The sequence below is a fragment of the Necator americanus genome, chromosome II (assembly GCF_031761385.1).
Source record: "Necator americanus strain Aroian chromosome II, whole genome shotgun sequence".
Taxonomy (NCBI): domain Eukaryota; kingdom Metazoa; phylum Nematoda; class Chromadorea; order Rhabditida; family Ancylostomatidae; genus Necator; species Necator americanus.
The window spans coordinates 5,854,325-6,142,682 of NC_087372.1; the positions used below are offsets into that span (position 1 = coordinate 5,854,325).

General features: G+C 36.8%; 15 protein-coding genes across 23 annotated transcripts; 5 read left to right on the forward strand and 10 right to left on the reverse strand.

Moving 5' to 3' along the window:
- Positions 1-1,915: 1,915 nt before the first annotated feature.
- Positions 1,916-6,987, reverse strand: RB195_016971 (uncharacterized protein; the record flags this gene model as incomplete). Its single annotated transcript, XM_064183745.1, has 8 exons — positions 1,916-2,042; positions 2,693-2,758; positions 3,625-3,746; positions 3,824-3,951; positions 4,060-4,126; positions 4,853-4,988; positions 6,693-6,847; positions 6,919-6,987. 8 exons carry the CDS (start codon positions 6,985-6,987, stop codon positions 1,916-1,918), a joined length of 870 nt encoding a protein of 289 aa, XP_064039626.1.
- A 10,896-nt stretch (positions 6,988-17,883) lies between these two features.
- On the forward strand, positions 17,884-22,929 carry RB195_016972 (uncharacterized protein; the record flags this gene model as incomplete). Its single annotated transcript, XM_064183746.1, has 3 exons — positions 17,884-17,926; positions 18,033-18,178; positions 22,864-22,929. 3 exons carry the CDS (start codon positions 17,884-17,886, stop codon positions 22,927-22,929), a joined length of 255 nt encoding a protein of 84 aa, XP_064039627.1.
- Positions 22,930-26,687: 3,758 nt separating this feature from the next.
- Positions 26,688-27,495, forward strand: RB195_016973 (uncharacterized protein; the record flags this gene model as incomplete). The annotated part of the gene is made up of 3 exons (XM_064183747.1): positions 26,688-26,711; positions 27,010-27,101; positions 27,411-27,495. 3 exons carry the CDS (start codon positions 26,688-26,690, stop codon positions 27,493-27,495), a joined length of 201 nt encoding a protein of 66 aa, XP_064039628.1.
- A 2,573-nt stretch (positions 27,496-30,068) lies between these two features.
- Positions 30,069-32,651, reverse strand: RB195_016974 (uncharacterized protein; the record flags this gene model as incomplete). Its single annotated transcript, XM_064183748.1, has 3 exons — positions 30,069-30,138; positions 30,343-30,408; positions 32,584-32,651. 3 exons carry the CDS (start codon positions 32,649-32,651, stop codon positions 30,069-30,071), a joined length of 204 nt encoding a protein of 67 aa, XP_064039629.1.
- Positions 32,652-36,535: 3,884 nt separating this feature from the next.
- Positions 36,536-42,162, reverse strand: RB195_016975 (uncharacterized protein; the record flags this gene model as incomplete). 2 transcript variants are annotated; one of them, XM_064183749.1, is made up of 7 exons in its annotated part: positions 36,536-36,646; positions 39,559-39,657; positions 39,712-39,816; positions 39,879-39,961; positions 40,022-40,082; positions 41,871-42,058; positions 42,156-42,162. In XM_064183749.1, 7 exons carry the CDS (start codon positions 42,160-42,162, stop codon positions 36,536-36,538), a joined length of 654 nt encoding a protein of 217 aa, XP_064039630.1. The 2 variants fall into 2 exon arrangements, with proteins under 2 accessions (XP_064039630.1, XP_064039631.1); XM_064183750.1 differs by lacking the exon at positions 42,156-42,162 and having other exon boundaries at positions 41,871-42,053.
- Positions 42,163-42,453: 291 nt separating this feature from the next.
- RB195_016976 (uncharacterized protein) lies at positions 42,454-45,264 on the reverse strand (the record flags this gene model as incomplete). The annotated part of the gene is made up of 4 exons (XM_064183751.1): positions 42,454-42,507; positions 42,571-42,645; positions 44,107-44,247; positions 45,169-45,264. 4 exons carry the CDS (start codon positions 45,262-45,264, stop codon positions 42,454-42,456), a joined length of 366 nt encoding a protein of 121 aa, XP_064039632.1.
- Positions 45,265-47,485: 2,221 nt separating this feature from the next.
- Positions 47,486-48,632, forward strand: RB195_016977 (uncharacterized protein; the record flags this gene model as incomplete). 2 transcript variants are annotated; one of them, XM_064183752.1, is made up of 4 exons in its annotated part: positions 47,486-47,538; positions 48,244-48,288; positions 48,361-48,481; positions 48,543-48,632. In XM_064183752.1, 4 exons carry the CDS (start codon positions 47,486-47,488, stop codon positions 48,630-48,632), a joined length of 309 nt encoding a protein of 102 aa, XP_064039633.1. The 2 variants fall into 2 exon arrangements, with proteins under 2 accessions (XP_064039633.1, XP_064039634.1); XM_064183753.1 differs by having other exon boundaries at positions 48,361-48,454.
- Positions 48,633-51,307: 2,675 nt separating this feature from the next.
- Positions 51,308-53,874, reverse strand: RB195_016978 (uncharacterized protein; the record flags this gene model as incomplete). Its single annotated transcript, XM_064183754.1, has 3 exons — positions 51,308-51,442; positions 53,567-53,658; positions 53,814-53,874. The coding sequence occupies 3 exons, from the start codon at positions 53,872-53,874 to the stop codon at positions 51,308-51,310; spliced, it is 288 nt and encodes a 95-aa protein (XP_064039635.1).
- A 10,769-nt stretch (positions 53,875-64,643) lies between these two features.
- On the reverse strand, positions 64,644-70,006 carry RB195_016979 (uncharacterized protein; the record flags this gene model as incomplete). The annotated part of the gene is made up of 3 exons (XM_064183755.1): positions 64,644-64,735; positions 68,197-68,285; positions 69,930-70,006. The coding sequence occupies 3 exons, from the start codon at positions 70,004-70,006 to the stop codon at positions 64,644-64,646; spliced, it is 258 nt and encodes an 85-aa protein (XP_064039636.1).
- A 934-nt stretch (positions 70,007-70,940) lies between these two features.
- Positions 70,941-71,884, reverse strand: RB195_016980 (uncharacterized protein; the record flags this gene model as incomplete). The annotated part of the gene is made up of 2 exons (XM_013445556.2): positions 70,941-71,594; positions 71,666-71,884. 2 exons carry the CDS (start codon positions 71,882-71,884, stop codon positions 70,941-70,943), a joined length of 873 nt encoding a protein of 290 aa, XP_013301010.2.
- Positions 71,885-81,702: 9,818 nt separating this feature from the next.
- Positions 81,703-82,043, forward strand: RB195_016981 (uncharacterized protein; the record flags this gene model as incomplete). Its single annotated transcript, XM_064183756.1, has 2 exons — positions 81,703-81,840; positions 81,897-82,043. The coding sequence occupies 2 exons, from the start codon at positions 81,703-81,705 to the stop codon at positions 82,041-82,043; spliced, it is 285 nt and encodes a 94-aa protein (XP_064039637.1).
- Positions 82,044-86,737: 4,694 nt separating this feature from the next.
- Positions 86,738-216,640, reverse strand: RB195_016982 (uncharacterized protein; the record flags this gene model as incomplete). 4 transcript variants are annotated; one of them, XM_064183757.1, is made up of 43 exons in its annotated part: positions 86,738-86,849; positions 87,008-87,113; positions 88,051-88,210; positions 88,761-88,860; positions 90,992-91,115; positions 97,160-97,286; positions 98,660-98,773; positions 99,630-99,760; positions 99,822-100,157; positions 100,226-100,379; positions 100,443-100,578; positions 101,382-101,497; positions 101,852-101,998; positions 102,637-102,729; positions 104,765-104,935; positions 105,314-105,366; positions 105,660-105,782; positions 106,308-106,472; positions 107,226-107,402; positions 111,871-111,994; positions 116,093-116,208; positions 118,044-118,123; positions 120,634-120,711; positions 130,714-130,825; positions 133,657-133,785; positions 140,419-140,552; positions 140,630-140,711; positions 141,758-141,944; positions 142,070-142,165; positions 143,123-143,228; positions 143,388-143,500; positions 149,539-149,649; positions 149,744-149,868; positions 151,092-151,372; positions 151,648-151,738; positions 160,161-160,267; positions 170,125-170,311; positions 185,484-185,556; positions 190,662-190,720; positions 201,396-201,513; positions 204,422-204,498; positions 206,747-206,906; positions 211,345-211,515. In XM_064183757.1, the coding sequence occupies 43 exons, from the start codon at positions 211,513-211,515 to the stop codon at positions 86,738-86,740; spliced, it is 5,562 nt and encodes a 1,853-aa protein (XP_064039641.1). The 4 variants fall into 4 exon arrangements, with proteins under 4 accessions (XP_064039641.1, XP_064039639.1, XP_064039638.1 ...); XM_064183760.1 differs by lacking the exons at positions 204,422-204,498; positions 206,747-206,906; positions 211,345-211,515 and adding an exon at positions 216,614-216,640; XM_064183759.1 differs by lacking the exons at positions 106,308-106,472; positions 204,422-204,498; positions 206,747-206,906; positions 211,345-211,515 and adding an exon at positions 216,614-216,640.
- A 20,665-nt stretch (positions 216,641-237,305) lies between these two features.
- RB195_016983 (uncharacterized protein) lies at positions 237,306-251,806 on the reverse strand (the record flags this gene model as incomplete). Its single annotated transcript, XM_064183761.1, has 17 exons — positions 237,306-237,416; positions 239,458-239,524; positions 239,583-239,716; positions 242,411-242,506; positions 242,569-242,625; positions 242,879-242,998; positions 244,202-244,287; positions 244,968-245,053; positions 245,132-245,242; positions 245,330-245,397; positions 245,488-245,576; positions 246,607-246,732; positions 247,006-247,104; positions 248,567-248,657; positions 248,769-248,909; positions 250,209-250,294; positions 251,572-251,806. 17 exons carry the CDS (start codon positions 251,804-251,806, stop codon positions 237,306-237,308), a joined length of 1,803 nt encoding a protein of 600 aa, XP_064039642.1.
- A 172-nt stretch (positions 251,807-251,978) lies between these two features.
- RB195_016984 (uncharacterized protein) lies at positions 251,979-257,814 on the forward strand (the record flags this gene model as incomplete). Of its 3 annotated transcripts, XM_064183764.1 has the most annotated exons (8): positions 252,017-252,023; positions 252,963-253,081; positions 253,147-253,248; positions 255,589-255,647; positions 255,676-255,685; positions 256,299-256,371; positions 257,086-257,133; positions 257,768-257,814. In XM_064183764.1, the coding sequence occupies 8 exons, from the start codon at positions 252,017-252,019 to the stop codon at positions 257,812-257,814; spliced, it is 465 nt and encodes a 154-aa protein (XP_064039644.1). The 3 variants fall into 3 exon arrangements, with proteins under 3 accessions (XP_064039643.1, XP_064039644.1, XP_064039645.1); XM_064183763.1 differs by lacking the exons at positions 252,017-252,023; positions 252,963-253,081; positions 253,147-253,248; positions 255,589-255,647 and adding an exon at positions 255,932-255,993 and having other exon boundaries at positions 255,670-255,685; XM_064183762.1 differs by lacking the exons at positions 255,589-255,647; positions 255,676-255,685; positions 256,299-256,371; positions 257,086-257,133; positions 257,768-257,814 and adding an exon at positions 254,086-254,148 and having other exon boundaries at positions 251,979-252,081.
- Positions 257,815-260,340: 2,526 nt separating this feature from the next.
- RB195_016985 (uncharacterized protein) lies at positions 260,341-266,754 on the reverse strand (the record flags this gene model as incomplete). 2 transcript variants are annotated; one of them, XM_064183766.1, is made up of 4 exons in its annotated part: positions 260,341-260,463; positions 262,599-262,701; positions 263,357-263,471; positions 266,565-266,754. In XM_064183766.1, the coding sequence occupies 4 exons, from the start codon at positions 266,752-266,754 to the stop codon at positions 260,341-260,343; spliced, it is 531 nt and encodes a 176-aa protein (XP_064039646.1). The 2 variants fall into 2 exon arrangements, with proteins under 2 accessions (XP_064039646.1, XP_064039647.1); XM_064183765.1 differs by lacking the exon at positions 260,341-260,463 and having other exon boundaries at positions 262,491-262,701.
- Between the last annotated feature and the right edge of the window lie 21,604 nt (positions 266,755-288,358).

Consider the following 288,358-nt stretch of genomic DNA (forward strand, 5'->3'; position numbering starts at 1 on the left):
TCTTCGAGAAATTTCTGTGGATCGATACCCATTACTAGACTAATGCATAATTCTGATCGTCACATGCAAAGAATCGGATCGAATATCGTGATGCTTCGTGGTCGTCAACAAACAGAACTTTATTGTTTTTATCGGCTATTTTTCTTCTAATTTATTCTATTTTTCGTTTTTTTTAATGTCCATTTCTATTCTATTTTTCTTTTTTTTTCTTCTAATTCTAAAGGCTTTCAACCCATCGACTCTACGTTTAGGACATCAGACTTAGAGACGATATCCTTAATAATGTGCGGTAGCGGCCACATCATACACACATTCGTACATACGAGGAACCCATTGACCTAGAGGTCTGTGGGTTCCTGTCGCAGAGACTCAAGTAACTTCCGTGTACGTCCATGGTTGAAACGTTGAATACATCTGGTTGCCGATGATTTTCATTTATTCACTCGTATTTGGCTTTCCCGGAAAGGAATCGCACCTCGAAAACATTCACGCAGAGGAGGGAAGAGGGGGATTTGATACAATTCTGAGGACAATTAATTTATTCTTATTTATGTATATTTTTTCGATTTATTCATATTTTTCTCTTGCTTAAAAATGAATTTTCGTTTACTTCGAAGGATCTATGCCCAGATCAGATGATCGGTGGAAAAAACGGTATGAGTCGAATAGTCAGACAATGGGTGATACTGTAAAACCTCGTATTTCTTCTGGGAATAAAAGGATGCGCAAATTTTTTCTATGGACCTACCATTGGAATTTAGTGATTGATAGAAAAATTGAGGAGGATCACATACGTTTTTTTTTCTTATTTTTCATAGTAGATCCTCATAAATGAATCCAGCACTTGATTTACTTCCTATTAGTGGCAAGATTGAGGAAGGAGAGGATGTACGTCGAGCAGAAGTGGTTGGTCATTCGTAGCGGTCGCAAACCTCGCACATGGTCATCCGGTCCAATATATTCAATAGTCGTAGGTAATATCATTGTTATATTATTTATATTTTTATTTTTCCTAACAAAAAAGAAGTGAAACCTTTGAAACATTTTTAAATCTTTGCCAGAAATTAAGGGGAAGTGTTTTTGTTTTAAATTCGTGTTCACAACTGCAGGGGAGCGAAGCGAGCATCAGAAGAAGTCTGAAGTTCGGCTCTTTAGCTGGACTTTCAGACTGGTATTTCGTTCAGACCGAGATAATTTCCCAGTTTCGTTTCTCCTCTCCTCCCCAAGCAACCCCCGCCCTTTTTCTATAAGTTTTTTTTTTCTTGCAAAAAAAAACTACACGATAAGCATATTGCTTCAAGAGTGCATAGGGAGGAAGAAATTATCAAGTAGAAGAATTTATAAACTGCTAAACTCCAAAGTTTAAATGATTTATTAATAATCATTTTAATAAAATTTAATCCATTTTTTTTAATATATCCAGTTCCTACATATACTGATACATTATTTTTACATATATATATATATATATATATATATATATATATATATATATATATATATATATATAACGTAATATTGGATGTTTCTTCCTTTTTCAAGAGTTCTCTACAGCCGAATTTTTTTTTTTTTTTGTAAATCCCAATAACTCGTTGAGCTCATCGTGAAGTCGATATCTCAGAGACTATTCTGGAATTTCCCAGAAAAATAAAGAAAAATCGTGGACTAGCCATAAAAAAATTACTGTTAATACAAAAATACAACATTTTACAAGTGTGTAAGTCTTCATAAAATTTTATTAGAAAAACCGATCAACATATAATCAATCAAAATATAACGAAAACAAAATTTGAGATAAAACCTGAGAAATATATGTATGTATATGTTAACATGCACTTCAAATGCGATAAGATAATGCGTTCAAATGAGTATCACGGGAACAGGTATGCATTTTTTCTTTCTTTCATTTTTTCTTTCAGGATGATGCTTCTGGAGTCAATAACGGCACTTGTTTTGGTTCGATAAGGAATCCTGTTCGATAACCGAATTCTGGGAAACATCGTCGCATTACACTATCCCATTCGGCTCTTTTGATATCATTACTGAAATTTGTGCGGCAGATTAGTAAAAATGAGGATTAAAACCTCGCAAATGTGAGGGAAATTGTTGTACCGTTGATTGAAATTTCGAAAATAAACATGTCGGAGTCTTCATAGGGGCAAGTTTAAATTTTTTTTCTTCAATTTTTTCCCTCTGATTAATTTGTAACTTATTAAATTACAGTTATAAAGTTAAGTTGATAGTTAATATTACTTATTATTTTTATTATTATTATTATTACTATTATTATTTTTAGTAGATATTTCATCTGGAGTCACGAGTCGAAAATTCCCTAAAATAAAGTGCTATCTTTAAATAGACTTGTTAAATAGTTTAAATTCTTAGATTTTTTCTGATTAATTTGCAACTTATTAAATATTTCACCTGAAGTCACAATAAAAATTCACCCGGAATGAAAAAAATCCGCAAAAGCTACCTTCACCTGCACTTAGCCACAAAAATATTCCCCTGGCAGTGAACAATTAGAGAAATTGGGCTCAAACGTCAACCAGTTACGTAACTTCCTTCACCGAAAACCAGCTTCCCCCTAGCTTCTTCTTAAAATTTTTTTCTCCTTCAAAAAAAAAGCCCAACTTGATCCATACCACTTTCAAAGTCATTAAAAGTCCTGAAGAAGTGAAGCGACACGTACCTAATGTCAACTGGATCCATGTCCTCACCGTGTGTAAGGATACAGTGCTTTCGCATGCCTGGCTTCCTGGAACAATCAGTTGTACTGCAGGAGATTGAGGAAAAGGAAAAGAGAGGAAAAGAAAACAAAACGAGAGATGATTAGAATGGTAGCAGAACAAGTAACTACAAGAAAAACTGGGAGGAAGAAGAAAAGAAAGAATAAGAAAAAAGACCAAAAAAAAACAAAAAAAAACTTCACGATGGTAGAAAAAAACAATGATTACGAAGAAATCAAGGCGAGCTCATCACCAAGCAAGGATCTAATCCTTAAAACTACAACTATTGGTAGGTGGTCATATGCTTTAACGAAAAAATCGTATTCTGCTGAAGTGACACCATGTGTCATCATCGGAGAGAACATAAAATGTTTTTCTTAGATTTTTCTCTCCTTCTTTTTCTTGAAGCACTTTTTTTAGGGCTACAAAATAGGGCTTTTTAGGGATTTAAATAGAAATAGGGATTTTTAGGACTAGCACACTTGTTTTACAAAACTAATTATTTTTATCCCTTTTCTAGATTTTTTAAGTAGCAAATTTCTGCAAAACAATGATTTTTTTTTACATGCAATCCAAGCATTTTCACAGCACACCACACGTTTTTTTGTTCTGAGGGCACAAGAAAAAATAATACTTCACTAAAAAAGGACAAATAAATAAATGAAAATAAAAAGAGGAACAGCTAACGCATGAGTCTACCTAATTACCATCAGCATTACTGTAAAATAACTTAGGGAGCACTTTCAGCACTTTCTGTTAGGATAAAAAGTAATTCAAGAAAGATTTTTTTTTTGAAAAAATTAAAATGAGTCAAGCTTTAATCATTGTTGACCCTTAAGGCTTAACCAAGACTATGAACAAATTTTCAACGAGTAGAGGTAAATAAAAAACTAACCGATAATCCTGAAAATCGCATGATCGACATTTATACGGTCGGAATGAGGAATGCATAGCCATTACATGCATCTGAAGATTCCATCTACCACCACGTGGTGCCTTCACTCGGGTCCCACATATCTGAACGTGAAACTAATGGTGAGTCGGGTGATCATACCGAGAAAAAAGAAAAAAAACTATTAAAAAAACCCCCGTACCTGACAGGTGTGATAGTCCTTGTTCGGATCACCGTTTGTGGCTCGAGATCGTTTTGCGGATGGTGGTGAGGTTTCTCGTGGTGGACTACTAACAAGACAATGCGCTTGAGCGAGGAGATCTAAGTGAGCTGAAGGAAAAAAAAAACACTCGGGAGTATCCTTGAAAATAAATTTTCTCACTTCCGTAGGAAACGGCTTAGGTGTGACCACCCATGAATGTAGATCAAATCACTTACATTGACTGGTTGAAGGGTCAAAATTGAAGTTGAACGCGTGTTCTTCGTTGTCCGCGAAGGATTCATCCTGAAAAAGTTTACTGAAGGAAATCAACTAAACTTTCGATCACATATTATCCGAAGTAGAGAAAATTAAAGGAAGAGAGGAAAAGACGGCATAAGACCCTGGTGAAATAAATCCTGGAATTGAGGAAATATTTGAGAAAGATTTTCTCTTTCGTTAGAAGAAATAAACTCTTAACTATGTGTTTTTTAAAAAACAATGAAAAGAGCAAAAATAAATTAAAAATAGGAAAAAGATGAAATATTTACTGATCTCACGAAAACCTCCAGAGAAAAAAAATTAAAAGGTAAAAGTTAAAGAATTCTCAGTGTATTTTTTTTCTTGTTGCAATTTTTTTTAGCTTTTCAAGTGCAGATACATATGTAATAAATAATATGAATATAATAGTAGGTTGAAATATAATAATAATATTATAACAGTATTATAAAATATTAAATAGCAATAAATAATAGTATATTAAAAGTCACTACCACAGAAAATTTGCTAATGTTGGGAAATTTGGAAGAATTTTCTAAAGATCACTGCAAAAGACAAAAGTCTCCTAACCTATGACAAACATGCTTGGATTCAAACTTCTCAAGGACATTCATTGTCTCGAAAAGGTGAAAGTTGTAGCCTGGTGTGAAAAATCACAGATCATTAGAAACCGAAGGAAATTTACACATTTACATTCGTAGGACTATTATTACTTATATCCATTTTTTTTTCCGGAAAACACTAAATACCAACCATTTCTTCCTTAACTCCAACGTTAATTATTTCAGGATTTGAGCATGCAAGGATTTCGAATAGATCATTTTCCTCCTTAGAATCATCTGATGCATTTCCACGTAGTAGAACTTTCGGCTTCGTAGAGAGAATATCCCTAAAATAAATAAAAAGTACGTTAATAAATAAATACGCAAAAAATCATATTTTTTTATTGTTTTAACACTGTTCTATTTAAATAAAGTAAAATTTTTGTACAAAGCACTGCACATTGTTGGGAAGCTTATTTTATACTTTTTCAAAACATAAATAAACAATAAATGAATAAATAATTCAATAAATAAATATATTCACAAAATTTAATTCAATCCATATTTTTTTTCTAAAATATAATAGCAATCCCTGGTAATCCCAATCCTATAATATAATATAATATATTATATAATTATCGAAAAAAATGGGTGGTGATCCGAATTCGAAGTGTTAGCACCCTTTTTTATATGAATAGAATAAAGAAATAAATAAATTTTCGATAAATAGTTGCATTTAAAATTCCAGTTCTACGTTCAAGTTGAACAATATACGAATTTTCGTACGAAATCCTAGAAACCACATTGCGATTGGCGATGAAAGATGTACGAACGAATAAGAAGAGTCCTCTTAAAGGACAAAGCATACATGGAACAAGTTTGTTTTAGTGCTTGTCTAAGGCTAGTGGCAGGTTTCGTGCGTGCGTGTCTGTGTATGTGTATGATTTTCTGATGTGCGATGCAACACGTCAGGATAAGAAAGGACCGGAGTCCTTACTCAATGGAATAATATTATTCTGTAAGAAAAAAAAATCCAAAGAGAACTGTTGCAGAAGTTGTTCTTTTTTCCATTCAAAAATGACCCATTTCAAATCGCGGTTCTTAATTGCTTGGCGTTAATTACGCGAAGTTTTATTGTGGCATGTTTTCTGAAAATCGTATGGTCTTTGAAGTGATCACGTAACGATTCACGTCCTAAACAAAGACAGTAGAACTCGTGCCAAATCACAAGGAGTCCGTCAAGGGCATCTGGGTGGAGTCAACCGTTTCGGACCGCACGACTCAAGTGCGAGTGGGGCGAATGGGAATAATTGCGGTCGTTCCAGCCTCTCGTCCTGCCATTTCTCCAGAATAAGCTCCGATTGAAGCGAATATTTATTTCAAGCAGGATAAAAAGATTAGGGGAAGGATCACAGGACCTAATACACAAGTAGGTACAATCTCCAGGATACAGTCCTTCTGGTGGTACTTCCGGGTAGGAGGATCTTAAAGCATGCGCTATCAAGGTTACGGCTCTATACCCTTTTCTAGACCTCTTCTCAAGAAAAGCTCCATTTCTAGCGATTATTTTCTTTTGCTCGAGAATTTTTACAAAATAAGAGGAAACTATGGTAGAAGTATTTGTTTTTCATTAAGAAGAAAAGACAGAGGTTACATCAACGACGCAAAAAAAAAGACGTCGACCTTGAAAAGAACCACCAGAATCCAACACAAACATATGGATAGCTGCCGCACATCCAAAAATGGTGACAGATGTGCCCCAGCGATTAGAGGTGAGGAGGTGCAAGTACCACGAGAGAATTGGTATAGTCGTACCGGACGTTTTTTTAATGACAGTCGTTACGGACTTTCCAAAGTACCGTAATTCCCACACGCCAGCTGGAAATTGTAATAGTTTTTACTCAAAACTACTTTAGTACTGCTACACTTTAAGAAGAAAATTTGAGGACTCGACTGAATTTTCTTCAATTCCCGCATATTCCAGTACTTTTATGGCTTATTTTGGTTCCACAATTTTAAGAAAGAAGTCCATCTGAAATCGTTTAACTCACCTCAACGAACTTTTCTCCATGCTGAAGCCCGGTTCTGAACTGGACGGCGTGGACGGCTCTGTGATGACTGGCATCTGTGGTTGTTGTCGTAACGCGAGCGCAGGATGCTTACTGAGGTCATCCAAGAGCATAAGCCGTGCGAAACCACGTTCCAGCTGAAATTTTCACCATATACATTGGAAAAGACGAAAAACAAAATAGGAGGATTATATCAGGTAGAGCTTACCATTAACTGAACCAATTCCACGGCTGCATTGTTGTCGTCAACTTCGACCACCAAGAATTTGGCGGCCATACTGAAAGTGAGATTTGAAGTTAGTGGTAGTAGGTAGATTGAGGATGTATACGGACGTGCAGGTACGTGCGGGGCGTGTGTGAGTGTGTGAGAAAACGGGTAACGTAATGAATGAGACAGCCGAGGACGACGTAGGCAGCAGCAGCAGCAGCAGCAGTAGTAGTCCTTGGCTTTGCTTGGCTTGGCTTGGCTAGGCTGCTGCTACTGCTGGCCCACTTGAATGGATCGTTAGGTGGGCTGAAGGTCGATCAATACGAATCAAGACTGGCCCAGAACGGGTCACACACAGTTCTGCCTGCAGTGTGACCTCCAAAAACGAGGACGAAAAAGCGGCTGGAAGCAATTCTGACAGAAATCCGAGCAAAGAGCTGTCGTCGGAGGAGGGAAGAAAAAACAAAAAAAAAACATAAGTACTGTAGAAATGGAGAAGTTCAGAAGAGGAATACAGAAGAACATCTTCTCAGGTGAGGATCTTCCGGAAAAAGACCACGATTTGCACATCAAATTGTACAGTAAGCTAGTGGAATTTTGAAAAAGCGACATAATGGAAGACATTTTCCCGGGAGAACGAAATATTTCCATGACAAAATTAAGGCATCAAATAATACTAAGAAGACAGAAAAAAAAGAAAAATAGCTCAGATGTAATGCTCCTTTTCCATGACGACCTTTTGGAATGACCAGTTCTTGTGCAACGGTAAAAGGAATTTGCTGGGAACTGCAGATAGCAGAGAATCAAACCCATTACCCATCAAATACTCTCTATCTCTAGGATTCTTTCCCACGGTTCTCGTGTATAGTAAGAATTATCGCTTCGGGACCTAGGGGTGTGTTCAACGATTGCATAATTGTAAGGGAATTACAAAAATAGGCGACTTTTTCTCTTAAAATAAGAAAAAAAAACATGGAAATGTCCAAACACATCTTAGCAAATGAGGAATTCGAGGAGAATTCGTTATATAACACTATGTTTAGTGCGCTGCTGCTCCTCATTCCTGGATTGAAACTTTAGGGATCTTCATCAATCCGATTACCTTAACAATCGTCCGCAAAACACCTACGCCCATATTTAGCGAAGGCGAAAGTAAACCAATGTCCTTGCTAAGAAGCGTCAACTAGGCGCTTAACAAATGGACGGTAAAAGATGCAAAAAAGCTGGGAATCCCGGAAAAACTCCAAAAATCTCCGGGGAAAAACCCACTGAAACCGATGATACAGGTGCGTGTAGGTGTAGGTGAAAGACAGAGGTGTTGATGTGCGGCGGACTCCCTAACTGGGGCACCGAGGCGGGTATAAGTGGGACGACGGTGTCGGTCGGGCTGGGGCCGCGGCCACCAGAACCTGCAAGGAACAAGACTTGACGGCACTCCGCCGCTTCTCTCACAGCCCCACACCGCGGGACGGCCACGTACTGCGCGCGCACGCACGCGGTGTCATTAGAAACCCGTCATCATCTCGGGCCGCGAGGCAGTAGCACCATTTCGGGGAAGGGGGGAGGACAGGTGGGTGGGGGACCGGTGAGGGACAGACTGGAGACGATGAAAAAAGGATGATCTGGACAGGTGCAGTTCTTTTTCTCGGATCTCGGATTTTTCTTCTCGGATCCATCAATTCTGTTTGTTTCTCAAGCGTCACTTTTTTTTCGGTTATTTTCGGAAAAAAAAACGGGAGAGCGCTGCAAAATCCCTTCACCTAACCGAGAGCCAGTACTCTGGATGCGAGCTGCTAACGGTGATAACCCATGAATTCATGGAAGCAATACTCAATCAGGACAAAAGCAACAATTCCACGCGTGATCTAAGGAAAACTGATGAAATTTTACTTAGGTAATATATCAAATCGCAGTTAAAACTCATAATAGGATTTTTAAAGATCAGATTGGAACAAAAACCACAAAATTCATTTTTTAGTATCGCCTTATCGTCACCTCAAACATAAATATCCTCTCTGGAACTTTAGCAAATTTCAGCATTTCTCCCTTGTATCCGAGGCAAAGTGCCCGAAAAATCCCAGCAACCAACTCAAGTGCTCAGTGTTCCTGATTAAATCCGTAACCTGATTACCCCAGAAAACTGCGGAAATCAGTGGTCAAAAGTTAATTGAATTAAATCATTGTTAAACATTAACTGCTCAAATCCCTTGAGGCGATTTGTAGGAAAAAAAATGACTTAACTACAATTAGTTGGATTTTAGAAGAGCCTAGTGGAGAGGAGAAAATTCCATCCGAAACTTTTCCATGTACTTAAAAGTCGATAGCTTCTTAGCGGCTACATGTTCCTTTTAATAGTTTCGGAGAAATCGGGAAAAACTGGTCTTCCACCACCATCACCACCGTTTCCAAATTGTATAAAAGATTTTTAGCAAAGAAAAAAATTCATCACGACTAATAGAATTTTTTGAATGCCGGAATTACAACGTAAAATATTTTAAGAAATTAGTGGTAGCACTTATTCTTGTTGAGACTCAAGAACAAGAAAAATAGGAATAAAAAAATAAGGAAAAATAGGAAAAGAAGGGAAAGTGAAGAAGAAAAAAGTGAAGAAAAAGAAGAAAAAAAGCAGCTTTAAGTGATCTCAAGTGGTCAAGTGGATACCGTTTTGTAGTTTCCTTTTTTCCTTCTAATTTCGATGCCATCACAAACAGAAAAAATCTTCACAGATCTCATTTTTTTCCATTTCGTCTCTTTTTTTTCGTTCTGGACATACGTGTGTGTACTTCAGTCGATCCAGGATTTATCTCTCGTCTTGATCACGTGAATTTCAATCAGATCATCTGACACGTATGTGTTCGTTTGGAAACGAAGAACTACACAGTCGTAGAGTGGTTTTCGAGCACTACTTTGGAATTTCAGTCAGTTTCTTTCTTTTTTCGCTTATCATTTGTGTTCTCCGATCAAAAATGTTTTTAAAACCTCATTTTTAGAGACAAATATTTAATTTGCTTAAAAAAATAAACTAAAAACCTCTCACCAAACATTAAAAAAACATTACTTCGTCGAATCGAGTAGTTTACGAAGTGTACTTTTAGCTTATTTCCAGGAGAATTGTTAAATTATGAAAATTTTTCTATTAAATTATTTAAATTTTTTAGATTAATTTATTATTAAAAATAATATAATAATAACAACATAATAATGCGACTTCTACTAGCGCAAATATTTTGTCAGCAAAAAAAAGGCGCTTGTTAAGGCAACCACAGTTTTTCTTCTGGACACCCTTCGCCTTTCTGATGTTTAATTTCAGCAAAAAAAAAACAACAAAAATAAATAGTTCCATAATTAAAAGTACGTGGCTAAGAACAGCAAAGGATTAACATTTGAAACAAAATAAAAACAATATAAAATAAAATATGAAACAAAATAATAACACAATATAAAACATGATATGAAATAAAATAATTGAGATTATGTACCATGCTTGGTTTACTCAAAATTTGACATTACCTTAATCAATTTTACGGGAATATTTCAGAAAAAAAGAGAGTTTTAGACGACAAAATTCAAAATTCTATACAAAATACAAAAATACGTTAGGCAATAAAGCTATTGATTCCTAGAGAACTGGCTAGAATTTTCAAATATCAGCCGTGGTTCTTCTGTTTTTTCTTCAAGGTAATGTAAGAAATCCATAAATATGTCAAATGACAAAGGCGTTCTTTAAGAAAATCCATGGATAGATTTGAGTTATTTCAGCTGCTTCGTTACGGGCTGAAGACTATGTATGACCTTGGCAGAAAATGGTTGAAAAGAAAATTTATCGAGAAAAGAGGAAAACTGAAGCATTACGAATGGATCGAGGTCATAGCACTCGATACGGACTACACAAGGAATAGATAAGACGCTAATAATTAAAATAATAACTACAAACCATTCCTAAATGATAAAAATAGACATCATTCCGTATTATATTCTTATGTAGTTTTATTTTCTTCTATAGTTATATTTTATATTTACAATTATTATTATTTTATAGTTTTTCTACGTAGTTATATTTTTGATATCTCTCACCTAGAAAAAAACTTCTCTCGAGACACCTGTATTCAAATTTAAAGGCTTAAATTATGAAATTAAGGTAAATAGCTTAATTCAAATCAATCTAATCAATCGATTAATAATAAATAAATCGACTAAAATTCAACCAATTTCAGACCAGAAGATTGGAGTTCTCTACGACAATGCCCAAATTTTACTGCAGATTTGTCTCCTTTGTAGTTCTAGGACAGGTGCACACTCTCTATGATCGAAAAAAAATGTCCAGAAAATTTTCAAAAATTTTTACGTCACTTTAAGCGATCAAATAAACAGAAAATATACTATTTATTGTTTAATATACAAAAATATAAATATTTAACAAGAGGTTTCAACAATAAAAAGGGTAGAGTGCACAACGTTTTATCAATCCCCCATGGAATAGAGCACTGAGATGGCTGGATTCTATAGATATTTTGCTGTTGAACGACTTTAGCAAATAAAATACTAATGAAATAAGCGCGGAAAAAAAGGAGACGTTCTGGATACCACCTTAGTACATGGATTCGAGCTGCCCCCCACCTTGCTAACTGCATGTCCTCCTTTTCTTTCTTCGTCCAGCAGCAGAGAACGTCTTGCTTGCTTGCTGCGTTCACAATGCCCTAATTTTACTGCAGATTTGTCTCGTTAGTTCTAGCGCAGGCGCCTTCTATGATCGGAAAAAAATTATCCCAAAAATTTCCGAAATTTTTTATTGAGTCTTTAGTATTCATTTATTCTTCGTAACCTATGCCCTAGATAAACTATTACATGTATTTTTACCATGATGACTTGAGAAGAAATAAATAGGTAAATAAATAAATAAGTAAATTATAAACATAGGAACAAGCAATATATAATTCTACAAATATGCTCACTTTTAGACTCGGTATAATTGCAAAATTGCTACTCTTCCTCAATTCAAGCAAAGTTTCCCCGCTCTTTCCTAGTTAGCTCGAGGAAAAAAAGTCCTATAATCCTCCTCCATACATACCTGTAAGTTCCAAAATGTTACTGTTTCTTATCCGTCAAAATGGCACTAATTTAAAGAGTTTCTACCTCCAAAATTATAAGAAAAAGATAGTCAAACATTACAAGGACAAAAATGTCAAAAACATGTACATTTTTGTGCAAAAAAAAACCGAAAACGTTTGAAGTTGGTGTAATTCGCAATGACTGATGCAAAAGATGATTTTATTTCATGATAGGCGGAATAAAAGTGCATAGAAATAAATATTGACATGGCATACTTGTCGTCTCGAACTGTCATGTAATATTTAGAATTTTTAGGAAGTGAAGAGAAATGTACGGTAGTCATTTTCGAACTATTGCGCTGCTTCGCTACATCAGTATCATTGAGATCATTTTGTAAGTTGACGTAAAATTATATCCAGAGTAAGTGCTAAAAATCTGCTGCAAATATGGATTATTTTTATTATTACATTTTTATTTATAGCAAATATTCTTTTGAATAATGGAGCTTATAAAAAAAGCTAGGTTTAAAACTTTGGAAACGTATTGTTTTAGAAAGAAAAATATAATATAACAAAGTTATGTAATGCACGGATCTCACCGAGTTGGGAATAAGTCTGGAAATCTACTCTGATAAGCTACAGGAACTCATCAAACTCGGATCGGAACTTATGAGGTTAGCTCATGGTTTTTAATGCCGCCTGTGAGTCGGGCGGAAAGGATGAGACAATGTGCGCTCGTGTTTCCGATAGGCATTGATCGTTTTTGATTGTGGGCGGCGGGGAATTCGCGCGGGCAGGCGCCGAAGAAAATCCCACCCGCCCACCACAATCAACACCCCATCAGAAATTAAATGCTCTCTCAGTTCCGGCCGCATCCTCGTCGCCATCGCCGTCAACGATGTCCGGCCGTAGCATTAGCCTATTAACCGTTTTTTTTACTCCATACCTATTCTTCTATACCTAATCTACATACTATTTTTTTTACTATTCTATTTATTTTATTTTATTTTTGTTATTTTTTTTACTATTGTTTTTTATATTTTATTTTTTGAGAATCCTTTTTCTCTACAGACGAAATAGCCTTCAGTTGTATAATTTGAACTGATGGCCTGCACCTGATATCGGCCCAGATTAGCATAAAATCTCATGTTGACGCGGCTGTGATGTACATAATTACTGTTAATTACTGACTAACATCATTCCTGGAGCGAATTCCCTCCAGCGACGATAAGACGATTACAGTAAGCATTTGATTCGTTGATGGGATAGCTGGATAACAATTAACATACTTTTTACTATTACTATTGTCGTCTAATAATAGTATTATTACTATCATTATATAATTTTTAATTTCATTAATTTTATTTTTTATCTAATTAATTTAATTTGATGCTATCATTATATTATTTTTATTACACAGGTTTTTATTTTACATATTATTTTATTTGTGAATTGCTATCACACAACATAATAACAATATATTTATTAGATTATGACTACTTAATTATAATATTATTATTATTATATTAAAGTACATTACATTATTATCTCGTTTCGGCTATAAAGAGGATAGCATCTAAACGGAAAATTTTTGAAACTATTTAACTAGTTACTTTCAACTATATTATTTACTTTTCAACAATTAATGAACTAATTAAGTGGAACAACGCAATTAATGAACTAATTTAGTGCATAAATGCAAAGAACTATTCAAGAAAAAAATGTTCGAGAAGGTTCAAAGGACTAATTTCAAAAAAAAAAAAAACTTCGTGAAGAAACTAAACGTGAAGAAAAATGGCTTCAACGTGCACAGATCCTGTATTTATGTGATAGAAATTTGCGTAGAAAAGGACAGGATGCTCATAATCCATAAATCCTATGAATTTATATGTATTTAGGTTCATTTATTCAGTAAAAAAAACAGTCAAAAATCGAAAACGGGTTGAGGGATTGATCGAAAAAGTTCACTGCCAGACAATTCAGCTCACGATCTTCTCATTTATCACCACAGAAAAAAGGGTTAGAAAGGCCTCATTGATTATATCCAGGAAAATCGTTCATCAAATCTCACCTCTGCTGGTGTTCGGAATCGCTGAGTGATTTATTGATGATCGAAATGATAAAAGTAGCTGCAGACTTAAGAATCACCCCGGAAAGACTGCAATTTTCAAAAATAGAAGGAAAAATCCGACTAAGTACGTAAAAAGAAATATATACATATGTACAAATATATACATATGTATATATTTCTTCCGTAAATCAAAATTAGAATAAGGATAAAAATAAGAAAATAAGTAGTCCTTATATAAATTTTGCTCTTTCAATTTTTTCGTTCTTGTTGTTCGAAGGTTTTCCACACGAGAGCGTTCCTATATACACATACAATCGATTGTTCAAATATTTTCGTACAGTTCATATGTCTTCGTCCCCGGGCAGGGACTGAAAAGGAGAGAGACCGAGGGTGTGTGCGCGCGGGTGCGCGTTGCGGTCACCAAGTTGAACGCTTCCATTTCCTACCGTAAACAAAGATCACCTATTCATAGTAGAAATAAGGAATACCCCGGAAAAAATGTATGAACAAGAAATATGCTAAACTTCGATGCAAGGAGATCTACCAAAATAACTCTCTTTGCAAGATTCCTTTTCAAAAATGCAAAGATAAAACAAATACAGATAAAATAGATAATAAAAATAAAAATACATAATAAAATAACTACATGACGAAAATGAAAATATGATGTGAACAAATATGTGTGTTTGGTAAACATTGATTGCTGAAACATTCAGCAATCAATGTTTACCAAACATGCGTTATTCAACCCTTGTTCTTCGTTCCAGAACTCTTAATGTAGAAAATTTTTTAAAAAAATGACAAAATGAAAAAATAGAAGTAGAAGCCAACCACTAACCAACTAGCTAATCTCACGTGGAAAACTATGATTTATCTCTTGCATACTGTAAGTATTATCGTCTGGTGCATAGAAAAAAATTCCGATTTTTTCCATGAAAAAAATTCCCGAAGGACATGAAATATGTAGGTGGTTATCAAAACCTTGGTTTTGATCTCTTGGACTTTGATCTTTGTTCGCCTTAAAAATACTTCAGTGTTAAAATAAATAACATAAATAAATATGATGGTGTACAAGAATATAATCCTAAAAAATACAACCAAAAATATTGAAGAGTTTCAAAAACTTCTTCGAAAATGTATTAAATTTTTTAATTTTTTAAAAGTTTCTCTAGAAAATTTTACTTTTTAGAAGTAATCCATCTTTGATTTTCTGAAAATAAAATTGATTTTTCTTTCTTTTTCGTATGTTCCGAACGTTTGTATGACTGTTATCTGTACAAGATGGTTGAGAAAAAAGAAATTGTCCAGTAAATCGCTGAAAAACTCCTTCACACACTTAATAACAGTTTTTTTTCCCGAAAACGGTAAGAACATTGCATTCCGAAAGGAATCGTTTTGAGATCAAAGGCATGTAAATGCAAGTATCACGTACAGATGTAATATTGACATAACAAATGTCAATGACAGGTGACATATTGTGAAGATCCTGACAGGACTAGGATTAGGACTAACATATGAATGACATAGTCACGTGATCCATTGGAAAATTCATAGAGTCCTCTCCGAGCTTCCATTCCATAAAGATGAAATTTACCTCTCGTTTCGTCTTTATGCCAACGGGAGCGCGAAACACTCGAACGGGGCAGCCGGGTAGATTAGATTCGTTCGTTTGAGATGAGAAAGAGATTTTGCAGAGAGAAAGAGAAAGAGAGAGAAGAGGAAGAAAAAGAAGAGTATGGATTCAAAGTGTGGTGGGGACCGCTGGAAAAGGATGATGTGACAGAGTTGACTGACTGGCCGAAAACTGCCGGATGACTCAACTTCTCGGCCGATGGCAGACGAACAGGAGCGAAAAAAAAATTCGAGAGCGCCTAAGTTTCTTACGTAAACATCGGCTCCATTTACATAATAATCGAAGAAGGGCCGGGAGAAAAAAAGCTCGACTATGGGGGAATCACTGGTCGTTACTATAAAATATAACGTGTAACAGTATAATATAATAATACATATAATAATCATAATATACAGTAATGATATATTATATAATATATAATACAAAACAGCAATAATAAAAATATAACAATCATGTGTACCCGTACAAACGTTAACTGCTGCTCAACCACTGGTAAAAATCCTCATTTTTAAAATAGTCGGAGCTGTCACAAATTAGAAGATGATAAAAAGAAAAGGAAATTTCAGGATGAAACTCAATAATAAATAAAGTAAAACTCAATAATAAATAAATACTTACTAAATAATGAAACCTCTTTAACCTCGTGTGCGTATATTAATCTTTTAATAGTTAACGGAAAGAAATTTTTGAGTCCGGAAGAACTTTTGGAAGCGGCAAAAAACTTTCAATAATACAGTGGAAAATACCGGTGAAGTTTTTTTTTTCATTTATAGACAACGTGGATTCATCCCAGAGTTCATTGTTTAGTTATTTCTTTAGATAATTTCATCGTAAGTGTCTCCTAAAAACAGTTTAGGCTTAAATATTCCATATTTACATGCTTGTTTTCTTAGAGAAAATAAACAGCGAACCAGCAAGTAAAGGAAGGTAAACAAAAAAAAAAGTTGATTATGCTGAAGAGCATAAAAGATTTTTTCAATTTCCTATTCCTATGATCTAAAAATTTGAACACTAATCGATCGCAGATTCCCAAGAGCACAAATCAATGATCTATCATGAGTGAGAAACGAAAAGTGTGAAGAAACAGAAACATGATTGAACGAGTTTATCTCGTCCTATCGATTTTCTCGATCGTTTCATTTTTTTTTCAAACAATGAAAATTTACTTGTTAATCCCAAAATATCTGTTCTAGTACAACCAAAAATCGCAGTGAAACCTCATTTGCAAGAAATGATCCACGTTCAAAATTCCTTTGAATTAAAACTTCAGATGATTTTTGTTTATTGTTTTTGTTTGTCAATACTTTAGATGAATTTTGTTAATATAGGAAAATAAAGAATTCTGTTAGATTCTTGACGCGAAAAAGTCAACGACATCTGAATAGGGTCATGATCTCCAATAAACTCAACTGCTCCGGCTCACTTCTCCAGTCATCGACCGCTCTTGATCAGCAGAAAACTAGTCTCCACTAAGAAATTATCCTTCCTGAATCGTCCAGAGAGAAAAAAAAAGACAGAATGGAAAATTCTCGAAAGTGATCAATTCTCCAGCGAAAAAAAAGTCAGTCAAGAAAGGAAGCTGTATGGAACTGAACTGAAGTGTGGATCAATCAAAACATGAAGATGATAAGATTGTTTGAAATGTTTCGCACTTTTTAGGAGATGCACAGACAAAGAAAACGTTCGGGAAACGAAAGCAAATGGAAAAGTACAGGAACAACCGAAAAAGTGCAAGAAAACAGTTAAAAATAAGTGTTCGAGGTGACATTCGGCGGAAAAAAAAGGACACGAGCTATGAGTAATGTTGTTTAAGAAAGAAAATCATCGGAATAATTCACAAGTCCAATCCTGTTTCCTTAACAATGTTATTTTACCGTAATAGAATTCCAGTTGGGATCGAGGAAACTACGAAGAAAGAGCGTAACTGGAAAAATGTTGAGATTCCAAGAGAAGTCCCATAATTCACATAAAACAATTCTGGATTACAAGTAGATTAGAGGAAAACCTCACAATTAGAGGAGAGTATGCCAGGACAGGGTGGTCAGGCAGTCAGGCAGGCAGTCAGGCAGGCAAGGGGCAATCATCAGGCAGGGCACGACGTGAAGGACCTGCGGTGGCGGGCCCCGCCGCGATCGATGGTACTGGGGGGGTCGGTGGTGAGTTGGACGGAGCGAGAGATACGGTCCTGCAAGGCAGTGCGTGCGGAGACGCAGATGTACGAAGGACGACCGGCCGAGGATCGACGAGACCGCAACGGTGTAGAGTGTAGTACTTGGCGGGAGAGCGCAGGCGTTCAATGGAACGTGCAGGTACTTCATCAGCAGCCGAGCTGAGCTGAGCTGAGCTGCTGCTGCTGCTGCAGCTCCTACTACTACTACTGCTACTCCTTCTCCTCCTCCTCCTCCTGCTACTACTCCGGCTGCTGCTCCTACACTTCTACAACATCACCCAACCGTCCTTGTCATCTCTCCGAACTGGTTCTTCAGGGACGTCGGCGCTACGCTCAACGTTTGTCGTGACCTCTTCGATTGTGTGTGTCCGTGTGTGTGTGTGTGTGTGTGTGTGTGTGTATGTGGGGTAACATCGAATCGATTCTGTAGATCACAATTTTTGACAGAGCGGAGAAAAAAGTGAATTAATTTGCCTAGTTGATAATCTACAACAAAACACTTCTTCTGTAGATTTATCCACAATTTGCGGACGAAACACATCGCATCCTTCAAAAATTTTAGGAGAAACTCTTTGAATTATTTTTATTATCACTACTATTATTAATATATTTATTATGGGACGTCTTTACGTTCAAAAAGAGCTTTAAAAAATAATTTATTCCAAGTACAAGTACTCTAAATTTTTAACTCTTTAAATTATATTATTATTGCTATTTAAAGCGCTAGAAGTGTTGTGTCATCCTCAAAATTTCCAACCCTAAGCCCATCCAAGTAGTTATCGAGCCACCATCGTTAGTTGTAATCAACGTTTTTGGATAAATATCATGATAAACAATTCCTCTTCGCAAAGTGATTCCGAGAGGTGACCGAAGAGTTATCCTGGAACTACTGTTATTCCCGTAGATCATAACCATTGATCCGATTTTTTTAGATTCTGCGAAAGTGCGAATTAGTCGAAACGATAACGTTGGTGCGAGTAAAATCCATTCAGATTTTCCCTGTACGTAGCTCAGAAAAAGAAAAAGAAAAGATGTACATGTTTTGTTCTACATTTCTTTATATATTTAGAGTAAATTATTCTTTAAAGTTCTTTTTGAACGTAAAGACGTCTCATAATAGATAATAATAAAAATAGAAATAATAATAATAGTAATAATAATAATTCTTATAATGTATATTTTCGTGTCATCTACAAATTCTGTTCATCCACAACTTCTTTTCCTCAGATGCAGCTAAAACTAGCTATTCTGTATTTATTTATTTATTTATCTGTTTATTTCTCATTACATTGATCACATTGATAACAGAAATCGAACGTTTTCGACTGTATTCAAAATCAATTGTTGTGTTTATGTTCTCCATTTATTTTGTATTTACTTATTCATTTGTTTATTTCTTATTATTACATTTATTTATTGTAATTCTTCATTCTGGATTCACACAATGCGCACCATAACGATAGAAAGACCAGAAACTAAGAAATCCGCCAAAAATGAGGAAAAAGAAATAGAAATTAGATTATCATGGAAGTGTGCAAACAGTCTAATGATGATTTCCGGAAGTTAAAAGACGTCCACTAAACTACTGTGTTCCTCGTTGATGTTCCTTGTTATTTCTTAAAAAAAAAAACACAAAATAAGTATATTCAACGATTCCTTTCATTCCTGTTGAGAATAAATTGAAGTCCTTTAAGTCACAAAGCATTTTTCATGCAGTGTTGTTTATTATTTCTGGAAAAATTAAAATCTCCGGTAGGGAGTGGTTCATGCGTCATCCTGTAGATGTCAACATTTTAAGACAACAGAAATTCTGCTGCTCATCCTAGGACATAAGGGTTCAACTGATTCAATTCTGCTTTCAGTTGAAATTGTATTTTTTTTCACCTTCATAAATTTTAAATGTGGAAAGCAATTTAAAGTAGGTATAGTCAGGTCACAACAATATGACGCTCGGTGCAGTTCCGTAAGCGGTTGCGTTCGAAGCGGAGCGGAGGAGCGTAGCGGTTCGGATCAGGGAGAGGATCCTTCTTAGCCACTATTCGTCGCTGTAATTCGAAAAGGTCCCACCTTGATCCTCTACCACTATGGTCTTCAAGCACATCCGCCCACGCAAGAGTTTTTTGCACAGAGTTTCATCCCCCTTTTGACGCGACTATGTCTACTTTAAAGTGATTGAAAGCTTGTATTATTTATTCATTTGGCATTTATTTATTTTTATTTTTTATTTTATTATTTTTTCATTTATTTATTTTTATTTTTATTTTTATATTCATGTATTCATTTGGCACCTGGCTTATATTATTTATTTATTTATTTATTTATTTACATACACGAATGGTGCACCAAAAAGAAAAAAGAAAAGAAAATACATTTGTCTATGTCAGAATTTTTAAGAAAAAGTTTGCAAACTTATTCTTAGTAGAGCCTGGGGCAATCCTTTTGTGGCGGATGACACAACATATGTAAATTTCGTTCTCCTTTTCCAGAAAGTGAAGTGTTAAATGTTAACGCAAAGGAAAGAACTGGATCCCAATTGTTAGCTTTTATGTTTGTGAGCATAATCTACAGTTAATTTTTTAATTTTTCATTCTTTTTAATTCTAATTTTTTCCGTTTGCTATCTAACAAATGTAGTACAATCCATCAATGACAATTAAATGTGCTGAATTAGAAACCTTACACACTGATAACGGTGTGACGGCGCCTGATATACTTTTTACCTCGTGGAAACTCTCTGGTTGAGTACTATTGCCAAAAATATGTACGAGACTGATTGTCACGCACTTGCTGTCGTCCTGCTTCCTACTGAATGGAGTCAGGCTTTGAGCGTAAGCTCTGTGTACGTGCAAGTTATATAAATTGCATAGTTATATGAAGGAAATTATTCGGATATTACAAAAAGGTGTTATTATCCAGTACACCGCTGAAATCCACTAGAAATAGGTCGAAATCCTCAAAGGAGAGTGGAAGCTTTGGTTACAACACTCCGTTACGTTACGCTGAACTGTTAGATATTGTTGAGCTGAGGTACACGGATCACAAGGTATCGATAAGCAGTAGAGGCGAGACGCCAAGTCTCCCAGGATATGGAACAGTGACGAATGACGGATGGATTCTATGCTAGGTTCCGCTGCAGATCCAGATTTTTTGGAGAAGAGTTGTATTTAAAGGCATCACCCCACGAATCTGAGAATGGTATGGATTTCCGGTGGAGTATTCGTATATGGGGTCGTAGGTTATTGGGAAAAGGGTGATTCAGTCCATTTCTTCCTAATTTCTTCCTAAAAAACAGCTCGGAAGATGTGGCGCCTGCACAAGGCTGGCGCGCTCCAATCGAATTCCCTGTAGAAAATAGTGCGTCAAAACGCCAGAAGCCGTATCTTCCAGGCCGTTTTGCACGGCAATTAGGAAGAAATGGACGGAATCATCCCCTCTCCATAATCTGCTATCCCGTATAAGAATACTCCACCTGAAATCCGTACCACCTCAGATTCGTGGGGTGATGCCTTTAACTGCAATTCGTAATCGTTGAGGTTTTAGAACGTGTATTGGCCTATAAAACGACTTGTAGAGGCCAGCAGATGATCAAGTCAGTCCTGTTTTTTTTTGTGAAAAAAATGTTGGTAGCCCACTATTGTCTACTGGCCTATCTATTTTCCCTAAAAAAGATTCAATCCCATTTATTTTCTTTAACACGTTGACGACAATGTCGCTCAATGATGCTCGACAGCCAGTCTGTCTTGTGGGACTACGTCGCTCAATGTTATTGACAGCAATGACAGCATATTAATTAAGTCAAAATATGAGCAATTGTTTTGTTTTCTGTTCAAATAAAGTTAAAGGGGCGGGTGTAGTGTAGCGGTTAAAGGTTCCGCTTCCTACACGATCGATCGGAGGTTCGAATCCGCCCTAGTGCTCACCAAGCCTTTCATCCCTCCGGTGTCGATAAATTGGTACCACACTTGCTTGGGAGGATAAAAACACTGACATGACACTTCGGCTAGCCTCCGCAAGTCTCTGTATAGGCCAGTTACACGTTCGTGAACCTCAAATGATTCTGAATTGAAATTTAACGTGGGGGCGCATCCCAAGCGGATTGATTTATCCTAGGCACTTTACCCTTTATTTCCGGATGCAAGAGGACTCCTAATAAGACGACAGTCGACGTCATCAATTGTTGCGATACCCGTACGAATTATGATGTTGCGGTCCAGTTTCATATTTTCGATAGACATGGAAAAATTTCTCCCAAAAATTCTGGAATAATTCAAGTAAAGTTCAAGTAATAACCCAAGAGGAGTTGATTGATGCCAGAAACTTTATCCTTTATCCTTTATCTGTTCAAATAATCAGTTTAGATTCAGAACTAGCTTATGTTGGCATCGACCAACTATCTATTGACAAACAACTTTTATTTATATTGATTTTATTTTTCACCAACAATTACAAAGAATTACCAACAACATTTATTACAACGATCAACAATTATGAGTTGTTTGGAAACAATCTAAACAGGAAAATTTGTTGCACTCATGCACTCACTGCATTTTGCCTTAGTCCTCTTAGCCAGGTTCCGCGAACTCGACCTGCCTAAAGTTGCAGAGATCGAGCTGCAACACTCAGAGCAAAACCGTTCGTCCTTAGCCTTTGCATTTGGATCGGACGCCAGCTTCCGCTTGCGAGATCTTGAACTGTGCTGATCGAGATGTTGTTGAAGTTCTTGTACAGCAATTCGTCAACACTAAAAGTTCTTTGTGACGTAAACACCGAGGAGGTGAATTTCTTTCTGAATTTGCAGAAATCAGAAAAATCTCTCCTTTAAGTTCTTATCTCTACGAATATCCTGAGCAATTTATTCACTACCAACTTTGAGTTATACACTAAAATGTTCCAAAATGATGAATGGTGGAAAACGAGACAAATTTGAAATTATTATTTTGTTAAATTCTGACAATCCAACAATTTGTTGTGTTATAAATCAGTTTGGCGTATCAAAAATTCTCAAGCGTATGGAAGAATCTCAGAAGTTTTGCGGCGAAAAAGAAGTGGACCAAGTGCTCTGCTTCATTCGAACTGGGGAATTGCCGTAAAGCTGTGAGTGTGACTGGGTCCCACGCGATCGATATTAGACGGACGCTGCAGGAAGACCGACGTTCCGTTGGTCCGTCGTCCGACGTCTTCATCGATCACTTTCGAAGAGAACTTTGTTGCTCTTCATTGGCTCCCATGCGAATAGAGAAAACAATTGGAGAATCCTGCATTCAAAATTAGGACTAGTGGAGAAATTTCTAATCTCCGATCGATCAATTCGAACCACGAGATGATCGAAGTGATAGTGATCGAAGTGATAGTGATTAAGATATCGTTATTTATCAAGCTGTATTGATTATCATGGGGTGTGATGGTAGTTCAGGAAGAGGTACTTCGAAGGCGGTCGCACAAACGTGCAACTCTCTCACTGAGCCATGACGGAGATAAGCGTAGAAGATGTGAGTATTATTTTTTTATGTTTATTTATTTATTTTTCGGAGCTCACAACAATCCGACTGTCAGTATTCAACTTCACATGTGTTTTTTTTTACAGAAAGGAGAATATATGACGCCATTCTTAATATTCTTTGCAGTTGGCTTTCTTTATGGCCTCATCCTAGCCTACATGCATATACGATGTGTCATGTAAGACAAGTTCTAGTTCTTCTTATTTCAAATTCAAAAATAAATGTAGCGAATCCATGCCAAAAAGAATTTCGAGGCTTACCTTACCGTTTTGTTAAAAAAAAATATATCCAAAATCTAAGAAAAAATTCAGGAAAGATGTCATGTAGTGTACAGGAGAAGAAACAAAAAAGAGCAGACAGCAACATTTGAGACTGGGCGTGGCGTTCCATGTTGAGTTAGGTGACCGCGACGCGTCCACTGCAATTCATTCGCATGTCTGTTCCTCTGTCTCAACCATTAGCCACTTTAACACGTTGATTAATTTGCTGGGTACGGTAAAGGAGTTGTTCCCTCTGTGTGTGCGGTTTTTCCCATTGTTTCTCCCAACACGACCGAAATTTCGCTTTCGTTCCGATAGAAATGAATTCGTACGATAACGGTATAATTCTTGTATCATTCATCCAAGTGGTTACGGTACCTTCAGTCTTCGGTCGTCGATATTCTCAGCGGTTGCAAAGTGGAAAAGTAAAAGATGAGTGTTTGGGAACGAATTGAGGATAAAACTCCTAGAAACCTGTTCCTGCTCAGGAAAAGCTGAACCTTTTTACCCAAAGGACTAAGTTTGTCCCCGAACAAAGATGGATTGCTCTAACAAAGATCCTCTTTTCCATAAATGACGCAATGACAGATGACAAACAATGAGAATTCGAGGTGTAACAAACGTTCCACACACCTGTCCAGCTGTAACTGGTCTCGAATAAAACATTCATTACTTGTGTTAAGAATTATTGAATATTTTTATTAAAAGGATGGAAAATATGTAATCGGCCTAATAAAAGTCTGAAATGTTACAGTTCCATGACAAAAGATCGTCTGTCACACATCCCCAAAGCGAAGAAGGTCAAAGTAAAGAAGAAGAAGAAGAGAAAATAACTGTAGATCTTTTTCTTCGAATAAATGATTTTGTGTTGAACAAATAAGCGAAATGTGCACATTGTTACAAAATCTCGATGAGTTTTTCAATACGCTCCAGTTTTTCCAAAATCATATTCTTGCCGAAATTCTAACTAAATTTTCAATCTCCTGTACGAATGTGTTCTAGAACCTATTGTGATCCAAATAACGTTTAAAATCATCACCCCAGGCAATGTTATGGAAAAAGATGGTGCGCATTTCTCATGCATCCTCAAAGAAAAACGTCACAAACTGTAAGATCGGGAGACGTTAGGGGCCACCTTAAAGGCATCACTCTACGAATCTGAGGTGGTATGGATTTCAGGTGGAGTATTCGTATAAGGGGTGGTAGATTATGGGGAGGAGGGTGATTCCGTTCATTTCCTAATTGCCGGAGAAAACGGGCCGGAAAATACTGTTTAGAGCGTTCCGGCGCACTATTTTCTACAAGGAGTTCGATTGGAACGGGCCAGCCCTGTGCGGCGCCACATCTTTCGGGCCGTTCTTTACGGCAATTAGGAAAAAATGGAAATAATCTACTATACCGTATACGAGTACTCCACCTGAAATCCGCATTATATCGGATTCGTGGTATGCTGCCCTTAACCTTTAGTGATTAGCAACGTCGATGGGCCCGGAGAGTCGCTGGGTCCCTCTACGCGCGAAACTCAGCAAAATTTCGTAAAACCTACTAAACCTTCTGTAAAAGTCTCGGGTTTTTTCTCGTCTATCGGCAGCGAGGATAAAGCGGAACATCCTAATCCTAATGTTGGTACAACCATGTTGTCTCACCTTCGGTTAGAGATGTTCACAATTATTCGTAATTAGCTTTTTTACGTTGTAATCAAAGCGGATTCATTCATCATAGGGCGGAATGTTGCTATTGCGATGATTTACAGCGCTTCAGGTGGAGCTGATGTGAATTCTGATCTAGGTTCATGATAAGTCTTATGTCACCTACATACGTAATGTGTGTTGTTTCAACGTTGTGGGCTTCTTCATATTCTTACCTGCTCTCTTATATTCGTCTCTGCACAGCAATGAAATATCTTTGTGGGTTATGCAATAAATGTTAGCGTTGGAATCTTTTAAACAAGTCCTGCTGACTCTGCAAGAGAATTCGGAAGTTCGAATCTGCCCTAATGTTAACCAACCCTTTCCTTACTCCGGAATCCTTCGGAGATGAATTGCCAGACCTGTCTGGAGGACGACGTGTCTGGGGATAAAAGCACTGACTTGACACTTCGGCTCATAGATGCGATAGCCGGAGTCGGTGCTCTGACCCCCTTCACTTTTCGACGGTTGGAGAAGGGACCTCCTTCACTTTCAAACGCTTGGCGAAGTTGCCCCCTTCACTTGAGCTGCTTGAGCAACCCCCATTTTGGACGGTTTGCGAAAGGACCCCTTCACTTGAGCTGCACCCGATCAGCTAAACCCCCTTCACCTGAGGAGGGTCCGGCTTCTCCCCATCGCACCTATGCTTCGGCTGTCCACCGCAAGTCAATGCATAGCCAGTGTTCGTAAACTACAAACGATTCTGAATTGAAGTGAATGTAGTTCCATCTAAAGCGGGTTTTAACTGCAGAGGCTTTCTCTTTAAAGACATCACCCCCCGAATCTGAGGTGGTACGGATTTCAGGTGGAGTATTCGTATACGAGATAGTAGATTATGGAGGGGGGGAGAGGGTGATTCCGTCCATTCCTTCCTAACTGCCGTAAAAAACGACCCGGAAGCCGCACAAGGCTGGTGCGCTCCTGTCGAACTCCTTGTAGAAAATAAACGCGCCGGAACGTTCGAAGCCGTATCCTCCGGGCCGTTTTTTTACAGCAATCAGGAATAAATGAACGGAATCACCCCCCCCCACTCCATAATCTACGATCCCGTAAACGAATACTCCACCTGAAATCCGTACCACCTCAGATTCGTGGAGTGATGCCTTTAATCAGAAAAGAAGTCCAAGCGGACAAGGTAGCGCATTTCAAGCTGATCAACTACCATACTGTGGTTAACTCGAACGTGATATTCACTGATTGCACACTAGAGCTATGAACTCTTCATTCTAGTTAGCCACAACCTGAAACGTTGTTTTGAAAAGTAGAAATGAAAATCTTTGATCATTCCGATATCATATTTTTTTGGAATCCGATAACCCCTACCGACTACTCCCAGTAAGGTGCTAGTTTAAGTAGGTGCGGTTCAAAGGTAGTCCTACGTTACGTTAGTGTTTACATCATTATGACGCAGATTGACGTTAAGGACGTAAGTATTTCATCTTATACTAGTTTGGTGTCGCCGAGGCGCACGCGCGTTCAACCGCGTTGACACGACGCCACCGCAGGAGAAGAACGGAGAAGGTGTCCCGAGAAACGTGTAATCGAAGGGAAACTAGGTAAGTCAATGAGACCTGCGGTTGCGTCAGAGGGCTATCGGTGTCCGTCTCCGGGACAAAACCTCGAATGCATAGCGTCTGCTCGGTTGGACCGCAGATCGTCGACGACGGCGGTCAGCAACGGCGGCATAACACTGTTTTCTCAATCGTCTGATTTGTTACTTTCAGAATGTGGACATAATGACTCCATTCCTAATTTTTCTTGGAGTCGGATTTTTGTTTGGCCTCATCCTTCTCTACATACACGTAAAAGTTGTCAAGTAAGCATACATTTTAGGAATGGAAGGGAAAGAGAAAAAGAAAAAGAGAAAAAGCGCCACCGAAAATTTCTGGGGAGTTTGTCGACAAATTTTGATCTTCTTTGGAAAGATTTTGGCTGTAACTTTAGATTTTCATCCTTCATAACTTTATTGAACATTATTTATTTGTAATTAATTAGTTTTTTTTAAACCATTAATTACCACTTTGTCAATTTCTCTGTATTTTAATGAAAGAGAACGTGGTTTTTTCTATACGAAATACTTCTAGCGGATACTGTACGTCAACAATTAATCAAATTTTTTGAACAGATCCATGACCGCTGAAAGGCTTTCACATATTCCGAAAGCTAAGAAAGTGAAAGAAAAGAAAAAGAAGAAGAAGAAGAGAAAGTAGTGAAAACCTGTTTTCAAATAAATATTCGTCTGTTTCTTTGGTTCGAATTTGTACATGTATGATAGCTGCTCTAGGTCATAAAAATTACTATTGGTGATAGTTTTTGTGTTCTCCTCGATTGAATTAAAGTACATAGCAAGATTATCGTATCGTTGGATCCATCTTACTGCTTTCTGGTACAACGATGCACCAATCCGAAGTTGTTCTATACGTCGTAGAGCACACCAGAGCCTTCGAGCTGACATTTTTCATACATTTGATGGTACCGCAGATTGTAGGTCTTAGTTCACTGTGTGTGGATGGCGTCAGCGAAGATCTGAAAGTATAGTGGAGTCAAAACGACATGAAGCACGGAGCAGTTGCGGAAACGGCTGCGCTCGAAGCGGAGCGGTGGAGCGTTGCGGTTGGAATTTAGATGGGACCATGGCGAACTGGAGAGATGGGTGACTGTAGCGAGGATCCTTACACGATCACAACCACTACGCTTCATCGCATCGTTTCGGAGCGCAGCCGCTTACGCAACTGTCCATACGTAATGGCGTTTTGACTCTATTATACTAGTATTCCGGAAGAAAAAGATATTCTCCGACCCTTTATGCCCAGAAGGTCACCATTCTGCTCATTATGCTCAGAAGGTAATAACACTATCTAGTGCCATCCATGGTAGAGCTTACCGCTTCGGAACGGAGTCATCATACCCTCACTCAGAAATTTCAGTACTTTTGTGATGTGCGTGTCTAAAAAAGTTCAAGTTTAAAGGCGTCACCTCACGAATCTGAGGTAGTACGGATTTCAGGTGGAGTATTCGTATACGGGATCGTAGATTATGGAGAGAATGGTGATTCCGTCCATTTCTTTCTAATTGCCGTAAAAAAACGGCCCGAAAGATGCGGCTTCAAGATGGGCGCTATTTTCTACAACGAGTTCGATTAGAGCGTGCCAGCCTTGTACATGCGCTGCATCTTCCAGACCGTTTTTACGGCAATTAGGAAGAAATGAACGGAATCACCCCCTTCTCCATAATCTACTGTCTTGTATAAGAATACTCCACCTGAAATCCGTACCACCTCAGATTCGTGGGGTGATGCATTTAAAAAACGTAGAAAGGAACAGAGGTACAGTTTTGTCTCAGGAACTACTGACAGTGGTAGACACTAGCAAACACTACGTTGGAAATATACTGTGTGATTACAAAAGATTCATCGGGTTTTGAGTTCTTATAGCTTCAAATGAATAATGCCCATCCATTTATAGTAACAACCAATTAAAAGAGGATACTTCAAAATTTTATTTGTGATATTCCAAGTCTCTTTTTCAACTCTCTGCATAGTTGTGTGATAACAGTCTGCAAAATGGCGACGAATCAGCAGAAAGCATTTTGTGTCTTGAAATATGAGAAGACAGAATCCGTCACCACAGTGCACAGGCGTTTTACCGGCAATTAGGAAAAAATGGACGGAATCACCATTCTCTCCATAATCTACGATCCCGTATACGATACGGCTTCCAGCGATCCGGCGTGCTATTTCCCACAGCTAGTTCGATTGGAGCGCGCCAGTATTGTGCACCATCCGCATCTTCGGGACCTTTTTTTTAAAGCAATTAAGAAGAAATGGACGGGATCACCCTCCTCTCCATAATCTGCTATGCCGTACACGAATACTCCACCTAAAATCTGCACCTCCTGAGATTCATGGGGTGATGCCTTTAACAGAATATAATAATAGAAACATATTCTTCTGCACGAGTTCGTCAACGTCTTCAGATTGTGCAAAAATCAAAGGGATATGGAATCGGATACAGCCCGTCCAAAACCTCTCGTCCCTCTTCACTATCAGCTTACAAACATATTCCTCAAAAATTAAGATCGCATATTTTTGAACAATATCTATTAATGAAGTGAATTTTTCACTTAAGAAACATAAATCACTTAATCTTACTTTGCCTATTAGGCATTACTGTATCTATACCATGGTTAGCGGACCAAATGCTCCAAATAAAACGGTAGATCACTGAATTTGTGTACTTTATGAGGTATTTTGTACAGAAATACAGGAATACATTAAGAAAAACTTGGAAAAATTTCTAATAGAACCAGTCTCAATGGAGGAAATGTCAGAAAACGGTAATCCATCGCTAATCCACTCCTGTTCCAAACCTTCTTCTTGGTCTATACTGGGAAATAACGAAGCATTGTTCTGAAAAACAAAGAATTAGGCCACATTATCGTTAATAATGATAGCGGTGCGGCACACGAGTGTAGCGCAATCGGTAAGAGGTTCGGTAGCGATTACACGATCAATAGTTCGACACCGCCCCAGTGCAACATCAAGCGTTTCATCCCAGCCTGGTGTAGATAAATTGGCACAAGATTTGTCTGTTAGGATAAACAGGTACGGACCTAACGCATCGGCTCACCCCCGCAAAGTGATTCTGAGGCTACATGGAACCTCTAACGATTCTGAATTCTGAGGTCGAACGGGCGCCTCATATTGATTGATCAACAATGTGCATTTTATCCTTTATTTTTTGATAGTCGTAAAGTCGTCCGTATGTTATCGGACTAACGGATGTTAAAATTGCACCGCTATGGTGTAAGTGATGAGAACGACCTTTGCATGTGATCCTTGCGTTAGTAAAGACCTGAAATATTTTAGTACTTCGCCAGTTCAAAGTAATCAATTTCTGTCTTAGGTTTATATTTATAAATGTATTTTCAGAAAAAATCATTTCCTTATATTTTACTGCTAAATTGCTAATTCTAAATTTTATTTCGAATTTATTTTAGAATCTAAATTTAATTTCTAAAATTTACAAAATGATGAAGTGTTTTAAAACTTCCCAAACCTCTTCAAAGTGCCATCGGGAAGGAGTCGATACAGTTCTTCAAGCGCTTCATTGGGTACAGAGCTCCTCAATTCAAATTTTTCTTCCATTTTTGATTTATTTTAGTAATTTTTCTAGAATTATACTCACCTCATATGCTTCTAATGCCTCTTTAAGTTGATTCAAAAGTTCCTCGTCACTTGTTCGATCGAATATTTCGAGTATTCAAATATTAGTGGTGTTGGAGCGACATAAAAATTTGTAGGTAAAAAAGGTCCCGTTATCGATTGGATCTTCGTGGATTCCGTTGAACAGAAGGATCTTTTTAGCGTTAAGTTGATTCACAAGTTCTCCGTAAAATGCACATTCCACTTTACTTCAAACCCCATCCCTGGTTCCTCTCCGGGAACGGAATCGATAAGGTCTGCTACGGGCGTAGGTGTCGAGTGGTAGGCGAGAATGATACGCTCCACTAATCTCTAGGTCCATTCGTTCTTTTTAAAAAAAAAATACAAAAAAAAATTCATGACGGGCGGGAGACCTACGCGCCAACAATTATTTTCAAATCTAATTGAGAGGATTTCTTAAATTAATTTACTTGAACTGTAACCAGGAATAGTATTGATTTTTCTCTATTAACAGCTACCTTTCGACAGCATCTTCGCCTCCGTCAGAGACCGGAAAATCGAAGAAATTGGAGATTTATCCTCAAAAACACCTCATCCCCCTTCAGAATCCGCTAATAGCTGAAAGCGATCATCCAGCCTTTTCATGAGTCGGGTCGAATCGTAAGCGAAACCGCTCTGTTGCTCTGTTCTTCCGATCAATCGATCGATGTTTGTCTTCGGCAGAGTGATGTGACGATTGGTCGTCAGCGCATACATACAACGTTATCGCTGCGTATAGGTCTCCGTTATCAAAATGTCTCGACGGTACTGATTGCTGATTGCTTTCATCTGGCGTATATGGCGGGCCGGTGGTGGTGATGGAGGGTGCAAGTACTAGAGGGCCATAAAAATTTCCCAAACGCCTGATCATGTCCCCACGGTTGATATCTCTGGTACTTAGATACCTAAATTAAAGAAAGACTTAGATTAGATATCGTATTTCGCCAAGAAGCAGCTTTTAGCGGGAAAATTACTGATGTATTTAAGGTTTATTTTATTTTTATTTCCTTTTTTAAATCATATGTTCGTTTTGGTTGTGGAAAAAAGTGTGAGAAATATAGGATATTAGCGTCTAGCAACCATTCAACATTCATTTCTTGGCCAACTTTATCCAATTCTTGGATAATTCCCAACAATTCTTAGGTCATCTTCAAGAAATCGAAGAACTTTTTTTCCAGAACAGAATTTCACAGCTAGCTAGCTGAAATTTCATAGATTTCTGGAAGTATTTAATCTCAATTAATTAGCGAACGTTCAATATAATTTTTTTTCAATCATTCATTCATTCCTTCACATCTCTCTTATCATTTTTCTACTTTTCTTTTTCAATAGCTTAATTCTTAGGAAGGAACGATTCCAAGGAATTCAAATCGAAATCACGTGCCAAAAAAATGATTTTTATGAATTTTCATAGAATTTCCTGGAATTTCGTAGATTTTTGTGGAAATTTAAATCAATATCAAGATGAGTACGTGGGTAGATGAATTTTTAAGCTAAGAAAATGAGGTTAAACAGAAAAAATACACAGTAGGAGGAGAGATATAGAGAGATCACAGATCAGAAATCGCCTATGCCTTTCATGAACCAGAAAATGTGCATAATATCGCTCCGAAGGATTTTATGACAGTTTCCAGCTCAGGATTATCGGCATAAACATAACAGTGTCGTTTATAGTCGTAGAGGCGTACGGTGTTCATTCGTAGGCGCTATAGGCGACATCGTACCGGGAATATGTCGAGGTAACCATCACATCAGACACACACACAACGGTCACAAGTACACAGCAGTTAATCTCTCTATCAAGTGCTACGAAGTACGCACGCCCCACTGGTTTTATTCGGCCCTGTATCTTATCTGAACGATAGTGTCAATATAGAAGCCTATCTCCGGACATGCACACGCACACACACATACATACAACACGCATTTGAGCGTTTATTTGATATGGTAAAGTAATATTTGAATGACGAATATTCGATACGAATAGGGCGAATAGGAGAGAGTTTCGGAAGTCAAGAAATATTAGACATAAATTTTAAATAAATTAATATATATGTAAAATTAAATCAATCGACTTCAAAACGAACCAACGAACCGTCTTTTGTCCATTCGATAAATAGGCATCGAGGAAATACTAGAAAACCACGTGCGGATAGATTCCATGAATGTTTCTTGGACGGTACGACGACGACGGCGACGACGACGACGATGTAGGCCATTGCTGCCGCTGCCGCTGCAGCTACTGCTCACCAACCAACCGACGGACGAACACGGACACGGACACGGACAACAAATACACTACGGACACTCTTTATCAATTGTTAACGTTTTTCAACTGTGTTTGTGTTTGATTCACGTCGTACTTCACCATCACTTTATCAGTACAGCTGAAAATCTACAGTAACATTGAATTAACATTTTGACTTGGATAACTTGGAATTAATGATAGGGGCTCGTTAACCGCCTAAGGAATGATTTTTTTTAAGATTTTTTGTAGAAGAAATCTCGAAATCGTGTAAACCTCCGCCTCTACAAAACTTTTGGCGGTTTTTAGAAATCGATTTTATCAGTGGAAATGTGTTGTCGTAATAGGATTGACATTTTTAGACCGAATAAATATAAAGTATAATAACTTGATAGAAGCTCGTAAACAGCTTAAATAATGTTTTTATTTTCACCTAAATAATGATTTTATTTTTAAGAAGTTGGTTAATATATTTAGATGGTAATTTAAATTAAATTATAAATAATTTAGATTACAATTTCTTCAATTTATTCATTTTTCTGTGCACGATGTGAAGCTCTGCTTCTATACAATACACTATTGGTTATTAATTAGGTGAATGCGAAAAAAATGAATTCGAACGAGGAAGGGAGGAGAATGGCGAGAGATGAAAAGAAAAATGGTACATGATTTAATTATACATGTAACCTAAAGGACTTTTGTAGCCCAAAAAAAAACTGAAAAGAGGTTATTTAAAGAAAGATTTCACGGGGACTGTAAAGAATCAGAATCGATTAGATTGAAAAAAATAGTACCAAAAATCATTTCTATAAATTCCTTAATTTATCTATCGATTTATTTTAATTCGTTTAATTTGTTTTTTTTTTTAAATTTAAGTCGGATCCAAGCATTTTTGAATGCACCACGACAGAATTTTCTGATTTTTACATATTCTATTTACGTTATAATTAATAATAAGAATACATATCTCCTGCTAATGCTCAACGGCAGTGACCGTAACCGTAACCTCATTCCTGTAACCTAGTAGACCTTTAGTTCCTATCAAAAACGATTGATATGGTCACAACTACATAAGTAACCAAGAATTAGTCGGGAGCTAACCAATTTACAACAACATAATATAATTATATTCATAATTATAGCTAGTTTTGTAAAGTTCACAGTAGCGGAATATGGGAAACAAAACATGGATTCAATCCGAAATTCGCTGTACCACCGGGGATCTCCGTTGGATGAAATTCTCGCTTTTTTTCCTTGGTTATTTTCTTTTTTCTCTTTCTTCAGAGGAATCTCAGGAATCTCAGGGGAATTCCAAACAAACGGATTTTTATTTGCTAGAGAAGGTACTGACGGTGTATACATACAACCGATTAGGTACAGTATGATGATGTAGAACAGATCTATGTACCTGCCCTCTGTATTCCTGCTTAAGATACCTGAAAAAATATTTTATAGACGCATAGGTATAGTATATAACAGTACTTATGATAAGGAAGTTTAAAATCAAATTTAATCACCACTCGATTCGCTACTGTCAGCAAATTTGTCGTAGTTTCCGTGAAATCTGCAGATTTGACATTTGCTTCCATGGGGGAACTAAGAAAAAAATGTGAAAAATCAATAAATCCTGGTGAATCCCCATAATAGTAATAATAACTAATAGATGTTTCAAGAGCCATTTGCCCCCTTCCCCAATTAAACTACCGAATTTGATGTTTATCACAAAAATTTGAAAAAAAAAACTGGTTCCATGTCATCATATGTTTTGTTCACCGAAGAAACATCAGAGATCCGAGGATCACCTCATCGACAGCGAATCAAGTATTTAATCAATCAAAAATATTCTACTATTTAATTATCTAATTAATTTATTAACTACTCATTCATTTTGAAAGTACACGGTCAGACATATGTATGTATACTCTTCCGATGATTATATCGTTTAGCTGCCGAAATCGGTATCCTCAAACCTATCGGACCATGGATCGATGTCATGTCGTTAAATTATAGATCTTTAAAATTCCTAAGAAGAAATCACCATGCGGATCATCTATTACTGAATCTCAATCGCCCCTAAATACTCTCTATTTCTTTAGAAATCGGACTCGCGGAATGCGATGACCACGAATCTATCAATAAGGATCAAATGAACAAAATTTCTAGGATTTTTTAAATAAGCATTTTCAAATTATCCATTCTGTCCGCTTCTAACACAACATAAAAATCAATTGATATTGAATAACATAAAAATTTAAGTCAAGGCACACCTGAAAACTTTGATAAATATTGATTTCAGATTTCCATTTTTTTTCTAAATTCTATTTTCAGACCTCAAAAGGAGAATTCTCAAGTTATTATTACTCTATGGAACTTTCTCTAAAATTTTAGAGAAATTCTCTAAAACTTTCTCTAAAATTTTCCCTCCAAACCGAAAAAGTATTGGCCCCTTTCCAATCAAAATTACCATAACGGTGGATAGAGTTGGAATTTTCTCGAACAATTTAAAAATTGATGAATGTATTGAAATATTATAATTAGCAAATGTAATGCATAGAGAACGTGACACATCAAAATATTTTTCGAGAAGAATCAAATGTTCTTTCAAAGAGAAAAAGAAAAGATTTCACTTCATTAATGCAGATAATGATTTATCTTTTGTATTTTTTAAATTACTTCCCTAGTTATCGATTTTATATATTTATATACTTATTTATTTTGTTATTCAATTTCATATAATATCCTCACCGCAATCCGAAGACATTCTGCCGTGAGATTCTTATATTTAGGAGTTTGTTTTTAGATTTAGTGAATTACGTCAGTAAATAACGGTGAGTATAGCACATGTTGAACTGAGGAGGGGACGAAAGGTCCCACAGCGCAATACATGCAAATGTACATAGTTTTTTCTTTGTATTTTAGAGTTACAGTTATAAGTCTTCGTAAAAGGAATGAAAAAAATATGGTAGTAACGTTAGCGAACTGTAACTACTGGAGAAATTCCAGAAGTTCCCCGGTTACGGTTAGCTCACGGGAACTTATAATAGTATTAAGCACACCACCATGACTCCAGGATACTTCGGAGAAGCTCAAATTATGAGTACTTCAAAGTTATTAAGAGGGTGAACACATGGACAGATTAGATAGAAGAGCAATTAAATAGTACCTGGAAGAAATGTAAGGATGAAAATCCGTTAGTATTCAGATTTGTTTTTGTCTACAAGCAAATCGGGAATCTCACAGCCACAGCCAGTAGTGGGAAATAGACGCAACGATGTCGCAGGAATCATGTATGCGACCCGCGGTAACACTATTCTAACGAGGTGACGCCGACGACAGCCAACACTGTTTTCTCACCATTTTTTTTTTTTCGGGAGCAACAAAGGTTCGATGCAAATGTCGTCGTCCGCTGCTTGTACTTTCTATGTATGCTGAACCCCCTATCATCAGATCGCGAGAATTCAACGCTGATCACACGACAACTCGCAGACAAATCAAAACATTAGTTTTGAATTCAGCACCATTGATTTCTCCACATTTAAATGCGAAATATCTTTACCATGGTGAAAAAAAAGCATTTCAATCAGCATCAGAGAATCCTGAAAAGTTCCATCTGGAAGGTTTAACAATCGGAATGCACTTTTTGTTGTCAACTGAAGGGAAGGTTCGAGAAAAAAGAAACAGAAATCATTTATCTATTAACCAATTATGAGCATAAACCATCATTGTAAATGTCTTCTACCGCAAAAAAATTAACTTGTATACAACAGAACTTAACTTCCATAAACAATATGAGAATCTGCGTCTATTCCGTAGGCATCGAGCCCTGATGTGATTCAACCTTGTCGACAATTCCAAAATTTTTCGCTTCGAGAGCACTCATAAAACGATCGCGATCCAATGTCTCTTGAATAACCTGGGAAGAAAAATATACCAGGATGAATCAGCGAAACGGAAGTAGCAAAGATTAGGGGAACATAGATAGACAGTGATACTCCTTTTCAACCATTCAGTCTTGTTTAGGACAGATTACAATATTTCTAGAGAGCGTTTCGAATCATTGGGACGGATTTAGCTCAGCCGGTAGTAGCTCCAACTGTGAGTACACGATCGATCGATGGTTTCGAAACCGCCTTAGTGCAACCCAAGCCTTTCACACCTCCAGGGTTGATAAATTGGTTTCGGTGATTGTAGGACAGGGCGCATGTTCATAAACCTCAAACGGTTCTCAAATGAAGTCAAACGCGCAGGGATGCATTAGCACTGTGGACTTTATCCTTATTCTTGTGCCATAAACGACTGAATGTGAACTACTGATAAACTTTACAATGGAATCATCATCGTGGATCCCCCGCGGAAGCTTAATAATCCATTATCAAATTGTAGAAACAAAGAGAAGATAGTTAAGTGCGGCTCTTTCATAACTCCCAGTAGCACGTCCAGTATCAGGAAATTGTATCACTATTATCTCATTGTTGCCGGAGATGAAGTGATTGGGTAGGCGAACATCTCCATTCTATAAAAGTAGGTAAATGATCGATATGAGTTAAAGGCATCACCCCACGGATCTGAGGCGGTACGGATTTCAGGTGCAGTATTTGTATACGGGATCGCAGATTATGGAGAGAAGAGCGATCCCGTCCATTTCTTCTTAATTGCCTTAAAAAACGGTCCGGAAGATGCGGAGAGTGCACAAGGCTGGCGCGCTCCAATCGAACTAGTTGGGGGAAATAGCACGCCGGATCCTCGAAGCCGTATCGTATACGGGATCGTAGATTATAGAGAGAATGGTGATTCCGTCCATTTCTTCCTAATTGCCGTAAAAAACGGCCCGGACGATACGGTTTTGAGCGATCCGGCGCGCTATTTTCCACAAGGAGTTCGAATGGAGCGCGTCAGCCTTGTGCACGCTCCGCATCTTCCGGACCGTTTTTTAATTCAATTAGGAAGAAATGGATGGAATCACCCCCTTCTCCATAATCTACTATCACGTATTAGAATACACCTGAAATCCGCACCACCTCAGATTCGTGGGGTGATGGCTTTAAGTGAAATCCGTAAAGACTACTCCTAGAAAAATCTAGAACGTTTTCAGGAGTGACCGATACTGATCGTGAATGCTGCCGTCTTTTCAAACGGATGCCGCTCCGCTTTCGTCTGAAAGGTCTGCAACATTTGCAAGTTCTCCCAAAGATTTGATCGTCCCGCCTTCAACTTTCCGTTTCTCATCCGACGAAACCACCATAGATGTGCGTGTCCTTACCAAACATAGTGGGATCCTCGCCTAACCTGACGTGCTTAGGGCGGAAACCAGTCTTTTAGCTGCGCAATATTGCAGCATCCTGAGCGGACTGTAGACAGTTGCTTATCTTTATGTGGTACGGCACTGCCACCTTAAAATCAAGTCCGAGACAAACTGTTATCAAATTCGTCCGAGTCGTAATGTAACTGGTACCGTTTATGACGAATTGTTTCCTGGATAAGAGCAGCAATAATGGTGCAGTCCTCCGCAGACAAAACAGGGGAAAATAAAGATTGCTTTCTAGTCAGAAAAGACTGGACTTTATTTTCTAGTGGTTGGATGTTTGAAAGACCTACATATTTGATAGCATATTCTAAATTGAGAACTATACCCGGGTGCTCGTCGAGTCGCAATATTCTAACTGGTGCGATTGGACGATTGCGATGATTCACTGTACTGACATTTCTTCCTTGTTTGTACTATCTCACGATGAGTGAAACAGAGTAGATGCCCTTTCCATGAAAATCATAGTCGTTCGAGATAAATCTATCCACAAACTTGCGTTACTCAAAAAATCTTTTCGGCAAGAAACTTTGTTTTTCTCCATAGAGCGTGATTAGTCAGCGTCGCCTGATACTGGAGGAAGTTTCGCGAACTGCTGATAACGAAGTAATTGCAACTCCTCACAAACTATATCGCAACGGTCAAGAGGTCATACTTTACGACGGCATCAGGACCGATAAATCACACTGATCTCCTAGACAAACAGGAGAATATAGTGGAAGTCGATAAAAATACGAGATTTCCGTCGCTCTCATATTTTGGGGCCGGGCGTAGGTGCGCTAGAGAGGAGTCGGACCCTCCTCAAGTGAAAGGAGTCTAGCACATGGGCTGCACAGGGCTCAAGTGATGAGGATCTCTTCGCCGACGTCAAAAAATGAGGGACGTCCGTTCGTGGACTGTCCAAAAGTGAAGGAGGTCGGAGCATCGGCTCCGACTACCGCATCTACGGCGTCGGAGTTCCAGTGCGTTACGATGCTTATAATTACGTTACGATTATTATGATACGTTTTTCCGGAGATGCTCGAGTTCTTCGCATGAAATCGACTACAACCATATATTACCTCTTCGCTTACTAACAACTACTTCTTATGAGTACGTCAGTAGAATCTTCTGGAACGCTGTTGCTGAACAACTAGGAATAAAATGTAGAGGAGTGAGGCCAAATATTTCGTGCCTATACTTGTTCCCATCAATGATAAAGTAGCATTGTTAAACTGCGTAGAAAGTGGCATTCTCTACCAATAATGACTCGCTTCAGACGCTCAGTTCTCAATAATACAGTAGAAGCGACGGATAATTCCAGAAACTCCGTCTGAAACGTGAGAACGGAAGGTCCCATGTTCCAAACAATTGCGAGATTTTGAGGCCGACAACATAACCAACGATCATCCTTTTGTCACTCCCAACCTCGCCAACGGATTGGTTACATTCAATGAGGAAGATCGTCCAAATCAAAATAAGGAACTGGTAAGCAATACAAAAAATCTGACTGTTTAAAATAATAAACAACGAGAAGTGTGCACCTCGTAAGTTTGTCCCGTATGATGAACGTATATCTCTTGAGTGCGCTTCTTAAGTCTTTGAATTTCCTCTGCACGGATAACAATATCCGAACATGTACCCTGGAATTCAGTAAGAATACAGCAGCTTAAAGTTGAACGAAACACTGAACGAACCGTCGCCCCTCCGCTTGGTTGATGTACCATTATTCTTGAGTTTGGAAGGGCAGTGCGTAGACCTTTCTCACCAGCACAAAGAAGTAGTGAACCCATGCTTGATGCCTACAAGAAGACAACGAAAATTAGAGATCAACATCAGAGCTAAAATGAAAATGAGTACATACCTGACCTACACACCATGTTGCAACTGGTGGAGTGATCATCTGCATCGTGTCATAAATTGCAAGACCGGCCGTTACGCTACCACCTTAAAAGCTGCTTTTCGCTATCTCATCATCTCTAAAGTCACAAAGTGTCTACAACAAACCTGGGCTATTTATGTACATATGAATTGGCTTCTTACTGCTGTCACTTTGAAGGAATAATAGCTGAGCGATGATAGAAGATGCGACGAAATCATCAATATGAAAATAAGGAAAACATTAAAAGCACATATAGACTTCGATTGAGACAGCAGTCACCAAGATAGCATCCCCAACTCTTACTGTTTCTCAAATTGAGGGGTGGTGGAGTACGCTCACTGAAGTAGAAGCAAAAACCACGGAAGAAGTTCCAGATCTGATCAGAAGAGCAGATCCTTGAGATTAGTTCATAACAAACAATGTGCAGGAATGTCCTACTAGAACTGCCCAAAGAACGTATCTATTCCGTGCACCTCTCCTTCTAACTTTCTCTTTCTCTTTCTTTCTCTCTCTTTTCATCACCACCGTCGGTGGACATGGGAATCAGCCGACGGAACAACTCGTGAGGGTATCGACATACTCAACACACGTACTCAACAAAGGAAATTGGTGTTTACTCTACATTTCAGTAGCGCCATCTTTCTTCAGCTGTTCTGATCACCGTCTCCTTCGAGTGAAAACCAACAATGAGTTCGAAGACATATTTGGAATACCACGCGAAGAATGAAAGAAGTCGTGCACAACGGCTGCATCGTGGGGGACTTCTTACCTCAGTATGACTGGCACATGATCGCAGACGAACTGCTTTTCAACTTCTTCTTTTTTTTTGAAGATTTTGAAGTTGAAAAGCTTCCAACTGATTTTGGGCCTGTGCTGGATGTGCTTAGAAGCCTCGGACGACAAATCTGGATTTTGAAAGCCATCAAGAAGTTGCTTGAAAAAGAAAAGCATTACGACGTTTGATCCAAAAGCAAAAGCCGGAAATGCGCCACTGAACGCTGTGATTGTGCAGGTAGCCTGAGCGTTCTATATAGTGTTTGCGAGGATCAAGTTCATGCACGTATCAGGCAAGTTTGATGAATCACCACTTCAAGAACAAGTTGGATTTTATCAAGGTTTGGATCACATTCGAAGCATGAAGGTGATCGTAGAGGTTTGCCGGAAATATTGCACGCCCCTAATCGTGATGACATTAGCTGCTACCACTAATCCAGCATCGTTTAACCATATCCACTGGAAAGCTATTCTAGAAGGCGATACGATATCGTTAAAGCTATTAACGACTGCATTGCATTGTGTATTGAAATAGCTTGCTTCGCAACAAAATCTATTACTTATCGATGGAAGATTCCTCACAAATCTTCGTTTAAATCTACGTTTTTGAAGCCAGGGGAATATATCGGTCGGTAATATTGTGAGGAGATGAATGGATCGAAAAACCATTAGAGTTGATCTACAAAAAAAAAAACATGGCCTAGAATTTGTGAGGGTTACGAGGTAGGTGGTAACCTCAATCAAGCCAAGTCTTCACTCTAACAATGTTGCTCGAATGGTTATTAAAACGAGTGCGGAAGGAAAGAAGGAACGAAAGAGAGGAAGGAGAAGGATTCAAAACTCTTCCAGGGAACAGCAACGTGATGTACGTAAAGTTTGTCTCCTATTCGACTTCTAAAGCAGCAAACACAACATCATAACTTCCAAGTACAACAAAGAATGATAAATCCAGAAATTTGGATGCTACTACGGAGCGTGCCCTCTCCAATAAGCCTTTCTAACTTTCTTTTCGTAAAAGCGATTATTTTTTTTTACAACAGCTCAGTAATTCCTATTCACTTCGGACACAATCAGCTCAAGCATAATAGTTAATCGTTAACAAAGCTTTTCCCCAACACTTGTAACCAAAGTTTTTTTTTTCAATATGAAATTGAATCCTCCAACTATCATGTCATTGTTTGAAATGATTGAAAAACTCACTGGTGTCATAACGCATACAATCCTATCACGAAGCAATCGACTGTAAATGTCATATGATCGTTCTCCACGACCTTCATTTTCAATAACAAATGGTATCGTCGATAAGGAAGGAGTAGTGCTAAGTTCTCGACGAACTCCTACGGCACATCTTCGTAATATCGGCAGAAGACCCCGTAACGACATCACGCCTTTACTACATCAAATGATTGACCATTAGAATGAAAAAAAAATCAAAGAAATAACGCGGTGATAGATTTTCATGCGCCTAATCAAGGCATTACTCACCAAACATTGGCGTAAAACTACCAAGTTCCAGCACACTTTATTAAAGTCTTATATCTACATCCTCTTGCATCAGAAAAGTACAACAGTAGAAAACGTTTGAAGGTTAGTAATAATATAGTTTGTCAATTATTTTTGCAAAATTGATACAACAGAGCAATGACAAATAGCATTGTAGAAATGGTCGCACAAAAATTCGTATACTAGGAATGATTGAAATCACAGGTATGCGTATGCACATCTTAGTCGGATCTTTCCTGAACCAAAAAAGTATACAGAAGCTACAGATCAGCAAGTCACATTAACGGAAGTCTTCAGGGTTGAAAAGCCCTCTTGCACGGTTAAGAATGCTGTCCTGAAGAATAAGAAAATTAGAAGACATTGCAATTAAACCTAGATTATATAATCGGATCATTACCTTGCTAGGATCATAGGGAGCTTCTTTGCTGGGAATTTCCAACACCGCAGGAATGGAAGCCGTATGTTGGTCAACCTAAATCAGCCACAATAACCATCAAAAGTGAATAACCAAAAAATAGTTGAAACCGCCAGAATAATGAGAACTGGGTGATCGTCCCCTTTGAGGAGAAAAGTGTCAATCACCTTGTAGGCTTGGATTTATTGAGGGACATGAATTATGTTCTGCTCTTTCTGTTATTCGCAACCAGTCCATAACAGGACTGCAACAGTGCAATGGTTTAGGTGCGGCGTACGAAATCGCTCTGCTAGGTCCTCCTTTCAGGAAAGGATTCAGGAGTTGAGATATCGAATAGATGAACAAAACTGAGAGATTAGAATTCCTGATGAATATAAACATGAAAAGGAAAATAGTGATGAGTGTGTTGCCTTTTAACCTATATGTTCACGTTACTTAGGTTTTATTTTTCATGAAGAGAAACGGATCCCGAAGCAAAGAGTACCATTCGGTGCATTTGATCAAAATACCGTTCTATACTACTCGCAACTTATTAGATTGAGTCATTAATACCTCCCGTTTTGTTTCTTACACATTTATTGTGAAGATAACCAATGATTGTGATCAAACTTGTTGAGCTTTCTGCTAGCTCCTTCGTTGCTTGACGTGGATTTTGCTCCAATATTGACTACAAAAAACCACTGTCTAAGTCTGAAGGGCGACCAAATGATTCGTCTTACAAGGTCACATTTCCAGAACAGAATTTCACAAACTAATTTCCAACCCCCCTCTCGATATCTTATAATTCCTTCACCATACACATTGCATATTTTTGTGGGACAGTGGGCACTATTTCCTTCTTTAAATTCCCAACGGCGTAGGTGTATTTTTGATTCTTAATTTTCAAGCTGAACAAACCAATTAGATGTAACGTGAACAAAACTAGGCAGCGGTCTAGAGACTAAAGCTCTGCCTGTACAACGATAAAAAAATCCCTTGTTTGGACCCATTGTATGCTTATGCAATAGCAATAGGTACCGTGTACCTGGGCGGAAGTTTTTAACGACTGAACCTGACACAATGCGATTTTTTTTCCTTCAAAAATCTGAAACGAAGTAAAGGTGCAGTTTAGATAGACGACCCAATGATATATGTGTATATATTCACGAGCGTTGAGACTAAAGCTTGCAAAAACGTGCTGTATCTCTGAAGTCTTCTCAAGAGTATAGCTAAACAAACAGATTTATCAACTCCCCACTCCAGACCACTGGTTAGAGTTGCGCTCTACCCGTGTTCTATTGATTTGGCTAACTTAGGAAATGTTTCATTCATATGCTTGATTTAATGATGAAAACTGTCCGGGTTAACGGCGTATAAAGCAATGAGACCATATTCCCTCAGGAGAACTACCGGTGAACATTCCATTCATTGATATTTAAGGTGGTATCTTTTTGAATTCAGATCAAATTAAAAGAAGGATCGAAAGGCAAAAAAGTATATCAGAACAAAAAATAATAGCATTATAGTTCATAATCGTACCGCATATCGAATCATTTCCGCAATATGCTGATTGATGAGAATAATAGCAATATCATCTCGAGCAACGAACGACTTAAACGCTTCTTCAATCTCTTGAATACCTGTTTGCTTGTCGACGATGAGGTAGTTCGGCTTTCGTGCCTGTAACAAATGAAACCTTAGCTATATACGAAGATAGAAACAGAAACTACTGTCCATGAAAATTAAAACTCGTTGTTTATTCAAATAGAAACTTCTGAATGGAAGGATAACGTGAATATTATATGGTATCAATAGATAATGCTGGTCTGAATAGATCAACATAGGATTTTAGAACGACTGCTTACGCAAACTCGAGCCGAACTGATTGAAATTGATGATTTGAAACGTTGAAGGCTCTAAGACAGAAATTAATTAGGAACGTCAAAAGGAAGCTAGAAGAAGTTAGTACGGGGAAAATGTAGTTGAGAGGGAACACTCGGTGGTGCCCTTATTTCTGGACACTCTAGCTTACTTTTTCCTGCTAGTAACTTTAGCTTACATGTCATGGATCCTCTAATACTAGTGCCTAGGTCATACGGTCGCGACTGAATTACTTATTTACTTCGAGAAAAAAGGGCCCCCTCCTACCAACTAAATTTTACCCGTCAGCCCACTAGGATATATATGACCAGATATTTAAATCTTCAAGGAAAAACAACAGATGTTAGAGCTCGGGATAGAGTCTAAATCAGTCAATCGTTAATTTTTTCATCAAGCGAAACCATACCATTTTTCTTCCAACACGCGAAGCTTTAAACCATATCCTTTGTAAATAAAAACTTGTGCCGCAGTAAAAATTTGCTAGGAAGTCTAAAGAGTCTTACTTCTTAACATTGCATTACAGAAAGTAAATACCACTGTAATAAAAATGCTGCATCATTACAGAGCACAAGAAAATGTAAAACACATTTTTCTTGGGAAAATAATTAAGTAAAAAATAAGGAAATGTAATTAGAAATATCACATTGCACTCGCCAAGATTACTCAAAAATTCAGAAAAAAAAAACTCGTTTGCGAGAATGTTAAAAATGGAAGAACTACCTTATTTAATTCACCAACACCTCCAAGAAGAAATCCAACAACGGTGTCTTCGTCACCGATGACGGCAAGAATCTTTCCTTTGTTTGCAGAGGCCATTACTGAAAAGGAAGACTATATACAAAAACTAACTACATATACAATATATGAAAGTGAGAAGCCACGCCGCCACGACCAACAGTACTAGGAAATAATCTGCACGAACTGTTCTAAACAAAAGATAACGAGACAGAGTTAAATCCGCCGTACACAAAAACAACAGTAGTTCCTACATGTTGCAACTATTTCTATAAGAATACTAAACAATTAAGCCCACTAAGAGCAAGTAAAAAAATACTGTGATTCATGCGCAAATAAAATCCTTCTATCGACAAACAAACAAGACCCATAGCACCGCCCTGACGAGGAAAAATCACGATCAAAACCATGAGATGAAAGATCGAATGAGAGAATTAGCAGCGCTCACCGGTGGTGCTAATAAGTAGCAGGGCAGTCGTTTCGAGGCCCGCAATTTCACACTTACTCGTACATCTGCGTCGCGCGCGAATTCGCAGCATGTGTTTCACATCCATTTAGTCCCTTCTTTGTTTTCCTCACTTTTTTTGCTCTCTTTATTTCAATTTTGAATCGGAAACTCCAGACTCACTTGAAGTGCACCTTTACTCCTCAAGAGACGGATAGTTGTTTTGACATACATGGAATTTACGGGGTGGTTACAGATGATGCATCGGGTTTTTAATGGTTTTTTCTTTGCAAAATATTACAGGAAAAAGTAGCGATTGATATATTGTATGAAAGAATACATTTTCAAGTTTTCTACACATCATTAGAAATGTTCCAAGTGCTCTCCTCCTGTTCCAATACCGTGTAGGGCTGTGTAGGGACACACATCGCGGTGCGGTGGTCAAGTTCAACCCTACACGGTTCAATCAATGTTCCTGTCGGTGTTCACCAACGCAGCAATGATGCGATCCTGAAGTTCAGGCAATGTTGTGGAAGAAGATGGTACTTACGCATTGTCTTTCATGTATCCTCAAAGAAAAAAATCAGAAACTGTAAGGTCGGGAGACCTTGGAGGCCACCTTAAGAGGGTCATAAGAGAGAGATGGTCACCCGGACCTTTTTCCAGAGCTTTACGGAGGCAGCTTGTTTCCTTAGACTGTCGATACTGTCGCAGAATGCTTTGGTGGCTTGGTGGCCGTGTGTTGTACTGTCTTCGGAATCCAGAGATGTAATCGTCGGTGCCAGTGCCCAACTCCTTTCACTTTCGGACGGTTGGCGAAAGGATCTTCATCACTTGAGCTGACCACCCCATGAGCCAGACCACCTTCACCTGAGGACGATTCGGCACCTCCTTATCGCACCCATGATGCACGCTGCACGGTGGTGAAGGATTTTGTCGCCTCATACTTCAAGACACAAAATGCTTTCCTGCTGATTCGTCGCCATTTTGCAATTGCAATATCATAAATAAAACTTTAAATAGTATAAATGGATGGGCATTATTAAACAAACTTGGAATATCACAAATGAAATTTTGAAGTATCCTCTGTTATTTGGTTGTTAGTATAAATGGATGGGCATTATTCATTTGAAGCTATAAGAACCCGATAAATCTTTTGTATTCACCCAGTATACTCTCAACGTAGTGTTTGCTAGTGTCTACCAGTGTCAGTAGGTCCTGAGACAAAACTTTACCTCTGTTCCTTTTTACTTTAAAGTAGAATTTGCGAAAAAGGCTTTCTTCGGTCTTTGTTGGCTGCAAAGAATGAGCGATATGAATTGTAGATTGAGAATAAGATAAAATTTCACAGATTCTGTTCGCAGAACAAAGAGATCGTAAAAGTAGTGAATTATGCAGATTATCGGTACTCTGATCAGCTCAGCTTGAAGATTGAAGCTTCATCCCGAGAATCTGGCGTGGTATGGATTTTCGTTGGAGTATACTTATATCGGATCGTAAATTATGAATACTGGGGCGGTTCCACTCTCCCTGCATCGCTATAAATAGACGACTTCGAAATGCGGTTCCTTACGTCGTCCTATATTGCAACGCGCCACCTTTGCGCCTGGCCACCGTTGCAATAGAGGTCGTAAGGAACCGCATTTCGAAGCCGTGTGTTTACAGTGATGCAGGGAGAGATGACCGGAACCACCTATGTTCTTGTCGATAGTCAATTTAGCAACAGTCAAGATTGTTAACAAACTTTATTACCGCTAACGTTTCGGCGTCGTCGCCTTCGTCAGTGCCTGAAAAGTCAGATCATTTGTGATATATCCTCTCAAATGCCTCATCCAGAACAAGTCATCATTCCCTAAGATGCTACATCCAAAATCGACACCAAAAGAGTCCAAAACGTTGTGCTTACCTAGGTAGCCGCGTTGAAGTGATATTAGCGGACCTCCACGTGATAAAATCGCTCCGCTAATACTACTTAGCGGAATAACCCTGTACTCATAATCCACGACCCGATATAGGTATGCTCCAACGAAAACCTATACCACCCCAGATTCGTGGATCGGTGCCTTTAAAAGAAATCCAGGTGCTACAGCCGGGTCAAAACGACATGAAGAAAAATGCAGTTGCATAAGCGTTTGCGCTCGAAACGGCGCGGTAGAGATGGCGGTTGGCATTGAGGTGGGACCATCGTGGACCACACGAATGAATGGTGGAAGCAAGGGTTCTCACTCGTTCCTAACCGCTGCGGTCCACCTAATCGCTTCGAGCGCAACCGCTTACGCAACTGCACCGTGTTTCATGTCGTTTTGACTCTATTATACGTTTATTTTAGAAGGGTTACGTGCCGCCGCAACTTTGCACATAAAAGTTGGCTATTGCAAGATAGTGATCACTAAGCTTCTACTGAATTTCTTCTTCGTAGTCTTTCCTAATTTAGTGTAGTGTTCATTTAACTTTACCAATTTTCAGGAATTTAATGGCTGGGCAGGGGCAAATCAACTTTTGCACCGCGATTTCCTAGTGTATACTTATGTAGATCTTGTATACTCAGTCCGAGCACAATCTCACAATTGGAGCAATAGTGGGAGTCATCATCGTAATATCGAACCCACCTGAAGTTGGAGGCCCCAGTACCATTGCATACTTTTACCGCCGCCTCCGAGGTATGTAGCACCGAAATCCACGTACGAAATGAACACTCTCCCGGGAAAGACGCTACATAGCAAAATTTCTAGAGTTGTTGATTTTGTAGCAAAGGAACTTCACAAGTCCGAGCCGAATTCTTCTTCCACTGCCGTGTCAGCAAGTCCAAGTGGACATGAACCAAGGGTGAAGTTGGGCAAGACGCAGCTCTCGGTAATCTTGTCGGTAGCCTAGAATCTTCTGAAAATGTTTTATTTTGTGAAGATGTTTGAAGGAAGAAGGCGACGAATATTCATCTCTGTGTTCATCTTATTTACGGGACCATTCTTCCTGCTTTGACCTACGCTTCGAAAGCACCACATAAAATGTGGTAAGCATTGTGGAATGCTCTTTATCCCTTTGACGACAGCGCGGCTCAACGGTGAGCCGACGGTTTCCAACGGTTATTTTTCATGAATTCCCATCTTTTTAAAAGTTTTTTTTGTACTTAATTGGTTTATTATCCTCGGATAATATCACACATACACAACAAGGGCATGGAAAAAAGATTCTTATCTTTTGAAAACAAGAAAAAAATTCAAGCGTTAATGGCTAATCACACTTTTTGCGCATTCTTTAGAAATATCCAATGCAAAATTCACTTTTTCATTCAATACAGATAATCTAGTGAAGTTTTTGATATCAGCGGCATAAGTGTCATCGAATTTAAGATACTTTTCCTTGCTCTGCTTACTTGTTTCTTCGAAATTACCGACAACATTTTCTTGTCCAAACATAGCTAGTAAAAATCGTCTGGTTTGTGAACCAAATCACGTGACTCATCATGTGGACCAAATTGTTGGGAGAATTTCCAATCATCATGAGTTTCTGCATCGCTTAACCATTCGTCTGTTCGCTCTCACTATCTGACACCGACAATCTCTCATTACTTCTCGAATCGGACTCGTTATCCGCAAGCAGCATTAACGCATCATTGAAGATAGATTCATTTTCTGTAGTTTCTTCATCGGATTCATCGAGTAGTCTTTAAAAACTATTCTCCAGATCGTCTAACTCAGATTCGTCCATCTTAAACTGCTGAAACTAAATTAACTGTATGTGAACAGAATGGATGAGAATAAAAAAGTCCTATAACAGCGCGATTAGTAACAAATACAAGTTAAATTATGCAAGAACGCACAAACTTGTACACAGGAAAAAAGTGGTAATCGTGGGAGAATGCGGCTCAACGTTGAGCTGCGGTTGCACGATGCCCTAATACGTGCCTGTCCCACGTGCCAGACACGCAGAAACGTGCACTTCGTCAAAGGGTTTAAAAACATCGGATATCCACAGATATTTTGGCAGCACAAAGGTGATGTTTATAGTGACCCGTTTTTCATTTGATAACCATTTGAAAAAAAAGCTTCGGAGCTGTGTCCAACGTTACCTAAGATCAGAAACTCCCTCGCCTCTATAACCAAGAAAAATGAAATCAGATGGGCCGAACACGTGATGCATTTTGGTAAGAACCGTTGGACAAGAGTCGTTATGGACTGTGCTAAACGGGACAGTAAATGTACTAGAGAAAGACCGCCAGCTCGATGGTCAAAGTTCTTTAGGAAGTCTTTTCAAGCAAAAAAAAATTTCTGTGTGTCTCTTGAAAGGGAAGAAGCTATCGATCACGGTGGAGCTAGCGGTTCGGATCGAGGTGAGACCATCGCCAACTGCAGCGATGAGTGGTAATAGCAACGGTCCACTGTTCCCATATTTTATATGTCTTATCTATAGTTTCTTTTATTTCCTTCTTTTTTTCTATTTTCGACAAGTTAACTTCTTCCGTACGTGTATGTTGTGTATGCATTACATTTCTATGATTGTCGCGAGTATTTGGAAGATATCCATGGACGTAGGCGCTGGGTGCCCTAATTTTTGGGGACTTTGCCGCTACACCCCACGTATCTGACGTGGTATGGATTTCCGATGGACAAGCTTTACACAGGGTCGAAGATTGCGGGATCAGGGATGGTTCCACTAATGGTAGTAAAAAAAACGGCGTACACACGCCTCATCCAGCTGCGCAGCGGGCCAAAGGCTGTGAAATCTCCTTGACTGATTTTTCAGGTGAAACCTAAAGGTGAATGGGTTGTTGAGGGGACCAAAGTATATATATGCAGGAGCGTTCTAGCGATCCTCGTAGGGAATAAAGCGATTCCCACGCCGTTTTTTGGGACGATTAGGGAGACGTGAGCGCGATCTACAGCTCCAACTCCAGCTTTTGCAGCGGATTCCCTCACAAAGTCAGATCCGTGGTATGCTGCCTTTAAGGCTCCTTTAATTATGTCAAAGTACCCCGACCATATCCTCTGGTTATCTTCTACAGACCGCAAAATATTTCTTCTTAAAAGAGCAGAAGAGTTACAAAAAGAGTTCATTCTAGTAGTATAGCATTAATAAGTAATACTATACATTTTGTAATATAGTATAGTAATATAACGTTCTAGTGATATTATAATTGCAGCAGTAATGAGCTAATTAAGAGAGGCTATAATAGTTGTTTGTTATCCAAGCATGTACGTTTCCGTTGCAGAAATTTGAACTGACGCCGACGGCAGACGCCTACTCTTCCTGTGTCTCAAAAAAACATCCACAACGCTTTATTAACACAATTTAGCATCATCTAACAACTGCAAATACGATATATATGTGACGTCACGACATCTTTAGGAAAAAAAAAAACCAAAAGAATTGGAATGCTAAAATTCCCCGTATCATACCCGCACAATGATGAAAATCATAACAGATTGATATTTTTCAGGAATAAAACTGCATGAATTACTCAATGTTTTTTTCTCTCTCTCACTCAAATGCTATTTTGAAGTCTTGCGGTCCTCTGCGTATTTTGGTAAATAATTGGCAGTTGGCCAACATCAACATTGAAATGCTTCGGCTATATGGCTATCGAGAAGGAAGATCATCCGGTAAAATTATGCTGGGCTCATTGGTTACGCATGGTTGCTGGATTACCGGCTACAACCATTGCTTATAGCGTTCGCGATATTAGAAATAGTACGGTAGTCGTCCAATCACTGCATCGTATGGGTTTCCAGAAAATGAGAATCGTTTCGCCGATGATGAGAATGATTCGGGCAAATCCGGCATATTTCGTGACGTCAAGCGTAGAAAAGCAGGATTCTGAAATAATCATAGTACAATTATTACACTTTGTAGCTAGTGGATAATTTCCAAAATGCTTTATTTCACCAAAAAATTTCTAATGTCCAAATTAAATGAATTTTATTTTAGAAATACGATAGAAATATAAATCATGAACTTCTTATAGGTTTTTCTAGCACAAAATTTTAAGGAATTTTTCCTACTGTAAAGAAGTTTTTGTCTTTTTAAAGGAAGTACCCATTCCATTCATCGCTCAACTTCAGGAAAAAGTAGTAATTTCATAGAGTTTTCCTCTCTATATTTTTAAAATTTATATTTTTAAGTTGTCATTTTTAAAATTGAAATACATAGTTTATAGAAAAAGTGGTTACGACTGGAAATTTACTTTATAAACTACGCGTTTCCATCTCTATGAAATCCTTAAATAGATCTCCTAACCTAAGAAGAACGGAAAAAGCTTTGTGGGTAACGTATAGGGTCACTAATCCATTGCAATTCGGCCCCTTCAGTAAAGATTCCTTCACCGAACTCGTTCTTAACGAATTGAAAAGATGTTTTTGGAAGAGAACCGAACAAATGAAGGTAATTACATAGTAGTAGTTCCAGAGAGAAATTACTGTGTATCCCCCCAAAATTACATACCACAAACATCCATCATGATCACTTCAGTTGTGTAGCAACACATATTTTTTGTAGTACGTATGCATGAAGGAACATCTGATGAATAAGAAATCTTTGTGGCAGAAATTGATATGGTCTTCACGGCAATAAACAACTTTTCGTATACATGAATGATTTCATTGTTGTACGTAGTCGTAAAATCTATAAGAAAGGGGAATACATGGAGATTTTTGAGATCTTGGACCTGAATAATTAATAACTATTTCTGTTGTTGTTGTTTACAGTTAATAGAAAGAGATTCGAAAATATCTTTCTTCTGTGCTGGTGAATTTAGCACTGAGAATTTCCTGACGTAAATAACATCATATACTGAACTACTACATCAACCAGGTACTGATGTTATTATCCATGATTGTTGAGAGAATTTCTCTCGTAAAATCCGCTGCAATTTTCAAACCGGAGAAATGTATAATTCGAAAAGTTAATAAAGGATAAAGGATAAAGTTTCTGGGGTTAATCAATCCGCTTGGGATGCGCCACCGCGTTCACTTCAATTCAAGGATCGTTTGAGGTTTACGAACTTGTATGTGGCCTATACAATGACTTGCGGGAGCTGGCCGATGTGTCAAGTCAGTGTTTTTATCCTCCCAGACGAGTCTGGTACCAATTTATCGACCCCAGAGGGATGAAAGGCTTGGTGAGCACTAGTGCGGATTCGAACCTCCGATCAATCGTGCAGGAAGCGGAACCTCTAGCCGTTACAATGCACCCGCGTGTTACAAATTGTGTTACAAACATACAATTTCCTCGACCTGCTGTTTTTGTTATAGTTGGGTCAAAACGTCATGAAGCACGGACAGTTGCGTAAGCGACCGCGCTTGAAGCGGCGCGGTGGAGCGTAGTGCATGGGATCGTGTAAGGACCTTCGCTACCGCCATCCATCTCTGCAGTTCGCCATGGTCCCACCTCGATTCCAACCACTGTCTCCGCCGCACCGCTTCGAGCGCAACTGCTAAACAAATGTCCGTGCTTCGCGTCGTTTTGACCCGACTATACTTCCTTCGAATCGATATATCTAATAAATACCGATAAAAAGAACTATGCTATGCATCCGGAAAAAGCTAACTGAAGAATCAAACAGCTTCTGTATTGTTGTGAGTCCGAGCGTTAATGGAGAATTGACAGAAAGAGTGAAAGAACTGCACTGTCGATCGGAGGTTCGAATCCGCCCCAGTGCTCACCAAGCCTTTCATCTCTCCAGGGTCGATAAATTGGTACCAGACTTGTCTGGGAGGATAAAAACACTGACTTGACCCATCGGCTAGCCACCACATGTCATTGTATAGGCCAGTTACACGTTCGTCAACCTCAAACGATCCCTGAATTGAAGTGAACGCGGGGGCGCATCCGGAGCGGATTGATTAGCGCCAGAAATCTTTTATCCTTTATCCTTTAACACAATTACGTGAAAATGAGCTAATAAGTTTTTTTCTTTAAAAATAAACCAGAATAAATTCTCACCGAATCCATTATGTTCAATGGGCTAATGGCTGGATTATCATGGTAGGATGTTGATGTGGATGTGAGTCTTCGTACGATAAAGAATGGTGCAACTGAAATAAGCCGTGATGACTCTATTTTTAAATGAAACCATCGTGACTTTACTCTATTTCTAAATAACTTTACTCTATTCCTAAACAAAATCACCGTGATTTTCAGAAGCAAAAAAAGTTAACCATTTTTTTTTGTTGCGATCAAATATTCTTACCTATATTTGGTAGCGCTACACACAAGAACAATACTGCTGACAATACGTTTATGTTGACCATCGTTATCGAGGGAGATTTTCTCTGAAATGAGGTAAAATTGAAAGATTTTGAAAATAGAACAAATCTTAAGATCATACGGCGATGACGACGACTGTAGAAAAGTGAGAACGATTGAAAGTGATACAACTATACTAGAGAACTTGAGCATGGTTGAAGTGATGCTATTCATAGATGCGATAGTCGGACCCGGTGCTCCGACCCGTTCACTTTTGGACGGTTGGGAAAAGGACCCCCTTCACTTTTCAAGGATTTGCGAAGGTATCCTCATCACTTGAGCCTCACCCATGAGCTAGATCCCCTTTACCTGTGGAGGGTCTGTCTCCTCCCTATCGTACCTATGATGCTACTGGAGACGGAAAACGTTGTCATCTTCATTTAGCGAAAAAAAGGATGATGTAGTATGAAAAATGAGACTCGATGCGTGCGATATTGAGATATGAGCGGAACTAGATTTATCTCCTTGATTAAATTGCAGTTATTCTATAGTAGAGGATCAGAGAATATTTAAACGTTATGGAATGTATGAGAAGAAACATTGCAGAAAAATGTTGTTAACATATTTTCCCTTACTTCTGCATGTTTATTTTATTTTTTACTAGTCATTTTCATTTTTACTTAAATTAAACAAAACTCCAATAGATTTTCCCCTTTTTCGGATGAAGGATGAAGGAGAAAATAGTTAATAGGTGGATAATGAGGCCTACAACGGGACTTGCGCAGAGGGTGAGACGATGTGTCAAGTCAGGGTCCCAATCATCCTGCGGATGTAGCGATATATCTATCTATGTAGGCTCGACGCCTAGTTTATCGACCTTGAAAGGACGGAGACCCCGGTTTGGTTGGCCCCGAACGGTTTCGAACCATCTGTAGTGGCGACGTTGTGGAACCTGGTGGAATCACTGCGCTACATCCTCCATTTAAAAAAAAAAATTATAGCGAATAGCTCGGCCAGCACAGGATCCTGCTCTTTACTCTTACATATATCATAACTCCTCTACTATGCCCTGGTGGAGATCAAAAAAAGGTACAACGCACTGAACGCACCCTAAAAGTATTGTAAAAAAATCATTTTTCCTCGTAGGATTTTCAAATTACCCTGTGTTAAGTATTTTTCCAAATTGAAAATGAGCACAGAATGTTTTTCGAGTCGGCCCGTGATGGTCCCAGTCGTAGATTGATCACAATGGAATGAGAGAAAATTTATTAGGCGGCAACAAAGAAACAGCCAGATTGAGTCATGGAAGCCGCAGGCGGAAAAAAATGAACCTTTCTAAATGTGTTGGGATCGTGTGATCTACGGAATTGAAGGAGATTCTACGCTTCACACATCATTCTTCGTTCTATGAGCTATGGGATTATCCAGGATGATTTAAAGGTGGAATTTGAAAGAAAATAATGACGTCTTTTGAATTCTGAGTGATGTAGTTACTTTATAATGAATTTGAGCTGCAAACTAGTCCAAAGTCCAGAAATTATTTGCAAAAATGAAAATAGACGGATAATTTTTGCACAGATTCGACAAGTTTACTGCTAGGCGCTGCGATGCTTATGTAGTTACACAATAATCATCCAATGAAGTGAAAATGGTGTAAAATTACAAAACTATTAAAATAATTTGAAAATTAATTTAAATAATTAATTAATTTGCTTGGTCCCAATCTTATATTCGGCTAGGGAACATTTTAGTTTCTGTGATTAACATCATTACCATCTATAAACCACATCATTACATATTTATATTATAACATTGATTATTTATGTGTTTATTTCATACATATTTTTGTGATATATATGCAATAAAAATCGTGCGATTACGGGAATATTCACATGTATGTTTTATCCCCATGTGGGTAGTTAAGTTTATTTTGTACGCTTTCATGCAGACTTAAATTCTATAGTGTAAAGATTTGTATAGTCTACAGTCTTCTACGGTGTAAAGAGTTGTCTCATCAGGTAAATTGATCGCACTTGGAATCCGTGATGTCACTTATTACCGAGAGGATATCGTTTTCACCGCAATTCCTGAAAAATACGTTCCAATGTCAACTATTAGTTTAATAAACGTATTTCACGAAAATTTAGCAGAGAATTCCAGTATTTACTATGCATGTATTTATTTTTATGTATTTATTTATTTGTATATATTTGATATGTGGACGAAAATCGTGTTTTGGGATAAATTAACCATTGGGGATCGGAGCTTTTTCCTTCGTCCACGACAGCGGCCCACACGTTGTTGTTATAATTAAAATTCAAAAAATCAAAGATTTCATGAGACCAAACAGTTCATATAGGTTAGTTTAGGTCTGTTTTTTTAATTATTCGAGCAAAAGTGACAAAAAAAAGCAAATATAGCTACATCAAATGAAAAAGGAGCAAAAAAAAAGGAATAATCATAGTCCACCAGTGGAAAACACGGTCCCAGGCGGACAAAAAAAGTGTAGTCTCAACGTGGCACACATTGTCGCCATCGTGCTAACACCCCTAAGCACTTCTTTTGTAGAATGCTAAGCGATCCAGAAAAGAAATAATAAAAATCTCACCTATTAACAAGAATGATATAATGATTACAAGAATGATGCGCTTTTAATTTCCCAGTGAAATGCAACTGTGTAAGAAATTACACATAAGGTACCCCCACAGGGTCCATACATATCCTAATGACGTGCGAAGCATCAGGGAAATCTCCATGAACGGAAGAAATGGAGATCAAAAAGATAAATTGCTCCAGGCAGCAGATATTGTGCGCAAAAAAGAAAACCCCGCAAAACCCCGATTTATTCCACCCACTCATCTCTGCAAAAAGTTTCAAATCATGGGTTCACTGATTACGGTTACGGTAACCCAAATCAAATTCGAACCAAAAATGTGAAAATAATGAGTGCAGAGAAAAATTGGTGAATCCTAAGTGGTGAATATTCATTTAAGCGTACATTTAAGTTAAGAAATGTTCATTTGTTCTCACATTCGATGTTCATTTTACTGGAAAAGTACAGTTTTCCATCCGGAATCGCTTGTGCATTCACTTTCGTGAAGTGAATAGCTCATATCTGATGCAGAATAGTCATATCTTAGCCTGGAAAAAAATGTAATGGTGAAATTTGTCTTGAAAAAGATTTCGCATCTGATGGGAACAGACTAAATGGAAATTTTTTGAAAATGTGACAAACCAAGCGCATTTTGCCGCTTACATCACTCTTTCACAGCAAAAAAAGAGGATTTTGCAGAAATGTGCACTCATTATCCACAAAAATTGCTTCTTGAAGAAAAAAAAAACATCTAGTACTTGAGTTGTCAATTTTTTCCAACAAAAAAAAAGTAATTTAATATGCTGTAACAACGATGCTGGATTAATTGTTCCCAGACTATTTTCCACTACATCCATAGATGCGAAAGTAACTTTTCAAATCTTCTGTGCTTTCCATCCATGAAATTCTCTGCGCTGCACAAGAAGGACCGAAATTTAAAATTGCGAATCAGAGGAAAATGAAGAAAAAAATTAATAAAAGAAATTAATTTAAAAATTACAAATTGAGACCTTGTGGAAGTTTAACTCAACGATTTTTTTCTACCTGAGCCTTTAGTCTTAGTGGCTGTACACTAGAAATTTTGGAAAGAAGAGCAAATCCTGTACCGTAGTTTTTTTTTCAAAGAAATATTTCTTAAGCTTCTTCGCCGAGAAAAAAAATTCTCCTAGAAATCTGTCTTGATCTCGTTACAGCAGAACGCATTCAAAGATTCCCTTTACCTGGACTATCACTGATTTATAAGATTTATTTTTAATGTGAAAGGAATACAAAACGAAAAAAAAACTACAAAATATTCGTTAAAAACAGATAAATTCCCATTATTTTTCAAATAAATTTTCATTTCTGCTGCGTGAAATACTAGTTCTCAATCGTGTTTTCAGTAGATCTAATTTTAGTGCACAGCTCGGTACTATTCCAGAGAATCACTATACATATTCCTGGACGTCTTCTTCAATTTCTCTTTCTTTTTCCAGGAGAAATCTTTCCTAGGTTTTTGTTATGCTTAATAACCCAGAATGACAAGCTGTTTGGAGCTATATTAAACTAAAATTACTATATTTATATCATGTTCTTTAATAGATTTATATATTTGTTATTATTAATTAAAACCTAATACCGTATCATCAGTATAATTACTATATTTATATCATGTTGTTTAATAGATTTATATATTTGTTATTATTAATTAAAACTTAATATCGCGAAAAAAAAAATTAAAATGAGATGGAAACTCGTAGAGAATTATCAAAAATTTGAAATGTGAAAAGCTGGCTTGTGAGAATTAGTACGAACTCATGATATTTACTCAATTGACCTAAATCACACTCACATGCTCTCGGGATTCTTTGAATGCTACAATTATATTAATGGATTACGATAATTGAGAAATTAAATGAGCAGATCGTAGAATTACACGCGCGCCCGTGTGTGTGTGTGTGTGTGTTGCATCGTTGTTAGTGGCGAAGAACTAATGAGCTCGTCTCATCATTCATTTTCAGAGGAGAGATGAGTAACGAATGGAGTTAGTGGGTGGCCGGCGGCGGATGACATTTCAGCCATGATCTATAAGCTTTTCATCACAGTTCACTTACTCAATGTGTGTCCACGAGAAAAAAAAAAACTGGCCTCAGTTCATCGAGAACACGAGCTAAAGCTAATTTTTAAGAAGTAGCGAATCAAAAATCGACCTGAGTCGACTTTTTTTAAAATTTTCCCCTCCTACTGTAAAAGTAAACATTTCATAGATTTCAATTTCTTGTAGAGAAAGAGTATATAGTGAGTGCAGTGAGTAAAACAACTCGTTAATAGCAAAGAAAAAATTTCCGGAGGAAAAATACTTGGAAAATTCGTTCCCCGCTTAGAAAATCGTCAAACTTATTCATTCTTCCTTCCGTAAGGGAGGCTCACAACGAGAAATAACCACTTTTTTCTTCTGAACGTATCGAGAATTCTGTTCTAGCCGTTTCCGTCGATTCTTAGCGCATACATAAATTTTTTGGAAATAATCCAAAAACTCTGGTCCTGGTTGTATTGTGCCCGTTAAAAGGGACCGGTCTCGTACAGATCATATTCAATTGAATGTTCAACTGGTACACGTGGCAATACGGTAATATATTAATTTAAAAAGAAACAAGACAAAATATCTTTTAGTCTACAACAGACTAAAAACTACAAAAAAAAACAATGGTTAGAAAATTTTGGGAAACAATTTTGAAAGCCCTCCTCACGGTTCTGAATTAGTTTATTAGATATTTTATCGCCTTTTTAATAAAGATTTTGTATGAAGATTTTTAATTTTTCCACTTCTCACCAGCTTTTATGTTTGCTTCAATGATTATTTTTAAATCTGGCAAGTATATGTATGTATATGTTTTGTCCGTTGTGGGTGGTGTAAAGTGAAATACAATAAAATTCAAAACTATAAAAAAAAAATAGGAAAAACAAATAATTAACAACTAAAACTATAAAATTATAAATTATAAATTATTAAACAAAAATCAACAAATGTTTCGTAAGATTATTGGATTATTCTCTTCTATTATTTGCAGATAAAAAAAATATTTGCATCAGAGAGAAGGGAAATGGGTTTTAAATAATAATTATCGTATTATTTGCTTTTCTTCACAGAGAAAAAAAAAAACTTACCGTAGCCGCCTCAATGAGTATGACGACATGTGGACCACATGTTCTTATTATATGCGCTAAAACTTTTGAATGGAACTCAGTGAGGTGTTATAATTAAAGATACGTCAAACCGTCATATATATGTTAGCTAGAAATGATTTATGACATCATAAATCTCCACAAAAAGTTCATATAATTAATTATTTATTTTTTATTCATTCTACAGTTTATTTTAAGAATTCTATGTATATATTTTCCAATATGAACAAAATTAAAAATATGGTAAAGGGCACCTAACACGTATATTCTCAGAACTCTAAGAAACTTGTTTTTTGATGGTTAACTCAAGGTAGAAACTCTATATGGACTTTTCATGGGCACCTGACTTTAGATTAAATTTCAAAAATGTATATTTGAAAAAATCTCCAGGTTAGGAAGTCCCTAATCATCTCCTTTCAAAATTAATTTGGATTTAAACTTGGTAACTAACATGAAAAAATTGCTTTTTCTCCACTCATAAATCCACAACGGACAGAATATTCGAATTTTTTCTTTTATCCTTATTTGTAAAATAGAAATTGTAAATTGTAATTGTATTGAAATGAATAATTAATATGTATTGTAATGAAAAATTTTTAAAGGAAAAAAAAACTTTTGCAAGCTACACTCAGAAATTCGTAAAGTTTTGTCATTTACATAGTTGCGAAAATTATTCCACCTTTTTATTTTTAGGACTACGGAACAGGTTGTATTATGCTCTTACGCCCGACATAAAATACAAAAGAAGTGGTCCTGTATGAAAAATCAATGACTGGTTGTAATAGAACTTAGAAAATCTAGCAAAAAAAAACACGAAAATCCTTTAAAAAAAGTGGACAGGAGGAAAGGAGATCGTGTTCCAGAAATGGTATTAGGAAAGTTTTAGCGTTGGACTAAATTCGCGCCCACACAGAATCTAGAAATCTGGAAATCTGGAAAGCATCAGATTTTCTACGAATATTTCTTTCAGCATCTTTATTCTATGTTGTTGTTGTCTACAGTATCTTTAGAAGGTTCTAGAGAAGAGAAATAAGCCGCAATATAAGCCTAATTAAGTCTTGTGCCAATTCTGGCTTCTGTCCAGTTAAAATCCCTAAGACTGGATTCGAAAATCTTCTCTAAAACCCTACAGTACATGAGTTATAATCATGGAACTAACGTAACCCAAGAGGGCTAAGATAAGACTGGATCTGGAAGGAGAGTCCTAGTTCTTTCCACGTAGATAGAGCTTTGACCCTTCAGGCACCGTTATCCAGGGAGTGTGATGTGAGTTTTTCAGGAAACTTCGAAGCCGTAGTACAGACGTTCTCGTGGAGAAGCCGAAAAGAAATAATGCGGTGTGCTGTGGGAGGATGTGGTGAGCGGACGCATTAGACGCGATTGTATAGACGCTCGCCTACTCCCACCTAATTACCTTTGTTAGTGATATGCAAGAATTCATTCCAGTTAAATCTAATGGTCAATATGACGTTATTAATTGAATTCTACCTTAAATAGAAATTAAGGTCAGTTCTGAGAGTCGTAGGTATTTTCCGAGACCGAGAAAACGAGTTGATTGCGACTCGCACCATCAACTTAATAAAATTTCCAGTGATTTCTGTCCCTTGATGAAGGTACGTCAAAGAACAGACGAATAAAAAGCGTATCCTATAAATAGAAATGAAAGAGATGAACTAAAAAAAAAATAAATCAAAAAATTCAAGTATGTCTGATTGACGAAAAATTGATGAATATAAAAACTTTAAATAGAAAATTCAAATAAAAAGTCTACAACAAAGTCTAAAATAATTTGACAAGTGATTGAAATAAAGTGAGTGAAAATAAATTAATTAAATATTTATCTATATTTTATGTATTTGCAAATATTTTTTAATAAATGCGTGCACCAGCGTGAATTGACCGGCTACCGTACCGTACTCCGTGACGGTAAATAGTAAGGAAAAAATAAAAAAAATAGCGAAGTGCAGCTAAAAATCAGGAATCCTGATAGTACGAATGTGTTGGGTGGGTTGTTTGTTTTTGAGGTGAAGTACGCTTAACTCATTAAGATCCCCATTCCACAATCTTCAGATCTTTCGGGATGGGCGGGGGTGTAATTTCCCATTTAACTCGGCCAAAAATAGATAGATGCCTTCTAATTGTGTCGTTGTCTTGTGTGTTTGTCATCCCTAAGGATTTTGGATGACGTGAAGAAATGTACGCGACGGACAACGTTTGCAGCGTTGAGGGTGCAACTCACCGCCTCAACGTCAACTGATTGGTTTTAGTAACGGACGCACCGGCGGCGATAATCCGAAAAGAAATGAGATGATGCTGGAGATTTCCGTTGAGATTTTCCTAAAATCAAATTTCTTCTCTCCGACAATGAGAAACAGCGAGAATTACGACGGGAACGCAAATAACAAGCTCTTTTCTGGATTCGTGTGGTTTTTTTTGGTTGTTTTGCTAATAAGGTTTTAATGAAGCTTTATTTATCATATTTTTATTTATCATTTATTTTTATTATTAATTTTTATTTATTTGTTATTTTTGTTATTTGTTTATTATTTAAATATTATTATTTATTTTTATTACTATAATTTATTTATTATTTGAGTATTTTTTATTTATTTATTATTTAGATTTTTATCTTTTATTTAGATTTTATCATTGTTTCGCTTATTCGCTGTTGTTTCCTATTTATTTATCAAAACATTGTTTTATTACATATTATATTATTAATTTAATCATATTTATTTTCTCGTCAACAAAGGCGAATGGGATTTGCATACTGTATAGTGTACAGTATCCCCAGGTGTTGGAGTTAGTCGGCCTAGTCTTTTCGGATAATTCTCATCTCATCTCAAATTCCGAAAAATTAAAACAACGTTCATCGATACAGAACCTGCAGAGTTACCAAATACGATTTCAGGATGAAGGTGTTCGCCAGAAATTCACCGACGCCGGCTCGAGAATCGTTTGTTGCTTGCTGATTGCTTGATTTCTCTCGTTTCTTTTCTGTCCGAGGTAGTGGTTGGATTAGTAGTAATTTATTTCCGTGATAGTCTTCAAGCCGCCGATTCCAATTCCCTATCCGTGTTTTTTTTTTCGTTGTTGATCACTTAAATCACGGAAATGAAAAAAACGAACGAAGAAATGAAAAAATCACGGAAAATCGAAGGGAATTCGGAGAAATTCCATCATAATGGGATGAATTGTAAAGAAAAAAAAAAACGGTTACCTTTAAAGAAATGTTTTTATAAAAAAATCTTAAGGTAAAAAAACGCTAGGTCCAATCTTTAAATTACTTTTTCTTCCTGTTTGCGTTGGTGTAATTCGTAATCCTTGAATAATATATCCAGAATAATCAAGCCCACACTAACGTACTTAAACACTATTAGAGAATTTTATTCTGATTATTTCCAGTAATACATAATATATAACGTAATATTACGTAGAGAGTAATGATACTGTATCCAATTAACCACGATCAAATCAACCCGATGACGACAATACGACCCACATTGGGTTCCTTTACGCATACACTTAGGTACGTACGAGACGAAACGTATAAATTATGAATTATTATAAATTATGCACTACAGTGTACGAGGAAAAAACGTGTAAAAAATTGCTATGGGGAGAAGGAAAGAAAAGAATACCACTAAAAACAAACAAAAGTAAGAAGAGAAAGGAGCTAATGCCAAAAAAAAAGCGTCGACACAGCGGGACACAAAAAAACCGCGGTCCCATCTTGAACGAAAATGAGAAGGTACGCTAGGTTAGTCATACATAATCACAGCACAAATCACCCTTATTACATTCACACGTAGGCGTGTGAGAGTTCCTAGAGTTTCTTCCGGGAATTGTAATCAAATTTCCGAGACATTTCCTTTTATAAGGGACTCTTTTCAACATCTATGAGGAATCCGTGTGTGAATTTCAGTGTAAATAAAGAACTGGGATTTTTCCCCTGGCTTGGAAACGTGTTCCGGAATAACTTTCATCCTGAGAAAGATTCCAATTATTTCCACGAATAGAGGTGAGGTTACCAACTGAGAATTCATAATTTGCACTCCATTCAAATTCAATGTTGGAAAATTAAAGGAGATTACTCAGAATTGTTTTTTTTTCTAAGAAAACGATTAGATTCCAAGTTATGGAGCGTTATTCTTGTTCCTACGGTATAGGCTTCGGTATGAACTGTTTAATCCTGCACTGGAGTTATGGATCCAGTCATTCGCTCCCCTCATTTTTATTCCCTTTGATGCGAGGAACATTTTGATGCTTGTTTTTGATCCGTTTTCCGGCGATGACGAAGAACTGCTAGATCTTACGGTTTTCCGTTGAGTTCTCGTAGGCACCCTTCTGCAATTTGTGGTCTCTCTTTCCTTTCTTAAAAAATTCATCCCTCCATTCAGCTGCTCGAACTTTTCTTGAAGTTCCATTGTTCTTTGAAAATTGTGCAGCTAAAACACCGGTGCGCGCTTTTCTCGAAAAGCTAATTTCTCTCTACCATAGGCAAAAAAAAACGGGTCTGTCTGTGTGTCAATATTGTATTTTTGCCAATATTGCTCATTTCAAAATTTTACAATAGACGACCTCTCATTTACTTGTCGTAGACGCCATTCTCGCTACATCGACGCCTGCTTTGTCGCGATAGTATAAACGGAATGTCCGAGAGTATAAACGGAATGCAACGCTTTATTGGTAGGAAAGCGATCGCAAAGAACACAATATATTCGAATGATGCACTGGATTAGGTTAGGACTTAGTTTACGAGTGAATTAGTTATTATTGATTTCTTCACTCATTTCGGTAACATTCGTGAGTAAGAAATCATTCTCACTATCTACTTAAATCGTTTCGGATCATTTCATCGAGGATTATTTCCAGAAATTTCCAAGCTGCAGGTCGAGAGCGGAAAAAGAAGAGATCTATATGATTTAATACGTTATAATTCAAAAACGATGACGTCATCAACGTCAGCAATCGAAAAATCCATAGAAATATTCAGGAATTTACTATGTTCTCAATTCTCAGTATGAACGAAAATTGAAGGACAGGTAGGATGAGAGTGGACGTGGTGTACGTGTGTTACCAGTAAGTTTTTACAGGAGCCGGTAACCGATCCGGAAACATTGCCATTGGGAAGACGCGATATGGTGTGTCCGCACCGTCAATGATTTCTGGAATGAAAAATTCATATAAACATCATGCTGGGAAACAGAATATAAAAGCGTTATGGGAAAAATTTTCTTCTGAGGGATTTTTCTGAGAAATAAAAGCTAGAATTAGCATGAAAATGGTTTTGATAGGGTTTTTTTTTCTCGGATGAAGTGCTACCTCTTCTCTCCTTTATCCTTGAATTTTTGGTTTAGGCCCTATAATCTTTATAGCGATTAGTACTGTATAAAAACTTGGACTGTGTAAACTACAGTCACTTCAAAAAAAATGGAATAAATCAGTGGGATATGGGACATTTTTTAGTGTAGAAGATCGTCAGAATGCGTTAATTTTTAAAATTAAATGAGAAAAAATTATAATTAGTGATGAATTAAATGAAAACCGCTAAGTAGTAGTCAATAATGAGCGGTTATCGTCGAATTCGGCAGGTGTAGCGCAGTTGGTTAGAGGTTCCGCTGCGATGGTACCATCGATCGGAAGTTCGCCACCGCCCTAGTGCTCACCAAGCCTTTCATCGCTCCGGGGTCTATAAATTGGCACCAGATTTCTCTGGTAGGATAAAAACACTGACTTGACACAACGGCTAGCCCCCGAAAGTCATTCTATAGGCCAGTTACACGTTCGTAAACCTCAAACGATTCTGAATTGAAGTGAACATGATGGCGGGTCCCTAGCGGATTGATTAACGCCAGACACTTTATCCATCGTCTCTGGATACGAGGTACTCCAAATAAGACGACAATTGACGTCATCAATTGTTGCGATACCCGTACGAATTATGATGTCCGAGTCCAGTTTCATATCTTCGAAAAACACGGAAAAATTTTTCCCCAAAAATTCTAGAATAATCCTTTCATATGCGTTTTCTGTGACTCCGTGTAGATAAACTGCCTCAATCTTATTTAACTGTTAAGTAATCAAAAGTATGATAGCTTTTTTAGATAAGAAATTTTTAAAAAATTTGAATAAAATGAAAAAAAATAAAAATTGCTTATTTAGTCATTGTATAAGCTAGTTACATATTCGTAAACCTCATAAAGAAAAATTATTCTGGATCTGAATTGAGGTGAACGTGATGGCGCATCCGAAGCGGATTGATTAACGCCGGAGACTTTATCGTTTATCCTTCGATTCCTCGGATACGAGGGGAACGCAATGATTACGCAAATCGGTTTGCGCTTGTGAACTGCTTGCGCGGAGACGTGTTGCGCATATTTTGACTATGAGAAGATGGTCAACGTATGCGCTAAGATCAGGAATAGGAACGATCCTACTCCTGTCTGATCCATGCGCAAAAATAAATCGCACCCAGTTCAAGTCTAAGACATCAATGGAGCTCTTAAAAAAATTTGCTATTTTATGAGCTAATTTAAATTAAAATTAATTTAAATTTTATAAGCTACTAAAAGCTTCAAAAGCTCATAAAATTTCGTATACTCTGTACAATATAATAAGGTATAATTTCGTATATTTTTTATATTATTATATCGGATTTTTCAAAAGTATTCCATCGTTTATTCTTATTCTGTAGAATGTTCGGTCCAACCATAGTAGTGTCCTCTTTATTGTGAGGTTGCCCTGTTCCAACAATAGAATTACTGCTAAATATCTTAGAAAAAGAGAGTTTGCCTCTTCAGAATTAAAAAGCAGCAATTTCTAAAGAAAGAAATCTTAGACTTTGTGAATTCGTGAAGTCATTAGACATTTTATTTAAGTAGTCTCAAGCGCTATGAATGGGGATTTTTGAAAATCCATTCATAGTGCTTGGGAACTGATTTCAACTTAGAACCAATTCCATGCTTTATGCAGTCCTCCGAGAAGCTTTCGATGCTTTAGGATGAGAGAAATTTTTGCGAGAATACTTTGAGGTCTCAACATAAAGGAGGAGTGAGGATTTTGGTATAACATGAGTCGTTACGTTCGTAACAACATGTGCCTTATTATCTTATTATTACCTTACCTTATTACCTTATTACCTTACCTTATTACCTTATTATCTTATTTGCGAAGAATTTCAGTAAGAACAGAATCTGTGGAAAATTCACTAAGATTTTTTTCTTTTCTTTTTTATTTTTTCCTAACCAAAAATTCAAAGTTGCCATAACCAAAGGCAGAACAACACGAATTTGACAAATTTGGGATCTCTCATGAACAATATAGGGTTTAGAGCGTAGATCACGAATATGGATGCTACAACGAATAATTCTAACTGATCGTCCTGAAAAACGGTGTCGGAAACGGACTTCTTGAACGGATTTTCCTACGAGGCATTTTATGACATGCCAACGCTGTGTACGCCCCGAGCCTGCCAATGAAAGGACCACAATAAATGTGGTTCCCCCAGCAGTCAAGTGAAAGCAGTGGATAGATCAGAGGTTAGAAGCGGCTCACATACGAAGGTGCTGTTATAAGGTGCCTCGTAGGAAAATTCGTACTTGAGAGCTGTTTCTCAGGCCGTTTTTTAAGACAATTAAGGAGGGAAGTTGAGCAAAAACACTTATATTCGCAATCTATACTCCTTCGCGTACCTATCTTTTCGTGGGGAAATCCAAACATCGTCAGATTCGTGGCATGCTGTGCCTTCAGATAAAGAACATCCAGGTCTACAGGGTAGACCACATGAGAAAATATGGAAAATCTATGGAAAATCCAGGGATGCGGCGATCCCTTGGGACAAAGAAAACGGAAATGACATTGACTGGGTCTTCCAGCAATATTGACCGCCGCCAGCCCAAAGAAGGCACTGAAAAGTGGATGGACGGAAGATTTGCCGTCAAACTCCCCCGATCTCAATATTTTGGATTTTGCTGTCTGGTCGATCAAAGAAAAACTTTATGGAAAGGATCACCCCAGGAATGCGGTGATTCTTTGGGACAAAGAGTTGCCGTTCATTTCCCTGGATTGCCTTAGAAAACGGCCCGAAATACGGCTTTGAGCGGTCCGGCCACTATTTTCTACAACGAGTTCATTGGACGCGCCAGCCTTATCCCGCCGCATCTCCATTTTTTACGGCAACTCGCTGGAATAACGGAAACGCCCTCCATGATCTACTATCCCGTATACGAATAACCCACCTGAAATCCGTACCACCTCACACTCGTGGGGTGATGCCTTTAAGCGCATGTCACCGGGCTGAAAAGAGCCCTGTATGAGGCATGGGGCACGGGAACCGATCGTACGCATGCTCAAAAATTTCTGGAAGAGATTGGATGTTTGTGTTGAAGTTAGAGGCGATGATTCTGAATGTGATATGTGAGATTTTATGTAGAATTTTGTGACTATTGCATAGAAAAAAAACTTCTTATTTGGATTGATTGGCGCAAAATTGTGGATAGTTTTTTTTTGCGTCAGATTGCATGTGGACCACCCTGTTTTTTTTATGGAAGCAAGAATAAAAAAACAGTGGTCTGACGTTTTGACTGTCCCAGAGGGTTCTATGGAATTCAGGAAAAATGTACCATACCTTGTAGCATCCTTTTGTATTCGAACGCGTTTGTCGGCATCGATCGACACGTCACCATCGTTGAAAAAATGATTGCAGCAAGCAGGAAACTGAAAATACAGCGAGATTACTGTTGCGATCTTTGAGGGGTTTTGGTTTCAAAACGATCAAATGGTTGGAGACGATACTCAATTTTTTTCAATTTTTTGATAATATAAACTCAATAAGCAATTTTTTCTTTTTCCTTTTTTTGGATTTGACTACTTATCCGCTCCGAGTTACAGCCAGGTCAAAACGGCATGAAACAGGGTGGATCTGCGTACGCGCTCGAAAGGGCGCGGTGGAAGCAGCACCTTGGGACCGAGGTGGGACCATCGCAAGCTGGAGCGACGGCTGGTCCCAGCAAGGGTCCCAGTACGCTCCTAACCGCTATGCTCCACAGCCGCACCGCCTCGAATCAAAAACACTGGGAAACACTACACTGGGAATTTTCCGTAAATCACTAACGTTGTAATCGTACCGGGAAAAATAATACTGGTGACGTGAGCGTCTGATTTCTAATATGAAGTGATGCCTTTTGAATGAGACACTGGGACCCTTTTCTTTTTTTTTACTTTTCACCACACAAAATTCCCTTCTGGGAGATCATACGAGAACAATCGACGCTTCGAAATCTCACCAAAGCCAAGAAACGAGGTCTTTTATCCCTCCGCGGTCGATACGTTGGTTTTTTTTCGGGATTCTGACATCCGAAGAGCAGCGTATCGACGGATCGAAACGGCACATCCAATGCCAATCAAACTGATTTTAGTCTTTTGAAGGCGTACAGGGTCGATACGTCGGCTATTTTTTTTTCGGGACATTTTCGTGTCATCGGAGACAAAGCGCGTCGACGTTACGTATTACTCATTACTATTATTCACCTATTATTTATTTATTATTTTTTATTATTTGCAAACAGTACCTACTACTAACAAGTAGGCACGGAACGATTACATGCACTAACGCATTGGCGGGAAAAATGTTCGTCTTTCACGCAAGCGTTCCGGATTCGATTTCCGAACTGCCTAAAGTTTCCCATATTTATTGGGTATTTTGGCAAAATTTTCTCGTTCATAGCTCACAGAAATGTCATAATAGTACCTAATACCGCGTCGAAAAAAAAAGAAAAAGAAAAAAAAAGGAAAAAATGTTCCACTTGATTGAGATGGAAGCGATCAGGGAAGTTTTCGAAAGTACTACATTCCCATTCATTTCTTACGAATATGGGTTAGATTAACTTAACTTAACTAACTTAACTTAAGTTCTTATCTTAACTCTTCACGTTAGAGGGGGATGTTATTCAAGGATGAAAGCTTCCGAGGATTAACTTCACCCTCCCCCCCCCATCCCCCCGGGTGCTTAAAATCCCCAACACCACTCCTGAGGAAGAAGTGGAGATAAAGGATAACGTGCCTAGCGTTAGTCGATCCGCTTAGGATGCCCCACTTCAATTTTAATGTTTCTTTTTGTTTTTTTAATTTGTTTTGTTTTTTTCGATGTTCACTTCAATTCTGAGTCGGTTCAGGTTTACAAACGAATGTCTAGCCCTAAATCATGACAAGACGACGTATCCAGTCGATGTTTTCAATCCACGTATACAAGTCTTGTAACAATTTATCCCAAGCCCGGAAGGATGAAAGGCTTGGGGGACACTACACCGGTTTCGAACCATCGACATCGATAGCGCAGCCTTAGTGGAGCCTCATACCCACTGCGCTACACCCGCACCCATCGAGATTGATGATGTGCTGACACTTTGATAGCACCACCTTCGTTTCACTGATGACATTGTTGTTACAATGTCAGACTTCAGTTGAAGGCAACAACCCACGAATTTGGCGTGGTATGGATTTTCTTTGGAGCATACCTGTATCGGGTCACAAATTATTTAAACGTGGTTCTGCTCAATCCTTCCTGTACACTGTAAACAGACAGCTTCGGAATGCGGCTCCTTACGTGGTCCTCTATTGCAGCCCGTCACTCTTGTGCTCCGCCTCCGCCTGCGATTCGTCGAAAATCCATTAAGACGCCCCTTTGGGCAATTCATTTCATTCGACGAATCGCAGGCGGGGGCGGAGCGCAAGGGTGGCGCGTTGCAATAGGGGACCTCGCAATGAACCGCCTTCCGAAGCCGTCTGTTTGCAGTGATGCAGGGAGAAATGAGCGTAACCACCCCTGTACACATAATCTGCGACCTGATATAGGTATACTCCAACGAAAATCCATGCCACGCTAGATTCGTGGGGGGATACCTTTAAAAAAGAGGAGGGAACAGTTTCGACTTCGATCGGATAGCTCTTATCGTTGAGCAAGAAACGGCAAGAGGAACAAAACGTTTGTCTTTCTCAAATTTTTCTCCGAAATGTTTTTTGAGGTCCAGATTCTACCTAGATCATGAAAATTCCGGAAGAAAAATTCGAACCTCAGGTGAAGTTTGCAATTCTGTTTTATTTTATTCTATTAATTTATCTTTCTTCGAAAAGAAAATCTAAAACGAGTGGATATTTTGACGCCAGTAGCGGAGAACGTATCACATGATTTTTTTTAATGTCAGAATTTCCAAAACTATTTTAAAGTACATCTAATAGTTCTTTTTGATTTCTGGAATGTTCATTTCATAACTCTCGGAAAAAAATTTTTTATTATTGTCACTCGATACTAAGTTTATAGCTGAAACTTTGACGTTGGCACCATTGGCACGTAGATGTGAACAGAATTTGAATCTAATATCCTGGAGCAGTGCGAGGAGGTGGGCAGTGATCGCAGCTTCCAGATGCTCCCTGGTCTCCATCGGGTCCATTGTCACCGGGGCTGCCAGGCTGTCCAGGAGCACCTGGATTTCCATTGTCGCCGGGTAGTCCCGGACCACCATCTTGGCCATTGTTACCTGGAGCTCCTGGATTTCCACTGGGACCAGGAGGTCCTTGTGGTCCTGGTGGTCCAGGTGGTCCCTGAGGTCCGGGAACTTCTCTGAGTTGTCCAGGTGTTCCAGGTGCACCGGGGTTTCCTGGTTGTCCACTGTTTCCGGGTGGTCCCTGTGGTCCAGGTCCTCCAGGTGCTCCAGAGTTTCCAGGTCCTCCTGGCTGTCCATTCGATCCGGGGTTTCCTGGTGCTCCCTTTGCTCCTGGGTTTCCTGGAGGTCCAGGAGGTCCGTCGGGACAGTCGAAGCAAGCGTTATGAGGAGGAGCCGGTGTTGCTGGTGGTCCATCGGGGCCATCTCTTCCAGGATTTCCTGGTGCTCCATCCGATCCAGGTTCCCCATCTGGGCCAGGTGGTCCGGGTGGTCCTTGTGGAGAAACACCGCAACCGCAGCATCCGCCACCGTATCCGGATTGACGACGGCTTCTTAGTGAGGTTTCTGTAGCCTTGCTGAGGACCTAGAAAGTGGCACTGTAGGAGAATCTTGTAAGAAGTCGAGCTGTATGTCTCGAGTAACGGTGAAATTTACCTGAGTTCGGGTGACTTCTCTCCAGATATTTCCAGAACGAGACTTGCAGAAGTCAACTTCGTTCTGCATGATCGACTGCATGTGCTGCATGTAGTTGTACAGCATTGGGACGGAGATCACGCAGATCAGCGTGGCCGCAGTGGAGAGGATAACGCCAAAGAAGGCGACTCTCCGCAGCGAATGGGCCTCAGCTTCCCAATGTTTCACGTCGCCGGTCATGCTTGTTTCTTCTGACGGTAACGCGTCGTTTTTATACGATTTCTCGTACTCTCCGCCCACACATTATTACGTCTTTTCGGTTTAAGGATTTCAGTTTCTCGCATTCGATTCTACGCATTGCAGAAAGCGTTATACGTAGCGAGAAGGAACCAGATATGGAGTTGTAGAAACATCACGACATGTTTACGTAAGAATTACACCACTCTTAACAGCCAAACGCATCCGCATCCTGAAAATCTGATAGAAGATGGTTCAGTGCAGAGATCCCTGAATCCAAAATTTGTTACGGTATCGTACCGGCGAAACGAATAGTGCGGAATTTGGTTCTGGAGATGAGTAGAAGTGAATATCTCCGGAGTCTAACATCAGTTCTCACCGACGTCTTGGCTCTTAGCATTCTATAGTACCAATTCTACAGTATAGGATTTTTATCCGTGAAAATCCGACAACATTCTGTGCTGTACATGAAGAAATTCCTCCAAATTCTTTACCTCCTTTACTTTTACTCTTTTACTCTTTTTTCCACTCTTCCACGTTTTTTTCTTCACTTCAAAGAGTATCCAGTTGTAATATATCGGAAAAAAATAAAAAATATCGGAAATCAGGATGGTTGCTCATTTTTGAATAGTTTTGAAAATATTTTCTTTTTAAAAACTGTGATCTTTCTCTGTATTTCACATAGATACTTGATAGAGGAGGTCTTACCACGAAAATGAAAAGGACTCTATACATTCCTCTAAGGATCAAGAAGACTTACTATGAACCGTAGGAAACCTCGTTTTTGTTAAAACCTCTGGTTTTTCTGATAGTACTTGTATTTTTTTTTTACTTTTTAAAAGATTTCTGTATCATTTTTTTGATCTCTAAATCAATTTTTCCCTGTTTTCTCGCAAGTTCTCTGTCGTCGGAACTGCTGTGAGCAGAAGAATATTATTTTTTTCGTCATCGTGTCGCCTGCAACACTTTTTTCCCTTTATTTCTTAATTAATAACACAGTATGCGCATATAAGGAATGAAATTGGAAATGAACTGCCATAAAAACAAGGAATGCACTTGAAGCTGATTAGAAAGATGCTGTTTCGGGAATCCCATTCGGTCACGTTTCTTGTTTTTTTTTTTTTTTTTTTGATTACCCTGCGCAAAATCCAACATAAAAACCAATATTTTCAAGGGGAAACCTTGCCTTTAGAAGAAAAACTTGAATAAATTTTTCAATTTACCAATAGTCTTTATCGGAAATTATCACTTTTTTGGCCTGAAGAGGTCCCGAAGGCCTTCCAAGTGCATCCGGAAACAATATGAGAAAATTTAAAAAAAAAAGCGACTCACAATAAGCGGATTTCCCGCATGTTGATATTTTGCCCTATAATAGAAAAATATTTCTTAAATGTAGAAAAATTCTACATAAATGAACCTCATTGCGAACTTTTTCACATAAATTTTCCGCTTCAAGCGCGTTTCATTTCGTTCAAAAGCACAAAAAAAACAACAAACAAAAAAAAAACAAGGAAGATAACGTGGACGTCAAGCGGGTAGAGCGGGTTGTTCACGAATAGACAACAATAGAAAATAGTTTTTCTTCATTAGGGAAATGATGATGATTGACACTATAATTAATGAGGATTAGCCGCTTCTCGGAGAAAACAATTCAGAAGAGAGAGGAAACAATTTTTTTTTCCTGGTTATTGTTATTGTGTTGTTGTTTTCTTCGGCGGTGAGGTAGCTAACTCCGCATACATATAACGGATGCATGTGTCCGCCCCCAGTATCCCAGAGAAAAATGGAGCCAGAGTTAGAAGACAACAAAGTCAACGCACGAATCCTATATATGTATGAAATGAAAAATGACAAAAAGGAACGCCTCCCGGATGGGGAGCGAGAGCCGATTAAGCTGCGCTCATTCACATTCTTAACGAAAAATTACACATTCATCGCAATATTTCAAAAATGCGATTATAAAATTTGCATTCATTACAAGAAGAGGATAAGGTGCGAAATGTGGAATGCATACGAGTTTTATTTTCATCCAAAAATCACGGATCTACTCTCATTAAAGAATAAAGGATAAGGGATAAAGGATTAAGAAGTGCCCGGGAGGAATCAATCCGCATAAAATGCGCCACCACGCTTACTTCAATTCAGGGATCGTTTGAGGTTTAGCCGATGTGTTAAGTCAGTGTTTTTTATCCTCACGGAAAAGTCTGAGCACTTAATTTGTCGACACCCAGAAGGATGAAAAGTTTGGTTGGCATCGGGGCGGTTTCGAACCTTCGATCGATTGATCGATCGTGCAGTCGTGGTGGAACCTCTTACCGACTCCGCTACACCTGCTCCTAACTAAAAACATAATTCAAGGAATACAAAGAAGAAATAATGGTCTACATTTATGAAGTGAAATCTATTTATTTTCCTGCTTGTATTCAGAACAATGATACTAGAAATAAATATTTACTAATTTATTCATTTATGTAGATTTACATTTACTAATTTATTTGTTTACTATTTTATTACTTTATTTTATAATTTTATTTATTTTATTTTCTAGTTTTGTATTTCTATACATTTATCAATGCCAAAAATAGTTAGAGAAAAATTCAACTTTATCCAATGTTATGGTAATTTTGACTGAAAATAGGACTTTTTCCTAACACCCGGTCCCTCCTCAACTCATCACGAGCGTAATTCAGCAATCAATGCTTCTCTTTTTTTTCATTTCAGATACAATTGAATTTGAAGGTCTTGTTGTGTGAAATTCAGGCGAAATTCTAGGGAGCTCTGTTCCATCTTGTTTTTTTTTGTTTTTTTTTATGGCACACCTGCAGGTATTTTCATTAAATAAATAAATAACATGAAAAGGAAGCTATTTGACGTGTTTCAGTGTGAACATAATTTCATCGCTCTGTAACTGTAAAAATTCTATCACAAATCGAAATTATTATTAAATTATTAATTTAGCGGGTATTCATTTCATTTAATTCATTGTGAATATCATTACAAGTAGGTAATCCTCTGAACAAAGTCTAACTTTTTGTAGTATTGGTTTTGTTACCGTTGCTTCAGGATAAACTCATTTATATACACGTATGAATGGCAGAATAATAGGAGAATGCAAAAAAAAAAATGATTGAAAATACACATGAATGAATATGTATTGAAATTTAAGATGAATGACTCATGGGGGATCAGAAAAATTTCTGTATATATAGGAATAAGAGTAGGATTTGTTGAGATCCTATAAATAGACCTCCACCCGTACTTACGTGGGACCCTTCAGCAGATTTGAGTTTTCCTAAATGAGGTTTTTATGGATTACGTGTTAGTATGAGCTCAAATTTGTTATTGATTTTTTGAAAGTTTTTGATCAACTGTCGTTATTTGTAGTTTATTAAGTGTTATTCCTATTTGAGGTTCATCAATTCTAATACGAATTTTCAGTGGGTTTGGTGTTACTAGTGCTAGGTGAAAAAAATTTTTGTGTTACATTTTTTATCATTTCTATTACTTTTATTAGGGATTAAAGTCAAGGAAAGTTGTATGTACAATGTGAGTAATCCGCTTAGTTGCAGTTTTTCCTATTTATTGAATATTTGAAAAAAAAGAAGCACCAAGTTTTCTTTTTTCGACAACATCGTAGTCAACACTGTGATTTTAAAAGTTGAAGAGAACGAATTATTTTTAAAATATCAAACAATTATAATACATAATGTAATAATGTACAATAACATATATATAAGTATGTAATAACTTTTTATTGCGGGCGGGTGTAGTGTAGCGGTTACGGGTTCCGCTTCCTGCTCGCGATCGATCGGAGGCTTGAATCCGCCCTGGTGCTCACCAAATCTTTCACCTGTTAATAATTTATTTAGGGGTTTACTAGTATTAACTTGTGTCATATAATTATTTTTTTCTTACATAAAACACCTAGCCCTTCTAGGATTTTCTTTTTTTTTTCTGACTTGAAGAATTTCCAAGATATGGATAGAGTAGAACAATTTCAAATCCTCACGTGTCGGATAAATTAGGATAAAAATTATTTTGTAAGACGGAACAATAATTGAAATAATTGAAAGCTAAACGTAGAAAAAAATCTCAAAATATTGAAAATTTCAAAATACGATATTGATTGAACTTGATTTTTTTACGCACGGAAAAAAAAATTGATGAGAAAACATTCCCGGAAATTGAAAATGCAACTCGATCAATTTGGGAGGATTCTTAAGGAGTTGTCGGACTCAATCATTTTTTTTTTGAGTTCGAATGAATGGATGAATACGGTGGGATCGGAAGAGAAAATAGCAATCCCATTCGACCTTAAATGAGTTCAAGTGGAGCTCATAGCATTTTTTTTCCCCGAAAGAATATGAGGTACGGATGCACTAAAAGGCTTGAGTTTCCCAGGTGACTCAAATAATTTGTGGTTTGATGTTGAGTGACGGGCGTATGGGAATGTTATATGTACGTACGTTTTTCCCAAATGACTAACTCTCAACGCATTCCTGTAATTTTAAGTAGTTTCCTTATTTTAATTTTTTTTCCCGGAAATTCAAAAAATTTGTCTTATTCACAGGAGAACGGGAAATGAAAAATAAAAAATAAAATCAAAAAATATTGAAGTGAAAAATTTTTTCTCTAACGTCTATCGATGTATTTTGATTGAATATTGAAATGAATGACACTTGTCATCTCTTATTTACATTTATTTCCACTTAATTTTCTTCAGAAAACTAAAAATTGGAGAAAAAGAACTAGAAACCTTGAGGATGCTGCATCTTCATCAAATAGTTTTTCACACGAATCCATGCCGTATTGTTTTTCTAGGATTCTTACAGATATAGATGCACTTTACGATGCTAAAACGAGGTATTGTATGAGGATAATCAGGTAAAAGTGCACTGTCACGAACGTATATAGGATTAAGGAAATATTCTTGGAATTCTGAAAAAAAATGGAGGGAAATATAGTCATCAAAATTTGTCATTCAAAAGTACAATCTCGTCATGAACTAACCATATCCATCAGCCAAGTGTTGCTCGAAGGTTCCGGAAGCAGTGAATATTGATTTACTACGATTACTTTTTACGATTACTTTTTACGATTACTTGTGACTACATTTGTGTGTGGGTATACATTTCCAGGCCAATAAGGGAGTAACGAACACCTACACCACAATTGCTTTCACCACATATTGATCGTCTCTGCTCTAATCCAAAAACAATGGAAATCTTATTATCCTGAAAGCTCGTTTTCAACGAATAGCTTTGTATACTGTGGAAGGTGACGGAAATTGGCTCAGGAGAATGCGTATAGATTACAAGGGTTTTAGATCCAAGATAAGCACGGATAGTCAAGGTGCCGTGCGAAATATAAAAAATAAAAATAAAAAATAAAACAAAATACCAATAAACGAGATAATAATATAGTAATATAATGATATAATAATTGATATTATCAAAATATAAATAAAAAATGAACTTAAAAAACTGAATAAAATTCGGAAGTCCGTAAATTGAATTTTTAAGTTAATTATGTCATTTTTTTAGAAAGTTTTTCTGCTTGGAGAGGACGAGGATTTTTGGAAGTTTAGTGATTGTAATTGGTCCTGCTAACTATTTCCTTTAACTTTTAAACTTTTTAAATATAATGATAAATGATTATGATTGTGAATGTGGTTATGTTAGAAATTTATTGCCAAATGTAATTTGATTGCCTGTACACATAAAAAATTTTGGATACGTGAAAAAATGAGGAGGTAATTTTTTTATTTGTTTTATTGATGTTAAAGTTTTATCATTAGTATAACTTTATTTTACATTCCTATATATAAATTGACATTTTTTTTGCTAATTTTTATTATTTTATTATTATTTTTATTGCTATAGAATTTCTTAAATCATATTGGGCTTATAATTTTTTTTCTTTATTAAAGAAGTACATCTATAACATAGAAAGTGACCAACCAGAGCTTCTAAAAATACGTTAAAAAATCCTGGTTTTTAGCGATCAAATAAATCCTGACTGAACCATGACTCGGTTCGTTTCTTTAGAAGAATGAATTAGGAAAAAAAAAGTGCCAAGAAAGACAAGAAGCAGCTTTCAGGGATTGAAAAAAATTCATTAAAAAGGATTTCAATCTAAGGTATCCGCTGCCTACTTCTTTGTTTTTACTCTCATTAACCTCTTATAGGTTATAAAGTGTGGATCGAAATGAAATCGGTGACGTGGAGAAGAATTTTGCACTTTTAACGTCGTACGTAACGAGGTGAAATGAAGCCGACCGATGCTGGAATGAGTTTTGTGAGGCGGCAAGAAGAGGCGATCTCGACCATTTAATTAGAAAAAGTGATTGGCATCGAATTAGCGTTAGCTTGGCACAATCATCAGATTTTTCCGAAGACAACAGTGAATTTTCCCGCGACTGAAGACGATGAAGGATAGAATGGTTGAGATATGAAAGAAAAAAAAACAGATTTGGATGATTTCGGCTGAAATGACTTGAATATATCCATCATTTCGGAAAAGAACCACAATAGTTTCCAGGGAAATTTCTGTTTTTCATCATCAGATTGACGAAAAAACGTTATGTAGCGAAATATTAATTTATTATTCTTGTTGTTCATTCTTTGTCACTTGATACTGCTTTGTACATACAATTTATGTCTTATAGACATTGTTGTATTCATATTCAGCAGAAAAATAAAAGTAGAATTATTGCTACCTTGAATTGTACCACTTTCAGCAGGAAAAAAAATTTCAATTGAACTTTTTTTCGGCGTTTTCGACGCACACTTTTCGTCGCGATCACAATTTGGAAAAAGTTCACGATAATGAGAAATGGCAATGGAGAAAAATATTAAATTTACAGGATCCACATTATGTAAGTGTAGGATTCAACTATGAAATAAATTTTCATTGAAAAACGATCAAGATACAAAATAATTGCATTTGTAATTTCTCTTTCATGATATAATATAGCTGCAAATTTGTCTTCATGGTAATTTCCATTTCTTATGATGAAATAGTAAGAAAATTGCCATGGAAATACAAGGAATAATTGAAATCTCTCTGGATATGTTGCAAAAAAAATTATGACACAGTTAACGTAATATAAACTAGTAAAGACCACTCACAGCTCAATTCTTTCAAAAATAAATTGAATTTGTGCTTTTTTTTCTCAGGAAAACGTACTCTTATATAGGGATAGGGTTGGATGTCAAAAACAGAGCCGAGAGTCCTCTTCTGTGTTGATGTGGATCTCCACACATCTCCGAACCTCACGGCTTATCTCATCAAAAAACTAATTTTTGAAAAGGATGGAGGATGCGGAGACGCGGAGCAGAGACGAAATGAGGGACCCATATATAAGACGATTACACATTCATGGAAAAGAATGAGAGAGAGCAAAGAAATAGCAAAGAAAATAAAAAACTAAATTAAAAATAAAATTAAATAAATAAAAATAATTTTTGGATGTGTACCATGTGATCTGGAAAGATCCACGGATGATATTCTTCCTCTTTTTGAGTTCTTAAGGAGAGGCTAACCAAAAATGAATTAATGTAATTTTGGGGATGAAGAAAAAAGAAAGTAAAGAAGATGCACAAAATTACATTAGCCCTCCCCCTTCGTGCTCTAAACGAAACCACAAAGAGGAAAAGCCGGAGTAATCAGTCCAAGAGTGGGAAAAAACCAAGTGAAGCTTCTGGAAAAGGTGTTCGGGAAGCTGCTGTGGCTTGTTCAAGGTAGGAATTAAAAGCTGGGTTAAAAACCATGTGAGTAATGGGTCCGATGCTATGACGGCGGACCTATTACTCATCAGTAGCTCCTCATTCCCTTCAAGTCCGGTTACCAACAACAACGTTACGTTACTAGGATTTGTGTATATATTCCAGCCAACGCACTTTATGGATCACCAACGGGAAATCTTCACTGAGCACTGGTTTCTTTCCCAGTACAATCCTATTCATCAGTTATTCTTCGGAAGAATAATCAAGAATTGGTTGAAAAATGGCGCCACCGCTGACATTCGAATTTTTGCGACCAAGCACTTGACCATCGAAAAGTTCCATTTATTATTTGTTCCCAAGAGACTCGAACGAGAAACGCTGCTCAAACTGAAATGAAAAGTGTTATGGATCTAAGCAGGACGGATGTGGATTTTGCGCTGTTGATAGCTATGGTAGTTATGCAGGATGATACGCTTCCGGAATGGCTTTAATTATAGTTGCTAGGTGTACATTCAGTCTGTCATTAAACGTTGTTATTTAGAGCACAAAGAGCATTAGTTGCGAAGCAACTTGAACCTAGCATATATAAATAAATAAATAAAGTCCCAGTCCAAGAAAGAAAAATGGTTTTTTTCTTTCCGGATGATTTCGATGAACGTGGATGAAGCCTCACAATTGGCCGAAACCGATAAGAATTCTTGGTTGCGCCTTAATTTCCTTGGATGATGAACAGGAGGTTGGAGAGGTTTGCGTCGAATGAATTTCGTGTTTTTCTTATCCATTTCACCTTGAGTGGGATTAGCCGTGTCATATGTGAAGAGGCAAAGCATCTGCGGCACTCCCTTCCCATCCTTAAAGGGAACACCCCACGAATCTGGAGTGGTCCGCGCGCTCCAATCGAACTCGTTGTAGAAAGTAGCGCACCGGAACACTTTAAGCAGTATCTTCCGAGCAGTTTTTACGGCAATTAGGAAGAAATGGACGGATTCACCCCCCCTCTCCATAATCTACTATCCCGTATAAGAATACTCCACCGGAAATCCGTACCACTCCAGATTCGTGGGGTGATGCCTTTAATGTTCAAGTGTGCGAGCATCCATTCAATATTCATGAGCTCAATTGACTCGAATGTGATCAGCCCACATTACTGTTTTACCATATTCTGGATGTTGGAGTTCCTTTGGAAGCCTTGGATCGATAAAGGATCGGTACGATAAAGGAGATATATCTGCGCCAGTATTAAGCAGAATTTGCACCTCTTAGACACCCTTTGTTGACGGGTGCATCATTTTCATGGAGCCGGTCAAAAATTGCACCTTTTCTGTTTTGGTAGACCAGTCCGACACCGTGAGGACTGTTGGAACTACAGCAGCCTGGTTTTTCTGTATCATTAAGGTTTTCGCGCTTGCTGTGGAGTTTTGTTTCGTCTGCTAATTTGATTTTTTTATTCTCCTCTGCAGCAGCATTTCTAGTACTTCCCGGTAGAAAAGATAAAGAATTGGATTTGAAACACGTTGAACTGTTGTGCTTCTTACCACATTTCGCACATTCTCTTGACTTGCATCCCAAAATGTGTGGGATTTTTACATACAGGGCAGACAACGCTGCATTTTCTTGAGAACACCAATCCTTTCCTTTAGAAGTCTAAGCTTTTTGTACGATGTCGACCGATGTTCCTTTGGTTCACAGTAGAAAAAATGCAGCGTTCGTTTCCTTTCTTTCCAATAATTTGATTTCGGTTGGAAATTTTGTTTTGTTCAGATTCATCGGCATGTTGCGTTCAATCTCTTGCTCTTCCCGGATAAATGTATCAAATGTTTCCATATGCTTTTTTCGGATTCCAGACTTCCCCGGCCAATATTGACATATTTTTTCTCAAGTATTCGTCTCTAGATATCTTGTTCGAATCTTAGATCTTGGACAATCCTAACCTAGTCCCAAGGAGGAGGTCCCAAGGAGGAATGGTAGCCATGGGGGAACAAGGTTCTCCCCCTTTGCTTTTGAGCTGCTTAGTGAGGGATGAAATCTTATCAAAAAAAGGTTGCACTGTTCCTGGAGTTCAAAACTTCGTGGAGTCCAAGTCTCTAGTCTTTAATGTTGTCTGGTTGTGTTCGCAAACGAAAGGCCGCAATTTTCCAACACGGCAACGGTATGCGTCCCGGTCAATGGATGGACAAGGATGAAGCCCCCAGGCGCTTCCCGAAGCTGAACATGCAGTCGAAGAAGACCATGGTGACTCTGTGGTGATGTGCTACAGGTGTAATCCACCACAGCTTCGTGAAACCTAGCGAGACCATCACCGCAGAGAAACGCTGCAAAGAGCTGGACGAAATGCGCCGGAAACTCCAACTTATTCGCTCGGCGTTAGTGAACAGAAAAGACATGATCCTCCTACACCACAATGCCTTGCCACACATTTTAAAGGAAGCTACTGAAGTTGAACGAGCTAGCCTACGAGACTCTGCCTCACCTATCGTAATCGCCAAATTTATCGCCAACGGACTATCACTTCTCCAAATATCTGGGCAGCTGGTAAGTTCAAAATCAAGAAAACGACTTTCGGAAGTTCTCGGACGAAAAGTCGGACATTTAAGCAGCGGAAATAAACGAACCTGTTTCTCGTTGGCAAAGACGCGTGGAATGTAACGGTTAGTATTTCAGTTCATAAAGTTGATTTTGAGGGGAGTTATAGCGTTCCCAAATTACTGTTTGAAAACACGCAATATTTTTGCACCAATCTAATATTTAGATAATTGTATTTTCTCGAGGAATACAACTGCCGTGCACAGACCTTCTGAAAACGGCTGTAAGTCTACTTATGTCAGCATCGCTTTTTTAAAATCCGCTATGCGATGAATCTTTGGAAAAAAAGGAAGACACTACCAGATACGCTTTTATTCAGTTATTTTCGAGAATATCCTTTCTCTTTTTTTCAAAATTAATTTTGAAACAGTGACATATAGCAACAAAAACCAGTTGCATTTGGTCTTAATTGAATCCTTTGACCACATTTGGAGAAAAATTTAAAAAGAAAGGCTAAAAAATATACTAATCAAATTAATTGACTTGTTTAATTTTCTTCAAAGAAAAATATGATACTTTTCGTATTCCTCCTGCGAAAGGAGAAACCACTGGACGACTCCTGCACGCAATCCGGAAAAGTGGAAGTATTACTGGCACCCGTCCAAGCAAATCGCCGAACAAGGGGGTCAAGGAGATCAAAGTCATCAATGAAGGCAAAAAGAAAAATCTGTTGCATTAGAAGATTTATATAGCTAATTTCTAAAACAAATACTTATTTATTTGTTACTTAGTGTATTGTGTTTTAATCAATATTAAGAAAGCGGCGCATGGGGCTGCAAATTTCTCGTACATCCCAGGAGTAATTACAAGTTAATTAGGCTCTATTTGCATTAAAATATTTGATGTATTGTCACAGGTACATGCTTCAGAAGTGTCACAGGTATTTGCTTCAGAAGAAAAAAAGAAGAAAATTAAAATAAGTACTTGTTTGTCAATTTTGTAGTTCCGTACAGTAGAGGAGCACAAGTTTTATTCAAACCGTTCTAATTTGATCCATACACGACGATCATTGATTCTCTCGTGTTTCCGCAAATTCAGATTTACAGATCCCCGATTCCTTGGTGCAGATATGCCATTGTACCTTTGATAACCATTGCAAGGCGCACGAATTCTCGTGTTTCAAGGTTCAAGTCACTTTCTTTTAACAGAAATTACAACAACTCGGACTATAACAATAAAACCATCCTCTAGTCGTTCATGGAGACACAGAAAACAGTTTTGGATGTTCTTCTGTCAAAAGAAACACAAAAAAACTACACAGTTACGAGGAAATATGAGAAGAAGAATGGTAGGAGTAGCGAAAAATGCTGAATTAATTTTAAAAAATAATCTTCAGAATAATAAAGTGAGTGCCTGGCGTTAATCAATCCGCTTGGGATTCGCCATCGCGTCCACTTGAGCTCAGAATTGTTTGTAGTCTACGGATGCGGGTGTAGCCTGTACAGTGACTTGCGGGAGCTAGCGCAATGTATCAGGTCAGTGTTTTTATCCTGCCAGACAAGTCTGGTACCAATTCATCGACCACCGAGGAATGAAAGACTTGGTTGGCACTGAGACGCTTTCGAACCAACGATCGATCGTGGTGTCACCGCCGAGCCTCCCCAACACCCGCCTACTATTTAATAATACAGGACAATTTGTGTGGTGGCGTGGCAAAAAGAAAGAGAAAGAGGAGATTTTGTCCATGTATCACCTTCAGGTAGTCTAGAAATCTTATCAAATGAGTTCTTTTTCTTCGAAGAGGTCAGAGATACGGAATGTTCCTCTCTTAAACACCTGCTTTCCTCGCATGGAGACATCTTAGGCTACAAAAAGTTCGGGACATACAGGATATTAGTATATATTCTCATCCCCATTACTTATGAAAGATATTACGTGCCCTGTTTTCAACGAGAATTTTCAAATGCGTAATTTGAAGCTATTAGATGTATCGTTTTACCATATTTCATGTGAGGATTTTTCTTGTATCCGGTGCTGTTGAAATCACCTCAAATTACAATATTTCTGCACAAAAATTTCAGCAAAAAATCTTATAGATGTGCCCGATTTTTTGAAACAATTTAGTAGCTCGTGGATTACATCCTAGACAGGGATGAATTGTATGATTAGCATTAGGTGCGCAGAGTCAGTTATTTAGGTAGCAACTACGCTGAATCTCCACAGGATTCACTCAATACCAAACTGTTAAGACAAAACATGATCGATGCTCAAAAACCTACCGGGATACCGCTCATTTTTCCTAGTCGCCTCCTTACCTTACCGAATACCTTATCCTTACTTTATCGGATCCTCCTTACCTGCCACCAGATAATCGTAGCTCATTATGAAGGATTCCAGAGCAGACCCAGTGAGATGTACAAAAAAACGGCACGAGGTATCACCAAAAAACTTCTTACCCAAACGTACTTTTTTTGCCCCTAGGCTTAAACATCCTTATACATCTCCCAAATGGTTTCCTTCACACCTGATACACATTTTCGAGCCCTTCTGAAAGCTATTTGTCGCAACCTTCGCGACGCGGAATTTTCTTGGAAACAAAAGAAAAGAGGAGCTTGTCTGGCTCCACATCTGTTTTCCGCAATAACTCTGCTAGTTCCACCTGGATCTCGCTTAACCTCCCATAAAGTCACATGTACCTATACATTCGAGCTGCAACCATTCGTAGTTCTTCGTGGAGAACACCTTTAGTACCTATTTAGGAAAGTAACTTTATCGGATTAACGGCCACGAAGCAGGATCGCTGATGTTCCATCAATTGATGAGCACTACAATAGCATCCAAGGATCTTCTCCTCTGCGGCATTTCTCTAAATCTCATCCTTGAATATCCTTTCATTTTCTACTCAAATCTCTCATTGTCACGGATTCCAGGCGACTCTTTTCCACAACATCTGAAGGACGCGTGCTGTGGACGCGACAAAGTCCCATAGCTCTCCTCCGTTTTGCGCGCTTTACGCACCGCCCACTTTCGCCTCTATAAAAGGGGCCGTTCAGTGTTTCGAAATTCATTCCATCAATATGTCACCTGAAAAGCGGTAACCGGAACGGACTCGAGGAGCGGATGTGATTGAATACGAACCACAGCAATACCATTTGCCAAAAGGGAGGAGGAGGAGGAGCTCATACGAGCAGGAGGTAACCGGCGTCCCTGAGGCTGTCTGGCAGAATGGAGCACACGCTCCCGGATCCAAACTTTCCTCACTCTTGCGGATTTGTGCTTGCCAGGCCCGCAGTGAGTGGCTTGTTAGGCCCTGTAGTATGTTTAGTACTGTAGTATGTACATATGTGTAGAGTGAGGGATGTATGAGGGATGAAGACTGAGTAATAACTCAGCGCGTGCTGTATGCAGTCGAGCACACAGGAGTAACAAGAGAGTGGTGAGGGAATCAACATGTATGCTTTATATATGTATGTGTATTCTCGAGGGGCTCGACGAGCCCGACTGCGAGCGCCCACAAGGTGGCGGTGTGCGGATCTTCACAAGTGCCAGAGCAAGTGCTGTACGAGCTGACATGAGTCTAGAGTGAGGGTAAAACGCAAGAAAAGACGGCGGTAGCCTTATGGCTTTCCAAGTAGTGACCCGCGTCATACGGCATACAGGGGGTGAACCATCAATGCGGGATGCAGGTCTAGGGGCTGCCATGATAACTTGTGAGTACACTCTAGCCAAGTGCACCACTTTGTCGTATCGCTGGGATGTTAGGATTCGATGCTAGTTCTTCACGGGACCCAGACATTGATGAGTTTCCGGAACTGGACCAGGGTGATCCGAAGACACGGCATTCATTGATGGTGTCTCCAGTTAGGATGGCATCAGAAGTTTATTGTGATATTATTTGAAGAATTTTAAAAAAGCGACGTGAGAGATGGTGACATTCGCGTATATACAGTTTTTTTTGCGAAGTCTGTGCGCAATATCCGTATTCCGCTAGGAAGTACTGCTGGTTGATACTAGTTTTTTGAATTACCGTAGCATAAACCATACCTTCGATATGTTACAATAAGTTTTTCACACCACGCTCAGAATTTCCTTGAATACATGTTTTGCCAAGGTGTTGCAAAAATATTGATACAATTTTTATTAAGAAAATCAAAAAAGTTGGAAGCGAAAACGAGTAAATATACCCAAGGAATAGATGAATGAATGTCTGAAGAACACCAAACAATTGGAAGTATATGTAATGACAAAAATCAAGGACTCGTGAAGTTACAACAGTAAAATTGTCTGTTGAGGCGCCTGAGCGTAATAGAATAATGCAAATAGGAAAGTAGGGATAAATTTAACACTTCAAAAAACGATAGAATTTACTGTGACTAAATCTTTTTTTTTGCAAATTTCTTGACCGGAACAAAAAAATCATCAACATATGAGAAATTTGCAAAATCACAGTTCCAAGAAAACGGGGACATTTAGTGAGTGAGAGAGAGCAACGAGGGATGGTGAGTAGAACCCGTTTTCAAAAACGAATACAAAATATTGACTAGAATCACTGCGGGGGTTAGTAATAAAGGTTATATTGTGGATATTTTTTTTTGATTCCATTATGTTAAACATTATCAACGGCTGCATTTCGACTGGCTTGTAGTCGAATCAGAGTGTCCAGCGGATTAAACGGCTGTTTTGGCATCGATTGTCCAATCGTTTCCTTGATCGATAGCCTGGAACATGATGGGATCATAGTTGATCAACCGACAATCCAAACAGCGGTTTTAATAAGTTTTTCGATCTTAGGGTTACTGTGATCATTTCCTCATTATAGAAATCAATTTTCTGGTTTATAAAACGGAACAGAAATGTTATTGTCCAAACTGTTTACCTGTGTAGACACTCCTCTCCCGAAGGACCATCCAACCACGGCCAGTGTTCGCAGACAATATCCGTCGGATCCTCGAATGAACCACATCGTCCGAGGACTTTTACACCTGCAATCCCAAAAAATTCTAGATAGGTTAACAGAGAATCATATAAAAATTAATCAAATGCTAGTGTAATTCTTAATTTTATATTTTACAGAATTATTTTTTCATTTAATTGATTTCTAATTTAATTTTTTAGTTTGATAATTGTCCCTTTTCCCAAAGGAAATTTTATGTGGGCAAATTATTTAAATCCCTTGTTTTCAGGAAGAAATAGTAGAAAATGTACAGTAGGTGTAGTGAAAAGAAAGTCGAAAAACTAAAAATGTAAGGGTAAACAGAAAAGAAAAAAACTAATTTCCCTAAGACACACAGAAAATCAACAAATAGATCCATATTTCTGATGGAATTTCATCAAATTTTTATTAGAAAGGGAAGAAAAACAGCTTGAAAAAATAAATCTGAGACAGGACACAAAAAAAAAACTCTTAGAGACGCTTAAAGAATACAAATATGTAGATGAGAAGGGAATGTATAAAAGTGGGTATTTGCAAATAAATGAAGGGTAGAGAAGAACAAGGAAGGAAAAAGAGAAGTCATCCAAAAATTAAACAACGAACAACCACGAGCTACCGAGACCAAAAAAAAAAGTTAGAAAGGTATGAGATAGCCGGAAAACGAAGCAGCAGACGCGACTTTGGCGACGAAGATATAAGGAAAAAGCGGAAGACAGCTTTATAAAATAAGTTCATACATGTCGAATAAAATAAAGAAATGAAGCGCACAGTGATAAAAAATGTGAGTAGTGGTGCGAGTACTATCTGAAGAAAAATACACAGAAGGATAATATGATATGACAATATGATAAGATAAGATAAAGACCAATAGATATAGAAAATTAGAGAATTCACAAAAGATGTATTTGATTAAGAAAAAAATATACTTGGATTATTTGAATAATTGAATAAGATATACGATAACGTGTGAAAGAAATACGGCTCACCTTCTCTTGCCACTTTGATCATGTACGGTATGATATTTTGATTCCATAGGCGTACAAACCATGCACGTGATTCTTCAACACCAAGTGGACATTGTAGAAATATTCTTGGTCCAATAGTGACATCAAGTGAGTTAGCTTTTTCAATAAATGAATTAACCGCCTAAAATAAATAGATTTTAGTAAAATGGATAAACTGGACTGATTGATTGTAATTCTAAGGTTATGATGAGATTTTTGCTTGAAAAAAATACTTAAAGGCATCACCCCACGAATCTGAGATGGTACGGATTTCAGGTGGAGTATTCTTACAAGGGATAGTAGATTATGAAGAGGAGGGTGATTCCGTGCAATTCTTTCTAGTTGCTAAATCCTAACGGCCAGGAAGATGCGGCTGCGCACAAGGCTGGTGCGCTCCAGTCGAACTCCTTTTAGAAAAAAGTGCGCCAGCCCGAAGCCGTATCTTCCGGGCCGTTTTTTAAGCTAATTAGGAAGAAATATACAGAATCACTCTCCTCCTCATAATCTGCTATGCCGTATACGAATACTCCACCTGAAAACCGTACCACCTCAGGTTCGTGGAGTTATGCTTTCAATGCTGTCCTATGAAATGGAATGAAATGAACACTAGTAAGTGTTCAATAAAGTCCTATGTTACGATTTTTCATGTAAGCTACGAAAAAAGAATGCGTAATGATGAAAAGAAACAACACCTGAAGTACAATAGGCAGAAATTGTATAACTCGTACAAGTTCAGGTGGAGTTTGACGTGAAAGTCGGAATTCAGCCTCGATAATACGGCGGCGTAAAAATCTGAAAAATATGATGGTGACTGACTCGAATCAATAACACTCAAGAAATCCTCTATTTTAGAAGGGAAGGAAGAGGAATTATTGAGAAAATTTAATAGAAAAAAATAGACGTTTTTGAGAGCTGTTCTAGTTCGAATCTCAGTGTCGAAAAAGCGATATCAAGATGGAGGTTGAAAAGAAATCCGAAAAAACATATCCGCACGAAAATTTGCAGAGTTCCACTGATTGCGTTAGCACATAGATATGAAATTAGGTTACATCTCAATCATGGAAATTTCTACATAAAATTGTCTTCGCTAGTTCTTGTTGCCATCATAGGATATTCCTGAACGCCAAGCTATGAAAAAAAGAGAAAAGAATGCAAAATGAAAAAGAGGAGAGATGATAGCTGATATAAAATATGCACCAATTAAATTCTTTGTCGTACCGGTTAAAAGAACTTCTCTTTCAAAATATGCACGAATTAAGTTTTTTCCTACCAGTTAAAAGAATTTCTCTTGACTTCACGCATATAACATCACATATTGCATTTCAAGGTCTTCTCTATATCTCTATAAAACATCACCCCAAGAATCTGAGGTGATAGGGATTTCAGGTGGAGTATTCGTATACGGGATCGTAGATTAAGGAGATGGGGGTGATTCCGTCCATTTCTTTCTAATCGCCGTAAAAAACGGCCCGGAAGATACGGTTTCAGGCCGTTTTCTGGCGCACTATTTTCTACAAGGAGTTTGACTGGAGCGCGCCAGCCTTGTGCACGCGCCGCATCTTCCGGGCCGTTTTTTTTGCGGCAATTAGGAAAAGACACCAAACGGAATCACCCTCTTCCCCACAATCTAAGCTACGGACAGGCATAGCCCATCTGAAACCCGCACCACTCCAGATTCCTGGGGTGATGGCTTTAATCGGCCCAAAATATCTGTCTTAGTGGTCTCGCTTCTTTCGTTTCTTAAAGGCAGCATACCACGAATTTGAGGTGGTGCGGATAACAGGTGGAGTATTGTACACGGGATAGTAGATTATGGAGAGGAGTGTGATTTCGTCCATTTCTTCCTAATTGACGTAAAAAACGGCTCGGAAGATGCGCGCGTACACAAGGCTGGCGCGCTCCAATCAAACTTCTTGTGGAAAATAGTGCGCCGAAACGCTCGAAGCCGTATCTTCCGGGCCGTTTTCTACGGCAATTAGGAAGAAATGGACGGATTCACCCTTCTCTCAACATTCTACGATCGCGTATACGAATACTCCACCGGAAATCCGTACCACTCCAGATTCGTGGGGTGATACCTTTAAGTCATTTTTTTCGAGTCGAGGAAAGACAAGCCACAATCACATCAAAGTGCACGCGATCGAGATTGCAATGCACAATAATAAAAAAACTTGGAGATTTGCAATTAATTCCATTAATTAATTTCACGAAGAGAAATGCAATCATCATGTTGACGAGAGAGATGGAAAATTGCTTCATTCAATTTTCTCCTCTCACAAAATTGTGCATACAGTAGCCCAGAAAGTTGACGTGAAACGACAAAGAGAGAAGTTTGCAAGAGACAATTTCTCGCTTTTTTTTGCTTCCTGCTTCTCCTCTCCGTGAAAAGCCAACGAAACGAATAATGGAGTCACGAGTGCTCTGTGTCGATTTTTGCAAGATTCACTCTACGCATGAATGGGCGAAATGAGCCAAAAGAGCCTATTTACTAGCATATATATACTATTATTACTATTATATTATACGATTATTTATTTACTATTTAGTTACTACACTTATTTTTTACTACTATTTTTTTACTTTTATCTAAGTCACTCTTATAACTAAGTAATTTTTACTATGAATTATTTTTTACCTACTTATCTTCTTCGTCTTCCTATGTATCTGTAAGATTTATTGTTTACTATTACTATGGCTTATTTACTTATTTTAAAATGTACGTGTAGAATTTAGTTATGCTTAGTAGATCATCATAAATCCTTCAATAGATAAATAAATAATATCGTGACGATAATGAAAACAATAACTTGTATTTAATTGTGGCCGTTCATACGTAAGAAAAGAAAAAGAATACCCAGCACAAAACAAAAGTGACATCACTACGTTCGGTGGGAAAAAAGCCGTAATACGAGCTGAAACCAACCTTGCCATAAATCCTTTCACTCCATCCATTCGATTTGTGAGCAGAAACATTTTAAAATTATGATGTACTTGCATTTCTGGTAACTGACATGCACGATTCACCGTACAGATCACAAATGGACCATCTGAAAAAAATTAAAGTTAATTAGTGAGCTGATAATGAGCAAATATGAGCTTTAAAAATGTTTCTCGGGGTATTTGACGGGAAAATAATGAGAAGTTCAAATTTCTCGGCAACTTCTTTCCTCCTCCGACAACAGTAACGCGTTTATTTTACGGGTTTGAGTTGCAATTAGATCAAATCAACCTACTGAAGTTTACAAGAAGTGAGAACACCGACATAATAGTGCGTATTTTTCGAATTTTTTTTTAAAGAACTAATTAATGATTGAGTAAAAATAAAATAAAATGAAATAGAAAACATTTCTATTTCCATACGAAGAAGAACACTATAAGTCACTCGAATAAGAATTTCCCAATCTACAACATTACATTATTCTGCGTTTTTAATTTTTATTTATTCTGATTTTTTAAGAGCATAAAAAATGAAATAATGAATAGTCGATCTCTTAAGTTTATTTTCTGGATTCTATAGAAAGAAGACGGAATTTCTCTTTTTCCTCCGTCTCCATTCCCTCTGCTCATTCTCCTTTTCTTCTTACTTTTTTTTTTGTTTTTAGCAAAGAGACAGCATGAAAGATGCATTACTAGATTCATTTTAGTAATCTTAAAAAAATGCGAATAAATAAAAATTAAAAAATTAGAATAATGGATAATAATAATGATAATGGAATGATAATGGAATGATAATGGACCGGGAAATTCTTATTCGAGTGACGTATAGTGTTGTTTTTTATATGAAAATAGATATGCACTTCATTACAACGTGCATATTTTATTTTGAAGAAAACAAAAAAACGACCACGACTTGTTCGACAATCCAGTAAAACGCATTATTATGAGAGAAAAACTGAGTAGTTGGTCTTTTTTAAATATCTATGTCCTATAACATTGAAGATTGCATCCAAGTGAGCAGAGATCAGGGATGCATCGCGTGTGTTTCACTTGCGTTGCACCTGCGTTGCAAATTTATTGAAAAAATTATTATTATTATATTTATAAATTATTATATTTATTGACAAATTGAAAACATTCAAAGATGTGCAATATGTTTTTTTTTTTGCATTTATTGAATAATCCATGTACGTAATTCAACTAATCATTTATTATATTATGCATTATATTATGTTATATTATGTATTCACGTTATTTGTTCCTTGTATGTTTCGTTGATAGTCCCACATGGGTAAACATGTAATGAATGAATAAATAAATAAACAAGAACAAAAAAGAAGGCAGCTCAAGAGAAAATTCGCCTAAATTTAACAGAGAGAAATTGTTTTTCACACTTTCCGTGTCGGAATAACAAGTTATACACCTCTGCCAAAGAAAAGGAGGAAAATTCCACATATAATTCTTCTACCCAGATCCAGAACGCTAAAAATAGTAGAGGAACAGTTACCAGCGTTTGAATGACGCCGGACGAATTTGTCCGAGGTCGAAGGCGTAATGGTCGCTCAGGGGCTGCTCAGGCGAAGCGTTAAAAAAAAAGCCCTAGGAAAATTTCGATGCGACGTGGGCGAGGATCTCCTCGCCCGTGTATGTTTTCGAGAATTACTCGAAGCGATAATTTGCATGTTTCCATCCTGACATTTAGTACACGACTAACATCTTATTACGTTAGCAGAAAAATTTGCACATTTCTCTGAACAACAGAATAATAACAGATGAAGTCATGGATGTAATTACAAGTACAGATGCAGCAACGTTTAAGATGTGAAATTTGTTAATTCAGGCGTATGTCGCAAAAGAAAAGGTAATGTTCTTCTTTTTCTCTCTAAGATTTTCAAACCCCTAATAGAAGGATGATTTCAAGGATTTTGTGAGATATACGCGTGGAATTTAAGATTTAAGACGAAAGAACACATGATTTCCATCGTTTATCTTCTATTTTGCCACACCGAAACCGTAACAACAGTAAGCTTACCGTTTCCGAAAATGATACAAAACTACGTGACTCAGGATTCAACTTCCATGAAGCTTTGTTCGTCAAGTGCGAATATGTTGCAATAAAATGCGACAAATGAGCTATGGCAGGCGCGACCACTTTTTTCACGTCCCTGGATCCGCTCCAAGGAGGAGCGGGCAAGCATCGATGGGCACAGGACCCGGAGCCGATGGTCTATGATCTGGAGGGGTTCGCGCTGAGGTAGCCACTACATGGCGGTGTAGCCCCTTCGAACCCTGAGGGCTCGTCGCCCAAGGGTCCCATCCCCCCGGAAGCGATTCACCCTCGAGTCCTGTGAGAAGAAAGTAAGTTAAAAAAAAGCAGTACATTACCTCCTTAGGTTACTTTCTCCATAGTTATTATCTATGTATTCGTGTTATGGATTCAGAATCTAAACTAGTTTTTAAACGATAATAATAAAATAGAAGTAAAATTAAACATTATAATAACATATAATATAATAAAGTTGGAGACATTGTAGTTCTTGCTACGTTATAAAAAAAAGCAAAATTTTGCATGGATCTTACCAGTAGAAATAAATATTTTGAAATTAGTGAAGAATTATTTGAAGAAAAATTATTTTAATCCACACAGAGAACACGTGGACAACAAGAACAACGTTTTCACGTATCTCTGGGATTCATGTGAATTCGTCGAGGTAAAGAATCGCGGGAAATTTTCGGGGGAATTTCCTCGTAAGCTGTTCACCAAGAAATAGCAAGAAAAAAAGTGGAAATAATTAAGTCGTCAAATGGGTTCGTGGATTAATCCAATTTATCACCCAGAGAAACCAATAAACCAAAAAAAACCGAAGATCAAACAACTAATAACGTATCCATTAGAAATATGTGCACACGTGTTAAACCAATGCAATGAACGGATGGACGGACGGCGGGACGGACGGCGGCGGGACGGAAGAGCGGACGGACGTAAATGGGGGGCGGTGACGGCTACTCTTAGCGCAATCGTCATCATTATGTGCGCATTCAGCGCGCTTGCAGACACACGCCGCCTCCGCCGCTCTGACGATTTGAAGCTGGCGAAGGGGAGAAAAAGTGCTGCTGATGATGAAATCGAGAATTCCAACGTTTCGCATAAAATTTCCTAGACCTCCTCCTCCTCCTAATCAGCCTGCCTCCCAAATGGCGCTTCGTTTGAGGCAAGCAGAAATCCGTCGTGATTGCCCAGAAAATTCCCAGAAAATTCTGGAACTGGAATCACTGGGAACTCTGTGAAACTCAGCAGAGCGAATTCATACAAAAGAGTTATTGTAATTTATGGTTACCTCTTGAGAAGAAAATTTCTCAGCATCATTCCCTTCCTAATTTTCTCCAAATGTTTTTATTTTTTTCGCCGTTTTTTTCAAGAAGAAGACAACTGTGCGTAGGCAGCAGCTCACTGCCCAATATAATTGAACACATACATTATTAAAGGCATCACCCCACGAATCTGAGATGGTACGGGTTTCAAGAGGAGTATTCGTATACAGGATAGGATATGAAGAGGGGGTGATTCCGTCCATTTCTTCCTAATTGCCGTAAAAAACGGCTCGGAAGATACGTCTTCGAGCGTTCCGGCGCGCTATTTTCTACAAGGATTTCGATTGGAGCGCGCCAGCCGTGTGCACACGCCGCATCTTCCGAGCCTTTTTTTTAACGGCAATTTGGAAGAAATGGACGGAATCACTCCCGCTCCATAATCTACGATCTCGTATACGAATACTCCACCTGAAATCCGTACCATCTCAGATTCCTGGGGTGATGCCTTTAATATAAGTATGAGTAATTTCCGAGTTTTTTCCCTACTTCCAGGAAATACTACACTAAATATATACTAGACTTCCTCAATTCCCCCCCCCCTCTCCTCCCCCGCCCCGAAAAAAAAAAGTTCCTGACATGACGGCAAAAAAAAAATCCACGAATATTTTCTCGGGAACAAAGAATGCGTGTCTAATGAAAGAAAAATCTACCACAATGAGGCATTTTGAATTTTTTTTAAAAAATCTAATTTCATTTCAGCTAGCGTATATCCATTTAACTGATGTCATAATGACAGACATTAACTCGAGGAAAATAAAAATGATCGTCTCATAAGTGGGGAAAATTTTACTATTTAATCGATATTTCAAAATCTTAAAATTAATCTTCAATTATTCTTCAATTAATCTTAAAATTATTATTTGCTAATCGCTGGACGGTTGCTTTTGGCTCCATCGCTATTATTTATTTCGTAATTTTCAACTGAAACTTCAAAAAGCATCTTTCGTAATTCATCAGCTTTTATAAAAACTTTAGCATATCACGAACGTTTTTTTAGGTGCTCTTCAATTTTTTCTACAAAAATAAGCAAGGAAAAAGTTATAAAACGTAGGTATTAGCTCAAGAAAGCGCTATTGTGGAATCTAAAGGAACTTTTCTATTCTGTTGCGTTAGACGCTGGTACCAGAAGTCGCCGTCTTAAGAATATCGGAAGTTTTTACGCTGATCATACGACTAACTTAATTTTAATATATGTAACAAAATGTTAGTGTACCTGCAGCCGCAAAAGCTTCACAGAAGCATGTATAGGATAAAAAATTGGTTAAAAAAAATGCATGAGTTCCGTCCACGATTTCCCAATGATTCAGACACGAATTTTCCGAATATGCGAGGGGAAAAAATTGTAACTTCTTCCAACCGTGACCAATTCAGTCAACACCCACTATTTTAAATTTTTAATTTTTTTTTGGGATACCTCACGAATCTGAGGTGGTGCAGATTTCAGGCGGGTGGAGTATTCGTATACTGGATATTCGATTATGGAGAGAGGGGTGATTCCGTTGATTTCTTCCTAATTCCCGTAAAAAACGGCCCGGAAGATGCGGCGCGTGCACAAGGCTGGCGCGCTCCAATCGAACTCTTTGAAAAAAAAATAGCCCGCCGGAACACCCGAAGCTTCCGTGCCAGGCCGTTTTTTACGGCAATTAGGAAGAAATGGACGGAATCTCCATAATCTACGATCCCGTATACGAATACTCCACCTGAAATCCGTATCACCTCAGATTCGTGAGGTGATGCCGTTAAGAATGAAAGAATTTCTCACATCGACTGAATCTGCCACAAATCCCTCCAGTAACTAAATCCTTGGTTGACCTTTTAAGAATTCTGAAAGAAATCCTTTGACGATAACTCCATAGAACTTCAGAAATGTCTAAATGCAACGTCAGCAGAAATCCCTGAGAAAAAAAACAAATGCTATGGGAATGTTTGGGAATTTAGTTTCCGCAACGTTAAGCAAATCTCGTGGAATTCCTGGCTTGGATTTTGGATGAAATCCGAGCCCATATCATGTGGACAAAAGTCGTAGTAGAGTTGCTGGAGAAACAAAGAAAAACGTAGACATTGATAGTCCTAGGTATTTGTAAAATAAGGCAAAATAAAATAAATTAAATAATTTGATGTGAATGTAAGTTTAATCGGTACGTGATGTCTGTAAGTTAGCAAGGCGGGTTAGCATAAGAATCTCTGGATAAAAACTCGGTTAAAAAAAGTAGAAAATATTGCTGGGGTATGAGTGGCATTTAGATCATGCCAAATCTCTTACAGAAAAGTAAAAAATATCTGTACTTTTTTTTGAGAAAAACCTATTTAAAAAATCCATGCCTTTTCTAGAAATTCCGGGGGAAAAAATAGTAAGTCACGAGAAACGCAGAGCAGTGGTTTTGGATTTGGCTGGCTGGCTGGCAGCGCGTATTCTATCAATAGGCGGCGTTGAATTGGTGGTTTCCGGCAGAAACTCGGACATATCCGTCGTCTTTGGCTGCCATTATCCCGAACATACGCCAATGATTCACTACGGGATTCGGATTAGCAAAAAAAATGAGGATTTTCGTTCCTCGAAGACTGAGGTGACTTCCAGGTACGGAGAAAAGGACATGTCTACAAGACATATAAGCTGCTTTTCACGGATTTCTGAATGTCAGAATAAGTAATTAAATCCATCTAATATGGTTTATTTTGAGATTCTTATTTTTTTCTAAGAACTGTAAGGATTACAACTTTTTTTTCTTTTCTTCCATGAAACTCCAGACAGAAACAAAACAAATGGGAAATATAAACATACCATCATGGCTAAGCTCCACCGATGAGAACACGGAAGAGACGAAAGCGATACGATGCCTTGGAATGTTGTCGATGAGCACTACGGCTGGATCCGGAGATCTTAGCAAATTTTCCAGCTGTTTTTCGACCTGAAATTAGCATCAAGCTAGTTTAGAAGCAAAATAATGGTCCACTATCCACAATCCAGAACTATGTAAGAACTGAAAATGCTATGAATAAATTGTAATTTGGGGGAATATTCCGAGCACGACCAAATGAAGTCATCAACTGTTTTTTTTTGCAGAAAAATTTCCCCAAGTAAACAAATCTTTCTGGAACCCTTCCAGTAACTAAATTTATGGAATAATGAAGGAATCCATATAAATCTACCATATTGAGAAGTGCGTGTGAGTGCAATTTTCCTTTCCTTTAACGATTTTTCTGGAAAAGTAAGTAAATATATAAATTTCAGCCGCTTTGCTCCGGATAAAAATAATCCGAGGAGAGATTAGGTTGTGGGCGACGGAGCCAAGCTTATCAGATCTAAAGTAGTTCGCAGAAATTCGTCATAATCGATGAGAATTATCTCCTTCTCAGATCTTTCTGTATGAATCACTTTATTGAAGTATTTTGTTATTTATATCTCGGCTCTAAGCAAAATCCGGAGCGCTCCGTGCGGATTTTCATTGAAAACCAAGAGATCATAGAGCTGTCGAGCCGAGAAAATTAGCATTTCGCGTTCTTTGATATCCGAAGCATATAAGAAAAGCCCGCCAGTCAATCAACAGTCATTCTATTGAAAGCTTTTCTCCTTCACTTCAAAAAAGGGAAAGATCCAAGTCCTTTCTTCTTGAAATCTAGGCATTATGAAATAGATTTATGTTTTTCTTGTTTTGTCAACGAGGTTTTGGTGAAACCTTATTTATGGCCTTAAGCGTTTCGAGAAATTCGTCTTTTAAATCAAAGCCCTAAAAATCTCCCGAGGTTTTTAATGCTACACATATCCACATTCATGGTTTTGAATTTCCCCTCAAATATGCTCGGATTCCGCTCGTCACGTCCACGTCGCGAGATTTTTAAAGATTTAAAGAAATTTGGAAAAAAAAGTCTAAAATGACGGGAGTCGAAAACTTGGGAGTGAAATCAGTTTCCAGGAATTAAAATTGATTCAGAGGGAAGGAATAAAGCTACCAATCTGCGCTTCTGCGATACAGAATTCTACAGAAGGTGAATCAAATAACTTTTGTTAATTTTAAATACGTCTAGTAACCCTATTCAAAAAATTCTCCTGCATAGCGGGTTTGGGACACGTTCCAGAGAAAAAATCTTTTTGAAAGTAAGAAAAAAAACCGGTATCTAATTCAATTTTATTACGGTTTAACAGATAAAAATTAATATAGGAATTGTTTTAAGAAGCTAAGATTCTTTCGTTGAAAAAAAATCCCCCTTTTTATTCTTGTGTTATTTATTACCGTAACAACTTAAATTGATAACAAAATAAGATCTAAAATAAAAATCTTACCTTAACAATACTTTTATCGCTGGTATCTTCTGGTATTTTCACATCGACCACACCATTTCTGTCTAAGCCAATACGAACGGAGAGGTAGGCAGCTAACTGGCGAGCCAAATTACTCTGAGAATATTATAAATATTTTTGTACGAAAACAATCCTATAGCTATAGTAGCGTGAGATGTGAATTCTTGAAAATTTCAAGAATGCGGTGAAAATTGCTTCTAACAAATAATGCCACAACCATGAAATTGTTGATTCTTCTGGAAAATTCTGGGGAGAATTCATTGAGAGTTCATCCGTTATTGCTCTTCTATCGTGATCTAAGTGAAAACAAGAATCGTCCTAGTTAATCTGAGGAATAATATTTTTGTTCGGAAAATTTTTATTAAGAATTTTTAGATGTCACCATGCGGTCACGGAGTTTCTTTTATTTTTTAAAATATTTTCTTTTTAATCCGGTACATTTTAGTGCATAGCTTCCTTAAATTATGTGCTCAAATTACGGTGAGAAGAAAAGGAGAACATAATTTGAGGAATCTATAGGCTAAAAGGCACCGGATAAAAAAACGAAAATCTTTCAAAAAAAATGAAAGAAATTTCGTGACCGCATGGTGACCTTTAGAAACTTTCAACAAAATTTCCGCGAAGAATTATATTATTCCTCGGATTGACTGGGACAATTTTTGCTTTCTCTATTTACTGATCTATTAACCCAACAAATTCCAAAGCGTGGAAAAATGGGAGAAATCCCAGAATCAAAATTTTGCATTCTAAATGTGATGAGTTGTGAATTTTCCAATTCTACAGCATGGTTAGAACTTAACAACAAAATGTGTGATGTTAAAATTCCATAAAATTCAGCTTTTACTTTATGAATAACAACAAATTTCAGATTTTTATCTAATACTTTTTCAAGTTCGAGAGTATTTTTTCATATTTACTGAAAAGAAAGAGCAATTTCTCCCGTCGTGCTCACCTTTCCAATCCCAGTTGCTCCAGACAACACTAATCTTCTATGTGAAAGCAAAAATTTCAGCAATTGTTCAAGCATTGTCCGTGGGAAGAGACATTCCAGCACCAACGAATCAACAGCGTGTTGAGCAGCACCTAAATATCGGTTGTTTGAGGAATTTTTTTAGAAATTTCCGGGAAATTCCTCAAAATTCACCTCTTAAGAACATCCTTACTGTGGTTGTCGGTAATAGGACTTCACCAGGGACCTGAGCCGGTGATGGGGCACCTTTCTCACGAACCACATCTCCCATTTGATAGCCTATCACGCTTTCCGTGCAATGTAATCCCAGATGGTGATCCGGATCAATACGAGCAATGTAGGCCTCGAAAAGTGTGAAAATCTGCTGATCCAGCTCTTCCCAAGTGGCTTCTTTGCCGGGAATCGCCAGGAATCCAATGATTATCTCATTATCGGGACATATCGCGTTGCTGATCGTTCCTCGTAGATCGACATTTACAGTAACCTTCACGGAATTACAACCGGATGATCCTGAAACGATATTGACAGATGCTACCTAGCTCTTCCTGTGGAGTCCTGCGGAACTAAGATTAACCCACTTTTGCTCGAATAACTGCCACTAGCACTGCTCGGTGGTGCCTCATAAACAGGTTCCTCATCTCCAAGCATAGGAATCGAGGCCTGAGAGGATGCTCTCGATCCACGACCGGCTAACAACCGAGACATATCGCTCTTTAGCTGCTTGTTTTCATGCTAGAATACAATTTTACTTGACTAGAGAGGATACGGTAGCGTAGTGCGCACATAGCAGCGTACCTTCAACCGGTTCACAGTTTCTCTGAGTATGTCCACTTCGCGAGCCTTGTCCAAGGCATCCAGGCGAATGTCCGTCAACGCCACATCCCGATCTTCTAGTTTTTTCTTCAATTCATCCACCTCGACTTCGTCCAATCTAACAACAGACATTCATTCATTCATTCATTCATTCATTTATTCGTTAGCTCACTCCATTATTCGTGTGTCTATTCGCTCATTCATTCATTCATTCATTCATTCATTCATTCATTCATTCATTCATTCATTCATTCACTCATTCATACTCTATAAAGGAATAGTAATAAACGATAGGAATATATAATTCATTTTCATCCAACCTTTAGTATAGGATCTTTTTTTTCAAATAATGTACGATCCTTTATAGAAATTTCTTCATCCTCACCACATTTTCCCTACTGTTGACGGAAAATTTTAAAAAATGGCAATCAAAGTCAACAAAGACCTATTCTGCAAATTAATTCCCATTGAAAAATTAAGAATTTAATTTAAAAAAAGAACGCTTGTCTTATGACTCGACGATCTTTTTTCTGGAATCATATGAACGACATAAGCGAACATACAATGAATAGCTAATGACAACTTTCCTGCTTAACGAAGAGCAGAAACGCTCAGGAAAAGTGAAGACGAGTAGAAAAATTGATATTGATTGATTCATAAATAGTTTGATTTGAACTCCTCCCAGCTAATTATTTGAACCAAACAAAAAAATTTCTTATTTTTCCAAAATTACGTTCGTAAAGAAAGATAGTAGAAAATACTTGCAAATAAAAGGATTTTGTCAGGTTATGCAAATTACTCAAGTGTAAGACGTTCGTTTACGACCTCTTGAGCATCCACATCCATTTCCAGATTTTCCCAATTTCAGATGAATTTGCTAGAGGAGAATTTCCTCTTTTTTTTTCTTTTTAAAATATTTACCTGCTCGATGATCCACTAATGGTGTTCAACGCATGATGTGGTGAGCTTTCCGTGTCCGATGTGCCACCATTTTTATTCTTTTTCTTAGAAAATGCTTTTGTCAAGGATGAACGGATCTAAAATAATACAGCACAGCATATTACAATATTCTAAAAAATTTCAATATAGAAAATTTCCTTATTTCTGGAATATCTTTAAAAATACGTCACAGATTCACAATCACTAAACAAATCCACTACACTTGACAACGTCTATATTACCTGAACATCTACGCCATTTGTCTAAATGAAAAAAAATCGTGAGATAAGGAAAAAAAGAGGAAAAAAAGGATATGATGACAGTAAAAACATGGAAGCTCGCTACAATTCCTCTACGCAATTGAAGTGGTGGTATATGGAAATGGAGGAGTTCCCGAAAATTCTCTACTCTATGAGTTTTTATAGAGAAATAAGAGAAAAAAATTAACGTACCCAGCTTTTCTTCGTTTTTCCAAAACTATTCAAACTGCTCTTGTCGGTTCGACTGGATTTACTCGATGAAGACATTGAGGAACGATGACTGGCTAACGAAGCTACCGATTCCAATGACGGTTGTCTCAGTAACTCACCGGCTCCTTCCTGTAAACATAAACATTTCTGATTTTGAGTTTTTCTCGAATTTTCTACACTCAAGTCTCATAAAGAAAACTGGATAGTTTTTAGGAAATCAATCACAGAGAAATTCCTACGATTTTTTCCCTACGATTCCTAAATTGAACGAATATGTTGTGCTCTTTTGTATCCAACTATTAGATTTGATGATTTCGTAGAAATTTTCTCGAACGACAGCTTCGAGCTGACAAAATGAAAAATGAAACGCGGCTAGAAAGTAAGAAAGAATATACAAAATACGTATAAAAAATAATAAAAAAATACAAAATACTTCCAAAAAATAATAATAAAAATATTCTAAGTAAATATAGAAGAAAATACGTCTAAAAATAATAAAAAAAATATTCTAAGTGAATATAGAAGAAGAGAAGAGAATTCATTTGCAATCTTATTCATTGAAATTCAAATTTTCATTGAAATTTATTTGTAATTTTATATTGTTTTTATTATTTTTTATTATATTATTTTTATTATTTTTTTAGTATTTTACTTTACTTTTTATTTACTTATTATTTTATTTACTGTTTATTTATTTATTTATTATTATTTATTTATTTATTCTATTATATTATATATTTTTTTATTTGAATTGAATCAAAACTTACGATGCTTTTCTTCGCATCACCTCCTTGTGCTAATCGTCCACTAACAAGTCTTAGTTGATCAATTTCTTGGCGAAGTTTATTGATGTCGTCAGGCTAAAACCAGATCCGATTAGTTTTAGGATACTGTACCCGGAATAGGGTCCATTTAGTAATAATAACAAGTAATGGTCGTAGCCGTTGATGGATAGAGTGGAAAGAATCCAGTAAACGCCCCATTACTAATACTATAACAGCACAATCGACATCTGGACTATTGTCATTCAAGATTCCTGAGATAAGCGTGAGCGGACCCTTTGGGAGTGGATTTACCAATGCTGAGGCGGGCTAAGGATTACTGTTCCGGAATCGTTTAGCTTTCAACCCATCCCAATTCGATGTATGGGATTTTTCAGCACTAAATATTTTTGAAAAACATCCTAGTGAATGGTTCTACTCAAGTAAATTTATAATTTTCCAGAAAATCGCTTCTCCGAAAACGGAATAATAGCTAGTGCTTCGATGATGATCATCTCAGAAAAGAGGGCAATTTTTTCGTTGCAAAAAAAAATATTGCAAAAAATTACAGAAAAAAATTTCCAAAACGTATAAGAATGAAATTGTCTCAAATATGTAGTTAATTAACAGCTGGTCGTCAAACTGAAATGACATTTGGGCAGCCGTATCGGGAATCAACTAACTTTTCTTTGTTTGTTTATTTATTTATTTGAAACCACTCACCGCTGTAAACACCACCATAAACAAGAACAAAAAAGGGCACAGCTTTTTCTAATTCTTTGTAAAATTAATAAAGTTTGGGATTTATTTATTTATGTCCAAAAAGATTAAACAAAAATAGCATATTAGGGTAAGGAAGTAAAACCTTGAGAAAATTAAATTGGAATTCGAAATGTGAAAATAAAAAATCGTTCTCCCGAGCCGAGTTTCTCAATTTTTCGTCGTCCAGCAACTTTACTTCCAGGGGAATTCGCTACAGAACACACCCGCAATAGCAATAAGTTAAAATTCAAAGAATTCCTGGATTTCTGTCAAAACAGCCTTGAATAATAATAGTACAAAGAAAATAGTTAGACTGGAAGTTTTATAAGCTAATAAAACCTAATCTACTTGATCAGCAACCTTTCCAATTAATATTTATGTACTTTATGATTAATAATCAACCTAATGGATTGCATACAAAGTACTCCCTTAATTTCGAAGTATTCTGGAGGATTTTCCAAGGATTCGATGGATTATCGCGAATAAATATTGTATATTTCTTGGATTTTAGCAAAACAATGCAATGCCACACAGATGAATTTCTTCATAAACGTTTTCACAACATTCTTTACGATCTTCTAGAAAGCACATTTACACATTTCTCTGGATTTATTCACTATCCAATTAAATTCTATGAACTCCTGCTAACAATTTCGAAACGACTCCGTGATTGTCTGCCATAAAGTCCGCATCAAATGTTACTTTTATCCTTTTACTGTTTCCCTTTTTGTCCTTTCCTCCATTTCCCTTCACCTTTCACTTCTCTTCCTAGCGAGATACACTATCTTCGCAGCAATTTCATCCTCTCAATCGAGTTATTCCAGGGAAGTGGGTCCGAATGAGAAGCATGAAAATTCAAATAATTTTTCCCGTGAAAAAAAAACTAGTTCAAAATTTATGAAAGAGGCCACGACTTTACTGTTTTCCAATTATCAATCGTTCTTGAATTTTCAGAAAAAAAAGAAAACGTTAAAAAATCTTAGAGAAGAAGATGAAGAAGAAGTGCAAAATCGAATCGAACAAGGATTTCTTTCAGATTATTCCCGAATTTTCTTTCAGATGTCCAAAAAAAGTTTCCGAGTTTTTTTTTTTCTTTCGAAAACATTAAGCACCCGCTGGAGGACACACAATTCTTCCACACTCCAAATTCCACCCTAGGGACCTATTCATTACGATAATTTGCATACGCGAATAATCATGCATTCGTTATGGGTCCGCCCACGTATGTACGGTATCGATAGGATAGATGACAACTGATTGACGTGCGAACATCGCATGTCAATCCGCGCGCCCGCGCATCCATAAAATTCCCAAAAAATTTGTTCCTACGGTAATAACGACCAACAATAACCAATAAACCAATGAACGGAACCTTTAATTGCGATTTATCCACTTGTTTACTCAGTTGGGAGAGTTTGTTCTGGAACATTTCCATAATATGGGAATAGTCCTCCTGTTTTCGTGTAAGTTTGCTGATCGTGTGACGATATCCTTCGAGTTCTCGTGCCATTTTACGGATATCAGCTTCGTATTTGTCACCGAGCTGGAAAAAAACGCCAATAGCTTATGATAAAAAGAAGGTTCTGGAAAATTGGAAAAAAATGCGAAAAAAAAATTGAGAATTATTCTCCGATCGAAAAAAATATATGGAAAATATACGAGAATGGTATGGAAATATATAATAAAAACATATTGTCATAATAAAAGGACGGGTCAAAATTGAGCAATGCATCCCCAAATCAAAATTTAAAAAAAAAAAAACGACTAAGCTTCTGTCGTTCTTTAAAAGTACTAAGGTCTTAAAAAAAACCCTTGAAATCTAGAAATTGCCCATTTCATATTAGGACGTTAGGATCCTCTCAAAACGAGGGAAATTCCAGGTATTCAAAGATTTTCCTTAATTTTACAATGAGAAACTTACCGAGTTACAAGTTCCACTTGTAAGAGAAGCTTGTGAACCCAACAGATCAGCACCTGAAATAAAAAATCGATTAATAAATCCCGAAACGATCAGGTGAACGAGACAATTTGCTCTCCCCCGACTTTTTTCTCGGATTTTCTGAACTCAAGTCCCGGAAAGAAAACTAGATAGTTTTTAGGAAATCTATTATGGGAAATTGCTACAGAATTTCTAATTTCTAGTAAATTTGACGAATATGTTGTGCTCTTTTGTATCCAACGATTAGATTTGATTTTGTAGAAATTTTCTCAAACGAATTAGCTAACGAATAATTTTTTTTTCTGGAAGAAACCAGTTGACAACTAACCATCACTCTTGCTAAGTGCATGACTGGGTGATAACTCGTCCGCAAGCCGGTGCAAATGGATACCGTCACGGAAATTTGCATAGATTCTATCCGTGTTCTGCGATCCACGAGCAGACAGCGATCCTAAGAGAAAAATCCTAAGATACCGTAATAAAGGAACGAAACGATGGGCCCTCAGAAAATTTTTCCATTCAAAGCTAATTGCTGGTTTTCCTATGGCAAATTTTACTATCCTAACTCGCAGAACGGAAAAAATATTCTCACGGCCACCCTGTGGCAAGCTTCGAAAAATTCAAAAATAAATAGGTAAGACGGCAGGGAAGCAGGTTGTGGTCTGTGTACTTAAAAACATAAATAAACAAGACACATAAATGGTTCAGGATGCACTAAATAGTACTAAATTGTGCAAAAGGAACAAAAAAAAGAACATATGAAGGAGTTGCATTCCAGATCAATGAACATTAATCAAAAAACTAAAAAAAAACACTAAAGTATTTCTGTACTACCCACAACCCTCTGCGTCTCTAACACACCAAACAAACCGTACTAGCGAATGGTTAAAAGCGAAGGAAATGAACGAGGAAAAAAATATACGAAACGAAAGAAAAGGAAAGTGATAGATGGGTCAGAGAAAGCGTAGTGTGTTACCCTTTTGATTTGTCGGACTTGCAACGGATAACTGTAGACGTTGTTGATGGCGTGGGCTGGCGCCTCGTCGCGCCCGAGGCGCCGGCGAAGTGGCGGCAGCCATCGATTCGAGTAGTACCATAGATCGTGACATACCGGACATCGCATTTAGTGAAGCTCTTGCAGCTGAAGAAGCACACGCAAAATTGCACTATCCTATACACATGTCATGAGGAAAATTGAAGGGCAGCGTATCATGGAGTGAGGTACGTGGTACGGAACCTCAGGAAAAACGTAGAAGTTGGGCTGAAGATTAATGAAACGATCGCAGCCCCGCTAAATTCCCCGTAGTCGTCCACAGAAAGGGCGTGAGAATCAGTTTATATCCTACGACGTACACTAGAACGCCCACTCTTGTACACGTTCTGGTCCCCTCAGCAACCTGTTGGTTGGTTTCATTTATTGGGCCGCTGAAGAGACCCTATCGATTTTGGACCGCTCGCTCGTGAACGCGGCGAGTGCGCTGAAGTGACGCATTGCCACTGATTTAGTAGGAATGAATTCGTAGGAAAAAACGCCTTCTCACACTCTACGTTTTACGACAATAAGGGGAAGACAAGCGGCGCCAGACGTGTTTCTGTAATCTGCAATCCAAACTCCGGGGTTTATCCAGGGTTTTCTACCACATCGATTTCGCAATACGTTGCCCTTAGGTTGGTTCAAGGCCTAAGGGCGCTCATTCCCTTCCTCATGACAGGTTCTAAACTCTAATAAGCGGAAGCATGCGGAAAGCTGGACAAGCACATGCACAACACATCGACATCACATCACACGACCACCATACAACAACGACTATGGGATTTCTTAGAAGGACTTGCGCGGTCCTGAGAAGAAAACCTGATAATACGATGCAGGAGAATGTATGTATGTGTATCTTACCGCTAACACTATGTCTTTGCATACTATCTGGTGGTTGTTGTGGTATTCGACGTGGGCTCAACAGTGCTGCCATAGCTGTTCGATCGAATACACCCAATCTATTCGGAGAATTTTCCCGATAATACTCGGATAGATGAGATTTGCGATCCAAAGAATGATAACCGGCAAAGGATGGAACTGAAATGAAACAGAATCATGAAACTGCTAAGTTTTTACTTATACAATTAATTTTCCATTGTATTAATTCCACGGTGATGGGAATTTCCAAAGAAAGCGCTGAAAAAAAAAGAAAAGAAAAAAAGAAAAGAAAAAAGTTTCAAAAACGTTCATAGTGAATTCTTTTAAACAGGATTTTTATTTATATTTTTAGATATTCCTAATACTTTTATTATTTTTATTTTTAGATATTCTTAATATTCCTATGGATATTCTATTTTGTAAACAATTGTACAGTCGAAGATATTTAGGGACTATAGCTATAGTTCCAAGACTACCAAAAAAAAGTGTAACTTAAAAAAAAAGAGTTTTGCGAAAGGAACTAAAGCAAGTATACGGTAGACGGTTACGTCCAATGCGATAACAAAAATAAAAACATAAATATGCAAAATTTCCTGCAATTTCCTCACCTTCCTGTAGAAAGTTAGCTGTAATGTTTGTGAAGAAAAATGAAAGGATACACTGACTAATGAACTCTAAGAGAATTTCGATAAGATCTGGAATAACTCAAGAAAATTTGAGGTGTTCTTAGACTCAGTAAAGGTCTCTAACTCTAAAGACTCTGAAAATTTCTCAAGGAAATTTATTTCAACAGAGAAAAGATTTCAAAAGAGAAGAGAGAAAAAGAAGAGAAATTTATTAGGAGAATTTTCTTCTCTGTTACAGGACTATTCCGTTGGATTCAGAGAGGAAAAAGTGTGAAAAAAAGAAAAAAAAAGAAAATGTTGCAATTTTGATTGATAAATAAAAAATATCTGCTTCCGCTTCTGGGTAAAAAGTTCAGGGATAAAGGATGTTGGAATTTTGATTGATAAATCGAAGACATCTACTGGTAAACTGTACTGTAATGTACTGTACTAGTACTACCAAAAATACAGCCCTCGGATCCACTCCTAATCCAATCTATGACAGCGAAGAAAAGGACTACAGCTCAAAAAACCCTCAAATCCAGTAACAACCCTAAGGATTAGTACCGGTGAAGCGCTGCAATCGGCTGCGTTAACGCAACGGCATAAAATGTGTCCCCCCTAAGCGCATCGGCACTTATTCTCACACGTATCCCGTAAGATACTGCGCAATATATCGCAATAAAGTATGGATGTGCCAGCCTCGGAACAGAATTTATTCTTCCACCTCTGCTACAGCTCTTTTTTGATGATTTCTCTTTGAAAAAATTTACCTTTTGAATAGAATCCACTAGAGAACCAACGGAGTATTGCAGAAAAAAAAGGTCGTTTGCTGTAAATTACGCTCGTCCGTAATGCGTATTCTAGTCACGAAAAAAAAGAACAGATTTTTCATAGTGTTCTCTTAACAACATTTTTCTCAATGGTTTGAATTTTTTTTTTCAAATTTTCATATTTTGAGCAAATAATCGGAAAGAAACTTCACGTGCAAATAAAAAAAATCGAAAATATCCCATTAGAGAGCAAGATAGAGCAAGATGTTCTAGAGTCAATTTCAATTGTACGTCCTTTTTTAATAAAAAATAATAATAATACGTCCTAGTAGCCGTCGGTAAACGAATGCGAATTTGAACCGAATTTACTTTCTCTCTTTGTTTCACTACCGATTAGCGCGTGAAGTGTGTGACAAAAACAACAACAAGTTATAGAAAATTTTTTAGAATGTCTAGAGAAAAAAACAAACCGGGGAAGCATCATTGGAACATCTCGGAGGCCAACTAATAAGCTATGAATGTTGTCCTGTATATGATTTATCTGCACAAAAATCTCAAAAAAAAAAAAATTTAGAAAATAATTTATCTTCTCTCACTCCATCTTCACATATTTTACGTAAAAATGTCTATCGTAACCTATAATATCCTTTAAAAAAACGCTTAATATAAATCATATAGGATTGAGTTTTGGGGCTATTTTATCGCTAAAAACCTGTTTTCGAGCTCTAAAACAAACCTCCATCCTACATCAAAGATCTGAGCAAGGAGATTTATTTGGAAAAGTTATTCTACAGATCCGAGAAAAGTCAGAACCAAAGAAAGAGTCTTTGCGCTAATAATAATCAGAATTTATCATAAAACCCCCAAGAAAAAACTCACTCCACTAAACATAATAAGATAATTTTGAGCAGTAGACCGTGAAGGGTAAATCCTCACTTCCTTAATGTTTCACGAAATATGGGTCACGGTCTCTCTATGTATTTTTTTTTTCACTCGTCATTGCAAATTAAGATACGTCCCATTAACTGAAACATAAAATGAATACGGTGCTTAGCCTACAAAGAATTTTACACGTCTCCTCCTTATTGTAGAACGACTTTCACTGCAAAGATTTCGAACGTATCCTCCAGAAAAAAAAATTAGCAAAAAAAATCCATTTGTGACCATTTTTTTGCAGCTTTGTTCGCTATTATGTATAAGAAAGTGAAAAGAATAGAATGAATCTAAAAATCAACCATTTTTGAACGGCTTTCATTTTTTTATAAACAAAATAATTATTTACAAACCCAAAGAACTACCTAGAACCATTCCTAACCTTTGCATGCTGCTTTAGAAAAAGAAATTTTGACTGTAAATATGAAATGTTGCCTAGAAAAAAGAGAAGGCAAGTCCTCGGAAAAACCCTCTTTGTTTTTCGCTTTGATCAGATTTTTCTGGAACGATGCTAATACGGGGCTAAGCATTCTCTCTTCAAGCAACTTCTTATGAAGTATTTATCAGCGCACCTGCCACCTCTGCTGAATATGCGACATTATTTTCAAAGGATGGATCCGGAAGGAAAATGATCTATGAAAGAGGATGTCATTCCAAAAAAAAAGACTGTTGGAATAGTTTGATTTTATTTTATCTCTGATACCATTAGAGATTTTCTTAAGTGGAATTTTAAAAAGGATTTCAAACCAATTTCAAAGGAATTTTTCCCTTTTCGTATATTTTTCCTTCCTGGCATATCCATATTGTTCGCCCTAAGGCTGATGTTAATCACAGCCTTAAAGCTTTCATCAGATCACTGATAATTAAGAACATCATCCTTCTACGCCGACACATTTGTTTTTTTTTAATCAAAATTCTAATCAAATTTCGGATTCCTCCCAATCCTCAGTAGAACGTGACGGTCCGACCGACATCTATTTTCTGGATACCTTCATTTTCCGAACATTCATAGACTTCAATATCAGATCCGTTATAAGTGCACGCAAAAAAAAGGAGAGAAGTAAAAAAAATTCAAAACGCAAGTACAACTCGCACAGCCACATTTAAAGGCATCACCCTACGAATCTGAGGTGGTGCAGATTTTAGGTGGAGGTGATTCCGTCCATTTTTTCCTAATTGCCGTAAAAAACGGCCCGGAAGCGCCGCACAAGGCTGGCACGCTCCAGTCGAACTCCCTGTAGAAAATAGTGCGCCAAAACGCCTGAAGCCGTATCTTCCGGGACGTTTTTTACGGCAATTAGGAAGAAATGGACGGAATCACCCCCTTCTCCATAGTCTCCCATCTCGTATACGAATACTCCACCTAAAATCTGCACCACCTCAGATTCGTGGAGTGATGCCTTTAACTAAAAATTTTGTTGTGTTGCAAATTTGAAGGTACAGCTATCAGAGTGGAATCTGTGTAGGATCAACGTACGTACAATTCTAACTAAAAAACTGTTAACTATTTCTAAAAAAAAATCAAGAATACTGTTACTATTTCATAAACAAAATATTCATTACTATACAAAGTTTTCAAGGAGAAAAAAAAACAAAATAAAATCTCAAAAAAAAAATACGGAAGACCATTTCTTTTTCATAACATTGTTTTGTTATTCAATCTCCTTTTTATAAAATTATTCCCCTGGATAGACTCAGGTATGTATGGATTTTCTTTTTTCTCTTTTCTCGGTTATAATTCCTATGTGAAGTGAAACATGCAGCATGGACTGTTTTTTTCGTTTTTTTTTTCCTCAAAATTCCTCTTTCAACAAGTAGAATTTTGGGGAAGAAACTCTTCACTTGAAATACTTTCTTTATTATCACAATTTAAACAAAAAAAAACCCAAAGCGGAATCAAATGGGTCCCACTTTTGAGCACCTATTACATCACCAGTTTCCCACAACTAAAAAGAATCATTTCAACGCAAGTTTCCAGGATTTTCAAGGACAACGATTGTTATTGAAAGCGTCCACGGTTAGCCCTCCCATTGCATGTCTCATGATGATACGCTTTGACACTTCAAAGCAACTCGGACGAATCGCTTTGTCTTTTTTTGCGGCCGAGCCCGAGTTCTCGCGCATCGCTAAACATCGCGTGTTAGTTGACGTTGGCGTCAACTGACACCCCAATTAGAAAACGTTAAGCGATCCGAATCGCTAAATGGTTGCTTGGCACGCTTATTCCCATCCCGAAAAAAAAGTGCATGCAATCGACGTCATCTCGGATTTCTTCTAAAATGATGTGAAGTGAAATGATTGAACGGATGAACCTACTGGTTTGGTCTTGTCTCTTCGACGTGACGCGTAGTGAACTCCGTGAATGCACACTTAGCGTGTCACCATCGGCCGACAAAGCAAGTTGTGGTCCGTACGTAGCGTATCCTGGCGATCGTAACGGCTGAAATGGTGTAATTACCAGGAAAGCCGCGTTACTGACAAGGACTTCACATAATTTCCCAGAAAAAAAAAACAGAGGTGGAACTGAGCTCACTGCATTCCCTAATTGGTTCCTCAACGGATCAATCGGAGGAAAACAAAGCAGTAAGACAAATAACATCGATAGCGCAAAAATAGGTAAACAAAAAGAAAGAAAATGGAGAAGAGAAGAAAAAAACCGGAGAACAACAGAAAAAAAGGTACGCTAAGGTGGTACGCTTCCTGACACCCTCTCGACCTCGTATAAGATTTGGTGGAGGAATTGTTTACGGCCGGCTGCGCCATAAACAGCTGACAGTGCCCTCGGATAATTCATCATTAGACAGCACATACTCACAACTCGCTAAAATCACCTACACCGCATTCGCACTAAAAACAACGTAAACAGACAATAAACGTGGCTCGATAAGCAACAAAAGCAAAGGATTAGGCGGTAATTTTTCTCGGATGTATGTAAGGAATAATTTCCTGGAAAAAAATGCAAATGACTATCCAGACGTTATTTTTTAGTACATAGGTTGGATGTGATCCAGATAAACTTCTCCAATTTTATTTATTTTTATTTGAATTATGCGTTTATTATTTTTAAATTATGTATTTTAATTCCAAACCGTTTAATATTTTAGAAAATTGTTCCATCGGATGCAATTGTGCACATAATATGCGCATAATAGGTAGAGTAGAGGCTCTTTGGTAGTTCCAAAAACATTTTCAGATGATTTCGAAGGAAAATCCAGAAAATTGCTTTCACCGGGTGTAAACGAGCACGTATAATGTAAAACAGAGACCTTTTGAGAAGCTTCGAGAATATTTTGAGGTTATTTCAGAAGGGTGTATAAAAAAAGTTGAGCTGATCTCAATCTATTCGGATAAACTTAATAAAACAAAAAGTAAAGAGTGAAAGGACAACTGAAATCCCTTTTAGGAACAAAAGAATGAATATGGAATAATTTTTGATTCACCGATTCCTCTTTTTTTTTGCAAAAAAAATGTCAAAAAGACAAAGGAATGAATTTCGTTTATCAATTGAAAAACTATGTAAGAAAAATATTTACTTAAAGCATTTTATTATTCTCTACTTCCGGTGCCACCTATGGAGTAAAAATAAAAGAGTAAAAATTTCAAATATTTCTCAAATACTTCTTTCTTTCTCTTTCTTTTTTCTACATATTCCTTCTATTTCTCAAATACTTCTTTCTTATTTCTTTCTCTGGTCTTGTGTTGACCTACGAAACGAGAACCCTTTCACAAAACAGAAAGAAAGTAAGTAAAAGAAAGTAAAATTTTGGAGCGCTCGCTACTTCATTGTTGACCAGCGTTCTATTCCTTATACGAACGCCAGAGATTAAAATAAACACAAGACGTTAGATTTCCTTCCACTCGACCTTCTAAAACCCCATTGAACCCCTAATACTCCCATCGGTGTGACTCATTTCAAGGCTATGTCGTTCGGCTTAGTGGTCCACGTTCGAATCTCCGGAGGGCTCTAATTTCTCGTACAATTGATGACTTTTGCACATGACGCAGGCCGCGTCCTCCTATTATTGGCTTGTTTACGGCCCGCGTTGCTGTGTATGTGTGTTCGGAAGATGTTTGGACCGGAACCACCATAGCTGGCTGAGACGTAGGAGACCATGGGACCATCACTTCCGTTCCGTCCCGTTCCATCCGTGTACGTACGGGGTGTCGAGTGAAGATCACCACGGCTGAGGTCCGGCCGTACATCAATCAGAATGCATGGAAAACAGTTGTTTTCTCAGTGACATCAGCGTTAGACTCGTTCCTTTGTGTGTGTGTTCCTCGTTCGTACGTTGGAGGTCAAGTCGAAGTCGAATATATAGAATGGACGTTTATTGCGAGTAAATTACTGGTTTAATGAGATTTTAGAAGGGAAGTGGAGTCCGATGAATAGTAATAGACGACGCTTTCAGAGTTATGTACCTGTAGATCTCCGTCACTCACAATTGCTATCCCGCTGAGTATAAATTAATGTAGGATGGACGGGGGGAAAAATATGAAAACAACATCCTACAGATACAATTAATTACGCTCTATTCATGCATCATCCATAGCCGTCGAATGCTAAACAAAAACAACGCGTTTTTGAATTGTCTGAATTTATGTACAAATTCTAAAAAAGAGAGAAAAAACACGGTTTTAGGACAGGGGAGAGGGAAATCAATGGATTACTGTTAAATCCATGAACATAGAATAATGATGAAAAAAAAAACAAACTGAGTATCAAGAATTATTTGAGGTGTTCGCAGAAGGAAAAAAGAGATTTCATCTGTTTTTTTTCCTTCCAGAACGTCAATATCCAGAAAATACAAGATTGTAAAAAAGATTTTTAGTGGAAAGAATCCTCGAAAATTCAATAATACAACTAAGAGCTTTGTAGTGTAGCGCTAAAATCAGGTGTATCACTAAGAAAATCGGAGACCTGTTTAGAATTCACCTCATCAAAAAGGCTGCACCAGCTCCTAAAAAGCTGCACTAGGAACTAAAGTTATTCGACATTCTACAAAAGTTTTCCTGCTAGAATTAACCAATTAACGAGAAAAAATATTGGAGGAATTCCCGTCCAAGTAGCGACCAAGTTCACCAAATTTCATTAGATTTAATTCATAAACTTGGTAGCTTAATACACAATAATTACTAGTATTTTATTCAATAAACACCTGTGGAAACTAGAAAAATACTAGGAAAAAGATTAACTTCCCATACTTCTGCTATATTTTGATTAGGAAAGAGATTTAAAAAAACCCTTTTTTCAACCTTATATAAATGTAATTTTGCCCTTTTTTATATCTACCTCTTATGAAAAGTCTCAAGAGTGCGATAGAAGTGTTCAAGCACCAGAAACTTACGATTAGCTGACTTCTGAACACAAACAAAACTCATTGCAAAAGTTTTTTTTCTCAAAAATAAAAACTTAGATGTTTCATTTACAGTCACAGATTCCAAATAATAATTTTCAATCGCGGAATTTGACGGAATGTTAGTTTCGGAGTTCAGACAGCGCTTATGTGCTCCCATCTTTTTGTGTTTTTCCTTGATTTCTCCTTCATTCCCCTCCAAAAAAAAAACAACGAAAAGGTGTGGATAATTTAACTAATTTTTTTTCCTCGCTGAAATAGTAGTTTTCTGCGTTTGAGCGTACATACTCATTGTAATTAAAAAGAACAAAAAAAAAACCCATTTAAAATCACTAGGGTACAAAATAATTAAGAAAAATTTTAGGGGATTAACTTAATTTTTTTAAAGGATAAAGAAAGAGGTTTTCACAAAGAATTCGGAAAACAATGCGGGAACAACAAACAATTCGATTAAAAAAAGGATAAAAAGTATGAAAAGTCGTCAGAATTTCTTGAAGGGAGGAAACTATGGATAGGAGGTGTGAAGAGGATTTATTGACTTGACATCAAAAAATCCAAATAGTAAGGATATTATTTGCAGGTAATAGATGAACCTTTCGCAATAATTCGGGTCCCACCTACATATGACGGATAGTGGATAGGCGGTCCACAACTACTATAATTAATTCATTCGGTGTACGTTTGAAGTGTCGGCTCTTTCGAAACCGGGCGGCTAACCAACCAACAATTCAGTTGACTGGACTAAATCCTGAACCCTGTGACTAATCCAGAAAGAAACACTGGAGCTCGTGGTTCAGCTACAAATGGGGAGAAAAAAAAACGAAAATAAAGCATTGATCACGGAGAAATCGAGGAATTCGAGGAGGAGTACGGGGGGAATCAGGCAACCTGTCGCACATATTTCGCCCTGTTCCTACTCTTCCTCATACAGTATCATATGGCACGATTAGGATGAATAGGCGGCGATAATTCCATCTATGTGTATGACCAGCTGCGTATGCTGACTGTCAACTGTTGCACGAATTCGAGAGAGTGCATAAAACGAAGAGACGCAGTTTAATTTAACAAAAACTCAGCGCCCATCTGACCCTCGTAAAAGATCGCTATGGAGATCGTGACATTCCTCACATCGCCATTTCCGGTTTTTCTTCATTCATTCAGGAAGGGAAAAAGTGGAGGATCACCTGGCATGCGGCACCACGTTGACTTGTTCTGCATTGTTGAAGAAGTTGATGAATGTTCTCCTGTTCCGCGATACGTTTCGCACGACTGTCGATGGTTGAGGAGGAGGAACGCGGTCCTAAATGGAAAACTTGTCATAGACAGGAATTTAGCCAGGTCCCTAGCAAGAAAAAAAGCGGCTGAAGTAGAAAAATGATAATTGAAAGAGATTTTTATAGATATATTTTTTATATTATCTTATAGATATTTATATTTTATTTTATATTATCATTATTATTGTTATATATTATTTCATATGAGATATTTTTATGTTATCTTTATTTTTTATTACTTCTAACGACTGAATTTCCTCGATGACAATAATTAACAGTAAATAAATTGGAAAATAAAAAATTATTGATTGATTCCAACAGGCAGCGGGCTGAACGAGTTGTACGAGGTAAAGAAAGGGATTAATGGGAAATTAAGCTACGGAAACAAACTCCCTAGAACAACAACAATGGAATCAAAGGAAAGTGGTGAAAAATCTAACGTGCAAAAATAATTTCACTCCTTTTTTCCTCAAGGATCCGAGAAGAGGAAAATGCAGAAGAAAAAACCTTCACTAGGCGATAAAGGGAATTTGATGATAGTCACCTCTCAGTATTGGATGGATAAAGGCTGGATAATAGGGAGCTGACGTGATGGTGAAAATTTTGTCGATTTCGGTTAAAAAAAAAGGTGGTGGGAAAGACGGTGAAAAGGAAAAAAAAAGCAAACGTTACATCCAGGATAAAAAGAAATTAAATTAAATTAAATTAAAATTAAAATAAGATAGATAAGAAAAGAAATAAGAGCTACAATCTGGTCAGGATACATAACGTGGCTAAGTTTACTGAAGATGAGACCAACTAAAATTGACTAGTAATTTATTTTGTAATGTCAAAACCCTGAAAATCCCTTTAAAATTCTAAACTAAACATATAGGTCTTGAAATGTGGAGAAATACTATGCGGACACTCGATGCCCTTTGCCATTGCTGCACACGTAATTTAATACGAACGTATTTCATAGCTCATTGTGTGGGTTGACGATGACTCCGACATAAGCCTTAGGAAGAGGCTGGAGGATCCCATACATAGCTACATCACATGTACTAAATAAATCCAGAAAATTTTTAGTTGATTTTCTTGAGCTGTAGCCAAAACTGTTATTGATCGTCTTCATTAAACAATAGCTAACGTTTCGGCGTTATCGCCTTTGTCAGAGCCTGGAAAATTCAAAGCTATAGTCATTCAAAGACAGGCAAACATGGGCAAATCCGGAAGAATTCCCTTGAAATGAGAAGTAGGTGGAATGTTTCACTTATGTGCTACAGTCAAGTAAGCTCAGTGCTAAAAAAAAATAAATAGAAATCAGTTTTTTCTTTTCGAAAACTTGAAGTTAAAGTTGAATTTTTTAGGCATTATTTTCATATTTTATTTTCAAGAATATAGAAATTTTCTCCTTTTCCTTCTTAAAATTCATTTGTCACCGATTCTGCTGTCTAACCTCAGCATATATTTTAGGCCCGGAAAGAAAAATTCTTGCTACCACTTCAGTTTGGTAAGAAAATTGCCACGGATTGAGATTCCCAATGGATTTAGCCCCAAGCAACGTGAAATCGAATTGTTCTGTATATTAAAGCTTATTAAAGAAGCAAATAAATAATGATAAAGTGAAAATTGTGCCAATGTTGAATGAAAAACGTTAAAGACGAAGAAATGAGTGAAATATGTATTGCCTATAACCTCAATTGAAAAAAAAAAAAGATTCTTGATGATGTTTCTTAAAAAAAAAGTGCAATAAATTAATTGACAATGGTCTCCCTACTGAAACGTCGCCTTTGCTACTTCCAAAATAACGAATCGACGTTTAAAATTGAAAAAAAATAGGAGTGAAAATTAAAAAATAAAAGTAAAGACATGCGCTCACCTTTCAATGTGCTTCTCGTGAAATGCTGATAGTCACCCAGTTTACCGTATGCAGCTGCTACGGTAGCCATAGGATGGTCACTGTAAAGCGTATGTTGCTTTTGAAGATTTAATTAATTAGACTTACTTATTGATTTTTTTGAAGTCGAACGCTGCGGTCGACCACGGGTTTTTAGGTGAAAATTGAGGATTACAAGGGTTTGGTGAATTTTTTCTCTTCGTTGAAAATATTGATTGAAGTTATTGATTCGAGAAAGTAGTATAGTGTGGCGGTACGAAACATTATGGGATACGATTAAGTGCATTCTGGGATCGCAACCACCTGCTCGGTGGACGTGCGCCCGCGCCGGCGGCCGGAACGGCCAACCGACCCACGCACTCCATTTCGAGAACAATTACCCAATTAACTCTCTTCAAGCGTAACGCCATACATAAGAACTCGTGGAGAAGCTAAGAGGTGCTTATCGATTAGAGGACAGTTAGGTAGAGATCGATAATTTCAGGGGAAATTTCCTGGATAAGGGCAGATCATGTATCTAATAGCTACTAGTGGTTACAAATCATCTTCGGAGAGTTCGAGTGAATATTTTTTGTCCCAATGTAAAAATAAAATATATGTATGAAACATAAAATACAATAAAATTATATAAAATAATAATACAAATACAATACATATGAAATATAGAAGAAATATAGGAAATGGCTACGGGCTATGACAATAAATTAATGTCGTGCAGTTAATTTAGCTATTTGTTAACAAATTTACTCGATTAAGCCTTTTAAAAATATGGAAAAAAATAAATCAGAGGGAAAAGAATAAAAATAAATGAAGTAAAAAAATAAATCTATAAATAAATGAGTAAAAAGAATCGTTGGACCACGATAGGCTCTTTCAAATCCAATAATTCTTTAAGCAATCTTTCTAATCTCATATAATTCCCATAATTACCCGTTGGCGACAGCGAAATTCCTATAGTATAATTATATTTATTTTATTCAATATTTTTTCATAGTTTTATTTATTCTTTTCAATGTTCCTAAGAGGAAATTCGGAAAAATTTTTAGTGATTTAAATATTTGCGACTATTCAGTGAACTCTTAAGAGCGTATGAACGTAAGCGTAGCGTAAGAAAAGCCAGTAGAAAATGAGAAAGATTAGATCGTGAAGAAAAAGTTCGAGAAGAAATTAAGGGCACGCGAACACATTTTTATTTCAGAACCTCGTTCTAATCCTAGGATTAGCGGCGATAGAATGGAAATAGGCTGCTATTTGCACTTATATTGAAGCTTTTCAGTCAATTTTTCGTAGCAGGACCTAAAAATCCATCACGAGTTTATATATAATGGTATATAAAATACGGTGAGACTCCAATTCCTCACTATTTAACAATATTTTCTCAAAAGGAAACAGTAAAACGAATATAGAGTGGTAAGAGAAAAATTCGAAATAAAAAAATAGAACAGCCTAAATAGAAGTAGAACATAAGCAATGTGATATGAGACCTCCTCAATCTTTTTTTTTTAAATTTTTCTCACTTTATAATATGTTTTTCCAAAGAAAAGGTAAAACTAATACAAAAGCTAGAAAAAAGTTTGTAAAAACAGCCTATTTTTCTCGGATTTGTGAGAAACCGCCAATGAATATCAGAATAATAAGAGAATTCTACGATTCAACGATATCTAGGTTTAATTTCATCTTTTTTCAAGTTAATCCCACTCTTTCTATGATTAACTCGACCTAATTAGCATAATTAAGCTTAAACGACTAACTCAATTTAATTAGCTTCAGATCTAGTACAAACATTGTGAACCTCCCTTTTTCGTTACGTCAATAAAACAAAAAAATAATGCACCTTTATAGCGTTCTGTCCCAAAGCAACACGTGAAAATGTCAAAAAACGGAAATCATTCACCTCTACCGACTATTTTGATGGCGCTACTTGTGTTATGGAACAGTTTTTTCCTCACTATTTTCTTCCCGACGTTCTCATTGACACGTTCAGTTGCACTTGTCATTTCATTCACTCGAAAACAAATAGAAAATTTTAGAGATAGAGAGAGATGTAGGTTGTGCAAATGTTAATTTAAGAAACAAAAAAAAAACCTAGAAAAATACTACGAAAATTTACACTCCTATAGAAAAGAAACTTTTCGGTTTACTATTTTATTTCAGGAAATAATATGACAGAAATAAGAGCTGTTGGAAAAAAGAGGGAAAAATCTTGGTCCGAATAAGCGAAAGTAGATGAAAGAGCTAATAAATAGCTGAAAATTTACCACATGGGGATATCAGCCAGTAGAACCAGTTGCCAGAACTATGAAGGAATTTTTTTAGTGGAAAAAAATGTGTGCAGCTATAGGAAATGCGAAGAAAAAATCCAGAAATGCAAAAATTCGCGGAAACCGTTTGAATTTCTGGTGATTTCCACACTCCGAACGTCCGGAAACAAAATTTTTCAGAGAAATTTTTTCTTAGGGGTTGATAAGAATAAATAAATGAGGCGATTCACGTACTAAACGTCCTTAGACGAAATTTTTCAGTGAAATTTTTTTTTAGGAGATAATAAGAATAAATAAATGAGGTCACTCACGTCCCACTCAGATCGTCCGTCGAGATGTCGTCAAAATTCTCGGAAATTCCACTGGAAATCGACGAACTGTCCTCGAAACTGAAATACGTATAGGATTGCGTGCGGCTTCGACAGAGGAGGCGTGGCCGCGATTGCGAATAGGGGTATGGGGTGGGTTGAGGGCGAGGGCGAGAGGGGGGACCGTGGAGCGTGGTTTGAGTGACATGGACAGCTACGGTCTGCGTAACACGCATAATGAACGCTCTATTTCACTAATTACTAATAGTCATGCTTTAAGGACATGTGTGTGATTGATTACCGTAGATCACATGAACTTTTCCCGGAAATACTGGTTGCTTAACTACAAATTGGGTCATTGAAGGTTAAAGTGTAGAAAAATGTGTAAAAATACCAAAGGTAAACTCAAATAAATCCGAAAAACAACCCCGGGAAAATATCGGAGCAGATTCAGGGGTTCGTCACGGCTGGATTTCCACAAATGATCCGGCCATATAGCAGGATTAACTTTACGCGATGGGATTTACGAGAAACAAGATCATGGGGGCTAGTGAATAGCGGTGACGGTCCGATCCGATAGGAGGAACAAGAGGATCATAGGGGAGACCCCATGTGCTGACGAAATCATGACGAGTTCCGTGAACGTGAAAATCTATGGTGGACAGATATCGTGGCGGCGGGAAAAAAATCCGCAGTTCCGTTGATGTGAGGAAAAAAAGGACGGACGTCAAACATAGCAACAGATGGGATAGAGACTTGAACCAAATAAAAAACGAAAAAAAAGCCGAAAAATCCTCCGAAATATCCGTGAGAACTAGTCTCGCACGAGAGAACATTGGCAAAATTCCAGCTGTGGAACTGAAACCTTTTAGGACTACCCGAAATTTATTACGAACTTTTCCAATTAAAATTCACACGTGACTCAATTACATCAACGTTCCGTTTTAGAAAAAAAAGGAGAACGAAATGACAAAAACAAAAATAAAAAGGTACGAATTCGAGGATTTTATATTTTTGGTATTTGGGAATCAAATTAGTAAATCCAATTACATTCTAGAATTCTAGAATTTTCTACACAAAGCTCCTTTCAATTCGATCCTAATTTTTGTAAAAGACTTCTTTAAAGGAACGTTTTTCAAAACTTAAGTGACAAAATTGAAATTTCACATTCAAAACTGAAATTCTTCTTCTCATTAGTGCCAACGTAGACTTGAAATCGGTTGTTAACGGGATGATATGAAAGAAACTTCAACAAAGAGCAACAGGAAAAAAATCCCGGCAAAAATGGTGGAAAAAGAAATCCGGGGAAGCAAAGAAGACAAAAGCTCCCGAGGAAATTTACAATTTTCCTTTTTTTGATTCTACATACTTACCTAAAAGAGAAAATAGTGGTCAGAAATTCAAAAGAAAGCAAAAATAGAAAAAAAATCAGAAAGAATTCTACTGAAATTATCAAAATTCCCCTGCTTCTACACGATAATCAATTTCTCAGAAAGTCAGATTTTTGATTTTTCAGGTTTTCATGGAATGATAAGATGATAAAAAACAAATAAAATAAAATATAAAAATAAATTAAGCAAAAATAAATACGTAACTGTGAAGTATGCCAACAGTATGTAGACTAGTGCGAACAACGTTAAGGTAAGTTAGAGGCTTCGACTTTGGGAGGAAAATAAAAAAAAAATTGAGAAGAAATATTTAAAATTTTAAGCAATTCTATGGTCTAGGGGTGAAAATGGTTAGCATAGCCCAACGGCTTAGTAGATTCCGGCGTAGTACTGGAATCCTGGACACAGCCCACACATACACACACACCACCACCGCCTAGACTAATAACGCGTATTCGGAAGCACATACTTACGCGCACTTATGCTCTAAGTGCACTCCAGAAGAGTTGGACGGTCCCATAGTAGGAACTAGGATTTCGTTACGCGTAGCTACGTTGATTGTACTAAGGTGTACGTCGGACCAGATTCCCAGGAAGAACCCTGGTCGAAGTGGTTCCTTAGAGCTAAGGGCAGAAAGAACTCTAGTCGAAGTGACTCCTATGAATCCTTGCGATTCCAAACGTATGGACCCGTCAGCTTCGGACGCGCTTATTTGTTCTTTGCAAGACCTCCTTTTGCACAAACTCCGCACCCGCCATATCCGCAGCATCAAAGACACCTAAACAAATAAAGCGGTGGATGGCATTGTTCCTGGACGTCATGTCTGACTCCCACCATCGATACCTCTGTGCTATTCCAGAGTATTTGGCACACTTAGGAAGGCAACGAGGCGGTGTACTTTTAAGATGATGGTGATAGGAACGGAAACCAAGACTAATGTAGGTAAAAAGTCTGGATTGAATTTCTAAAGTATTCATTACGGACAATTTGAGGTCAAATGTTTCATATGAGGGTAAAAGAAGTGGAAAAAAGTGTCGAAAAAAAAAACTCCAGAAGAAGAAAAATTGGAAACAAATCTTAGAAATCGTTTTAATTGCTTTTTTATTTACTCATATGTATTTATATTTATTTTATTATTTTTATTTATTTATTTGTCACCGTAGCTGATTATCTTGAACCGTAGTAAAATACCTCCATGTATGAATTTTTTGGAAAAGGTTTGGGTTTAAAATTCTGTGGGCCACGGCTATTAAAGAAAATTTGAGGTTAGATGTGTCATAAACATGTAGGTGTAGAAAATAAAAGTTCAGAAATAACAGGAAGTGAAAGTGAGTCCAGAAAAAACTTTCCTAGTACTCAATGAAAAAAAAATTATTGATTATTATTATACTGATATTTGTATTTGATGGTGTCCAACAATCTCCTAGTCCTCTTTTCTTGAACAAGAAAATAAGAAAATAAAAAAACATAAATAATAAAAATAAACATAACAAGAAAACATAGATGTATTTGATGGTATTATTGATATTTGATACCGTAGTCAGTCATTTTGCGTTACACTAAAAAAGAATAACTCGCAGGTAGCGTCCTGGAATTTTCTCTGGAAAATAAGGGAGCTGAAAATTTGGAGAAGAACGGATCTATGTATGTAGGTAACGTCTACTAATGTAAACGCCGGCACGTACCGATAAGGTCAAGAGTGTTTCCTCAACTGAGATGAGCTTCCGCGTGTAAAAACACGCTACGCAACTACTGGGTCACCACGCAAAGCGTTAACCGCTAAAGAACGCAAAAATTCAACGATGTCTACTTAACCTCGTTTCGTACTCCCGAGAAAAACTCTCAGATTCCGGAGAAGTTCCTAGAAACCTACTAGTTCGCGTAACCAAACCTACATATAAGTCCGCGGAATTAAAAAAAGGATCCTCATGCGAATTCAAGACGAATTACATAATAAAAGTATGTTCATATTCTACTTATAAAAAGTAAAAAAAAACAATACAATAGATCGATTCCACAATCTAAACTCAGAAAAAAGTAAAGTTTTTTTTCAATTAAATAATTTTATTTGAAGTGTACTGAATCATTCTAAATCTTATTATTGATCGATTGACAATTTTCGGACACCGAAATCCGTACTGTACGAGTTACTACAATTTCAAGATTCTGACTGGAGCTGGAAAACTGAGAATTCCTAAGTTTTTTTTTTCTCGCCACAAATTTCTGATTTTCTACCATTAATAATATTCAAAATAATGTCAACAAATAGTTTTTTGAATCATAATCTGAAAAATTTTTTAATCCTAAGATATATGCAATCGTTAGATGGTAAAAACCCAAGAAAAGTGCACTTTGCTAGAGCTAAGAGTTTTTGTGAAGCCTATATAACGTGGAAATCCACGAAAAAAATTGCTAATGTGCCATTGATGCGGAAATCCAATCTCACCCTTTTCTAACTTTTTTTCGTGATGGATATTAAATGGCGTGGTTCGAAAAAAACCGCTCGAAAAAAAAACGGAAAGTACTCCTTGGAGGGTTAAGAGAATATTACCAAAAAATAAGATCGAAAAAAAGCGAAAAAAAAATTAATTTGAGTCCCATGAAAAGTCTATCGTAATTTTAATATTTGAAGATTATTGTTTGAGATGAATTTTTTTCCCGACATGAAACTTGCTCTTTTTTCAACTTCAGGAAAAAAAATCGTAGTACTTAGAAGGCAACTAAGCAACTAAATTCCATGGATTTCCTGTCTTTCACATTTCATTCGATTGCATTTGGGACTCTTGATGAAGTGCGCTGAGAAAAAAGTGTGCGAAAAAAAAAGTGTCGGGGAAAAACTTTTCGCTGAAAGAATCGTTAAGTGAGTTGTGAAGTCTCGTCGTCAGCCGCTTACTCTCATATGTATGAGGCAAAGAAGGACTTGGGCCCGAAATCCAGTTACACGGGCCGTTTGTCACAGTTGGTGCCTATCTCCTTAGGAGCATATTCAAGGAGGAGGTGATCTTGTAGAGCTCATTTAGGAGCGGCGGCGGCAAATCATCCGCAGCTATAGTGGGATGCCGTAGAGTTGGTTTTCTGGAGAAAAAATCCAGAAGTTCAAATATTCTCGGGTCTAAGGTAAAAAAGCACACTAAGGTAAAAAACCCAAAGAGAAGTATGCCATGGTCTTCGAACCCTGGCATACTTCTCTTTGTGTTTTTATCTTACTGTGCCTAGGAAGTTTTTTTAGATGGGACCCTGACCTTTCGGTAGTTTGGTACTTGACGGAATAAGCGTGAGATTGTTCCAGTCAAATTTTATTTAAACTTCAAAAATAGCGAAAAAGGATAATAATAAAAGCCTCATAGATAATGAAGTAAAATAAAATAATAACAAAATAAAATAAATGTCTCAAAGGCTAATAAAAGTTTCGCCTAAAGAACTTTCGAAGGGAAATCAAATGTAATAATAATAATAGAATAGAATTAATGTCTAAAAGACTAATAAAGGTTTTGTTTGGGGAAATTTCGTTGGGACACTAATAGAGAAGGAAAAATCTCAGAATTTATCCTATAGAAGGATACAAAATTTTAAATTCAATCTAATTCTAATATAATAGGATAAATTGTAATCCACAAAAGTTAAGCTAGTGAACGTCCAGAGCTCCCAATCCAAGAGGATCTCTTGAAGGAACACTAATCTCTGTCATTCCGTGACAGAATCGGATCTGATTCCGTTTCATCGTCTCGGTGGTGAATGTCTAATCTGCTAGATAACACCATCTGTACATAGTCGACCGCAACCGAGGATCAAAGGATGCCGGAATGGCCGCCTAATGGTTGTCGGAATTGTGTGTGTGTGCTGAGCGCTGCGGCTGCTGCTGGCAGACGAACGACATTTGTCGTTTGGGATTTACTGAAGTCACTGAAGGTTACTGGATGTGGTTCATACTGGTAACAGAACAACTTCCCGACGAATTGACAGTTAATTCAGTGTATCCATTAGAATCCAGAACGGAAATTGTAGCTTTGAAGAAGTTTCTGGCTCTTTTTTTAGCCCATTGGAGAAGAAAATATATGTAGAGGTGAATTTGCACGGAGTATTTCTGGAACCTAATGGAATAAACATTTTGAGAACATTCTTACAGCAAATTTTTCTTTTCGAGAACTTAAAATTTTGTGAATTCAAAACTGTAGAAGTTAAAGAGCCAGAAACTATGGCTTTGCTTTTTTTTCTATGTTGTAGTATGTTTTTAAAAAATAATTAAATTGAAGCGCAACTAAATATTAAATAGTTAAGAATTTGCACTAAGTGTTTCTCCCCCCTAACAGAAAAATGATCTCGAGAATTTTCTTCCCGAAGATTTTTCTTTCGGAGAATTTAAAATTTTATAAATAATATTTAAGCGGAACAACAATTGTACAATCAAATGTGAAATATCAAAAATATCAAATGTCAAGTATTTAAAAAAAATAAAAAAAATTACACGCTGATAAAGCTATATTTTAATCCCAGGGAACTGGTATGTATGTAATTTTAATTAGACTTCTTATTGTCCTCAATCCATTTACATTCTTTTTTTCGTGTAACTGAAAAAAAAAAAAGAAATTCTCCCCTAAAAACATAACTTAACGTCGTAAACAATCAAAAAAAACTGTCAACTTCAAGCGGTTACGGTAAGTGGCTTAACATAGAATTGCAGAAAAAAACGACACGCTAATGGCTGGAACTCCATTTCCAAGGACAAACAAGATATTTCGCGAAGAATTAATTTTGTTAGGAAAAGTACATCTTTTAGCAAACGTATACAAGTAAGACCACTTAATAAAAGAAACACGTGGGGCTACAAGGAAATTCTGAAATGGAATTGAAAAAAATTCTGGAACGAAAGGAAAAAATTTATAAGAATACAACTTAAACTGTTCTGAAAATGCAGCCTAGAGATCATTCAATTGGAATTATTATTCAAAAATCACTTATCTTTCTCCCTATATCAACCGTCATAGAATTTTCAAAAAGGAAAATAATTAAAATAGCATTTTTTCCACAGAGAGTAGTAAGAAAAGTTCTCTTTTATGTACATAGATAGGCTTACGCTAGAAATATGATATAAAAGAACTATACTTGTATAATGAAAAAATAACACAAAAATTATAAAAAATAGATAATAATATAAATATGTAATAATACAATAAAACTACATACATACACGACTTTTACAAGGCTGCTTTTCAGGTTCGGGGAGACTATTACAAAGTTTTGAACACTATGAAACTTTTCTTAGCTTCGATCGAATAAAATCCTAGTGACCCACTCGAGAACTGGTCGAAATCCATGAAAAATCGGAAAAAAAACTACACGCGTGCACGATTTCTGTTCAATGAGTTTGCTTTGACTTGAAACGATTAATCTCACTAAGTGTTTGTAGGAGGGGCAGACAAAAAAAAAACGCAGTTTCTCAAGAAAACTTGTCCGGCAAATTCCTGAAACGGAACGAAGCTGAAGCCGTTTGAGTACCGGGTTAAAGTGAAACCAGTTTTTTTTCCCCCGTTCCAGGGTCAGGAAATCGTCGTTTGAGTACCGGGTTAAAGTGAACCAGTTCTTTTTTTCTAGTTCCCCCCTCCCCCGTTCCAGGATTTGCGGCCTCTTGCTACATACATAGTGCTGAGGTTGTGCATAAAACTGAATTTTTGCAGAGTTAGAGTCACGTGTGCAGGAGGAAACGAGATTTACCTTAGGAATAATCGTTTCTTTGCTAATAATCTATCCACATAGGACATTCTGAATACGAATCGTTTGAATCCAGGTGGATGCTGCTTGCTGTTGGGGTCTTAGGCGAGTACAACAGCTACGACCTGGGGTGCAGTAGTAGTAGTAGTAGTTGTGAATGATGGATGCATGTTGAATGTTAACGGGGCTAGCGGCTCGTCGAACACACACACACACAAAGCCCCACACCCGCCTAACAACAATAGCACCTAGCCAGCTAGCACCTTGGAAACACTATGCTATAACGTATAATTATAGAAGCGATGAAATTTAAAGCAGGTCCTAGAACGAATTCCTAACGAACCTTTACATCCGCGGTTTCCTTTTTACTTCTTTAAAGTTTTCGAGTAAAAGTTCCTTTCAAGAATCATTTTACAAATTTTTCATTTTTAAAAATTCTCACATTTCTTTTCATTTTAAAACATTTTTTTTTGATTTTTTAAATTTCTAATTTTTAAAGGTAGCATTAGCCAAAGTTCTCGATTTTGTGTTCGGATTGATAAGGAACGCCGTTTACGAGTGATAGAAAAAGAAACATTTTCAAATTAAGGAAATTTAAGGACCACAACTACCAGACTGACCAGTTTACTCAACGAGACAACTCTTTACACCCGTCCTAGCAACAAAATAGTAGCAAAATCTCTTCAATAAAATAATAATAAAATAATAACAAATTTCCTTCTTTTCTTATTTCCTCATTTTTTTCATATTTATTTTAATATTTCCCTGTCTTTTTTTTCCTATTTGTTTCAATATTTTCTCCTTTTTCTTCCTCTCACATGAAGGAGGAATAGAAATCAGGTAGAGGCGAAACGGAGGTCTATTAAATTTCAATTCCTACGTCCTCAATCCCTCATACAATTCTATTCTATGGAAAAATTTCCTTTTCTTTCCTAAACTTTTCACAGATTTTTTCCGCTCTCATTTTTGTTTTGTTTCACTCTTTTTTTTCCCGGCCGCATCCGAAGTCGGCTAATCAAAAGTGTCGCGCAGCAAATGTGACGTACGGGTCCACATTATGTTGCATTTCGTGGTTTTTCACATTTACATTCCCTCGGACAGCTGCTGCCATCAGATCTACGCTCGTAATAAAAGCGGCATTGCATGTGGCGGTGGTGGCGAAGAAAAATTGGTTGAAGTCAGTAAGCGAGCTGTGGAAATTCTGTGAACGTAATGTACTCGGGTATCCGGGTACGTTTAGTGGGTTCCGTGATATAAACTATTCAGGGTATCTCTGGACATCCTAGGCCTAATTTAGCCCAAAAACTTTTAAAAAATTCGAGTTCAGATAGGTGACGAGGATTGAAAAAATCAGTACCACGACAAAAAGTGATTTTTATCCTCCATTTTACGATAGAAATGAATTTTTGTAGAATATAACTAGAGAAACTGAAAAAACGGTGTACTAAAGCAGCGCACAGATGTTTCTTAGGAAAAAAATTCACAAGGTAAGCGCCGTCGACCTAATACTTAAGATTAGAATAAAAATTATAATCTTATAGAAGAATTAAAAGATCTATAATCGATTGTAAAACTATTTAAGTTGCTAGTTTCGTAGATATATGGAGTTAATGTCAATTTAAGCTCAAATGTTTTAATTTATTCTCCAATTATTTATTACTTATTTTTTTAAAATTTATTTCTGCTTTAACTACCGTAACCAATTGTTTTTGAACGATCAGTTTTTGTTTTTTTAACTTGTTTTTTTTGCATCTTCAGCTGATACGAACGTTTTTAAAACTCAGTCCAGTGTCAGATGAGGAAGGAAAACTCAAGAAGATGGGAGAAAAATCACTTCCATAGGTGAAAATATGAATATTTGAGCATAAAAATAAATCTTCTTAGTGATAGTAATAGTCTTCTAACAGATATAGTAGTCTTCTAATAGTTTTAATCAGTTAATTACTTAATTGTTCATCCTCGGCTCTACAGTAACCCAATGAAAATATTTGCTGAGACAAAACCGTTCCAGAAAAACTCTATTAGAACCTTTCCCTTACCTTTTCACATTTTTTTCCTCATCTTCAATCCCTACCTAAATTTTCTACATCATATTTTAAGTGCAATAAAATCTTAAAAGACCCCCCCCCCAAAAAAAAAAAAAACAGCGATTTCAGGGAGGAAGAGAAAAAAAACGAACTGAAAAGCAGCTGTTCTGCAGTCATTGCACAGCAAATCCAAATACATCATTAAAATCCATATAGACATAACGAGAATGAGAAATGACTACAGGAAACTGTGCTTCAAAGCCTCTAAAACCAGAAAAGTACTAGCCGAAATGACCGAATGGGCTCCACATCCATGACGTGCGGACGAGGACGAGGACGTATGGAATGACAGACAGACCATCACGTATATAGACAGAATTCTGTCTACTATAGGAAAGAGCAGATGTTAATTATGTGCTGGTGAGTGGCGAGGACACACACACACACACCTCAACCTAGACCTTATTTAATGACCGTCTCCACAGAGGTACGTACAGAGGTTACTGTAGCTTACGATATATCTACGTATCTTTCTGTAGATAGATAGATAAGAGTGGTGGTGGAAATTTCGAAATACACGCGCTGGATGGCATCGACGAAGCGTTTAGTCATCCGATGCACCACCGTAGGATGCGTAATCGTGGACGACGACGATAGAGATGTTATCTGGCGTAGTTCCGATGGATGTATGCCAGTCAATGTAAGCCCGATTCATAAGCAAATTGCGACGTTCGCGCATATATTTATAGGACAAGGAGATGGCAGCGAAGTGTGATGGAACGGGAGTGTCCGTCCGCGACGAGGGGGCGACGTCGAATACCATGGCTTATTTTATCGGGAAAAAAATGTCAAATGAAATCCACACACATGTCATTTTCGTAGGAAAACGTACACATACCTAGGAACGATTAGCGAGGCCTATAACTACTACTTTCCACCGTCGAAACATACAAACAAACCTGTCATTATAATCCAGATGACCTCGACGCATACTATCCCGATATTCTCGTAGTCTTGCTTGCATTTTCTCGTAGATCGCTATGCCACCTTCTGAGATGTAACCGGATGGTTCTGTAAAAAGAGTTTTCGTGAAAAAAAAGAACTCAAAACATAATTCCAGCTTAGAAACTTTAAGTAGTTCAACAAATTAAAATTTTTCGCACTCAAAAAAGTCGTTCAATTTCAAAAAGGTGAAAATTTAATGTATCTAAAGAAGTCGTTCAATTTCAAAAACGAGGAAATTTAATGTCTATTTATATGGGAGCAGAGGAAATCGATCATTCCTTAAAATAATGAGCACTGATCTTAAAGGTGGTTTTAAATAAAATCCTTGGAGAGGAACCTGAACTGCTAATTAGAGCGAGGTAAATTTGTTTCAAATGTAGCGAATTTTTTTCCACCTTATCTATTTCCTTCAACCTATTCGAGCTATGCCTTAACCTTGCTTTTTTTGACCTACCACCTTGAAGTCAGTGAAATTTTTGCAGCAAATCACTGAGATTTTTTTCTTCGTTGAGATTTCTTCCTTTTAGCAAGTTCTTCGTTTCGTTTTGTTGCGACTCACATTGACTCTATCATTGAGGTGGAAGAAAGTAAATAAAATACAAACAAACAAACAAACAAACAAACCAACAAATAGACAAATAAACAAATAAAAAATTAAGGGTAATCGTCACACAACCCACTACATATCATTGCTCCCGAAACAAAAAGAGACGTGGGCAGATAAAAATCGAAACTAATGAAGATTAAGAGTAGAATTTACAAAAGAGATGTGTAATCTTTATTCTTCTAGTTTAGTCCTACCTTCACGCGAAATTACACAAAAACTGGAAGCTTCGTTGGAACAATAGAACATTTGAGAGAAGTTCTTATGTATTGCCTGAAAAATTAGCTCGCCGGAAAATCCATACCACTGCCACTGTGGGATCTGTTATAATTTATGAAAAAGAAACAAGAAGAAAATTCAGCGAAGTCAGCAGAAAACTTCCAAAATAGGAGTGGTATCTTAAGAAAAGAGCGCTTTCAGAAATCCTACTATTTCGGGAAAAATGTTAGTGAATAATTGTCACAGATGTTTTTCAAGTATAGCGTAAAAATTCTATGCAAATTTTTAATTCTAGCGGAACATTTTTCCGCGATAAAAATAAATAATAAAAAAATAAAAAAAATAATAATAATAAAAACACCCAATTCCACAATATTTCTTCAGAGCTTCAATAGAAAATCTGGAAATAATGCTGTCACGAAAAAATTAGCGGGAAGGTGAAGTTCTGAAGGAAAACATAGGTTCGACGGAAATTTTCGCGGAAAGGGCTGAGGACTCCTCAATAACCTCAAAAAGTTCACCATTTGGAGGTTGTCCAGAGTCGAATTTTTTCAACCTACAGTACCAAGTTTTGAATACTAGTATATTCCCTTCGATCTTTCATCTAGACTATTTATTTAACCATTTTTTCCCGATAATCATTGACTTTTCCGGATATGGTAACAGAGCACTTTTTTCATAACGTGACCTACTCGTGTACACGTATGTACATATGTACACAAGCAAGAAAATTGATACTCCTGGGGAAGAATCGCCGGCGTCGCATTTGTCTCGGATTCGAAATCGCGAAAACAAGACTTCCATGGGGGTAGGTTTCTTATGTAGTAATCGAGGTTTGGGGGGTGGGGGGAGAGAGTTCTGGGAAACGGAAAACAATCACATGTGGATGCAGTGTCGGTCCTATGCAGAACCTGCACCACGCAGAGTGTGTTACGAATGGAATGAAGCACCATTTGATGATATATGTAGAAAATGATATAACTTTAAAACATATGTACGTCTGGTTTGTGCGCGCATCTTTTAGACATCGTTTAGATGCATATCTCAGCAAATGAACCAGGGACCGGTGCAGCCACCGTCACCGGGACGGTGGCGGTGGCTGCGCGGCACATCCTTTGATGTTTGGCAACACAAAAATGGGAAAGCAAAGCACGGGAACCCCCCGAACTTAATGACATTGCACTTTTATGTGAGAGATTTCTCGCCCAGCTCCCTCCCCCCCCCCAAAAAAAAAAAGGAAAAATGAAGGACATTATTTAAGAGCGATGAAAAAAAAACAACAACAAGGAAACATAACAATGATTGAACATCGATAACAACAAAAATTTTTATATAACAATAACATTTCTAGTTTTTCTAATTGTTTATGGTTGTTTTCTACCCTTATACTGATTAGATTCACTGTTTTCTTTTTAAATTTTACTTTTAAAATAATTCTTTATAATACTATATGATTCAGTGCAGTCCAATTTAATCAATAATAATCCAAAAATGTTTTCAACAATTTTTCAAACAACCCTTAGTTGTCCAACTGTTTTAGTTGTTCTCAATTTTTGTAGAACTTTGAGTGCATTAATCAATAAGTCAATAAACGACAAATTATCAATTGCCATTGTTTTCTTTTCAAATAAATTTTTTAAAAATATTTTTATTGATATTTTATGATTCAGTTTAATCTAATTTGATCCGGATAATAATCCAAAAATGTTTCCAAACAATTTCTCACACAATCCTTATTTCAACTGTTTAGGTTGTTCCCATTTTTTGTTGAAACCAGGGTGCATCAATCAATAAGTCAATAAACGATGAATTATCAAAAAAATTAAAATTAATTAATTGAAATTAATGAATTATCAATTGAGTATAAAAGGTAAATAAATAAAAATACTAATAAAATAAATATAAAATCAAAATTAATTGAATAATTGTAACACAACAAGTAGATATAAAATTAAAAATTACTACTGTAATATAAATAGTAGAATATTTTATAAAGATACTAATATAATGCAAATATCAACACACAAAACAGTAACAAAACAGTCAGGACTGAAGTGAAGCGCCCATAACGTACCAATAGTCCGAGCACGCTCGCTACGATCCAACGTATTCCCCTCGGAAGTGTATCCGGAAGGTTGAACACGAATCGTGGTTGAAACGGAATCCAACGAATCCTCACTTGTCGACGAATCCACGAATTGCCCTAAAAACAGGAGACTTTTAAGCCTATCACACATCTCGGTCGATCTCTGTTGAAGCGTAAAATTTTCCAGAATTTCCATCAAAAGTGCACGTTGAAATTACACACGCTTTTGGGCTATAGTGCAAATGTGTACGCCTAGAAAACCGCTATACATGTACGGAAGTGCATAACTTCCCAGGAGGAAATGGGAACGTTAAAAACACTACAAGAGTTTATTAGGTTAGTACGCACGTGTACGTATGATAACGGAAGAGTAGAACACTAAAGCAAATTAAGGCGCGCATTAGGAAGTCGTAAATTTTTGCAAAACAAACTGTGGAACCGAGAAATTTGGATCGAAAAGTAAATATAGAATCATGCCTTAAAAATATTCCTTCTAAACGACTTAATTCCTAGAAACTATTTATGTCACAACGTTTTTGAGACGAGCCGAGAGCTTCTCAACAAAATTTTTATGAATAAGAAATTTCTACACCCGATGAGTGGCTTTATTTAATTTTTTAATCTTTCAGTTTTTTCACATATACAAGTGAATATATTTCATAAAAGTTAACCCAGTAAAATTTAAAAGTTTAAAGTTTAAAAGTGAAATCGTACACTCAAAAAAAGACTCTCAAAATTCGTCTTTTAACATTATAACATGGGCGAAAAGTCATCTAACACAGATGGACATTTCAGTATTCTTCGGATCGAACTAATTTTCTCTTGTCAAAGCGAACCTTTAGAAAAATCCTGAAAAAATACGGGAAAAATTTTGAACATTGTCTTATGCATAGGAGCCTTGACAAACCACACGTGACCAAAAGACATGCTTTAACCACGGTGATCATCACGAACCCCAACAAAACCATCGGAAACTAGTGTTTTTAGCGATTTTTTTCTTTGGAAGCATCCTTCTTTTTCATCGAGTATGAAATTCTGATTTTTACGAGTTTATTACGAGAAAAAAACGTATTCCGAGTTTTTGTGCAGATATCATTTTCAAGCAATCATTTCCTCTAGTGAAAGGAAAAAAAAATAGTTGTATACAAAATATTTTATATATAGATAGAATTTCCGTAAAAATCGAAGGTTTTAAGATGGAGGAAGGAGTAACATTCTTGAACATTTTGAGTAGGGGTGTCAATGGAAAGAATGTTATGAGTGACAGTGAGGCTAGAAGAATAGGTCTGTTGTATGCCGGCGACAACGGAGGTGGTCTCTATTCCGTTCGATCGCGGGTGGACGGATTTGTCTATGGAAACTACGCAAGACTATAGACTCGGTGGTGAACAATACATTGGTTGACGACGACGACGGCGGCGGCGGACAGGATCAGTACAGGATGGTCGGAATGGAGGACGCGGATGGAAAGGAGGAGGAAACAGGAGGAAATTGGAGAGGTCATGGGAAAAAAATCATAGTTTCATTTTAAATTATAAACAGGTTCACTTATTATTATTTATTTATTTTTATTTTTATTATTTCCACTTTTGATCCAATTATGGTTAGATAGCTCACAAACTACAAATATTAGCTATGTTTTTTTTTGATAAAAGACATTTTCTGGATTTTAACCGGTCATTTGAAAACTTAGTTATTATTATTACTATTACTATTATTATTATTATTATTATTATTATTATTATTATTATTATTATTATTATTATTATTATTATTATTATTATTATTATTATTATTATTCTTATTATTATTATTACTATTATTATTATTATTATTATTATTACTATTATTATTATTACTATTATTATTATTATTATTGTTATTATTATTATTATTATTATTATTATTATTATTATTATTATTATTATTATTATTTCCATTTCGGTTCAATTATGGTTAGGTAGCTCACAAACTGCAAATATTAGCTATGTTTTTTTCATGGGAGACAGTTCCTCGATTTTTACCGTTCATTTGAAAAATGATCATTCCAGGAAAATTTTGCTGGGAAGGACTGCCAGAGGAGCAAAAAAAGACGATTTCCAGAAAAATATGGATTTTAGCACTAAAGACGTCTACCTACAAGAAAAAGGACATACAATCTTTTGCGTTACGATCAAAAAATGAAGAGAATTGTGATGGGAAACGGAACGCCAATCTGTTTTGAAGTGAACAGCTGAAAATTTCGGTCCTACCGCAGTCGATGATGAGGTTACAAGCGTTCGGTAGATGATGTTGTGTGTTCGCGTACATACACTAACAGCAGCATTCAACATAATACGATTATACTAGCGATGATGGTTAGGTGATTATGATGCTATAACGAGTTTATGGCCAACTGGACAACACTATGACCATAACATTTTGCTTCTCTTCCGGATCCTTACGTAAATATTCGCGGATACAATAGCTGAATGATTATTTGGTGGCCTTTTAAGACCCTTTCGGTCCAGAAAAATATAAGAATATAAATACAAAAGAGATTAAAAAAATACAAAGACTTCTCAAACTTAAAATGAACCCCTATAGTAATTAAACCTTTTAAAATTGAAATATCCTTAAATCCCACGAATAAGTCCGCTCTCATTTTTGCGGAAAGACACGTGGTTTTTTGTTATTTTCGCCCTTTTTTGCTTAACAATGATTTTCTAACGAGTTTTTTTTTTCAAAATTTCAAACAATAAAACATTTTTATTGTTCAAAATTTAAAAAAAAATAACATATAATAAAAACAACTAAGTTGAACAATTTACCGAGAGCGGTGACTGATAGCACTCACTTTGTCAAGCACACTTATCTATGGGATTTAAGGATAATAGAAATTTGAATGGACCTTCTAATTCTAATCTTAGGACATAGGTAATATAAAATAATATAATAATAAATAAATAGTATAATAGTAATGATTCTAATAATCGATTCTAAAGTATTCGATGATCTCTCTTTTCCAATTTCTCCTAGTTAGCGGCTAAAAAAAACGAGAAAACTGCACGATTCTGGATCTGTGGGGGGTACAGAAAGCGGGAGAACTAGGAGATGATTAGCATCAGCGTTCAGTAATTACCAGTAATGTTTTTTTTACGTTAACACACTCTCCATGCACGCATTAATGACCTCTCACGCTTCCGCGATCGCAAACAAAGTTATTGTGCGGAGCATGTCAGGTTACGGTAGGACAATGGCTGCCAGTGTGCCTTGATCTCCAAAAAAATCGATGTGGATTGAAATCGTTCATGATGATTCTTGAGAAGAACGTGAAAATTCGGGCAAAAATCAGGAGAAAGGCATCGAATCGCACCAAATCACTACCAATAATCCTATTAAAACCATCGAATTTCTCTTTAGGAGGCGGTTCGCTAATAGCCCCGACAAACATCTGCCTCATTCATTCGTTGAATGGTGGTTTCGCCTTTTTTGAAAAAAAAAACATTAGTCCTCGATCTTAGTCTCGTCTCTTACCGCTAGCATTTCAATTTTGGGAAATTTGGAAACAAAATCCAGAAAAAAATTGGAGAAAAATCAAAGCAGCATCAATTCGTTCTCACAGCTGTCCACTGGCAACTTTAGGAGAACATCTACATTTTTTGACTCACTCAAATTATTTATCTTATTAATTTTTTGAGCTTATTACTGTAAGTACTTATACTTAATTTAATTTATTTATTAATGTACACTAAAAGGCGCGTCACACATAGAAAAAAGAAAACATGGGACCTACTACTCCCTCTTCTTCCGCTTATTTATTTTTATTTTCCATATTTTACTTTTAAAATTTCATAAATTTTATGTTTACCCGATTTCGAAAAATGAAGAATTTATATGAAAGGAGAGATATGAATTCTTTCTGAAATGAAAACTGTTGCCTTTGCATACTGAGAGTTTTTTTTTGTTTGAAAATGTTTTTGAAATAAATGTTCTGCTACCAGAAGCGCCGAAAAATTGAAATCCAAATAGAAAGATACAAATTGTTAGGCACAGAAGTTTCTAGAATGCAAAATAATGATTCGTTGAAAGCGACCAAGGAGCATGAAAAGAAGTAATCCGGCATAACCAGGACGACTGAACGAATTCTAACATTCTGCGTCTCTCCGCGTACAATGATCTCTCGTACGAACAACTACTCTAATAACGGTAACTGAGTTAACGCTAATAGTTCTCCAGGGATCCCGCCCTGGAACAACAAGGAACCTACGTAGAATAGGAGAAATAGGAAAAGATTCTGGAAAAACTACATAGAAGGAAATTTTCGTAGCGCTCATGTCAGACAGTGCTCACATTGCATGAAAATTTTCATCGATAACAAAACATCTTATAGGTATACGGTAGCAACCGGTCTGGCATAGTGGGAACATTTATTTGATGCACGAGACAGTAACCTACTAAGTAAGGTTCTATGTATTTTGGGAGAAAATAACTAATCCTGAAAAAGACCTCAAATATTTTCTTTTCTGGACATTATGCCACAACCGCCAATTCGCACCATCTTTCTGGCGACATCAAAGTATATGTGAAAATTTGAGCAAATTAGAGAAAAATGCCTAACCGTACGCTTAATTTCCTTCTAGTGCGCTCGCTTAATTCTCAAAAATTGGCAAATTTGGCAGAAAAAGCGAAAAGAGGGCAAATATACTTTAAGAGAAAAGGAAAGTGCATAAAAACGACGATAACATCCCGGAAACTCCTTAAAACGTTGCCAAAACATTTTTGAAATTGCACCAAGACAAGAGAATAGAGGTAAGCGTACACATATATGTAGCTAAGAATGGTTCGCGGAGATTAAGAGCGCAATTCGGAGCGAAAAACAGGTAAGAATTTTCTTCTCAGAATTTTTCAGGAAAAAATCCTAATATTCTTTGACACACACACAAAAATTTTTCGGAAAATAAGCTAATTCGCTAATGATTCATGATCCTCAGAAGAAAAAAGCAAAATAGAACAATAAGCCAGAAAAATTGTAGAAAATTCATAGTAAGTCAGACGTTTCTGGCAATTTTTGACTTCTTGATAAGTGATCCGTTCCCATTTTTTTTTACAGAGAGGGTACAGTACGTAAGTACACAAAAACGGTGATTGGTCGATTGATCATTTCTTCAACATGATTCAAAATTATTGGTAACTGATGAGCACTCGTGGGTAAAATGGCCAACCCAAGATTTTTGTCAAAATATTCAAATTAGTGAGGAATTATTTTAAAAATTCCATTTCGAAATTTGCTCCTCGATAAGTGATCCGTTTCACTCTACATACGTGAAGAAGCGTCCGGAAATACAAAAATAACAAAAATAAAGGAAAATCTCTCAGTACTCCTCTTCAAAATACTACAAAATACAATACATTTCTAGTAATCAATAAGTGACGATTAATGATAAACAACTAAGTGAACGATTAATTATTGATTATTATTTAACAACTCGTTAATAATCACTCGAGGGTACAATGAATGAACCACGATTTTTCCGTCGAAAAAAAAACCGAAAAAAAAATTTATGCCTCGAAAACGACCTCCCAAGATGTGAACATTTTGAAGAATCGAACTTTAGCCGATCTGAACGTTTTCGATTCAAAACATATGGTAAGAAATGAATCGGGTGCCGAACGAAAACAAAATGTGTGCGTAAGAGGGAGAGGTTAAACGGGTGCTACGTACTCGCTACGCTAACAGCAGCACATTTTTCGTCCCTCAATTCACTCGATCGTGACTGGCACGCCATAGCGTCGTGCTCGAGCAGAGTTTTGGCGATTAACACGACATAGACAACTACATAAATAAAATCATTGAAAAAAAAACTATTGTTTCTCTAAGCAGAAGAAACTTTTCATCCTAAAATATCCGGACATACCTGGATATATCTCCTTAAAGGCATCACCCCACAAATCTGAGATGGTACGGATTTCAGATGGAGTATTCGTATACGGGATCGTAGATTATGGAGGGAAGGGTGATCCCATCCATTTCTTCCTAATTGCCGTAAAAACGGCCCGGAAGATACGACTTCGAGCGTTCCGGCGCGCTATTTTCTACAAGGAGTTCGATTGGAGCGCGCCAGCCTTGTGCACGCGTCGCATCTTCCAGGCCGTTTTTTACGGCAATTAGGAAGAAATGGACGGAATCACCCTCCTCTGCATAATCTATAACCAAGTATAGGCATCGCCCACCTGAAATCCGTATCACTCCTGATTCGTGGGGTGATGTCTTTAAATAAGTCTTGTAACACCTTACTTAACAAATTCTCATGCATAACGGGATTGGGACACGTTCCAGACAGAAATATCTCTTCTGGAAGAAAAAAAAACCCGGTATCCAATCCGATTCCATGAGGGTATAATACATAAAAATTAACATAGCAACAGTTTTAAAAAGCTAAGCTTCTTCCATTTAAAGAAATCCCTTTTATTATTTTTGTGTTATTTATATTTTTATATTTCTTTATATTGTTACTTATATTTTTATATTTTATATTTTTTGTACCTCAGATTCGTGAGGTGATGCCTTTAATATAGCATGATATCTAAATAAGGTAATAATAGAAGGTAATAATAGATTCCTACAGTAATAGGATTTCTAATCAGCCAACTCTCTATCCAATTAACTGAGCCGTTGTTAAAAAGCGTGCCAGAAACCTTCAAACGGTGCGCACTTCAATGTATGATAATCCGATAAAATCGATATCTATCAAAGCAACTTGCGCATACCTAGCCGACTACGATGTATCCTTCCTTGATCGACAAGTTGTTGATAGGCAGGAGGTTGCCGTATTGGAGGCATTGCCGGTGGTGTACATTCAAATGTGGTCTCCACACGTGATCCAGAACGACATGGAACAGGTCTGAACTCGAATTGCTTACTATGGCTTGTCGCTTATTCTCGCTAAATGTCGCTGCGAAGTAGCGGCGTAAAACTTACGGTGCTTTCTTTTCGATTGGTTTTGTTGACGATGATGGTTCACATTCGACAGGTGTTGGAGCTGGTTTAAGGTTTTGTGATTCTGAAATAGTGGATCAATATATTGATCTGTTAAAGAACAGCGGATGTACATAACTGTCCCAATTATGAGCAATTAACAATCCCATGTGTGGTATTGCGCTTTTTCTCACTAAACTGTTACCGTTTCCGACGTTTCAACATTTGAGGTAGTTTATATGGGAAACTGGATTTTCTCTATGCCTACATACTGAGTTTGCTCGATCCTCAACAAATTTCAAAAGAGTTGGAAATTTTATCCCAAAGAGGTTTTTTTTTCAAATTTTTTAGTGATGGCTATGATTTTTAAAGAATATTAAAAGTATCAATAATATAAAAAATAATTCAAAAAGTGTTAATATGATAACTAAATAAACTAAATGATATCAAACATTTTTTAAACCATTTACATTACAGTTCCAAATATTTATGTCTTTTTTTTTCAAGCGCAGTTAATCCAGACAAAACTGGTAGAGGAAATTAGTCCCCGCTTCATTTGTCAGGATGGCAACACAAGAGATTAGATAATGAAGTTAAATTTCACAAATTTTCAAAATTTCAAAAAATTTACTGAACTTAAATTTTAGCTCTTTTCTTTGAATCAATATATATATATATATATATGAAATAAATATTTTAATGAATAATAATATAAATATATTTTCTTTGAAATCTTTGAATTAAATCTTTGTTTTATTTTCATCTAAATGAATTTACTTGAAATTTAACTGGATTATTTTCAAAAAGAATTAATTAAAATTGAATTTTAGTTCCGCACAATTTCTTCGAGCCACACATCAACTTTAAAAATGAATTAGAGGGATTAAAATCCCTTAGTCCTAAAATAGAACACATCTCTGTAGTGTTTTTCGACAATCTCGTCACTGTTCTCCATTAAAACTGCAGCAGTCGCTTGCAAACTTGCTAGAATATTCATGAAAGCAATGACTTTGACTAACTGCTAAAATCGAATACAGCTGGTTTTATGGAAGGAGCGAGAATCCGAAACGGGCACGCCAAGCAAAGAAAATTTTACTAAAGCCAAAATAAAGCAAAGAAAAAATCTCTGACCTATTGTTTCCATACGTCGTTGACTTAGCATCGGGCTCACCACACCAACCGTTGGACTTGGCGGCAACGCTTTCTTCGTTTCCGGCATATCTGACTTCGGTGTTTCCGCTTCCAGTTCTGTTTCCTTTTTCTCAGTGGTTGGTGGAAGTCTTGAAGACATACCTTTTACAGCCATTGTTGGTTTATCCTTTAAAAAAAAACGCAAGTGGTGGGCGGGAAAACTTCGAAAAATCAAAAATTAAAAAAAAAATATGCTTTGAAATTTATCGCCACGGGCTCTTCTAAAGTCCTGTAATGTTCGAAAATCCCAACCTGGCTATCACTGCCTCGTCTTTTCATCGTCGGCTCCGGAATGTTAGGCTTCTCCTCGACGAGTGGAGCTGTCGAGCATTCAGCTTCATGCGAGCCCTTGAAAATTCCAATGTGGATTATTAATTACGGGAAGAACGGTCTTGGACGGATGAAATTAAGTGAGAATATGGTATTTCATCTTTTGCATTCAATTTTCTTGGATTCTCAATTTTTCAATTCTCAATTTGAATTTTCCTTCTCAATTTGATTCTCAACTTGAATTTTCCTGAATTCCTTTTCAGCTAAGAAAAAAAAACACACCGATTGTAAATCCAAGAGAATTTCTGTTTACTGTTTATTTATTTATTTATTTCGGGGGGATGGGGAATTCGTGAAACTAGATTTGAGAGCATCTATAAAGGAAAGTGCGTATTTCATTGAACTAGGAAACTTTTTCCAGAAAACGACAATAAACCTACACCGGTGAAGCTCTACAACCAAAAAAAAAAAATCGAAAATCATCGACTTTTTCTGAGAAACCTCTAAATGACTCAATATTTCTCAAAAAGTCTCTCCAATACTCATTTTGAGAAGTATAGTGGAACGTTCACCAAAAAAATCGAATAATAAAATTTTGGAAAACAAAATGTGGAGAAAAAAGATAATGGTCTCACTCGGAAAATTATTAAATTTTGACTTAACATGAAGCTTTAGAATAACATTTTTGCTTTATAAACTTCGAGCATACACTAACCATTAGTAAAATCTGTCAATTTCCAGGATTTCATCTAACAGATCCAACAATGCTCATATTTAAAACATTTAAAATTTTATTTAAAACAATATACATTGGCTAACTAAGAGCCTTAATTTTTACCACTCACCTAAGAAACAAATCTCTAGCTTAGTTCTAGTTTCTAAAATTTCTAAAATTTCTAAAATTCTGTTAATGTTTTAAATAACAAATCTCTAGCTTAGTTTCACAGTTGCAGTGCTTGGAAATAATTCTATATTAATGGATCGAAGACATTTTCAGGACGAAAAAACGAAAAATCAACTAAATACATCGCTTACCTTTGACGAAGTTGACTGCAGGCTCATCGAACTTTGTGTGGATGACGCAGGGCTTGTGCTGCCGAAACCAGCGTAAGCTGAATCCTCTTCACTGCTTTTCGAGGTGCTAAAAGATGTGGACGTGTAGGGATTTTAAACGAGCTTCGCTTCACTTCAATTTCAAATTGAAACGAGAGAAAAAAGAACCACTGAAGGAGAATGGAGCCAATTTTAAAAGTTTCAAACGTTTCAAATGTGTCTTCTGAACCCGAAGAAGTAGACGTACCGCTTCTTCTCCGACGCAAAATCAGCGTTGGCAGCCGTCGTCGTCGTCGTCGACGTCGTTGTCGTCGCGGGCGGCGGTCTAATTGTTGGCGCACGAAATTGCACGTGTTGTGTCTATAAAACCCAACCATACCATTTCATGAATATTTATATAATTTTTTCTCAATGGAGAAATGAAAGCTTTTCAAGATAAAATTCGGGAAATGAGGTCAAAAATAGTGCATAAGGGTTGAGTACAAGGATTAAATGAACACTACAATGCTGTTGAGGCAGCAAGTCGACGCTCAACTAATTGACCATAGAGAAAAGTCGTTAGAATAAGTAATGGCGCATCGAATTGCTTCTTTTAGCCGAGAAAAATACCCCGGATAACGGGTTTCTTCGTCGGTTAATTAGGAAAGAAGAAGAAAAGAAGTACATTGAGGATGAGATCGAAACAGAAGGAACAAGAGAGAGAGAGAGAGAGTTTGAAAATAGTCCCAATCTATTAGGAAAACTATTCGCTGTCAACGTTTCCAGAAGTTTTTTTTTCCCCAATCGACAGTTTTACGAATAAACTAAGGAATTGTTTACGCGGAATTTATGGATATGTTTGGATTATGGGCAAGACTGGTGCTAGGCCTTATTGAAATTTTAACTTTTTCTGCGTTATTGCTGCAGTCAGAGCCTAAAGGAGGAGTCAAAGCCATGGGAGTGACGTATTCCTTGAAATACCCCATCACCTTCCTTGAAAAGTCCCATCACCCTACCTCGCAACAGAATTCAGACGGTGCGGAAATTCAATAAATAATAGTTTGTTTATGTTTTTCACAGTTTTTCCATTTTTTTTTAAACGTTCCTAGCATATTTTCGTGAAAAAATACTTTTTTCCAAAGCAACACCCAGATTTGACCAAAACTACCGCGGTCCTTTCCCTCCACAACCTTTAGTTCAGTTCTCACTCACTTTACATTGTATAAAAATACTTAAAAAAAAAGGTGACTCCTCTTACAATCCTTAATCCTTAATCTTAATCCTAAATTCATACAAAAAAATTAATTAAGAGCGAATGGAAACAAATTTAGCATGGGAAGGCAAAAATGGTTCGAAACACTTGAATTTCCAGTTTTCAAAATGTCACAAGTTTTCGATATTTTCACGTTTCATTTAACAAATCAATAAAGAAAAAATTGTTTTCGGATCCGGTAGGAAAAATTTGAACTCTAAATCGCACCAACAAAACCTTCCTAACCAAAGAATTTTCCAGAATTTGCTGAAGTTCAAAATCGTTAAAAGATCATTTCAAATGCAAGAAGAGCATCAAGAACAGGAAAATAAGAGAACAAAATGTATGGGGCATGGGATGACCACAATTATTAAAATTTAAAAAAATTAAAAAACTAGAAAAATTAAATTAAAAAATCAAAACTAAAAATTAAAAGTTATCCCTTACATATCTCAGACATTGTTTTCTTTCCAGTTATACAACGAGATTGTAGGAGTTACAGAAAAAACGAGATTCGTTTTGTTCCCGCTTTAAATTTTCAGTAAAATCGTTAACTATCTCAGTAAATACCGTAATGCTTCAGCTAAAAAATTTATAGCCAAGGCTTTCGTGTAAAAATTGGTGAATAACAAAATTTTATTAGCTACATACATGAGTGAGGACTGGCGACATGACGCAGCTTGGTATAGAATTCAATTGAAAACAATAAAATTTAACGAAAAAAAAACTAATAAAATGTAAAGCTTCCTGTAAGAATTCTCTAGTCTTTTCCGTTCTAATTGCAGCTGCACACAGGCCGGCGCCAAGGTGCTTTTTGATGTTGTGACAGCCACAAAGATATTACTACGGCTAAAGTAACGTCGTCGTCGTCCAAATTACTACTGCTGCGGTTATTGTGATGCATTTAACGGAGAGGAGGGCGAGAAAAAAACCCCCCTCCCCTCCCGAGACACCACCGCTGCTGTTTTGTTGTGTCCATGGTGGTGATATAGGTGCACGACGTTGAGCAAAACATAAAATACGACGAATTTCCGTGGAATCCGAGAAAGGAAGAAAACCGCATCCGATAGGTTTGAATCTATATGATGACATCATATTAATCATCATATTATGGTTACTGTATTATTATAGTAAGAAAAACTATAAACAACAGGAATTGTAATGAACTGTAATAATAAATAATAATAAATTTCAAAAAAATATAATAAAAATGGAAAAGCGAACGTGGGGGCGCATCCCAAGCGGTTTGATTAACGCCAGAAACTTTATCCCTTAACTTTAATAAAAAAATGGGGGCTTTCTGCAGAATATCTAATTAGAAATGTCGAGATGTCCGACTTTCAATGAACCTCGGGATACTACGATGTCGTATTGATTTTTTATGACCTTAAATAAAATAAAATAAAATGGAATAAAATAAAACAAGATAAAATAAAATAAAATATAATAAAATAAAATAAAATAAAATAAAATAGCAATCTCATGTACAGTTCATAAAACAATCAATACGAAACCTAATTAAAAAGTCTAAACACTGAAGAAAGAACATCTACGGCTTCATAAAGAAACATCAAATTCGGGAAAAGAAGAAATTTTAGTTGAGTTTTTGGAGTTGTATGGTCACAGATACCGCTAGTACTGCAGTAAAATTCAATCCTAGAACTAGACAACTAGAAAAATGACACACGCAACAACTAAATAATGATTTCAACTGTGCATTTGGATCTTTTTTTTCTCGTTCGCCAAACTATGTTCACAGAATGGATCCAAACTATAAACAACGTTTATCATATGTGCAAAAGGCCTTCAAAAAAACCGCGGCGATCATATGACTACAGTATCCGTCCGTGCTGCTGATGAATGTACTGTTGAGCCTTACTACTTTTCCAGAAAATAAACAGATAAATGGAACGATCATAAAGCAGCAGCATAAAGGCACTGTTTAGCAAAAAAAAAACGCACGCGCACACAAGTACAGCCAGCATTAGCGATAGCGAGCGATTAAGTAAAAACCCTGGATGTTGACTTCGGAAGGACAGACTTCAGAGTTACTTCAAGAAAATTAAAAATTGAAAAAAATGAAAAAATTAAAAATTGTGGGAAAATGTGGTCAAAAAAAGTCGGATAGAAGAGATAGGTATTTTGTTCTGAGCAAGTGCAAGAGAAACTCCGCGGATTATCGATCATTATCCGACGATTTTTCTCTGGAAATTTACGCAGCTGCAATAAAATTTGGCTTTAAAATTCTCCAGGAAATCAACGAGCACATTTAGGAGGGGCGGTTCGGGCCGGCGGTTACAACTTCCGCGGCGTGCTCTCTGTGATGCTGTAAAAACGATTCGTCGTCCCGTTAGCGTTGTGTAGACGGAGCCGACTAAAGAAAACGCACTTATAAATGATCTTCGACGATTCCAGCACACATCCACACACGCGCGCCGGCGGACGAAGGGGCGCGCGGCGCGCGACATCTTGCGGTCAGTCAAAAAGCTGGCGCCCCCGTATCTACGTGTGTATAAATAATGACCGACCGAGCGAGCGAATCGCATCCGCACGCAAAAATCCCCTTCACTCATATACGAACATTTTATCGCCTCCAAGTAGCTCTTCTTTTTCGATTCACACCCGATGATTTTATTCCGGGAAATACAGCAATAAATTTATTTATTTATTACGCTTGGAAATTTCCTAACTGGTCACGACATCCATCGAGGGATGTTCGCACGTAAATTTACGGATTGTTCTTTGACCGAAACGAAATGTGGCGGTTTGCTCCATCCAGTCGCATACCGTGAGAATCACTGTTGTTTACGATAAGCGAAGTCATCGGACTGCTAGAATTTTATATAAGGATTCCTATGATTTTTGGTTGTTTACTACTAAACGACGCTTTGGAATGAGGATCTCTAAATAGACCTCTTTTACTCATTCAAGCAATAGTTTAGTTTTTTTCGAGAATAAAAGTCGCGCCACTTCTGGAGTGGACGCGTTGTGTTTGTGGATTTCTGGAGTCACAGCATAAATGGATATCGATAGCCTCGATATAAAATTTAACTCGTATTCCAAAATCTCTTAAAGGCATCACCCCACGAATCTGGAGTGGTACGGGTTTCCGACGGAGTATTCGTATACGAGGTCGAATCATGGGGAGGAGGCTGATTCCATTCATTTCTTCCTAATTGCCGTAGAAAACGGCCCGGAAGATACGGCTTCGAGCGTTCCGGCGCACTATTTTCTACAACGAGTTCGATTGGAGCGCGCCAGCCCTGTGCGGCGACGCATCTTCCGTGCCGTTTTTACGGCAATTAGGAAAAAATGGACCGAATCACAGCTCTCTCCATAATCTACTATCCCGTATACGAATACTCCACCCGAAATCCGTCCCACCTTAGATTCGTGGAGTGATGCCTTTAACCCAATTCCAGGATTAACGAGGAAGGATTCATTGGAAACCTAAACAATATCGGTATATTTTATCTTCTTTTTTATTTTATTTTCTCCTTCATATTTTTTCTAAAGAGTTTAAAAAAAAGAAGGGAAAGAAATCAGAAGCATAAGCATGGAGCCTAAGCGGTAGACTGAAAATATAGTTAAAATATAGTTCCATAGTTTAATTTTGTATGTTGTCGCTTAAATACATCTTTACGTATATCACTTTGTAATATTGTATATAAGACAATTTCCTATAACTTAACTTGACCCTAAAAAAAAATCCTGCACAGAATTTTCCTAGTAATATTTTCAACAGAAAAAAACTAACCTAAAAATATAAACATAAACGTTCAGCGATAAGAAAAACGATGTTTTGGACAAAATTTCGAATAGTTTGAATACGAAGAGAACCTGATCGATCGAATTGAAGAACTCGTTCGAACATTCAGTCGAATGATTATGTACATTGAGTTGTTCAATATTTAAAATAAAACACACATTGGATCCACATCCACAAAGGAAGATATGCCAAAGGTCTGATTCTTCTTTTATTGTTTGCGCTCAAAAATCTACCGTAATTTCTAGTCGCAGAAAGAATATATATTAATAATAGCGTTAAGCATAGGTCAGCTACAATGTTTGCTGTTCATTGTCCTCATTTAATGACCCAGGGTTCCTAACACGAAATCCGTGGAGAGAGGTATGTAATAGAGAACAATCGAGTAGATAAATACCAAGAATAAACTACCAGCTCTCAAATCATCGTTATCGAAACCAGCACCTCATAATTACGAGTACATTATTCAGATTGATGATGCACTGTACTAAACCAGTTCCGAGCGAAGTACAGAGTTCTCGAAAATTCGATTCGAATCACACAAATCATCTCTGGAACAGGGACGAATTCCAAGAGAATTCCTAACTTAATTGAGAGGTATCACCTATAAAATAAAACTAGACAAATTTCCTAGAATCTTCTGGAAGTGTTCATTAGTATTTACAAAGAAACCGTATAAGAGGAAAGACCGTATCGTACCGTGTAAGGCGAAAACAAAGCAAATTTTCCAGAATCTTCCGGAAGTGTTCATAAGTTTTCACAGAGAAACCGTATAAGTTGAAAGACCTATCGTACCGTATAAGACGAGGCGTACATACATACATATGGTAGATAATAGTGGTTGGAAAACAAGAAAAAAAGAAAAATTGAATCCTCTCCTTGGAACACACGGACAGATCTGATCCACGAACGCCATTCTATCGGAATGGCGAGCAAGTATCAGCGTTGCATGTATATATATAACGAATTCCTGATGTACAAAGAAAACTCGTCCCCATTTGTTCGACATATGTATGTATGTAGGAACTAGAATAATGAAGAATAGCTGACGGGGCCTATACATATAATGTACTAGACGGCGGCACGGCTGCACCGGCGTATCACATAATGTGATCTCAGCAAGAACGTCCAAGGACACTGACAAATAACTTAGAATTCCCCTGCGGGAACTTGTCGGATGGAGACTATGTGTATAGGCAACGACGAACTACGAACAAAACGATCCTAAAACGACGAGCGACTCGGACGAGATGTCCGAGAATGTCCTTCGTCGTAGGCCGCCTTAGCGGAAATGTCAACCGCATAATAGTAGTTGGAAGAAAGAATTCGGATAATTTCACTGCGTATGCTTCCGAGAAAGAAAGAGAGAGAGAGAGGGAAAAAAGCGTCCAAAGACAGTACCTCTTTTTTCCTTGGCGCCGCAATTTTTGACGGAACCTTCAACTCGTTCGCCGTTTTCGGTTTCGCCAACGCACTCGATCTCGGCGGTGCCAAGTTTGACGACTTTTTTACCTAGAAAACTCAGAGGTTAAATTAAAGGAGACAACTAAGAGCTCCACTTGGATTTTTTTCTCAGGAAAAAAACCTTCAATTTGAATGATTTTACCGGTACAGGCGATGAGACTGGTGTGACTGCGGTGGTGGTGGTGGTGTTGGTGTCCTTTTTATCCTTCTCTTTCCCACCAAATAATTTCAACTTCAACATTTTCGATTGATTTGTTGAGTCAGCAACTGAAAGCGTAGCAGTTAAACGTTGAGGTGAGGAGAAAAACACAGTGACAATAACGACAGTGGAAAAATCTTCTCTCAGTCATTCTTCACACTTTTTTTTCATTTTGACAACAATGAGAACTGACAATATTAAAGAGAAGTCTTTGATACGAAATTCTTGGTAGAACTTTCGGGAACGATGGAAGTTCAGAGGAGTCCATTTTCAAAAATGGTTTTCCTTGTTAATCGTTTTATATTACATCGCAAAACGATTTTAGTTAATCTCCACAAATTTTCAGATTTCTTCATATCCGAGAAATTTTTGCCTTAATAGGTCTCAAATTGTAGAGATAAAAAAATCCCTCTAATAGTTAATGAGAGGAAAGAGCAAAGAGAATAGTCGAGAATATTTTCATTATGATGGCAAGGAAAATCCTAAATGAGATCAACGACTAAAATTTTCTTTTAAATGCCTATTTTCTTAGCACAGAAAAGTGATTGAGGTTTTTGAGGTATTCCAGAGCCGGCAGCGAGGTCCCAAACTCCAGAGAGAAAGCCAGGTTAGAAAAGAAACGAGTGAAAAAACGGAAAAAGAGGACATTGATTCTCAGTAGGTTGCTTTAGAATTTTTCGAGACCACTACATGGTTAACTGTTTATTTACTGTGTTACCTGAAATAAAAAACCCACTTAGTTTCAAGATTTCTCAAGATTTCTCTGGCTCTTAAAATTTGCAAAAGTTTAATCCTTGCTCTTATGAAGCCCCACTTTTTTAATGTTTAGCCGTTGAAAATTCAACACTTAGAAAACTGTTATTCAAAATTCCTGGTAGGACTTCCGAAAACAACGAAATTTTGAGGGACTCCATGATTTTGTCTCGTTTCCGTCTTTAACTGTAAGCTAAAACTTGCAAATTTACTTGGGATTTGTTTAAATAACAGGAAAAAAACAATTTTTTAGGTGCCTTTTTTGCTCCAGCTTTTTCAATTTAATTTTTTTCTCTTTTTTTTTCTGAATTCGGGGATTCAGACACTCAAATTGTACATATGAAGGCATGGAACCATAGAATTTTAAGGGATTCCATGATTTTCGTTTCGCTTCCGTTTTTACCTGTCAGCTAAAATCTAAAAATGTATTTTCTACTTTAATTTTTGAATTTTCAATTTTTTTTTGAATCCAGGGATTTGGACACTCAAATTGTACATATCGATGCCCGGAACCAACTCGTAAAATGAAATCACTAACCTGACGCCGCTGCGGACGTTGAGGTGGCGGGCGGCTTAAGCGCTGATGGCTTCGTAATGGTAGTCTTAGATGGTGCTAATTGTGACTTTGCTGATGCTTGAATTTGTCGAGGTTTAACTATGGACGGGGTCTTCAGATTTGCTGTGGACGATGCCGGTTTCAGATGTGACGTTGATGTGGATTTCGTTTTTGGTGTATTGTTGTCCGAAATCGACTGATATGTCGACGATGATGCGATGGAACTGGCGTTCGATGAGCTCAACGTTGAGCCATTATTGTTCCTGTAGGGGAAAAAATAATGGCAATCAAAATCACTCTCCTGTACTATATAGGGGCTTCAATCCTAAGATTTTATTAAGGACAAAAAAAAAAGATCCCCCGTCATCAATTTTGCTCCCATAAAATGACGGCTATGTAGTCCATAAAGAACGCCGTTCATCATCGTTTATATGCTTTTGGTCAACGTTCGGACAAAAATTGCTTGGCGAAAGCAAAAAGAAAAAAAAAGTAGCACAGCTTTAGTGCAACGGAACTTAAACGTAGCCGTAAAACTTACCCATTCCCTCTTGACGGTGGTCGAATATTTGAGTTAGGCGGACGTAGAGCACCAGAACCCGCCGTTCGACCGGGTGACAGTCCTTGTTTGTCTGAAAAAAGCACAAATTTTAAAGAGATTGAATAAGGTATTTTTCTAGAAAGAAGGAAAATAAATACGTGTTGTTGTTTAGTAAACAATACGACACCAAAAAAGAGCTCCACTAAGAGAACTAAGTGACTTTAGGGAAAGAAATGACTATTTAACTACTTTTTTGTTTTCTTGACGATTTCTTAGTACTTGGTAATTTCAGATTTTGATAAATATTTTGTATAAAATTAGTAGATATTGATAAGTTGATACATTTAAGCAAAAAAAGAAGAAAATAATTAGGCTGAAATAATTTTAATTATCTCCTATTTTTTGGGTTTCTCTATGGAAAAATTCGAGATAAACAATAAAATCTATTCAGAAGAAAAAGAAAGAAGGGAATAAAGAACAGGAGTTGGAAATTTCTACATTTTTCAAAAAGGAATTAGACGTTTTGAGATATTTTGTAGGAGCTGAGTGGTGAAGACTCAAAAACCTCAAAGGACTGACTGATCCGATGACATTGTCGGAATCTTACGGAGAGAAAACTGGATTGGACCATGATGAAAAGTTTTTTTTCTTTCTCCTTCAAATCACTTTTAAAAATTTCTTTAGTCACTTAAAAAAGTACGAAGGCGAATAGGCTCCTAAGACCTCGAGAACTAAGGAGAACTCTTCCAAGTTGAACCCAGGATTGACGAATGGGTCTTTATGCCCAGTTTTTCTTTGGGTCTCCTTAGAAATTCAAGCTGAAACGGGAAATTTCGTATCAATTTTGATATGATTTCCCAAATATAGGCCTTAGTGCATGGTGCAACCAATTCTTGTTAAATAAGAATCAAAAAAGTTCACCTATTAACTATCGAAATAATTGTATTCCACCAAAAATAGTGCGAAGCATAAAAAGAAAAATTATGGGATGGCCTACACCGCCGGAAGACTGCTCTTTTCCAGAAAAATTCTAGAATATTCTTCAGTACAGTGATAAAGAATCTTCCTCAGAAAATGCGATAATGGTTTCAATCTACTTCTTTGAAACCTTGAAAAACATACTAAAAAAAAAGGAAAAGCGTTAGAAAAAAGAGTATGCCATCGAGTTTTCGCTTCTACGAAAAGTAAAGGACCCTCAAGGGGGTAGACTCCGGGACCCTCTAGGAAGAGATGCAGCTTCCGGATACAAGCGGATTGCATGCGGCGGTGGTGCATGGGGTCAATTCTCGTGCTGCTCGTATCCATATGCGACTGACAGCCATTCCGAACGGGGCAGCAATCTTATAAATTGACGGAATGGACGTCGTCGTACCGTAGGCGGCGTAGCGTAGAAAAGCGATGAATTAGGCGCAACGTAACGACTCTAAGGATCTATTGCTAACGGGGCGGTGCTAGCACGAGAATCTTAGGGACTAACGATATTGCAGCTCATCATCTTAGTTGAAATGTTGTTCACCTGACTAATATCTATTGGACAGGTGTATGTACATACATACGTACGACGACAATGCAGTCCCAGCAAGAAAATTGTCAACAACCCAATTATTTTTTATCTATTGCTTTTGTGTAATAAATATGAGACGGGAAGAACATCGACTAATAGTTTTAGAGGGCTGAGAATTGTACGAATCGCTGGAAAGAGCAAAATTCTTCAGCCACATATTCGAGTGCCACTTAATTCGTATAGAAAATAATTCACTAAAAGTCCACGAATAGTTTATTAGCGTATGAAAAGTGCAAGAGTTTTTTTTTCTTGGCTGAAGAAAATCGTTACAAGAATAGTATCCTAGTTGAGGAGAGCTGGAGAAGGTGTAAAATTACAAGTTTCAGCAACTCTGCGGAATTCGTGACGCTAAATACGTAGGGCTGAGTTCAAAATCCAGAAAAAAATATGTGAGGGAGTGAAAAATTTCTGAGATTTTCTATAAAATGTAAGGAGCCGGAAAATTCAACACCTGCAGTTGTTCCTTTAGATTTTTTTTTTGAGGAAAAAAGAGCGCCAAGCATAGGAAGAAAATCTTCTGGACATGATTATAATATATTATTTTAAAAAATAAATAATGTCCTTAAATATATTAGAAAAATGAGTAATGCACAAATAAATCTCTATGCAATATGTAAAAACAATTAATAATAGTATGAAATAATTTCGTATAAAAATTAATCTATTATAAAACTAATATACTAATATATTATTGTCACATAATTATAATATACTACTACAAAATAAACAATATTGTAAAATATATTATAAAAATGAGTAATGTTCAAAAAGATATGTATGCAACATGTGCAAATAATGAATAATAATAAAAAATGATTATACATAAAAAATGTTGACGGTTGTTTTACTACCTAGAAGAAGAAACCCCTGTACCCTCTGCGCCAATTCCACTAAAGTTACGTTCGGATAACTTTTCCATGGGCATAAATAAGCGAAAGAAGGAGTATGCATTTCTTCTCATGCATACAACATGAAGATCTCGCTGAGGACTGAAGAAAATTTCCACTCTCAAATTCATCTCACTAACCCTGAATATGTAGTCTGAAAGAAAACCTGAAAGGAAAAAAAGTTCCCAGGCGGTGAACGAAAGCTATACTTCCCGCTGTATCCGGATGCAAATTATAGTCTTTGTATTACGGTAGAAGGTCATCCATGTATATCAACCTTTTTTTTCGCTTTGACTAAGAATTCACACTTCAAAATGTAGCTTTTCTTAGTCGATCAAAACAAAAAATAATGAGAACGTACATAGTACAAGAATATTCGATACTCTTCGGAGAGAAATACTTTCGAGAGTACGGTAATCAGAAAATATGATACATATACTTAATGAAATTTGTTGGAAAAAAAGCTATGAAAAGAAGTACAGGAGAAAAGAATTAGAGACCAATAAATTTCGACTGTTATTTATCAACGTTTGATTCTTTTGATCACAACAAAAGCTCAAAAAAAAAATCCGTTGTGTGGTTAAGGCCGAGCAGATTTTGACGACTTTGTGTTTTTTTTAGAAAAAAAAGAACGACTTTATTTTTATGGCTAAATTCTTGATCTGATTGAAACGATTCAATAAGAAAACATATTCTAATTATTTTTGCTGTGTTCTTTAATTAATATGAAGAATTGGTGTAAAGAAGCTTTGTGAGGAAACATTGGAAAATGGGGTTAATATTCTACGCATTTTTTTCTCTTCATGCAATTGATAGATATCTAACGTCAAATAAAAATAGAAACGAGAACTCGTCGCTTGAGAAGGTTAGAACACTACAAGGAGGATTAAATTGAGGATAATCTCGAAGAAAACTGTGATTTGTAAGGATTCGAAAGGAAAATCTCCAAGATCAGTCTAAGAAGACCTCAATCTCAAGCACTAATTCAACAAGAAATGATCTCAAGGATATTCATAAATTTTTAAAGGGCGTACGTATTTTCGTATGCTGAGAGCTATGGTTACTGAGAATTTGCAGAGGTGTACTTAGTACAAATGTAGGTATGCAGTGAGTGAGTACAGCCGTACTTTGCATGCATATACCTTGTTTACAGAGTTAATTTGCGGTAAAGGAGGTAATGCGCCGTAATGTCGGTTCGGGAAAAAAAAGAAAGTAGCCTAACTAGTCCTTACTACTCACAAAAAAAAACAAGAGTGTGAAAGTTCCGAATATTTCTAGCAAACGTACGCACCATAAAAAAATAAACTAGAAAGGTAGCACCACGCGCGCTTCCTTAAGAACTTAGTTATTCGTGCTAAAAAGTTAGCATAGCCTCAGGGAATGCACCCTCAGGTTCTCTCGGTTCGTTCTAATTCGGAGAAAATCTAACTTATTCCCGCAAATCATCCAAATTTCCCTTGGAACAGTGACCAATAATTTAACTAAAGATCCAGCCGAAGCCGTAATCGAAATCTGGATGTTCTCGACGAAAAAATCACTCAGCGATGTTAACGAATCGCCAAACACCAACTTTTAACCGTTTTACTCGTACCAAGTTGTATTTGGCATAGGATAATATAAATATTACCTTTTAAATCTCTTCCATCTTTTAGTAAATATCTTTTTCTGAACTCACTCGCCTAAAAATTGCAAAAATTTAATATAATGCATAATTTAATAATAACATTTTAATAACTCGCCATAACATAATTAATAAGTCAAAAAAGTGGTTATTCCCGTAAGGGTCAAGAACAAATGGGTTAACGAGGACGAGGAGCTGGACATTATTGCGGCATTAATATTGATGAGAAGCTGGGATGATTCGGAAGAGGAAATGCCGCCCTGGGGAACGTCGCCAGAAACACTTCAACACGACGCTCAGTCGGTCTATGGCGGTTAATTGTTCAATTATTAACATCTACAAGGTCCCACTCACCCCCTCGCTCCACTCCACGGCATCCCGAGAAGAAAGGGGTCAGAGCGAAAGTGAAGATAAGCAGAATTTCTTTAGACCACCCAAAAAAACGAGAAATTCTGAGTTTTAAGTGATTTCGTTCAGCCTTTTGCTCTGGAGTCTTTGAAGTCCAACTCGTCGTATGATCCGTGAAAAGATTTTTCCACTCAAAAACATCTATAGAAGCTCATTGGAGATCAAAACAAATAAATCAATATTAGCTGCGTCCTTATATCCGCCAGCTAGAAGGCGGCAGCATCAACGGTGGGTGCAATTAAGAGAGCGATCCGTCACCACCACGGCGGCTCACTGCTGACCATTCGTAAATAATTAAAAACGGAACGTAATTAACACCGCCACAATCGCGTAATCGCCATATATTGCACAACAGCAACGGAATGAGACATAAAATGGCTCTATGAGATCTATGGGAATCGATCGTTTTATTATGGAAATTCGAAAGCAACCTTAGTCAGAAAAAAAAACAGCGAAGAAGGAAGTTTATGCGAAACTTTTAGAAAATCATATGACCACCTAGAGCAAAAAAAGAAGAACGATTTTTTGAGATGAGAAAATGTTCCAGAAATCTCGGATTGCCGTGGGATCGCGACCGAAGGGGCAGCTAAGCACCACCTCGACTCCGGCTCCACTCGAGACGAACACATGTTCGCGTGATTCTAAGCCGGTTAAGCGCGTACGCGCGTGTGTGTGAGTGTGCGAGTGAGGTCAATGGGCGACACTGGAGAGGATATATTAAAGCCATGGATGCTTAAGATCCATTAAATTCAAATCGAAATGGCAGATTCGTCACTTTTACGAATGCAAGTCATGCATGCGATCGTTTCGAAGGCAAAAGTGCAGCTATGAAGAAATGAATGAACATCTTTCAGCGGAAATATCCGAGAAAATTATTCGCGGATAATTATTTCAGTACATTCTGGTCATTTTTTTTCTTTGCAAAATATGAATAGACCATTAGATTAAGATCGACGTTACAGTAAATTACGGGTGAATGAAACCTGCAAAATGTCAGCCAGGAAAAACCATCATCTTTGTGCCGACTGCTACTTCATTGATCGTTATAAATTGACACTGTTCTTTGATCTACATTGAAATTTCTGGAGGGAAAGGTGACTCGGTAGAGCCAAGAGAAATTTTAAAGAAGCAAGTAAAACCAAAGGGAATCAAGATTTTGTGGATCTCAAACGACGAAATAAGTCAATAGGGTCAGGAATCACAAATTTTTACCAAAATCAAGGTTTTCTGGACCTCAAACGATGAAATAAGTCATCAAAGTCGAGAATTACAAATTTTTAACAGGATTATTTAATTAAAAATAGCACAACCCGAATTATGAAAAGTGTACATAAATTACATGTTTGACCAAATCATTTCATTAAAAAAAAGTTAATTTCAAGAGTTTCATGAAGACTTAGCAGGGAAAAAAAAACAGCGAAACCTCAAAAACCTTCAAGAATGAAATTAGTGTATTTCCTTTAAAAAAAAAGGAGAAATATTGCTTGGTTCGAAAATGGTGAGGAGGTCAAAATAGAGCAGAGGTTTGCTTGGCTGAAGAACATTCTCAGATGGACACGAAGAAATTCAAAATCTCAAATTTTTATCCTTTAAAAAAGATGCTGGATCAGCTTTCAAAGGGGATGAAAATCCACGCAAAAGAAAATCGTGATCCGAACGATCCACAAACAAGCAAACACATCGCCAGAAAATCGGATCGGTGTATGTTTGTGTGCATGTTGTACATGAGTGTGTGTAACACGAGAAGTGGAGGTATGTCCACCCGGCCGATGACCGCCGGACGGCGCTCGATGCTGACCGCCGGAAATTTGTCATCAACGATGTCGACAACGTCGATTAGGTGAGATTCACATCGATAGCACTTTCCTACCTACCGAGATACGGAGACGTTAAGGTTTCTGGAAGAATCCCGGGAAAGGAGTCAACAGAAACCTGTGGATGATCGTAGCATCACGGTCAGAACCCAGACCTACATGATACCAAAGCCCATCGGCCGGGTTCATCATTTGATCTACCCTTAGCCAGACAAATAACGGAAACTTATGTATCATTGTTATTTATTATTATTTATCTCCACTATTTAGATTTTTTTTATCTAGATTTTTAGAGTTTTGAGATTTTAGAATGGATACGCTGAGGGTTCCCATACTTACTCGGGATAAGCTCAATAATAAATACAAACCCATGGAGCAGATTTTTTTGTTCTCATCAGCTTAGGCAAGAAAAAAAAACTATCTTTATTACATTATTATTATTAACTTTATTATTATTATTATCTTTATTATTATAATTGTCCTCATTATTGTTATTTTTATTATTATTTCGAATAAAATGAATAATATAGCACCTGTACCGGTATTCCAGGAATTGTAAAATTAATCTTAAATTTGGGATTCGTGGATTTTCAGGTATGTACGATCGTTAACGGATCAGGTACACTGATATGTAGTTTCTGTACTTACTAGTAATCTTATGACAGCTTATGACTCATGAAATAAATAAGTAAACAAGAATTCTATCGGATGACCCGAGAAATCCCATCGGATCCTTGTAAACATTATGAAATTCTACACTCAACATGTCAGAAATGAAGAAATTATACACCTAATCCGAAACGGGTGCGCTCGTTCACATGAGGATACGATTATACTCTAGGAGTGATGGGGGAGGGGGCTAGAGTTGACCATCCGCAAAAAAAAAGCTGTTGCCGTCACTACGAACCAAAAAATCCCAGAAATTCTTTTCAAAATATGTACTATGTACCTGAATATGAATATGTATGTACGTACCTCTCTGGCTGCGATGATTGTGTTTTTTGCAACAATTATGTACATAGACGTAAGTGAACGAAAAGCGAGAGAAAATTTAATCGTTTCCCTAGCAATTTCCTTGTAATAGCAGCAAACACGTTTCCAAAGAGAAAAAAAATTCCGTAAAAAGTTACAAGAATTATTGGCGGAGGGTGGAATGTATGTATTTGCGCAGAGCAATAGACGAAAAAAAAGTGGGTTAGTAAAATCGAATATCGAGGCTTCTGAACGTTGAATTAAAAAAAAAAACGTCTCTATTTTATCCTAATTCTATTTTATTTATATTTACATTTACATTCATGCTTACTTCATCTTATTTTAATCTTCTATTTCAGCTCTTATTTTTTTTCTTCTATTCTTTTACCCAAATTTACTTGCATTGTTGCCTTTATTTGTGGCAAATTTTGTTAAATTATTTTTATCATTATCAATAATTCCCAACAAAAATCTATGGGTTTCTTTTCAGCAAATATAAATATAAAAATATAAATTATAAATATAAATTATAATCGCATTATCATCGTATACAAAAGGATTTTTCAGAGACAACGATAATTTTTTCAAAAATCTATGGATTTCTTTTCAGCAAATATAAATATAAAAAATATGAATTATAAGTATAAATTATAATATAAGTATTATAAGTATTAATTATAGTATTCATTGAACGATTTGTAGACAACACGTATTCCCGTTTGCAGTCAATTGAAACATTTACGGATTTCTAAGAATGTAAACATCTTTTTCCTCTTCTTTCAATGACTCCTTGGTGAGAACTCTAAATACGGACTTCTAAAAATGTGAACCTTATTTTCTTTTTTTAATTACTCTTTTATGAAAATAAAAAATTCTTTTCCTTTTGAACCACTAAAGCGATTATGTTAATGTCTTTAATCTCTTGAAAACAAAGTTGATGAATTCGTTCTGGATTTTTTAAATTTGTATAAGATTTTGAGTTTCTTAAAATTGTCAGGAATTCCATTCGGTTGAACTGATATTACAAAGAGCGCATGTGATTAGAACTTTGAAAACCTTATCTAGCGGAAAAATCAAGAAATTTTGGACACAGTCATGGATCCATTTCCAGAAAAAAAAAACAAAAAGAAAACTACGTGTGCTCTACCAAACAGAGCTCTTCCAGAACTCAAAAAGAAAAGTATGAACATTTCAGCGAAGCTTTGCCAACTTTCAGCACTTCCTGCTTTCTGGATTTAACCGCGTACCTCTCGATTGTGCTATCCTTGTCGGTTGCAACAATTTTGATCCTGACGATGGAACAACAACATTTGAAGCTTGTGTGGTGGTAACGGATCGCAATGGGGACGGCAGCCTGAATACGAACGAATATTTCTCAGTTTTCCCCAAATAAACTTATGGATGAGGAAAATCATGAATATTGAGGATTCATTCGGAATATCTATCCTATTAGGAAACAAATGATGGTGGAGGAAGTTCTCCTCCGGTAGCGGACGAAAAAGTGAATTTCATGAGAATCACCGAACAGAAAAAAAAAACTGTAGTGGATCTAGACACGTCAATCAAATTGTGTGATGTTATTAAGGGTTCTTTGACCTCTCATGGGACAACTTTCAGCGAATCGGCTCCGCCACACTCATTTCTTATGAGGTAAAATACGGCTCGACTATCTACGTGACACATAGTCAGCGATCCGCATCTCGGAAACGTCTCCAGGGGAAACTCGTACGGACACTTTTGCAAGTTACTCTTATTCTCTTGTGATTTGTGCAGAACGAGCCATTTATTACGATGGGTCCGAGGCACAGAGGCAAGGAAAAAATAGAAGAAAGACGAGTAAAAACAGAAAGAACGCTAAAAAGGAGACAAAGGGTAGAAAAAGGAAATTAAGTAGTTTTTTTTTTCTTTTAAAAACTTCTACGGATTAAAAAGGATATAGCGTCTATAGTTTAGTTTAGCGAAGAGGTTCACTCGGCCGAAAAAAGGCGATTCTCCAAAAAAAACATATAGATTCCAGAAAAGTTATAGATTCCTAGAAAGTGAAGAAGAGTAGAAGTGTAGCATGCCATAGCTGCAGAAAATTTATAAAATATACAAAAATAGTAGAAAAATCTAAATGCCCCAATAAGAAAAGTCGAAATTCCAGGAAAATTGTAAATTTGAAAAATTTGAGAAATTTGAAAAAAAATTTAAAATTTAAATTTGAAAGTAGAAATTTCAGGATAGTAGTGAAGGAGGCTAGGACTATAGAATGCTATGGTTGCAGGAAGTATATAAAATATGTTCAGAAAAAAAGATGTTCAAAAGAAAATTCCAGAAACTTCATAGATTTCCAGAAAGTAAAGAAAAATAGAAGCGTAAAATAGTCATAACCGCGGGAAGTATGTACACAGGAATAATAAGAAATTTCCTAAGAGATCAATGAAAAATTCGCTTAGAACTGGTCAAAATCCTTACAAGTTGATCCTAATAAGTATGTTCGTAGGAATAATGAGAAATTTTCTATAAAACCCAAAAAAGAGATTAACTAGAACTGGACTTAAAATTCTTACGATTTTTATCCTTAGTAAGAAAAGTACAGTGGACCGAAAAAGATAAATGAATTGCACTTTCGATCAAAACCCTGTGAGGTGCCGGCCAGGCGGTTGGTTTGCTGGAGGGGCAATATCTCAATTTTATGGCCTACGCCTCCCCCCGTATTCGCACATCCCATTTTCACTCGCTCGTCGCTCGTCTCATAGCGTGAATTGTCAATTTTTTCCACCCACCTCGGGACCCCGGAGAGAAAAACAACGTTAAAACCGTGGGCATTTCGGGGAATGTTTTTTTTTTCAGGGTTCTTTTAGCGAATTTTTTTTCCAGGCCGCACCATCCCTGTCCGTCTACTCTAAGTGCATTAAAACTACTTACGTAAGAAGGTTATAGGCTGGAACCGGTCGATTATTTACTCAAAATATGTGAGTTCAAAGGTGTTTGCGAGTGACGGGCCGCTTTTATGGTGTTGATTCATCGTCACAGGGGGGGGGGGGGTTATTTTTCATTATATCGGTATTGCTATGAGACGGTTATGACGAGGACGACGACGACGGCAGGGGGCAAATATTTTACAACGAAGAAACGCATCAACACTAGGAAATGACATAAATTTCAATAAAAAGTGAGGAATTTTCGGTTTGGTTTGGTTGTGATGAACAGCTGCCGCTGAGGACATATAGTCAACACCTGGAACTCCGGTTGCTAGCAGTAAATCATTATTCTGTCCGCGGTATTAATCAACCTAGCGTTCTTATATGTGATCGAGGTATTTTTCAATGTCATATAAATGATGTATTAATTCCCTTCCCTATATAGGTGTCCTCCGTCCACGTCAATTCAATCGTGAACGATGAGAAAATTCGCTTGAAAAAAAAACACAATGTAGAAAAATAAAAATATAAATGATTGAATAGAAAAATGTGAAGAATTGAATATATAAATATAAACAAAAAATATAGGAATGGATCTAAAAAAGGGGAAAAGTTATTAAATGCCAGTGGAGCCGGTTATTTTGGTTGTTAAAAAGAAATGAAAATGCGAACTGAATTTTGAATTAAAAGAAAAACTCAAACTTTCAAAAAATTCTTTCGAAATTCTGGCTATACGAAGGCAAAACATTTGGATTATCCAAAAATTTTGCCGCACAGTTGCAGAAATTTTTGGATAGTAGGGATCCGAAGAAGATTAATTTTCAGGATTCAAAAAAAAAAACGCAGATCTGCACACAAAGAGAATTAGGGCTAGCCACGAAAAGGACTCTACGCTGTTAGCAAAAACCACCTAAAAATTTACGGAAAAAAATCCAATATATATGTTAAATAATGTAGAAACAAATTTTCCATCGGATAAATTTTTACTCAGAAACTTAAGTATAATTTGGTTGTTGTTTGAAAAGTCTGGAAAACAGTTGGAAATTTTTACGAGAGATTTTTCATTATTCCACTGAAACCTGTGCAATTTCAGAACAATAACAGAAAAGAATAGACGAACTAATAGAGCTAAGTTTAGCACAACTTCGTTTTTCTTTTAAGAGAATAAATATTTTCATCCGAAAATACTAGAAAGTAATACATAGAACTTTTTCTACTAGTTTGCTTTATAGAAAATTTTAAACAGTTTTTTATTTCGTTCTAAATAAATTTATTTGTTGCCTTGTGATAAAATTTCTTCAATAAAAATGATAATAGTAATAATAAATATTATATTCCAAATCGAATATTCTTGTTCAAACGAACGGAGGAAAAGGGAAAGAACGCATTAGCTCTTTTTGAAGAAATTAAAATTACGAATGAATCAAAAATCAAAATGAATCCCGAATGTGGACATTTTATCAGCAGAAGAGAAGAGTTTATCAACGAGAATCTGTGTAACAACACGTTCCTCACTCTAGGAAATACTCTAGGAAGTCATCGAAAACATAAACGGGAACATTCCTAACACAATTGGTCACCTCTAAGAAGTTTTTTTTTTCGGCGGTGCTTGAAAGCGCTCTCGTGAGGCAATTATCAATAAAGAACTGAGTGAGCCTCGAACGAACGACGATGGACAAGTGTGTGTGTTCGTGGCGACGTCGACGGCAGCGGCGAGAAAAACCCTAGTGACTTTGCAGGGAGTTTTTTTTTCCTGAGGGGCTTCCAGGCTTCCAGGCCACCCCCGAAGACCTCAACGACCGGACGGACTTCAACACGTGTTGCGGAAGCCCGTGAATCGTATAGAAGCCATGTAGTCGAGCGGGTAGTGCGGTCAGCAGAAAAAAACTGATTATTGACGGAAATTATTTTCTTGTGTAAATATTGCGTCAATTTCCAGTAGCAACGTGAAACGAAATCCAAACCGTTTCTTTTGCTTGATACCTAGCTCTTGTTCCAGGAAAAAAGGAATCTTGGATTGTACATAGTACAACCCAAAAAAAGCAAACGTATGCGAATTATGGAATGGATATAAAAAAATTGTTACGATGAGAAGAGCTTAAGATTTAGTCGAAGGATCATATTGGAGAAAGAGGAAGAGAGGAAGAGAAAGAGAAGGAAGAAGAAGAAGAGGAGGAGGAGGAGTATTTAATACCTTTTTAAGAACCATCAAAACAATTTCTCCACTTTAATGATGCAACAAATTTGTTTTTTGGATTTTTTTCACAGACATTTTTCATTTAAAAAAATCGTTATTTTTACTACTGACTATATTTTACATGAGTTCCTTTACTTGAATTTAATTACTTAAATTTTAATTCTTGATTATTGTATTTTGTTTTACCTTATGTCTTGGCCATAGTAAAAAAAGAAGAAGCGGCAAACTATGGATCGCAATCAATTTCTAATCTTCTTTTCGTTTTTTCACGACCAATTTTGGTTATTATTTACTTTGCAAGGTGCTCAATTATCAATCAGTGGTAAATTTCACAAATTTCTTAAAGGAAATTTTTTTCTGAATTCAAGCGGATATTCACAATGTTTTGGAACATTGCCTTCGCGTCCTACAGAAGTTTCCTGCAAAATATTAAAAGCTACGACCTTCTTCCCAGTAACAAATGTAAAATTTCAATTACTTCACTTATTTTGGCCAAAATTTCTTTTCCGTTGTTTCTGGCTACCTATCTCTTTCCTTTGAAATTATTCATGTTAATTGAACATTTTATCCACGAAAATAGAATACTTCAAAAAAATCCACACACTAGAGACGTAAATAGTCTATCCGTAGCAGAAAAAAGTTACGGTAAAGAGGTATGTAGCCAGGAACAACGAAAAAGAAATTTCGGCCAAAATAAGTAAAGTAATTAAAATTTTATATTTGTTACTGGGATGTAAATAATTTATCCGTAGCAGAAAAAACGTTACGGTAATTTTAACCGTACCTCAGTATCAGAATTCTCTCATTCTCCTCAGTCAGAACGTAGGTTGGTCGACTCGGTAGCGATAGGGACATTATCAGTATTTGAGTTATTTGAGTGAATAGAAAGATTCCAGTTCACTGGAACACAATCCACAAGTATCCAGAAAATGAAACAGCTGTATGTGTTCGTCGGCCGTTCGGTTCTTCCCCCCTCCTTCCAGCAGCAACGCCTCAATTTTCTTTTCCCTTCTCCTACAACGTTGACATTTGTATCAGGTGCAGTGCTCATATCGCATATGATACAGCCCGCTTGACGAATCACCTTTATTTAAAGGGCGAGAAAAGTGTGTAGGGGAAATTTATGGGGTGAGCTACACGGGACTTAGTACACTTCATCGTTATTGATGTTCGGCCGATCTGCAATTCCTAACAGAAAATCCGAAGAGAACCCTTCACGGAAGCAGATAACCTGGAGAAAGGTGAAAAATTACTTTACATTACTATTTTCCAACATTCAAATCAAAAATATTTTTGTATTCTGACACCAATGTTGAAAACAAAGAAAAATTCTGATTCGAAAAAAAATATTTTCGCAAAAAACACACAATGGATGTGCCAATATTGACATTGATACTCCTGGAAGTCCGAAAAAAAGAAATTGCGCCCGAAAATTCTACAAGAATAAAATTGTTTATCTTAGAATTTTGGAAAAAAAATACACTTAAAATACAAAGAGATAAAAAAAACTGATTTCCCAATTATCTGGAAAATCCAATTTTCAAAATAAAAATTTATATTTCTGATTTTTTGAATAGAAATAAAAAATGTCCTCCTAATCGAAGGATTTACAAGAAAAATTTGCATAATCATTGCAATATCGTTCCCGAATTTCAGGTCAACATAGGAAGTACCTGGAAAAAATCCATGGGACGATGTTTATTCATGGGTGTTTACATGAGAATTGAATAACGATGGAGGATCATGTATAAATACAAATTTACAACGATCCGCTAACAAAACACTGATCAAATTTTGATTTTGGCAAGAACTAAAAATTGGGAAATGGTTGGCGCGAACAAAAAAAAAAGAAGAAGGAAAGGGTTGTGCTTGAAATAGTAATTGAATATAAAAGCCCAGATTGACCAGAAGAAGAAGAAAATACTATACGCCAACCATGAACGGATTTATTTACTTTTTTTTCGTAAACAAACAAAGAATTGCTCAAAATATCTCTATAACTATACGTGTGTACATACGATGGATGAGAAGTCCTAAAATTTCTATCTAACCCTTTTAAGGATTTTTGAGAGAATCACTGTATCCTTCCAGAACAAAACAAAAATTTGAATTAAATTAAGTTAAACATTCCTGCTGTTTGAAGAACTACTTTATATTAAAAACATGATATTCAGGGATTTTTTCACTGGCTTCCGTCAAACGATAAAAAAATTAAAACCCCATATGAAAAATTACTAACAAGTAATTAATTTTAATGGTTTAATTTAATGGTTTAACTTTCAAATTAAACCATTAAAATTTTAATTGGGTTTCAAATGGGGTTTTAATTTAACTAACTAGAAAACTTAGTAACTAGTTTTAAAAAATAGAACTGGAACTTGTAACTGTAACTAACAAATAGTCATAGTTATAAGTTCCAGTCCTATTTCTTTTTCTTATTTTTACCTGGAATAGAAATTTAACCAACCAACAGGACCCTCGAACAAATAAAAAAAGTCGCTGGACAGTGAGAAAATCGCTATCGAAACGCTGAGCGGAACACGACAATGTGGCCGTTGCACAAACGAAGCATTACGGAACATTACGGATCGGGGAAAAAACAACATCAACTCGATTCCGACAACAACAACGACGATGATCACCACCAGCAGAAAATCAACAACGGACTCGCGTGAGCGTACTGTAAGCGTGGATGACGACGGTGCTGGGGTGGATCGGATCCGATGACATTCATACATCCACTACATTCACACCATAAAACCACAATGAACATTCAAAAACGAACCGTACTTTTTTCCAGAAAAAAAGAGATAATCCATACAATTCGCGTTGCGACGCCGCGTGCGGTGTCGCGCGATCTCTGCTGCTGCCGCTGCCGCCATCGCAGCGGAAATGACTATACTAAGGGCGGATTTGTGGCTAATGGTGAAGGTGGCTAGCGGATACGGATGGAAACTACTCCCGAATGAAATACTTCTATTCCCAACTGGATCCAACCAATGAATTTCTCGGATACAACGGACCAAATACGCATGCGCGGAAATAGAACATCATCAACATCGGCTTATGTCGGACACACAACGGGCGACGGCCGGCCGACGGAAAAAAAAAACTCCCCCCGAACGCAAGCGTGAATGAGTGCGTTCGACAAACATTTGCTCAGATCGCTCTAATAGCCGTTCGAACATATAAACATACATAGATATGCTGGAACGTGGTCGTTACGCGAACACAACGTGACGTTACGCAATGAAAACAAACGTTACGGTATGAGGATGTGTGTGTGTGAATACAGACTTTGTATTCCCGCTCGTTGTTATGTCGTCCCGTTGTATTGTGCTTGCTTTCACTAACATTAATATTACAACCGTTTCACAATGAAAATCTGCTGTCCGTGTGGATTTGAATCCAGGGAATTTCTACACAATGAATATTTGTGCATCCATAGCTGTAGGTCTACAAAGTTTTTCTGGGCACGTTCATTGAAGTATTTTATTTGTAAAAAAAAAATCAAAAAATGAATTGTCAAAAACCTCAAGTTCACTTTTTTCTGGCACAAATAACATTTTATTGAAGATAAGCGCGAGTAGATTTGAAAAATAAAGAAATAAGGTGGTGTAGTTAAAAATTGGATGATCACTGAAAAGAAAGGAGAAATCCTTCGAAGAAAAAACCTGAACGAGATCGATCGGGTGAAATCAATTGGAAGTAATTTTTCAACTTTAACTTTCTTAATTCTAAGCAACTTATTTTCATAAGAAAAATAAGAGGACCGACAAAAATTGAATTCCACGAGTTCCCTTAAATTTTCATGAAAAAGCGCACCTGATTTACTGAAACCAAAAAAAAAACCAAGATCGATTCGGCGAGATCAATTGGAGGTAGTTTCGTAATTTTCCTAGGAAAAATAAGCGGACCACAATGACTGAATTCCACGAGTTTCATCGAATTTCCAATTTAAAAAAAAACTGCAGTTGATTTACTGCAATTTTCCGCTGAAAATTTCTCGTGGACCACTATTAGCGTTCTCATCCTATGTACTTCTTTTTCTCAGCTTACTACAGTTTTTGAAGCCCATCCACCGTCTCCGTCGACGAAAAACTTTCCTTGAGGACATTTTCAAATTAGAGCACAATATTTTTAGTTTCTAAACATCTTTTTTTCTCCTCATTTAGTATTTGCTCACGTAATTTTCCATTCTTTCTAGCTATTAAAGATTGAACTGAAAAACTCGTCCCAAACCCTACCGCTCTATCGGCGGAATCCTTCCTACTGCGGTTGGAGAGAAAGTGGGAGAGAAGAAAGTGAGGGAAATGAAATTTCTTATACAATATTCTTAAGTAAATGCAAAAAATGGACGACAAAACCCGAATCTACTGAATTTTTTTTTGTGGCAAATGACAAAAATAGCGAAGGTGTACGACTAGTTTGCCGCTCTCATGCGTACAACATTCATGCTTCATTTCACTGGATAACAGCAGTTGCGTATAGTATATTACTGTAGCGGAGTAATGTGTAGTCATGTACATATATCGGATAGAACTGGTTTTGGTACACGATACATTTTTAGTTACTCATACCAGAGAAGGTTGTTTTTTGAGTACAGTAACGAAAAGAAATTAAAAAGCTATAAGATGCCATCACAACTTCCAGATTCTTTGGGGAGAATTTCTAAGACTTTTTCCCCAAAAGATTTGTTTATCTAGAATTTAAAAAAAAAATTTAGAATTTTCAGAATTAAAGGATTTTTTTTCAGATCAAATTTCCGGAAAATGAATTTTTCCTCCCGAATTCTTTTTCTTTTTTGTTCCCATTCTAAAACGCCCAATGTGAAAAGAACAATTACTCAGCAAATAAATATGCAAATAATAAATAAGCAAATAAATAATTGTTCAGCAAATAATATATGTGTGGATAATAGAACAATTTAAGTTGCTTTCCAGAAAAATTGGAAATTGTTCACAAATAAGAAAGAACAGAAATCCTACAAGAAAAAAACTTTTTTCATACTGAGATCATTCGGACCTTCGTGAAGCACGCTGATCATGTAGACCTGAAGATTTCTATTGCATTCTTTTCTTTTCTCCCAGTTTCTCCGATCGTTTATCAGTGCAAGACAAGTTTTTTCCAAGACGATGATGCCATTTAAAAGTTTACACAAAACAGAACACATGAGAAATGAGAAATAGAACATATCTCTTTTTAAAAAAATAGCAGAGAGAATGGGAAGGAACGGGAAGGAGATGGAAAACGCGAAAAGAATTGATTTGGAAGATAGAGCGTGGTTTTTTTTTTCACTACCACAAAAATCCGCTAGTACGTAGAAAATTAGAGAGAAATCCCGAAAATTAATGGAAAAAGTGTATTTTATTCCAATGAACGAAAGCAAATGCAGGGAAAAAAGCGGTGAAAATATGAATGTTTGCTAGTACTCCGCAAATAACTCTAACAAAACACAAAGGGTCGACAAAACACGGGTTTAGCCCTCTTCTTTTCGTTATTGGATGAAAGTCTCCAATTTTTTTGCTGAGTTTATTTCGGCACCAACCTCAAAAAAAAAGTGGGTGGAAAAAACTAACTCCCATAAAACACAAACGATCAACAAAACACGGGTTTAGCCCCTTTTTTTCTCACTAATTGTCAGTGAAAACACTCCGGCGGCCGCGTGGTGGATTTCTCGGACTCTTTCCACACTTGGCGATCGACAGCAATTATTTGACGCATCAAATTTCTTCTACGACGCGTATGTGCGTATGTTAACGATAGACGGCGCAACTCGTACATTCGAAGAAGAGCAGCATCTCATTAAAAATCGTACTTAGAAAAGCGGCGGATATCGATCGACGGTGGTCAAAAATGAACTGGAGAGTAGGTCCGTGGGCCAATCGAAAGTCCTGTATGTTACCGTATGCTGCAAACCTTTGCACATTTTTACAATCCGATACATTTTTCACGAGATGTATACTATCGAAACATGTGTTCATGATAACATATACACGTTCTCACACGTTCATATTATACGATTGATCTCTAGCGCTAAAAAATCGATAGCGTGGGAGTATAAACGCTATGAGAGCGGCAAAAAAAAAACCCAAATAAACTACATACTTGCTAGCTGTACTCGGCGGCATAATATTAGTCGTTGTAGTTGTGGTCGTCGCCGTTGTCGTCGTCGTCGTCGTCGTCGTCGTTTTCTCCAGTCGTTCTTCTTTTCTTTTCTGTCGTGTTTGCTGTTTAAACGTCGAGAGTGCGTACAGCAATTGTAGTACGGCGGCTAGTTGACCAGTATCGATATCTGGAAATGGGTCCTGTACAGAAAATCAAACATGTTATGCAAGGAATCCATCTGCTTATTTGAAAAAAAAAACCGAGAAAAGAAAGTAAGAAGAAAAATGGAAAGTGGATGATACGAAGAGATATTTTTTTAAAAAAAAAGTAAGCAATTCTAGGGAATTGGCTGCTAAAAAATAAAAACACATACGTAGAGACTACAAATACATATATAAACACTAAAAATAATAATAAAAGTAGTCAATATATAAAAGAACACAAATCAACGTTCGCGAGTACCAGCAAATATTTTAAATATATTTTAGAAAATTTGATAAATTTAAATTTAATAATATGATTTTTTGAAACTATTTCCTGGTATTCATGATTCACATTTAGTTCGGAAAGAAAAAATCGCTATTAAAGGTTAATGAACAGAATTACTACAGTCCCGAGCTCGACTATGTAGTTTTTAATAAAATGTACAATGACGGAAATAAAATCAAGGGAAAGAAGAAATGAATTTAAAACTTTAAACTTTAATCCAAACTCTCTTTTGTTGTATTTTTTAACGCGCTCTTCTTTCATCTCAAATTCAAAATCATTTGAGGAACCGATAATTGTTCAGTTAGAGGATTGGAGTCTTGGAGGATCGTCATGGTTGGACAGAAATGACTACGTATAATATAAAGATAAAGAAGAAGTGAGGAGTTATCGCAAAAGGAAAGAGAAATTTGTGATCTACTATGGTCTACGGTCATTTTCTTGCAATAAAACATAGAACTGTTTGAGAAATATGACAATAACTACGTGGAGAAAAAAAATCAAACTAATACAAACTAGTAAATTCAAACTAATTAATTTCATTAAACCATTGTCTAATCAATTTTTGTATTGTTTTATCATCCTTTATAATTTCTTCATATTCTGTTCATCATTCTCGGATTGCTTTAGGTCTTCTCGAACCGTTAGCTCATCCTGTGTTCCATAATATTAGCATGCATACCCAGCCTTCAATGTTTAGGAACTCCTCACAGCTTCCGAAGAATTCCATAATCATTAAATTTTTCACTGGTCACAGCTGTACAAATACTGGTATGTAAAAAGAAAAAAACTTTCTGAAGAAAGGTGAACAGGTTTACTTGTTGTTTTTTGAAGTACAAAAGCCAAAAAAAAATAGAAGTAAAAAATTTCTTAAAAATTTCAAATTAAAATTATAAATTGAAGAAAAATCAACAAAATTTGCTGGTACATCTTCCAGAAGTGCGAAAGTTCGACTTTCCTTAAATCTTGAATCTCTTTGAATTGAATATCGACAAGTTGCAACAACATTTTAATGCAAAAATTCCCAAGCAAGAATAGCAACTATCTAAAAATACAAGAAAAATAACACACAGTGCTAAAAAGGGTCCCATTCAAGGAGAGAACATATAGGGAGCAACAATGAATAGAATACAGCTGCGAAGTGACTAATTTGGCCGGTTGCGAAGTTGTCGCCGAAGAAAACCGGAGTCACCACGAGAGCGGCGAGGCGAGTGAAAATAAGCAAAAATAAACACTTGGGATGGTTCCAACGATACACAACAGTTGAGCGAAAATTTCCGCAGGAGGTCAGAGTTAGCCTTTCAAAACATTACTATTTATATAGTATTATTAGTTGTTAGTATTATTTATTTAAATTTATCTTCAAAAAATACCACTAATTGGGAACAAAAAAATAGATTAAAACATCAATCCATACACATCTTCCGACTGTTGTTGGTAATAAACTTCCAAAAAAACTCGTTTCCGAAGAATTCAAATTTTTTTCAGAAACGAAAACATATGTATTAGAATATTTATATATTTAGCTGAAGAAAAACGAAACTCATGTATGTACTTTTCTAAGAGTGCAGAATTTTCTTCCAGAATAATTTGCGAGTTCTCACGGAAATCTTGCGAACATTCCAGATGTAAGTGGCCATTTCTCCCGATGGTTGCATAGTGATTCAATAGCAATAGAGCGTGTCTTTTGAACGAAAATGGTAAATAATAATAAAAATAAACAAACAAAAACACAGTGAAATTATAAATTTTCCAAAAAAAAAATCCATCCAAAAAAATCAGGAAAAAAAACTATTCCAAATTTTTATCACTAAATCCCTTTCTCCTCCTATCCATTCTCCACATATCCACTGTCTGGCAGGAGAAAATAAAAGTTTTCGGGGGAAAAAAATACGCCAAATTCGAAACGAGGCCACTTGCGACAATATCAGAACTTCATGGCAAAGGGCATTTTTTTCCTACGAGAAAAAAGCACTAATTTAAAGCTTAGAATGCTGGCATAGAAGAACCCACTTTTTTCCATGATTTATCACATTTTTAGCGCCACTTCTTCCCGAAAGGAATCCGGAGGTGGCTAATAAGTGCAGGCTGTCAATGCGTCAAAACAACTAGCGTATCTTTCGTTGAGTCATTAGAGTAAACAATGGAATGGATTAGAAAAGAAAGCGTGAATTATGAAATTCTTCGTCCAAACGCATCTACTTCGAATTCATTCAATTTTCCAGGATCTCCATACATAATTCCGGAGAACATCGTTGTACGAGCAAGTTTCGGAGCGGGACGAGGCGTTTTTATCATGATAGCTGCACGAAATTCGCAATCCATCCCGAATGAGAAATGGTTGCGAGACTGAAGGCTGATGCTTCACCAGTCGACTAAGGATCAGGCGGAGAATCGTCGTCGACGAGTGTCAAGCAAAACTTAGGGAATAAACACAGGGATAAGGGGATTCCAGGACAAAGTTAAAGGATAAAGTTTCTGGCGTTAAAATCAATCCGCTTGGGATGCGCCCCCACGTTCATTTCTAGGATGATCCCAAGGAAATTGAGGAAAACTCCGAAATCTAATGAGATTTTTTTCTGTAAGTAGTTCAGGAAACACAAAAAAATATAAACAAAAATATCACGCAAAAGACACATATTTACACTTCTTAATGGGTTGAGTAGATGTTTTACTTAGATGAAATAATGAGTGCTGAAAATTTTCGGAAAAAAATAGCATTATTATATGAGAAGTAGGTGAAACTACTGAAAAGGACAACAAAAAAAAAACAGATGACTGAGGTGTTTGTCGAGAAAAGCCGAGTTAAATGGACCCTAAGTAAACATTTACATTCAGCGCGTTCATCAAAAATTTCGTAAGAATTATCCAAAAAAAGCATCCCAAAAAAAGAAAATACGAAAAATTAGCTTTTGGAAAACGTTTTAGAAGACATTCCTTTTTTTCCTTTCCCATCGTTCAATTTGGTTTGAACACTGAAGCTAAAAAAAACTTTTAGCTTTCCTTGTTCAAACCAAATTGTAGAGAAATATCCTCTAACATTATTCTAGTGACCGGAAACCGAGCATATCATATTTCTCTTCTAATTTCCGGAAAGACTTACAAATATCTTCCAATTGAACTAGCGCAAAACTAAAATAATGCAGAAAAAAGCAGAGTTTTCATCACGTAATGAACGACCATCGCGAAATCCTATTTTTTCTAAATTTGGCAATAAAAAAATCCCAGTAAAACCACCACAAAGTCACGAAGGAACGTCGCGTTCACGAAAATGTCAAAAAATAAAAACTTCTTGGCGGTTTGATGGAGTTTTTGGAAAAAAGTGGTGGGAAAAACTTGAGAAAAGAGAAAGAAAAACGCTTCTCAACACATCCGAAAAAGATCTAGGATTACAGCGGAAAAGAAAAGGTCTAGTCGTCGGAAGCTGCTTGGCGTAGAAAAAAACCACTTTGAGTAAATTTCTACGATAAAAACTAAAATTGCCTGACTTTTTTCCCTTTAGCAAAAGCTTCACTCAGCATTTAAGGAACTTACATATGTATGGGACCTGTATTCCGCGTGGATAGCTAACCATAGGACGCGTAGGTCCCATCAAAATCGCCGCGGAACATCGAATGAAGTCCTTGCGCGGAACAACACTCGTAGCGTCTCGTTATTTTATCTATGCCCATGAACCACCTCAACGACGAAAAACTAGTTCTCCTGGCTCCATTAACTGGCCTATCAGTGATAAAATCGAGGTCGTCGAACCTCACTAAAAGCTTAACGGAACCGCATTGACACCAAACTGAAACCTCGTACGTAAAACTGGTACAAAAACACCATTATGACTTTATAGCCGTCATTCTGGATGAGCCAAGGTGAAGAAAAAATTTTTCATAGATATCTCGTACATAAAGGGGCACATCTATCACTTCCGCCTATTTTACAAAGCAGTACAAAATCAAATTTATGCTTATCATTTTTGTTTACTATTATTATTTTGTTTATTTTATTTTATTATTTTTATCTGCTTATTTTGCTCTCGTTTTAGGCACACGTAAAAAATATCCCTACATAAGGAATGAATAAAAACATGAATTTTAAAGAAATAAAACCCAGAGTATCTACTTTGGTTACTTTTGTTTACTTTTCTTTACAATATATGAGATCCAACATAAAAGTCCTCGAAACCTGTGCCCAATTGGAAATGTAACTCAAAATTTAGAGAGCGCTCAAAATTCAGAATTCCTCTGAACAGGCGAATAAAAAGAATAAGAAAATTAGGCAGAATCTGAGCTGTACAAGAAAACGTTCAGAATTCCTTAAACGAAGCCAATTACTTTGATAAGAACGAACAGCACAGGTGTAACGAAGCGTTTTGTAAGGGAACGGAGTTAAGGATGAAAATTATTCTTCCCTTCAAATTTTGAAAACTTCTACCCATGTCGTTGGTGATTCATGTGGATCCATGTTTTCGGCACATCATGTATTGGAAATAAAAGTGATGAGTATTCACTCTTGAAAAAATTTTTGAGACAGATGTAAACTCTGTTTCCAGATTTAAAGGAAATTGAACAAATACATAAATCTATCACCACCATATGTATGTAGGTTATTTAAAAATTTATAGTTACTTCAACATTCAACAACTCAAATATTAACCACAGGCACTGGAAGATCCTAAATTTTAGAGAACAATTCAAACGTTTTCAAAACTTTTGGAAAACACAGACCACAATTTCTAACAGAAAAAAACCAAAAAAAGAACCTGGATTTAAAATCTTTGCCGAAATTTGAATAGAGACCTAGATCAGTTGTATTCAAGTGTTAAAATTTTGAATATCACATTCTAGAAATTTCTATATGTCTCGTTTTCTCGCTATAAAAGTAGAAAACTAAAAACCTCAAAAACATCCACTTTCGAAATTTTAATCGGAAGAGTTTTATTTCCTGCATCTTTGATGGATTTACGTCAAATAAGCAAATGTTGGTAGAAGAAAAATAAAAGTTAATCGTGAAAATTTTGAAAACAGCTATCGCTATTGAAAATCAGATTTTTAAAAGAAAAAGCAGAAAATTTTCTGCAAAAAAAAGTGACCAAATTAAAACTTAAAAGTCACCTAAGAGGAATGCTATCCTAAAGGTCATAAATTTTTGTAACTCGTAAAAAAGGAAAATCTTTTTTATCTGCAATATAACAAGTCCTTTTGCCCTGTAAATCTGGAAGGACAATTAAAAACCTTTGCAAAAACTAGGCACACAAATCAAAAACAACCATTTCCAATGCTGCATCAACCTTTTACACCGGAAATGTTGCAAAATCTTGAACGAGACGAAGAAAAAAGATCGCCATAAATGTCGCGCGGACGTGGAATGACGCTATTAAAATGCAAAGTATGACCATATGACGAGTCTCGCGTACTGTAATAGCCGATCATCCACGGAAAAATACGACTACGGAAAAGACGTCGTCGTCGAGACGGCACAGACGGATGCGATGGTAGCGGTGGCGGTGGTGGTGGCGGTGGTGGCGGTGGGCAGCAGAGCACTGATTGAGAGATCTCTGGGGAGATATCTCGTCCGACTCGGCCGGGCATCAAGGACACGTTTATTTCGCGCACTGCTGGCACTTTTGATAGTATAAAGTGGCACCTTTGGGGAATGATCATGGAATTCTTCGGGGGCGCTGGGTAATTTTTTTCGAGGAAAATTGCTAGTGACATAGCTGCAGCGATGGTCGTGTGGAGGTGAAGGAGCAGTTTTTTTTTTGGCACTATGCCATGTGCACTCTCCATGTCACTTCTCACACAAAACCCTCGTGCCGAAACATCAAAGCCAAATCGCGTTGTGGGAGTGAGGTGAGCGAGTGAGTGTGACCGAATGAGAGGAAAACGCCGAAAACACATCATACAATTGCGTACAATACGGAATCAAATAAGGGAAAACACCACCACGATAATAGCGCCGAGTCGAGCCCGACTGAGGTGGTGAGGGCGACATGATGAGAAATGTGATTTTTTCCTCGCCTACCCGATAAAAGTACACAAGATCGGAGGTCGAAGGGGAACGATAAATGAAAGGATATTTATGAGAACACAAAAAATACGCTAAAAATATAAATAAAACTATAGAATAACATTAATTTTCCTTACTTCTGAAAGGAAATAAAATAATAAGATAAAAAATACAAACTAAAAAAAAGTTTTTTCTTGTGAGAATTTTGCACGATTTCGCTTCCGAACCGATAGCTATCGCTAACGGTCACAATTTTTTCCTGACGACCTGTCACGACAGTTTTATCTTCGCGCGGAATCATTAAAGAAGCGACACACACACACACAGCCGATATGAGTCATTATTTCACTCACTAAATCTGATCTGAACAGATCTGTGACGATCAACACTGAAAACAACATTGGTTCCAGCGAAAACGCGATATAATGGTTCTTTATAATATATAATAATGATATAATAGTTATAATGATATAATGGTTCGGCGGCAATTCACCTAGTGAAGAAATCATCAAATCAATAAAAAAAAATATAATAATAATTACTATTATAAAAAAATTAAAACTTAAAAAAATTCTTAAATTAACTTAAAAAATAATATAATAATAATACTAATTGTAAAAATTAATTTGAAAAAAAAAACAATATTTAAAACAAACAAAGAAAAAATTGTTCAAGTAATAATAAAATAACAGAGGATTTAAAATAATGTTTTTTTATTGATTGCATATTTACCCTTTGATTTATTCACGGTTTTATTTTCTTACCGGGACCACAACCACATTATATAATTGTGGCTTCGAGAACAATTTCTTTCTATGTACTTCTTGCGAGCACCTTCGCGAATTCACGACAGCTTTTTCCAGAATAACTGCGATGTTGCACTTTCAAGTGTGGAGTTTTCCTGGTTAAATTTCACATCAAAATTAGTTTATAACATATTTTTGATTGTTAATCGTTTGAGATTTGGAGCGGTTATTTCGAAGCCAACATCCATAACTGTTATTTTTCAGGAAAATAATTGAAGGCATCACCCCACGAATCTGAGGTGGTACGGATTTCAGGTGGAGTATTCGTATACGGGATCGTAGATTATGGAAAGAGGTGTGATTCCGTCCTTTTCTTGCTAATTATCGTAAAAAAATGGCCCGGACGATACGGTTTCGAGCGACCCGGCGCGCTATTTTCCACAACGAGTTCGATTGGAGCGCGCCAACCTTGTGCACGCGCCGCATCTTCCGGGCCCGTTTTTTACGGCGATTAGGAAGAAATGGACTTGAAGTCCACCTGAAGCCCGTACTACCTCAGATTCATGGGGTGATGCCTTTAAATTAGTGAAAAACTACATGTAGCGCCGTATGTACGTAAACGTTTGCCAAAGAATCCATTTTAATCCCCCATCTCTTTCTCCCACATGACGTCATCTTTCACAATGGAGCAAAATATTGAACTTGAGCTCAACAATTTACGCTTTTTTTTAATGAAACACCCGCCATTTTTGATAATTCTCCCCCTGGGCTTCCATATCTCATATCAACATTTTTATTTTGGAATGGAAGAAAATAATTTGTGCCTAGTATTTTAAAAGTATAAATAATGTATATTGATAACTACAACTACATAGCACAAAACAAAATAAAAAAAAAGAAAAAAGTGCTGGATAGCTGCGGAATGTTCCAGCAGATGACAAAATGATTGCCGAATCCTTGAATTATTGCAGATAGAGAACAGTTTCCACTGGAAATTTTGGGAAAAAGTACAATGAAGAGCTTTTAGCATTCTATTCAGGCATTCTTTTTTCTGTCTACTCCCCTACATTACATATTTGTACAGGCATCGTTCGATCGTATGCAGCACAAATCAGTATCTGCACTATTCAGTCAATAAGCCCACGTACATACAGTCCGTATTTTCGGATAAAGAGATTTTGAATGGTAGTCCTCTAATAGCCAGAAAGTTCTACTGAAAAAAAATCCTAATTTCTAATTTCTATTGAAAATAAATTTCTATTGTTTCTCATCAAATTATAGTAGACTGAAGTTTATAGTAGACCAGAGTTACGGTGGTTATGGTTCGGGACCAACTTATCAAAATACAATTAGGGGACCCAAAATGAAAAAAAAATAAAAGAATAAAATATTAAAATTAATTGCTAAACCTTTGTAGAAGAAAATAGCCATTATTTTATAGCTTCACAAGATAGTGATTTTGAAAAATTCTCGATTCTTGAATTTTTAAAGTTGAAAGACTTTGAAATTTGGGAAATGCTAAATATTTTAAAAATACACCAACCGCATACGCGAGAGCACTCCATATCTTAGAAGTCTGGTCTACATTTTTATATTTATCATAGTATTTTCTCCAATTTTCGAAAGTTTTCACAAAAAAAAACACTTCTGGAATTTTGAAAGATCGGATATTTCACATCTCCAACACTTGAGCCAATATGATTTTACTTGACCCATTTGAATAAATAAATTTCTAAAAATAAATTTAAAAAAATAAAAGTAAAAATAATAATATAAAATAAAAATAAATTCGGACAGTTGAGCACGATTGTAACTTCACAATGTAGCCACAAAAATTCTTCCTTTCATTCAAGGACCAACAAATTTTTTCGCAGAAATTTCATCAAAACTTGATCAACAATGATCAATTACATAATTGAAGTTTTCATCATCAACTACAGTACTCTTTGGATGCTCAGGTCTCATCTTAAGAAAGACTATGGACGAAAAAGATCTATATAATATAATCAGTCTATATAATAATTTTCTCGAACGGGTTTAAGAAATATATAAGTGTAAATCTTGTAAATTTTCTGAGAAATTTCGACAGGAGGAGAAATTCTGAGAAGGCCACGAACGAACGATGACAGCCACAAATGTCAGATGCGAGTGAACGGTGTGTGTGTGGCGCGGCGCCGTCATGTGCCAGTTGTTAAAAAGTTTGACACACGAACGAAATGCATAAGAAAAACCCCTCACTGTGCAGCTGAAAGGATTCACTTCGTCGAGGAGCATTCAAGCGCGATAGCACGTCCCAATTGTAGTGCATCGTCAAGGTAAAACTAACATGAAAGAAAAACCTCCAAGACGGCCGAAAAACCCCCAGGATTTCGGATAGGAAAGGACCGGGACGGTTGTTACGGTAGATACGTAAATAAACGTCGTAAGTCATAACTAACAGCGAAAAGAGTACGAGCAAATGTAATTCGAAATCAACTCGACTATGCGATTTGAACATCAAGTCATTCGAAAATCGTGAACTCAGAATATGATGCAAAAAAGAATGATAATGTCGAATTTGCTGGTAATCCTAGTCGAAAAAAAAACAAAGCCATGAAAATGGCGAATTTATGGAATTTTTGGATAAGTTTATGCAACAGAAAAAAGCACAAATCACTCTTATCTTCTTAAGAAAAAACTAAAAAATAGATTTAGTGGTTATCCTACTCGAAACAAAGAACAATCTCGTAAAAAATGACCAATTTATGGAAATCATGGATAAATTTATGCAGCTGAAAAAGCACAAATCACTCTTATTTTCCAAAAAAAAGATACTAGAAAAAATGAATTTAAAGGTAATTCACCGGAAGAAAAAAACAAAAATGATAATTTATGAAATTCTAAAATAGCACTTAAAACCCACAAATCAGGTTTATTAAAAATAGGATTACTGGATTTACTGGAGATACTACCCGAAACAAAGAAAAATACCATAGAAAATGGCGAATTTCTAGAATTTCTAGACAAATTTATCCACCTAAAAAAGTCCAGTGGGCCTTGTGTCCCAGAAAAACTAGAAAAAATAGCATCCTAGCTAGCGGACGAGTTATTTTTACGAGACAAGCTGCCAGCGGCGATGATGATGGGGCGGGGAAAATTCTCGCGGGACCCGAGCGCGCACGCGCCATATTGCTGCTGCTGCTGCTGCTGCTGCAGCCGCGCGTCGCATCGGTCGACGTTAGCGATTATGATTGATTGTGAATACGGTCACGCGCATACGGTAATCGTGATCCAATGATTTATGACATCATTCGTTCGGGATCGTTAGGATCGATAATGAGCAAAAGCGATTCTCCCAAGACGGTTGTACAGATAATTATGGGCAATTAACGCAGAAAAAAAACACGTGATTAGCGTTGTAGCCAAAGCCTAGTGCTGGATGTGTGTGAGCGAAGTCCGCAATTACACACAGAAAAAGATTTTAGATTCACACGACGAAATTTTCACGAATAAAATGTGTAATTTTAGTGTTTTTTTTTCTCCAATTCCTCTGACTTTCGCGGCAGGACGACGACGCTCGGCCTGACTGAGCACGTCGTCATCGTCGTCCCTCTGTAATTACGACGTCAATCTTGACATCTGACCGACGTTTTGTATGTACGGTTGAATGATTTTCGTGTAAATTGAGGACGTTGCAAGTTTTGAAGGCGAGCCACTGCTGAGGAGAAAAAAACACGAGAGATCTACACAGTCTCGATTTCAAGGAGCAGTGTAAGAGATAGGAATTGATCGACTTTTGTAATCCTTTAATGTTTTCTTAAATTATAAATTAAATATTATAAATAAATAAAAAATAAAAGAACTACTGACGTTAAAAAATAGCGCACAATTTTTTAAGAAAAAATATTTCGAAAAGATTAAAAACTTAGAAAGGATAAATAAAATACTAACTTTAAATATTAAAAACAAAATTTAGATGAAATCTAACAATGAATCCTAGCAGAATAATAAGATTTTTTTTGTGAATTTCTTCCGCAGCAAATTAAAAAGCAAACCATGAAAAACTTAGAGGAAATGAATAATTCCAATGTTCTTCCTGTTTCCCGAGAACAATTCCAGAAAATTAGCAAATATCAACTACAGATCTTGGGGAAAAAAACTACATACTTGTTTCATAGATTTTTGTTAGGAAGAATACGTAGTACGGCTCAAAAGAAAGGGCAAATTTTCAGGCAAATCTTTTCAAACGAGCAAAACATGTGAAATATTTGAACGTGCACGGCAATATTCTATCTATTAGTTCTATTAGTAGGATATTAAATATTTATGAAAGTAAACATAAAAATTCGCATTTCGCTATTTTTAACGTCAGTAGTAGTTGATGAAACAATGATTAGCTTCTCAATACTGATACTCAGTAATAAATGAATAGTATATAAAATAAACAGAAAATAAATAAATAACAAAACATTTCAGATGGTTTTATTCCTACAACGCAGATTTCTTCTTTGAAACCTTCCATTCTTATTTTTGAATCCACTATTCTCTTTCCCCTCAATCCGCGAAATAAAGTAAACGAATGTTGTAGGGACATGAGATGAGATAAGGGATTGATCTCCTACGGAAACCTACGGGAATATCTACAAAATGACAAAAAAATTGCACCTCTTAGCCAAAAATTGTAAAGTATAATGTGTGTTCACCTTTTAATGTTGAAAAGTTATCAAATCTGTGTATAACTATTATCCCTACAAAAAAGTAATGTTGTTTTCTTTTCTCAAATTAGAACAAGATAATTTTTTCTAATCTCTTTCCTTCTATGTCATGGAAATTATAAACCTAATTACGAATTATCCCATTCATACAGGATCCTCACGAATTAGCAAGTTTCCAAATTCGGATCTGTACGGTAAAGATGGTCCTTAATCAGAAAAAGAAAAGAAATGTGCTATTCCAAATCCGGTGGATGGAGAAAGAAGAACAAAAAAGACATTATTTTTTGGGGACTTCTAAGATAATATAGGAAAATAAAAATAATAAAAATAATAATAATAAAGAATAATATTTTTACAATAAGGTGTAGAGGTTCTAAGAAGCACGAACAGCAGCGGAAATGCAATCCAACTTTGCTGGAGAAGAAAAAAAAAGTAAATTTCAGATAATTTCCAATTAGTTTTAGAAGGTTATTTTCACGGAGTTCGAAGAACAATTGTACGAAAATTCGGTAAATAAAATAGGTAAAGTAAACACATAATAGTAAAAAAAATATGATAAAAAAAACAGACCACCTTAATCCCCAAAACAATTAATTCTGTTGGTTTTCTCGCAACACATATCATCTACATATCAGTACAGTTTCCATAGGGCACAAATCTAGGTGTAAGCATTTTTGGAAGGAGATCGACATCATACCAGTCAAGAAACGTTCGGATGTTACGCATATGTTGCCGAGTTTTTTTCCTCTTACAAAAAAAACCGTACACAAACGTACAATTCAAATTTCGAAATCGAAATTTCGTTGCATAAAAACAAAACGTTCATAACGATGAGCGGCGACAATTTTGAAAAAAAAAACATATTTCGTCGTGAATATCAAACATTCGACGACGATGCATACTAGAATTTCATGATCGTCATCGTTGCAGTGTGATTTGCGCCGCGTTAGTCATCGCTTAGAAAAGATTCGAAAATTTTGCATCGACTAAAAAAAGCGTTTGATTGATGACTCAGTGGCCAAAACGAATAGATGCGTACTTTGAATATAATTGAATTGAATATTAATGAAAATACGAGAAGTATTTAATTGCAAAAAAAAACATGAAAATACCAAGGTAAGCAGCAATAAATAGCAGTCTTATGTCAACAAATAGCAACAAATAGCCGCGTTATGGTTTGAAGAAAACTTATGACTGATATTTAGACTGGATATTTTTTTTACTTATTATAATTAGTAAGTTATATTATATTATAATTTTATAATAATAAATTATAATAATTATAATTTTATAGTAATAATATAGATATAATTTTAAACAACTAAATATAAATACATAGGAAACATAAGTAAATGAACGACCACTCCAATATAAACTCAGAAATTACCCAAAATTTCCGGAAATTCAATTCATACCGCATGTGATAGTGTACTAATTTCTTTTCAAAACGACTACCACTCCAGTGGAAAATTTAATATAAATAAGTAGTAGTAAATATAATTAAATGATAACGACAAGGGCAATATAAACGCAGAGATTACGGGAAATTTCCAAAAATTTAAAGCGTACCGGAACTGGTGACAAGCACTAACCGGAGCGCCTGAGAAAAATTTGAAAAAAAAATTGAAAAAAGCAAAAATAAAAAAACTGAATATAAATATAATATTAAATATAAATAACACTGAATAGAAATATAATATAAAATATAAATGTGTAAAAATTCCGTATTCTAAAAAAACTAAAAAAAAACGATAAACTGTATTTCAAACCTACGTTTCCGAAAGCCTCATGAGAACAAAAATCAAAGAGACACGAAGGAGTTCCGCCGGCAAAAAAAAAGAATTGACGATTCCCGCCTAGGCTCAAATTCCTTTATTTGCTGACAACACACGTCTTCGCCGGGGATAGGCACGTACAGTGCTGAGTCGGCAACTCCTCTGGATGACATGATCGATGGTAAACAAACAATAAGAAAATTGTTGACAGTTTGCCCAACTTAAATGTAATTGTAATTTAACTTAATTTGTTTTCTAAAGTGCACTACGTGTTCAACAGGTTTTAATCCATATTTGCAGTCGGGAAATTGAACAATTTTTTTTTTGTCAGTGAAATTTCACGAAATTTACTTAATGGGCCCTACAAGATGCTCTTGATCACGGTTAAATCGGTTCAGACATGGAAAATGACAAAAATGACATAGAAATAACAGTCTCTATTTTTTTATATGAATCAAATAGTTCAAAAAATCACTAAATATTTAATCACTAGGATTTTTCCGAGAAAAAAAGGCTGGATCATAGAAAAGAAAGTTTTTTCTCGAATTTTTAGGGAAACTTGGAAAATAAAAACATTGAACTTCTCAGAGCGCAAATCTATGCATATCCAGAATCCTAGGCTTCTTCATCTTATCCTCGGCATCGTTATTTCATCAGACCATTTCTGTCATGCAGGAGCAAAAAGCAGAAACATTATTATTTGAGCAAATAAACCAGAGTTTGGCTGATTTTAAAAAGATCCTGCTGAATTTGGTCTTTGATTATTAGACCTTTAGTTTTATAGTAAAATTATGCATACTTGAGAATTCAGGAATAGTTAGAAGAACAATCTCCAAAGGTAGGAAGAATTACGAAAGTTTCATTACACTTTTCTAAGCGCAATAGTGGGATTTCCAGAAACAGACGTCGAAGCAAAAAAAAAGCGTGCACGGAGTGCCCAATCAGCTGATCATCGATTTCAAGGTGATTTCGAATTTTCTACATTAAATCTTGTTTTTCATCTGGAAAAAACCTAATTCAGGAATAATTGAAACTAATTGAAACCGTCACATCAAGTGAAAATAACTTCTCAAACGGACTTCTTCACGTGTGTTTGAGGAGCTACTTGCTAAATAGAGTGGAACATCGAGTTGAGATTGAGTGAAGATAAGAAGATTCGAGAAGAACTAGTTTGTAGTGGAAACAAAGTATGTACTAGGTCGGCCCAAACGTTCCTTTTCAACCTTTGCGGTATTTTTTTTTTTGCCCAACGACCATACAAAATTTTAATCGATAGAAACAGTCAGCAGAGTTGTACAGTTTTCTTCGTCCATCAATTTGCTGGATCATTGATCCTTTTGACTAAAAAATTCAGGCTACTGTGAATTAGAAATGTTGACGACGGAGGAAAGAAACCTGCGATGCGACAAGATAATTACTTAAAAGTGAGATCGTAAGTGTCGTAGAAAGAGTTGCGAGGTCTTTCTGCGGCTCAATTTTGGTCACGGGAATGGTCGAGAGTACAATAAATCCTCAAGAGAAAATGAAATAACGGTAGATTCCAAATATAAAAGTGTGAAAAAATTCCCACAAGTTGCGACCACAATTTTGCGTGTAAACGTATGGTACATACGATGTATTACAGTAAGAAGAACATGAAAAAATGGTGAGTTGACGCTCACCTCTAGACGTGACCTTGCTGCTCTCAACTCCAGCAAGCGCCAAATACTGCAGGCATACGTTCAGTCCGTCAATCTGGAAAAAAAAAGTTGGTCCCATTCCCATACATCAAAAAAATAGAAAGAAAATAAAAACTAAGAAACACGAATAAAAAAAAAGAACTGTAGTCGACAAATCATAGAAATAACAGTAACAAATGCCGGTCGCTTCCAAAACCTCTCGGATTTACGAGAAAAAAAAAAGCAGCAACGATTTGATGTCAGAAAAAAGAGTACATATAACTTTTTAACCTTTAGTATTTATTGATTGAATAAAAATTCAAGTAAAATGACTAAATAAAATGTGAATGACGGGAAAACTTAGACCCGCAGCTGCAGAAATCCTTTTTTTTTTTAGATTTTTAAGAAGATTTTTTTAGATAGGTATTCAGTACTAAGATAGTTAGAAAAACGTAAAGGTAGGAATTTCCTTGAAGGAAAACTCCGTCAAATTTGTGAAAATCCACCAATTTATTCACTCATTTCTTCTTTTTAGATTCGCTTAAAGATGAAAGTTTCACATTCACGCAGCGATGTCACCACTAAAATTTCGCACTGCCAAAGGAGAATCCTGAAATTTCCTGAGAAACCCTTACCCAATCCACCTCTTTCGGATCGGTGACCGATACGATCAGCAGCACATCACCGTCGGACGGGGATTAGGACATATTTCGGTGGCTGCGTTGTAATTTCATTAACACTATATGTACGAGGACCACCTCGTAAACAATTAAGTGCAGCCCGAGGAAGCGAATGCTCGGATATGCTGAGATTAAGACATAGAATACCCGCTGCAGCGCGATACAAACTAACGAAGAGCGAACAAAAACAACGGGAAAAATCCAACAACATCAGGTATATATATATATATATATATATATTATATTTTATGTATAATCTCAGCATATATGAACCTATAAAGTCACCGAGAAAAATGGTCCCAGTCTCGTGGGCTCAAATTCAAGCAGGTGAGCTCGAACGTGATTAGAAAATTCGGATTCATGTTTGCGTGTCCACGATTTTAAATCCGAGTAGCTTGATGGCGACGGGGAAGAGCGGTGTCCATTGCTGCCGCTACTATGTTGGCGTTAAATAGTTAAGAGAAGCTAAATTATTATATTAAATAAAAATATTATATAAAATTATAAAATATTATATAAATTATGTTATACGTACTAAGATGGTTAGGAAAAAGTAAGGTTAGGGATTTCCTTGAAGGAAAACTCTGTGAAATTAATGGAATTTCACCAATTTTTCCACTCATTTCTCCATTTTTCCCCTGTTTTAAGCGATCTGCGTGTGTATGGATTTTTCAACTCAGAATCAAATGTGTACGATACACGGTGTGTATAAAGATGTGTAATAATGGGATTATATACAAGCTATCGACTCTAAGCCCCACCCCACCAAAAAAAGAATGCTATTTTAGCTCTTTTTGCGACTGACCATCACCGGTTACGAGCCCCCATTAATTTCGTCGTCCGCTAAAAAGGACAACAACATAACATTTCAAAATGACTACCACATTAATGGAAAATGACCATGGTTGAGGGTAAAATGAGTTAATTTAGAGAAAAATGTGCACCACGAAGTTTTAAAAACGGGAAATATCCTCCAGAAATGATATCATACTAGTTGATTTTGATTTCTTTTCTTTTTAGAGTCGACAAATCTCAAATGAATAATTAATTCGACTAATAATTAACGAATAATTCATAGTTTAATAATTGAATTGAATAATTTTTAACTAACAATTAACGAATAATTAATTTAACTTAAATTTAATTTAATAATTTTGACACATAGCAAAGTTTTACGGAAAAGAAAAGATTTTATATTAAAAGCGAGGGATGAATTGTTCTTTTTTACGATTGAAACGTATAAATATTTTTCTAAATTTTTTGTAAATTTAGAAAGCAAGAAATCCCCGAACATCGGAAGGAATTTCAGAAAATCAATATTATATGACAAATTATTACAAATTATTATTGACAAATTAATTACAAACTCTTAATTTACTAGTAAAATTTCAACCTTCCTCATTTTATGTGAACTGGTAAGAAAAACAAAATTGAAAAAGAAAAGAAAATAAGTTCAACCGAGAGGAAGAAGCACAATTGCGTAATCCTAGCGGTAAAAATTGTTATTCTTGGATTTCCAACCGCAACACATGTGGCCCAGCGTTTTTTTTTTCTTCGTGTTTGAAACCTGCTCATCCAGCATGATTTCAGCACTACGAGCTTTTTTTTGTCGGAAATAAATCCATGTTCCCCTGAGAAAACATGTGTCTACGGAAATAATATCAGGAAATATTCCAGGAACCTGTTTCTTTTTGACTAAGCCGAATAAAACAATGAAAGAAAAGTGTTCTGAGCGCCTGTATCGGAGGGAATTATATTCGAGACGTTTCCCAAAATATTTCCAGCGCTTCATTTCAAATCCTGTGTCGAAGAAAACATTTTCATTCAAACAAAGAAGAAAGCACGATTCTAATCCTAGACTTCATATTGGAGAAAATTCCCATCATTTTTCCGTGTTCAAAAAAATTTCCATCATCCACTTTTCAAATCCACTTTGTATTTCAATCATCAAACACTTGAAAAACATGAAATGCACTTCACTGCAAATTTTCCAAGTAAATAGACGTGTGTTGAAGAAATTTCCAGAAAAAAAAAACTCGCCTGCTAAGAAAATACATCTAATCAAAAGTTAAATATTACACAAAAACGAATTTGTACTTTAAGATGTAAGCAAAAAGAAAATTCTGAATTTATTTTGGAAAAAGATGGAATTAATGTGACAATGAAAGAAAATTTAAAAGAAGCATGGAAGATAAGCAGAGGAGCAGAAGTCGTGAGTGCTCCATTTATTTATTTCAACACCCCCTTTAAAAAAAATATTTTCCCAAAAAAAAATTTTTTTTTTTTTTTTTTTTTTTTTTTTTCATTTTTTTCCCTTTTTTTTTTCCCAAAAAAGGGGTCCCCCATCATATACAATATAAATTAATATACAATATATATTTTACTTCTGTATATTTTCACCTACACTATATCATATTTTTATTTCTATTTCATTATTACACATTACATATTTTACTTCACACTTTTTTTTTTATTTTTCTACCTATCTATTAACAATAAATCGATAATCCATAGTTGTACATAACCAATATATTGTCTATAATATATATTTACTATGAATTATCTATAAAAATTATCTAATTATCTATGCTTATTTACCATAAATTATATCCAGGAGTCTCTTCAAAAGAAAAATCCACAGAAATCCTCACGAAATCCTACTGAAACACACAAGTCACACAAATTACTGCTATTACACTTCACTTCCACCCAGTTCCAGTTTTCGAAACCTAGCTCTGAAAAAAAAACTTCTGAAAAATTTACGATAGTATTATATACAATTTGTTCCCCGCACGTTTGTTTTTTTTCCCCTCCGGCCAAATGTCGAGGTGCTTAAACTGAATGGCATCCAATGGCTTCAGTTGTGTAAAACACAACACGGTGGTCAAGACAGCGGACGGCGACAAGAGATTATTTTTAGGTGTAGTCGACGAGAAATCGCTACGGATGTAGTAACGTCGTGCAGCGAAATTTCTCCCCATATCCTAAGGGAAACTACGAAGAAACGGCGGAAATCAATACACCGATCAATAACTCATTTAACCGATCAACGCCGGCACTTCATTACATGTAACTACAAAATCCCCAGCATCCCTAGCATTCGTTAATGATGACGACGATAATTAATGTATGTACGAACGTTTATGAGAATGTATAGGTACTGATTGCTTTTAAGCGTCCGTCAGCCGATGTCGCACGCTCACCGACCGCATCGGTTAATTACGCCAATTATCGCCTTACGAAGCAGGTAATTAGCGCCGGGAATCAGAAACATCCGTTATGTCGTTGAAGATGTGCGCTTGAGTAAACAACAGGAAACTTCTGGAAGAATAATGTGCATAATTAAATACGCGTACGGATAATTTCATCGAATATGAATATGAAATTGAATCGAATATCGAATATGAAATTTACGGAGTTCATCGTTCTTCTCCCATTTCTTTTTCTGTAGTTTTTTCCCCTATTTTCTTTCCCATTTTCTTCGCCGATCAGCGAAACTCCTGAGAAAGTCCATCCACGTTTCCACGAGTCCTCTCAGCACGCCTTCCACAGTATTTTTCAATATTTTTAAAGAAGAAACTTCTGGAACTTCCTATAATTTCCTGGGATGTAGAAACACAGCAATTTTCCAATAGGCAGAATCCTCCAAGCGAAAACTTCGCCCGAAAATCCTCTAAGTTACTTTGATGAGACAGTATTTTCCATTATTTTATTTTCACATATCAAACATCCGAAACGTTTTTTTCTAAAACCAAATAAATAAATGAAACTTGGTCGAGCCGAAGATCCAACCACGATGTCAAGCCTTTCTGATGACATAACCTCAGTAAGTTACTAAGAAATCCACCAAGAAAGTCGGCATTTTCAATGTTATTTAAGTTTTTCCCCTTGAATTTGAGAAGAAATTTTCAGGAGATTTAAATAAATAAAAACTGTGAAGATTTGTTGTAATTAATGTAAATGTTGGAGAAACAGCTAAGATTTAGGTCCCGTGCTTGTCTTCACACATTCATGGATAAATGTGTGAATGGGTCGGGTTTAACACGATATTTTTCCCATACAGAATTTGACGTTCCTGTTTTTAAACGATAATCTCTAGGAATTTCTCATTTTTCTTTTTTTTTCACCTGAAATTCGGGACCTAAAAAGAAAGGATCCTCAAGGCGACCGTGGTGCTCTTTGATGAGCTCTTCCTCTCAAATGCTCGAATACAATCTGCCTCTCGCGCACCTCATTAACATATCGACGGTAGGCACACACACACACACACACAAACATTGACCAGCAGCTGTTCGGAGCTGCATTACAATCGGATTGTTGACATATAGTCATTAAAACTATTGGATCTGATTTTAGCCACATTAACACACACCCACGCACCAATCAAATGTGTGAAGGTTTTGAAGAAAAATTCGATCAGAGGACATCGACGAGGAAAATAGAAACAAATACTTCAAGGAAACGAAAAAAATGAAGAAAAAAACGTGCAGAAAGTACTCACATTAGTATTGACTCGAGACAAATGTGACGTGAACTGCAGCGAGTTCGCGTTGTCGGGCACTGAAACGAATTTTCTTTTCTGACGAGAAGTAAATTATTTTTCAAATAAACTTCTAGAATACATCATAACATGAATTTTTGAAGCAGTCACCAATGGTAATCAGGAATAATGAAAAGAAAATTCGAAAAATGAAAGAAAAAGAAGAAAAAGAAGCTTTCGAGGCGAACCCAACACAGAACCCACTGACCTAATCAACAATCTTCAAGGAAAAAATCCCAAATTTTTCTAAAATCTAGAGGAAGGATGTGCACTGCTGCGGTTATGTTGTAAGAGTTGGAAGTTAGACTAGGACTGACCAGTTATTATTTTAAAAAAAAATCTTTAGGAAGTATATGCACTGATGCGGTTGAGAAAAACATAATTTATGATAATGCCAATACAGCTTCTCCCTCTCATGTTCCACTCTTATCGCGTGGCTTGAACGTATTCTGCGTGCGAGCAGTGGCTACGAAGTATAAATGTCACCTAGAAGATAGAAATCCACTTTAAAGAAAAACAAAGCGAGTTCAACACTATGAAATTCGTTGAAATTTTGCAATGAATCCACATACATACATACACAGAGATATTCAATCTATTTGCATCTGATATATGAAAAATTGAAAAAAAAATTGAAAATGAAGAAACCAGAATTTGCATAAAAATGGTGGTCAAAAAATATAACTTGTTTACTTTCTAGTTACTGCATTTTTTTATAACTGTCCTTACCATACATATTTCCCGTACAGAACAATCAGTAATGCTCTTCTTGGCACATAACTGTTCGTAGTAAATAAATAGATAAACAATTAATTAATAATAGTTAATAATTCAATCATAGTAAGTAATTCATATACAACGAATAAAAACTAGTAGTGGATAGTGCAAATGAATGGTGATTTGGATGGAAACAAACACGGGAACGAGTCAAACATATGTAATTTATCCCTCTCAACCTCATTTCCTCACATTTCCGCCCCTCCCCCGAAAGATGAGGAAAATTTAAAAATAAAAAGGACACTATGAAAAATTCGTTCAAGAAACCATTAAACTCATTGAAACAACGGGAATTGTAGGAACTTATAGCAAAAAAAAATGCGCTCGCCTCCTTGCCCTCTACGGTAAAAAAAAAGAATTTTCGGGCTCTAAGAAGAATGACAGAAAAATTAATAGAGAAATAAAATCTCCAGAAAAAAAAAGCGGTCAAAACAATATCGCTAAGGAATATTTTTGCACACGCGTTTAAAAATTTTAAAAAAGAACTAAGAAATCGCTCAAAATAATGGCAAAATGATGGTATAAATAATTGTGTACGATACGACAAGAAACAAAATTCCATTGAAAAGCGCTTAGCGCTCATCCATAACGCCTCATATTGTACACCGAGAAGCAAGTAGTAATAATCGGCGACGAAAATAACAGATGTGCATAGGTTGGTTATGATGAGTGATCGGTTATGGTGGTCACAAATAACTCTTCATTCTTTTTTTTAGTCAAAGAAAATTTCTTGATTAGATCTTCTTGTGCAGATTTCTAAGAAATACCTAAGATCTCGTAAAAATTTACACTGAAAATTTGTGAAAAACGTTCAAAATGAGAAAAAAATCACCCACAAATACACCAAACACGTACACTATGAGAATGGAAACAATGAATACTAATTCTGTCTCATTTAATGGGTATAAGTGCTCGCGAATTTCGAACCAGATGGGATTCCCATCATCCCGTCTCGTCGATGACCCGAATGACGCTAATTTTCCCTTACGGTATGCAAATTGAATAGAGAATCATGCTACATCGTAGACTCTCTGGCTAAATCCAGAAAAAAAAACCTTTTCTTTTTCTTTTCCTTTTTTTGCCTTCGATACCTTACAGAACTTATCTTAAAGGCATCACTGCACGAATCTGAGGTGGTACGGATTTCGGGTGGAGTATTCGTATAGGGGATCGTAGATCATGGAAAGAAGGGTGATTCCGTCCATTTCTTCCCAATTGCCGTAGAAAACGGCCCGAAAGATGCGGCGCGTGCACACGGCTGGCGCGCTCCAATCGAACTCGTTGTAGAAAATGGCGCCACGGAGGCTTCTCGAAGCCGTATCTTCCGGGCCGTTTTTGGGTTTTTTGGGAATTAGGATCGAACTATTGTCCTTTAGCGAATATTGAATTAAATTTCGAGAAAGTCCAGAAAATTCCACGAAATTTCAGGACCTGTTTAAGTGCTTGAAATCCACGAAACGCAAAACTTTACGTCCGCTTCGTGCAAAGACGATCATATGGAGAAACGGATGAAAAAGCTTGCGGTTTAAAATCGAAGCGAAAAACTCGGCCACTTGAGCTGTAATTGATGGGAAGCATGCTATAACCATGGACGATTTTTTTCTCACCAAGGGAAGGGAAACAAGTGAGAAAGGTGGATATTTTCCGATTTTATTTCAAAACTCAACAGTAAACGCGAACAAATGGTTGAAAAGAGTAAACACATTGCTCGCATTTAGTACAGCGAAAAAAAAATCCCAGGAAAAGTAAGATTATGTAAGTTAAGAGAAAAACAATTTACAAATTAACAACTAATTAAATATTAATTTACAACAATTTCTATGTTTAGGAACGAAGTGACATTATTTCAAAATCCATTTTACAATTATTTCAAATCATAAACATCCAGAAAATGTTACATGACTCAATTAAATTTTTTCATAGTCAAATAAACTAGTTTTAAAAAGTTCCAATATTTTCCAAAAATTGAACGAAAAAAACCAAATTCAAAATTAAATAAAAATTCTCTTAAATTCTTAAAATTCTTTTTAGTTTTTTTAAATAAATAAATTCCCAATAAAAAAAAGAAATTGATAATCTACCACTGCACCCTTCTAGGAATAAAACTACTTCCAAATATAATATTCATCTATATCTATAAATCTGAATCTTATAAGAATACCTTAAGAAAAAAAAAAGACCGCCGCATTCCCACGTTGCCTCAGCGCTCAAGCGCCTAGTAAAATATTCCAGAAAACAGAATCCTTACCACATATCGATGAAAAACATCGTGGAATAAGAAATGAACATTGATAGGCGCGCTTTCTTATGAGAAACGAGTTTTTGAAAACGAATATTCTTTTTTTTTCGCTCTGCAACGAAAACAAAGCGATTCTACAATAAAATTTCTTGGATCTTAGAGGTGTACTAAGAATAGGAATAAAAGCGGCAAAAAGAAATGTTTGCAGTGTTCATTGAAGCGTTTTCGGACACTTTCCAGTTGAACAATCGTCATAAATCAGTAGAAAGGGAATGCGCGTAAGATGTCGTGCGTCGACGGCGGAGTCATCACGGTTCGACTCATCTGCCTCCGTTGAAACGCGTGAAATCGCGTGAAAATCTTCACTTTTTAATACAAAACTTTAATTTTTTTTCTAAATTCAGCTACAATACTTTTGAATACTTTTTAATGCTGTGAATATACAGGTATTAATAACGGAGTTTCCACTTCAAAAACTACTCCAATCACGCACTGTTTTCTAAAAATTTGATTTTTTTTTTCTTACAATATGAATAAGAACTGGACTGCCACAGGTTGTGGACCTATAAAATAAGAATATCAATTATGGGAGAATTTATCTATGGCGCAAAATTTGGAAAACTCGGGTAAATATTTACAAATTCTTAGGAGGAAAGGGATGAATTTTTCTAAAATCAAAAACCTAACTGCTATTCTAGTATTAACATGTTACCGTATTTAATTATTATTATTATTATTGTTGTTACTATTATTATTATTACTATTATTATTATTATTACTATTATTATCATTATTATTCATAGTATTTTTAACATGTCGCCGGGCTTATTTGGAAAAAAGGAGAAAAGAGAAAAAGAAGAAAAAAAAGATAAAAAGAAAAACCATTTTATGGGAGAGAAACACAGAAACTCGAGGGACTTGAGTACTGCTCAGAAAAGACAAGATAGAATACAAAAAAAAAAATAACTAAAGCTAAGAAAAAAACTAAAATAAACTGAAACTGAATAAATAAAATCAACTTACAAACTAGAGAAAAAAGAAATGGTGTTTTTTCAGGAAACTGCTATCAAAACAGTCATTTTCGATGAGAAGAAAAAAATAAATGCATTTTCGCATATAATGTGCATACATCACAAAAAAACACTTGTAAAAAAGTGTCTAAATTTAAAAAAATCATTAAAATGAAAAGTAACAGAAATTTCTAGTTAAAGGGATTTAATTACAACCTGAAACCAAGCATCTCACCGATATTCTAGCGCTACTTACTATTATTGTTGAATTTACTGTTACTTTAGTGTTTTTATTTATTTTATCAAGCATACGAAAAGGAAGACGATCGGAAAATTTTAGAATTTAAAAATGGTACGGACTCGAATGAATAATGAAGTGTAGGACTAATGAACGCTGACGAATACTTTTGCACTTTTGTTCCTACTGTATGACTCAATGGAGTAAAGTAGAATAATCTCTTGTATGACATGGAATAAACGAAAAAAGCAGGCATGGTGAAGAGGAAATTACTTGGGGAAAAACATCATAATATTTCCAGAAAGTATCTTCTTGTTCCGAGGTTCTATAAAATTCTGACTGCTTACGTAATGAAATTTCATCAGGTAAAAATTAGCGGTCAATGTGAACTATCGAAAGATGAAGAAAAAACAATTTGGTAGAAAGCACTTCAAAATTCTCAAAAAAAAAAAGAAAAACGATAGAAAATGAAGAATGTTTCCTAATTCTATTTTTGAATTATTAATTTTTTTCCAGATCAAAAAAAGCAAATCTCAGAAGAAGTGAAGGAATTTATTCAAGTCTACGGTGGTGGCACTACATACGATGGCTACTAGACGTCAGTTTAGTTTTTTAAAATTTTTTAGCCAATTTCTTTCTATATACAATTAATTCCGATGCTGTCTAATAAATCAACTTTAAGAGAAAAATTATTTCTTTCAAAGGAAAAAATCCACTAGTAGTATGAAAAAACCACAATTTTCAATTTTCCTCCGACGGAATCATCGAGCAACGGAAATATTGTTCACCGCCGGGGGAGTTGCTTGAAAAAAATTATCGTATCAAATTTCAACTAAGGAGATGGTACTCCTCTAGTCAAGCAAAATCCTCAAAATCCCTTCGTAGTTCCAGAGAAATTCGGCTAGGTGACCCGGAATTTGATCCTTTTCGCCTACAAATATCCACTATTGAGCGGTTGAGTCACTTGCAAAGCTCTGAGTGTGCATACAACAAACAGAGGACAAAGCAAAACAACTTCAAGAATTTCCTGGAAATTTCCTGGATCCAGGTATGTAGTAACAAATGTTGAGAATAACAACAAATGAATAACAAGAAATTCCACATGAAAGAAGAATAGGGAGTCAAGACAGAAATGAATAGAAAGAATCAAAAAAAGAGCAAGAAATCCAAGAAAAGAGAACAAGGGAAAAAAGAGGTCATGCAATTCAGACCAGATAGGGTCCGACCAAATAGCATTTCCGGCACGGGAAAGCACGAGGAACAGACGGTTCCTACATAGTATGTATTGGGATTGAGTTTCACATTATGTTTGCCTAATCATCGTCGCCGGCTGCGCTCCTCCATACGCGCAATCGGCGGTGAACAGCGAAAGGTGTTGCGATTGAGTACCGACGATAAGGATATATCCAGGAAGATAAATAGATAGGATACTTATTTTAGAGGTGAGAATCAAATAGAGAAATAGATCAAAGATCAGTACCCTTTGACTTAAAGGCACCCACCCCACGAATCTGGGGTGGTACGGATTTCAGGCGGAGTATTCGTATTCGGGATCGTAGATTATGGAGAGAAGGGTGATTCCGTCGATTTCTTCCTAATTGCTGTGAAAAAAAGTGGCCCGAAAGATACGGTTTCGTGCGTTCCGGTGCGCTATTTTCTACAAAGAGTTCGGTTGGAGCGCGCCAGCCGTGTGCACGCGCCGCATCTTCCGGGCCGTTTTTTACGGCAATTAGGAAGAAATGGACGAAATCACCCTCCTCTACACAATCTACGACTCGGTATAGGAACTCTCCACCTGAAATCCGTACCATCTCAGATTTCGTGGGGTGATGCCTATATTAAACAGCATACCATACCAGAGAAAGAAGAAGAAATTGGACAGAAGAAACAAAAATTTCAAAAGAATACAAGCTTAAACGTTCTCGTTAGATGAAATTTTGGGATATTCCTGTCTATGCTAAAGAACTGGCAATAAAAATGAGATTGTTTCAATCAACTTCTACTTTTGCCTCTGAAAACAGCTAAAAAACCGAAACGTTAGTTAATAAAGGTCCCATCCAAAAACATCCCGGGTACACTACGTCAAGAAGTACTGAAAGAAAATCATCAGTCCATAAAAATGGAAAAAATGACGCTGAATGCGGTGGCGGTACGGCACCGTACTCATACAAAAATAAAAAAAAACGCACATAGTAAACATTTTTTCAATTTTTTTTCTTGAAATTAGCGCAAATCCTATGGACACCTCTTCCTTGCCACAGAAATGTATCCGCCGAATATGCGAACGGCAGGATTGCAGAGGTGTGAAAGTAATTAACGAAGGTTGCGGGAATTTTGCAGGATTAAGGCCACACACTTATCAAAACTAAATTTTGGACGTCTATTTGAAATGAGCAGCTCATTTACTTTTGAATGTTACTTTCAAAATGGAATTTTGCTCACTCTCAAGAATTCCGACGGTTTGCGACAGATTTTGGGGCTGAAGTTAGTGGCGGTGTTCTAGCATTAATGTTTCCAGAGAATTTTATAGATTATTCGATTCTTCTTCCTATGCACTATCCAAAAATTCGCATACCATTCAGAGGAAAGCGAAATATGTACCGAGTCGAATATTCGCCAAGAAGTAAGAATTACATTCCAACCTAACATTACAATCTCAACTAGTAGTTGGAGACATGTTCAAGGACTCAAATTTTCAGATTTTCTCAAAATTACAAAAAAAATTGTTAGAAGGAACCATATAGAATTTCTGTTGATTCATTATTTTTCGCCTCACATTTTCGCGAGTTCGCCTATTGTGTAAAACTATGGCTTTTCCTTAGTTAAAATCTTCCCGTTGCTGACGAAATCCTGCCACAAGCGCTTATGAACAATCCATGAACTTTGAAATGTGTTTTGCACCAGGTTTTAAGAAAAATTTTAAAAAATCAATCAGATTATAATGACAGCAACAGAAAGAATACTACAATTAAGTTTCGTAAATAAAACTAAATAACTAAATCATAAATAATAACTAAATACACATTGTTGCTTAAGAAAATGCAAAAACTTTTGAATTCTTTCTCCAGAATTCAGTGTCCCGTGCTCAACTCTGCAACCCAAAAATTTTGCTAGAAAAAGTTTTGCATAGTTTTCTTTTTCTATGGATAACTGCATGGAACCATATTTTCGAGGGCTGGATGGATCTGAATTCATGGTGCAGTTAAAATGATTCGCTAGAGAACATATCTTCTGAAGAGTTAGGACATTTTTTTCAAAAAAAAAAATGCATAAAGGAAATTTTAATAATTAGCCGTAACATAAAGGTTATTTCAAAAAACCTTTATGTTACGGCTAATACTAAGTTGTACAAATATAATATTTAATTGCTTGTTTGCTTCGAGTATATCTACAGAGGTGATCACAGATGACTAGCTTAAGACTTTGCTAAGTAAAATTAAGTGCATTAAAAAAACTTCTAGGAGGTAACGAGTCAAAAAAAAAAACGCACGAATTAAATTCTCTGATCAATTAATTATATAACATACTTAGCTTCTATGGTGTGATCGTCACTTTCTTCATCATTAGAGGCGAAATTTCCTCATTAAGTTATCAACAGATTATCTTCTAGCGTATAGTATTTGCGCGACAGCTTTAAATCACACCCAGAAATGCCCGAGTCGAGTCGAGAATGAGCCACACGCGTAGGCGTAAATAAGCCGAAATTGTCATGGATGGTCTACAGTGTGAGAGAAGAGGATTCCTTGTCCCAAAGTTTTGGGGAAAAGCTGTTGAAAACTACTGGAAGAGACCCATTCTTTGAAGAAAGCTTGAAAATCGAAACGAATAATAAAATTATAAAATATAAAATTAGTCAGTATATCAACAATACTAATAGGTTCACTTAAATCCATAGAAAATTTGTTGCTCAGAAAAATCAAAGTGTTTACCGGAAAACTCTTTGCTTTCCAGAAATCCTGGAAAATTCTCATTCAAGTTTTGCCTGCAGAAATCCGGAACTACCACACGATGAAGAGAGAAAAGTGACAGTTGGTGACAGAAGTGACAAAACGACTATCTCAAACGAGAAAAAAATTCGAAGAGCACGTGAATCTCGAGAAATCCTGGGGAATTGACATTCAAATTTCGTCAACGGAAACGCGGATTAACCGCATAATGAAGAAAAATGGCGAGTGACGGAATTTCAGAGCTGTTCCGGGAGAAGAAAAAACTTTGTCATAACCATAGGAACGGGGAGTTCAAAGCATATTACGCGATGTTACAGACGGTCGGAGTGAAAGCGCATAAATTTGGCGTACGGCCGGCGTACGCGCCAACTGTGCCCGAGCCAGGCAGTCAGCGATCGCAACGTCCAGATTTAGCGCCATCGGCGCACCTGCAAGCGAACAGCCGCCATTTGAGTCAGTCGGTCGGTCGCTCGGTCGGTCGGTTCATCACAGACATCAGCGGGTCGCGAAATATGATGTATAACCATTAATAAAGATGGGTTTACGACGTTTTTCCTCTCCCTCCTTTTTTTTCGATAAAACTGCGAAATCCGATCAAAGAGAGCTTCCGCTGCGATAAAGGATCCCGAAGAACTACTTTTTTCTTCACACTTTGCAATCCTTTCAACAATAGACTTCGAAATGAGGATACGCTCATTTCAATGTATTGTGTCCGAGTTTTCGGGCAGTTCGGATACGGTATCGTTGTAGGGAATTTTCCACCTTTTGATGGATTGCAATCTCATTAATGAGATTAAAATTAAATTATGTACGCTTAGATTTGAATTTTTAAATCATTAGCTTTGAAGTTAAGGACTACGTGTCCACGGCGTTATAACTTCTAAACACCTAAGCCTTTTTTGTTCAATCCGGATTGCATTAATCTCTGTTCAGGAAAAACTTATCTATCCAAAATTTTCCTGATTTGTGCCGGTAAAAAACAGCTTCAGCGATAAGATTTGTGGGAGTCATTTCTTAAAAACGAAAAAAAAAAATAAATTTTCTAGTTTGAGTCATTGCAAAGAATCAAAAGAAATTTACTTCAATCTAATTGAAATTGAAAGAAAAATAATTAATGGAAAGAATTTTTGAAAATTGAAAAAATGAAAGAATTCAATCAGTACTTTTTTAGTAAAATCAGATAAAAAAAGATAAAAAGATAAAGATAAATAAAGATTAAAAAAATCAGAGATAAACTCGGCACCTACCCCTACCTATCTAGTGCTGACCCCCTACCTTAATCGTTCTTCTGACTCCTTCGACTCAAGGTGCTCAGGAAAAGAAATGTAATAATTCGGCGATCCATAAAGATGCTTATTCGTCTTTCAACGGCTATCACGCTTATTAAAAGGGTTACGGTTGAAAAACGTTTGAATTTAATTTTTTAATTAGTTAAGTTATGGTAATTAACTTAATTTTTTTTATTAGTCCTTAGCTTTGAAGATGAGGTAAACTTACTTATGATGTTCTGATTTCTTACGACGTACATAGCACTACATAATTCAAAAATTAATCTCCAATTTTTTCGATAAACCCAAAGGCCATCCGCATCCATAAGATTCTTCCATCTAAGACGATCATTCCTGTTGCGAAGAGTCTGTACTATCCATAAAGATCCCCTCCTTTAAAATTTCTTGAATTTTCTGGGATTCAGCTGTCTCATTCATAAAAAAATAAAAACATTTAAAATTTCACTTAACCCATAGCATTGACCCATTGATTCCTCCCTTAAATCAATCAATATTCACTCATTCTGATGGTACAAAATCAGAGGGAAATTCAGTAACTATCCCGTACATACAGTGCCGCCATGACCTCAATCACCTGCGCTGAGCCTCTTCGACTAAAGCTACGTGCTCACGGAAAAAAAAACCAGGAACCACTCATAGGTTCACTGGTACCGAACTCGTCGACGAAGACGTCGCTATCACAGCAAAAATAAGTCCAAGGTTGCTTACTATTGGGAACGAATCCCCTCAACAAACCACTTAAGAAACACTTTACGAGCGTCGAGAAAAAAAAAGACAGATTCGAGTGCAGAACTATGCACTACAAATAAGCAATCGACGGTCCTTTGTACATATTCAGGAATATCGGACTGAATGGAAATGTAAATCGACATATTAACATTCAAATAAGAGATGATTCGTTGGAGGAATGTAAAGAATCCGAAGCTTCCAGGAAAAAAGTGCTCAAAAACATCGTTAACAAATTGACGTCAGCTTTTTTTTTTTGAAAATCTGGCCCGTTGGACTACTATTACTATGTTAGTACATCACATTCAAGATACTATTTAAAGACAATAAACCTATCAAACACAGAAAAAAACTCCCAAAAAAATGAGGAAATCGTGAAAAATAACCGCAAAAGTGTACGTTCCACCTACCGGAGCTGCGCTACCGACATCAAAGAGTTAACCAGACAAAGAGTTATTTAAATACTCACCGACAACTTGTATTAACTTCGCAACCAGACGGTAATCACGTAATTCATTGCAGATATCGTCGATCGGTTTGTAGTTTGGCGCCTTTGAGAGATATCGATTCACCCAATCGGTGTAGATCTAAACGATGATCATATTGTTGGTGCAAAAGCGACAAAAAAAATCAGCAATTCTCCAAAACGGATCTTGAAATGTTCCAGAAATCAAAGAACAAAAAGTTATTTAAAGAGAAATTGCCGGAAGAGCAGCAGAGAACTGGGCGGATTGCTAAAATAGGCAAAGAAAACCTGAGATAAGCTAACTTTTGGCTAAATTGTCCTTCTTTATAAAAATAGAAATAAATAAAAATAATACTAAAAATACACTATGTACAACTGAATGTACAATGATTATATAACACAGTGAAAACTAAACTTTGATTAGTTGACTCGACTAAGTTGACTTAACTTTGATGATAAAAATAATTCAGAATTTTAGAAATTCCAAATTGAAATGCAAAATGAAGAAAAACAGAAACGAAAGAATGAATGAAAGGAAGAAAGAAACAAGAAAGAAAACAAAGGAGCCAGTTATTTGATGAAAACGAAGCTGACACTACAAATACTAAAAATCCTGAAATAAAGTATAAAAGAAAGGAAAACAGAACTAAACAAAATTGAGGACAAGAGGTCAAAAGAACGAAAGGATGTCGAATGAAAGAAAGAAAAAATTAGAAAAAGAGGTGCTGACAGCAGTTCCTTGCTGGAAAACAGTTCCTTCGGGATGCTTTCAGGATGTGCATAGTATAGTGGCGTTCGTGAAGTGGAAGTGAATTTAAAGCTGTGAAGAAGAAGAAGATTATATTATTATCGTCTACGAGCGCATCCGCATCAGGTGTTTGGAATCGAACGCTATCAGCGCCAGTTTATTGCGACTACATATATTGACCCGAACGATAAAATTAATCCTTTTATTCAACGTAGTGGAACACACACGCAGTTCACACAAGACAGTTCGATACGATTTCCGTGAAGACTACATAACCACTAAACGGAAGAGTGGATAAGCGAAGTTCAAAGGACTTCGAAAATTTTTCTACAAGGTCATAACAACTGTCCTTTAGAACAGAAACGTGTAAATAAGGCAGTGAAGAGGGCAAACTACTTGAACTTCTCTCCTTAAGTACTCCACCTATTTCTTGTTTTTGAGTTCCCCCGAAAAGAAAACGTTGCATTTGAACGTTGAATTACAAAAAAAAATTCTTCTAAATATCCACAAATTAGAAAATTAGGAAAAAAATTCTTCTGAATATCTACATATTTTAATATCTTGCTTCCTAATTTGTAGATATCCAGAAGAAGGCAAGTTTCGCTACCATCTTTTTCTGGATAAATTTCTTTCCACGGTAAGAGGATAGGAATATACAAAGCATGTGTATCTTGTTTTTTTTTCTTCTCGTTCTTTCTAACTTTATTTCTGAAAAATAAAAAGAATGATAGCATTCGTAGAATTTCCAGAAATTCCAGAACGAAAGAAAATCTGCAGAAAATAATCCAGAAGCGACTGAGGCTAAGTTCCGCACGGACACTTTGGCTAATTCCTCAGTTGTCGTGAATAAAAACTTCATTTTCTGGTATTTTCTTTTCCTACACATTTCATCCTTTTATGAGTTAATTTGTTTTTTTTTACATCTTCATTTATTTAAATACAAATAAAATGGTAAAGTGCCCACAGAAGACAAAATAAAAGTTGAAATTCAAGTTAAATACATTTCAATATAAATATGTATCTTACCGTTTAGTAATTTACTTGAATGTGGTAAGATTCCTTTTGAAAAAAATTATACGGTCAAGTCAAAAACTTCAAAAAAAACATGGAGGAAAAGTCAATATCATTAATCAGAATCATGAAAAGATCTTCAAAACCCTAAGAAATCCACGGATTTTTTTACTGTTATGACTTTTGTACAGTTATGAAAAAATATTATGCTTTATATATGATAGGTCCACGATTGAATCATTTCAGAATGTTAGCACGTTAGGCAAAGTAGAAATCCCTCCTAACGACCTAAGTACAGTATAGTATTGAGGTACAGTATATCTGAAGTGATTACAGACAATTTTCAAGTTCTAGAATCACGGGAGATGGACCCTACCTAGAAAACCTTAGAAATAGCAACAATGGTTGTGTATTTTCAACTTCAAAAAACTTCAAAAAGAAAAGAGGAAAAGTCGAGATCATCAACTAATTTAAATCAAGCCCTACAACAACAACAATTACTACGTCATCTGTTTCTTCGATGATGATCCCGTTATGAAGTGGACATCGATGTTATTCTTCTAATTGCGCTTGACCTCATCATTGCTGGTTGGGTGGTGCTAGTGCCCTACCACCCCACTCATAGCGAAAAACCTCTCTCATTTCTCTCAAGTGTTTAATGGGGACAAATTGTTGCGACATATGAGCATCCAGAGCATATGTTCAACGGACGTGGATCATGATAGATGAGCATGTGTGAGACGTACATGTGTTGTGTACTTGCAAAACGAGAAAAAAATTGGAAAAATATCTTCAAAAGCCTAGTGTTGTAGTTGTGACAGCGACGAATGTAGCGAGAAAAAAAAATGGGTCAAAAACTGACGAAAATAAAAGCAGGGCTAACCCGAGAGTACCGAATCCTGAAGATGAACACGAAAACTACGGAAAACTCGCTGAGCCTCGGAAACACATCCACAACCCTATCCCCATTCAACCACCGATTCTAAAAATGATCACTGCCAGACCGCGCAGCGCTGACATGCTCATTCCGATTTCCATAACAGGTTTCCCTCCACATATACGAGCATGGAGGTAACTAGCATCCAGAACCGAATAATCGAGGCAGCAAACCTTACAAAATGAGTCAATGAGGTTAACCTACCCGAACAACTCTAGGACATTCCATGTATTTGTCGGAAGAGCGAACGATGTGGCATAGAATCGGATGCGGTCGACTGATTACAATCTCGGCCGTCGGCAGAAGCAAGGAGGAGTCGGTGAAATGCTATACCTCATCGCAGCACTGTCGCCTAGACTCGCTTACATTACACGAGGATCGAGGTCGAGAGGACATAGGAGCTTCAAGACCTGCTGTTCATCCAGGATCAACAGGAATTTTACTCGTTTACTGCTCCTACCCTAGTTGTTTACCGGATCACTCAATGGTGATAGAGAAGTATTTGTTCAGTGTAATGCGAAAATTTTATCCAGAAAGTAAAATGTGTAGCGAAAATTTCATCCACAAATTAAGATGTATCGCTAGATCCATGAAGAAAGAAGTTGCTTTCAAAAAAAAAAGAAAGAAGAAACAAAAGAGGAAGCAGGAGCAACTGATTTCTTTAATGTTCTGACTCAGACCAAGTATGTGATGTTCTATTTTCTTTTTCTTTTCTGCTGCATCATTGGTGTGTATGAATAATTTTAAAAATTGAATAAATAAACAAATAAATAAAGAACACCGTCGTCACACAAAAAACTAGCATAAAGAAAGCTGGATTGAAAAAAAAACCATTGTTCTCCGAAAAAAAAAATCAAGGATTAGAAGAATGATTGGATTTTCCGGTGGCCATTGGCGCTGAGACCACCGGCGCCATTGTAGTTCTCCTTAGTAAAAGAAAGAATGATCCATAGTAGAAGAAAATGGGACCCACTATGTACCAAACAATTTATGACCACATGATTCTCGATACCCGTAGAAATGAAAATAGAACTAAGCTTCCTGGAAATTAAGCTAGAAACAAATGCTTATAGGAATAATTTCTGGAGGACGCAATGGCGGAAGTTGCCTGGACCCGACCGTTTCGTCTATTAAAACAAGTTATCCACTTAAGGGCACCTAAACCATACTTCACTGGCTTGTTTCTGGAGTCCACTAGAAACTATGATTACTCAAAAACTATGTGTATACCTGTGTGTAACTATGGTTTTTCTTACCTAGTAGCTATCATTCACCTCCAATTCTCCCCAATCCATCCTGTTTTTAACAGTGAATCAAAGGGAACGCATGGATTTTCATGTTTTAGCAGTCTCATTTGTCTTTGCTGTGTAACTCTGAGATTTCTTTTTCTACAAAAAAAAAGAATGGTTTGAGGAAAATCTAGCAAAGCAGCATTTCCTAAGTGATCTACTGATCCCTTATTTGACTTAGTGGCTGCACTACAGAAGTTTCATTTACGATCATGAAACCGATACTTTTCAAAGGGCATATATTTAATCTCCAGCTTTTAGGGGCGCGATTAATCTCTAGGATTCATAAGCGCAGGATTGTTTTCTCCAGGGAACAATTTTTATTTTGTATTTTATTTGAACACTAAGAAATAGTCCCCTAGTGAAATAGAATGAATATAGGCTTCTGGGTAGAGAATTATTGCGATGTCTACTCAGCGCAAACTATAACGGCTGAGTCGTGCGCTCGTAGCGCAGCAGAAAAACACTTGAAATATGACACACAGAACTTCTATACTGAATAAAAAAGTCATACAGTCGAGAAAATTCTTCCAAACTTTCAAACAGGATCAAAGTTTAATCCTATGCACATTTGGGATGAAAAATATCCATGAAATGCTTTAATTAAATAATACTGCAGCACTAAAACCCGCCTTACAAATCGTTTACAAAAGTGTTAATTAAATTTCGAACAATTTGAGTTTTGAAGAGAGTCGGCGCCGTAAAATGATACACCATAGACCCATATCAAACTCTCGAACGTTTCGGCGATGTTGATTCGGCAGTAAATTACGAAACGCTCTCTACGCACGGCTTTACAACGGCGTTCATTGTGATTGAAGGCTTGTGGCAAGTTTCCTGAGAAGTTCTCCTGAGATTTCGAGAGATTTGGATTTCGGAAATCCCTAACAACAAAGGTGATTTCAAGCATAACCCGGCTATAATTGAAGTTGGGTTGTCCGGAGAGTAATAAGAGACGGATTTTTTAGTTTTAATTTTTTTAAAATTTGTTTCCTGCAGAAGTAAGTTTAGATAATAGAGAATTTTCCATGCACGTCAACAGTTCATGGCCATCGGTCACAGAGAGAGAACGGATCCCCTCCGCCAAAAATCCAGAGTTCAGCAACTCAGAGAGAACGACTCGAGCTCATATTCTAGCCCATCAAAGTTTCTAGATCGTTTTCGCCTGTTGGAGTTCTTTTGAACGGGACAAATGGTAATCAGAGGGATCTATGTCAGAACAAGGTGAGTGGAGTTTGAGGCTCGCAGCCGAGTCCATTCAGAATGGTCGAAGCTGGAAGGTTTTGTCATGGAGGAGAACAACACAAGTACGTCATTGCCGCTTTTTCTGCACTGCTCCGGCCAGGTGGCAGAGGTGACACATGCATACCTCGGCGTTGACTATATCCTTGCCTGACAGCAGCTCTTTCTACAGCATCGTCGGCTCGGCTCAGCGCAGCTTGGCGATCCTCAGTTTTCAGGCTACTGTCCTCCGAGGCGAAGTGAGCGAACCAGCGAGATACGGTGGCACGACTAGTGGTGCTCGATCCCTGGATTCATTTCCATTACAGTTATCCTACGCGCAGCGTGACTGCCGTTTCAAACAATGCCCGTGGAAGGTTCTCGAATGTTTTCCCAGATGCGAGAATAATTAGGCTTGGAACCCTGTTATCCAGGAGGTAGGCCACTGATTTCTGGCAGTGTCTCATTACTTTCCGGACAACCTAGTAGTTCATCATATGCAAAGCCTGTTGAGCTGTCAGCTCATCTCCGCTGCCTATTTACGATCTGGTGCTCTTAGAGCATCTCGAAACCGGATTAACTGACGCTATAAGGACATATGTGGCGGCGGGGTGGTCGTCTGCGTCCGTCGGTCGCCGACGGCCAGAGATGAGTCGGACCCGCCCGCTCGCTCGCCCCGAATACGAATAATCTGTTCATTATGATGTGTGAGAAGCCTGCGCATGTGTCATTTACATCAATCCCCAGACTATCGAGTGCATATGACAAGCACATATTCCATAGATGACGAACAACTCGTCCGGGAATTGTTGGAAGAACGATTGGAGTATTGATAAATGTGTATGTATGTTTGTCTCCAGCCTATAGCCTGTCTTCTGACATAATAAGGGACATGTTAGTTTTTAGGTCTATTAGAAAAAGAAACAAGCAGAATTTACAGTATTTTAAGATATTTCAAGGATAAAATATAATACAGTAATATTATAGAGTAGGAGTAAAATATAATATTTAAAGACTTCGACAATATTTCTGTGCTTAATTATATAGGTTACATTCCAGAAAAATACTAAAGTCGATTAAAATCCTCCAAATCTGGTTATTTGGTTTCAAACGCTTCGAACCGAAGCGATGAGCTGAGCGGGCCATCTGAGCTGAGCTCAAGCAGCCACCAGGACCACGTTTCTCGCTGACGTCGGAAACTGCTAAGTTTTCTTTTTCTACACCCTGCAGCAGTGAGTTCCGAAAGGATTCATAGATCAGTGGATTTTCTGAAGATTTCGAATCCCTTCCAATTTATTTATTTATTTTATTTATTTATTACGCTTAAAGGCGTGCCAAAGAGGTACGGAATAAACACAAATAAACAATTTTAACTAATTCATTTAGTTATCCGAAATTGACTTCTTTTTCCACTAAAAATGTTTGGATTTTTAAAATGTAATCAGAATAAACGAATATAGAGGCAAACAGTTAAAATTATCGATTATTTCGTTTCTTCCTAGACTTTCGAGATTTTTAAGGACCTATTTCTATAGTCGCCTTATGGTGTTCGTCTGCGCATTTTGGTGACCTGAGCACCAAACTATGGCCAAAACATTTTTTTTTATTAGAAGCAAAAGTCCCTGATGCGCCATGAATCCTGAACGAAAAAAAAGAAAGAAGAACAAGAAAGAGAATCGAGAATGGAATGGCGTTAAATAAGCGCCATTCACAAAGCAAACGAGCAGCATTTAGGAATGGAACGAGAAAAAAATTGTTTGAAAAAGAAAAAAGACACTTCTGACATGAGCGTTAAGCAAGGAAAAACTGAAAAGCAAAAATCAAATCGATTGTCTCGCCGTAGATTCCTTGAAGGGGACGAATGAGAAGGAATTCAAATCATATATTATTCTCCACCATACATAGAATATATGAGGAAATGTATTCTATAGTGCAAAAATATTTCTCGAAGGAAATTCTATTTTAACCTCCAGGTTTCATTTTTTTTCACGAATATCTTTTGATAGATCTCAACCTAATAAAAACAATATTTAGTCATGTCATAAGTTTTTTTTCTTTTCTTCTTTATTTTTCTCATTTCTTGTTATCTTTTTCAACAGCAATGCAAGAGTATTTCTCATCACCGGCAAACGAGTTTTTGGGAAAGCTACTCTGAAAGTCGGCCAGAAAGATGAAAGAGAAAATGAAGGAGAGTACACTCACTACACAAAAACGTTCTGTTCATCCTAATTTCAAAAAATAAATAAAAATTTAAGACTACAGTGTTATTTATTTGGTCACCCAATAACTGGTGAATAACCTCAAGAAAGGTGAAACAAAAGTTCAAGTTGGTTCCTTGATTAAACAGAAAAACAGAAAAAAAAAACGAAAAAAAGATCCAGGAAGATGTAGTGATCATAAAAGTACATACTAATACTAATATAAATAATATATATAAAAGGAAATATAAATACTTAATTCTCTGGTATTACATGTTTAAATGCGAATCGAAACGTAGATTTGGTTTGGTTGATTTTTTCGGAAGAAACGTTACGCTTTCACAGTAGCTCACGAATGTAAAAATCACCGTTTCAGATTCTAATCGATGAAAAATGAATCTTCGGTATTTTCTAATAATTCTTATAAAAATAATAATTTCTAATATGGTCACCGTTTATACAGTTGACTAAAAAATAAAAAAGAAAAGAGGGAAAGAAAATAGTGTGGTATTTTCAAATAATTCTAACAATAATAACAATTTCATAAATTATTCTTCACCATACATAGAATAATATATGAGGAAGTGTATTCTATAGTACGAAGAATCTCTTGGAAAAGAAATTCAATTTCAATCTTTTCGTGAATTCCCGCCACGACGATCTTTTCATAGACCTCAATTTGGTAAATACAACATTTGAGGGAAGGAAAACGATGATCCCAACAAATAATCAGGATTGATGTCCTCTTTGGAGCTGAGAGAATCCAGAGAGAATTTTGTCAGAAATTTTCGAGAGCTAAGGATGTAAAATTCATTTGTAAGATTTCGAGAGCTAAGGATGTAAGATCCATGCCCCAGATATGCACTCTACGGCTCAACTTGGAACAATTCGAGAACCACTATCAACCCATGTGAAGGAATGAACCTCGTATTAGCCACGCCTTGACATCTCAGGTTCACACACAAAAATCCTGTCCACGGAACCATGCAAAACGAATAAAAAAGCTCTTGACTTCAGAAAAAGCACAGAAAATATGTATGCTGAAGCACATGGCGGTGGCGGCAAACGTATTTGAAAAGAACGATACGGGACTTTTTATCGCATACTTGTTACACTTTTCCACGCCATTTTCCTAACCACCACACTTTTTTTACGGGACCTTCACTACAAGCGCTCAATATCAAAACATCACTATTATTCAGGGGAAAAAGATGGAAAAGAGAAAGAACGGCGAGCTACAGTAGTCTCGGGAACATTCCGAACATTACTTCCACTTCGATAATGAATGATAAGTTCTAAAAGGATTCAATGAAGATAAATTTTCGAAGGATTCGAAGAAATTTTATTAGAAACTTGTCAGGATAGGATAAGGATTGAAGGGTAAAGTAATTGAATGAAAGATGTTTCAGAGCACAAATATAAGCAGATAAACAAGAATACAAACATAAACTTTTAGAAAAAAGTATGTAACCGAATACTTCTTTTTAATAAAAGCTTAAAAACTACCGCAAAATTATTTCCTGAAAGAAAACTGCAGTCCGAAAGCTGAATTGAAAAGCAACAGCGACTACTTTAAGCAATATTATATTTAGTTATTTTACTCTCTGTTTACTTATTACTATTACTATTATTATTACTATTTATTATTTACTTACTTACTTATTATTTACTTTATACTTTTTTATCTTTTATCTATTTTTCGAAATAATAGAAAAGACTAATTACTAGAATGGAATTCGAAGATGAACCAGTAAATTCAAAATAACGTAATCATAAAAAAATAGAAAATAACACATAGACATAAACGTAAAAATGACATAAATAACAAACAAAAATAAAACACTGACTATCAATAAAAGATAATAGAATAGTGAATGAAAGTGAGAAAATTCCGAAGAAAAAAAAAAGATTATTTTAACGTATACGTATGCAGGTCAGTATGTTGCTAGTAGTGAAGAGTTCCATAATTATCCAGGCTGGACAGCGTGAAACGGCAATCTCGCTTAATAGGGAGTGACCGCTGGTTACTCTGAATGCAAGGTGATGTCCCTGGAGACGAACGGGGAAGAGTTTCTCATTAGAGAGAATTAGAGAATCTCTAGGAGAAATAGGAATTAGCGGCGCAGATGCAAATAAGAAATTTGTCGATTTTTGCACATTGGAATTTTTACTGCAATGGATGCGGCACTGCGGGAATCTAAGCAGTTTCTAACCAAAGAACAAACGGATGTGGACGGCACAAATTTTCGGGGGAAAACACAGAAGAAAATGAAAAATTGTGGGAGGAACCGGAAAGCCACCTGCATGTGGTGGGAGGTCTCAAAATGAACAAATGACGCTCGATTTTTTTCCTCTGTCTCTCGGCTGACTATTGATGTTTCTTTGTTTTTGAGGTGATTGAGGGAAATTAAAGTAATTTAACTGAAGGATATCACGTTTAAAGTCAAAAATAATCCTGCAGATTTTCGTCTCCGGAGCTGATTTCTGATGCTTGTAGGTGGTCTTAAAGTTAAGAATCTATCGGTAAAAATCTTCCAAGCCATCCTACCTTAACCGCTTCCGGACCTAGTCGTTGGTCGATGCTGTTGCCGACTATCGAATGTGATTCATTCGGTCGGCTCTTCATTCCGCTACCGTCAACGACGTCGCTGCCGCTGCTGCTGCTGTTGTTGTCGGTGCAGCTGGCTGGCTGCACTGACAAAATTAGCATGCTCACCATCCCCTCTTCACAACACAACCAACCCCTTCAACAGCTATTCTGCTGCTCCTCCTCCTCCTCCGCTGCCGCCGCTGCCGCTGCCGCTTCTTCCTCTCCCTCCGATCACACTACGCACTGGTATGCATAATTAGGATGATTCCGAAACAAATGCATGCGCGATGTTATGGCTGTCTTCATCTGTGTTGGTGCGGCGGCTGCACGCAATAGGGTAATCAGCATACAGACGGAAAGCGGAAGGTTAACGTCGTTACGCGGTCGTGACATTCCGCCTCAAACAGGCCCCATAAATGTGCTACGATTTTAGACTTTAGGTTTTTCGAAGCTCCATATTTGTTTGTTCGTTTAAATATATACATATTTATTTTATTTATTTATTTATTTAGTCACATATAGCAATGCTGAACTAAAAAAGAAAACGCACCTTGTCCGAGTCACAACAAAAAAGAGGGAAAATCTCAAAAAAAAAATCATGGTATGAAGAAAAAAATATATAGTGAAAATAAAGTACACAAAGAAAATAAATGTAAAAAACAAATTGAAAAAGAAGAGAATGGAAAAAAATAAATTAATTAAATAAATAAATAAATAAAAATAAATAAATAAATAAATAAGAGTATGAGAAAAATGCACAAAATGTCCAGCTGGGAAACTGCTATCTACATTCCCAAAACATTTATTCCTGGCTGGATAAATGCAAAAGAAATGAAACCATCCGCCCCTCTCTTTTGTAACCACACAATCCAATGTGATTGATTTTCCAGCAAAATCTCAGTGCAATGGCACTTTGTTGCAGGATCTAAGCGTTATTCTGGATAAACACGTCCATTATTATAACCGTTGTGAAGCTGCATATCCAAGCCACGCCCATATAGACACCAAAATTTTTATGCAGTAGGATAAATTATACTGGATGCTTCCAATCCCAGAATTTAGATCTGAGTCAGCGGCTGGGAGACCGCAGGATGCGTCAATTCGCATTGAGAGAGAACTACATATGTGGCAATTTTTGTCGCAAGCACTTGTTTACTTATTTTCAAAGTAACAGCAGCCACCAGAAAAACAACAATAATAATAACAACAACAATAACAACAACAATAACAACAACACCAACACTGTTCTAATGATATTTTGTTGAATTACTCAGTGATATTCTTCTTATACTCAGCTCTTTTGACTCTCGACTTAAGTTTGGGAGTAGCTGCTTTTTTTGAAACAATTTTTTTTTCTGGAGATATTTCCACTACAAGTGATCTATTCCTAACCTAAATGCTGCTATTTTGGAGCATTTTTCTCCTGAAAAAAAAATTTCGCGCTACTGATGACCCATCACCACCGTTCTCACCCGGATAAACCCGGATTCTGAGATTCCAATAAAGTGAGACTCCATAAAGTGAGTCCTCCATTCAACTCATTCAAATATAGAGATCTAAACGATACTCTCGGGCCGGCAAGATGCAAAATCAAAGCACTAATGGATGCAGTCCAGTATTTTCAGCTAAACGAGGTCGTTGACGTTGATGAGTCATTTACGCACTTCTTCGCCAGTGTAATTTGATCGGATCCGGCAAAATGAAGAGCCGGAAGAAATTCGGTTTTGCAGCAGAGTTTTCAGACGTCAGGAATTTGGTGAAAATTTTGAGTGCTGCATTAACGGATGTCGTTAAATGATCACAAATGTTCGAAGGAAAGAGGCACCTTGATCTTTATGAGTTTCACTGTAACAAATACCTCATAGCTTCTGCGGATGATGCATTCCTGCACTACTGAGTCTAATAGATAAACTTTTCACTCAAAAACTAACCACAACGAACAATTTTTAAACACATATAATATTATTTTATTTTTTAAATATGAGATTATATCTGCTTTACTAGTTTTCGAGTTTGACGATAGTGTTTTGATGGCATTTTCAAACATTTAGATCCTAATCGATCTCAATTATGGATCAAAATATCATAGATATTTTGGTACTTTCATGTTGCTTGATGCTTTCTGCTCTTAGAAGATCGTTTTACATTTCTAGAAAGATATTTAAAAAATATTCTTTTAAAATGGAGGATCTGAGGTAAGTATTAGAAAAAAAGTCTGATAAAAATTCGGAGGAAAAATTTTCAAACTGTTAGAAGAAACTTTCATCTTCCAATGGCTGCAATCGATCGTTTAAAAAAAAGCGTGAAACTCTGGAAGTGTTGAAATCGTCTGAAACTCCATCAAGAAGAATGATCGGAATGATTTTTTTCCAGAAAATTAGGAACTACATATTATTTCTCTAAAATCAAAATCCTTAATTCAAAATTAAGCTCTTCAAAGCCTTTAATTAATCCATGTACTAGCGGTAGTCCGATCCAAGGATGGATACAGTACATATTTATAAAATACATATTTAGGGGCATAGTGCAGTACGCAATCACGTACATAATAATATTTGTGCATATTTTGACGAAAAAAAAATGGAAACCCAGCCAAAAACTAGAAGAAAAGGGCCGAAACAAATGTACTAACACCGGGGACAGCACAACCAACGAGGTCGAGGTCGAATAGGAGAGATCTAAAATAACGCCCTGGTCACATATTCCATAAAAATAAAACCGCTGTGCGGTTGACACATACGTTGGCCATTCCGTATTTATTCAATTCGCTACTTGACCCACCCATTTCTCTCCCCGATAACAAAATTTGGTGGCTCGGTTTCGCAAGATGCAATTTCCAGACACTTTTCCAGTTCTATAAGCACTAGCCAACACATTCCAATGGCAGCAGATGAGGTGATGACTCACTGTCAGAACATTCATCACTTAATACTACTACTGTAGCCACTCGTAGAGGTTTAATTTTAAAAAGAAATTATTATTGTGAGGAAATTTTCAGCAGCGACGTCCCCTTTCCGCGCATCTTTCTGGTGAAGGAAGTCAATCTGGCTTTGCGAGTTATGGTTATCCATAAAAAGGGACGTTATCGGAAGAAGAAGACGTCAGGGAAACCAAAACAAATCCCCGGGCGAACGTAGAAGTTAGTATCGAGCACATTTTTCACAACTCTCACATATAACTACTCACTAGCGACCATCTCAAGTACAAATCTAGTACAACTCGACCTCCAACTTGTTGACTAAGTACCTCACAAGGGAATTCTTTTGACTCCTTTGTTCGGATTCGTCCTCGGGGAAAAAAAAAAACAATGAATCATTTCGGAAAAAGCCGATCACATTCCTCAACAGAAGGCGTTTCCGAAGCCGATTCGGATGACATAGCATTGTAAATGGGGTTGTGTTGCCGGAGGGAAGAGGGTGGGTCCCAGAGATGGATAGATAGATGAATTAAAATTCACACCCATGTGGGTCAAAGCAAGCCAGAAAAAGGTGAGAAGCGGAAAAGAAATTTCTATCGTGCTGAAGCTGCTCTGCTAAACTTCACTATACATATATCCGAGAAACATTCACCATCGTTTCATCACATTTTCACCCCACCCGCTCTTCTTCTGATGTGATTCCCGGCGTTAATTTACGGCGATTGAGAGGCGTTGGTGAAATTTCGGCACCGGGACCGGGCGACCAGCGACGTTGAGCCGATTTTAATCCTCAATGGATACGAGAGGAACGTGTTGACGTACTAATCACGAAACGCTGTCGCGTCAGGTTCAAATCAGAGCTATACGTTAAATTCATATTCAGGAAAGGGGATTCTCACCTTTTATTCTTTTCTTTTAAATCTTTTCTTTTTTTTCTTTCTTTTAAATCACCGATGATAAATAATTATCAATTGTGAGTTAAAGTTAATAAGTTAAAGTTAACAATTATCATTTGTGAGTTGTTAGTTATGAGAATCTCCTTTCCTGAAATCCTGATCATAAATAACTAAAAAAAATAACAATGAAAAGTCATCATTTCCACCATCAAATAAAAATTTAACGATAAAATTCATTGCGCAACAACGAACGCATTAATCAGTTTTCCAAATATGAAACGGAACAGAAGTCGTTTTTCTCTTTTTCAAAAAAAAAAAAAAAAAAAAAACGAATCCACGAAGCAAATCTTAGTGTGAGTGCTCTCTTCAATGCTGCTAGAAATTTTCAAAGAGATTCATGTTGATGCGTTACAATGCGTTCACCGTTTTGAAAATTATTTATCTGAAACACCAGATGTGCCGGAAAAATGAGGTATAAAAAGAAGTTTCGCGACCGGTGAAGAGAAATTCTGTTATTTGAAAGAGTTCGAAAATTGGATGAAAATTTAAACCACATATCTATTCCTTAGACCTTGCCCTATAATTGCAGAAAATATTGTGACACACTACGATTGAAAATGATTCCGGTTACCTCGAATTTATGGATTTCTTTTTCTTGTGAGCAAAAAAAAAACTCAAAATACTCGAAATTTCGTTTTACCACAAGAATTTCGAAAGGAGAAATGATACCATCCGCAGTAGAATGGCAATAAACTTATTTTCAGGCAATCCGAAGGTTATGTTTACAGTAAAGCTATGTTACTAGTACGCTTAAAAATGATTCCTCTAAAAACACCAGAATCTCGTTAGGGATTGGCCCTTTTTCAAAAAAAAAAAGACATAAAAGAAAAATATAGCGAGTAATTCCAAGATTTTCTCCTGCACTCGAGAAACAGCCGAGATGTTAAGTTTTGGAAAGCACACTCAGACCAAATTCCCGAAGACTCAGATTCCCGAAGTGAAGTTGAGTAAATCCCAGAAAACATAAAATAAAATAAAGATCCAAAAATAAAAACAAATAGACATAAAATCCAAAATTTAAGTAAGAGAACAAAACAAATACATTTTTAAAAGGATGAAGCTGGATGGAGGTCAAGAGTCACGTTCAAATAGCGTGATGCTCTCACTTTGTAGACCCGTGTTTGCCTTGTCAAACATATCAATTTCCATCTGGAATCTTGCGTGTACATTCACACACAACACACAAAGAAGAGCGCTAACTCGTCCAAACGACGCGTACAAAACACATAAATCGAAAAGAATTCTATAGAAATCCGCATAGAACAAACACAGAAAAGTGACAGATAAACAAAGAAGTATTTGTAAAGATCTCCAGAAGGGAAAAAAAGAACACCCAGCAAACAACTAAACTCACCGGAATAAGCTCTGTGTTCGTCGGCATTGTGCATGCTTTGTACGAGTTTTCACGACATTAAAAATTCCTTTGTTTGAAATTTAGAGGACTGAAAAGAATTCATAATGAGCAATAGATCTTAGTACAGAAAATACAAAACGAGCAAAAAAAAAAACAACGGGTAGAACGTAAAAAGGAAACAGGGAACAGTTGAGGACTTTTAAGGAATTAAAGTTTCAAATTAATGCCTGGAAAAGTAAAAGTGAAGAAAACGGAAACATACTTTTCCCTTGAAATGAATCTATTGTGAGTAAAAAATACCAAAAAAAGAGATAGAGATGGAGGAGAATGAATGGAAAAAAGAGTTGCGAGATGTTGAAAAACTAGAAATTTAAGAAATTGAAAGAGTGGAAATCAAAAGAGAGGAAAAACAGTGTGATTAAAGCATGGCATTTAAAAAAAAAACAAATAAAGAAACTAGCTAGGATAATTTCCTCACACAAAAAGCACTTATGTCTTCCTTCTCAATTCAGGATACCTTTTGCTCCTTCGACGCACTACAGTACATAATGTTGAAACGTTGAAGGTGTGCTGTTTTTAGAGGAGCAGATAGCGAAAGCAAAAACCTCTGCGTCTAATTAGTAGGTCCCAATAGGAATACGATTATCGTAAGTCGTTGGTTTCTCGTGATTTTCAGGATGCTTGAAGTTTTGTATTAAAAATATCTTTAAGATCACCACAAATATGAGAAAATGAACGATTCGTCCTGCAAGAAGAGAAAAAAAAACACATTCATCCCTATCCTGAGCTGAAAACTGCAGCGCCGATTTACGTGGGCGAAAACTTGAGAAAGGATGTTTGTTTGTTTGTTTTTGTTGTGTCGAAAATGTATTGCAATCCAGCCAAAATAACATGATTCACGATGTGGCGACATAGCGTAAGCGGCTGCGTTGGGTTTCTGCATCGCTCGCACACATGCGTATCACATGCGCAGCATCGTAGCGCAGTTAGCGTTTCGCGTTTTCATCCGGAGGGCGGAGTTGAGAGAAGGCCCGGCCGCGCAGATTTCAACTCTAAACGCGCTAATGCGCAACATATTTATATATTAATTTATTTATATTTATATTTTGCAAATATTTATTCTTTTGTTTATTTCTTGAAAATACCTACAGGTGTGTCATAAAACAAAATCAAGATGGAACAGAGCTAACTAGAAATTCGCCTAAGTTTTACACAACAAGACTAGCCCTTCAAGGCGTAAGAGGTGGTCGGTTGGCAGGTCAATATTCGACCTGAACGTCAGCGGACGCGCCGCGGTCGCTTGGGGAAACATAGATGCAGAGAACTATGAACTGCTAAAGTCGAAGCAAAACCATATGAAAATAGTGAAACACGTTCGGAAACCTATCCAGAACGTATTAACGATGCTACAAACGCAATCCACATCAGAACAGATTCCAAAACCTTGAATTAACTGGATATCTTGTACTACGAGCGATCTCCTAAAAGAAATATAAATAACATTTCTGAAAAACAAATTCAATGAAACTGAAAATGTCGTAAATAACCAAGAAAAAAACTGAAAAAAAAGCCAGATACTTGTCAAACGTTAGAGGAACCAAAAGAAACGAATGGAATCCAAAACATTCGTGTTGGAGACGTTTTTCTACGCTGCTACTCAACATCTGACATCACAACACACCGCCTAGTCATCGAAAATTAATTGGTATTGTCTTGAGAAGTGAGCCTAGTGAATCTATTCCACACTTCCCAAACAAAAACATACGGTGCAAAAGATTTGCTACTATGCTCAGCCATTTCGTAAACAAAACGACGATTCAATATGAATTCGATGAATCGGACCGTTTTTCTAGTGTACGGGGGGAAAAACCGAAAGATAAATAGAAGAATTTCGGACGGTAATATCTAGGATAAAGAAGTTTACGATTAACGAAACAGTGAACTAAGGTAAATACTGGAGGTTCGAGAAACGCCTGAACTTGAGAATTCATATTGAATCGTCGTTTTGTAAAGTATTTAAGAAAATTTTAAAAAAATCCTAAAAAAAATGAGCTGTGAAAGTAGCAACAAAACGGGACAATGAACTACTCTAAACGTTTAGAATAATTCAAATTCCAGGCGACTCACGAACTCAAGTCAATCAATAATTCGGAAGAAATCGCTCACTTGAAAAAATCACTGGTACCAATGAACAAGTAACTCGGTTTATTCCATTATTTTCAACTAAATCAGCGAGCTGAAGATTTCGGATCTTCGAATATTCGAACTAATCGACATATTAAATTGGAGGATGTTCGAATACTCGAACAATTCAAGGAAACTCAAAGATTCGAATGCTTGAATGTTCGACACACAAAACAAGCAACAAGAACACGACAATGAAATACTCCATATGACCCTATGTACTAAAAATCCTTGTGAAGATAGATTAGATAGGGAACAACAAAAAATCCATCAATTGAAATAACGACAACAAAATAGTTGGTCAAGTGCTAAGCGCGGTTCAAAACTATACATACAAATACAAATCGATAACGTAAAACGAGTGAGCAAAAGGGTTTCGCTCGGGGACCTTATAGTGGAATTTTCTGGAAGGCGAAATTTACGGAAACGGTAATCTGCACCCGCTTTCGCGAATACTATGGTTTTCGGTGTGCAATAAATTATAGGAAAAAAAGTTATGTAGAGGCAGACGGTCGTTAAATGTCGTCCTTATTTGGTGTGTTAGGTCCCATAAAGATAAAGAGTTTACTATTAGTGCAAATATTGTGTACTGATCGGATTGCACACCTATGCACTATCACGTTCGTAGTTTCATATTTCAAGCGGTCTATAAACTTTCTCTCTTTTTCTGGAAACTCCGATAGCGAGAAAAAAAAACAAATATTGCTTATTTTTGCTGCGCTGGAAGATGATTTACGGTCTCGACCCGGCTCAGTTACGTTTCTTTATGCGATTTCAATTGGGAAGGCGCAAAAGGGGATGAAAGAACATGCGGCGGGGATCTCCATGCGTAGCGGTAGGTGCGTTGCGGTCAAACGGCTCTAGAATTTTGGCCTCGACTATGGACTGCTGAAGATATTTGTGAAAAAGAAGTTCTGAGACTTCAGGATGGCTTAAATTTTGGGATAAATAAATGAATAAATAGTAAAAACAAAACAAAACAATGAGTGATTTCCTAATTGCAAGTTCTACAGTTTCAATCTGACAATATTCTGTGAACGATACAAATATGATCAATATATCAACGATAACGATAACAACAGGTCAAAACGATATAAAGCACGGTGCAGTTACGTAACCGGCTGCGCTCGAAGCGGAACGGTGGAAAAAGCGGTTGCGGACGAGGTGGGACCATTGCGAACTGCCGCGAAGAATGGTGTCAACGAAGGTTCCGCTAAATTTTAACCGCTACGCTCCGCCGCGCCGCTTCGAGCGCAACCGCTTCCGTAACTGCACCGTCTTGACTCTACTGTAGGCGTATTTCCGGTGAATAATGCACCTATTCTTTTTTTTTCTTTTTTTTCCTGTCTCTTCGTCAGATTAACATTTCCAGTGCTAAGATGGTTGGATTTGTATTAGCGCTGTGTGGTGCTCCTAGATTGTAACCGCTACGCTCTACCGCGCCGCTTCGGGCGCAACCACTTACGCAATTGCACCGCGCTTCATGTCGTTTTTCAAAGGACTCTACAATTTGAACGAGTGCTTCTCTGCACAAAGCAATGCATAAGTGGTGAAACACCGCACAGTTCGCTCAAGTCTACCGGTTTAGGTCCATTCGTTGGACGCAACGCAACGCAACGCAAGATAGGTCAGTAAGGAGCACATGAAGAGCAAAACAGCTGGCTATCGTACAAAGGAACAGTAAGAAATCAAAGTATTTTTCCTTAATAAGTTAAAGGAAGCACTTCATTTTAACGCCGTTAAATAGCAATGAAAGCTTAGCGGGAAATCCTATGGATAGCACCTTCCAGGAGCAAATTTGGTACCAAATGTAGGAGATGAGACGAATTCAAATAATGAAACTAGTCGCATCTCTGCGCGCAATGTTGCAAATCGCTCCGCCCACAAAAAAACAAGCGTCCGTGAGCGCCTGGTCAGAATTGATTCTTCCTGAAATCACGTCTCAAGTTTTCCCATTTCTGCTCTCTTTCAATTTTCTTCAATTATACTACTAATGTACGCAGAAAAAGCCACATTCTTATTCACTTTTCTTTTTTGCTGATGCTTTTTTCTTTTTTTCTTTTTCCAAAAATTAAGAGTTAGTGCTTGAGACTTCGCTTGAGACTTCCAAATAAATATCTCAAGTTCGCTCCTCTTTCCTTGTTACTCGCTTACCATCTCCTTGATTTCTACCTTTCTATCATTTCATCCTCATAAATAACTAGGAATAAAAAAAATTGTCGGTAGGAATATGGATGTCGTTTCAAATATATTCCTATTGCAAAGTTTTGATTTGCAACATGTCATGTCTGACGAAAATAAATTTAAAAAAATCTCACAATGTTACGAAATTTTACGTTCCTATACTTTTTTTCGGACACACCTTCTGGATAGGAGCCTTACCGTATCCCCTTTGTCTCGCTCTGGTCGTATTATCCGTGGATCAACTAAGAGAACATTGTTAGCGTTACATAGGATAGAGAGTCAATGTAAATGAAGCGAAATGTTGCAATTCCCATACATTTAGGTAAAGAACTTCAGAATATCGTTTTCTGGATATTGTAAGGGGATTTTTCGTAATCGTAATTTCGTATTTCATAATGTTCCTGTCATTGATGTAAGGATGAGTTTTTAATTTGCACAGAAAAGTGAAGATACAATTAAAGATTAAAAAAGCATGTAATAAGCATTTTGCCTATTCATTAAATATATGAGACGAGGAGGAGTGTTTATAGCCGGCGTCAGATATGTCCACCTCGATAGTCGCAACGCGCCTGCAGGAACTTGCACATTTTGCCTAGTTAGGACACACATTCAGCTGTGTGTACGCAATCGCGGTCTTTTAAAAAATTTTTCAAAAAGCAAGTAATAAAATAAATGTAAAATAGATGCGAATAACTACATGTTGGTAAAGAAAATGCAGTATTTGTTTTAAATGCTCTAATAAAAATTTTTCTAATAGAAATTGTATTTTAGACCCGAATAGACGGTTGCATTATATAGTTTTGAAAATATCTATATTTTAAAAATAATGTTTCGAAAATATAGCTAGATTATATACTTTTGAAAAAAAAATAAAAACAGGCTGAAAAACTAGTAATAAAAATAGGCAGAAAAATCTAGTTGTATGTTTTTTTTACAGCACACAAATTACGTATATTGTATTAAACAAACACTTATGAAACACGGATTCTTCATCGTTCTTTGGATGAGAAGAAAAAAAAACTGGAAAAAGCTGGCTGGTCAGCGCTGCCGCCGCCGCTGCAGAAACATTCATTCGAAAGCCGAAGGCAGCAAAAATGTTGCGGATACGTGAAGAGTGCTTCGAGATGGTTTTTTTTCGTCCCTCGTTCTCTGTTCAATGCCACCACATAAGAGGCTCCTTAACGGAGAAACATCATTATAGTGCATACATTCCAGATGTTTTGTGCAAATCTACATATGTACATATGTGGTACGGTAAGAAAAAAAAACGAAAGAACATCGTGAACGCCTCGGTGCACGAATTCGACGACGAAGCGCTGCTCCAATGCAGTCACAATTCGAAGCGGATTAACTGTTGTGTAGTTCTACGTGGAATTAAAACATTCACGTATGGAACCAGTTTTTAATTCGCTACCTGCGACGTTCAAATCGTGTAAGAATATCAACGAATAGGTTCAGAAAAAATCTTTTTTGAATGGTTTTAGTTCCGTCAGTTAGTATTTTAGTTCTTGTTTTTTTTTACAAATTTTTTTTCCTCTGATGGGATAATTTTTTTGTACTGTAACCCCTACTTGTAACCGTAGTTTTTTCAACAGTCATAGGGATGAAAAAAGATATGAAATAAACTGAAATAAATCAACTAGACGTCAAATCTATACAATTTTGCGCCCCTTGCTCCAGCAGTTTAAAATATTCCTCGCTGGGATTACGGTTATCTCACCAGAGAAAAGACTTGCACTTATAAAACCATCCCAACTGGTTCTGGATAGTGGTAATTAGGGTGCAAGGGAAAAATATAGAGTAGGCGAGAAAAAATGTTTTATTTTGTACGAAAAACCTGTTTGAGATGGTCACACTTGTTCATCGTAGTGAAAAAAATGGCCCAGAAAAGTTCTAAATATTATCATCCATTAGGAAAAGGTTTCATTTTTTTCATAGTTTCCGATGTGAGATTTTCCTAAAGGCATCAAGAAAAAAAAAGAATAACGGAGTTCATGAAAAAAGGGGCATGTAATCGTGTTCCTGAAACGATTACACATTACAAGGTCACAATGTTCTAAAAACAATGATGAAAGCCAAATTAACGAAAAATCGATGTGAACGTGAAAAATTGTATTTAATTATTTGAGCTCAACAGGAAAAATGGCTGCAGGCTGCAAAAAAAAAACTAAAAAAGGCTGAAAACTGAAAAAATGATCTTGAAGAGGATGAAAAAAGAGATTTGATCCTAAATCATGCGGAAAAAATAGGTGCTGGGCTCTCATTTTCCCTAAAGTTGGATATTTTCCAGGAAGAGATTGTGTATAAGTTCATATTTTCTATATATTATTATAGATAACTCAAAATTGTGGTAGCTACAGGTATATTCCGAAGTATTTACGAAAAATGACGCAACAAAATTCCATTGAAACGGCTAAAGAGATAATTAAATTTTGAAATTTTCACGGATAAATCCTAAAAAATTAATGTGAGATAATAATAACATAAAAAATAATAACATAATAAAAACATATAGAATTACAATGCGTAAGCCACAAACAATTTCAAAAAATATAAAACACAACAGATAAAATATATGTTTATTCAGAGTTCAGTTTGTAACACTTAATTTTAGGGGCTAACAAAATCTCTTGAAGTGAATCTCTTGTATGGACCCCGCAAGCATCTGAATACATATATGTAGTCCGGAATAAAACCGCTTTTGAGAAATTAAATTTCTTTTCGAATTATCTTTACTAGCTAGAATTTATCCAAGGAAAAACGAAGGCTGTTGAATGCAAAGTCAGAAATTGTTTAGCATGCAAAAAAAAAAAATCGATTGCCAACCGATTTCAAATCGAATGAAATCAATTCCGTACGTGATTAACATGTGAACGCAACAAATTCCGACGTGATAACGTAAGAGGATTACAATACGAGGACATGAACTGGTAGCGAAATAGGGATGATTAAAAAATCGAAAAAAAAATTAAATTAAAATAGAGCATTTTCTGTTTCGGAATGACGGACCCAGAGAGAACCCCGTCATCTCTACTGTAAAATTGAATTTTCCTCCAACTTCCTCTTGAAAACAAAAAAAAGACACTTTAACAAAAATGAACAGTTAGCATCTTAAAAAGCAATCAATACTTTACAATAATCAATGCTACAATATTTTTGAAACCTATGACGTCATTTTCGTCAGCCAAAAAGCTGGATTCACTGAGTTTTTCGCCTTAGAAATGCTGTCAATCCGAAGGAGGTAAAGAGGCTGTGAGTATAAACGCATACTTACAGAACTATGTACTTAATATCCTTGAAGTTGTCCTCTATCCGAAATGGGACATTTTATCAATGTAATGAGAACAAGTCCATGCGAGATCCAGAGCTGGCTGTGTCAAGGTTTTTAAGACACAGATGACCGAGCGATTCATCTGTGAGTCCCGCTTGAATGATTATGATTTTTTTCACATTGAAATACAGGGATGCAAGGAATCGTGTAGTTTCTCCTATTAATCTATTAAAATAAGTTGCTTTCACAGAATAACAAATGTAGAAAAAATAATAATAATTAGTTGACTGTAAATGTTAGGTAATAAATGATAATATGAATAAATGACAGAAAAATGAATGAATAAATAAATAATAAATGTTAAATGAATAGCAGCTTAAAATAAATAGTAATAGCCTTGACGACGGCCAACTTATTACAAGGACATAGTTCCTTTCTGATCTTTGTCCTCGAAAATCAAACACTCTCGCATGAAAAATCCTCAAAATTTGCGGAAAAACAGTTGTTCGGCTGATTATTGTAAATAGTAATAAATAATAAATAATAAATTTGTTGCGTCTGAGTTACAGTCACCGAGAAAAAACTTTAGAAAATAATTCGAATTTAGTAGTAGCAATAGTAATAGTAGTTAGCAAGCAAAAAAGTTTAGCAATAGTAAAAATTGAAAGTAAAAATTTTTAGAAATTAAAGATAAAAAATTGCTACAAACTATATACTTTCCCTAGAAAATACGATAAGCGTTAATTTGAACGGAAACAGTACATCAGACACTAAATCAGGAGCAAAACTTCGATAGACAGAGATCACGGGGAGGAAGGGTGCAGAGAAATAGAGACCAACGTCAAAGACACAGAGTTAGACAGCACTGATGAAGTGTGGGGTGCGGACAGTTGAAAGAAAAAGTAGTCGGGAACATTTCTCGAACAACAGTGTAAAAAAAAAATCCAGTTAGTCAAGCAGGAGAAAGTAAAATAGAAAGAATATAAATAAAATAAATAATAAAACACATAAATATAATAATATATAAAATAAAAGTAGCAGACAACAATAAAATCAATATAAATAGTAAAGTGGAATCGTAGTGAACAGAACCATACAATAAATCAATTAAATAGAAAATAATAATAAGTGTACAATGAAATAAGTAATTAATATTAATTACAATAAAATAATTTTACAATTGTAATACAAATTTTTACAAATACAGTTGCAATATTACAATAAAGTAATATTTCTCACAATTTATTCACATGACAACGTTTTTTCGCCAGCTGAAGAAGAAATTACTGTGTTAGCAGTAGAAATGAGATGTCGTGTTGCGATAATCCATGAAAGTGCGGATGACATCCTGCGTTAGGACTCAATTACGGGTGAAAACCCTCATAAAATTGGGAATTACGTGGTTTCATTCGTGTAATAGTAGTAGTGTAGATAGTGCACGAATACATATGTATGTATGTACATTGTACATTCAATTCAACGACAATTTCATCAATATTTTTCAATACGTTCGACTTTTTCCACTATTTCATGATAGTACGTTTACGAATGGTGTGAATGTGATGATCCGTTGTGCTTTTACACAAATCGAAAAAAAAATTCGAATGAAGGAAGTTTGAAAATTTAAGAAAGAGGTTTCCAGAAGATTTCCAAAGGAAAGAAACACGTGATCTCTTCGTTCCGCTGCTTTTTGAATAAAATGATTCAAAAAACTTAAAATAAAAGTGTTCACGTGACTTACACGCTGCTGTAGAATAAACATGAAATTTTATATACAGATAATAAAAAATATTACAGAAATAATTTTTTCTATAAAAAATAAAGAAATAATCTTTAAAAAATATGGTATATTACAGAAATTCAATAAAATGTGCACCAGTGAAGGAATTCTGATCGAGTATATAGTATTACAGAAATTATTAATTTCAGAAAATTTTAGAAATTATTATTAAGTATTATTATAGAAAACAAAAAATAAAAAAGGAAAATAAAAAATAAAGTAAAATAAAATCCTGTGTAAAAGCTGAGATCCACAAGAACAAAAGACTGTCGTAGAACAATAGAAAGATGAGGAGAGATAACTTTTTCTTTTGACGACGACGAACCAAATCCACCGGAGACTGACACATTTGACTGACGGCGTAAAACAATTGGCAAGACGCCTTCGCGTCGGAATCTTTTTTTTTCCTCCCTCGTCGTCTCAACGCATTGAAGCTGACGATGCCCATCCATTATGGTCAATGGGAGAGGCGTCGAAATATGTGGAAAATGTAAAGAGGAGCATTGTTGGAGAGATGAGGCGAAAAGAATTGAAATGTACGTTGGAGATAAAGAGGTTCAAAGATAAGGAGGAGGTATTAAGTAAGTTAAGGAGATTTTGAAACTCAATCTGAGAAAAAACACTGGTAACTATAAGAATTTCTTTCAAATACCAAGAAATTAGTGAGAAAAGAATTAAGGCTGAGTATCATCCATCAACGCGCAGGAACAGCAAAATGACTTTACTAACCACTTTACTAAAATAAAATTAAAGTTTTTAAATAAATGAACATAGACCTAAAGTACAGAGAAAACGATTAGATTATCTAAGAAATTCCTTACTTAATAGCAGCGAATTATAGAAGATTTTCTGGTCCATGTTGCGAGAGTGAGGGTGGCCTTTTTTTATTAGGATTTCATTATTTGTTATTATTATTATTTATTATTTGATCTTACTTATTTGCCGTAGCATAGTTCAAAAAAAGGAGGAAAAAATTTGACCAGTATACAAGAAAAGAGAAAATTCAGTTGATGTGTTCTTTTTACCTTTTAAAAACAAGGACTCTCAAGTTTCCAAATATTTCACGACTGGAAAAGTCCAAGAAGTGTTCGTGAAAAAAGTGAGTGGAAAAGTGCTCATCCAATTGAAGTACTACGAAAAAATAATACGAATTCGAGTAGGAATGAACCCAAAGAAAACAAACCGCAATTTCCTCTTCATAACTGTTTCTTTTTAGTTGTTTCCAATTTGAAATTTTAAAATAAATTAACGACTACCAACAAACAACAGCGTTCAACTCTTCTAAAATTTGAAAAAAAAACAAAAAAATAATAACATAAATAATAATAACAAATAATAACAAAAAGATATCTGCAGAACGAATATCCGCTGGTGAATAGTTGTTCAATGCTAATTCAATCCAGCTTCAGAGGCGGAACAATGGAAACCTGCTTGATGCCCGGAAACTACATACAGGAGTTTTAAATTGGAATCAAATTAGGTTAAATTTCTTCTGGAGTTTGAATCAAATAAAGCAAAAAAAATAAATAACAAACAATTTTAAATGTTCTATATTAAATGGCATGATAGATGGTTTAAATGTTCTATATTAAATGGTATGATATTTTATTCTTGTGCTTTTTAGCTTACTTATTACATAATTTATTATTAAATTATTATGTGTATATGTATATATATTGTACATTTTGCGCAGTGAAATCTCGCTTGATTTCGGGAAACTACAGGAGTTTTAAATTTGAATCAAATTAGATTAAATTTTCACAGAGTGTGAATCAAATAAAGAAAGAAAATAATTAATAAACAATTCTAAATGTTCTATAATAAATGATACGATAGATGGTACATAATTTAACTAAATCCAGATCATCGTCTATAAATACGGTGTAAAATAACCATAATTTCTTGGACACCTATGCCTTCACAGCTTCTTAGACTTATTGATTTGTTTTCTTATCGATTTTGTTTTATGTGTATACTTATTGTTTATGTTTTTTTCATTGGAAATATACTGACATTTTTACTTGGATTTTTACTAATCACAGAGTATTAATATATCTTGGTGAAACGGAAAAAATGCAACAGTTTTTTTTCTTAGTCTTAAATTTTCAGAAAAAAAAAATTTCTTTAACTGCAATTTCTCAAGAAATCCACCAAAAAGGTCTAATTTCGTTCAACTAAATTGTAATGAACTTACTTTTACATTTATTTACGCTGTACACAAACAACATGATCTATGAACATGATTTTTCTATATGTAGAGATCGAAAGAGGCGAATATACGGATAAAACATTTATTTTTAACCAAACCTGTTAGTACCAGCAGAAAAAAAAATTCATATATTTTCATTAATCACAGAGTAACAATAAATCCTCGCAAAACGTGAAAAATAGAAAGTTAGACTTAATTTTTCAACAAAATAAAATAAACAAAACAAAACAAAAACAGTTTTTTTTGCATAGGTAGGAGAAACTGAAAAGTCTTAAGAAATTCGCCGGAAAAAAGTCTAATTGCAAACATCCATTGATTTATATTGATCCTAATTTAATGAATTTGCAGATCCAGAAGACCGTCAGCATGATCTATCCATTCTTTCTGTAGGTATAGTTTGTAAGAGGTAAAATTATATACGGAGTATTCACTCTTAACCTTCAAAAATAAAAAGTTAGACTCAAATTTTCAACAAAATAAAATTAAAAAAAACAATTTTTTTTGCATAAGTAGGAAGAACTGAAAAGTCTTAAGAAATTTGCTGGGCTAAAACTGACATGTATAAAAATACTTTAGTTGACATAAGTTTACATGCATATTTGAATATATTTTAATATATTTTCATTAATCAAAATTAAACTTGACTGGAAGGAGCCCTGGAAAGTGTATCAGACCGGGCGGCAGCAAATGACGAATGTTGGATCGAAACAAAACGAACGAGCGCAATTGAGTTAGCCGCAGCAGTCCCTCCGACACGACGACCCCCCACCACCCCATCCCGGCCGTGGCCGCCGGCCGGCCCCATATCCAAAGCAGTTTTATTTCGGACGGACAAACTACACTTTACGTTAGTCCGAGTCCCAATTTGTACTCCGCCCAGAGAGAAGAAGCGCCAAGCCGCAATCAGCTGATTGTTTTACTTGTTCGGGAACAAGGAACCAGTTACGGAGATCTCTCAAATCAGAGGGACGTTTGTCGCATACATACGAATTCTTCGTTCAAAGGAAAAGATTTCTGGAAGGATTCGTTTCCGGAAAGTTTTCTGCTCATTTTCACAATTTCGCCGCCGCTTTGAAGTCTGCCAATAAATTACGATGTCGACGGGGATAACAGAAAAATCCGAGAATCTCTTCGACGGAGACGACGAGATCACAAATGATCAAATCCTCAGTTTATTTCCGTCCAGGGACTTCAGGAATACGAAGCGATAATCAGAAAGCTCTAAAATATAACAATATGATATGTCTAAGATGTAATAAGGAAACAATAATAAATAGAAAAAATAAATAAAATAATAATTCAAAGAACAAACAATGAAAATAAAGAATAAACTAGAAAATTCATTATGCTATTTTTTTCTCAAACACACAGTATTTCACTAAGGGGGAATAGGGGAATAGGGAATTTATAGGGAAATTTTACATGAGAACAGAAAAATATCGACAACAACAACAATACATCATATTAACGATCTAAAATTAAATCGGCCACGTTGATTCGTACCGACATAATAAATATATGTACTCTCTGCGCAACATACAGTAACCGGTTAACTCCTAACCACACCGTAACACGATTATCCTAATGGATAGAGCGACCAGTCAGTACTAGATGTTTCAACACATACACAAATACAGAAGAAACGTGTTTGGAACAGTAGCACAGTTGTTTCCTGAGAGGAAAATTTACAGAAAAATAGTTAAGATAATCTTGGAACGATGTGGGTCGGTTTCCATAAAATTGAGAAAAATTATGGATTTAGGAGAAGAACGGGGGAACGAACAACAGACTTAACCATAATTTAAATAAGATCACCTTTTCTGCTCAGGAATGTACCGGACCGGCGCTCGAATTGTACAGGGTACGCTATAAATATGGTCCCTAGATAAAAGGCGAATAATTATTTACTCGAAATTGATCAGGAAACAGGAAAACTTCGGCAATAATTTATAAATAATCTAATTAACATGAAAAATTGGTTTTTATTCAGTATGACTTTCGGCTTTGGCACTAATATTAGCTTTCAAACGCTCACGGTAGGACTCTATGGTGGACCGCTGGGTTGTTAGTTGTTTATGTTGTTTGTTGTTCCGGATATAAATTCTGTTGTGATAAAATATAAAGATATATATTAAGGTATAAATTATATAAATATAAATGGTGTTGGATATAAATGTTGTTCACAGAAATTATGTACCTTCTATATGTTTCGATGTAGTTAAAGTTAATAAATCTTTAATAGATGCTGAGAAAAAACTTTTCTGCCAACTTTTTTTGTACGTATACGATAAGAAATTTTTCCTAAGATAGCTGAAAAAAATCTAAAAATTTCTTATCTCTAAAAAATTATCTTTGAAATTTCTTAGGATAGCTTCTGCTTGAGAAATATCTCCATAAACATAAAAACTGGCAACAAAAATTGGGAGATCTAAAGTTCTAATTTGATCTACTGAACTTCTTCCACATGATGAAATGCTGCTGATTTGCTTCAGGAAAAAAATGACCCCGGCGAAAAAAAGTGACTATATTTATGGTGCACCCTGTAGAGTATGCCAGGGTCAAAACAACATGATGAAGCACCGTGGTGCATTTGCACTTGCGTAAATCTCCTTTCCCAGAAATTATGCACTTTCTATGGAGCGCCTTTATGCGGTCTTTCATGTTCCATTCACGTGAAGTGTGTGGGTTCAGGAATCGAAAAGAAAACTGCAACCGGCTTCATGTTTATGTTTTGACTCGACTATACATAGTTGCGTCAACGTCCGCATTTGCAGACTGTGCTTCAGTCAGGCACGTCGCAATGTGTTCGACATACAGTAAAGTACAGTAAATGCGTTGTCGTTAAAACTGATTCTACTTTTCACTGTATTTCAATTCTATAGTATTTATTGGTAAAAAAATGGTATTTATTGGTAAAAAAATCATAAAATCCCATACTATCTTTTCCCTTTCCATAGCCAATTTGTAGTACTTCTAGAAAAAAAAATACGTTCACGACCTTTTCATTTTCGATAGAAGCGTAAATGATTTTGGATACATAGATTTTTAAGCAATTTACAACAAATTCTCCAACAAATTTATTTTACGGAGCAAATTCTTCAATATAGACAGTTGAAATACATAGAAAATCTTTAAATATCCTAGAATAGCCTACGCTACATACCTAATCAACGTGGAAGATTAAACAAGAATCACTCCTGGATTAAAAAAAAACCAAGAAATATTTCATTTTTTTTTATTTCTTCTTCACTTTTTTTAGTTCTTCTATTTCTCCTTTTTATTTCCAAGTCCTAGGCCTATTGTTCTCTTTTTAAATAAAAGCCGATTAGGTAATCCACGCCGATTCTTAGCAAAATGCCTTTGTCGTTTAGAAGGAGATTCCATTCCATGTTTTTTTCCCACGTTTTCTGATGGATCATCAGAAAAAGAAATGGAATAAGTCGACGACATCATACCTCGATTCAAATTATCAGCAGGACATCCTTAAAACATCCTCAAATGATACTTTCTCGGGTAACAAACAACCATAATTAGCTGCATTGATCTCTAGAAATAGTGAAGGGATCCTTCTCCAAATAGAAAGAGTGACACACTTTTAAGGATTTGTCTTGATATTAATTGTGAGTTGCAAAAAAATTATTGTGGTAAAATTACTTTCGAAAAAATTATTGTAATGAAAATGAGAAAAATCGTCAAAAATTTTATGTGTAAAATTCGACTAATTATTTTAGGTGGCAGTGATCGGAATTAACATTAAAAAAGAGGACCGTTTTGCACCTTGAACTCTTGATAGAACGTTAAACTACTGCGATCACATATACTATTATTCCATTAAAATACAATTACAATGCAGAGCAAGGCTATGTTCCTAAAAATCGCCTCAAAAAGGCCAATTTTCAAGCCCTATTTGTAGTGTTTCAAGGCCTATTTGTAGTGCTCAACAGCTAAATTTTAAAGGCATCACCCCACGAATCTGAGGTGGTGCAGATTTCAGGTGGAGTATTCGTATCCGGGATGGGAGACTATGGAGAGGGAGGTGATTCCGTCCATTTCTTGCTAATTGCCGTAAAAAACGGCCCGGAAGATGCGGCGCCGCACAAGACTGGCGCGCTCCAATCGAACCTCTTGTACAAAATGGTGCGCCAAAACGAATGAAGCCGTATCTTCCGGGCCGTTTTTACGGCAATTAGCAAGAAATGGACGGAATCACCTCCCTCTCCATAGTCTCCCATCCCGGATACGAATACTCCACCTGAAATCTGCACCACCTCAGATTCGTGGGGTGATACCTTTAAAGGTTTCTCCAGAAATTGGGCGCGGTTTTATTGCGTGCAGTACTGAAGTGGAAGCAATGGTTGCTAAAATGAAAAACACCGGATTAGAACAAGCCGCAAGATTAGATTTTCTAAATTTTACTTAACGTAGTGTTGATGAAATTATTCCACGTATTTTACTCGTGTCATTTATATGAGATTCCAAATGTTAATCCGAGAATGAAGATCTAGGATTGTGCACCGAGGACGAAGGTCATACCGTCAATCACTAGTTACGAATCAATGGTGATCAGCTGCTGAATACCCCCGCGTTTATAATTCTCACTTGCTTTATCACCACAGTGCAGAAATTTCCCATCTACACAATTTGGTAGCGGCAGCGTGTAGCGCAGTCGGTAAGAGGTTCCGCTGTCTGTACGATCGATCGGAAGTTCGAATCCGCTACAGCGCCAACCAAGCATTTCATTCCCCAGGGTTGATAAATCGGTACCAGACATGTCTGGGAGGATAAAAACACTGACTTGACACATCGGCTAGCCACCGCAAGTCATTGTATAGGCCAGTTACACGTTCGTAAACCTCAAACGATTCTGAATTGAAGTGAACGTGGGGGCGCATCCCAAACGGATTGATTAACGCCAGAAACTTTATCCTTTCAATCGCCCTTTATCCTTGAAATTTATGACCAGGAGATTAATGAATCATTAGGATAGGAAGTTTATTTTTTTTTTAGAAAATCACTTCTAGCGAATATAGGTGAAGCGGTACCGTTAAAAACAACACACTCGTCTGTAGCGCTGGTGAAGAATGAGTGATGGATGAACCGGGAAATGAGAACGGAGTCAACGGCGATTAAAGGGTCATGGTTGAGAAGGAACGAGAAGACAACAGCGAGTGGGATCGGTTTTCGCACATAGTTTTTTTGCACCCAAAAGAAGAGATCACTGTCGACTTTCTCATGAACACTTAAGAATAAATTGGGTCCCACTAGTGGTACCTTTGATAAAAAGATTTGATTCATTAATGAAGTTTAACGTAGTACTGTAGTAATAACGACGAAACGAAGCTTCCTTTCCAGAATAAAATACTTTTGTAAATCAAAAAAAGATTTTTACATTGAGTCCCACCTTTGGATCATCCCGATGAGGTATTCTTCCTGGGATTTTGTGGCGCAGATGTGAATCTCAGAGGAAGAAAGTAGAAGACGCCTATGTAAATTACTTGAAGAGAAACACCATGTTACTCAGGAAATCTATCGCGTCTTCAATAACAATTTTTTTTCTTTGAATCAGTCTTTCTTAGGATTATTTATCACCGAGATTCATTGGAGATTTCTTGCTATGTCCCATTGGGACCTGCAATTAAGACTTTCTTTTTAGTTTTCAAGCATCCTCCATTAATTTGTTAATTTTTGAGGAAATTATTTAGTCCTAGAAATCAGAAAGAAAGGACAATAGAAAGCACGCTAAACGATTGCTTGAAGACTTCTGATAAACATATTTAACGTTTGTGAAGTCACTGACGGTTTCTCGGAATTTTTTCAGGCTTTTTCATAGTACAAGGGATAAATTGTGCAGAGCACATAGTTCAGTACCTCTATAAACACAGGAAAATGTTTTGAGACTACATCTACTTATGACTGTGCGCGTCAAAAACCTACTTTTATCTATTTATTTACTTATTTATTTATTTACGATCACCGCGTTCCATCTACAAACATGAGAGCAAACAGAAAAAATTTTAGCAACTAGAACTTCACAAAGCTCGAGTAAAACTGTATAAAAAAAACGATGTTTCACCCACTTGATTTCACTCAGAAAACAAATAGAAGAAGAAAAAACCTTTTTTTCTCACATCTTTCAAACTTTTTCAATATTTCTCAGAAATTTCCGAAATTATTTACTTAAATCAAACGTGAAGTATTCAGGAGAATCAAAATCAGCAGAGAAAACTTTGCATATGTACTGTGTTCTTACTTAATTTTTTCTCGAAAGGAGAGAAATATTCAGGAGAGTTATAAAAGAAAACGCTGCAGAAACTGGGCACATTTACATACCGTGCCCTTTTCTCTTTTTCTTTTTCTTTTCTCTCCTTTTCTTTTTTTTACATATCACTACAATTATATGGTATTCTATATTTGTTACTAATCACATCCATCGTATGGATTACTTACGACAAAAAATGCCACAAAAATAAAATTTTGAAAATTGAAGAAGTATAATATTGTTGTAAAAGGCATAGTGAGACACATAGAAGCAAAGATCATGCAGTACGATGAATTCGTTTTGCCCCGTTTTAGAGGGCAATTTTATCAGGGACCACCACCTAATTGGCTCCACTTACGTTTTCGAAGGAGCGGCCATCACAAAACGCTCGTAAAACGATGTGTGGAGAAATGTGCGATGAAAAATTTCGGCTGACCATTGCTCCGATTAAAATTTTTATTTTTTTAAAGATATTTATGAAGTTAGTTAATAGGTTGATGTGTAGACAATAGCTGTTTTTAAACATAATCTCCCTCACAAAAAAAAAGAGTTTAGGGTTATTTATGTTTTCTTGTTATGCCAACGTGGTTTAGGCGAAACTTTTTTTATTGACCTGACGTTTCCTAAACCTCATTGGCATAACAAAAAACATAAATACACTTCCAAATGCTGAAGTTTCAAGAAGAGAGGACTTGGAGATAGTTTAGGGTTATTTAACATGCTAATTGAAAGAGCATTTCTTTCTCTACAGGAAATTGTCTCTAGTTTTCAGTAGTAATTTAAATGTTGTTAATTTTTAGATCAATATTACATTTGTCATAATAAAAGGTGTATATAAAACGGATTAAACGATAAAATGCCGAAATTTTTGTCTCCTACACGTATCGTGATTATTTTCCAACTCCCTCGGTTGTTCATAAGTTCACGAGAACAATGAGAGAAATTTGTAGTGGAAAATTTTGACTGATCATTGTTCCGATTGAAGTTTTTATTTTTTTTTAAATATTTATACAGCTAATAGGTTTTTGCGTAAGTAATGACATTTCTTTTTAAATTTCAAGTCGCTCAGAGGAAAAAAATAGTTAAGAGTAAGGTCCTACCTTGATCGCAGCAGCCGCAAGCCCTACCACTCCACTTTGAGCGTAGCCAAGAAAAAAAAACCAGAAAAAAAAACTTTAAAAAAAACTGATGTTTCTGTTCAAAACGTAGTGCATATTTGAGATCAAAACTTGAAACGTCTTTCATCTATTAGAGCGTTCTTTGTTTTCTGGTGATCGTTTACGTAGTTACCACTTTATAATTTTGACTGACCATTGCTCCGATTGAAATTTTAATTTTTTTAAAAATATTTACACAGCTAGTATGTTAATGCACAAGTAGTGGGGTTTCTTTTTAAATTTGAAGTCGCTCACGGGGAAGAAAAGTGTTTATCGTTATTTAAAAAGCCTATTACGAGCTCGTAGGACCAATTATTTGAAAATCATTGTGAAACGATCAAAATATGTTACGTGGTTAATGGATTGATTCCGAATGGACTTCGATTCATTCGTTTCCTTCGCTTCCGCCTCGCCTTCTGAACCTCCGACAGCACCGAAGAAATTGAACTACTCCAAAAGTCAGGTGCGATACAAAATGATAGACTGAAACGGGATTTTTTTTTGCAGAAAAAAAAACAGTTTTCTGGAATCGCTAAGAACTTTTTTGTCACAGAAATCACCTTTTTTCGTCGATATCTTTCTGAAATTTCAATCCATTGGAAAAAAAACAAAATCCCAGAATAATGTTTATCCCAAGGCGCACCATCACAGCAGGGATTGATCCGTGCCGAGCACTTCATCTCCTATCTTTAATATCCACCTTTAGGTTCATGGCTGTGCTCAAGAATTCGTTCCTGGTAAAGCAGATAAATCGATACACGCACTGATAATCGAGAAGTTTTCATGTGCTTGGAAGTTTCCTGGAACATTCCTCCAAAAACCACGTTCAAACCGCCTCAGAACATCGATTTTATTAGATGGTAGGCGTGAAAATCCCACTGACCAGTGCCATAGAAAAGAATCTCGGATAATCTCTCGATTTCGTTGGTGGCGACTTACGCAAAAAAAAAACGAATGAATGAAGGATTCTTTATCAACTCCTATGAGGGTGCGCTTTTGGGTTCTTCTCCAAAATTGTGGATCAGGTGTGTGCAACCGTGTGTGTGCAGCCTTACGATGCCTGGGGGGGGGGGGGTGGAGAGGGGGAACGATGCGTCTGAACAGTCTCGTTATCATCCCAAAAGTTATTATCTAAGTCCAATACGAAATTGTCGACCTCGAAAGGATCAAAGACTTAGTTGGCACTAGGGCGGCCTAGAACCATCGACTGTAAAGTGGCAGCCAAACCCCCTACCGCCGGCACTGCACCAACATGCTGCTCACGTTCTGTGTCACGTTCAACGGAGTCGATGCGCCGCAACGCAACACAAACTCCTTTCCAACAGAACAAGTAGTGAAATTAGCTCCTCATGGGAAAAAAATGAACATAAAAAAAAGAAAAAAGAGTATGAACTTAAAAATTGAGCCAAAGTTAGACCACTTTCAACATCAACCAGGTCTTCTTCGCCGATACACGTGTTTTTCGTTTTGTTGTACAAATGCGACAACTTTGAAGGACAATACAATGCGTAAATAAAATTTAAGCATTTAAATGTGAAACACAAACAAACACCAAATAAGTGGGTTTATTGCTTAAATTCAGTTCTTCTAGCGAAACAAAAAAAAATCTCCATGAAAAGCAAAAAAAAAAGAAACAAAGCAATCGAGTTTACTTGGACGACTTATTTAGATTCAATTTATCGAATGCATGTGTGGTTGCAGAAAATTCCATGCGAAATCTTGAAAATGCAGGTTCCAGGTCGGAAATGTCGCGAATAGTCTGAAACAGTAAATTAGTTGATATTTTTGGTTTTTCCCTTGATAAATATTGATAAATAACAAATAATATACTATATTGATAAATATTATATTTAAGTACAAGTGATTTGTCTTAAAAATTAAAAATAAATGGATAAATTAATTGTTAAAATTAAGTACTAAACATTACTCATTATTATAATTATTATAATATTATATTAGTTATTATTATAGTTAAGTATTATGAAAATATAATTATAATTAATTATTTATTTATTCATTCATTATTTATTTATTCACATACACCAACGATGCACCAGAAAAGAAAGATAAAAAGGTAGAACACACTTTGTCTGAGTCAGAGAATATTATGAACAAAAAAACATTACAAACTTTACTTTAACCCAATTTATTTAAATATTATCATAATTAATCAATTATATTGTAATCATAGGAATTAATTAATATAAATAAAAATAATAGTAGGCGAACGCTGACCGCTAGCACCTCTTCTGAACACATAAGTAATCACATCCAATAATTATAAGAAGTGCGGAACGTCCTCAATTCTGTATGTGTACAGAACCAGCACCACGGTAGCAATTTCTTACAGTTCACCAAGATCAACAATATACGATTTATTACAGTAAAAACTCGGATACTTTGGCAGCTCTGGACGACCAGAAGACGAAATTTTCACTGTGACTACGCTATAGCCTCGGAGGAGAATGAATTTGCACCAAAGAGACACATCGAGTTCCGTCAAACTTCAAAATTGTAGTGTGGATGCGAATCGGACACTTAGGCGCAACACAGGTGGAATACTGTACTTTAATGACCTTAATAAGCTCACTTTCACTGCAGAAATTGTCTAGAAAGTATCAGAAAATGTCGAAGAGATGTTCTTTATTTGATATTTTATCCTTTTTCTATGTTCTGTATATTTTGTAGAACGTTCGAAAGTGCAATTTGTGGAAATGGTGACATTTTGAACCAATTTATCAATTTTTTAGGGTTCTCTGTCTCTTCTTAGAATTATTCGAAACTAAATAAGTCCAAGTATTCGCCAATATAATTGGCTATACATATTTATATATTTATGTAATGTTACGCTATCCCGCTTCAATAACTCTCGGACGCTTCAATAATTCGTTCGGAAATTTTTCTCGTATTTTTTTTTTCGTCAAGACTCAAAGAGTTCGAAAATGAAAACGTGTTTCCTCGGGTCAGAATGAGCAGAAGACAGACGCCGAACCGCTGCGCTCGAGGCGCTGAGATGGAACAGGCGGTGACGACTGAAGACGGGACCTTCGCTTGCTACAATTGAGCTGTAAAGATGACTAAGGTCCCACCGCGATCGCAGCAGCCGCAAGCCCTACCACGCCACTCTGAGCGTAAGCAAGAAAAAAAAACGTAGAAAAAGAAACTTCAGAAAAAATGATGTTTCTCTTTAAAACGTAGAGCATATTTGAGATCAAAACTTGAAACGTCTTTTATCTATTAGAGAGTTCTTTATTTTCTGGTGAGATTGAGTTTTCTAATGAGCGCTTACGTAGTTACAGGTAGTTCTCACCTGACTGTATCCACTCTATAGTATTTCCTTATTATAGCAGAATATACACATTTAATAGAAAATAGCCTTCTCGAATCTCATCAACTCACAGGAAAACAAAAAACTCTCTAATAAAAAAAAACGTTTTGAGTTTTATCCTCAAATATGGTCTACTTCCTGCACAGAAACATCAGTCAATCTAAAGTTTTTTTCTAGGTTTTTCTCTAGTTTCTTTTTCTTTTTTTCTTCTCTTTTGAGGTGAAATCTTACCCTTAACGCAAAGAAAATCAGTGTTTCTTTGCAGGTCCGAAGTTAAAGCTATTCAACACCCGTAAATGCTATCGCAGCAATTTTGGAGAGATTTTTTCCCTCAGACAGAGGGGTTTACTATGTTTCCTTTGAATATTAAATCTTCTCTCAAGTTAAGGATCATTCTTAGTTTTAACACCAAACTAGCAAGTTTCTACTTTTTTCTATGACCTTATTAATAAGTTCTTTTCGATTCACAAACCTCTACACTTCTTGTGAATGGATCATAAATGACCGCGAAGGGACGTTCCATGGAAAGTGCATAATGCCTGAAAGAAAAAGCTCTACACAACCCCGAGGAGAAATTAGTCCTAATAAAACAGAGACCTTAATTTGTGTAGAGCATCTTGAATGCTCTGTGCGACAAAATACAACGGCTGATAGTCGCTATCCTCGTATTTTTGTACAGCAGTAGTCACCGGGTCAAAATCACGATGTTCCGGTTTATCCGAGCACGCATGCTGAACAGCAGAGATCTTCTTAGCAAGGTAATGAGGAGAAAGGATGAGGTGTCCGGAATTGATCCGGACCAACTCAGATCCACCTTCACATTCGACATCGACTTCAGAGTATCAGAAGTTTACTACGGGATGAAGAGTATGCAGCCTGTATAATGATTTGCGGATATTAAAGGCATCATCCTAAAAATCCCTAACTGCTGTGGATTTCCGATGGGTAAACTCTATACGTGGTCGTACACTGCAGGATCACGGATAGTTTCGCTCATCTTCCCCTAATCGTAGTAGAGAACGGCGTGAGAGACTCCTTTTTTACTACGGTTAGGGAGATGACGATTTCAGTTGCAAAGCTTAACAGTTGTACACGCGCCGCATCCAGCTGCGTAGCGCTTGAAAGCCAGTGAGTTCTCCGCTCTCCTTGACTGCCTATTCAAGTAAAATCTATGAATAGGTTTCTGAGAGGACCAGAACCTATACGTAGACGAACGTTCTAAAGTACCTCGTAGGGAATAATGCGGTTCCCACGCCGTTTTTTTAGGACGGTTAGGGAGAGCTGAACAGAAACAAATCTGATCTCGTAATCTACAACTCCATCTCTATATTTTCTGTCGATTCCCTCACCACGTTAAATCCGTGGTATGCTGCCTTTAAACAATGGATAAGGACAGTGTTTCAATCCTTCCAGGTAAATCTAGGATAAATTTATTGAGGCTATTTATTTATTTGCCTGAGAAACGCACGGCTCGGTAACCCTGGGCGGTGCTGAACCATCGGGCGCTGCGCAATCGCAGTAAGACCCAGTTACCACTACGTTACGCCCACTTTGAATACCACTCTCCTACTAAGGGCACCCTCTCACAAAATTGAAGATCTTTGAGACCTTTCAGCAAAAAACCAGGGTTAGAAGTGTTAATCACAAGTATGAGCGCGATCACGCCTGATTCTCCTTAAATGTCCTCTTAAACGGCGTGGGAAACGGTCATCCTGTGCAAATTTTCCTACCAGGCACTTTACAACGCATCACTCTATACATGTGCTACATATACTAGCCAGTAGATGATAATAAGTGAGGTTCCTCTTGTAGCCTGTCCCAGTAAGACCGAAGTAAATAGACAGGCTAGTGAGAGAAGCGAAGCGTTCACACAAAGTTAGCTTATGAGGTGTCTCGTAGGAAGATTCGAACTCCTATGTTATTTCCCACACGCCATTTCTCAGCACAAGCAAGAAGAATTGAAAGAATTGAGCATGACTCGCACCTATACTCGTGATCTACACCTCTAATCCTATTTTTTCGTGAAGAGATACCATCACCATATTTTTTGTGGGATACTGTCTTTGCCGGGGATCTCGCTGAACTTTAGCTAGGTTCCAGTTCCAGTTCCACTCCACTCCAATAAGTTGCCATCTCGGCTCCGTTTTCTCGAAAATATGTGTACAGCAGCGCATTACTCGTAGAGTGGTGCATCTACTACCGTTTCTTGGTACTATGAATCGATGAGTACCTGTAGCACACGTGAGGCATTAGTGCTGTAAGAGTTCTGAGTTAGCACAAAAAACGATCGATAGTACACAGGGCACGATCGGTGTATTCGGAAATGGAATCTGCTGATTACGGGCCCCGAAGAAACCAACGTCGTGCATAAAATAGCAGTGAGAGCAACGCCGAGGAGGACCAGAAGACGACCACAAGGGGCCAGGTGCTCCTCACAACTTCGGAACCAGCCATCCCCATAGATGACATCCTTAATTTGCTGTCCACTCCAACATTAAAGAGTAAAGGATAAAGTTTCTGGCGTTAATCAATCCGCTTGGGATGCGCCCCCCACGTCCATTTCAACTCAGAATCGTTTGAGGTTCACGAACGTGTAACTGGCCTATCCAGTGACTTGCGGTGGCTAGCCGATGGGTCACGTCAGTGTTTTTATCCTCCCAGACACGTCTGGTACCAATTTATCGACCCCGAAGGGATGAAGGGCTTGGTGAGCACTAGGGCGAATTGGAACCTCCGATCGATCGTGCAGGAAGCGGAACCTCTAACCGCTACACCACACCCGCTATAACATTGTAACTGATATTGCCCGCCTAGTATTGTGCTGACTATGTGACAACGAACTTCTAGGATCAATCTGTATTTACAGTATAGTTGGTGCAATAGCCGATCTATAACTGTGCCATGAATGTAAAGTAGTTGATTCAGCTGAGTTCATTTTCATCCTATTGATTCCGACTTCATGGATCAGATGGGCAGAATATAAGAGATAGACGGGAAATATTAAACCGAAGGAAGGAGGCCCAGTGGGAGCAATACGTTTAGCTGGATCACCTTTTTGAACAAGAGTGTTCTCAATCTTTCTGTTTCCATTCTTCCTGTAAACTTTCTGGAAGTCGTTAGTCGTATTTTTTTTGTACAGCAGCTGCTGGCAGTATATTTTCTTGTATTTTTGAAAGTAGAATAGATAGTGAACCTTTGTGTGTACCGTACATGAGGAACCGTAGACTACGTTGGGCAGTGCGCTTCATGGGCGTAACGGGCTATTGGTCCCTAGCAGTACTGGACCAGAGGGTCATCGTAGCCATGGCAGACTCATGGCACAGTTAGCAATAACAAACTAGCAACAACACCTGTTCCAAGCTCTAACTTCTGGGAAAGGTGGAAAAACAGAATTTTGTCTTTGGAAAAAAAATTTTCTGACGCACTTCCAATTCTCCATAAGCAGAGATTAATCCAGCACCGATCGCTTTTAATTGGCCACCTTCTCTGCACAAACCAAATTCGATTATGAACCAATAAACCTGGAAACGGTTAGGGAAAGAGCTGTGCAAAGGAGCTGATTGAAAACCGTCGAAAAACCTACGGTAGCTAGTTTCTCAATTTGTTCATCTGATGCTCCCAAGCTCATAAGGCCAATGTCCTGAAACGTAATTATTTCAACATGACTTAGGTACGTAGTTACAGAAGTGATTCTTAAGATCTACAAGGATTTCCGTCGCTGACCTAAGTCAAAAAGGCAGGAGAAAAGTGTATGATTGCATTCAGGATGGAAAGATCGAGATTCACGCCAGGATCGAAATGGTAATTGCTTCAAAACTTATGCAAAGTGACTCACCATTGGAATTTTGCTTTCCTTACCAGTTGCACCAACAAACGGTGAAAAAAAAACCAACCTGACTCATTTGAGCAACCATAGGATCAGCAAACATTGGCACATGTCCTAATAGTTCGTGGATCAGGTCAGGTTCTGGAGAATGATGTGGTTTCCCGCTATGACGTAGGTACGTGGTCGTCTTAAACACACACACATATGCATCAGAGCACGAGCGAGGCGGGTATAGCGCAGTTGGTAAGAGTTTCCGCAGTGGCGCCACGATCGATAGATGGTTCAAAACAGCCCCTGTGCCAACCAAACCTTTCATCCTTTCGGTGCCGGAAAACACCCGCTAAACCTGGTTGAGAGAGAAGAAACACTGACTGACACATCGTCACCGCACGCGTGTTTAGCCCGCAAATCATTTTGTGGGCTAGACACGCGTTCGTTAACCCCAAACGATTCTGAATTAAAGTGAACGCGTTGGCGCATCCTAAGCGGATTGATTAACGCCTAACACAATATCCTTCGGCGTTTAAGAGCAGGAATAGCTGGAAAGCGATTGTGATAACCTTAGGTTCAAGGAACTAAAGGATAATAACTAATTATAATGGATGACATGCTTGGGCGTTGGTCGAATCCCACTGGGACGGGCCACCCCTTTGAAGGGCATCACCCCACGAATCGGGCGTGGAATGGATTTCCTTTGGAGTAAACCTATATCTGGTCGTGGATTATGAACACAGGGGTGGTTCCTCTCATCTCTCCCTGCATCACTGTAAACAGACGGCTTCAGAATGCGGTTCCTTACGACGTCCTCTATTGCAGCGAGCCACCCTTGCTCCCCGCCCCCGTCTGTGAATGGTGAAATGAAATGAATTCCCCATCGAGGAGTCCGAATGGATTCGAGAAATGAAATTAAATCCCCATCGCGGCATCCGAATGGATTTTCGACGAGTCACAGACGGGGGCGGAGCGCAAGGATGGCGCGTTTTAGTAGGGGACGTCGTAAGGAACCGCATTCCGAAGCCGTCTATTTCAGTGACGCAAGGGGAGATGAGCGAGATCCTACCTGCTTTTGCAATCTACGCTCCCGTATAGTCTTTGAAAACCCTCGGAAATTCATACATCAGATTCTTGGAGTGATACCGTTAAACCCGACTTCGAATCGTTTGATCTTTGTGAAAGTGTGATGTGATCTGATGTTTTCGCCCCCAGACAAATCCGGTACTAATTTTTTGACTCCTGAGGGATGAATGCTTTGATCGGCACCAAGGCAGTCTCGTAACACCGGTCGTTTAGTCGCACCGGGACCTCTTACCACTGCACTACACCCGTACATATAGAAGAAATTATGCATGAGAATACGTTCTGGGATACTCTTCTAACAATTTTTATATACCTGAAATACGCGAAACGCTAAACTTGCGAGGAAATCACGAGCAGATAGTAGACCAGAGCACGGACGAAGAATGAAGCCTGTCCTCTCTAAATTTGTAAGTTTTTTTTTCAAACTTCCTACTGTGATAACGTTGATATTTCTTTATTATTCCATTATTGTTTAACCATGCAAAAGCCATAAAAAAAAAGAAATAAACTGTTGCAAAATGGTGAACTAATTCAGATTCTCAAACAGAAAAATCAAAAGTCAAACAGAAAAAAACTCTGATGGAAAAAATCAAACAGATATAGGAAATCCTTGTTTTTTCTTGGTACTACTTTTGAAAGATTCACTTATACTTTGATACTGCTACGTATATACTTTTTCAGTACATTTCTCTCGCACTTTCTCCTTTTTTTTGTGGATATCGACGGTAGCAAAAAAAATTATTTAATTAGTTATTAATTAATCATTTATTTATTCTTATTAATCATTTATTATTTATTTATTCAAATTACTTAGAATATTTTATTATTTCCACATTGTGAGCTAAGGTATTCTGGCTGTCCGAGCACTCGTCAACAATTAATAAATTAATTAAAATCTTGAAATTAAATAATAATAATAATAAATAATAATAATAAAATTGACATTAGTCAAAATAAAAACGGTATTTTCTCCATAATTTGTGCGCAGCGATATTTGTTTACTATTATTACTATTTATTTACTATTTATTTAACAGCATTTAAAACTGCTTTGCTATTAAAATAAGCAAATACGCTTACTCTGAAGATAAACGTTCACGTCTTTTATCTGTGGAATTCTCTCTGGCGACAACACTCCTGCATCCTCCAACATTTTGAGGTTCTTTCTAAAATCAGGTGCCTATCTGGTTTATGTTTTCTTGCTGAGAGTCTCCAAAATCGTTAATTTATCAGATGTCAACTACCTATACGCTAGACATGTGTGTGTTTCGTGGAGACCTCGTAGTTTTTCGTAAACAGCCTTCCATGTTGCATGCTCTTCCTCAGTATAATCCACTATGGGAATAGGATCACCGCTGAAAGAAAAAAAAATCGCGATGTCCCGCACAGAAAAAAAGCATAAAACATATTTTATGGACATCCTTTACGGATTCAACACTTACTGTCTATATTCCAATGCGTGATCGTTCAAAAACTTCCTTCTAGCAATGTACGCGGCATCACCGTGTCCCTAAACGATAATCCTGAGATTTTTAGTAACAGGGGAAAATATGTCCAGGAATTTTGTAAAAAAAAAAAGAGAAAACTTAATCTTTTTTACCGGATGACGTGGATCTGTTGTTGGATCATACTTGGTTATGCAACGAGAGCACTTGTCCAGCTCAGAAATATGTCTTGGAAACCATGGCACTATAAGTTATACGGTATTTCCCTAATATCGGCTCATTTTGAAGAATACGATATATTCTTTATTGTTTCGGTACTCTGTAGCACCTATTTAGAACATATAATATTTATTCTCATCCGTTTTTTAAATTATTTTATCCAATTATTTTCTTTTAATCTATTTCATTTCTTCATTCTTTATCTTATTTCATATAGTATGATTATATCATGCCATTATATTATTTATTATGTTATTTAGTATACAAAATAGAAATAAAACAATTTAATGAAAATATAGACGTACGTAAACATAGGCGACACTTATGTTGAACTGTACGACCGCGACGCGCGTAAGACTCGCTCAGCGACCATATTATCGAGCAAATACAATAAGGTTGGACAGCATACTTTTCAGCAAATACACCGCATTAAGTACAGCACACCTTTATTAATCTTATACGCCAAGATTGAGCCTAATTATTAGTATATATAGTCGACCCCGGAATTTCTGTTCCCTTACGGCCACTGGCGGTGCTGCTGCGACGCGGCACCATGAGATACAACTGATTTGTTCGTAGCGTATCTATTCATTTATGTTCCACGCAAAAGTAAATAAACGTGTCAATAAATAATGGAATAAAAAAGTAAATATTCTTACAGTTCAATTTTACTTATATTACGTCTATTTCAGCTTCAAATTGGAAAAAAGACTTTTTATTAGCAGATTTATCTTCATTTATATTTCATTTATTTCAATTTTACAGAGTACAAACAATTCCTATAACTTTCTTTCACATCTACCGTGCCAAAGCTGTTGGCAGAAAAAAAATGCAATAAAACTAAGCTAAAACTAAAACTGACAGTTAGTGTCCAGGAGAAAACAAACATTCCTCAACTTCTTCAAAAAAACCGCACTTTTTTTTCTCATGAACTCACTTATTGTTGGGATGGATTCGTTGGAAAATCCGAAGAAATTCCAGTGAAGATGTAACATGCTTCCAAGTTTTTTTTTTCTTGAATTTGTTTGTGAGATTAGAAACACGGATGACCGTACCCTCTTCCACAGAATCCTTTCTATATAGAGCGATACCGGTGAGATCCACATGTTGTTGTGTAAGAGCAGCAGCGGCTGCTATTAGTTGTTCTTTAGTGCCATCACAATCCGCAAGTAGGTCCCATCCTGAATACAAATGATAGATTTACCAACAGAAAAAAGTAATCCGAAATAGACCTATATCGAGAAGCAGTGCATTATTATATAACAACAAAACTGTCACATTAAGGACCATGACATCGTCATTTTTTGATTTTAGTTTCATCATTAAAGAACTGGTTTTATGGTTTTGTGGTATAATTATGGAGAAATCACCCAATCAGTCTAAGAACTGATCTCCTGAAATTTTGATCCACACTAAAATTCCATTAATAGTGCAAAAAATCGAACTGAGCCTACCTTTTCCTGATTTTCCTTGTCTTGTCTCAAGATGACTAATGTGAATGTTGCTCGATTCGAATGCTTTGATCACTTCGCCAACAAAAGTTGCTAGACTTCCTTAATAGAAACTTCGAATGTGACCGAATAGATTTGTTTACACTACAATTTGTTTATACTTATAAATACACAAATCACAAAAATCAAATAATCACATAATCACAAAAATATGTACATGACTTATTCATGCGTGACATTCTTAGCTGCCCTATTATGAGCCGAATCTGTTCTAGTGTAAAAGATTTTGGTAATTTAGATCATCATCGGATCAGAAATAAGTAAATAAATTCACAATTTTTTTTTAGTTTATCTCACGGAATTTTCGGAGGATAATCTTGAAAATAGGGTAAACAATTATAGAAACAAAGGAAAGCCCGGGAAGAACGAGCGGCTAAGTTGGCAGACCAATATCGACCTAAAGGTTGTTGAGCCATCGTAAGGGATTTAAAAAAATGTAAAAAGAAATACAATAAAAGAGACATTTTTTTTGGGAAGCGATTTTTCAGAAGACAAACAGTTTCGATGCGTCTCTTTTTTTTTTGAGAAAATAGTCATCAGTGCTCTTGGTTTGAAATTTGCAGTGCACACAGTAAAAAAAAAAGAAGAACGTAAAATTGAAGACAAATTAGTTTAGTTCCTCTCTCCTCTTACTCCAGAATGTACTACTTTATACTTTTCCCTATCCTTGATTCCAGATCTCCATCGAAATGAGTCTTTAGATTTTTCTTGTCGGTTCTCTTTATTCCAGTGTTTATATCAACCTTTTTAAAATAAAATTTTGAGCATTTATGTTTTTGGTTTAATAGTAGTTTTCATTTAAGAAGCGCAATAAATAGTTCTTCTTTGGTATTTGATCAACTTCCGCATAAAAGCATTTACCTAAGTTCACTGGGTCAATCAATTCCTTCTTTTATTTTTACTTTTTTTTTAAATTTTGTTTTAGGAAACACTGTTTGTTGACCGTAGATAGCACTTCAAAATCACCAGGAAAAAAAAACGTTCTGGAAACCTGGAATTCAAAAAAAGCATACGTCTCTCGTTTTTTCATTGTTGAGTAAGGCCGAAATTAGATCTTCTTTTTAAAAATTGAGAAAAAGGTTAGTTACATCAATTGTTAAGGTTAATTCCAAATTTACAAGGCTCTCTTTGCTGGACATTGTCTTTTTAGGTCCCTTACGGTCTTTCTATTTACTAGACTAAAAAAAAAAGAAAAAAAATAAAATCTGTGGAAATATTTCCATTTAAGGAGGTTGGATCGATTTCATTCAAAGGCATCACACCACGAATCTGAGGTGGTACGGATTTCCGGTGGATTATTCGTGTACAGAATCGTAGATTATGGAGAGGAGGGTGATTCCGTCCATTTCTTCCTAATTGCCGTAAAAAACGGCTCGGAAGATGCGGCGCATGTACGAGGCTGGCGCGCTCCAATCGAACTCGTTGTCGAAAGACTCGTGTTTTTTTTTTCATGGCAATTAGGAAGAAATGATGGAATGATGTTTTTGAATATTTGTAGACTTACCAGAACTGCTAAGCACCGCCGTGAAGGCAATACTTCCCTTCTCAGCCGCCCATATCAACTCAACACCCTCGTCGTTGAGTTGTTGAAGAATCTGGAATCGAGAGCACATGGACATGGGTAAATAACAATACTGTCGCTAGTTTTCCAGACTTTTATCAATTTTAAAGCTCTATTACATGGTTGCAGAATGAATAGAGAGGACCTGTTCTCCACGGGTAATTTCACGAAGTTCTTCTCGATGCTTCTTCGTGTTCTGTCGCTTAACGCCAGCATGCAGAATTGTCTCACAACTCGCTTGATGTACAAGCGAGAAACGACGGGGATGACGAAGGTTTTCATTTGCCTGAAATCAAATATTCGGATGTATTTGTCCTCTATTCAGGGATAAATACGAGGATAATTGGAAAAATCAATCGATCAGCACTCTATCCCGCACATGATATTGATTTTTTGGACCAGAAGTTAAAGGTGCTGGTTTGACTCCGCGCATTGTCATCAACTCCTGTTCTTCGGGATTAAATAGCATACCTTACGGGAAATAAAATAAGTATATAAATGGATGCTATTATGACAACTCTGATTGATTGATGATTATGCTGCAGATCCCTGGCTTTTTCCGAAAATGATGCATTTCGCTAGAAATATATCCAGGAACAAAGTAAAGAGTACAACAGAAATAGGAAAACATATGTCATCCACTTTTTTCTACCACGATTCCCGTAATTTTGTAATAAATGTAAAAGGAAACTGCTCATATAGGCAGTAAACCCGGACAAATAATATGGACACTGAAAAAAGAAATAGCGACAAAGAAAACAGCATTTTATCTTTATCCGGACGTTTTTCAGCGTTCAACTGCAATCCGATTTTCACGCCGATTTCTTTGAATTCCCGAAAAATCCATTCAAAGCTCGCAAAAAAAAGCTTTTTAACAGTAGTTTTCCATAGGAAAATTAACATACGACTTTTTTTTGCACATTTCCTTACCTCTTCAAAAAACCTAAGTGATCATATAATAACTTATCTAGTATTTTTCGTCACTATCCGCTTCCGTATTTTTAATAATTATTTATTTGTTCACATATGTTTGCATTCTCAACAAGTAATCAAAGCGTAGAATGGTCAATAGTGAAGAAAAGTCCGAATCCCGACAAAAAGGAATCGAAGAGGAACTAATTCTGGAAATAATCGAAGAGGAACTAATTCTGGAAGGTTCTCAAGCGATTCGATGAGATTTTTCGGAGCAGAGAACAAAAAATAAAACAAAGAGTCAGAGCTGAAATTTCTAACTTACCACAGAAATGGAGGAGAAAGAAAAAAGAGAGAAAAAATACTTTGAAAATAAGACGAAACGTTCGTAGCAAAGGATGGGATGAATTTCTCGACCCCCCGTTCTTCAATGAAACTATTGTAGATCAGAGCAGAAATGCATCTTTAATCTTAAAGGATCACTTAATCGATACAGTAACATTTAGAGAAAAACCGTACGACACTACATCTTCCCGGAAAAGAAGCACAGAACATCCCTACGTGAAACACACAAGAGAAGTACAGAACGCCCACGCTCTGCCAACTCCCTAATCAATAAGTGTTGAAACAGCAAAATTCCGACAAAAAACCGCGCGATAATCGGAAAACTCACATTTTGTGTGGCCATATTTTTAGTTTGGTCGTATTCTCTCAGAACTCTGCCGGATACTTTCGAAACTTCCCAAGTACCTTCTCTCCCTGAAAAACAGGCGAAGTAGTTAGATTTTATTTCACTGAGAAAATCTGTAAAAATTTGTCTGAAATAAATTAAATTTTAAGGATGTATCACTTGAATTGAGACCACATAATCTGTGATTGGTTAAATTTTTTCTTTTCAATTTTCTTACATCTTTTCAACATTACTATAACCCTACATTAAATTAATATACTGTAGCATTACTATAAGCTTTCAGCCTTACTAGAGTATATTACAATACTTTCTTAACAGGCTGCTGACTCACCCTTGTCTACGGAGATTTTTTGTCAAGAAAAAAAAACCCTCAAATCATTCAAAAAAATGTCACTAGAAATATGCATGGAAATTCTTCAGGATGTGAACTGAAATTCGTCCATTAGATAAAATTTTGTCGTCTTTTCCCAAAAAAAATTAGTCTACGTATAGTTTTTGAAAAATTATTCAAAAAAGAAAAAAAAAAGTTACCTCAAAACCTCAGCAAGACAATATATGTAGGTCTATGTTTCTGAGTGCTCGTCGGGCCAGCACTAACCACTTCCGACCACATATCATAGTCGAGATAATTGCATCCGTTCTTAGACATATTATTATGTCATGACAATATGTCTCACAAGGTAGGTTTAATGCAAAAAAAAAGTACGCTAAAATAAACCACAGCATGGTGATGGATTGTCGCGACAAGATTATCCATGACGAATACATCGCTAGACGTAGATGTACATGGAATGGCGTATGATTCGATTATTTTCTGGGTTTACGGTGATACTCTCGGATGCATGAACACCCACGAATCGTTTCGATTCCATGTCCTGTGAGATATAAGAATTCTATTCTGGAAACTCCGTCCATGTCATTCGCGGAATTTCCGAGAAAATAACGAAATTCTCTGAACACCGCGAAGGGATGCTTGCCTGAAGCTTCGCAATGAGCTATTTATTCCAGTTGTGTACGAAACAGTGTTTTTTCCAGAGACTTTTTCTTCTTTCCAGAAAAATAGTAGTAATTTTTTACTTTATTCGTTATCCAGCTAAGCTCAAGAGAACCCCAAGAGATCTCTTTTTTCTATGTTTAAGCGAATATAAGGTGACCAAGGACAATAAATAACAAAGTAACGAAATAGTAAGTATGTTCTCACCGACACGAGCACATTTTGTAAGGTCACGTCTGATTAACTGTGAAAAAACTACCCTAGGGGAAAAAAGAAAACTATCCTAGAATAGAAAAAATAAAAAAAATGAAAGAATAGAAGTGCCCGATTTATCCTGGAAAACGGTCTTACCGAGCTTTAGCTCCAGTGATGTACGTGTGTACCCTTTCACACACGCCGCATACCCAAGAACATCAATAAGGATATCTCCACGGTCTCCACATGTTACTATCAACGAGTAGCCTTCTGGAGGAATTGCCGCATGAACAGGATTATAACGTACCTCGTAGGAACAAACACCCGCTGAGGACTTTTCCCTAACTGATTTTTCAGGACAATCAGGAGAATCAGGCGTGATCACACTCATATTCCTAACCTATACCTCGAACTCTATATTGTCCATGGAAGATCGCCAATTTTGTGATCTGCAGCCTTTCAAGAAGGTACACTTCCTAGGTGAAATTCATCCATAGAAGAATGAAGTAAAACAAAAAACATCAGGATCACTAATATCATTGTCAATAGTGCTGAGCTGAGGTATGGTCATTCCATCAACAAGGCATCCAACAGAACGTCGATGTTCGGTGAGTAGTTCGACGTTGATTGAAGTTTTCTGGAAACCTAATGGTTTGGGGTGGGGTGGTAATGTTTTTCGAGTTGAGCCGTGAGGTCCCAGTCGTAGATTGATCTCAACGGAATGAGAGAAAATTTATTAAAGGCATCGCCCCACGAATTTGGGGTGGTGCGGATTTCAGGTGGAGTATTCTTATAAGGGGGAGTGGATTATGTAGAGAAGGGTGATTCCGTCCATTTCTTCCTAATTGCCGTGAAAAACGGCTTGGAAGGTACGGCTTCAAGCGTTCCGGCGCGCCATTGTGTGCAACGATTTCGATTGGAGCGCTCCAGCCTTGTGCACGCGCCGCATCCTCCGGACCGTTTTCTACGGCAACTAGGAAGAAATGGACGGAATCACTCTTCTCACCGTAATCTACGACCCCGTATAGGAACTCCACCTGAATTGGACAATTGATTCACCATGCCCCTTGGCACGGTGATTCACCATACCAAGATTCAAGGACCGTCGAACATAGGCAAACCTAAGATATCAAGTAAATCAACCGAACCATTGGATGCCCTGGAGGGGAAGCTTGATGTATACTTGTAATTGTGAGAGTAAAATCTCCGCAAGGATTGTATTTCATAATTCTCCTAAGACGGCTCCCACGCGAGTGTAGCGAAATCCGTAAGAGGTTCCACTGTGTCTCTACGATCGACTTGATGGTTGATGGTTCGCTACTGCCTGAGGCGGAATGAGCCGGTGCTGCACCAGTTGAAATTAGGAAGTATCGATTCTCTATGAACGATTCTGAGTTGAAGTTGACAAGACAAGATGACGCATTTCAGATGAATTTTATTGACTCCAGTATTTTTTCGTCCTTTAACCTTCCTCAAAAACGTGGAAAATGTAAAAACGCTAAGTAATCAGGTTTCACCTGTGAGTAGTTCCAAAAAGAATTTTCCAGAAAAACGATTCTCACTGCCAGCGCTACTTCTGCACCTCTTCATGGTAGACCTCTCCTGGAGTTTAAACTGTTGGAATTGGAATCTTGAGTATCTTAGAGATGAAGAATTCAAAATAGAAGTATCTTTTCTGAGATCTATTGGAATTTTAAGGAGATATTGAAAGCGATTATGGATGTGCTTCAGAGAACAGATAAGAGACCACAATGTCTTTTCCAAATGGATGTTCCTTGTAATGTAACAAATATTGAAAGATCCGCTCACTATACAGTTACATTCAGCGAGCACGTGAGACTTTCAAAAATTTATGTTATTTTTATTTATATTAATTCAATTATTTCCCATCATCTCAATTTCAAATTTTTAACTTCAACCAAAGTCATTTAACACATTATCATTTCGACCAGAAAAAGTGCTCTAAACGACCTTATAGTCCGCTTAAAATGATTTGAAGCCTAAAGTTATTAATTAGTGTAAATTGCTGCGCTCCAAGTGGAACGATGGAGTTAACTGTTGCGATCGAGTCGGGTCCCCCGCCCGCTGCAATCGATTCCAGACTGAGGAATGAGTATCGATCGATGAGGTCGATCGCAACCGCAAGCCTCCTGTGTCACTTCAAACGCAGCCGCTTACACAAATGAGCTAGGCTTCAGGTCGTTTCGTGCAGACTATGTGTTATTCTTTTTATAACGTCACCACTGGACGTGTTCAACTGTGTCGACGCGACGCATCTGCCGCAACGCACGACGCTCCTCTGCTGGGCGAATACTGTCTCTTCGTCCTAACTTAACTCAATCAATGTCGCATCACAGTCACCCTAATGAACAAATTCGGTAACGATTAAAAGATAGTGAATGAAGCACACGGCGCTGATAAATTCTTAAAGGGATGCGCCTACGCAATCTTTTCAATTTAGAATAGTTTGGAGTTCTGAACCTGTTTTATCCCATATAGTGGATATCCAATAAGTCAAATCAATGTTTTTTATCCAACCGAACGAGTTTGGTACCAATTTCTCAAGGGGGAAGGAATGGAAGGGATGGAAGGCTTGGCTAGTCGCACAGCAGCTTCGAGCTATTGATCGTGCAGTCACAGTCGAACATCTTACCAACTACACCATTTCAGATAAAACAAGAAAGGAAGGATAATACAGTACCACTGCAAACATCTGTAGGATACGCACACTGAATTCAGTTCCGTTCAGGTGTAGATAACAAAGAAAACCCAGTTTTCTTATGTACTTTACGGAGTACAGCTCCTTCACCGATATCATGATATATAATAACGCGCTTAGTCCGTGTGTGTGTGTGTGTGTGTGTGTGTGTGTGTGTGTGTGTGTGTGTGTGTGTGTGTGTGTGTGTGTGTGTGTGTGTGTGTGTGTGTGTGTGTGTGTGTGTGTGTGTGTGTCACGAAATTCGAAAAAGGGGGTGCGATGGGTCCACCGGCGTCGTGTGGTTGCCTCTAAGCCAGAAAGCTATAAAATGGGGTGCTATGGGTCCCACGGTGTCGGATTGGTGCACCGGCGCCAGATACCTATAGAAGTTACGACCGGTCCACCGGCGTCGTGTGGTTGCCTCTAAGCCAGAAAGCTATAAAATGGGGTGCTATGGGTCCCACGGTGTCGGATTGGTGCACCGGCGCCAGATACCTATAGAAGTTACGACCGGTCCACCGGCGTCGTGTGGTTGCCTCTAAGCCAGAAAGCTATAAAATGGGGTGCTATGGGTCCCACGGTGTCGGATTGGTGCACCGGCGCCAGATACCTATAGAAGTTACGACCGGTCCACCGGCGTCGTGTGGTTGCCTCTAAGCCAGAAAGCTATAAAATGGGGTGCTATGGGTCCCACGGTGTCGGATTGGTGCACCGGCGCCAGATACCTATAGAAGTTACGACGGGTCCACCGGGCGTCGGGTTGGTGTGCCGGCACCAGATACCTATAGAAGGGGGTGCGACGGGACAACCGGCGTCGAAATGATGCGCGATAACTTCATGTACATGTACTGCAAAAGATAAATAGTTGCAGCCGTTTCATAGCCGTGGCCACTGGGCGCTTCGCTTTTCACCTTTATGACTCCTCCGCGCCTCAAGTTGGTAGCACGCCGTTCTCAGAAAGTGGAAACGCGTAAGCAAACGACTGCTCAAATAGTAGCAAGATGTTTACATGATCTGACGTGGAACGTTATCTTTATCAGTAGAATGATGTTTTTCACGTCATTTTATGCAAAACATCATTCTTTGATTACTGTTGGGGGAAAACAGGAGGAAAACCCATATTTCGAGTGAAACTTTTAAATTTTGTGTGTAATATATTGATAAGGAGTGTTTGAAGCTGGAGTTCGAATGTTTTCCAAATGTAGAACTGACGCTTTTAGAAAGAAGTCCATGAAATTCTTTGCCTTTAATTATAATATAGAAATGGAAGAAAGATTTTTGGAGATACACGAGTCCAATTTCATAGAAAACGGCACTAATATTAATTTTCGTTGATCAGTGAAGCGAGCTAAGCAAACCCCACAGAAAGTCTGAAGTCCGGCTTTAGCCGGACGTTCAGACTTTCTGTGGGGTATCTATTATAAAGATGTATTTTTCCACGATTGTTTACAACTTCGTAAAAATATTTGTTTTAGCCTCATAACAGTTGTATTCTCGACATAGGAAAAAAAAAAACCAATTATCTGCGCCTGCAGTGAAGATTATTGCTCGTCTCGATGCAGTTACGTGGTGGTGGGTTCGGATTCCATTAAAGGCAGCATACCACGAATCTGACGACGTATGGGTTCCTCGGGGGAAAGTTAAAGAAGATTTTAGGTAGATGGCAGGATTCAGGGTGGTTCGTTGTTCCCTTCCTGATGAGCGTGGGAACTCTTTTAGTTCCGACGAGGTACGTTAGAACTCTCCTCTGTACACGCTTTCTTCTGTGTACACACTCCGGTCCCCTTAGCAACCTTTTCCTTAGTTTTACTTAAACAGGCTGGCGAACAGATCTCATCATTCTTCAACCGCTCGCTCGTGCATGCGGGGAGTACACAAAGGTGGCGTTCACGTTGCAAGTAAAGTCGTCGTAAAAAAAGTAAAAAAAAGGGCGTGGAATAGATGGGAGGAACCACCCCGTATCTTGCAGTTTACAACCCATCTCTAGTTTTTCCTTGGGGAACCCGTACACGTCAGATTCGTGACATGCTGATATTAAACGCTTTCACGATAATAAAAATGTACGAATATATCTCTAGAAAAAAAGGAAAAATTAAAAAAGTCTAGTCTTCATGGCAGACACACAGATGTAAAGTATACAACTTTTTCTTCATAAAACTTCCCATAACATTATGTGTTCGTTAAGAAAATCTGGAAAGAATCAAAGGTATACAAGGCAGACACTGATCAAGCACGATGCATGGAAGCTTATAAGAAAGGTAATAAACTATTTGCTTTGTTCATGGTTGTGAGAAATTGAATGTCCCTAAACAACCTTGGGCAATTCCACAGCTCCGGTGAAAACACACACACAGACCCACAGACACTCCCTGGTACGGGTTCATCTTTATGTCCGCTTTCACCTCGAACTGTTGTAAAAACAACTTTGCATTAATCTTTATTTGTTAATGATTCATTTCCTACTTTTCTTCAGAATATTTCCCAAATATTCCCTGAATAGAATGTAGTTGAGGGGGCATTCAACATTGCTCTAATCAATGTGCGTATTAGAGCGCAAAACCTCATCTGGAGCGCGAAAACCGTTACTAACTGGCCGATGCCCTTCCCACTTGAGCACTACTTTATCAATCGATAGTTCATCACTGAAAGTGAATAACTGAGTCGGTTGAGGCCCTAAACCTAAACAGTTAGTCTTAGAGGGTCTATAATATGTAGGCTAAACATGCTAAAGGAAAGAGGAAGGTACTTCTAGAACCACTGATGCTTTACTTTACCAAATTCCCAAACAGTCTTACTGTAAGCGAATGAGTAAGTCATATCATGTAGTACTTTAAACAAAACCGAAAATTGTCATAGTTCCCCCAACCTCCACCGAAAATTGTGCGCTCTAATGTGCAGTTTGATTAGAGCAGTGTTAGGTGCCCCCACCATCCCCAACACCCGTTACACCATTTGTGTACCTAGTCCTTTAGCATGCGACAATAAGGAGATCATTGTTGGAGGAATTCGAAGGAGACCAGGTACGTTAGTTCAGAAGCACCTTCCAAGACTTTTCTCTCTTTGAAAATGACAACACAACGTTTGTAATTAGTTATTCCTACTATTTATCCCTTACCTAAGTGCTCATCTAGTCAAAAAAAGTCTGAAACTTGGTGCAATTGAGTAAGCGACAGAGCTTAAAGGTATCACCCTACGAATCTAAGGTGGTACGGATTTCAACTGGAGTATTCGTATATGGGAAAGTAGATAATGGAGAGGGGAGTGATTCCGTCCATTTCTTCCTAATTGCCGCAAAAAAAAACGGCCCAGAAGATGCGGCGCGTGCACAAGGCTGGCGCGCTCCAAGCAAAGTCGTTGTAGAAAATAGCGCCCCGGGACGCTCGAAGCCACATCTTCCGGGCCGTTTTTTACGGTAATTAGAAAGAAATGGACGGGATCACACTTCTCTTCATAATCTACAATCCTGTATACGAATACTCCACCTGAAATCCAGATTCATGGGGTGTCTTTAAACTGGAACGATGGGACCTTTGCTCATTTCCGCTGTTCGACTGCACAGGATCCCATTTCGAGCGCGACTCAGCTTAAAAATATAATAGACGTCAGCTCGTTTTTACCTGACAGCTGTAATCATTATCGATAATTGCTTTTCAGGTGATAAATATAGTGATGACTACGAATCTCTAGAAGACATTGATTAGCGATGAACCGGCGTTCTCATTGCTTGTGATTCACCTTTGGAAATCGTGAACACAGTTGCAATGCTCTTTAGCAAATAAAGAGTTGTGCCTCTTCTGTAGAGTTTTTTTTCTTTCAAATAGTAACCGAGTGGCATCAAAAGCAGTATTTTGCAATGTCAAAATCTAGCTTTGAAACACTCTTATTTGAAGAATGTTTTTTTTACTTAATCGGCGGGATGGTGTAACCGCCTTAGGCGGTTTCCCGCATTTTCGCTTAAAGGCATCACCCCACGAATCTGGGTGGTATGGATTTCCGGTGGCGTATTCGTATACGGGATCGTAGATTATGGAGACGGGGGGTGATTCCGCTCATCTCTCTCTGCATCACCGCAAACAGCCGTCTCCAGAATGCTGTTTTGTACGACACCATCTACTGCAAAGCTCCACCCCTTGCGCCGCCTCCGCCCTACGATTCGTCGAAAATAAATTCGGACTGCGCCAATAGTCAGTAAGGGACGCTACGTGTGCAAGGGTGGCGCGCTGCAATAGAAGGCATAGTTCAAAACAGCATTCAGGGGCCGGCTGCTTGCAGTAAATCAGAGAGAGATGAGCGGAACCACCCCGGTATCCATAATCTATTCGTATACTCCACCTGATCCGTGCCACCCCAGATTCGTGGTATGCTGCCTTTAAGCGTGTCATTGAACATAGCTCTGCCCAACCTTTTCGATCTACAGCTACAGCTCGCACAAGAATTCATCCATTCGTCGCTCTTCCATAGATTGCGGCACATGGTGCTTGCGTAAACTACCTATTCAACGCTGAATGACTTGATTACCTCTCGTCAACGAAGTTCGGCAGTTCAGTGTAACGAAACGGAGAGTTGTTATCAAAGATTCTTTCATGATATGCCAAATCACGGATAGGTATAGTAGGGGCAAAACGACATGAAGCACAGTGCAGTTGCTTCAGCGGCTGCGCTTGAAGCGGCTCAGCGGAGCGTAGTGGTTAAGATTCAGAGAGGACCAGTACTAGCGCCATCCATCGCTGCAGTTCGCGATGATCCCACTTCGATTCCAAATGTCATCTCCACCGCACCGCTTCGAGCGCAGCCGCTTGCGTAACTGCACCGTGCTTAATGTCGTTTTGACCCGACTATAGACTCGCAGCTTGACGTCGTTGGCAATGGAGTCGCCTACAAGCGTACTTCTTGAACGATTTGGATGGTACGAGTTGGCTTTAGCTCATCTTTGCTGAATACCTCTCTCGTAGCTGATCTGATTATCCTCTGGTGACTGACTCTAGATGTTTGACACGTGTCCGCTAGTCACCAGTGGTGTGCTGTACCTTTTTGCAATATCTGTGTAGTTTCTGCCATACAATTTTGCAAGTTATAAAGCTTGTACGTGCTCAGTGGGCATGCTCAAATGCCTGATTGCATTTAATATAAGTAGAGTCGAGCAGGTACCTCAGACTCGCATACCCGGCCTCTGTAAAAGATATATATGTCAATATATTTGCGTAAGACATGAATATATACATATTTAGAAAGAACAAAGTTTGCTGCATCTCCGGGTCGTTCTGAACTGAGTGTGCATCGTTTTTTTTTATTGATCCTGAGCATCCAGTACGTTGCTAGTTCTGAGCTTCCTACACTACCGAGCAGGATTCGAATCGATGTAAATTCAGGATGTTTGAATTGGTACCGAATTTTCTTCGATCACAAACAATTCACAACTATGTACAGTGATCGGAACTATTTCAAAAACAACTTGACATTATTTTGACGGGGATTTCGCATATAATTTTTGTTTCACTATAATCATTTGTCGACTAATGAGACACGATGCGGTTCTATTCTTATTATTCTCTTTTTATTACAATCCTCAACTGTCCCAAACAGAAAACTACCACAATAAAGTGTATTACAAATTTCTGCTGAAGGTATTGTAAGAACTATTAATATTTGAAATAAAAAGAAAAAAAGAACAGATATACGATTGTAGATGTACGAGAATAATAGCAAACACGAAAGCTCAAAGAAATTTCAATAAGTACTCGAGGACGGCAAAGAATCATTACTAGAGAACCAGTTCCTGTCTTGACCGATGCGTATTTTGCTAGCATTGTTGTTGAATTCCAATCAATCCCTCACACAAATCGGCAAAGTCATTGTTTGTTTAGGTGTTTTCCCGTGCAAATATCCATATATTGATATTTGAGGATTAGAAGCTTGTGTAAACACCTCTTTACTGCAGATACTTGTACCTTTGTCATTTCTCAGCACAGAACATCATAAGTCCTCTAATTCCAGAACTCGTTGTGTTTCTCATGGATAGATTACTCTAAGATTTTCTTCGTTTGCTCAGACGTCTTGATGGGATACGTGCGAACCATGTCCAAAGCCATTTCAGTTCCTCCATAAAGAAAAACTCTCCGGATTTCAAGAACTCTCCGGACAATCTCCAAGTGCTCTCTTCTTAAGACCACGGCAGAACTTGTTGAATTTATGTCTTGTTGTTTTTCCAACGAAGTTTTGCTGAGACTTTATTTATCCATCGAGAATCCTTTTATCGCAAACCTGAGTACTGCTCGAGCTTTTTGATACCATGCATATCCCATCAAACTCCTCCTCTCTCCTTGCCAAGGCTCGATATCGTTCCAGCCGCCCTAAGCAAAGTTCCGAACAGGAAAAGAATCTGGCCAGTCTCACCGACTAGCGGAGCTGGTGAACCACCGCGTTCTTATGGATGCTATCAATGGCGAATGAGATGTATTCACTGTTCAGTGCCCTTAAAGACATCACCCCACGAATCTGGGGTGGTACGGGTTTCAGAAGGATTATGCCTATACTTGGTCGTAGATTATGGAGAGGTGGGTGATTCCGTCCATTTCTTCCTAATTGCCCCAAAAAAAGGCCCGAAAGATGCGGCGCGTGCACAAGGCTGGCGCGCTCCAATCGAACTCGTTGTAGGAAATAGCGCCCCGGAACGCCCGAAGTCGTATCTTCCGGGCCGTTTTTTTACGGCAATTAGGAAGAAATGGACGAAATCACCCTTCTCTAAAAAAAATAAAAAAAATAAAATAATAATATATAATAATAGTAAATAATAATAAAAATAATCTAAGACTCTGTATAGGCATAACCTACCTGAAACCTGCACCACTCCAGATTAGTGGGATGATTCCTTTAAGTACTGGTGTCTGGATAGCGTCAAGGAACTGGATGAGGGACAATAGCTCTTATAGGTCTCAGAGCGTTACGAACAAGGCAAAGCCACTAGTAATTGATGAGCACTCATTTTTGTTATTCATGGATGAATTCCTGACGAAAATCAAGGACTCTTTTAATAGATTCTTAGTAGATATCTCTTTTTCGTAGGCTAGTATTGTCGACGTTATTTCATGCTCATTAACATCATGTTTCACATTCTTGTGCCGCCTCAATGGTGTCGTCCTGCTTATGTATCTTTTACCAGCCAATTGACCCATATGGAGTTCCCTGACACCATCCATACACAAGTACTTAAAGGCATCATCCCACGAATCTGAGGTGGTACGAATTTCAGGCGGAGTATTCGTATACGGGATGGGAGACTATGGAGAGGGGGCTGATTCCGTCCTTTTCTTCCTAATTGCAGTAAAAAACGGTTCGGAAGATACGGCTTCAGGCGTTCTGGCGCACTATTTTCCACAGGGAGTTCGACTGGAGCGCGGCAGCCTTGTGCAGCGCCGCATCTTCCAGGCCGTTTTTTTTTATGGCAATTAGGAAGAAATGGACGGAATCACCCTCCTATCCATAATCTACTATCTCCTATAAGAATACTCCACCTGAAATCTGCATCACCTTCGTGGGGTGATGCTTTTAAAGATACCTCGTACAGTGCGTAGGTCTCATTTGCCTTGGGTGACAATCCATAAGAACGTGGTGGTTCACCAGCCGCGCTAGTATGTGGGACTGGACAGTTAGTTCCCATGTTCGGAGCTCTCTTATGGAGCAGCTGGGAGCTGCATATCGAGGTTTGGCAAGGAGAGAGGAGGAGTTTGATGTGATATGATATGATGTGATATGCATAGCATCAAAGACGTCGAACCATTTCGAGGTCTCAATAAAGATGAGGCTGTCGAAATGAGAGGCTAAAAATGAAGTTTCACCAGAACCTCGCTGGTAAAACAAGAAAAAAAAATAATTCTTCAGATTTATTACTGTATTTCTTAATCTATGTATTTCAATTTCTACTGTTTTGTGAAAGAAACACTTTCTCTTAATGACGTATAAGACGACGAGAAAAGTACAATCGAGCACCGGTTCTCCACGATTTTTTTTCGTTCATAAACATGCAAAAGAAAAATGGGAGCATATTAATGGAACGAGTTTCAGGATAGACTATTTACTAGACTCTTCCACTGTTGTAGGCTCTAGCACGAAAAAAAGAAACGGTTGAAATATCCGAGGAAAAAAAACCACAAATAGAATAGGTAAAACCTAATATTTATGCATCCACACTCATATATACAGACAGCTAAGGTGAATGAATAGAAGGAAGCGATTCTTCTAAGCTAGGTAATGGTAAGGCACAGCAATTGAACCCTTCGATAACGTTCGTATTTTTTAGTGTGTATGTGTGTGAGTGAAGAAAAATATTTTAAAAACGATCATCGATCAATAAAAGCCCGGAGTAAAGCCTGTGACCTGACTAGCAACCCCCTGACATAGATCCAGAATTCATAAGGCTTGGAAAGAGAATGTTGAAAAAGAGTCGTGAGCCGACTTCTCCTACTAGAACCGCTAAACAAAGCCATACATTGAATGACATAAAGATAAGCATAAGTGAATAGGAGAAGGCGAGTTGAATGAAATGTAGCAGCGCATCGAACACTACGAAGCTGGACACGGTCGGTTCAAATCTAAAAATATAACTCATTATAAGAGGATACTTTTTCGAAAAAAAAATCTCTCGGTTTTTTTTTCTCAAAAATTAACAGTTTCTCCTACTCGAATCTAACGTTCCGCTACTTTTTCTGCAGATTTTTTCAAACTTCTACCAATATCAAAGGAGAGACTGGACGTCAATTCTGGGTAAGAATTTCAGGAAATTTCAGTATCTCCAGAGCAGTAAATAAACTTTGCAACTTTTTTACTTTACTGATCAGAAGAACCCTGATAACTATTTGGAGAAGAACGTCAACAATTTTTCTTCATCCGGTTCTTCACAGACAGCACCAGCAACACACCTAAACTGGATCCATAGCGCGGAACCGTGGTTCTTGCTTTCTTTTGGTTCCAGTGATCCTCCGTTGCTAGGATAATAGATAGGGTGAGAAAGAACGTGGAAAACTCAATTCATAAGTGATAAGTGAGCAGCTACTTATCATATGAAGTGAATTTCCACTCCCCCTATCTATTTTCCTTCTATTTCCATTAATTCAACGAACAGGAATAGATAATTACGGGAAGAAAGGAAAAAAAAACTGCATAAAGAAATAATTATGGATTCTTGACAGAAATCCAAGTGACCTTCACTGAATCAGTCGAACACAGGTGAGAGAAGATCAAACTCACCGCAATCGATCCCCCATCGTTGCTGGTTGTTGAGCTGACCTATACGTCCGTAAAAATCGAACCAATTCCATGAGAAAGCACATCGCAATGATCACAACACAAGACAGGATGATACCTTAATGAGAAAATAGGAATGTTAGAGAGTGGATTTGATTTTATCCATTTTATCCATTTTTATTTTATTTGATTTGTTTTTGAGATTTTAATAAAATTCGGATGATTACATTCAGAACAAAAAAAAACAACATATCCTGCCCGATTAATGTTTTCTACGGGATTTATTTAATTCTGACTTATAAGAACGTTAAAATAAAGTTTAGTTGGTTTAAGTTTGCTCTGATTCCCGGAAAATATCTTGTTTTTATAGTGGACCTTTATTTTAGAATTTGTAATGGAAAAATGAGAGAAAAATAATGAACATCCATTTTCTTCTCGAGAATTTTATTGCCTTCACCGGATGCGTTCAACCGAGCGACCGTGACGCGTCGCGGCGGCAACGCGTTCACTCTCTCTGTCTGGCGCAAATTATTTCCTCTCTCTGCTGTGTCCACCCGCAATCGCATTGCGTTTCGGCTCTTTCGAACAAATTCTGTGCTGATTATGCACTTTTGAGAACAAGATCTGACTTCATGTTATTACATTGAAATTTCTTTGTTTTGCAATTTGAAAAAAAAAATTTGGGAACTGAATTTCGAATTTTAAGCGTTTAGCACTTAATCCTATCAAAAAAATAGGAGGAAGTTATACTTTCGTGTTTGTTTTTTTTTTCAACGTAATGTATTGAAATAATTTTATTCAATAATTTGTAAGAATCGGAGATTGAATTTTGAAAAATTCCTTTTCAAACGTTTTTCATTCTTTAATCGAAATTTGGAAAACGACTGTGATGCGAACGGAAGTTACCATCTTCGCTTCAGTGTAAAATATGTACTTCGAAGGCGTCATGATAAATGAGACCAGTTTTCCGCTACGAGAACCTGGGAAAAACACGAGATAGTGTTCCAGGAAAAGTATTACCACACCAACATCTATCGAAATGTTTTTTGGAATTCAAAAAAAAGGAGGAGTTAGAGTAGTAACAGATTGAATGGAATGGATTCTTTGGCGTGAATACAGTGAATACCGGATATTTATGCTAGTTCTATTTAACTGAAATCCTTGAAAGACTAATCGTAACGATTTTAAAGGGATTTCGAGATCGAAATCGAAACTTCGAAAGTCAAAAATAAATTTAAAAAGTTGAATAAAAATAATCTGAATAGTTAATGCATGTGATGGTGCCAAAATAAAAGTTTCTATTTCTTTTTTTTTTACAAAATTAACCTTTTCTAACTTTCTGAAATAGGTGAGGTAGCCGAGTTTGGAATAGAATTTCGAGTTTCTGAAGTAGAGTTTCTGAAGAGTTTGGAACAGAATGTCACATTTTCCACAGACTTTTTTTCCACCACAACTCTCCTTTTGCATCCAAGGATGTAGTATCACTCAGGATATATTTTAGTTGTAAGATAAAAAGAAATTCAACTTCCCATTTTGTCTAGGGGAATTTCTCCCGAGATTCTAAACGTACGTACGTAAATCATAGAGTTTTTATGTCGTGTAACGTGTTTTCGAGAACGTTCCGCCTAAAAAGAATCGGACAAAGTCCTTGTTTTCGGCGGATCGAAACCAAATTTTGCTTAGGAATTAAATTCACGATCGTGATGATCACGAATCCAAAAATTCTGCCCTAACATATTCCATTCTATTCATTTACAGCTGCACGTATAAGTGCACGTACCGTCGGTGGGTGAATTCTATACACAAAATTCTTTCCTCTGAATCATAAATTAGTCCCTGAATCAGGTTAATATTCGCATAACAGAGTCATATTACACAAACACCACGAAAATTATTATGATTACGAATATGTCATAAATATTTGCATCGTAAATCATTTTTATAGGATTACGTATATTGCATAAGCGCATAGGAATCGCAAAATTGTTTCCTCTCAATAAATAAATAATAAATTTCAAGAAAATACTAAAAATCAGGCCAACCGTTTCAGGATTTTTCTTTTTCCTTTTCTTTATAGATGGTGAATATTTCTAACAGTATACATCCCATGATAAAATTTTAAAAAAAGTGTTCCAGCGCAAAATGGTTGTAAAATAAAAAAAATAATAGCAATAATAATAGCAGTAATAATAATGATGGTAAATAATAATAAAAATAAGATAGCAATAATAATAATATATAATAATAGTAATGTAGTAGTAATATATTATAATAATATAGTAAAAGATGTGAAGTAGTATAATTATAATATAAAATAATAATAATAATAATTAATAACAATATAGTAAAAATGTGTACTAATATACCAATAACGTGCTATAATAATAACGTGTAGTATATAAATAAATAATAAGTAGCAAACAATGCAATATAAAAATGTATAATAATAATACGTAGTATATAAATAATAATTGCAACACATAAATAATTATTCGCTATTAGTATGTGATAATCAGGAAAATTAATAATAAGAACAATAAGAAAGAATAAATAATAATAAAGTCAAGTAGAAAAGTTCCGAGATCGAAACAGAACCGAAAATCTTAGTGGATCCGATGTGAAAATATACTGTAACGTATAAATGAGCGATAGGACGATGAACTGCTTAAAATGGCTGCTCTCGGAGGACCGAAACAATTTTCAGTTTAAATTAGAAAAATTTGAAATATAACGGACATCGAGGAAATATTTATCATTGCGCTTCATCCTTCTCCCTCCTCTCTCATCTAGTGAAAGGAATCGATCTGCACTATGATCTATTGACTCTTCTGATCCAGAAGATATTGATCTGGTCCTTAGATCCTAAGTTCTAGTGGATTTCAAATAATATTCCAAATAATCTTAAATGCTTAGAAATGAATGAATGTTTATAAGTAACACACAACAAGTGCATAAGTATTGTATTAATAGATGAATTTTCTGAAAAAAATATGAAAAGATAAAAAGATTAAGGAGGTCAAAAATAAATACAAAGTTAAATCCTGAGCGCTACTACTATTCCCATTCCTATTCTATTTCATCTGAAGGAATTAGAGTTGGAGATTCTTAGGATTAAATAAGAGAAAAAATTATTAGATTTTAAAAAATTATAGAATTAAAATTATAGAATTATTTCTTTAGAGAAATTTAAGGACAATAGAAAAATCCTTACCGCCAGCATCACCAGTCTTCCAGAAATTGAACAATATCGTCTCGATGCTGCCGAAATGGAAAGCCATCGAATGCATCGAACCGTGTTGTTGTTCACCGCTAACCACGGGCAAATGATCCAGGTGGGCGGAGCCGCCAACCACTGAGTTCTGCCCGATATGGCCAACGTGGTTACTGTGGTCGTGGTCCATCTCTGGAATCCACGCACGAATATCGTATCGCGAATTTCGGCTACAAAATCAATTAAACGGCGATTTACACGGATACACAAGGACTTCCATACGAAATGAATGAATGAAAAAGATGAGAAGAGGATTTGATGAGCAAAAAAAAAACAATGAACAAAACAAACAAAAAACGGAATGAATTCATCGCGTATGAATGGAAGGTTCTCGAATTTTCGCAGCGACGAGTTACGCAAAAGTGCGCGTTACGCTCTGCTAAAAGTTTACAAAGAAACGTTAATCAATTATCATAGTACGTTTTCTGCAAACGTAGGGAAGGCGGAAATTTTCCGCCTTTGAACAATTCGGATGCAAATTCCTTAACGTGCGGAAGATGCGGCAACTTTAAAACAACAATTTTTTCTGAGATTTTCAATTCTGAAAAAGAAAAAAATCTAAAAGAACACCTTTAAACCATTACGCATCCAGCAAGTTAATTTTTTACCAAATTTTTCTTCAGGGGGTCCTATCTCAGCTCCTGCAGCCATCAACATTTTTGTAGTTTTCGTTTTGCAATGCAATTCCAATGTAAAAGGTGAAGATTAATGGCTGTAAGGGAATTTTTAGAAGAAAAAAAAGTTTAGCTCTGAGAAAATATGCAGGCAGCACATTTAGTGCTCATTATTTATTTTTCATTCAAGTTAATGTTCTGGAATGTTTTCGATGTATGGTCTTTTTTACTGAAATATAGAGTTCGTGTCGCAGTTTGTTTGTTTTCCAAAAACTACAGCTATACACTCTGTATAAATCCAGAAAGCAGTTGAGTCGGAAACAGCGAAATGAAGAAAGGTGGAGATCGGTAAATTATATTGTATTATAAAGAAAATTATTAAACTATATTATATTATAAGAAACAAAATTTTAAAAAATCAATATTTCCGACGAAGCAACTCTTTACACGCATGACATTGACGAAATAAAATTGCTAAAAGTGAATTTTATCACCTGAACATGTGCAGACAGTTCTTTTGTGCGACAGTTTCACCTCCATTTCTTTTTATATATTTTTTATATTGTTTTGTTTTTAATATTTTTTTTTATTTTTGCAGCTAGTCAATTCAATGCGTGCAAAAAGTTGCTACGTCGGGTGAATTGAACAATTCGCTGCATCTGCTCCGTTTCTTTTTTATACTTATAACGAATATTTACCTTTTTCGCTGTGGTTCTTGCGAACTACCTGCTAGACCCTCCGTACAAAGTTGGCAAAAAATCAAATACCAAAATATATTTCCTATTTTTTTTTCTTATTTCAAAATATATTGGATGGATGGATGGATGGAGTGGATGTGAGTGGATTCAGGATTTTCTCTCAATCGCGACTAATTCATGCTGACTTTGAAAACAGCTAGTTTCTGGTAAAGAGCATTTTTATAAGTAATAAAAAATCCAGATTTGCAAATTTTTGAATTATCCATCATAGAAGAATCTGAGAGTTCTGCTCTTGTAACAGCGAGGTAGCGGAGGTGAGTTATTGTTTAGGGTGGGAGCAAAATCCTCGGCACCCCGGTACAAAACATTTTTTCCAACGCTACCTCTATGTATTCGGAGTCGGCGCCGTGAAAAACCGCCCTATCTGCCTCTCACAACTATCCGGTCCTGTTTGTGGGATTCAAACTAGGGATAGGATCCGGGCTTCACTCGGATCTGGGCCTATTTATTTGTTTGTATACGAGAGATATTAGACAGTGCATTTGATATACGGTTCTGGTTAGATTCTAATTTCCCACACATATCGTAGCATTCAAATTTAGAAATTAGAAAAAAAAAAGAATTTAGAAATATAATAATACTAATTGTCTAGAACTATGTCTCATTTTCTTTTTTTCGTTTTCTTCTTTCTTTTTTTCTCTTTGTTCGAAATTCTATATTTTCCTTCTTTTTGTACTATACATATAGTACAAAACTAGTTCCGTAGTTGAGTTAATAACTGCGCCGAGCACAGAAATGTTTCAAAGGATTACCGTCACCGAAAATTATTTCAAGAAACCTGTTTTAGGACAATTTTTTGTTCAAAATTGAAGACATTTGCAGAAGTACGCGATCGTAGACGCAATTTTGCACCCGTAGATTGTAATTCATAGTAAATGTGAGTAACCTCGTAAATCGAATTTTTCAAGAAAAAAAAGAAAACGGCCGTGAGAATTTTCCTCCACGAACTGCAGTGAAACGGATAATGTTGGAATGAATGGCTCGAAAATCGCACGTTTAGGATTCACGCGTGATTTCAAATGTGTTTTTTTTTCAAAAACTTCGTTTAAAATAAAAATATGTGAAATATCAAGCGACAATATGTATTAAGAGAAGAAGAAGAGAGAAGAGATGATCCAAATTCGTTGAAATTTCATCCATAATTTTACTATTCAACTATATTATTTTTTTCATTTCTGATATTATTTTATAATTGACATACGTTACTCTGATACTTGGGAAAAGCTTTATTTCTATTATTTATTGCTTATTTTCAGGACCGGCGGAAGCGCAGTTGGTAAGAGGTTAAGCTTTGGCTGGACGATCGGTCAACGGTTCGAAACCGCCTTAGAACCAGCAAAGCCTTTCATCCCTTCGGATTCCATAAATTGACATCAACCTTATCTGGGAGGACAGAAATACTGACCTGATATATTTACATCCGTTAGCCCCACAAGCCTCATTGTATAGGCCACTATGCTCGATGCTTAAAACCTCAGCGATTCCGAGTTCAAGCAAACGCGTTGGCGAATCCAAAAAAAATCCGAAGAAAAAGGAAGTCCGATTGGTAAGCCAGAAACTGCTAGAAATTTTATCCTTTCTTTTACTGTTTATTTTCAATTAAATTACCTTTGTTTTTAGTATTACTTCATTTTGTTTGTTTATAAAATATGTGTGGGAGGGTGTAGTGTAGCGGTTAGAGGTACCGCCGCTTCCTTCACCAGCGATCGGAGGTTCGAAACCGCCCCAGTGCTCACCAAGCCTTTCATCCTCCCGGGATCGGTAAATTGGTACCAGACTTGTGCTGGAGGATAAAAACACAGTGACTTGACACATCGCCTGGCCCCCGGAAGTCATTGTATAGGCCAGTTACACGTTCGTGAACCTCAAACGATCCCTGAATTGAAGTGAACGTGGGGGCAGATCCGGAAGCGGATTGATTAACGCCAGACACATTATCCTTCATCCTTAGGAAAAAACTTTTATCCTTAAAAAATATGTGTAGAGCTAAAAATGATGGCTACGTAAAAAAAAAACACAGTACCTATAGGCTTTACAGTGTGGCAATTAATGAAAATGATGGTTGATTGGGAAGGGAAGTGAGTAAAAAAGAAATAAAAGGAACCTCATCCCTATGACAGCATTAAGAACAATTTCCACATATATACTGTCATTTATCTCGATAAATTCGGAAATTTTGAGCGCTAAAAACGAGTTCCGGAGAAAGCTGGAACTGGAACGGGAACAGCAGCCGAAAAATATAATTTCTCTGCACTAAATTGAAAAATTTTGTGATAAATTGAATTGCAGCAGAAGAATACATAGAATCGACGGAGACAGTTTAATAATTAGGTCAAAACTTGCTTGGTTCCAGAGATTCAACGGGGAATTTTTCGCGCCCCCAGAACAGAACGATCTGCATGTGCAATTCATGTTTATGTATGTACTTTGCAATAAAACCAGTTCTAACGGAATTGTTAATGCCTGCCTCGACATAGAGAGAGAGTGACGAGGTTATTGAGGGATAACGATTAGTCGATCTGTTTTTCCCCGAGATTTTTGTGATAAACTGAATAATTGAGGACAATTCACCTTTTCGAGGATAACTTTGCTTCTACTACGAGTTTTAAAAGAATTTTCAAAAATAATCATCTTTATCTATCTACCACCACCATCGAAAATAGCTTTTTTCGGGTTCTCCACTAAATAATAATAATATAATATAATATAATACTAAACAAAATAAAGTAAAAAATAAATAAAAGTGTTATTTGAAATATTTGAGAATACTTTCTTCGGGATTTTCCTTCTACAAGTTTTAGAATAACTCTCTAACAACTATTCCTGAGCACTTGAAAATTTCCTGGAGCGTTTCTCGAAGGCTTTGCTTAGCATTACATTTGCTCAGATTATTTTATCGCCGGAGTGCGTGTATTTTCTGGAATCATTCGGATGCTTCTAGTGAGTGAGGCTCACCGTATGAGTAAAAACTTAAAATAGGAAAAAATTGGAAAAAAATAAAATATCACTATGCCTAAATATAATGACACCAAACAATCATCTTTAACTAAATATCTACCACCACCATCAAAAATAGCATTTTTGGGTTGTCGATTAAATATTAGTAAGATAATATAATATAATGTAATACTAAATAAAAAATAAATAATAATAAATATACTATGATACCATTTTAAACATTTGATAATAAATTCATTGGGATTTTCCTTTTATGAGTTCTAAAAACAAGTATTTCCAACCATCTACCACCACTTAGAAGGCATAGGTACGTAGCTTTTTTGGATTTGCCCACGTATTTTTGAAAAAAGGGATGGAGGGAAGCTTTTCTAGTTTTCGTTCTTTCAGCTTTTAACGGATCACTCTCCATATTTTTGGTATTTTTGGGTTGCTTGTATTAATTATTATACAAGGTGGCGGTATACGGTAGGAGTAAAAAGATAAAATCAAATATAAAAATCAAAAATAACCAAATAATCACTGCATCTACTCGTAACCAGGTTATGCTGGATACGATCGATTGATTCGCACTGACAGCTGTATCAATTCGATGCAGGACTAACCAAAATCAACCGAGTAAAAATATATTTGATCTACAGTAATCTCCAACTCTATGCAAATCTCAGTTTCCCTACTTATTATCGCGTAAAAACTCTCAAACCACCATTTTTGGAATAAAATTGCGAACTCCTGAGAAATTTTCCGCTTCAACAAATTATTTTCCCGAAATGACCCGCTATGGCTAACGTTAGCCACACGAGTAGAAGTGTTTGAATACGGTAACTAGAGTCCATCGTAGCAGGAATTGAAAAAAAGGAAGGATTAGGAGAAAAGGAATAATATTATTCCTCGATTTATATGGATGACCCCATAAAATAACTATTCACCACCCATTTGATTGGGATAATTGGGAAAATTCCCAGTATTCCACAAATATTATCGCAGTTTAAAAAAATTCCACTCTCATAATCTATGATTGGTTGAGTCACGCAATTGCCACGCACACAATTCCCCAAGGTCATTATTTAATTTTTTTCGAAATTTTTAGATGTCATGCATTGAAATTCGAAAAAAAAACGATAAAACACGAATGTACTCTCAAATTGCACGGATGAATCCATTCGATGTAGTTGGTTCGGTGCATAGTAGTAGCAATCTGTTGAATCAGTGATAATGTGATGAATGGATGAATGAATGAATGAATGAATGAATGAATGAATGAATGAATGAATGAACAACTTAATTAGTGATGACTAGTAATGAGCAGCTTAATCAGAACGAATGAATGAATCAACAGCCGAGCAAACGATTGAATGGGCGAATGAATGAATTAATCGTTGACTGAATGAGCGAATGGATGGATGAGTGAATGAATGAATGAATGAATGAATGAATTAATTAATTAATTAATTAATTAATGGTTCAGGCGGCGAGTGAATGAATGAATGAATGAATGAATGAATGAATGGTTTAGGCGGCGAGTGAATGAATGAATGAACAACTTAATTAATGATGCTTAGTAATGTGCAGCTTAATCAGAACGAACGAATCAATGAATAGCCGAACAAAAGATTGAAGATTGAATGAATGAATTAATCGGCAAATGAATGTGTGAATGAATGAATGATCGATTGAATGAATGAATGAATGAATGAACGAGATAATCAGTAGACGAACGAATGGGTGAATAAGTGGCCAAATAAACTATTGAATAGGTGAGTGAGTGAATGGCCGAATGAATGAGTGAATGAACTATGTACCTAACTAGTGAACGAGCGAATAATTGTATGAATAGCCAAATAAACTATTGAGTAGAGAAATAAACAACGAAATAAATAAACAAATAAATAAATAGACAAATAAGTCAGCGAGGAATTTTCAGTAATAGAAGAGTAAACTTATGATGTATGGATTTAGTGGGAGTGTCTCATTAGTCGTTGGGAAGATAAACGAGAAACGCTCAGCAATGGCAAAAAAAACTGGTACTGTATCCAACGTCTACGTCGAACTGCGACCGGAAGGAAAACATCGACTGTAGCGTATTTGTGACCTGCTAAACACATACACACAACGCCATTAATTCAGCTCTTCCTAAGCTAAGCACCCGGTTTTCGGCGACGAATGAAATCTCTCCATCATCGATGACACTTCTGGGGGACGAGAACAGGTCCAGAAATTACTGGAGACAACATGATTTTGCAGTTGATGGATCAATTATTGCAAAAAAAAAACTGTCAGTAGTAGAATTGGAAATATAAAGTGCACAATAATAGAATCAAATAATAGAATATTCTGCAATTTGTTCGGATAAAAACAGGAAATAAATAATTAAGTAAACAAATAATAATAGGATAACTGATACGGACGAGGTATTAAAACTTGTTTTTTTTTTTGTTCAGATCCAAAAATAAATAAATAAATAATCAATGATAGAATGTTAAAATAATATTAATTATAATAAAATAAATTAAATAAAAATAGCCATAAAATAATGGAATCATCACAATTGAGTACAGAATTTTTCGGATCAAAGTCAAAATAAATAAATAAAGAAGTAAATAAATAGACGAACAATCAAAATCAAATTGTCCACTGGTATCAATCAATAGTCCGGAAAGAGACATTATGTCGGATCTAACATATTTATGTTTTAAGGCTAATGTTATATAACGTATTAGTATCTGGTTCTGTATGGGATACAAATGACAGTAATTGTCATTGTCATTCATTCGTCAACGGCTACTAGTTACGCGTCCACATCGACCAACTCTTTTTCGCAACTCTTTCAGATGACTCTCATTCTTGGGAATGCATGTTTCTTTTTTTTTCTTTTTTTTTATTTCTGGATTTTTTTTTTGCGATTGTTTTTAGGTCATACATTCGGCATATATATATATATATATATATTCTTAAAAAAGGATAAAAAGTAAGTATTTCAAATAATAATAGCAAATATGGAGCTTATTTCAAATATACTTGAAGTATAGATATTTGAAATCACCTACTCGTTTGCATTTGAATTCGAAATTTCAAAAAAAAAATTAATTAATAATGAATAATGATAAATGTATGAATAAATAATAAATAGTAATAAAAATAAAAAAATTAAATAATAATAAATGATAAGAAATAATGATAAATAATAGTAAAATCATAATAAATAATAATAAAAAAATTAGATAATAAAAAAATTTTAAAAAACTCCAAAAAAAAAGTTTCAAAGAAATTTAACTGCTCGTTCCAAAGGAGTCTAACGGGTTGCCACGAATTATTCCGTATCGAGATAGATTTTGGGACAAATGTAAGTAGCTGTGTTGTAAATCCTCAAAAACTAAAGAACTATACTTAAAATCGAGTTTTTTGTTTTTGTCGTGTTTTTACAATTACAAATAAATAAAATAAAAAAACAAATAAAATAATAATAAAACAAAACAAATGAAAGACAATTTTTTACAATTAGAGGAAGTGACCAAGCGATCCATCAAACAGATGTCAACTGCAACAATTTTTCTACGAAAACCAACAGGTTTACCACCACAAATGAACACTTGAGAACATTTTCGAACTAGTAGACAACGAGTGTTTACGATTTTGCCGATGAAATCCAGAGAATAATGATCATACACCAGCACCAATGTTCTGGAAAAATATTATCAATGGATAGAGAGGCTGTAAATCCCATGAGAACGATGTCTCAGCGATTCGTAATCGCTCGCAAAAGTACATCGTATTCCAATTTTTTTTCCTAATTTCCGCATCCGGAAATTCACATCAGAGTTCTACAAAAATGGCAGGTTATGGTGTACGAATATGAGAACCGAAACCGACCGTTCTACTATCGTTGATCGTTTTTTGCGATCATTAATCAAAGTCTATCGAATGGAGTCGTGGAATGTATGAATATATAACGTTGACCCATGACCGTCACAAAAATCCACTGATTTTTCCAGTTTTTTTTCCTCAAAATTTCATCCAGTCAATCGATAAAGAAGTAACCGTACGGTGTATTGTCGTATATCCACAACCCGTTTCCAAAATATTTGTCCTTGCTAGGAAAAATACGATGGATACGGAACCATTAGCGACTTTTTTCACCAACCGTGCTACCCGGTAAAATTTGGCTCTTCTCGGCGCAACGAGACATCGTTGCGGGACCTCGTAGCGATTTATTTCGCAGGAATAACTCCAGTGCTGAAACGAATGGAAACGTGCTGATGCTGAATTTGTCCACTGACGAATTTTTATTGGATAGTCACATATTTACCCAGCCAAAGCACATTTTTCCCCTAAAGTACGGTTATTCAAATAGAAAAATTTCGGAATCGCATAAGGGCACAGTGCCGGAAATTTGCGGATGCCTTTCACGTTACACGCCCATCACATCCCAAAAAGACAAATTCTGATCCTATCAAACAGATTCAATCCCATAAAGAAAAATCCGCTCCTATTACAAAAAAAAATTAAATTAAATTCATTCAATAACCAAGTTAATTAACTAATTCATCTTCACATCCATTATCGTGTGGTGAATGTGAGGAAAAATTCCTGAAAACGAATTCTAAGTTTAGTTTTAATCCGAGTATATATTAACAAAATTAAAATTAAAACTATTCTATAACAGTCTACATCGGCCATCTATGAATCGTTGGTGTCATTCTTCCTTGATTCTCAACACAAAACTAGATTATTCCAGGAGAAAATTGAGCCTGATTAGTTCTTCGTGGGAAATTTTGGATAATTTTCTTTAAATTCTTTCCGTCATAAACTATACTATACTAACTATAAACCAAATGATCACATTTCCCTGATTTTAATGACGATATGATGGTTAATCACGATAATTCGATCAATTATTCATATTAGTTCAGTAAAAAGTAATAAAAGTTATTATTAATTCAGTAAATCACGAATCACTGCTAAAAAAAAAGAAACTTCAAAACCCAATGGCCGAGAATTTAAGAAGACCAGCACTTTGGTCGTCCGTTTCAGCGCACCACCAGGATTCCTCCTGAAATAAACAGAGAAATAAAAAAGAATATTTTTATGACAAATATGAATGAAAGTTGTACGAGCTGTCACTTCATTCCCATTCATATGTAGCTCTATTCGAAAGGAATACGCGGGGAATACGAAAAGTATGAGAATCCATATTTTTCACGGAAAAGATGAAAAGTAAGCATGTAAGAATTTCCGTCAGAGTGTTTTTTCTCCTGTTTTTTTTTGTTTTCGCGTAAAATGCTATAGGATCCTTCAGGCGCATTCCTCAAGGATCTCAAGCTACCTATCAAAGAATAGGAGGTCCTCTTAAAGTTGAATAGATACAAATATCATATGGAATTTTATCCAAAACCTATTGTTTGCCGATCAAAATGGACAGCTGGTGGCAAAAATTCGAAACTACTGGAAAGATCCAGAGACATTAAGAATGGGATGTTAATGAAAGAGAAATAGAAAGTAAAATGGAAAACGATAAATATCAATAACAGTACTTAATAAAAGATAAAGTATCTAGCGTTATTAAATCCGCTTAGGGTACGGCAATCCGAGACGACGTAAACCTCAAACATAATAAATAACAAAAATTTGAATTAATAAATTACAGAAATAAAAAAATTGATTAAACACTTATAATAGTTAATAATTTTTGATAATAATAAAATTAAATCAAAAAATTGAAAATAAAAATGTAAATTAAAAGTAATATTAATATTAACCCTTAATAATAGAGAAAAGTAAGGATACGAAGAAGAGATAACTGGATCGGATACCAGAAAAAACGAGAACCATGGGGATCCCGCCATTTATTGACTCAATGTCGGAGGATGAGAGGAACATATGATCTGTTAGGACAACATTCTAAATTGCGCTTTGCATGGATATTGCAAAATATCGGGATTAATGAACATTTACGGTGCGTTGTGGATCTACAACGAATAATTCGTCAGAGTGGCAAATAAGCACGTTTACCTAATCCTGGTCAGAAGCAAGAAATCCCAGCGATGATCGCTATTTCCCGATGTACATACCTTACAGAAAAATCTCCATCCAGAAAATCCAAATCCGAAATCGTAATCGAGAAAATCAGCAAGAAATGAATGAAAAAACCGATCGAAACTGGACAATTTAGGCATTTTGCGATGGAAAATGCGTCACCACGGCGAAAACAAACAACAATCGACCATCGTGAATGTGATCATGGTGTGATTCTTTGTGATCATGGCGATCATTTTACAATGTAGAGAAGAATTGACCTCTAACTGATAACCTTGGACGTTCGTAAGGAATCGATGCGAAGCTTATTAATTCTTATTTCATTAACAACCCTGAAAATTCTAAAGATTAATAAATTATACAGTAGAATTTCGAAGGTGAAGAGAACGAAAAATGAAAATTACAAAATAAAAATAAGGTTAGCAAAAAGGAAAAATGATAAAAATATGGGAATTTTCGCATGAATAAATGAATTTGCATGCGAAGCGTCAGTAATATTGTTTGCTTATTGATCATTTGTTTACTTTTTCGTTTTCTTTTATCCTTTTTTCTTTTTTGCTCTTTTATTTCGTTGTTTGAAGACGCTGAAAGGTCTATCTAAGAGATAGAGAAGAAGGAAAAGGTATACAGAACCGAAACACTGCTGTTTCGCTATATTCATAGCGAAAAATAAATAAATAAACATCAAGATAAAAAAAAATATATTCATCAAATAAATATAGATGCGTACGAGATCATAGTTAGAAATAAATGTAAAAATACGATAAGGAGAGCGGCATTTTTCTGGCTACAAGTCTCTTTTTGGACGGTTAGAAGATCCTCCAAAGAACTTCTACTCGTTCTTTGAGGGAAAAAGAGTCAAACAGAAAGTACGAAAGTGCAACGGTTGTTGTGCCAGGCGAACACCGGGGAATTATGTATAATGGTTCGTGTTTTGTTTGCGTTCACAAAATCTATTTATCGACGATCCGGTGAGTTAACAATACCGCTCGATTGTGCACTTTTGCGACGAACGTGGAACCTCGACACGCGCTCAGGATGAAAAAAAAAATCATGTGCAGAGTCATCAAATCGAAATCTACGCTATGTATTCTTCTCATCAATGAGAAAAATCGGGAAAGAAAACGGTAGTGGTCGAGAAACGTTGCTAATTTTATTCGCGAAAAAAATATTTAAAAAATTTTATTTGCAAAAGAAATACAAAAGTGCTAATTTTATTTGCAAAAGAAAAAATAAAAAAAAAGACCTGATATTTATTAAAGGATCGTCACAGAGATTGAAATTGATTGAATGTAAGAAAGTGATCTTTAGTAGCACATAGATCCGGTATTGATAGTCCAGTGCTAGCTGGTCGCTAGGTCCTAAACAGAAACAGCAGCCACCAATTAAGAATAAAAAAGTGCTGAAAGGCGCAGACGTTGCCAGGAAACGTATTCTGCTCGTTTTCCATTCACAAGAACAGTTTCTTAGTAATTTTAGCTATAATTTTTTTCCTAAGGTTCTCGGCATATAGAAACCAATGCTGGGATTTCAACAACAGCATATTCATTAATATTAAATTTTTCCTGACTCTTTCGTTGATTGAAATATCTTCTCTATTGAATAAAAAAAATAAAAACATCAGAAAAAAAATTCGTGAAGGAACTTACGGGACAATTTTACATTTAATAGTCATTAAATTTTTTAAATGAATTTATACACATGCGACTGTGTAAGATGTCAACTGTACTACAATGTCGAGTGCAGTCAGTGATAACCAAACAAGGAATTCTTTTTTTTTTACAGCTGGTCTTATGAATAACACTTCTTTGTAGTTTTTCCCATTTAGCTTTTTACTTTTGAGGAATTTTTCACTTTTCTCATTTTTTGGAATGTCAAGTATTGTAATGGCTCTTAAGGGGAAAAAGTGAAGAAAAGTGCACGATCAATGGATATTTTTGGCGTACCCGGCGATATGTAACGAAAAACGTAGGGAAAACGATAACCGTTCCTAACTGGATTGAATTGCTCACCAACGAGAATCCTTTGGTCTTTCCCTCTGCACATATGTGCCTCCATTTGAATCAGCACTAGTGACCGAAACTTTCATTCCTTGTAAACAAACTACGATAATGGAATTTTGAAGGGTGCTGGGCAGTCTCAGGTAGAGATGTTCACTTAAAATCCCATCTTTTAATTTACAAACAGACAATTCCTGCAAGAATCATAAATTAGAAGAGAAATCAGATAAATATGCGGAAAAATCCAAGCACGGAATCAAGCTCAAGTCATGAAATCTTGTTCTCGAAATTTTCCTCCTGAAAAAGGAAGAGGCATTTGCTCTTCACTTCTAGAACTGGGTCAAGCGGAATCTTCAAACTTCAACCGAGCATCAAACTGATTTTGATCAATTCCACAAAAAGAAAAATTCATGCTACATAATTTGCGTGAAACATCTTTCTGAAGAGAAGGAAGAAAGGAGACGTTTGATTTATTCCTCTGAGGGATGAGCCTTACGAAAAACAACATTGCAAATCCAGTTTTCGTGATCGTTTTGAGATTAACCGAGGCAAGGTCAAGTGGATGTTCATGAATCGGCTTCCTATCCAGTTTTGGAGACTCGCTCTGCTGTAGAAGGAATCGTTGTAATCTCAATCTGGTTATCCACTCAAATTCTATGGAGCGTCATCCAAGGACAAACTGACAGTAATTTCGTCGTTCAAACCCTTGAAGAAAAGAGAATTCGGAGCCTTGCAAGACCGGATGTGAATTTTTTTCATCGAGGTTTTCCATCACCGTTAGACCATGCAGTCGTTTCGGCGCCTACGCGTAGCCAAGCCATTTTTTTTTCTTTCGATGAAATCGCACCGAGTTTGACGGAGGTGGCACGCACTTGAAGAAGAGGGGAAACACAGAAAATTGCAACATTCGGACTTTTTCTCCTTAATTTCTCCTGTTTTTTTTCCAAAAAATCAAGGTCGAGGTCATTGTTTCCTGCTACAGAAACATTAACGTTGCAGAGATTGCTAAATGATAGAAAGTTTGGAGAAAACTGGAAAGTTTAGAGGCTGAAGGGAATGTTCGAAGGAATTTTTCCATGTATAAAATGTGTTAATGTAATCGAGATCGTTTATTCAAAGCATTTTGCATTTTTACTTTTTACCTTCTTCCGCTTTTTTCTTTTTTACTTTTTTAAATTACACTCTAGAACGGTTTACGTTCCACCCTGAAGTCCTATGATCGAATATCATCCACAAAAATCAACCTCGACAGTATAGATCAAAAGTTAATTTACAGAAGGACAGGGTGGATCAAAGTTTGTATTTGTTTCTTAGTATTCATCTGTTTATTTGTTTGTTTGTTTTTTGAGTATACAGAATTAGATAAGGAGTACCGAATTTATCCAGAAGAAAAAGGAAAAAAAGGACCGATGATTCGACGAAGAATGGTTACGAAAAAAAAGGGGTTAAAAGGGACGAAGAACGAAGAAGTTTCTATCATTTCATAGCAAAAGTCATTCACTTCTGACTTGAAAAAAAAAACAAAAAAAAACAAGAAAGCCTTTCGAGAAGAATTTTCCAGAGTACTGCAAATATCGTGCAAAGTGTACTTTGCACAGCGTTAACTGCAAAACAAGCACAAACTGCATTTTTTTTTCGTAAACCCTTCACCTCAATTGTAAATTCGACCTTGGCCGAGTTCGCTCAAGTAAACATTACGGTCGTTGATTGAGGTATTTATGAGGGTATTGGGGGTGTTGAATGAATGACGAAGAAATGGAAATTTCACCGGAGAAAAAAAAATCGCGAAAAGTTCATTGAATTCGTATACATAGCTGATTTGTTTCCCAATGAGTCACATAATGTCACGAGGGTGTTTTTTTTTCCCGACAACATACGAATTTCCTGTCATAGGGGTCTATTAAATCAGAAATTTAATTAAATCAAAATACAGACAAGAAAATCAGAAAAGAATTTATTTTTTTATAATTATCAAATGATTGGGTTTTCTTGTGCTCATACTGTTTTTAAATACGTTTTTTTCTCTGTTGAAACAGAATTTAAATAATGCGGAAATATGAGTGAAAGAAGAAAAGAAAAAATTTGCACCACAGTAAATTACAGCACAAACAGAGGAAAACATTGTCCGAGGTTTTCTTTGGTTATTTGAGTTTGAAGATGAAATTATTAAGAAAAGGCTCTGAGAACTTTTATATCCTTAAAAAAAAGAAATATGGGCATAGCATTGAGAAAAAATCTCGAAAAAAAATCAAATTAAAATTCGAAAACTTAAAATGAAGGAAAAAATTTCTACAGATAGTTTTTAAGAAATGTAATGAGTTGTATGTACTCCATGAAGGTGGCCGAAGACAATGAAAAGCAATAAATTGCTTGACAAAGAGACAAACAGCTATTCTGACAATGACAATAGGTGACAATGACAAATGACTACATCGAACGTTGGTCACGCACCACCACAAGCAGACAACGAATGAGTAGATCAAAAGAGAAAGACCAATCCGTCCAGGGAACATGATTGAAGGGGAAATGATGGACTGTTTATTGTTAGTAAACAATGACGAAGAAACTCTAATCAAGCGCTAGATAAAAAAAAAACCTCGAAACAAAACAACTAGTTGACAGACAACCGGTAATTATTGACGTATTCAACGTGACAGACACAACCAGCAGGTACATAATATATAGTATGACTCTGTAAGCAGAACGATAAGGAAAGACCGAAACCTGGTGTGAACAGCGAACAGAAAAAGTGGAACAGCAGATGTCCAGACAAGCAATCAACAAAAGAAATAGAGCAATTAGGCTCTAATTTCCACAGACCAAACATAAACGAGTTTTTTTTTCTCAAGAAAACTATAATATCATTTATTGCCCGTAATTTATTTGGGCTAGAAATGACATTTATCCAACAAAACAAAAAACAAAAATTCCAAGTACTCATGGTTTCCGCTTTTTGAAAGTTTTTTCGAACTGATATATGCCATAGAATAGAATATCCCAAGTTTTGGCTTTTGTCCTAAGTGATTGTTTTTTTTTCATCTTTCCTTTCATACTTCTCACTTCCTTAAAGGCATCACTTTACGAATCTGAGGTGATGGTACGGATTTCAGGTCGAGTATTTTTGCACGGGATAGTAGATTATGGAGAGGGGGGGGGGGTGATTCCGTCCATTTCTTCCTAATTGCCGCAAAAAACGGCCCGGAAGATGCGGCGCGTGCACAAGGATGGCGCGCTCCAATCGAACTCGTTGTAGAAATAAGCGCGCCGGATCGCTCGAAGCCGTATCGTCTGGGCTCTTTTTTACGGCAATTGAGAAGAAATGGACGGAATCACCCTCCTCTCCATAATCTACGATCCCGTTCATGAATACTCCACCTGAAATCCGTACCACCTCAGATTCGTGGGGTGATGCCTGCGGTCAAAAATAAATAAATAGATAAATAGGTGAACAACTTGGAGAAAATTGTGAGAAAACCTTTAAAGAAAAATGGAAAGAATAAGGATAGCAGAGCTTCGGGTCCCATGCATGTGTTCACGTCCCTCCGTTCTTTCTAAGGGATTTTTTCTGCACCTGCAAATCTTCCCTTTGTCTTTGTCGCACTTGATATGATTAGCGGCCTATCTTTGACTAAAGATAATGTCCCTGAAGTTAATTTCTCTGAGACAAGAATTTCTCAAGCTTTTTCAGCAAGAAATTTTATTTTAGTTCATAAATGTAAATTTGAAAGCTACGAATCGATTTTTCTGCGCAAAAATTTTTGTCATATTTGTTTTCTAAAATTAGAGGAAGAGAACTGAATATATTTATTAGATTTCCTTATAAAGAATCAACAATGAATGTATGTTTACCGAAACGTTCTCGTCCGAATCATTGGAATGAGAGAAACTGTAGAAGGACGAATGATTTTTTTTTTTCATTCTGGATCCGTATCGTTCAATCTCCATGTTTTCCGTGAACTAGCCACAAAACGCGGATTCAGCATCCAGTTTCTGTCCTTCTCCACAAGTTCAAGTTGTGTATCGCTAATTTGTCTGGTATTTTTTAAAGTGTTGAAAAATTTCAACCTCTCGTGCATAAGTTTCATAACTGTCAGAAAGAGAGTTTCTCCAATGATTTTATCTTGTAAAAAATATTCAAAATTTCAAATATTTTATTATGAGAATAGTTCTATGAACGATGGAATCTCCTTCTCGAACCAATGAAAAGTGCCTAAAAAAAACCTATGTATAAATAAATATAAATATATATGTAAATATCGCAAGCCTGAAAAAAACCCATCCTAAACGTTTGGGGTATCTAGTAGAATAGGCAGAAACTGTGACTGATTCGTGTTTTTTTCTCTTTCTCAATAATCGGGAAGTGGATCTAAGCTGTTTCATCGTGCTGCATCATCGAATGGATCGAAATCCTAGGAACGGAAGCGGCTAGCGACAAGCTGAGTAAACCGAACGAGAATGTAATATGATTCCTTGCAAAGAGAAGCAAAGCTCTATCCTAAAAGAAAAATATTTTAAACCATCGATGTGATGTTTATTGAGGGGCCGGAGAGGTTTTTTTTTCCTACAATATAATTTTTATAATGGATGGATCCGTTTGATTTCATACCTCAAGATACTACGTGCTATCTCTCGAAAAGTAAAAAAGGGATTTAAAATGTAAAAGAGGTGAAGAGGATAAAAGAGGTAAAAGAGAAATATAAAGATATGTAAGCGCCTTCTATACGCGCCTCTCAAGGAAGACGATAATGGAACAAGTTCCCGAAAGACTGAGGATAAACAAAAATGTGGCAGCGACGGTAGCAGAGGAGTGGAAGTACCTCCTAATCTAGAGGATATGGAATAATCAAGCGATGATAATAATAACAAAGGAAGAACGCTTGGGAAAGAATAAGAATAAAGGATAACGCACCGCAAGCGGATTGATTAACGCCAGGCACCGTATCCTTTGTCCTTTATCCTTACGTGCTGTACGAACATTCAGGAAGACAACGCTATAGAAAGTGAGCGTAAGCTGCTTGCTAGGCAGCTACGCAAGGGAACTGGTTCGAACGTAAATGTAACCGCAGAGAAATCCTGCTGCAAAGAGATTACAACTCGTTGGCAAGATTTTGCACATTTCAACATCCGTGCAGCGCCATTTCTCACTTCAGAAACCGGATCTTTAAGATGATCAGCGAAGAAAATGCTATGTTTAGCACTTTAAAAGGCTTAAACATGGAAAACGGCCGAATACGTTCAGCTTTATCTGGTTTTAGACGTTAAAGTGCTTTAAAAACTTTAAAGAAAACTCCGCCCAACAATTAAACAGAGCTTACGAATGAGAAAATGTGAGAAGATCATGGCGATTGTATTCGTATAAAAGCCGAAGGAAAAATATTAAAGGCATCACCCTACGAATCTGGGTTGGTACGGGTTTTAGGTGAGTTGTGTGTGCCTATACAGGGTTGTAGATTATGAGTAGGAGGATGACTCCCTTCATTTCTTCCTAATTACCGTAAAAAATGTCCCAGAAAATACGGCGCGTACACAACTCTGGCGTGCTCCAATCGAACTCGTTGTAGAAAATAGCGCCCCGGAACGTTCGAAGCCGCATCTTCCGGGCCGTTTTTTTGCGGCTATTCGGAAGAAATGAGCGGAATCCCACCCGTTTCCGCAATCCACGATCCCGCATAGTCTTTGACCGTCGGGAAATCGATATCACGTTAAATTCGTGGGTGATGCCTTTGGGCGTTAATGGATCTTCTCCGGATGCCAAAAAAAACTTCTACTTTAATTCGTAATCGTAGAGATTTTCTGAATCGTCTGTGGGGGTCAACCGTTATGTCAAGAAAGATTTCTTTATCTTCCTTACAAGTCTAGTATTAATCCTAAGGAAAGATGAAAGACGTAATGGACCTAGAATGAGTTCGAAATATTGACCGTGCTGGCGCTGCTGATCCCGCATTACCGCATTGTCCTTTAGATTGGAAAGATAAAGTGCATGACGTTGATAAATCTCGATGACGGTACGTCTACGCATTCGATTTGAATTCAGAAACGTTGAGGTTTGTGAACAAGCTCGCAGCCTTAAAAGCAGCGTATCGCGAAATTAACATAGAGTCTGGGTTGTAGATTACGAATACGTAGCGTGACTCGGCCCAATTTTCCCTTATGGCCCTAAGAGACGACGTGGGAAATGGTGTTTACTCCTGCGCGATGAGTTGGGATGAGCCACCTCTGCGTACGCGCCGCGCCGCATTCGCGTGTGAGTGGTCGGAGACGGATGAGTTCTACGCAGCAGCCTATTCAAGTAAAAGAAGAGAGGCTACTGGGCGAACCGGAACGAGTACAAGGATGGCGCGTCCCAACGTATCTTGTAGGAACAAACGCCGCTACTCAGGACGATTAAAGAGAATTGAGCGGAGCGACGCCGATGACCGTAAGCTATAACCAGGGATTAATTTTAGTTTATTTTTAATAATTTTTATTTTTAAATTAAATTTAATTGATTCCCTAACTTGATTCTAATTTTATATTTTTTTGAAATTAATTTTCTAAAATTTTACACGAGGTTTCCACACCACATCAGTTTTGTAATAAATTGGACATGTATGGACGAACCGATATGTGAAGTTAGTGGGACCTACTTTTTCGACCGCGAAGGGATGAACGCGTTGATTGACCCTGGGACATTTTCGAACTATCAATCGCGTAGACGAGGCCGAGCCTCTTACCGACTGTATTACTTTTCGTAGTAATTTTAGAATTAATTTTTAATTTCTTTTTTATAATTACATAGTATGAGTATCTATCCATTACTGTATTGTAGAGATAGGACAAGTTTGATCGGCTTCGAGAGGCATCGAACCGCCAAGCAGACAACCGCCAACTGACATGATGGTGACACTGCGCTATACCGACGCACTGTATCCTCAAAAACAAAAGAAAACAAAGAGAAAACATAAAGGAGGAACTTGTAGCACTGCCAGGAACATTTACATTCCCTTTTCCCCTAATGAATGTTTATTCTCATGGGGGAACTCTCATGTACAGTGAGGTTCACACATCCGATCCTCAATTTTAAGGGGAACAGAAACAGAAAAAATACGACCAGACCTGCTATAACCTGCTAATTTATACATTTTACTCTATTTTCCTTGAAATCCCCAGAAATGTTCAGGCAATGGGAAATTTCAAAAAAAAAATGTCTATCTTCTAAACTCTTGAATGCTTGGTCAAAGGAATATGTATGGGAAATACAATATAATAAAAACATAATAAAATAGTGTATAAAAAACATGAAAAATCCACTGATACAGTGAAAGTGTGCGAAAGTGTGCTTTTTCGCGAAATTTTCCCGGAAACAAAAATTTGTGAATATGTCTACAAAGTAGAGCAAAGAGAGTAGAAAAAAATAAAAACGAACTATTTCGAAATTCGAACAAAAAAGAGAATGGCGTTGTTTTGGATGGATGGTAACGTTCAAAATAGATTGACAACAAAGCAGCAACAACAACCATTTGAAATACTCGTGGAAATAAAAAATAGCCGTTCAAAAATATTCGTATGTGAGGAAATCTTTGAGTGCTTTGCAGTCGAAAGATACTATAAATATTTGCAATAGAATATTTCATAATTTCGACATAAAATGAAAAATCACGATATTTACTTTTTCTTGTTTTGCCAGCAAGGTTCCGGAAGAATTTTATTTCTGGCCTGACTTTTCGACAAACTCGTCTTTATCAAAGCCCTTTAAATGGTTTGCGAATTTTTTTAATAAAAATAATAATCGTGTCGTAATAATAGGGACGGGTGTAGTGTAGCGGTTAAAGGTTAATCTTCCTGCAAGGTTCATTGGAGGTTCGAATCCGCCCTAGTGCTCACCAAGCCTTTCATCCCTTCGGGGTACCGATATATTGGTACCGGACTTGTCTGGGAGGATAAAAACACTGACTGACCTATCGGCTACCGAACGCAAGTCATTGTAAAGGCCAGTCACATGTCCCGAGCGGATTGATTAACGCCAGAAACTTTATCCTTAGTCCTTATATTCGAAATAATTTATCAAGAAGAAAAACCTTAGAAAAACAATTTGCAAAATCTAATTCTATTTCTAATTGGTCACATTTTGATTTTTAGTTACCATATGTAAGAAGAAATTACAAAAGTTCTAAAAGTATGAAAGAATCAGAATAAAAAGTGAATCAAAGATGAGAAGAAAACAGACACATCCTTGGGCTGACGTTGCTTTTAACGCCTCTGAAAATCTACGACTGAAAACAGCCGAGGATTCGTACTCATATCCATTACTAGAAATAAACACTGTACGAAGAAACTGAGACTTTCCTTAATGGTACTAGTCCTATTGTCCATGAAATAAAATTAGATGACGTATCAACAAATGATCAAATTTTCCTACCATATGTAAACTGAGTTCGCGGAGTTTCTTGACAACAGGAGGTGCAGCGCGGTCGCTCTTTTAAGGATCGAAATTCGATCACAGCTCAACCAGAAGGAAAAAATCGCATAACGTTTCAAAACTGTTTGCCGAACGGCAACTTTAATGATGGAGCAAAGAATATGGACTGATGTTTTCCTAAGAATGAACTCAGAGAGAGCGAAAAAAAAAAACGATTTCATTCCGTGATGATTTCAGGATGTTCTAAAATTGGAAATGAACTGAGACAAAATTATCGAACTACATTCATGGAATTGAATGTAGTGGAACCATTAATCACTTAGTGAAATTTTGATTCTCCTAAAATTCTCCAACGACAGCTATCAACACTTCCACGAATGAGTAATAGGTTATTTTTATTGGGTTTAGTCATCCAGAGAATTGTTTTTTTCACCTGCACATCCATAAATGACACTTATTTTATATATCTTGTAATTTTAAAATCGTATCAGTTGTTATAGTTTCCAAAGTAGAATTTTTTTAATGAGAATTTTCTTTATTCAAAAAATTAAAAAAAAATAAAAATTAAATTACTTTAAAAATTAAATTGAAATTGAAAGCAGGACGACTAAATCATCACAAGCGGAAATTATTGATTTGCTATGTGATCTGTTATTCGTATAGGAATATGAAATTTCACAAAGGTGACCATAGAGAAATAATTAGAAATTAATTTCTATAATTATCCAAAGTGAAAAAAGCCAGATTTTCCATTCTAGTCTATTTGGAGTTAACAGTTCAAGGAATTTTTTCGGAGTCACGTTCACGATTTTCCACGTTAGAATTCTTCAGAACCATCAAAACAATCCTTTTACCTGTCTGATCAGCGTATGTAGCTAAACTTTTATGGCGTAGAAATAATTTTAAGAAGTCAGTCGAACAAAAAAAATCACTTCTTGACCTTTAAATTTTCCCTAAGAAATAATTAGGTCTGAAA